Genomic DNA, 252919 nt, shown 5'->3' on the forward strand with positions numbered 1-252919 from the left:
ATTGTTTGGTTGTCTTGTCTTTGGTTCAAAGTCTTAGGACGTTGCTCTTGAAACTTGGGAAACTGTCACTACACCCAACAATCACTGCATCAAAGGTTAAACCAAAGTTAAACCACTAAAGGACAGCAAAGACAGAATTTTCATTATTATTATTATTAATAAGACATTCATATAGAACCCAAAGTGCTTCACAGAGAAAAACAAACCATACCGTACTTCCGTCCTTCACAATAGAAAAAGAAAAAGATAACATGCTTCAACAACTCCAAATGATGCAGTAATGTTAAAGGCTGAAGCAAATGCAGCACGTAAAAAAAGACACACTCGTATTAAAGGCCAAGAGCCTCACGACAGATGTGTCAGTGTCGAGTTAGTCTCGCTTTGCCAGACCTTCCTCCACCGAGAGAGTGTCGAGTGTACAGCCCTGTCGACAATTGCATCAACAAGGAAAATATATGATTTTTAATGCAAAGTAGACTACTGTTTAAAAATGACATACAGTGGGGAGAACAAGTATTTGATACACTGCCAATTTTGCAGGTTTTCCCACTTACAAAGCATGTAATTTTTATCATAGGTACTCTTCAAACAAAAATCCAGAAAATCACATTGTATGAATTTTAAGTAATTAATTTGCATTTTATTGCATGACATAAGTATTTGATACATCAGAAAAGCAGAACTTAATATTTGGTACAGAAACCTTTGTTTGCAATTACAGAGATCATACGTTTCCTGTAGTTCTTGACCAGGTTTGCACACACTGCAGCAGGGATTTTGGCCCACAGACCTCCAGATCCTTCAGGTTTCGGGGCTGTTGCTGGGCAATACGGACTTTCAGCTCCCTCCAAAGATTTTCTATTGGGTTCAGGTCTGGAGACTGGCTAGGCCACTCCAGGACCTTGAGATGCTTCTTACGGAGCCACTCCTTAGTTGCCCTGGCTGTGTGTTTCGGGTTGTTGTCATGCTGGAAGACCCAGCCAGGACCCATCTTCAATGCTCTTACTGATGGAAGGAGGTTGTTGGCCAAGATCTTGCGATACATGGCCCCATCCATCCTCCCCTCAATACAGATGCAGAAAAGCATCCCCAAAGAATGAGGTTTCCACCTCCATGCTCCACGGTTGGGATGGTGTTCTTGGGGTTGTACTCATCCTTCTTCTTCCTCCAAACACAGCGAGTGGAGTTTAGACCAAAAAGCTCTATTTTTGTCTCATCAGACCACATGACCTTCTCCCATTCCTCTTCTGGATCATCCAGATGGTCATTGGCAAACTTCAGACGGGCCTGGACATGCGCTGGCTTGAGTAGGGGGACCTTGCGTGCACTGCAGGATTTTAATCCAGGACGGCGTAGTGTGTTACTAATGGTTTTCTTTTAGACTGTGGTACCAGCTCTCTTCAGGTCATTGACCAGGTCCTGCCGTGTAGTTCTGGGCTGATACCTCACCTTCCTCATGATCATTAATGCCCCACGAGGTGAGATCTTGCATGGAGCCCCAGACTGAGGGAGATTGACTGTCATGTTGAACTTCGTTCTCATTAGGGGCTGAACCCCCCTAAAGGTCTGATCCTAAAAATCGCCCCTGATCACAGCTCAAGCTTGTTGTGCACAATGTGTTTCAACTGTGTGTACCTCTGTACCTGATCTACCCTACTACCAGGTTGGTGCACCAACCATTTCAGTGGAAATTCACTTTTTGCCTGTAAATAATGCGATATTAATCCAACACAGTTACCTAGTCAGCTGGAATAGCAGCTGAGTAGGCTACCTTCTCTGTGGGGGCGCGGCATCCTCTCTGGCTCCCTATGTTTGTTTCTCTATCTGTCAGAGAGAGTGTACCGGGAGGACGGAGGCTTTGGGTCACGGAGCAGTCCCCCATCCACAGCGGCGGAGATGGCGGACCCCGCAGCGCAGACCACCATCAAGGTTGTGTGCCGTTTCAGGCCGCTGAACAAATCGGAGTTGGCTCGGGGGGACAAGTACATCCCGACATTTCAAGGGGACGACTGCGTGCAGATTGCGGTGAGTGTTTTTCTCTATTTCACAGCTCTGGGATCAGAAGATAAACTTAATTCAGCGCTCCACTTCTTCCACTTTTCATTTCAGCTAGTGAAAGTCAGAACATGTTCAATAAAAATATGTTTAAGTTTCCTTAACCACAGGCTAGGCTACTAATTATAATGCAGATATATGTTGTCTTTAGTTCTGGTTTTAAAATGACTCTTTTGGTGTCATAGATAGCCTGGAAAACACGGCTTTAAAATGAAGTTAAACCTCTAAGCAATCGTTGCTAACATGGACCAAACTTAATTCAAAATTCTAGCAATTTAATCTGACTTTGGTAATCAGCAATACTCCAAATACATAAGATTAAACTCGTTCTGAATTATTTAGAATAATTATAGCTTCTTTGCCTTGCTTGTTACAATGTTTGCACGAAATACAGTCATCTACTGCTTTAGTAGTGTGCCTTTAGTGAGTGTAACGTTAGCTCTGTATTAGCCTTTCCAGGGGATTCACTTTCCCCTAAAGTTGGCAGCAGTATGGTGTCGATTTAAAGACGTCTGACTTTTCTCAACTTGAACCAGTCTGGACTTTCGTCAGTGAAGCTAAAATTAGTCTGTTTTATCTAACTTTAATCAGTTTCACCTGTACTTCATCAGCTCCACCTGCGCCTAATCGGCCTCGGCAGGACACTACTTTGAGGTTAATGCTAACCCTAGCATGCTAATGTCTTGGCAGAGTCATGATAATGCTAGCGTGCTATGTTGGCTATAAAAGCTGACTAGACACAGCTTAGGTTGGATGTTGAGCTGAGCATTAAAAAGTAAAGCTTATAGTCTGATGAAAGTGGTCCTTTTGAGGTGATTCTGACAAGATGAATTAAAAAAGTTCCAAAATGGCCACTGTACAGTCCTGTGACTAAAAGACTAAATTAATGAATGTGTGAAAAAGCTTGCTAGTAAGGCCAGACACTGGTAACAAATTAAAGGCAAAACTTGAATAAATGTGTAGAGAACCATAACAAATGCAGTCTTTCATACAGGGCACAATGTGAACGGTTCAATGAGTATGAAAAATGAGAATCATATTATAGGCCTATGGCTTTCACAGTGAACACCTACAGTATGGGAGATCTTTCCACTATATATCACTATTTCACTATACATGTAGGCCTATATCACATCAAATATCACAACATTTTTGACCAATGCAAATTCCTCAATATCGATATTACGACAATATTGTAGGGTTGACAATTAGTGCTTTCACAAATTATTTACAGGGACATTCTAAAACGCTTAACGTGAAAAAGTTTAATGTACCTAAAGAACGATCAGTGATCACCAAATTTCTCATGTCCATATCTTGTCATGAACACTTAAGCCTGTCAAAAACACGAAACCGAAATCCAACGTTTATAGAAGTTATCTCACATTAACGTTTTCTTCTTCATTGGCGCCTATGGCGAGGAAAAAGCTTCACGTGGTTTAATGTACCTAAACAATGATCAATGATTACCACATTTGTCTCTCATATTGCTTCTCATAACCACTGAAAACTGTCCAAAAATGTAACCCAAAGTCCAATTATTATGAGCGGTAACTGACATTAAGCGTTTCTGCTTCATTACAGTATTGTAAGGAAAACGCTTAACGTAGTTCAATGTACCTAAACAACGATCAATCATCACCTTATTTCTCTCTCATATTGCTTTACCAACTTTAACCACGTTAAGCGTTTTAGAATGTCCCTTATTTACACAAAAAGATTTTTGATACATATAATTGATATAATGACTAAGTGGGTAAAGGCAAAGTATATAACTGCGAGAACAGTCTGGAAAGTTCCGAAAATGACATCACTTTAGTGTAATGCAGCCTTTAAAAAACCAGGAAAAGACAACACTTACGTCATAACACGATATCCAAAATCTAAGATGATATTTAGTCTCGTATCACAATAACAATTTATATTAATATATAGCCCAACCCTGTTTTGCACTCTCCAGTACTGTGAGTGAGTGAATATATATTTTTTAGAAGAATGGTGCTAATACCTCCACCACACTTGCACAATCTATGACACTGATACGACACTGTATGTGCTCTGAAGGCTTGTGATGAAACAACACCTTACTAACATACTTTATGTGGGTTTTTCCTTTCATTTGTCACCCTGAAGTTTAATCTCTGTATGAATTTAGACTCGGCTTTTATAGGACATATGGCAGGGGTTGCATTAGCCTTTTGTTTCAGCCTGATGTTCATAACCATTGCAAATAAAAAAAAAAAAAAAAGATGAATGGTTGCTTTGTCGTAGGCCAACAGATAACCAGTTATGTCATGTGGAAAAGTGTTGTTGTACTGTTTTACTGCTATTTTCAGTGCAGATCTTACCTAAGGCAGCATTAGGCCATGCCTCAGATATGTGTTGCTTTTTCTCCCTCCACTATTTAGTTAATGTAACACATGAACATCTGTGCCAAAATATTCAGAATATGATCCAGATTTGTGACAGTTTAACATTCCTAACTGCCAATAAGAAAACTGTATGTTTGTTGCTGATTAGCCAGAAATCTTTTTATTTTGACAAAGAAATGTAACTCAATGTCCACTTACTAGCTTTTTCCAGAGCTCAGCAGAAGGATTTTACTCAGTTGTCATGGAGATAGCGCAGTTGGCATCACACGCCTTTTTCCAAGGTCATTTCACATTCATCGTACTATAATCTTAAAAAACAAAAAACTGGTTTATGTAATATGTGCACCTTGTTCATGTGCCATGCCAAAGTAATCAGGTATTGACTCAGTCAGACAAAATAACAATTATAATACAACAACATTGACCACGATTATCAGTACTGTTAAAAATGTCAGTCAGCCTATAATCTTTATATTTTTTTTATACCAGTTATTAGGATTTATTGTGTATTGCACATGATCAGATACTGACCCTGATGGACAAATTTTGGAGATGAAGGAAAATGTGTGTGCTTGTATATGTAGTGGTTCCCCATAATGTGATATGCTGTTATATTTTTTATTTTATTAAATTGTTTTTATTTCACCTTTATTTTTACAGGCAAGTCATTAAGAACAGGTCCTCATGGCGGCCTGACAAGTGGCAAAGCCACTTAGGGAAAGGGAAGGAGGGCTAGAAAATAAATACATTGGAAATACATACAGTTTAGAAATGACATAAAATACATTTGAAATACTTCACAGACAACAGGAAACACTTATAATGAGTTCCCAGGTACATGGGTGAGTAAGAGAAGGAGAAACCATTAACATATTTAGCTGGAAAAATTATTATGTAGAGAAGCAACTGCATATGTCCGTGAACAAGGATGATATGATTGTTTTTTAAAGATTATTCTTTGGGCATTTTTAGGCTTTTATTGACAGGACAGCTGATGAAATGAAAGGGGAGAGAGAGGGGGAATGACGTGCAGCAAAGGGCCGCAGGTCAGAGTCAAACCCGGGCCAGCTGCGTCGAGGAGTAAACCTCTATACAGTATATGGTCTCTACCAACTGAGCTATCCGGGCGCCCAATATGATGGTTTTGAAGGATGAAATGGAAATGAATTTGTCCAGTTTGAGACTCTTTTGCAGAGCATTCCAGTCGCGAGCGGCGGCAGATTGAAAAGATGCGAGACCAGAGGCAGAGCTGGTTTTGGAAATGCTTAATTGAAGATGAAGTGAGGACCGGGTGTTGTACGTGACAGATTTTGGCTGCAGCAGGTGACCTAAGTAAGGAGGTGATCGGCCAAGAAGGGTCTTGTAAATGAAAGTGAACCAGTGAATCTTACGGCGAGTGTGAAGGGAGAGCCAGTTGACAGATTAATATAGGGCGCAGTGGTGGGTATTGATAAATACATTGCTGGTTTTTCAACTCAGTGCCATGAAAAAGCTTGATGACTTGGCTGTACAGGGACAGACTGAAGAGTTCATCTCAACATTTTGCCTGTGTGGCTGGCAGCAGGGACTGCAGGTTGTAGCAGAGCCTAGAAGCAGATTCTGCAGGAAACTGAAGCCTGATTAAGTCACTTCCTCCATTTGAGAAAAGTGCACGTAAAGTACCTGCTGCTACATCAAGCTGTGTTTGATGTAATCTATGTGAAACTAGTAATTACAGTTTTTAAATTCAACTGCTGAGCTGTACTCGGCAGTCATTAGAGCATTAGGCTACACCCTAATGATGACTCATTTATTAAACAGACTCTATTTCTGTGTCATTAGTCTATATCCACGACGTTCCACTTCTGGGAATGCTACGGTGCCGGCGTACATTCTGCCGGATCATGCTCTTTTCGCCCAGATGTTCGTTACCTTCCTCTGTCTTTGTGTTGGCGTTCTAACCTCCGGTGGATTTGTGAGGACTATGGTTAACTGCTCCTCAGATCTCTGCAGGGTAAATCCAGACAGCTAGCTAGACTATCTGTCCAATCTGAGTTTTCTGTTGCACGACTAAAACTACTTTTGAACGTACACACGTTCCACCAAAACAAGTTCCTTCCAGAGGCTATTTTTCAGAGGCACCGTGGCTCTGTCCGGTTCTTAGTGCCGCCCAAGACAATTATGATTGGGTTAAAGAAATGCCAATAAACCAGAGCACGTTTGTCTCCCGTCCCAGAATGCTGTGTGGACTAGCCAGCCCTTCCCCTGCAGCCCTGTGGAGGAAGGCCTGGCAAAGCGAGACTAATATTACCTTAACACTATCTGCCACCCACCTCTTTTATTCTGAAGCTCAGCAGTCCATATTAGAAGTCTTATTGTTTCCTGTATGAACGCATGCTGACTAGAGCTGTAACAATTCAAAATTTCTCCCAGAAATAACTGTGATTGTGATTTAAAAATATTTATGGATTTATTACTTTTGCAAACAAATCAAACAAAGTTTTGAATGAATTCGAGGTAACATCTTTTCCCTATATCACTGTCATGTGACCCAGATAATGTCATAACACAAATGCACAGCCAAACATAATTTTTTTTCTTCTTAAATTTATATAAACATAAAGTTGACAATAGAACATGTATCTTCATTCATAAAAATCACTGCCTCTGTTCTTTCGTAAATAAAGAAGTGCCAACAACAACAACAACAACAAAAAGCATAGCTTTAGCTCAACAGTCTGACCAATAATCATTTATATAAATTAAAATTTGGCGTATCTAAACAAAATCAACAATTACCATCAAAAGCCATACCCCTTAGCTAATGTTAGCAATTAATTGCAGTTAAACAAAGATACGGCGATTACGTGAAAATATTGCGATTAGACAATTATGTATTAATTGTTACAGGCGTGATGCTTACAACCACTCCTCCGAATATTTTTCCCTTTACAGTTTTTTTTGATAATCACACCTGCCTAGGTAAATTGCTAACATGCAGTGGACTTATGTGGAGCTAGGTCGGCCTATCGCCGCGTAGCAATATGGAAATTCATGTTGGCATGTGTGATACTGGTGCTCATCACTGCACCCCCTCCTCTTCACAGGGTAAACCGTACCACTTTGACCGCGTGTTCCAGTCCAATACAACTCAGGTGCAGTTCTACAACGCTGTGGCTCAGCAGATTGTCAGAGGTAAGATGTACAGCAGAATGCACATGTAGTCTCAGAGGCAGTGACACACTAAAACCCTGGCAGTACAAGCCCAAACCTCAATACTGAAAGTGTTATTTCCTTGTCTGGATGTGTACAGATGTGCTAGGGGGCTACAATGGGACAATATTTGCCTATGGGCAGACATCCTCTGGTAAAACACACACAATGGAGGTAACATTTTAACTGTTGCTTTTACCACTGAGCAAAAATACTAAAAATAGTGACTGAAAAAGCTAAAGATCAATGCTGTGCTGTCTTGTTCACACGTTTTATATGTATATATATTATTGTGTACTAAAGGGAGATCTCCACGACCCAGAGATGATGGGAATCATTCCCAGAATTGTTCAAGACATCTTCAACTACATTTATTCCATGGATGAGAACCTGGAGTTTCACATCAAAGTATGTTCCTCTCCATCAGGTGCTCGGGGGCTTTTAAACATCAAGCAGGGTTTCCGCGGGGTCTTATAAAGTCTTAAATTTCAAACTTTAAATTTTAGGCCTTAAAAAGTCTTACATTCGTTCAAGTATGTGTTCTATGTCTTAAATCATTTTAAACAGGTCTTAATTCCCCTACGTCCATGCAACGCTACCTCTAATGCTCATTTTTTCTTGTAGTTCTTTCTTTGGCTAGTCCAAATATGATTTGGCTGTATTAAGACTACAAATGAGACCAACATGCTACTTATATTGCAGCCAATCAGCTTTTGTGTTATTGGCGCGAGTCTCTTTTAGATTGTACCACAGACATAAAACTGATTTTATTCTTCAGCTATGGGGAAGTGCAAGTTTAGAGATACCTAGAGAAACCTTTTTATCGGGCTTAGTTGATGTTGTAATAAAGGTCTTAAATTTCATTCATAATGGTCTTAAAAAGGTCTTAAAAAGTCTTAAATTTAACTTGGCGAAACTTGCAGAAACTCTGTCAAGTACACGCCATAACGTTGGTTAACTCTCACTGGAAGCGTTGCTTTGCAGGTTTCATATTTTGAAATCTATTTGGACAAAATCAAGGACTGCTTGGATGGTATGTTTCAAGTCTCTCGTGGCTTCTTATCATTATCATTCCGACCCTGATGCAAACAACATGATCGACCTGATGTGTACTTTCCTTCTCCTCCACAGTGTCAAAGATCAACCTGTCTGTACACGAAGATAAAAACAGGGTGCCCTATGTCAAGGTGAGACACATGGCCATTTATTTCTGTGTTGAGAAACGTTATTTGAGGTTGCAACATTGATTGTTTGTCCCAGCCAGTTGTAATGCATTAGCTACGAATGACATAAGAAGATATGATGTAGAAAACAATGGCACATCTGTGATCTGCACGATAAGAAGAGGGTATATGTCAGCCTTTCTCTAGTCTAGATCCTCGACTTTCCACTTCTGGGATTGCTTCGATGCCGCAGAAAATTCTGCCTTTTCGCCGATGTCCGTCCCCTTCCTCTTTCTTTGTGTTGGCGTTCTAACCTCCGGTGGATTCATGAGGACTATGGTTAACTGTTCTCAGATCTCTGCAGGGTAAATCCAGACAGCTAGCTAGACTATCTGTCCAATCTGAGTTTTCTGTTGCACGACTAAAACTACTTTTGAACGTACACACGTTCCACCAAAACAAGTTCCTTCCAGAGGCTATTTAGCAGAGGCACCGTGGCTCCGTGCGGAGCTTAGCGCTGCCCATGACGATTGTGATTGGTTTAAAGAAATGCCAATAAACCAGAGAATGTTGTTCTCCCATCCCGGAATGCTATGTGGACTAGCCAGACCCTCCTCCGCAGCACTGTGGAGGAAGGTCTGGCTATGTGAGACTAGCCTTTTTCAAACTATGGGTGCCGGGCCGCGGAGCAATGCCTACTTGGCCGTGGGACCTTACCAAAAAAATAAAATAGGCTACATAACCGGGCATGGGCTGCTGTGGGACTGCTTTATTAGAGTAAGTAACCTAGAGGATAAGGGCCACACATTACTGGGCCTTGGCACAAAAAAGATTGAGAGAGGCTGGTATATGTTACATAACCTGCGCAATACAGACTTTTACAATAATTGTTTTTAGTGGAATGAGTTTTTTTATCTTTTATATTGCTTTAAAGTGTGAGTTTTATTTAATTAGATGGGGGAATGAAGATAGAGTATAAAATATACTGGGAACACAAGGTAATAAGATCCCTCTCCTTTCATAACTTTCCCTCTGAAAGCATCAGCCTGATACAGTATGTCACCATCTCCTCTGCTAATAATTGTCTGACTGTAAAACCGGCCTGCTGCAGGGCTGTTGAACACAGCTTTTCTTTGTGACTGCATGCGTCTCCAGGGGTGTACCGAGCGTTTTGTGAGCACTCCTGAGGAGGTCATGGATGCCATAGACGAAGGCAAAAACAACCGGCATGTGGCTGTCACAAGTGAGTTGGTGCACTGAGAGCCTTTAGGGGCTGCAGCCTCTCATGGGTTCAACCTCGCCGAGTCTCCTGACTGCAGCGAGACTCTCATCCGCCAAGACGCTGCCTGTGCCACACATAATGAGACAGAAATGTTCAAACAGGCGGGGTTTGTAAAACACACAATTAGAGCTGTAACAATTCCAAATGTTGCTGTACAGTTAATTGTCTCAGAAATAATTGGGATCATAATATAATTGTCTCAATCAAATTTAAAAACATTTATTTATTTATTACTTTTGTTTAAGTTCTGAATTAATCCCAGCATACTTCATTTGGTTATAGATCACTGTCATATGACCCAGATAATGTAATAACACAAATACACAACCTATGAAGTAAACAACGCCCCTTTATTGCTATACCATTTTTTTTCTAACTGTATCCCCTCCCTTGTCATTTTTGTTACTATGAATGTGTTAAGGGTCAAGTTCCAACAACTAATAATTAAAATAATAATAACAATAGATTGTCCGTGGCCGGTTTTTCATTCATTCATTGTGGTTAGACAAAGAAATCGCGATTACGTAGAAATATTGACAATAGACAATTATGTAATAATTGTTACAGGCTTAATGACACAATGTGATATCATGTGTTTTGGCCTAAACTGTAGTTATACTGAGTTTAATTTTACTCTTTGGTGCATCTTCTGATAATCTTTGATTTCACATGACTCTTTTTTGCATCTAATATTTTCTGAAATGAAAAGTTAAGTTATCTAAACATCAGACTGTCACTGCATGGATACAATAGTAAAACGTGTTAGGTACCTTTGGCCAATAAAATAAGTGACCCAAAATGATTTATGTGGTGTTTTTGAAACAGCTACTCATTATAAGCCCTATTTATTATTCATGAACTATGTGTTCCCACACCAGTAAATACTCTGTGGAGACAGTAGACAATGACATGCACATAATATTCTGTTTTTTGCCCTTATTCCTAAAAAGACTATATTCTGACTAAACTGTCTACACGGCTAATGAAAGTGAGTCCTCCACTAATATTCCCATTTACATGTAGCTGTGCAAAACAGGACTTTTTCAAAGTTTTCCAGCGGTGGAGGACTTGTTGGAGCGTGTGAACACAGCGTCACCCTTTTATTCCTTCAACCATCTTCTAGAAAAGGTCAACGTAGCGATGTGTGCTCATATTCAAAAACCTGTTGATATCCAAGTCTTTGATCAAGTTTAAAAGTAGTTGTGTTTCTCCTTCTTATCGGGTCTGCAGCCTTGCAAACTGTTAGAAACCATAGCAACGCACAGAGCTGACCAAAAACCCAGATTGAGACGCACAAATCGTGTGTCGTGTTTTATTTTACTCATAGCATAGTAAATATTATTATTAATAATATTCTTACTAATACTATTATGAATAATTATAAATTATTGTTATTATTCATAGATAATACTAAAAATGCATGGTTAGCACTTGCTACTTAAAGTGTGTGTGTGTGTGTGTGTGTGTGTGTGTGTGTGTGTGTGTGTGTGTGTGTGTGTGTGTGTGTGTGTGTGTGTGTGTGTGTGTGTGTGTGTGTGTGTGTGTGTGTGTGTGTGCGAGACATGAACGAGCACAGTTCCAGGAGTCACAGCATCTTCCTCATCAACATCAAGCAGGAAAACTCTCAGACTGGACAGAAATTCACCGGCAAGCTCTACCTGGTGGATCTGGCTGGTAGTGAAAAAGTAGGTTTCCATCCTGCCCTCGTCCTCCACCTCCCTCCGTCTCCTCTTTGCCTCTGTGGCTTCCCAGTTTCTGCATCTGCATTTTTCTCCGGTTTTAATTTTTATTTTGCTTCTAAACCGTATAGGTCCCATATTGTAAAAAGTGAGGTTTGCATTCAGCAGTGGAATGTAACTGACTACATTTACTCAAGTACTGCACTTAAGTACAAATTTAAGGTACATGTACTTTACTTGAGTCTTTCCTTTAATGCCACTTTCTACTTCTACTCCACTACATTTCAGAGAGATTTCATTTGTTTTAAATTCAACATGCCATTTGTTGTATTGTAGAACAATACTGAAAGCAGCAGAAATGCAGAACTGAGTACACTTTAATATCTGTTTATGTATCGCATGTAATATCGTTTTTGAAGTATTCAACAACGTTATCGCATATTGCATATTTTCCTCGTGTCGTGCAGCCCTAACTCAAAGCGCTTTACACACTACAGGCACCATTCATAGATAGATAGATAGATAGATAGATAGAGATACTTTATTTATCCTGAAGGAAATTAGGGTGTCCAATAGCTTATACACATCATACATACACATAGGCACACAGTCATATGACATATGACATCCACGCGGATGTCGGAGTGCGGATCGGGCCCCATTTTTCTGTCTGAGCCTGGCCCGCGTCCGACAGAGCAGTAACCTTACCCGACCCGAGCCCGACAGGCATTAAGATATTTATGTCCACACCCGACAGTTAAAATCTCATTTTTGAGATGATGACACATGTACGTTGGTTTGTGTGGAAAGCTTTTTTTAAGCAACTGTAGGAAGGCATTCGGAAATGTACAAAGATGAGCGCATCAGCGCACACGTGGCAACAAGTGCACGTTAACACAGGCGCGCACCTACATAATAAGCTTTTTTAAATTTAAAATGTTCAATGCCTTATGCACCTGATGTGACCGAGCCCGAACCCGAACATCATTTCTAAATATCTGTCCGAACCGCCGGTTCTGGTATCCATCCTCTAATCCATGCACACATACATACTACAAAAATACAAAGGAAGATCTCAATAGTGTGCCCTTACAGTAAAGTTAGGTTATAGCATGTTTAAAGGAGTGTTGTGGGAAAAAAATGCAGAAAGTTGCAATGGTATCATGCACACAACCATGCACTGTTGGAGGAGGCTGCCATACAAGGTGCCACTTGCTCATCAGATAAACATTCATACACCGATGGCGCATTATTTGGGGTTCAGTCAAGGGGGTAAGCAAGCCTCCACAAAGCGTAGCTCCTATGGCGCCATTTTGATGCTATCAAGCCATCACCTCCCGTTAGCATCCCATTGACTCCCATTCATTTTGGCGTCAATTTGACAGCGAATAACTTTACATCTGAAGCGTGTAAAGACTCTATTTGTCCACTGTTTATTTCTAAAGAAACACGACAATGTATAAAAGGCTCCATTACCTTGTACCTCACGTTATGGCTCCGTAGCAGATGCTTTTGTAAAAATAGGCTAACGATTGTTTCATAACCACGCGACTTACTGTCTCATAGTAGAGGAATTACCGTATAGTACAGGAGAAGCTCAGAGGCAGTTTGGACTTCCATTAGCTTTTTAAGTTTAATTACTAATGTTAACTAGCATGTTAGTGATCAGTAATTAGCCTGTGTCCATGTTATCTCCTTACATATACCTACGCTCTCCGTCTCTGTAAGATTGGGAATGATTGAGATTTCTCTTGGCACAGCTACCAGAAGACTTCACACTTTCAGACAGGTTGCTCACGTTACATCTACGTCTTCAAGCTCAGTTGGAGGCTGCTCAGTAACGCTCAGCCAGCACCGGGAAAGTGCTTCTAATATCCTTCACTGGTCTCTCCGTTGCAAGTCTACGGCGTGGCTTTGTCCATTCATTTGACTGTCTATGGGTTCAGTATCTTGCCCAAATGACCAAATGACAGTGCTGTGACTCTGAGAAACATTGACCAATCAGAGCAGACTGGGCTTTTTAGGGAGGGCTTAAAGAGACCGGCACTAAAACAGACTGAGGGTGAAAACAGGTATATTGAGATAGACAGTATGTAAAGCATGTAAACATGTTGTAGTAGAAACCCAAAATACAAGTGAGCATAATATGGGACCTTTTTAAACCAATAATATGGTTAAAGTTGTATTGACTGAATTAATGTAACGAAACTTTGACACACTATTGCTGCTGCTCCGGACACGACAGTAATCTGTCCGTCAATATGAGATGTTCATAAGCCAAGGGTAGCACTGTGTTGGTGGTGTCTTTTGGTAAATTGACTGGAGTCTAGTCTCGCTGTTTCACTTCCTGCTCGGCAGGCCGAACGGCACACTACCTGCGTGGCGTGGCGTGGCGTGAGTGTGGCGTTTCTGTTGCGTGTCACCTGCGTGGCGTTTTCTCTGTCTTTGCACACCAGAAACGTGTCTGATGCGGCGCTGCTGCTGCTAGCCTTGTCTGGACACATGGATGTTTCCCATAAACAAAAATATATACTCATTTGACTACAGCAAAGACAACGTCGGCAGTATTGACGGCAAAATAGGCTACAGAATATTTGGTTCTGTATTCACAGGTGCAATATTTGAAAATCGATAATTATAATTTTTTTTAATTACATTTATATCTGCAATTATGTCAAAACCTAGAGACTTTCAAACATCAAAATATCATTTATTAATATGTATTTGTGTCAAAATGACATAAAACGCTCACGCTTGCATGTCGCGTGAAAAATTGTCCTATTTCTAGCATGCACCTGTTTTTGAGCCACGCCTGAGACGTGCGTGTCACGCAGGCGGTGTGCAAGCTCTAACCTGTCAACGTGGGAGCCGAAATAAAAACGGACACGCCACGCAGCTGACTCGCTCACGCCACGCAGCCAGTGTGTAAGCCGGCCTGATTTGAATGGTTGCGATTGCTCGTGGGGTCCGCGGCGGAGAATAGGGGTTATGCTTTTAGTTGTGCAGAGTAATCCTGTCAAATAATGTTGGTGTTTCTAATGCTACAGTAAAGTCTGGTTCCAGCCTGATTAAGAGAAGTCACTGTGTGTTTCCCAGGTGGGTAAAACGGGAGCAGAGGGCACTGTGCTGGATGAAGCCAAGATGATCAACAAGTCCCTGTCTTCACTGGGAAATGTCATTTCAGCTCTGGCAGAGGGCTCGGTGAGGCAGGCAGCACTTCCTGGGGGGTGTTTTCAGAGGGATTTAATGCTAATAAATAAACAATGTGTGTGTTAAAATGTGATTCAAATGTTATGATAATGGAGAATGATAATTTATTTTGAAATGTTCCATTTGATCAGGATCCCTCTAAACAAGAATGATGTAAACATTGTCTACATTTATATTGAAATGTTCCAATGGCCAGCAGCTGAGGTTCTTGTATATACACAGGGTTGTCCTGTATAGAGAACGTTTTGGCGCATTGGTCCATTGTGAGACAGGACAAACCCAGATATATTTTAAACAATGAGTGATAATAATGTGCAATCTAAAAATGATGGCTTTGAAAATGACTCTTACAAACACATTATACCTAGAAATGTAAATGATGTCAGTAGGAACCCCATGTGTGTGCTGTGGATTCTAATGTGTGTCCTCTGTCAGAGCTATGTGCCGTACAGAGACAGTAAGATGACCAGGATCCTGCAGGACTCCCTGGGAGGGAACTGTCGGACCACCATGGTCATCTGCTGCTCCCCCTCCGCTTTTAACGACGCTGAGACCAGGTCCACACTACTGTTCGGACAGAGGTATACACACACACACACACACACACACACACACATACTGGGAGCCGATAAAATCTGTGAACCAAACTGCATGTAAATCATGAGAATCACTTTCACGGAAGCTAACGTGAGGACAATCCTGCAGATCGGGTCGATGCATCGCTACTTTTTTGTTGTTGTTGTTTGTTGTTGCTGTGGCCGGGTTGGCTCAGTGGGTAGAGCTGGCGCACATATACTGAGTGGTTTATGCCTCGATGCAGAGGTCCAGGGTTCAGATCTGACCTGTGACTATTTACTGCATGTCTTCCCCCTCTTTCTCCCCTTTCTTACCTAGCTGTCCTGTCAAAATAAAGGCAGAAAAGCCCAAAAAAGAAAAAAGAAGGTTCTGTTGTACCCAACAGCCTATTTGTGTTATAACCAGCCTCTTATCACGCATTAAAAAAAATAAAAAGCGCTTTCATGTGGCTCTTTGTAGTTTGCCTTATTTGAAGCTCATGTACTTGCACTAATGTAATGTGATGTAATGTAAAAATGACTTCACGCACTGTTAAAGTACAAATGCTACCTATAATGCATATCGGACATTACATTTCCATTGCAATGTTGACAATTAAAAATTGGGTTGAGGACAAAAAGTTAAGGTAAAATTAAACATTTTCACAACTCTACCACTTTCCTGAAATTACCAGGCACATAGATAAATACCTAAAAACCTTGCCCACCGCTGCAGAGGTTTCCACAATTGGCCTGTTCAGTGTGGGATCATGTTCTTCTTGCTGCACAAGTGAGTACCAGGGATTAGTGATCACAGAGGAGGATAACCCGCTCTGCTTTTAAAGACTAGCCAGGCATTCTGTTTCTCCCAGCTTCCTGTCTTGTTGTGCTAAGCTAAGCTAATGCACGGCTGGCTGTAACTTTGTATGTAGCATCCAGTCATAAGAGTGGTATCGATCTTCTAGGCAAGAAAGCAAATATTCCCAAAATGTCAAACTATTCTTTAAACCTTAATGATGAAAATGTATCATTCCCATCTGTGTGCCAGGACCACAGTTGTTCTTATGTCAAACATTCACATTCTTGCAGTGGTGAAAGTATTCAGATCTTTCACTTTGTGTTGATTCTAGCGGCCGCTTTGGACAAAAGTGGTAGTGTTTTTACCACACCTGCTGTCATAAAGCTCTTTTCTCAGTCCTTCCAGAAAAATTTGTTTTTTTGTGATTGTTGCGGGCAAAAATCCTTGATTCTGCGGCACGTTTTCTTAAAAAATGCGATGGACTATGCGGGATATTTATGCAATTTTATGCAATGAAATTGCAGGAACTTGCAAAAATTGCGGTTTGATGAAAAAGAGAACAAAAGTGATTCCCCCAGCACCCTGCTTTTTTCAATGATGTTCATGTCGCGTAATTAAGTCAAGTCAGCTTTATTATGTCACTTCATAACGTTCACATGGCAATGGGAAAATGAAAGATATATGTGACTTTTTTGCAACGAAAATGCGGGGATCATGAAATCATGCAAGCCCCGCATATTTTGCGTGGAAATCGGCAATTTATGCACCGAAAGTGCGGCGTATTTGAAAAAATGCGGCCCCCACATAAATATGCGGACTTTGGCTGATTATGCAATGAATTATGCGATCGCATAATCACGTTTTTCTGGAGGGACTGTTTTCTTTACGGTGCTGTATTACCCACTGTATATTACCGAGTTAGCGTTACCGGGAGGTCATATAGTCCCGATGAATTTTGCTCAGACAGAAAATCATTCATTTACAATAAGAGAATACGTAACAGAAGCATCGTTGCATTTCCAGTGTAGCATACAGTAACTTAGTCTACTTTGGATGGATCGTGAGATAAACCAGGTATCACTGTCACTGGGTCACGGGCCAAAGCATTAAGAGATTGTTGTAGCAACCAACGTAGTAATATCTTAGATTCATATAGCGCATTTCATGAAACCCACGGACGCTTTACACAAGTAATGTTACAGGGGGACAAGGGGAAAGAAAATAGTAGGGGAACACAAACACGGACTAAAAGGAATAAAATGTCTGCTCTAAATAGAACGGGGAGGTCATTAAATGTCGGCTACTGACGTACAACCACATCGCTCAGACTAAAGTTATCTATCTAATAAAGTGAGATGTATCTGTATGTATGTATGTGTGTCCGTGTTTGGGCGGAAGGTAACCAGCACATCACACGCAGACGCCACATGCAGAACGCTTTACAACAGCGTTTGACTCTTTTCCTTCTTCCAACGTTACATGATTCCTGGATATACCAAACTAACTTTTCTTCACTTTCCTGGAGCACGAGCGGATAGCTTAACGGAACATCGCAACTGTTGTGTGGAATAAGGTTGGCGAAAAAAAGGCCCTATGCTTTTCCGTGTCTATTATTTCGCTAAGAGGAAACTCAATAAAAAGCCATTTTGCCGACACTAAATATCAAATAAAATCCAGACACTATATCGTATTAAGTAAAGCTGTAAACTGTAAATTCACCAATTCTAAACAGACAGCAGAACATAACGTAATATCAGAGATTATTCCATCAGAGCGCTGTGCAATGCCAGACTATCTCAGAGCTGGACCGGGCAGACACATCATTTTTCATCAGACTCTTCCTGGGTCGGATTAATTAAGTCTACTGCTAACTTATAACACTAATAACATTACCTTCGCCAAATTCTGTGACACTCAATCTGCAACGTTCACTGTCAGGCAAATCAGTAAGTCAATATAGCAGCCTATACAGTGGAGTTGCATATGAAGTGGTTTGGGGTCCTTATGTAAGTAATTTTGGGGTACAATTTGGTTTTGAATAATTCTACAAGCAGCAATACCACAGGCCAAGCAATCGGCTCGTTCCAAACAGGCACATTTTCAACGGGCTCTGTACTAGTTTTATGAATGAACTAGACATATTACATATCTGAGGGCCAATTCTGGGTGGGTTTTGAATCATTTACAATTCCCTTTTAGCTTTTAGTTGTTCTTCGTTTAATTTCCTTCTTTCCTGTGATGGTCCTGCCCCAGTATCAGCCATAATTACAACAGATAACTTCTAGAATAACATTAGAAAACAATTAGGCCTATATAAAGAACTCTCCTGCTACCTTTTACCTGACTCCGCTAACCTGGCATACACTAACACAGGCTTTTCTGGTGTTCCAAAGAAATCTGTGACCCTTCAGAATGTGTTACTGTAGCTCCGTCTACCTGCCCTAAATCACTCTGTGACTTCGCAGGAAAAATCAGACCAGGGCAGAGACATTATGATAACTATATAAAACTAGCGGTCTTTTCACTGTTAGTCTCATTTCCTGTTACAGGTCATTTATGATTATCAGATGGAATATTACACAGTTTCAGAAACATTTAAAAATACTCATACCACACTGTAAAAATACTCAAGTAAAAAAACAAACAAGTAAAAGTCATGCATTGAAAATGTTACTTAAAGCTCCATTTCTTGAGTTGATTCTTGGCAAGAAAAACCTTTGTTCTTTCACAAATATGTGCTCATTCATGTTTATGCGTAGAATCTGCCATCCAGAATCATTCAGAATACATACGAGCGAGTCGCTCAAATGACGGCCGCCATGTTTCACCTCCATCTTTAAAATACATTAGCCAAAGAGGGACATAACCGCCGCATTTCGCGCTTTTACTCTCAGTGGCACCGTAATGAATGAATGAATGAATGCCAGGCAGGGGGAGAATATTACTCAGCGACTGCCGGCAGATTTGAAAGCCTGTTGAAGATGGAGAATCACGACTATTCTCTAGGACATGTAACGGAGTCGCCAAGGAAGTTAAAAAGAGAATTAAAACGACAACGCGACAGGCAAAGCAACAAGACCAGAGTTAATATTGGAGTGGCTTTTCCAAGATGGAAAGAGCTCACAAGGAGGTTTTTAAAAGGATTTTAAAAGGGACGCCGAAGTTGTCTGCTTTCTTCTCAACAGGTAATTCTGCCTATTGGTGTAAATTCCAAGTTTCATAGTTGCTTGGCTAACTATAACATGGTTGTGCATAACGCTAGAACGATGTCTAGGATACTTTTCCTCACATCAGTGATGAAAAGGATTGTCTACCTTATAATATAAACGTAATCATATGTGTTGTGATTTCCCTGGCAGACGTCATGTGCAGCTACAGCTACAACAGCTGCGTGTAACTGATGGAGATACTAAGAGCTCATTTCGGTTTCATTCACATAATTGTTCTTACTGCCCAGAGAAATATATTAAAAACACAAACCTCCATAGCTTCTCTCCTATGCTGTAAACATTGCCTTACACTATTAATCTCGTACAATATACAGAATAACAATAGCACTGATACTTTACTAACATTAGCTTGCATATGTTTGGGAACCTAGGATAGCTGATGTTAGCAATGAAATGGTACTAAAATAATGTACTAAACTCTTATTACACTGGAAGGAACACTCATGGACGAAGTCGTACCTCTTGGAATAGTACGGCCAGCCTAAGAGTTAGAACGGGGGGGAGGGGCTAGAAAGTAATATTCAGTTGGTTGTCATATACAATTTCACCGCTAGATGAAATTCTTACACAATGGAGCTTTAAGTAAAAGTACGTAAGTATCATCAGGAAAATGTACTTAAAGTATTACAAGTAAAAGTGCTTGATGCAGAACTCTCCTCCCATTGTAGTGTGTGTAAAGGATCCAACCAGCTGTGTGTTTAATGGTCTCATCATCTCAGCTGGACTTGTAGACGTTATATTGTTGGCTAGTTTAGATAAGATAAGATAGACTTTATTAATCCCACACTGGGGAAACTCCTGTGCTACAGCAGCTCAAAAGACAAAAAATGTACACACATCATCAGAATAACACAAATACACATTAAATAGACATAGGAGAAAAATATTCAGAAAGTATTATAAGAAATAGAAAAAAATAGAATTAGTTATAATAATAGTGATAATACAAACATTTACACACCAAAAAAGAATTGACATTTGACAGCTACAGGGGTTAGGGTATGCTATCTGTAACATCACTCAGGGATGTGAATGAGCCTGGTAATGAGGGAAAAGAGACTGCGAAACGGCAGCCTGTTCAGTGTGTTCTGCAGTGAAAGCAGTCTCTACGTGGCTGGGCTGGTGATGTTAGCTTCCTGTCTCACCAGGGCAAAGACCATCAAGAACACGGTGAGTCTGAATGTGGAGCTGACTGCAGAGCAGTGGAAGAAAAAGTGGGAGAAAGAGAAGGAGAAGAACAAGACGCTGAAAAACACCGTCACCTGGCTGGAGGCCGAGCTCAACCGCTGGAGGAGTGGTGAGGACTATCGTCCAATAACATCTCAATGTTTTATATATCTCCATATTAGGGCTGAACGATTTAAATCTAACTGATTTTTCTGCCAGATATTGCGAATTCAATTTGCAAATATTATTTTCTTAAAGTTTAGCTAAAGTTCAATATTCACTGTGTAACAGATCTTAGAACGTTATAACATGAGACATCATCAAAAGTGCTCTATATTCTTATGTAGGATGAGAACTAAAGTTAGAATAATAAAAAACAATTCCAATAAAAAATATCAGTACTTTCTGTGAAGTGAAATGTCTGATCTGCCTCCATTCAACAGCAGCATCTACATATTGCACCTTCTACCATAATGTTAAATAAAGTTATACAAAATAAATGAAAAATCCACAGAAAATAGGATATTTATGTTAACAATCTGTGTAACATTATTGCAGCATTTATCTTGTGAAAAAAACAGTAAATATAATAACAAAAAGAGGTATAATACATGTCAAACCAAATGTTACACCCAATCAATTCACATTCGATTGATCTTCACGATTTGCTAATCGCATTCTTTCGATTAATCGTTCAGCCCTGCTACATATGCTGCATTATGACATTGGACTGTACACTTGACACCATCCCGGAAGTGGAACTTCATTCATATAGACTAGGTTTGCGTTGGTCGAAAAGGGGTGAAAGACCATAGACAGTTAAAGAAGTAGACAAAGTGACGCCGTTGTTTTCCACGGAGACCAGTGAAGGATATTAGAAGCACTTTCCCGGTGCTGGCTGAGCGTTACTGAGCAGCCTCCAACTGAGCTTGAAGACGTAGATGTGACGTGAGCAACCTGTCTGAAAGTGTGAAGTCTTCTGGTAGCTGTGCCAAGAGAAATCTCAATCATTCCTAATCTTACAGAGACGGAGAGCGTAGGTATATGTAAGGAGATAACATAGGCACAGGCTAATTATTGCTAACTAAAATGCTAGTTAACATTAGTAATTAAACTTAAACAGCTAATGTAAGTCCAAACTGCCTGCAAGCTTCTTCTGTACTATACGGTAATTTGTCTACTATGTGACAGTAAGTCTCGTGGTTATGACTCAATCGTTAGCCTATTTTTACAAAAGCGTCTGCTACGGAGCCATAACGTGAGGTACAAGGTAATGGAGCCTTTTATACATTGTCGTGTTTCTTTAGAAATAAACAGTGGACAAATAGAGTCTTTACACGCTTCAGATGTAAAGTTATTCGCTGTCAAATTGACGCCAAAATGAATGGGAGTCAATGGGATGCTAACGGGAGGTGATGGCTTGATAGCAATAAAATGGCTCCATAGGAGCTACGCTTTGTGGAGGCTCGCTTACCCCCTCGTGACAGACACCCAGAGAGACTGGAGCTGATGTCCCTTTTGCTGCTGCCCCCTGCAGGAGAGAGTGTGCCAGTGGAGGATCAGTTTGATAAAGAAAAGGCCAAAGCGGAGGTCCAGGCCCTGGACAGTGCGCTCAGCAACGATAAGACAGCACCCACACCTGCCCTCAGCACCCTCCCTGGAGTCCAACTCACAGATGCAGAGAAAGAGAAGTATGTTGCAGAAATGGCCAAGCTATACAAAGAGATGGATGACAAGGTGAGGAAAGTGTTGTATACAAATATATATGGTCTCTCTTTTGCACATGCTTGTTGTACACGCACACCTAGCATACTTGTATCGGTGTACTGACACACTGAAGTGTTCAAGCCTGTGGTGTCATTGATCAATTCAGAAAACTGTTATTGATCCCAAGTGGTAACAACTAATCACACTGTGACCACCTGGAAATGTGACAGTGAGTCTTTCTCACTGTCACAACGTCTGGTACAATAATGCATTATGAGTTAATAACAGAGCTCCTGAAGTATAAGATGTGACTTCCCTGTAATGAATCCGTCACCACAATGCCACATATAATAACATAAAGTTAAGTATGAACGTCAATATACTGTGGTAGTAATGTGTTATTAGGCTGCCCATGACATACATCTATCCAGTGTATGTCCTGGTTTCTCACTATGACTATAGGCTATATTTTAGGGACCAGTACAGGCAGATAAAAATGAATGAATGAATTCAAATAAACGGTTCTCGGTGGGATGTTAATGGTATTAATGCAATGGCGTAGGTTTTGTTACAGCATTTGTGGGGACACATATTAAGCGGGTTGTCCGGGGGTCCTCCACCAGGAAATATTCTGATAAACCTTTCTGCACCAATTTTAGGGTAGAAATGTAACACTTTATTTATGTAAAGGAAAACACAAAATAATACAGGCTCTCAGGCATTCTGTACTGCTTTCAAATATGTATTCTCCTGATCAACTTTGTCCTTATTTATTTCAAAAGGTTTCTGCTCATGTTCAAAACGTTCTGCACATTCAAATATAACTGTGTGTATATATATATATATATATATATATATATATATAATCTGTTTTCAATTTGGAGAATAGTCCTAATTTATTGAGAGTAAAGTTACAATATTTCAAGAAAAATATAAATAATGCAAATATTTTATTACTATAAACAATATAATGTTAAGGTGTCATATTATGCATACCATTTGCTAATTTGTTATTTAAATGTTGCCATTATTGTTATCATTAACTTCCTTTGGTCCTTCTTACATGAAGTATTTCTATTGGCCAGCAGATGGCGTGATTGGCTGCTGTTCAGTATTGCCTGTGGCTGTCGTGGAAATAAAAGAAATATGTTATATTTCTCTTCCCCCCACCCCACCCCCACCACCACCATCCTCCCCTTCCACTAGGACGATGAGATCAACCAGCAGTCTCAAATGATGGAGTCGCTGAAGCAACAGATGTTGGACCAGGAGGAGGTGACACTACTCCTCCCTCACCCTCTCCCCTCCCTTCCCTTCCCCACTGCGTCTCAGCCCTCCAGCCGTTCCTGTTAGCACAGACCCAGTCTGACAGCTGATAGCAGGCCATTAGTAGCCCAGCAGGAGAGGTCAGACTGGAACTCACCACGGGAAAGCAACAGTGGATACTTCCAGACTGAACACATACGTTGTTTTTAGCTACAGAAATAAGATAAGATAAGATTTTATTGTCCCGAGGGAAATTTGTCTTGGACAAACAAACAATATCTTGCTGTTTAAAGCAGAGATCTTTGACAGGGGGTCCTCCGAGGTACTGTCTTAACATGAACCATGAAATATTAATCAGACTGTTTGTGAAAAAAAAACCATTGATGATAGTCTACCTGGCCCTTAGCATGAATCCAACATAGTATTAGCAAATAAAAATCCGCCTATATGGTGGAAAAACATTGATGATAGTCTTACTGGCCTATAATATTAAGGTAAGGTAGTCACTAAGGTAGCCATCCACAGATACAGTTCATCCTAAGGCTTCACTGTGCCACATGTATGTTTAACAGTAAAAGATGATGTATAAAATCATGACAACAATTATTATTTTAATAGCTTAGTATTCTATGCACTAAAAAGGTATGTATAAAGTCTTTAGGCCGCCCTACTATTTTTTTGTAGGCAACTCAATTTTATACAATATATGTAGTAGGGGGTCCCTGCTCCGTCTCTCTTTCTGTTAAGGGGTCCTTGGCTTAAAATGAAGACCCCTGGTTTAAAGAATTCAACACACCATAGTATACATACATAAAGTACACAGACACAGACTGTTGCATCACTCTGCATGGACATGTTCATCTTGCATGCAGAGACTGCCACTAGCAAACACAATTGCACTCTGCCCGTTATACAACACAACATAGTCGTAAGAATTTGTGCAGTAAGTGTAAGCCACCTTATCAACATAAAATCCTGGTAAAGAAATGTATTTTGTAGATCCTGTTATGAACTTGACTCCCATTTCACCTCCACTCTTCCCTTCCTAGGCTGAGCATCAACTGTCTTCTTCTTCCCTCCCTATCCTCACCCGTAGCTCTTAGCGTCCTCCCGCCGGGACCATGACACCCTGCAGACGGAACTCAACCGGCTGCTGTCGGAGAACGAAGCCTCCAAGGAGGAGGTGAAGGAGGTGCTGCAGGCCCTGGAGGAGCTGGCTCTCAACTATGACCTCAAGAGTCAGGAAGTCGAGGACAAGGCGCAAGAGTTTGAGGCTCTCAGTGAGGAGCTGAACGAGAAATCGGTACTTTTTCATTTTTTACATCTGAATCCAGGGCTCCAGACTGCCACCAAATGGTCGCATTTTGCGACCATTTTTTGAGACAGTGCGAGTACTTTTTACAACTACATTTTTACATGTGCAATCTATTTCTTTTTATTTCATGTTGGAAAAACAAGGAGGGAGCAAGTCTGCCAGAGTTGACCAATGTGTGTGTGAGAGGGAGGGTCCGTGAGTGATAAGTCAAATGCGTGGGTAAAGTGATCTACACGGGGGCTGCACAATATGATGAAAATATGCGATAACGTTGTTGAATATTGCATTAATGACAATACTTGCGATAAATAAACAGCTATTAAAATGTACTCAGTTCTGTCATTCTGCTGCTTTCAGTATTCTGCTAAAACACAACAAATTGCTCGTTGGATTTGAAAACAATTTGTTGAAAACAAACAAAAGGAAATCATTTCCAACATTTAATTTAACAAATTGAACTGAACATGAAAAGGCACCACTAAAAAAAAATGACAGTTACATTTTAAAGGGCAGTTTTCTGCTGAAATTTTCTTTCGACCAACACAAAACATCGCTGAGTGCCTTTTGCGATATTGGCAGCCTTTCGAGATATGTCCATTGCGCAAGTTGATATTGCGATGATGATTAAAGAAAACCGATATATTGTGCAGTCCTAATCTACACCCTCTTCCGCGGCGTCGCCCTCATCGTCCGTAAAAATCAGCCGTGGCGAAACGAACCGCTGAGCATTTTTTTTCCATCCACGGCTGCTCCTGTACCAGAGCCAGGCCCTTCACAGCAGCAGAGTTGGAGTCAGAAGAGGTTGTGGCGAAAAAGGCAAGAACACACTGTTTCCGGCAGTTACAGTTTCTGTATTTATCACCAAAGCATTTATCAGAAATACAGTTACAATGGGGTAAATGTGAAAAAATTCCGGTGCACATCATTTTAAGGTGTGCGCCCCTTAATTCTCTGCCTGTGCCCCTAAAATGTTCAGTTATGGGCTACAGTGCTCCTAGTAGAAAACGTAAGTCTGGAGCCCTGGAATCCATTGGAAATGATAGCACCGTTTCCACAGGATCAGCTTGTCAGGTGGGTATTTATTTATGTTCCCATCCCCCACCAGAGCTCCTTGGCCTCCATTGACTCTGAGCTCCAGAAGCTGAAGGAGATGACCATCCACCAGAAGAAGAGGTTCACTGAGATGATGTCATCACTACTCAAAGACCTGGCCGAGATCGGCATCGCCGTGGGGAGCAATGACATTAAGGTTACCAGCTGCACTTTCAAATGACGTTCAAACGTTTCAAATTCAGAAATATACTAGAAACTAAGAGTCATTTTCACACATTGGCATAGCAACCATGGCCTGTTGAAAGAATGATTTTTGTGACATTACCATAGCAGCTGAAACATCCGCTGTCTGCCTTACATGTGTCCTTTAGGCCACTGTTTACATCATGCTCCTTTAATTTAAAATTGTATGCACTTTGGATGAATCATTTTCAATCCATTCCTCATCGCCAAGTATCCAGGCAATAATAATAATAATAATAATAACAAATTAGGGAAGGATTTCTGTAGGGCTGCAGCAAACATTTATGTCTGTTGTCAGTTAATCTGTCATTTAGGTCATTATTGCCTGGAGGGGATCATGCGGTCGTGTGTGTGTGTGTGTGTGTGTGTGTGTGTGTGTGTCTGTGTGTCTGTGTGTGTGTGTCTGTCTGTCTGTGTGTGTGTCTGTGTGTGTGTGTGTGTGTGTGTGTGTGTGTGTGTGTGTGTGTGTGTGTGTGTGTGTGTGTGTGTGTGTGTGTGTGTGTGTGTGTGTGTGTGATTGTGTCTGTCTTTCTGTCCTCAGTTTTTGAAAACTTATTTTATCAACAGCTCTATTTTACACCGTCATTGACTGGTGAGTTGTCTTAAAGGTCCTATGACATGGTGCTCTTTGGATGCTTTTATATAGAACTTAGTGGTCCCCTAATACTGTATCTGAAGTCTCTTTTATATAGACCTTAGTGGTCCCCTAATACTGTATCTGAAGTCTCTTTTATATAGACCTTAGTGGTCCCCTAATACTGTATCTGAAGTCTCTTTTATATAGACCTTAGTGGTCCCCTAATACTGTATCTATTCAATTCAATTCAATTCAATTTTATTTATAGTATCAAATCATAACATAAGTTATCTCGAGACACTTTACAGATAGAGTAGGTCTAGACCACACTCTATAATTTACAAAGCCCCAACAATTCCAACAATTCCAGTAATTCCCTCAAGAGCAAGCAGTGCGACAGTGGCGAGGAAAAACTCCCTCTTGGGAAGAAACCTCGGACAGACCCAGGCTCTTGGTAGGCGGTGTCTGACGAGCCGGTTGGGGGTGTGAAGTCTCTTTTATCTCTTTTATATAGACCTTAGTGGTCCCTTAATACTGTATCTGAAGTCTCTTTTATATAGACCTTAGTGGTCCCTTAATACTGTATCTGAAGTCTCTTTTATATAGACCTTAGTGGTCCCTTAATACTGTATCTGAAGTCTCTTTTATATAGACCTTAGTGGTCCCTTAATACTGTATCTGAAGTCTCTTTTATATAGACCTTAGTGGTCCCCTAATACTGTATCTGAAGTCTCTTTTATATAGACCTTAGTGGTCCCCTAATACTGTATCTGAAGTCTCTTTTATATAGGCCTTAGTGGTCCCCTAATACTGTATCTGAAGTCTCTTTTATATAGACCTTAGTGGTCCCCTAATACTGTATCTGAAGTCTCTTTTATATAGACCTTAGTGGTCCCTTAATACTGTATCTGAAGTCTCTTTTATATAGACCTTAGTGGTCCCCTAATACTGTATCTGAAGTCTCTTTTATATAGACCTTAGTGGTCCCCTAATACTGTATCTGAAGTCTCTTTTATATAGACCTTAGTGGTCCCCTAATACTGTATCTGAAGTCTCTTTTATATAGACCTTAGTGGTCCCCTAATACTGTATCTGAAGTCTCTTTTATATAGACCTTCATGGTCCCCTAATACTGTATCTGAAGTCTCTTTTATATAGACCTTCGTGGTCCCCTAATACTGTATCTGAAGTCTCTTTCCCGAAATTCAGCCTTGGTGCAGAATTACAGCCACTAGAGCCAGTCCCACAATGAGCTTTCCTTAGGATGTGCCATTTTTATGTCTCTAGCTATTGAGGAGGAGAGAGGGCGGGGCAAGGTGGAGGGTGGGGGTGTGGCCTTGACCAACTGCCACTTTTCTCGTTTGAAAGCCATGATGTCTCTCTCCCATGGGTGGGCCAAATTCTCTGGACGGGCAAAGCAGAGAAAGGGGAGGTAACCTTGCTTGTTATGACCTCATAACAAGCAAGATTCCAGATCGGCCCATCTGAGCTTTCATTTTCTCAAAGGCAGAGCAGGATACCCAGGGCTCGGTTTACACCTATCACCATTTCTAGCCAATTGGGGACCATAGGCAGGCTGGGGGAATAATATTAATGTTAAAAAACCTCATAAAGTGACATTTTCATGCCATGGGACCTTTAACCGGCCGGTAGGCAACGCAAGTGATCAACAACAACTCAGATAGCAAAAGGCGTCGCATTTCCCCCCGACTCATGTCCTGGTTCTCCTTCTCCATATACAACATGAAATCAAGGAGAGGGTTAACTTTTCCTGCTATAGCCTTCCCACCGTGGTCGGCACTAGAGTTGGCACACGCTCTGAAGATAATCACCGTCATCCTCTCACTCACTCTACCACACACACACACACTCCCCACGCACAACACACACACACACACACACACACACACACACACACACATTCCGGCCCTGCTATTCTCTTAAAGAGATCGACGCACACACCAACGCACATGTATAAACTTCAGGCCACTTATGTAGGCTACGGAGAAGGCTGCCTCCGCAGGACTAAATCACACATAAAGGAACACAGAGACTTATTGAGACTTTGTCTTATTCCCCGTATCCCCCAGAGTTAGATAAGTCCATACATACCCTTCTCATCTCCATGCATGTGGTAACTCTGTCTGGCACCCCCACCGCTAGCCTAGCTTAGCACAGATCCTGGAGGTAAGCGGGTCTAACTAGCCTACTGCTCCCAATAAGCACAGAAGGCGAAGCAGTGCTACTCTCTGCTACTAGGGCGGAGTGATTTGCTCGCAGCACCTGAGAAGCCCCGTGGTGAGGAGCTGAGAGTAACAACGGTGCTTTTCAGGTGTTGCGCTAATCACTCCGCTCAAGTAGCAGTGCTTCGCCTTCTGAGAATCTAGTTCCCAGTTTATATACGGTTAGAAGATGGCTGTGTCTCATGTGACCTTGTTATTTGTACACGCTGTGACTCTACAAATCACAACATGTAAATAGGAAAATGTTGGCGTTATTTTGTCACTTATTGGGAGCAGTAGGCTAGATGGAGCCGGTTACCTCCAGGATCTGTGCTAAGCTAGGCTAGCGGTGGGTGCGTCAGACAGAGTTACGATACGCACGGAGATGAGAAGGGTATGTATGGACTTATCTAACTCTGGGGGATACGGGGAATAAGACAAAGTCTCAATAAGTCTCTGTGTTCCTTTAAGGGAACCAGGTGTAACAATTGAGTGAGATTCAACTCTTTGTTTTGGGAGGAGAGAGGGAGACGCACCTGGCAGAGATCTACTCCTTACTGAGTGCACCTTTCTAGTTTAGTAAATTCATTTAGTTTACAAAATGTCAGAAGTTGTGGAAAATGTCCCTTTACAATTTTCTGACGGTGCCTTCGTTATTCTATTTGTCAGACTCCAAAAATATTCAGTTTATTATCAAAATAAACAAGAAAAAGCCGCAAATCCTGGTGACTTGCATTTTTCCAGAAATGACAAAAAGTTGCCAATACATTTTCTGTTGATGAACTAATGAACTAGTTGATTTCAGTCCCATGATTATTTATGATTATTGTAGTTTTTTATAAGATATCAGTAAATTGTGAATTCCAAAGTTGACAAAGATATGAAACAGAGAAAAGCAGCAAATTGTCACAAGAAACAGAAAAGTCACAGGAAAGCTGCATTCAGCATTTCTGCTTGAAAAATGTCAAACAGCTGATTATTGAAATTGTTGTCCACAAACCTAGTAACAGATTGATGTTTTATGGAGAAGTATGATCATGCAACTGTAGAGTGAGTCTCCTCTCAACAGTAAGCCATCTGCTGTATGGTGTTATTATGAACACACTTCAACAGCAAGTGAGTATACTGACATATATATATATAGTTCTGTGTTCAGCAACAGTTTTCTGACAGTTTCATTTTGCAGTTTTTAGTGTATTCCCAGCTGTAGGGTTTTTAAGAGAGTTAGAATCTATTTTAAACTCCGAGCCTCAGCAGAAGGGATAGGCCAAGTATCTCTTGTCGAAACATACAGTACCGCTAGTTTGTAAATGGCAATTGCCAACAGCAGAGATCTTCAACAGGGGGTCCGGGACCCCTAGGGGGTCCTCAGAGTTGCTGCAGGGGGGCCGCCAAATTACTTATTGATGTTTTTTTTTTTTTATAAATCTGAAAATATACATTAACAATCCAACATATTATTAGTAAAGATACATCTTTTTGTAATGTACACAGCATTGATGATAGGCTTACTGGCCTATAGGTAAGGTAGCCATCCACAGATACAGTTCAGCTTAAGGATTCACTGTGCCACATTTTAACATTAAACATGATGTATAAATATATGAACATGGCAACAATTTTATTTTAAAAGCTTAGTATTGTATGCATTGTATAGGCTTTAGGCCGCCCTACACGTTATTGTAGGCCCAGTTTATTTTGCAACTAAATTTTATACAATATATGTAGTAGGGGGTCCCTGCTCCGTCTCTTTTTTTAGGCAAAAGACCCCTGGCCTACAAAACTGAAGTTCCAAGTGGGAATTTAACCTTACCCTATGCTAGAGCTACACTCCACCCATTAGAATGCTAGTCCTGTAATGTCTCTAATATTTTGTATTTCTATTTTGTGCACTGCACATCTGAGAGATCAACTGTCAGCCAAACTGTGTTGCCAGGAGCGCTAAAAGTCAATTAATGAATAAGTCCATCACTTATTAATCACTTATCACTTATTATTAACACTTGACAGTAAACTAATTAACAACAATGTTGATGCTAGATTAAGTGTTTGTCATTCAGAATCAGAAAATGATTTATTGACAAGTAAGTAACACTTACAAGGAATTTGTCTAGGTTGTTGGTGCATTCATTACATAAACATATTGAAAATTCATATGAAATAAACAAACAATAAATACAGAAACTAATATGTGCATACAACTGTTTAAAGTGGCTATATGTAACTTTCACTTTGTGTTGATTCTAGCGGCTGCTTTGGACAAGAGCGGTAGTGTTACCACACCTGCTGTCATAAAGCTCTTTTCTTTACGGTGCTGTATTACCCACTCTATATTACTAAGTTAGCGTTACCGGGAGGTCATATAGTCACGATGAATATTTTGCTCAGACAGAAAATCATTCATTTACAATAAGAGAATATGTAACAGAAGCATCGTTGCATTTCCAGTGTAGCATACAGTAACTTAGTCTACTTTGGATGGATCGTGAGCTAAACCTGGTATCACTGTCACTGGGTCACGGGCCAAAGCATTAAGAGATTGTTGTAGCAACCAACGTAGTAATAACTTATATATATATATATATATATATATATATATATATATATATTCACACACCCCCTGGCATCACATTTTAAACTACTGCCATCGATGCGTCGTTTTTGCTTACCCCTTCTGATCAAGAACAGATACAAATTTTCTTTCGTACCACAAGCCATAAAAGCCATAAATCAGTCAGAATAAGCTAGTCGTCCAGCTGGTCTGACCATACCTAAGGGTGTATAGTGTATTGTAGTGTGTGATGTATATTCTTTATTTTTTGTTTGTCGGTGTCTGATATAATTATTATTTGTCTGTATTATGTCTGATGTATTGTTATAAAGTGCCTTGCGATTGTGCCGCAAACCCAACTGCCCCTCGGGGACAATAAAGTTATCTATCTATATATATATATATTAGGGCTGCACAATTAATCGAATTTTAATCACGATCACGATTTTGGCTTCCCACGATCAAATTTGCGTGATCGAGCGATATTTAAAATGCGTCATTCCCTTCAAAGAACAGTTTTTGCAAAGCCAATCTAGCGCTCCATAAACCACTGTCTGATCACATGTCTCCATGAGCCAATCAGAGCTGTTCCCTGCCTGCACCGCAGCGCCTCCAGATGTCACGCAGGACAGAGGCGTAAGAGAAATATCCCACAACAGGTAGCAGTCGGTCATCATATAAAACGGTCACAATGTTTACCAGTTTACCAGTAAAAAACGTTTTTTGTCCCGTCTTGTTTTTTTTTCAGACAACAGCAGTGACTATAGTGCGTTTATGTTTTTTTTTTTTTGCTCATAGCTTTAGAGACTGTTGGACGTCCCGCTGTTGGAATCCTACAGTGAAATACAGACACACTACACTGTTTAGCAGTCAGCATTTTTGCCGTGTTTAATCCAGTTACTACTGTGGCTAACGGTAGACTAAGGTGTTGCTATGTATACGTGTTATTAGTGTTTACTGTGGCTAACGGTAGGCTAACATTACCTCGCTGTATAATTTGTCATTAGTGTTTTACTAGCGGACATTCAGTGATGTTTATGTTGCCTCTATGGGTTTTGGGCATCAGAGGCTAGCGGCAGCGGATTGTAATGAACCAGAAATCCCTGTGAGCCCATGAGCTCTGGTAGATACCAGGTAGCTACATGCGCGGTAACGTGAACAGAATGAGATTGCGCTGCCTATATCTTTCTTACGGCAAACAAGCGCATGTGTGGAAAGCGGTCGCCACAACAGCTGAAATGGCGCTCCTCACACGGTATCTCCTTCAATAAAGGAGGAACGTAGCACAATATGGATGTAAAAGCAGTTATAATTATATAATTATGTGACAATAAAATTTGTTTCGGCTAAAATCAACAAATAATCGTGATAATTAATCGTGATCTCAATATTGATCAAAATAATCGTGATTATCATTTTGGCCATAATCGTGCAGCCCTAATATATATATATATATATATAGCACTGCTACTTGAGCGGAGTGATTAGTGCAACACCTGAAAAGCACCGTTGTTACTCTCTGCTCCTCACCACGGGGCTTCTCAGGTGCTGCGAGCAAGTACGTATGGATTTATCTAACTCTGGGGGATACGGTGAATAAGCTAAAGTCTCAATAAGTCGCCGTGTTCCTTTAAGTATCGCCGTTTCTTTGTTTAACTGCAATTATTTGCTTAACATTAGCTAAGGTCCTATGGGTTTGACTGATGGTAATTATCAGTTTTATGTAGAAAGAAAAACATACGTTTTATGATAATAAAGAGGCGTGGTTTACTTGTGTTACTACATAATCTGGGTCACATAACAGTGATATAACCAAAAGATCTATCCTGGGATTCATTCAAAAGTTAACTTTTTTTTTTTTATTGGACTTAAAGAGACAATTATATTGTTAATCGCAATTATTTCTGAGACAATTAACTGTACGTTAAAATTTGGAATTGTATAAATAAATGTCTAAAAATGCCCAAAAAATAATCTTAAATAAAACAGATTGTTTAAATTGTTACAGCTCTACAAGAGACACATACAGTACAATTCAAAGAAAATGTTATTTACTGTTACTTTGCCTTCTGCCCTCCCAGCAACAAGAGAGCAGTGGTCTGATTGACGAAGAGTTCACGATGGCGCGTCTCTACATCAGCAAGATGAAGTCGGAGGTGAAGACGATGGTGAAGCGCAGCAAACAGCTGGAGAGCTCCAAGGCCGAGAGCAGCCAGAAGATGGATGAGACGGAGATGGAGCTGATTGCCTGCCAGCTCCGTGTCTCCCAGGTAACCGCTGCTTACCACTGCTGCCTCTGCCACCATGGATACTGTCACCGTAGTGACAAGTAGTGGCCGTTAATTAAAGTGGCATGTGGTTATCAATCAATCAAGCAGCTCAACAAGTTGACAGATTTTTGCATATATTTATATTTTTTTGTTTATGATGTTATTAACAAATGTGTTGTTTTTTTTTAAACAATGTACAATTCGCAATGACACATGAACAGTCTGGTAACACAGAAAATGACATCACTAATGCAGCCTTTAAAACCAGGAAAAGACACCACTCAAGCCATTTACGATATTACGATTTCCAAAATCTAAGACGATATCTATTCTCGTATCACAATATCCATATAATATCGATATATTGCCCAGCCCTACCTAGCTCTTTCCCCATTTTTTTTTTTTTTTTGTAATTTAATTTTTTGGGGCTTTTTCCCTTTTATTTAGAAAGTAGATAGACATGAAAGGGGAAGAGAGACAGGGAATGACACGCAGCAAAGGGCAGCAGGTCGGATTTGAACCCAGCGCCGCTGCAGGACTCAGCCAACACGGGGCAAACGCTGTTACTGGGTGAGCTAGAGGTCGCCCCTTTCCCCATTTTCTAGTATAGACATCCAATACAGCAAACCCTAGCCATCTCACAACAAGCCCACTCCTGGATAGACGGCAGCCCTTCATTCTTCCATCCTCTTAAAAGAATCTGTCTGGCTATCATTAAACTAGTCTGGACCCAGCTTCTTATGTGCTTATCCATCCTTTTTAGGATTGACCCATCCCCAAGAACAAATAATCTTGGGCTGAATGGAACCTGAGTCCCTGCAATCCAACATAGGTTTTCATGTATCCCGGTCCAAAATATTTTTTTTGCATATGTATGCACATCTTTTTCTTCTGCGTTTGTGTGAGTTTTAATCACAGTATATAATCATTTTCCTTTTGGCGTCCAGCATGAAGCTAAAATCAAGTCCCTGACAGACACCCTCCAGAATGTGGAGCAGAAGAAAAGACAGCTGGAGGAAACGGTGGACTCTCTCAATGAGGAAATAGTCAGGATCAAAGCCCAAGGTGAGCATAACTCACTGTGTGCTCTCATATAACAAATCCAGCATTAACCCTTTAATGCTCTTTTCCAGAGCGCATTTTTAAGTTGTGATATCATGTTGAAAATGTGTTGGACTGAACCCACACAATCCCCAGGGTGCTCTCAATTTTCAGTACTAGACCTGTCAGATGTCTGTCACTCTTGGCATGTTTATGGTGTAGATTTATATTTTTGCTATGTAATATTTTAGAATTTTGTAATGTTTTTTATTTTTTTGAAACATGCACATCCAGCAATCCAAAAAAAAAAAAATCCATTATTGGAAAAGGTGTTATTTCTAACTTCAGCAGATGTGTTCTTAACCTGTAAATTGACTCTACTGTATGATAGAGACTCAACATTTTAAATAATATGGGAAAAAAATGGTTGGGACTTTTAATAGTCCCAACCATTTTTTAAATGTTGCAGCAGTTGAAGCTGTATTCGCAGAATGATAGTGATACCTTATCAGTTTGTCTCCTCCCAGAGAAAGTCAACACCATGGAGAAGGAGAATGAGATCCAGTCTGCCTATGAAGTCAAGGTACTGTAAGGCAGTGTTCACGCTTCTTTTGAAGCTGCCAGCATCTGTTTTACATTATAATCCTATGGAGTAAAAAAGTCCAAAAAGTCCTGAGCGCTTTTTTAAACGCCACCGGCAAAAACGTGTTGTGTCGTTTCCTTAACAACACGAAAAAATGGAGAAGGTGCCGATAGATAGACTTGTGCTAGTGTTGGAGAACAGCGAGTTATATGATATTAGCGGGTGCTCCCTGTTCAGGGAACTCGCTTTGTTTTATCTAACGTTCAGTGTTGGGGAAGTTACTTTTAAAAAGTAGTGTTTGCTCGTTACTTCTTAAAAAAGTAATCCTTTACTTAGTTACCCCCTATGGAAAGTAACTTTTTACTTTACTCGTTACTTTTACGTTACTTTTAAAAGCAGGTGTCTCTTGCAGAGACTTAAGTTAATTATACAAAAGCTATCTTTGACCATAAAGCCAATCTATGGTTTATCAGTGAAGTGTCTGAACTAGGCTACATTGCAGATTCTCTACTCACAGAGCGACGGCTGATTCATTATGAACGAGTCCAGAGCGGGTTGAATGCACCATCTGCATTACATGGTGTTAGTGTGTAATGTCCATATCTACTTGTATTAGCCTACTGGTCGTGCAGCCACGATGGTCCGTGCATTGTCATAGACACATGCAGCCTCTTTTCTGGAAGTCCTTGCGTGTCCGTGCGACCGACACAAGTCCACAGCGGTCCGCTGTGTGTAGCCTAGTCTATGTATGAGCCCATCTCCACGGCATCCATCTGTGAGGTTGTCAGCTTTGTGTCTGCTTGGCGTTCTCAAGCAGACACGTGTTTGTAGGACGGCCGATTTAACCGCCAGTCCTCAGCGATGTAGTGGCATGTGTCACATAGCTCTCCGCTCAGAGCGCCGTCCAGTAAAAAGGCACGAAGCTAAAAACGCTCTCAAAAGTTAGCTAGCGTTGGCTGCAGCATTGCTCCGCTACTACCAGCCTCTGTCACGTACCGCGTGGAGCTTGTGAGTGCGCAGCTGAGAAGGCAGTGTTGCTGTCAAATCTGTCCCTGGGAAAAATAATGTTGCGCCGAATTGAAAAAGGAACTACGTTTCGTTACCAAATTTTCAGTAGTAACGCGTTACTTTACTTTTTCCCGAAAAAAGTAGTTACGTTACAAAGTAACGCGTTACACCCAACACTGCTAACGTTAGTAGCACTGCTCCCTCTCTCTGTTCATTCTCTAGATCGTTCCACCCCTTTGTTTTTTCCACATAGCACTGTAGCATATAGTACCTTATTGCCGCACTAGAGCACTGCGCTTCCAGGATGCAGAGTTAATTGTGTTTCCTGTCTCTAAAAGTAGAATGGGAGCCAGAGCTTTTAGCTGTCAGGCTCCTCTCCTGTGGAACCAGTTCCCAGTCTGGGTTTGGGAGGCAGACACCATCACCACATTTAAGAGTAAACTTAAAACTCTCCTCTTTGATAAAGCTTATAGTTAGGGAGTGAGGAGTTGCAGCGTTTGGTTAGACCGGCGGGGGAGGGTGTATAGCTTCAGACACAGCACCCCTTCTCTTGTCTGCTTCTCTTCATAGTCGTCAGATTCCTCTACCAACCCTTATAGAGCTGGCTCAGGTTTGCCTCGGACCAGCTCTTAGTTATGCTGTTATAGTTTTAGACTGCCGGGGGACTTCCTTTGACACACTGAGCTCCTCTCTCCTCTCTCTTTCCATCTGTGTCCCAGAAATGCTTGTTACTAACTCAGCTCTGGGAAGCTTATTCCCTGGAGTCCTTATGTTTTCATGCCTCGCAGTTTTCCTTGGATCAGGGTGGCACCTAAATCACGGTTGCAGCTGCTGCCGTGGTTCTGCTCGACACCCTGCTATGCCCTACTAAGCCCTGCTACGCCTTGCTATGCCCTGCTATTCCCTGCTACACCCTACAACGCCCTGCTATGCCCTGCTACCCCCTACCATGCCCTGCTATGCCCTACTATGCCCTGCTACACCCTGTTATGCCCTGCTACGCCCTACTATGCCCTAGTATGCCCTGCTACACCCTGAACTATTATTTCTAGTCATAGTTCCATTATCTTTATTGTCTATATTTTTTTATCGCGATATTAACGTTCTTTTTGGCCTAGCAAACTTTTTAGTTTTTTTCACATGCTGTTGCAACAACTAGTAACGTAAGAAAAACTACAACACCACACCAGATCTAGCTAGACCAGAAACAAAACAACAGGCACGCCGCACACACTTGTTTGGGCTTGCGAGCCGGCCAAAGAGTAGCAGGCTAACGTTACATTTTGAGTGGATGGCGAGCGTGAGACGCCGAAATGAATGCCAATAACTTGCTCTTGGGGGAGTTATTGGAATTGTTGGGTCTTTGTAAATTATAGAGTGTGGTCTAGACCTGCTCTATCTGTAAGGTGACTTGAGATAACTCTTTTTATGATTTGATACTATAAATAAAATTGAATTGAATTGAATAGCGGTAGCTGTTGTTATTGCAACAGAAGATGCTCTCTGCTGCTTTTTGGAACAAAAACGCTTTCAGCTCCTTTTTTTAACTACAAACAACTAGTCAACTTTTTCTCGTCAAAAGACACCAAGTGTGATCATGGCCTAAGCTGTCCCTAACAAGTGTGGTCTCCAACAAGAAACTGTGACTAAAGCTGTGTGTGTGTGTGTGTGTGTGTGTGTGTGTGTGTGTGTGTGTGTGTGTGTGTGTGTGTGTGTGTGTGTGTGTGTGTGTGTGTCTTCAGGAAGCTGTGGAGATGCAGATCCAGTCTCACAGGGAGGCCCATCAGAAACAGATCAGCAGCCTGAGAGACGAGCTGGACAACAAGGATAAACTCATGACAGAACTACAGGAGTGAGACACGACATCACCAAACACCTCTCTCTCTGAATGTTGAATGTAAAGAGTTATGTACTGATACTGTTACCGTTTCCAACATGTGTGCAGTCTGAACCAAAAGATCATGCTGGAGCAGGAGAGGCTGAGGGTGGAGCACGAGAAGCTCAAGGCTGCCGACCAGGAGAAGAGCCGCCAGCTGCAGGAGCTCACGTAATGTTTCTATGGAGAGCTAGGGGGCATGGTTTCCTACCATGGTTTTGCTACCTACATTAAGTTACATCTATTTTACATTGTGCAGGGTGTTGCAGGACAGGCGGGAGCAGGCCAAACAGGACCTGAAGGGACTGGAAGAGACTGTGGTCAGTATTTGGCATGTCCATTTAAATCTGTATTCAATTAAAGGGTAACTTCGTTTTTTGTCATCCTATGTTTTTGTGTCTAACTGTACGTACACAGGAGCGTCAAATCTTTCGGCGTCGCGTTTTGGGCGTTTTGAGGGTCCAGAGCGTCAATCAGAAAGTTGAACTTTGGTCAACTTTATGGTAATGAGCTATGACGCGGTTCAGGGGCAAGCAGCGGCAAACAGCAGCAACCAATCGGAATATAGACGTCCTTCGCGCTGGCTGATCCCAGAGAAACATACAATGTAAACTTTTGTTTCTACCAAGACATTAGTTCCATGAAAATGGAGGAAAATCTCATAATCGCCGTTGCTGGGTTCCCTATCATTTATGATATGACGTTGTTTGCGTATAGGGACCAGTTAACGTTGCCTCCCGGTCACATGGTCTCTAAACAGTCCGCTCACGGTGAAGTGCTGCACGGATCAACAGCTGGCGGCTGCTCGCTCTGCCTGCATTCTGCTGCGGTTCAGCGGCTAACGAGCGAGCTAACTGCTAACAGACACCGCCGCGACCAACAAACAATACAAATTCTGTCATTATATATGTAATTAATAAAAGGTTTCTAGTGTCAGTGTATTAGCCGTGCAGTGGCTGCTTGTGCTTTTTCTTCAATCGTGTGTTGAACATGATCGAAGAATGCTGCTACGTCAGAGCGGTCAAAGCGTCAAACAGCTTCACCGTACTTTCTGACAGGCGTCCTCGACAGGGCGGCCAGAGCTTCTTCACAGCTCAAGTCGGCGGCGGTGTGTACGTACAGTAAGTGACTGATGGGAACAACAATCTTTGACATTGGTCCAGTATTAAGCGAGATCGCTGCTGATAACCTTTTGGAAAGGATTTCTAAGGAGGTTGACCTTTCTGTTAAAGAGTAAGATCCTTCTTTTAAACATAAAAACATCCCTGAGATCGCTATGGCTAAAGCCACCAGACTCCATGTAAATAAACAGCCATTTTATCTTCGTAAAATACATTTCATTCAAAGACGATGGATACAAAATAAAACTATGAAAAGCTGTTTTGGTTCATCTTTCCACTTTTTCAACAATCACAACTATAGTTTTGGTTGAAATAAACCCATAATTTATCAATTTACCTGTGAAAATATGTTGGCTCTATACACGCTAAAGGTAATGTTTTTTTAAATGGAGTCTGGTGGGTTTAGCAATAGCGATCTTGGAGCTGTTTCTGGTTAAACAAAGAGGATTTTACTCTTTAAAAAAAGGCCTATGTCTGTAGGGATCCTTTCCATAATGTTGCCAGACACTAGAAGACACCAGAATAATAATCTGAGCCTGTCAGTGGCAAAAACAGCACTTTTAGTGGACAAAATTGACATTGCACATTTGTCCTATAGGGTTAAATTGAAACCCGGTTCGCTGCTGCTGATCAGAGTTCTCCCTTAATACTGGACCAATTTCAAAGATTGTTGTTCCCATCAGTCGCTGTCACACAAAAACATAGGAAAATAGGGTATAGGTTGAAAAAGTCACCATTTAAATTAGAAAAAAGAAAGAAGGATTTTATTACATTTTTTCAATTTAAGAATTGACAAAGTGACATATTAAAAAATTCAGCTGCAACAATTCGATCCAAAAACATTTACTCTGGAAAACTGGCATAATAGAGTAAACAGTAAAACAATCAGTCAGTGCCAAAAACAGCACTTTTAGTCGACATAATTGACAGTGCGCATTTGCCCTATAGGATTACATTGCATCCTGGTTCGTGGCAGCAATGCGTCAGGGTAGGATTTCTCAAAACCTGGACAAAATCTGGGTTTAATTGTACTAACCCTTTAATATCTCTAAACATTTTTTGTCTTCTTCTCTGAACTGGGTTTCCCTGCCGTCACACAGGCCCGAGAGCTGCAGACACTCCACAACCTCAGGAGGCTTTTTGTCCAAGACTTGGCCACTCGAGTCAAAAAGGTAAAAGCCCCGACAGTATGCACATATCCCCCTGTTCTCTGGAAGCTGCTCACGGTACACTTTCGCTGTAATTATCCTCCTGTGATCTGGTTTAATGTGTGATTTAATCTCCTATCTAGTGTAATATCACATGAGCTTTTGTTGCCCCGACCACAACATTTGAATGAAATGAAAAAACCATGATGAAATTTTAATGAATCCAGGGAACACAACCGAAAGTGTGTGTAATAAGTAGGCCATCTGATTCTTCAAAGGTAGCAGCTGTAAATTAGGGGCCCCGGCTCTGCCTGGCGCTCATCTCCAGCCCTCAGGCTGAGGCTTGATGAGATAAACAAAGGCAAAGCAGGAGGACAGAGAATATGCCACGATGTTGTACACATCCCAAATCTGCTGATTATCATCTCATTAATCCACAAATAGGATGCTTTGGATTCAGGCGTTTTGGTTACAGCCTTTCTTTTTAGACACTGGGTTGGAAGAACTGAATGTAATAAAGCAGTTGTACACAGGTAAATGGCTGGATGGATGGATGCAGAGGGAAAACATGGATTGAAATCAGAGTACAGATATAGGGCTGCAAGATATGAGGAAAATATGCGATAATGTTAAATATCGTGATACTAACGATAACGTGATATTGCAAGAACGATATTACTTGTGATAAACAGATATTAAAGTGTACTCAGTTCTGCCTTTATTCTGCTAAAAAACTGCAAATTGCTTATTGAATTTATAAGCCGAAAATAAATAATTTCCAACATTCTTTTATTGAACAAATTGAACACTGAATTAAACATATAATGCACCTCTAAAAAAAGGACAGTTACATTTTAAAGTGTTCTACTGTTACTCTCTTTCAACTAACTCACTAAATCTCTAAGTCTTTTGGGATACATCACAACCAGGGCTTGACATTAACTATTTTGCTCACCAGCCACTGTGGCTAGTGGTTTTCCAGAGCTACTAGCCCCTCAGCATCTTCACAATTCAGTTTTATTTGAATAAAATTGATTATATTGTGCTACAATTAACTAGAAGAACCAGATTAACAAACATTTTAAATGGAAATGAGCACTGAAAACACCGAAATCAAGACTACATGAAATATAACAATGCAGTCATCAAATATTCATCTCTGATAATGTGTGTAAAGCTCCTTTTTGTATGAAAACATTGCAACCGAATAAGACATAGACATAAAAAGAGTAGCTTCTTATTGCATAGGCTAGGTGGTGCAGGGGTATAGAAGATTAGTTGAAAGTAGTTGACTTAGTCACTTAGCAGCCGGCACGGGCCCCCTGTGACGGGAAGCAGAACGCACAGACCAAATGTCCTGCTAAACTGTCCTGCTGCGTGCTCTCTCTGTACTTCTTCTACAAACCTGTACCTTATTCAGTCTACGACCTGTACAGACGCAACCGTTGCCTCGGCTTGCCATGTCACATGCGCTCGCTGAACGCAACTCTGGGGAACATTTTAAGGAATGGCCGCGGCTTGCTGGTCTGATGTGTCGTACGGGCCAGCGTCCTCCGGCCGTGGGCTGCCGCTGCACGGGTGGGGGCACAGTACTCCAGCCACCATTGTTACAATATAAAGGCATGCCACCCGCCAAAATGGCTAGCGAGAGTGACTGTTACCCGCCACTGCCGAAATCTACCGGCACCTTTTGCAATTTGTATATTGCGCAAGTTGATATTGCGATCATGAAAAAAACAATGATGTATTATGCAGCCCTGTACAGCAGAGATCTTCAACAGGGGGTCTGGGACGCCTAGGGGGTTCTCAAGAGTTACTGCAGGGGGGCCGCCACATTATTGTTAATTTTTTGAAAATTTGAAGAAATTTTAAATATCTTCATATGAATCCAACATATTATTTGCAATATTATTAGCAAATGTAAATCAGCTTTACAATTTGTAAAAAAAAATAAACTAGGCTGACTGGCCCATAAGAAAGTAAGTCACCACAGACACAGTTCATCCCAAGGATTCACTCTGACACATTTTATAAAATCATGCCAACAATTATTATTTTATTAGCTTAGTATTCTTTGCACCAAAAATGTATGTATGTATTAGGCTGCCCACACGTTATTGTAGGCATAGTTTAAAATGCAACTCAATTTCATACAAAATATGTAGTAGGGGGTCCCAGCTCCATGTCTCTTTCAGTTATGAGGTCCTTGGCTTAAAAAACGTTGAAGACCCGTGCTATGTGTGTTGTTCTTCATTAGAAGGCTCAGACGGACTCAGATGACACAGAAGACAGCGCTGCCCAGAAACAGAAGATCTGCTTCCTGGAGAGCAATCTCGCGCAGCTCACCAAAGTTCACAAGCAGGTGAAAAAAGAAAAGTGCAAAGACACAATTACCACAGTGCTTCCTACTGTACCTGAAATAATCCTATAGGTGGCTTTCACCAGATTCTGTGTCTAAACGTTCTTCTCCCTTTCCTCTCACTCTCAACGGAGGTCCACCAGACTCCATGTAAATAAAAAGGCCATTTTATCATCGTAAAGTCGACAGATACAAAATAAAACTATGAAAAGCTGTTTTGGTTCATCTTTCCACTTTTTCAACAATCACAAATCTAGTTTTGGTTGAAATAAAGACATAGTTTACTGATTTACATGTGAAAATATTTTGGCTCTCTACACGCTAAAGGTATTGTTTTTTTAAATGGAGTCTGGGGGGTTTAGCAATAGCGATCTTGGAGCTGTTTCTGGTTAAACAAAGAGGATTTTACTCTTTAAAAAAAGGCCTATGTCTGTAGGGATCCTTTCCATAATGTTGTCAGACACTTAGAATAATAATCTGAGCCTGTCAGCGGCAAAAACAGCACTTTTAGTTTAAAGAAATGGACAATGGCGCATTTGCCCCATAGGGTTACATGGCAGCCTGGTGTTATCTCTTTGTGTTATCTGTTATCTCTGTAGCTGCTACGGGACAATGCCGACCTCCGCGGCGAGCTGCCTAAACTTGAGAAGCGCCTGCGGGCCACGGCTGAGCGGGTCAAAGCCCTGGAGGCGGCTCTGCGGGAGGCCAAAGAGAACGCAGCCCACGACCGAAAGCGCTACGAGGAGGAGATGGGGCGCATTAAGGACGCTGTCAAGCCCAAAAACATGGGCAGGAGAGCCTCCATAGGTAGGTGAACACACAAACACACACACATATAGAACTATATCTTGGATAAAAAATCCTGACAATGTGTAGAATAATATATGTGGTAGTCTCGCTTTGCCAGACCTTCCTCCACAGCGCTGTGGAGGAAGGTCTGGCTAGTCCACACAGCATTCTGGGATGGGAGAAAAATGTGCTCTGGTTTATTGGCATTTCTTTAAACCAATCGCGTTTGTCTTGGGTGGCGCTAAGCACCGGGCGGAGCTAAGGCGCCTCTGCAAAATAGTCTCAGGAAGGACCTTGTTTTGGTGGAACATGTGTACGTTCAAAAGAGCGAGAGAAAACTCCGATAGGACAGATAGTCTAGCTAGCTGTCTGGATTTAACCTGCAGAGATCTGAGGAGCAGTTAACCATAGTCCTCACAAATCCACCAGAGGTTAAAATTACAACACAAAGGAAGAGGAAGGAGACGGACATCTGGCCTAAAAAGAGGGACATCCAGCGGAAATTCCAGCAGCACCGGAACAGTTCCGGAAGTGGAACGTCGTCGATATAGACTAGGAAACGGCTAGCCTTGCTCTGACTAAATTTCAAATATACTCCTACCTTTAAAGTTCAAACTAACTTGCTCTACGTCTTTTGTTCCCTCTAAATTCAAACGAAGAAATATAACTGTATTTGCACTCTGGATGACATGTGATGCCTCAACCTGCTCTCTGTATGTGACTTGTGTTATCTCTCTGTGTCCGACCCAGCCAAGCCCATCAGGCCAGGCCAGCTGCCAGGAGCATCTCCCTTGAACCCCAGCGTCAACCGGTCCAACCTCATCCAGAACAGCCAGCCAGCCGGCATCAAGGGAGGAGGCAACAACAGGTCAGAGAAGAATACGCACTCTTCTGTGGCCGGGTTGGCTCAGTGGGTAGAGCAGGCGCACATATACTAGAGGTTTATGTCTCGACGCAGAGGTCCAGGGTTGGAATCCGACCTGAGACGATTTCCTGCATGTCTTCCCCCTCTCTCTCCCCTTTCTCACCTAGCTGTCCTGTCAAAAATTAAAGGTGGAAAAGCCCCAAAAAATAACCTTAAAGGGGTGATAGAATGATTATATAGGGTATTTTACACTGTTCCTTAAGGTCTCCTAATGGGGTATGTAACATTGGTTGGGCTGAAAATTGCCCGAATGATATTTTATTAGGCCCTTAACTACCCTGTGAATATGGCTCTATTTGGAACAAGAGCTTTTCTTCCAAATATGGTATGCTGATGAATATTCAGAATGAGCTACGCGCTGATTGGTTTGAGCAAACTACATAGAAACACATGGGAGACTCTCATATTTCAGACACTGCAAAGTTATACATTGTTTATCAGGCTATTTCGTTATTAAATTCACTTCTGATACTTTTTTAAGCGAGAAATCAACTATATAAAGCTCAAATATGGGCGGCCGTTACCGAAAATTGATGGCTAATTGCAAATTTGGTAAGACTGTGTGTCGGAGTTCAGGCCGGTGCTGCCTCTTCGCCGCCTGCCTTCCTTCATACAGCCCCGGCCTGCTATGAGGTACTTGGAGCTCGGGTCACGGCTGCAGCCCACAGCAGGGACTACCAAGACCGCTGCCCTGACAGAGCTCCAGGGCCTTCAACTCCCCTCTTCCTGCTAGCTAAATGGCCCGTGTGTGAGAGTGAGAGCGCCGTCAGCGAGCTTGTTACACCAGCAATCTGTTACCACATGTTACACACATGTCACGCCACTTATACAAAATCTAATTAAAGGTCTTATAAAGCTAACAACGGTGTTCGATTTCAAGTTAATGAATATTTGTGAAGACAAAGTGTTTTGTTAGCTGTGACTGTCCCTTCAATCCTAGCTATGTGTAGCTACAAACCACGGATAGTTAGCTTCCTTTTCGCCTTAATTCGATTATATTTACAGTTTGAATTTCGTCACGCCACTTACACAACATCTAACTAGCTATATGTCTTATAAACCTAACAACGTGTCCGATTTCAATTTAATGAATATTTGTGAAAACTAGGTGTTTCGGATTGCGACTGTCCCTTCAATCTTAGCTATGTGTAGATACAAACACATAGTTGCCTTTTTTTTTTTTTTTTTTTTTTTTTTTTTTTTTTTTTTTTTCCCCCCCACCCCAAACAAAACCTTTTTTTTTTTTTTTTTTTGCTGTCCCTTCAATCTTAGCTATGTGTAGCTACAAACCACGGATAGTTAGCTAGCTTCCTTTTCGCCTTAATTCGATTATATTTACAGTTTGAATTTCGTCACGCCACTTACACAACATCTAACTAGCTATATGTCTTATAAACCTAACAACGGTGTACGATTTCAATTTAATGAATATTTGTGGAAACTAGGTGTTTCGTTAGCTGCGACTGTCCCTTCAATCCTAGCTATGTGTAGCTACAAACCACGGATAGTTAGCTTCCTTTTCGCCATAATTCGATTATATTTACAGTTTGAATTTCGTCACGCCACTTATACAACATCTCCCTAAAGGTTTTATAAAGCTAACAACGGTGTCCGATTTCAAGTTAATGAATATTTGTGAATTCCAGAGGAATTCTAAGAGGAGGCTAGCTAGCTCTCATTGATAGAGCTACATCCAGCCGCAGGCTCTATCAATGAGACTCGCGGACAAGCGGCGTTTATTTCCCCAATAGTTTGTTTAAATAACTCAACACATTATAATTACTCACATTAAAAGATTAACTGGAACCTGTGGTAACAGATTGCTGGTGTAACAAGCTCGCTGACCGTGCTCTCACTCACATACACCGCCATTTAGCTAGCAGGAAGAGGGGAGCTGCAAGCCCTGGAGCTCTGTCAGAGCACCAGCGTTTAGTAGTCCATTATCCAAAAACCGGTGACTTTGCGCGGGTATGGAGTGCTGTGGGCTGCCAGTCGTGACGGAGCTCCAAGTACCTCAGAGCAGGCCGGGGTGTGTGAAGGAAGGCAGGTCGGGCGGCGAGGCAGCAACACAGGCAGCAGAATTCCGACACACAGTTGGACAAAATTTGCAATTAGCCATCCATTTTCGTAAAGCGGCCCATATTTGAGCCTTACATAGTTGATTTCTTGCATAAAAAAGTTTCAGAAGTGAATTTTGTAATGGAATAGCAGAGATATGCGCGACCTAGATTCTGAAGACTACCTGATCTTAGGGATGGCTGAAGTGAAACTGATGTTCCGAAGCTTTGCCGAGATCCCGAAGCGCAGATGTTTTGAAACACTGATCCGAAGCGCGATTCAAAACACTGATGTCACGTGACTACGGCTAAATGAAACACCGGAGTGTTTCACTAGTGTTTCAACAGGTGGCATGGTCCGCCAAATCAGCGTTTGATTGACAGGGTCGGGAACACACATCGCACATCAGTATAAAAGTGAAGTCAACGCACCTTGACCTCGTGGGTTTTTGTGAGATGAGTTTGATTTTGAGATAGCGGATATTTGGTGATATAGTGACATTCATAGTGCGAGTTGTTTAGTTATATTTAGGCTTACATTTAAATTTACACATTGACTGATAGACTGAGACAGACAGAGTATAGACCTACATACAGTGACACATTAATAGATAGATAGATAGATAGATAGATAGATAGATAGATAGATAGATAGATAGATAGATAGATAGATAGATAGATAGATAGGACAGGACAGTTTATGGGAACGTTTTAATGATCGTATCCGTAAAACCCAGATTATACATAATGCTACAGCTGATGCCACAGTGGAAGTGAAAAAATACCACAACTATGCGTTCTTGCCCAGAACTCCTGATCCCCTAACTTACTGGAAAGAGAGAGCAGTAATCTTTCCTCATTTGTATGTCCTTGCTAAAAAATATCTTTGCATGCCAGCAACAAGTGTCCCTTGTGAGAGGATCTTTTCAAAGGCTGGAGAAATTATCTGTAAAACACGAAGTAGGCTAAGTCCTTCCACAGCAGAGAAATAAATATTTTTGAATGAAAATCTATAAAAAAGTGAGACATTGTGGCTTGATTTCTTTTATTAATATTCATTTTTTATGACCAAAATAGCATTATGCACAGTGAGGAGTCTGCAAGCCTTACAAGCTTCACATATTAGAAAAATTATACAATACAATAATACATTTTTTATTTTTTTAATGGCTCATTATCAAGGTTGTTTCAGATCAACACCTGCAAGTGACCACTAGGTGTCATCGTTGAGACGGGTGCCAGATTGTTTCGAAGCCTCGACACAATATGGCACATTTGCTTCAACTGTTTCACGAAGCCTCGATCTGCCCACCACTACCTGATCTCAGGTCAGTTGTGTAGCCTATGTAAATGTTGGGGCGTGACCGTTCTCTTAATACACCCATGGGCTGACAAAGGTTCCGGTTTTTGGGAGGTTGACGTCAACTTCCAGCTTTGTTGGGATTCGCCCGTTTTCAGCGGCAGTTTCAAAATATGAGATTTTCATAGTAAATGGGTGTCAGTGGGACTTTGAGCTTCTATGTATGTCCTATTTACCCACCCAACTGTCGTTATTCAACTATGACAGGGTAAAATCGGTTTTGCATTCTATCACCCCTTTAAAAATACACGCTCTTCAGAGCGTCTGCTCCACAGTAGCTGGATAAGGCTACATTTACATTGCTACGTTTCGGTTTAAAAATGAATATCTTTTGCTCAGTTGGCACATTACGCATTCCCCCTGCTCCGGCATTTCCCCCTCTCATTCCCCCTGCTCCGGCATTTCCCCCTCTCATTCCCCTGCTCCGGCATTTCCCCTCTCATTCCCCCTGCTCCGGCATTTCCCCCTCTCATTCCCCCTGCTCCGGCATTTCCCCTCTCATTCCCCCCGTCGGCATTTCCCCTCTCATTCCCCCTGCTCCGGCATTTCCCCCTCTCATTCCCCCTGCTCCGGCATTTCCCCCTCTCATTCCCCCTGCTCCGGCGTTTCCCCCTCTCATTCCCCCTGCTCTGGTGTCTCCCCCTCTCATTCCCCCTGCTCTGGCGTTTCCCCCTTATGACTGGCTGAAGAAGACCTTCTGAGATTTTAAATTTGTATTCTTACAGTATGTATTCCTTATCCAGGTAAGACATCCAAGAAAGATAATATGTAAATTCCTTTGCATTCCTTTTCTCTTCTGGTTTCCCCTGCAGCCCCTGAGGATGGAGCACAGTCACAACAAACTCCAAAACCCAGAGACCTTTCCATTCCCAAATACTGAACTTTCACCTGGAACCACTGCGCCATTCTTCCAACATCAAAGTGTGTATATGCTGTATACAAGTATGGCATGTACTGTGCAGTCCTTCAAGCCTCTACAAGACAACCGGACCACATTAGTGCCTTGCAAATTTAACACATAATGTCACAAGTTCTGTAGACAGCAACTTACTAAGATATTAGTCTACACTGTGCCAACATGAATAAGAAGATGCTACAGTCATGCTGTACAGTGAAGAGAGAGCACTGGTTTCTCTATGCTTTGTTTTTAATATTTCTCAGGGGTGCACCAGATACTTCTCTGCCTGTACATCATTATGTGCAGATTATTGTAATAATCTGTTTTAAACATCCAAAAGTGTCTTTAACTACACATTGGTGGTTTAGAATTCTTCTCCACTTTCTTCGCTGGGTGATTGAGAACAGAGGCTACATTTACATTGCTACGTTTCAGTTTAAAAATTAATATCTTTTGCATTATGCATTCCCCCTGCTCTGGCGTTTCCCCCTCTCATTCCCCCTGCTCCGGTGTTTCCCCCCCTCATTCCCCCTGCTCTGGCGTTTCCCCCCTCATTCCCCCTGCTCTGGTGTTTCCCCTCTCATTCCCCCTGCTCCTGGCTCCTCTCATTCCCCCTGCTCTGGTGTTTCCCCTCTCATTCCCCCTGCTCGCATCCCTCCCATTCCCCCCTGTTCGGTTTCCCCTCTCATTCCCCCTGCTCTGGCGTTTCCCTCCTCATTCCCCCTGCTCTGCCATGCCCTCCCATTCCCCCTGCTCTGGTGTTTCCCCTCCCATTCCCCCCTGCTCTGGTGTTTCCCCCTCTCATTCCCCCTGCTTCCGGCTTCTCCCCTCCATTCCCCCTGCTCTGGTGTGTTTCCCCTCTCATTCCCCCTGCTCTGGCGTTTCCCCCTCTCATTCCCCCTGCTCTGGCGTCTCCCCCTCTCATTCCCCCTGCTCTGGCGTTTCCGAGCCCCTAAACCGGAGACATTTGAAAACTCTTCTGACCCGTTTTGGTTCTGAATCTGCGGGGTTGTGTTGCAGTCTCGATGGCCGCCAGCGGAGACCTTTGGCAACGCCGACACTGACGCCGACGTTTCTCCTCCTGATTGGGACGTCTCATTCTCTGAGACTAAAGCTACTAACGTTACCATGGCAACTACCAGCAGCAGGCGGAGCATACCTCCTGTTTAAGCCCAGTATATGATAATGTTGATGAGATATGTTAGTTTAAGCTGAGATTAGTTCTTCTACTGGAGCTGAAAAGACGTGTGTGCCCAGAGATCGCTTTTGGCTCAAAACTCTGCTTGAAAACCAAAACGTAGCGATGTAAATGGAGCCTGAGAGACACAATATTTATCTGAACAGTTCAGTTCCGTACACCTGTAGATCAAGTGTATGCATGCAATGCCTTATTTTCTGTCTGACTGGCTCTCCATCACTCTTCTTATTAACGCTCTCTAAAAGCCATTACCTCCTCAGCTCCCAGAGATGATATGACTCTCAGCTCTCAGCTCAGGGCAGGAGGCCCACTGGGAGTGGGAAGACACAAATGTAATTTATGCCTGGTAGCTGCAGGCAAGATTTCACTTCTGTTTACCTTGTTTGGTAAAACATGAATTATGTTTTTTTTTTTTTTTTTTATGTAGCTAATGTATCCAGACTGAATGTGCAGTAGGAAACCCAGTGGATGATAAATAGTTGCAACGCTCTGTCAGCTCTGTAACCTTATGAGACTTAACAAGTGCAATGACATCATGTTAATATAAATATTAAAGTTCAAGCTTCCATAGAAAAACATTTGACTTAACTCAATCAACTCAAGAAAGAATAAAGTACTCCATGCACCAGTAAATGGTATGATGAAATGAACCTTTTTAAATGCTTATATGCTTACGTATTATGGATGACTTAATGTTGAGAAGTTATTGAAATGATTGAGGGAGGGAGGTAGGGATGGGTGGCTGGATGGATGGATGGAGGGAGGGATGGAGGTAAGGATGGGTGGATGGATGGAGGGAGGAAGGGGGGAACAGAGGGATGGATATAGGGATGAATGGATGGAGAGAGGGAGGGATGGATATAGGGAGGAAGAGATGGAGGGAGGGAGGGATGGATAGATGGATATAGGGAGGAAGGGATGGATGGAGGGAGGGAGGGAAGGGGGGGTGGATGGGTGGAGGGAGGGAGGGAAGGAGGGAGAGATGGATGGAGGGAGGGAGGTTGAGAGGGATGGATGGATAGGTGGGTGGATAATAGAGGGAGGGAGTGAGGGAGGGATAATAATGGGAAAATAATGTCTCTTATGTCTTCAAGATTGTCCCAGCAACATATCAGAACATTCAATACAATTCAGTACAATGTCATCAATTTCACTAAAGGCCACACATGGAAAATGAAAATCATAAAGGGCCAGACATGTTTAGTTTATTGACATGCTTTTATTTACTGGAAAAAGTGACGTATTTTTGACTGTATCATTGCATGTCTCATATAGCTTAGTTTGGTCCACATGAAGCCCTAAAAAAGTCAGCAAAAAAGTTCCTTAGCCATCAAAGACTTTCATAAAAACATTTTTAAGAAGGCTACAACACAGCCGACTCACAGCAACCTGTTTTAACAGGCCTGAATATGCAAACCCACTGGTTGGGTGAAAATCTCTGGGTCTCAAAGTCGGCAAATCTGCCAAATTCTGCGTCGCATAATTACAGCTTTAAAACTGTTTATCGTCTTTTTGGTTTGGCGCACATCTAGGCGGGCCAAAATGTATTGTGAACCTAAATTCATATGCGGGCCGGATCAAAATTTGCAAGGGGCCGCGGGCCTTGAGTTTGACACCTGTGCTGTAAGGGTTCACTGCCACCTTTTTAAACCTTTCTTTGCCTCCTTGCATCATCTGAAGTACTCTGAAAGTGAGCCACTTACAGAACAGGGTTCACCTAACCACTAACTGCAATGTCAACTCATGGATGGGAAAATCTGACTTGCAGTCTTTTTAAACATCATAGTTTTTTTTAAATATTAATATTATTTAATAAATATGCGAATCTGGAAAACAGCTATTTCAGTGTTATTAGTTTAAATAGAGTGTATTTGTCTGTTATAGTGACTTTGATGAAGATCAGACCACATTTTATAATGTATACTTTGTTAATCCCACAAGGGGAAATTACAATGTTTTTCACTCTGTTATTATTACACACATTACACACACATGCTCAGCACCTCTACATGCACTAATGGAGAGATGTCAGAGGGAGGGAGCTGCCCATGGAAAGGCGCCCCGAGCAGTAGGGGGTGCGGTGCCTTGCTCAAGAGCACCTTGGCAGTGCCCAGGAGGTGAACTGGCACCTCTCCAGCTACCAGTCCACCACCATACTTTGGTCCGTATGGGGACTTGAACCAGCAACCTACTGCAACCTACTGCCACTATGGATGAATTATGCATACATATTGGTCATTCCAAAGAGTACCTTACAAACCCTGCAGCCTGTTTCCACAAGAGCTTTCTGTAGACTTGGACCTCAAGTTCAGTTTTTTCTATAGAGCTAATAAACCTCAGTTTGTCCACATCAATATGAGATTTTGGGTCTAAAGTAGGCTATTGTCCAAAGAAACACTGCATGCTAAACACAAGCTTGAGTTTCTACAGTAAGCACTGTTTTTTTTTTTTTTTCAAGTTTGCTAACTTGTAGAAATGAAATTATGCTTTTGAAAATACATGGAAAGACCTGAAACTGCCAATTAAAAAGAATTATTTTGAATGAAAATGAAAGAATTCCCTTTGATATCTTGACAAAAAAAAAGTTAATATTGGGTTGAGCTCGGTGTGGTGTTTTATTATGATCATTTACATACCACCAAAACATTCACATTAGCAGTCCTTACATCCCAAAACAATACTGAAATCCAAAATGCTCGTGTCTGTCATTTCCCTCCTTACACCAACAGGGTGTGCTTTTACACAAATATGCTAATACGCAATGAGAAGTGATGTGATTAAATTACAGTGCAGGCATTCATATATATATTATTCTGAAATAATGTCACCTTTGAGTTGTATTGCCTATGACTATTCTTTTCAACTTTATTTCAGACACAAAGGTCCATACCGGTATAAAAATATAGCACATACAGTGCCTTGCGAAAGTATTCGGCCCCCTTGAACTTTTCGACCTTTTGCCACATTTCAGGCCTCAAACATAAAGATATAAAACTGTAATTTTTTGTGAAGAATCAACAACAAGTGGGACACAATCATGAAGTGGAACGAAATTTATTGGATATTTCAAACCTTTTAAACAAATAAAAAACTGAAATATTGGGCGTGCAAAATTATTCAGCCCCCCTTAAGTTAATACTTTGTAGGCCACCTTTGCTGCGATTACAGCTGTAAGTCGCTTGGGGTATGTCTCTATCAGTTTTGCACATCGGAGACTGACATTTTTCCCCATTCCTCCTTGCAAAACAGCTCGAGCTCAATGAGGTTGGATGGAGAGCGTTTGTGAACAGCAGTTTTCAGTTCTTTCCACAGATTCTCGATTGGATTCAGGTCTGGACTTTGACTTGGCCATTCTAACACCTGGATATGTTTATTTGTGAACCATTCCATTGTAGATTTTGCTTTATGTTTTGGATCATTGTCTTGTTGGAAGACAAATCTCCGTCCCAGTCTCAGGTCTTTTGCAGACTCCATCAGGTTTTCTTCCAGAATGGTCCTGTATTTGGCTCCATCCATCTTCCCATCAATTTTAACCATCTTCCCTGTCCCTGCTGAAGAAAAGCAGGCCCAAACCATGATGCTGCCACCACCATGTTTGACAGTGGGGATGGTGTGTTCAGGGTGATGAGCTGTGTGGCTTTTACGCCAAACATAACGTTTTGCATTGTTGCCAAAAAGTTTGATTTTGGTTTCATCTGACCACAGCACCTTCTTCCACATGTTTGGTGTGTCTCCCAGGTGGCTTTTGGCAAACTTTAAACAACACTTTTTATGGATATCTTTAAGAAATGGCTTTCTTCTTGCCACTCTTCCATGAAGGCCAGATTTGTGCAGTATACGACTGATTGTTGTCCTATGGACAGTCTCCCACCTCAGCTGTAGATCTCTGCAGTTCATCCAGAGTGATCATGGGCCTCTTGGCTGCATCTCTGATCAGTCTTCTCATTGTATGAGCTGAAAGTTTAGAGGGACGGCCGGGTCTTCGTAGATTTGTAGTGGTCTGATACTCCTTCCATTTCAATATTATCGCTTGCACAGTGCTCCTTGGGATGTTTAAAGCTTGGGAAATCTTTTTGTATCCAAATCGGCTTTAAACTTCTCCACAACAGTATCTCCGGACCTGCCTGGTGTGTTCCTTGTTCTTCATGATGCTCTCGCCGCTTTACACGGACCTCTGAGACTATCACAGAGCAGGTGCATTTATAACGGAGACTTGATTACACACAGCTGGATTCTATTTATCATCATTAGTCATTTAGGTCAACATTGGATCATTCAGAGATCCTCACTGAACTTCTGGAGAGAGTTTGCTGCACTGAAAGTAAAGGGGCTGAATAATTTTGGACCCCCACTTTTTTCTTTTTTATTTGTTAAAAAAGTTTGAAATAGCCAATGAATTTCGTTCCACTTCATAATTGGGACCCACTTGTTGTTGATTCTTCACAAAAAATTACAGTTTTATATCTTTATGTTTGAGGCCTGAAATGTGGCAAAAGGTCGAAACGTTCAAGGGGGCCGAATACTTTCGCAAGGCACTGTATATAACACAGACAAGACCAAAAAGTTACATAAGTTGAAGTACATAAGATCAAAGTGATTAAAACACATGCAGAAGAAGAGTACCTTGTGTCACTCTGTGTGGGGTCAGTTAAAGCCATTATAATTACATTTTTTTGAATGACATGAATTTGTATATACAATTTCTCAACACAGCATGAAAGGTGGGAACATGACTAGTCACATAAATATGACTGGCACTCGTCCATCTTGGCAGTTTGAGAAAGATCCTACACATTGTAATTATAGTATATGGTTTTAAGAATAGGACAAATGGGCGCCTGGATAGCTCACCTGGTGGAGTGTGCGCCCCATGTGCAAAGGCGTAGTCCTTGTCGCAATGGCCGCAAGTTCAACTCTGACCTGCGGCCCTTTGCTGCATGTCATTCTCTCCCCCTTCACATCTTCAGCTGTCCTATATAATAAAGGTCTAAAATGCCTAAACATTATCTTAAAAAAAGAAAAAAAAAGAATAGGATAATGAAAATCCCATATTTTACCAGTTTTTTTATTGTGTTGTAAAGCACCTGTTTTAAAAAGTGCTATAAAATAAATACATTTATTTAATAAAATTATATTATTATTATTATTATTATTAGTAGTAGTAGTAGTAGTAGTATTATCAAATAATGAAACTAAATGACTTGACTTGACTGACTCCCGTCAAAGCCCCCTGAGTGTCCGCGGAGCCTAAGCACCGGACAGGGAGGTGTTGGACCCGGAGGGGGCCGGCCTGCCGCGGGGATCAGCCGGGTGGGGTGGGAGAGACAGACCAGCGTCTCTGGGGGTAAAGACCCCAACTGGACCCAAACCGCATCAAGATGAACGGAAACACACAGATTAGAACCGGGGTTTAGCGGAATTTGCCTTCAAAATAAAATAAACTTTTGTCAAAATAAGATGTAGCCTGACTGAACCACAATAAAGACCTATGGATGCATGCACAACTTGTATTCAATAGTGATCACATATGGAGACACTAACTTTTAAAAATGTATTAGCACAATTTATAATACTGAATGAAGATTTTATATGCATTATGAAGTTGTAGACACCTTTTAAATTGACATGCATGTGTGTTTTGACAACAGACTGTACAAAATAGGTTTTGACTTGTAAATAAAACTATAATTATTGTAGTGAGTCTGATACATTTTAGAAAGCTTAGTATGATTTCGGGACATTTCAGTGTATAAAATATAAAAGAAAAGTATATACATAATTAGTTGTGATTGTTTGGATGTACATTCTGTGACATTTTAAGACTTATTAATGTTTACATCGAATTGAAAGAGTATCACCATTAGGCTACTAGCAAGAGACCTCACCACACCAACAACAGTTTCCCGTTTCCCATAACCACGCTTTAAAAAGACATAGGGGAAAATGGTTAACTAAAAAAAGGCCTTCCAAAACAATATCATTGAAAATAAATACATTTTAATGTATAACACAGCATTTATTTTTGTATTTCATTCATTATTTTCAGCTGCTCTGCTTTAATTATGCCTCCAATAATGAAACACGTAAGGCAGGTTTGTCAACTAAAGCCTTTACTTTGATGGTTCAGACCGGATGTGCCGTTTGTTGCCGTAGGCCGCTTGACAGCGTGCAGAGAGGCGGGGGATTGCGAACACACTCCCGACTGACTGGAGCTCTGCTGCGGGAATAGGTCGGAGCAGCCGACGCTGAAATAGGTGGGAAAAGTTGCTCCGAACTACCTCTTCGGTCGACGCAGAACGCAGAGAGACGCCGCTGGAGTTTTAAAAGGTTAGTAGGCTATGTTACCTTTTTTTAGTGTGGGGCTTTCCCGTCGCCTGGTCAGCGAGAGGCTATCGGCTTCTGTCGGAGTTACTTTGTTGCTGGGCACGCTGTTGCAGATCTGAGTGAACCTGCAGTGCTTCGGTCCAAGCACGAAGCCTCTGGAAATTGTCACTAAAATGTCTCCCACCGGTAAAATAACCTAAAATACGAACGTTGTTTTTATTCGGATTTGTTTTACATAAGTAAACGACTGGGTAATTATATATATTCCACTTGATAGCATCAGTCTGTGTGGCACGCACCTCCAGATTTGGTGAGCTTATTTTTTCTCGCAGTGTGTTTGGCTATTTGTCCCCGTTTGAGGGGGAGCTTTCTCCGGCAGCCACGTCCCTTCCCTTCCCTTCCCTTCCCACGGTCACGGGAATCATTGGTGATGTCGAGTCCGATTCCTTTGTTACGAATGCACATGGATTAAACTCCTTTGTGTGGTATTTCTGCAGTCCGTGGGGCTGGAAGGGACCCTGCCCCCCACCTATGGTCGCCACACTCCCCAACCACCGCCACCCGCCCAGGCATGCTCTGGCCGCGCAGCCCCCAACGATTTATAGAGCCACAGTGCTTGTTGTCAGGGCTTTTACAGTGGATCGTTACAAAAGCACAGCGTTTTCGTGCAATGCATACATATTCAGCATATGACCCGCATAGATGGAGGGAAATGCAGCAGCACATGTTGGAGTGGATGCTGCTCGGCCACATCTGTTTTGAATGAAGCTGCAGGGACAAAGGCAGTCCCAGTCTCTACACTGCTACATACAGTGGCTGGTCTGCAGATGTATGCAGACAAAAGCACAGGTCGTGATCTCTGTGTTGATATGCATAACCTTCATATTCTGCCAGCTACACCCCTGATCGAGTGCTAGTTTTGAGTGCTGTGTTCCAGTGCTTTGCCACAATGTCATTCATACAAGTGTTGATCTAAATGGCACTGATTTCTAGCTGTTCCTGTCATACAACAACAAACATTTCAGTAGGGGCTCAACATTATTGTATTAATTTTTTTTTCTTCTACCGGAGTAGTAGCCATTACGATTATTCCCAAGTAAACCACTTTTGTCATCAGATTTCTGCTGTTGGTTGTGGTTTTCTATAGAATTGCATATCTGTGTACAGATAAAATAGAATCAGGTCCTGGGACGTCTGGTCAGCAACAACATCTACATAATCAATGTCTGAATCAGAATCAGCTTTATTGGCCAGGTTTGCGTAAACAAACAAGGAATTTGACTCCGGTTAATCTTTGCTGTCAAAGTACAACACTCAGTTAACATATAAAGAATAAAAACAGAAAGGACTGTAAGAAATATAAAAACAAATACAGTTTACAGTAGAAATGTCATGAAACATCAGGTAAAGTTTTTAAGTTTTAAAAAGTTGGTTAATTCATTTAAGGCGATCTAATGGACCTTTTTCACAGCAGACATTTTGACTTGTCATAGTAGGAAAAGCACAGCTGTAATTGATAACCTTAACGATGGCTCAGTTCCATCAAGTGTCCCAGTAAGATATTTCAGTGAGTCAGCATGCACAATACCAGGACCTCTCCTAAGTGGAATGCAGCCATCAGTAATGGTTTAATACCAGGACCTCTCCTAAGTGGAATGCAGCCATCAGTAATGGTTTAATACCAGGACCTCTCCTAAGTGGAATGCAGCCATCAGTAATGGTTTAATACCAGGACCTCTCCTAAGTGGAATGCAGCCATCATTAATGGTTTAATACCAGGACCTCTCCTAAGTGGAATGCAGCCATCAGTAATGGTTTAATACCAGGCCTCTCCTAAGTGGAATGCAGCCATCAGTAATGGTTTAATACCAGGACCTCTCCTAAGTGGAATGCAGCCATCAGTAATGGTTTAATACCAGGACCTCTCCTAAGTGGAATGCAGCCATCAGTAATGGTTTAATACCAGGGCCTCTCCTAAGTGGAATGCAGCCATCAGTAATGGTTTTAAATACACCTGTGCTTTTCCTACTATGACATGTCAACATGTCTGCCGTAAAAAAGCTCTATAGTTAGGCTATGTTGGAGGGTGAAATAATGCAGTACATACAGCAAAAATAGTTATAAGTCATAAGGCTTACTGTTATTGTCGTCTTGGGCCCCACTTTGAAAACTACCGATCGATTCCTAAATAGTACGACAAAATGACAGTGGGGCTTTGATCCATATAGACAGATGGACTATAGTCTTTCAGTCATTGCTGTGCTGAGCCGTGCCAACCTGTTTCTAAACAGTTTTCAATTTCCATTTAGTCTCCACAGAGCAACACGTTGGCTAGTGCACTCCTCTGAGACTTGACTTTACTCCGACACCATGCGGGGGACGGGGATTCTGTTGCGGCAAAATGTACTCTCTCAGGTCCTCTGCCAAAACTCGAGACACCGCAGCAGTTTAGGGAGAGAGGGGGGAGATGGGACTAGGGCTGTGCAATTAATCGAATTTAAACGTGATTATGATTTTGGCTCCAAATGATCACAAAAACAGAATAATCGAGAAAAACAATTATTTAGCTCATTACGTTTTACAAGTATACTCTTATTTTCTCTTGTGTTCTGAATGAAAAAATACAGTTTTAAATAGGAAAAGTATTAAGGCAAATTTCACAGTTGTATGTGTTTTTTGTACTGTTGATTTATTTAACTTTTTACACTGTTTTTTAAGTTCAATAATTGCTTTCCAGAAGTCAACGAGTAATCGTGTTCAATTATCGTGATTTCAATATTGACCGAAATAATCGTGATTATATTTTTTTCCATAATCGAGCAGCCCTAGATGGGAGTTGTACATTTCTGCTGTATCGTGCCCATGAAGCCAGTTTTCATTTATTTTTAACGGGACGTTTTTGTCGTAGTGACTCCGTTGTGGGAAAGGTGAGAGTGACGTCATGCCTGATCTGTAGCCAGCTGCTGTCTGCTTTTTAAGGTTTCTCTGGTTTTTTTATCAGCCTCCAGAAAGACAATTAAAGTTACTCCACAACTTATTTCATACGTTTGCTTCTTCTGGCTCTTCGACCCCGTGTGGGGAAGTGGTTTGGTTCGGTTGGTGTATATTTGGGAGCCTTAATCTTTTTAGATAAGTGTCTCCAACTTCAGATGCTAATGGTATGAAGAGGTTGCTGCTAATCCAACAGATTAAGTTATCTTTGGACAAACCAACAGCACAACGTTCTCACTCTCCGGCGCCGTCTTGTCACTTATTGCAGGTTTTATCTTTTATCTTAGGACACAGTACGCACCAGTAACACAATCCCTGTTTGCTTCGGTGCAGCAGCACAGCGGAGCCCGTGTGTGGAGGTCGGGACGGTGGCTGTCATGCAACATCAGCGATAGCGCTGTTATCTTGTGCGTGACTCGAAGCTCTGACAGACGCCTGCCTACGTCTCTGACACCTCTGGCGATGGTGTCAATTGTAGATTGGGTCTGTGCGGTGTTAGAGGCGGGGTTACATGAGGATTTGGGACTGATTCCCAACACTCTTCCAATACACACACCAATTAAAACAGACATGGACTGTTCCTTGAGAGACAGTCATTCATAAAGGCTTGGACATGTGCGTGTTGACATCAGCTGAGCTGAAGCGTGTATTGGGTCAGACCCAGACTGTGTGTGTGTGTGTGTGTGTGTGTGTGTGTGTGTGTGTGTGTGTGTGTGTGTGTGTGTGTGTGTGTGTGTGTGTGTGCGCTTGTGCGCTTGTGCTTCGTGGTGTTGAAACAGATGAAACCGAAACTATTTAAGCCCATTATGAACCCATCCCTCATGGGCTCCCACTCTGGCCCAGACGGCTCTCTCACCACTGTAAATCTATTCTGGGTGCGTAGCTGTCACTCTGAGCCTCAGAGTGTGTATGTACATATTCCTTTACATAAGGATGGGCTCCTTATAGATTCACTGGCGTGTTCTCACGCCTCGCTAAAAGCCCCTGCCTTTTTACCGCCTTCACTTCCAGGATGTCGGTCCACGGGGGATGCTATTTCAGGGAGGAAGAGGGAGAATTTGATATGAAGGGAGCCGCGGCTCGGTAGCCGCTGCTCTGCTATGGGAGCACCCTGTTATTTATTTAGGTTAACCGACGAAAGGGAGACTCTCTGACAGACGGATCAATGACAGGCCTCATCCCAAAACAAACCCTACAGGAATGGCGAGAGCCCAGCTGTCCTCTGACTCACCCACTGTGTGTCTCGAGATGATCACCCCGAGCTTTTTAAAGGTTTCTGACTGTGTCTTTTAGCTGCATTAATGAGTAATGATGCCAAACCGCAGAGCCGATCTCTCTGAAACGACACACACTTTATTTCTGGATGCGGCCTCTGAGGGAATGTAAGCTCCAGGTACTCAATGTAGTCATTGGATCGCATGAGCGTGTGGGGGTCATGTTGTCAGCACCTTTAGCTCCGCAGAGGGCGATCAGGTTACCGGGCTGGATATCCTGAGCAGCGGTATCGGTTAGCAGAGCAGTCAGCGTGACTGTCTGTTGTGGTTTTCGATGATCAGAGGGAGGAGTTGTCATGTGGTGTTCTTTTCTCGACTCGCTAACTGAGTATGTCTGCCTGACGGTAATAAATCTAATCATAATGGGCGTGTGTTAGAGCAGTAACACTTTGTGGTTGTGGTAATCAGGTGAGTAATAATGCGCGGCTGTGCTGGGGGGTTTAGACGGTTAGGTAGGAGCATGTTTGTGTGTGATTTGGTGGGTGTATGTTCACGTCTCTGAGCTTGCTAAATGTCTTGTGCCTTGTAAATGTAGCTTGTGACATTTAACTGAAAAAAAAGCCTGTCCCCTGTCTTTCTTATCTCCTGCAGCCAATAGTTCCTCACCCCCTCCCCCCCCCCCAGTTGGACATGAGGAGCCCCCCAGGCCTGGGTCGCTGAGCAGCTGAGGTCAGATTTCAAGTGTTCCAGCAGTCATGGCTGACAGGGAGGGGCTGCCCATGGCCCCGGGCCAGATCTTCATCGAGGTGGAGTACGACTACGAGTATAAGGCCAAGGACAAGACGGTGGTCATCCGCCAGGGGGAGTGCTACGTGCTGGTGAAGAAGACTAACGAGGACTGGTGGCAGGTCAGGAAGGAGGAGGGCACAAAGGCCTTTTACGTGCCGGCGCAGTACGTCAGGGAGGTGCGCCGGGCGCTCATGCCCCCCCAGAAGCCCACCTTGAGGGCCAAGCCCACCGTTTTGGATATCTGCCGGGCATCCAATGAAAACCTCAACAGACCCCACCCGGAAATGTCCAGCTTTGGGCGGCCATCGCCGTCCTCCACCCCGTCGCCGTCCTCTGATCGCGTCACGCCGCCGGTTCAGTCCAAGGACGCCAACCAGAACCTGGGCAGTCCCCATCACTGCAAGGTGGTAGCTGAGCTGGTACTTCTTCACAACAACAACAACCACCACCACGCCAACAATTCCACGTTGCCAAGGACACGGGCCGACTCGCCTCCACTCAAAGTGGGGGACAACCACAACAAAAGTCCAGACGGCGACAAGACGTCCCCACCCAGCGACCTGCCGGGAGATCGGCTGAACAAGCTCCACAACGACTCGGAGTCTGGGGATGAGCTGAGCAGCAGCTCAACGGAGCACATGCAGGTATGTTGCTGCTTTACTGGGATCTGATTCATTTAAAGCCTTTGGGAGTTTACCTTTTGTGCATTCTTTGCTAGATGGTCTTCAGTCGTCTCTTGGTAGTGTAGAATAATATACTCAGAAAAATCAGTCACCATGTCAGAGTTTGTAGGGGCCCTGAACACAATGCATGGTAGCTTCCTTAGTTGGGTCTCTGCTGGCTTCCAGACAGGACATTTGGAGTGCTGACTCTCTTGAGCACCATTGCTTTTATTCTTCTTTGTACTCTCAATTGTGCCTTCTGTTCCTTTCCTTTTGCTCCATTCTCCCTGGTTTGTTTCCCACCAACGTGCTCATATTTGTCTCTTGGGCTGGCTGCAGATAACCTCCCTTGTCCCCCACCAGATTGATCAGAGTCATATTGGGCGTGCACGGATAGTCTACTCTTCACTTACCGTCTGTTGCCGATTTGATGAAAGTGGTAACAGTTGCAGGTCCTTATTGAAATTCTACTGTTGCCCTTGAAGCATAATTTGTCTGGCTTGTACAGCTGTTTTTTTTTGGGGTTGTTGCATTTGGATCATTAGACTAAACGGTCTGTTCGCAGCTTCACTGTTCGATGGAGGGTCATGTAATTGAGAGTCTTCAGGTACATTTAATACAAGCAAATGCCAAACAACTGCTTGGATGTGTAGTTTGGATGTGTGGTTTTGTAGCGCTGCTGTCATTTGTGTTTCTTAAACCCGCTGATTGTCCTTTTGTACTACAGGAATGTGTTCAAAGGTATTATCATCACACCCAAAACTAATACTTTGAGGCAGATAATCTCTGCAAGGATTCTGGTAGCGGGGTAGCCCTATGTAGGGATCCATTCCTGATGGAAAGAGCCAAACTTCTTGATGTCCCCCGCCGCAAACATAAAGTATATTCTCTCCCTCCCCCTGTTCCTGCAGTCCCTATGGTTGATAACTCCTGCCTCCTCCCACCTCCATGATATCTGTCACCCTGAGCCGGGAGAATGGGTGGACGGCTACAGGAACTGGGGCCTATCCTCCCTCGTCTGCAGCGGAGGTCGATCAAAGTAGAAAACGGAGGAGATTTCCAGACAGTGGGAGCACAAGCGGCACTGCTCTTCGTGAGCCATGTTTTTGGGCTGGCTGTTTCTAGGCAGGGTCAGCCTGTTTGAAGGCTCCAAGTGCTGCTTGTGTTCTTTGTTCCACAGGCTGCTGCAGCAGCCTCCTCCACCGTGGAGTGAACAAAGAGAGACGGGCTTGAATAGAAACTAGGTCATATCAGCGCAGGATCAGTCTGTACCCCCCCCCCCCGTCGCCCCGCCGTGGGGACTACTGTTTGAGAGTGAATGCCATGTGTGACATGCCATGTGAAGGAAATGAAAGTGAGAATGGAAGCACACTTGCACGTTTTACAACTTCAGAGCCCCACATTTAGGATGGCTGATGGTTTGTAGGTCAGATTTGACACACCTCAAAAGCCCCTGTCAAGGCGACAAAAGGCTTGTTTTCTGTGTTACTGCCTGCCTTCACCCACCCTTTTTGAATTCATTTCACGCTTGTAAAATGACACCGGGCAAAAATAAACACATATTATATCTTAGCCATTTACATTTGAATGGGCAGCTTTTTGGAGTGTTTTTTTTTTGGTCAGGCTACAGTAGTGCTGGAGGGGCGGATAAGAAACAGACAGCAGACAGGGTTCCGCCAAAACTCCCTGTGAAGCTCTGTAGTCGCCGGGGCAGGTGGAACCCGCTCCCTCGCTCTTTGTGCCTTTTGTGATGTTGTTAGTTTGGCCTGTATGGCCTGTTGCCAGGCAAGCGAATGACCCTGCAAAAAAAAAAATATATATTCCATTGCTTCCTGTCATTGCTCGGGCGCAGGCAAGCTGTGCCTTTTGGGAGAGAGAAGAGAGAGGGTCGTTCTGTGACAATGCAGATATTTGAGTTAAGAAAAGAAAAGACTTTTTGGTCATCTTCATAATTGTATAAAAAAATTTAATAATTAAGATCCCTTAAATGAAGTTATTAAGGAATTGTAACATTTTACAGTTGAAAAAATTAACAATGTCAAATACTGCATGAAAACAGTTGCTGTGACTAAAAAAACGAGTTCTAGGGCTGTCCCCGATTAGAACACCAACGGGAAACGCCGTGGTGCAGTTTTGACACGCGCTGTAGGCCATCGGTGTGTTTTGCACTTTAGTCGACTAAACACATACGATTTTGTCGACGACTCAACTAGTTGATCGACACATCTGTAAAACTGATTTTCTCCACAAAGATTCATGCAAAAGCACCACTTTAAATCTTTAAATGAGGACATGGGTTTCTTGGTAATAAGTCATTGAGCATGAAAACGCATAACAAATTATGAATAAACTATAAAAATCTTGGTCGACTGTGGCCGGGTTGGCTCAGTGGGTAGAGCAGGCGCACACATACTGAAAGATTTACGCCTCCAGGGTTGGAATCTGACCTGTGATGATTTCCTGCATGTCTTCCCCCTCTCTCTCCCCTTTCTCACCTAGCTGTCCTGTCAAATTAAAGGCAGAAAAAAAAACTTGACTAAGGACGAAACGAGCGATTAGCCGACTAATTAGTGTAACTAAGCCCTACGTAATTGTTGGGGGGGGAGAGGAAAAAGAAGGCATGGCAAAACTACACCAAGTCGCATGATGCACAGTTTCACCCTCATTTCTACTCACCACTACAATGCTTTCAACTGGGATTTTATTACTGTATTAAGTATAATTATAACGGTCTTTTTATTCATTTCTCTGTGTGCATCATGTTAGATGCCGGCAACGGCACTACAACGGGAGGCTTAAGATTTTTAAGTTTTTTCTTTTCTATTTTTTTTTTTTAAACTGGCTGCACTGTACTGCAAAGCAGTAATTAGACCAATTAGACCAATGAACAGTAGTTATTGTACTGTTCATAATTTGTATTGATGAAAGTACACCGTAGTAATAATGTAGGTGAAAACTATCTGTTGATAAGAAAAAGCAGGATGGGTTTGTGGTCACACAGCCATCCCACTGAATCCTACTTACCAAGTTGTCCCCCTCCCTTCTCCTCTAAAAGCACAGCTCCTATGCTCTTAAGGGATTGGCAAAGTAAACCTCTTTTCTTCAATTCTCAAGAGCCTGGCAATGGGATAGATCGAGTGTTTATTTTCTTTAAAGAATGTGGCAAACCATATGACTTAAAAGCCTGTTTTTCACTTAAACATGTTGGGTTTCTCTACAGCTATTCAGTTTTAGGAGACACTGGCGTTTGAAAGCCTATTTTAAAATTCAACAGAAAAACATGACCACACAAAGCCTCTATCGCCACAAAGGAAGTTATTTTGAGTCGGGTTATTTTGGAATACTTTGCAATATCTTCTATAGAATGGGGAAGGTCGGGAATTGTACTTTTTGATGGGAAACGGCTCCTTTTTCTTTCCAAAACACGGTGACTGTATGAGTGGAGGAAGGCTGCTCTGTGGGATTGTCTGCGAGGCCAGATGGTTGTTTTCTTCCTCTGATATGTGTCACCGAGGGGAAGATGCGGTGGCCCTGGATGTGTTTGTGTCTGTGGCTTTGCACCGTGGTGCCAGCGGGCTGCCCTGTGCTCGCTCCCTGTCTGATTACAAAGACCTTGAGAAGCCCCCACCCCTGCCTTTTATACCCTTTCCCACAATCACAGTCCACACAAGGTATCAGCCACTGAGGGGCCCCTCCCTTTTTTCTTTCACAATTCCGACACATTTATCTGTTAAGTAATGCTGCATATTAATGATAAAAAAACGAGCTGGATGACATGTCTTAAAAGGGATGCCTACAGTCACAATAACACAGGGTTTTCCTGCATATAGGAATTTTTGGCACCCCCACAAAAAGAGGTTTTAGCAAGCACCAAAGGACCACCAGTGCTAAAATGATAAGAATTGAGAGAAAAAAATAGCAATTCAGCTTTGTCTCCAAGTGCGTTTGTCAGCAATTTACCAAACAACTGTTGAACATGCTGAACATAAACCTGAATAGGAGCGCTAATCTCAGTTTTATCTCCAGAGTCAGGCTGTACCAGACTCTGGATGATTTATTAAATATTAATATTATTATTATTATTATTATTATTATTATTATTATTATTATTTTTTGTTAATTGGGGCATCATTTACTCGAGCATAATAGGCATTTTTGTTTATCAAATTGTCACAAAAACCAAACCGCAAACCGATCATGCTTGCTGTTGCATGCTTGCACCCCCCCCCACCCCCCACCCCAAAGTACCATTTTGAGTCAGGAAAATCCCTGTGACATAACTGGCTTGTAAATGTATCTGGATGGATTCTCAAAGGGTTTAAAACCAAAAGGAAACCGCAGAGTCGAGGCCGGTGTCTGTCTGCCTCCAACCTGCTGTGTGGTCTTCTTGCTAGCTGGCGGTGCCTGGAGGAGGAGGAGGAGGAGGAGGAGGAGGAGGCGGAGGAGGCGGAGGAGGCGGAGGAGGCAAGGGGTTGTAGGCGTAGCAAGACGGGGACAAAGTGACATGGCCCTGGGCACCGACGGCGCTGCTGTAACCCCCGTGGGATGGCAAAGACCTGGGGACAGAAAGCCAGACAGATATGTTTTGGTGTTTGGGTGACTCTGAAGATGAGTCGATTAGTTGTAGCCTGTGAGCCGCAAAACCTCGGGACCGCTGCCACGGCGAGAATGAACGAGCAGCGTTACAAGGCCTCCATTAAAGATGGAGAAGAACATTGAAAGCTGGATGTCTGTTGAGAGGTTCTAGAATGCAGATGGATTGTTCATTGTGTCTTTCAACATGCGCACTTGTGCTCTTTTGGCTTCTGCTAAGTTATATGTTTACTGACTTGTGCAACAGAGCAAGGGCTGAGAATGTGTACCAGGGGCCTAGCAGTGCATTGAAATAGACTGCTATGTGGTGGGTGGCTGGGACTCCTAGGGGCCCTTTGAAAATGTATTCAGTCCTAGAAAGGTTTGACCAATTTACTGCTGCTATTTCGGTGCAGTGAATTGGACCGTTACTGTCCAGTGACGTGAGTTTTCTCCCACGTGAAGCAGAATGTGTGTATTGTTCATATGAAGGACAGCATGGTGGCTGTTGAGGGAGCCTTTGTCTCGCACTTGAGGGTCCTGGGAAGCGCTTCAGTTTACTGTACAGAAAGGGCCTGTTCCTAAACATCCCAACGCCACAATAACCTGCTAATTACATGTTGTGCTAAATGGGCTCATTGCATGCGGAGTCTGAAATTTGCTGCAGTGCAGAGAACACACTCCATTTCCAAATAAGCTGAAATATTCTGTTGCAAGTACAAGAAGGCCTGCGCTACGGCTGCAACTAACAATTATTTTCATTGTCGATTAATCTGTCGATTATTTTCTTGATAAATCGATGAGTTGTTCGGTCTTTAAAATGTCAGAAAATGGTGAAAAATGTCGATCAGTGTTTTCCAAAGCCCAAGACGACGTCTTGTTTATATTCACAGCTCAAAGATATTCAGTTTACCGTCAGAGGAGTGAAGAAACTACAACATATTCACATTTAACACGCTGCCATCAGAGAATGTTGACTTTTCTTTAATAAAAAGGGACATGAAACGATTAGTTGATTATCAATTAGTTAGTTAATCGAATAATCTTTGCAGCTGCAATCAGAGCTCCTATTACATAATGACAACAAAATGAGTGCAAGCAGTGCTGTGATGTGTAACCATCTTCTGCCTGTCGTGCCCTGTAATCTGGAGCTGTGCTGAGAGTCTTACTTTCGGACCGGCTGAAAAGGAGGCCCCTGCTTGTTTTCCAGTGCATACTTGACATTCCTGCCTCAGTGCCTACACACATACACACACACACACATGCATACAGTGAGGCAACAGGCTAGCTAAGCCAATGAAGGTCTGCTTTCCCCCTCCAAAGCGAAGCACTGGACCTTTCGGTAATTTAATATTAAACTCTAACAAATTGTGCGTCCGCCGTGTTCATGTGAGAGTCTGCCCCTCTCTGCTTATCTTATCAACAGATCTTATCTTCTCTCTCCTGTCTGGGCCTTTTAGTTTCTCTTCTACTTCTACTGCTCACTCCGTCTCTGTTGCTTCCTCTTCTGCTGTCAGCCCCCCCCCCCGCCCCGCTCACCTGTCTGTCCCTTCAACCTTTCTACTGAATCATGTTGTCAGATGTGATCTCAGTGAAGAGCAGGACAACGGTGAGGAAACTCCCAGCTCCTGGTCCAACCTGTGACTACAGCTGGGACCATTCCAAATGTTGCTGTTTAATAAATTGTCTTAGAAATATAATTGTAATTATTAATGTATTACTTTTTGAAACAAATTAAAATGTTGAATGAATTCCAGGATACATCTTTTGGTTATGTCACTGTTATAACACAGATACATGGCCTATGAAGTAAACAACGCCTGTTTATCATACATTTGTCGTTTTTGTTGCTATGAATGTGTTTAGGGTCAAGTGTCAACAACTAATAATAAAAATATATAGTCTGACCAATAATCACTTACATAATTACAATTTGGCATATCTAAACAAAATCAACAATTACCAGTCATAAGGTTTAAGATCATAGCTGATGTTGGTAATTAATTGCGTTTAGACAAAGAAACCGTGATTATAATTTTTTTTACAATTATGTAATAATTGTTACAGGCCTACCTGTGACCACCAATTGTTGTCTTCCCCACATCCACCCTGATCCACGCCTCTGTGACACAATAATAGGATTAAAGCCCCAGGCCCCCCAGGGGCTGAGCTTTCAAGACGGCCACAAGAGCTGAGGTTGACAAATCAGGCTAGGGGTTACTGAGAGTCATGGCTGTGGTGTAAGGTGCAGGGTTGAACCGTTTTCATTCTTTCCATATAGTGTTGGCTAAAGCTGAGCCAGATAGAATGGTTTACTTACATTTAGGGCATGGCAATATATCGATATTATATTGATATCAATATAGGAGGCTAGATGTAGTCTTAAATTTGGATATCTTAATATCGTGATAAGGCCTGTAACAATTATTGCATAATTGTCTAATTGTCAGTTATTTTACATAATGGCAGTTTCTTTGTTTAACTGCAATTAATTGCCAACATTAGCTAAGGTCGGACTATATTATTATAATTTATTATTTCAATTGTTGGTTGTTGGCACTTAAGCCTATACATGTTCATAGCAACAAAAATGAGAAGTGGGGATACAGTTGGAGAATGTTTTATGATAATAAAGAGGGGTTGTTTACTTCATAGGCTGTGTATTTATGTTACTATATTATCTGGGTCACATGACAGTGATATTTGATGAAAAAGAGAAAAAAAGTGATTCCCCCAACACCCTGCTTTTCGATGATGTTCACGTCGCGTAATTACACCACTTCATAATGTTCCCATGGCAACAGGGGAAAATGGCTGCTCTTGTGTGAAGTAAATGCAACATTTTTCAACTTTCTGCTAAGATATATGACTTTTTTGCAACAAAAATGCGGGGATTATGAAATTTATGCGGCGAAAGTGCGACGTATTTGAAAAAATGCGGCCCCCACATAAAAATGTGGACTTTGGCTGATTAAGCATTGAATTATGCGATCGCATAATCGTGTTTTTCTGGAGGGACTGGACTATAGGGCACTTAACATCTACAACAGGTCTACACTTAGAACGGACCCACCGCGGTAACGTTATTAGTGGAGCTGTTCGTTTAATAGTCGACTCGGAAGAAAGTGAATGTTTTGACAATGAACTCCATCAACACAACAGTATGTGGAGTTAAACTGGACGGGCCCAATAACCTCTCAATAGTTCTACTTGTTGTTAAATTGCAATGTGAGCGGCAGGATCATTTAAAAGGCAACCGCGACTACATTTTTTGTACAGCCCTATTTCTGATACCGTGGTGGCAGAAATGTTGCCATGGTGGGCCGCCACTACAAAATCAACATAGAGGAAACGCTGACTTATCAAAAATCTCATTGTGTAAATATTTTGTGAAAGCACAAATAGTCAATATCGTGGCGATATCGATGTATTTGGTCAAAAATATCGTGATCTTTGATTTTCTCCATATCGCCCAGCTCTACTTACATTCTATTTTTTCTCTTTGTTTAGGTTTCAGGCATAGATATCTAAGACCTATCTAATAGTTTTGGAATGAAGCAGCCAGTGATGCCAGCAAAGCCAAATCAAATATTCAGTGTTTACCCTTTTGTGTTTCATTTTTGGCGGTGGAAAACCTTTTTGAAACCGATGATCATTTGAATTATTTGATACTCCCATGCCAATGAAACTGTTGGAGCTGGAGTATGGAGTACATAATGCTGCATCAGGCAGGTCACTGCACACTGTCATTGCTGATAAAATCTCCTCCTAACTGCAGTGATTACTCTTACCATCGGAAATGAAACTAATGAGAAGCATATTAGCTGTGGCCGATACGATTGTCTCAGCTTTAGATAAAAGGCTAATATCTGCGAGATATATCTCGGTCACACCAGAATTTATGCAGAAGATATTGGGCTGAAATCGGGTAATTTCAACGGAATCGCAGTGATGATAGGATCAACGTGGGCAGATTAAAGGTGCCCTGTGGGGTTTCTTGTAAACAAGCAAAAGGGTGTTACTCACCAAAATACACTGTGCATCCTTGAGCTCCAACAGATGTCTTGAAAGCATTCCCTACCTCCATTAAACATTTGCAAAGCCGATTTTGATGTTTTTAAATCTAGCATTGTTTGCATCCATGTTCGTTTTTCTTCACTGTCTTTGCTGCTGCATTGCAGCATATGTTGGCGTGTTATTGCCACCTGTTGATCAGTGGAATTGTGCTTCCTCGTGCACACGCATGAGATAAACAAAACAGGGACCCACTCATTCAAACCCAGCTCCATAGCACATCACCACCAAGCTCCCAGCACCACCATTTCTGTGAAGAAAAATGAATAGAATTTTTGACTTGGTTATCAAAACTATTGAAATCAAAAGCAGGATCGGTTGATTCCCCCGATATTTTTTTTTTTTCTCTCCACCCCTGCCTACTTGCACACGTCCATAGAAAAACAATGACGGACACAGCGTAGCTTACCGGCCAGTAGCATGCAGCTAAAGACACTGGGTAATGCTAGCTTACCAGTAGCCTGCAGCTGCAGCTGGGACTTCATGGTGCGTTCTTGTGCATCTCGGTAAACTAACGGTGCTTTTAATTGAACTCTGTTAATTTTAATAAAAATAATAAATTGAAAATCCAATTGAATCGTGACCTTAAAAATCAAAAGTCAAATCGTGGATTTGGAGAATCGTGACACCCCCTACTGGGCACTAACTGTTGGACTCAGAGCTTCCCCAAAATACACCGTTGTCTAGATAAAACATTAAGGTGTAAAAGCCTATCACCTGGCTTCTTTGCAGCCCTGTCAAAGTGAGATAATAAATGTTATTATAAGTATAAACTATAGACATGCTTGTTTAGACCAGACTGCGAACATGTTCATGTAATTAAAGAACACAGCTGACAGTGGAGGGACTGTGATTGGAGGCTTTCTCTCTCTCTGTAGTTCTCTCCACTACAGTGTCCATAAAGCCGCTCTGCCTGTCAGCCTGTGATGCAGCGTGACATTTAGAGCGGATGACGGGGATACATCACCTATTTAATTCTCTCTCTCTCTCTCTCTCTCTCTCTCTTTTTTTTTTTTTTTTTTTTTTTTTTTTTTTTTTTTTTTTTTTTTTTTTTTTTTTCTTCTCCTCACTACATTGCTCTCTGTGGTTTATTCAGTCCCCCCCGTGTCGTTCGCTGTCCCTCTCTCTGGGCCTGCTTCACTGCTGTGGCTCGGTGCACTGGGACAGCATGCACCCAGAGAAGGTAAGAACCTCTAGCTGGCCTGCTTTTGATAGCACTGTCTGCTCCTCTCTCTAGCTCTCACCCAGCACCCTCCCAACATATTTCCCTGCCCTTGCTGTTTGGGACACTTTTGGTCCCAATGTGTTTCCTTTCTAACCACCAGAGCCCCTTCCCAGAGTTTTTTTTACTGGCTCAGAATGGGCCTTTGGGGGGTTACCACACGGCAGTAAGCATGATCGGTCCTCGTACAGTAAAGGCAATGCGTCTGTGTTACCTTATTTCACAGAAATATATGCATTTTCCTGTTATTTCTGACAATTTGATAAACAACAACATATTTTATGCTTGAGATTCTAAAACCCCAATTAACAAAACTGGTTAAAAAAAGTTGATATAGATATTATAATAAATAACCAGGAGACTCTAGAGAAAAAAACTGAGATTAGCACTCATAAGTTTATGTTCAACAGTTGTTTGGTAAATTGCTCTTAAACACATTTAGAGAGGACTGCTATTTTTATTGTCAATTCTTATCATTTTGGGGCTGGTGATTTTCCTTTGGTGCTGGCTAAAACCTGTTTGGGGGGGGGGGGCGCCAAAAATGTATCCATGCAGGAAAACCCTGCTTCCTCTTGTAACATTTCGACTTGAAACATTCAGACTGACAGCACCAACTGTTGTGTGCACTATTGTGTGTTTGATATGGCGCAATGGGCACATGTGGGCGTTCTTGTGTGGGATTTATTTAACAAGTAACTTGACTGCCCCCTCCACCGCTGTGATCTCCACAGAGGTCGGTGTTTTGCATACAAGTGATGTTGCTCCGTGCACTGGGCTCTCAGTGCACGGTTACATAACTGATGCTGGCTGAGTCCAGACACTTTTAAACAGCTGCTAGTCATTTCCCCCCTAGCGGTCTCCTGCTTTGGATGAGCAGACAGGTCAAGCTATGCTTACACTCAACCCTCTGAGGACAGCGATAGCGGTCTAAGGAAGTATTTCCCTTTTAGTATCTCTTACGAAGCTGTCTGTGTTAGGTTTATGTGGCTATTAGCATGATGCAGGTGAAGTCATTTAGACATCACTTTCCGGGTATGAAAGGCACTTGGCTGCGTTATACTGTGTTTTTTTTGTGTTTCTGATTTCTCCTATTACCTCCGAATCCACCTTGGGAATCCGAGTCAGCACAGCGCTAAAGTGGAGCGCTGTCACTCCCCACAGTGCTCGTTTTCGTGTTTCTTTCCTTGTCCTTTTTTTTGCCCACACTGGTGTTTCTTCGCCTGCATAGGATCATCACTGAAATATGAAAATGTCATCAAACCATGCTTTCAAAGAATAGAATTCCTGTTGTCTGTGCAAGAACTGTTGTCTTTTTGTTACACATCTTTTCCAAGATACACAGACACAAGTAATGCGATTGAGGATGTTGCGTGTGACATCAGATCGTTCTCTCCTTACGGAAGAAATCAACTGTTACCGAGTCTTTTCTATTCTTTCAGCTCCTTCTCACCCTCTTGCCTTCATTCATGTGTTTTGGCTGCTCTTTGACTCGTTGCACTCTGTCGTTTTGCACAACAGCTTGTATCCCAAAGTGATTTAGTGTAATAGTACAGCTCATTACTGCAGATCAGAGACAATATTTGCGAGCCACCCAGTGTTTCTCTGCTCTCACTGCTTTCCTCGGGAGAGGTGCAGCTGCTGCTGGTTGCCAGCGTGTGCGAGGACTGGTGGAAGCATCGGAGCGTGGGCGTCTTTGAGCATCAAGGGGCACGTACTGTCTCTGTCATATGCCACTGCTAACAGTAATTGCTTGGCGTGGCTGACAAAGGGACAAAGGATGAGATGTGAATCGATCAGTGCTGAAATGGTCCCGCTAGCTGCCGTCTTGTCTAGGGCTGGGTACCGAATTCAATACTTTTTAGGCACCGAATTCAATATCTTTTTAGGCACCGAATTCAATATCTTAATATCTTTTTAGGCACCGAATTCAATATCTTTTTAGGCACCAACCGAACTGCCTACAAAGTATCGAGAAACGAAAAATGCCTTGTCATTCAATACTAGAGATGGCCCGATACCATTTTTTGCTTCCCGATACCGATTCCGATACCTGAACTTGCGTATCGGCCGATACCGAGTACCGATCCAATACCAGTGTGTCATATATTTTATTATGTTTTAACAACTGTATACTAATATCCCTGTATGGATGTGATATGATTTCTATCTTTGTTGTCGGTCTGGCTCAGGTTAAACTCTTTGTAAAACATGAACAAATACAAACAATGAATGCCGTAGAACTTTCCTTTATTCTCCAGTTTGTCAGTTATAACGTAAAAAGAACATGAACTACTTTAACGTAGATTTTCTTTAGGGCTTTATTACGTGGTATCGGATCGGTGCATAAACTCCAGTATTTCCGATACCGATACCAGTGTTTTAGGCAATATCGGAGCCGATACCGATACTGGTATCGGTATCGGACCATCTCTATTCAATACCCAATTTCAATACCTAACTAGTCAAGTCACGCAGCATGCTTCCACCAAGATCTAATAATGTCTGTGATCGGCTGTCTGACGTAACACGTCGTAGAGACACGCAGGAAAACCTCTACGTTACACAGAGACGGGACTCACGTAGTCGGAGCTGAAACATAAATAAAAAGAGTTGTGCCGCAGTGTGTAATTTTATTTTTGTTTCATAAAATTGGTATCTCAAAAAGTAGCGTTTAGCAACAGTTATCGAAGTCACAGTATTGGTATTGGTACCGGTATCGGAAATCTTTGAACGATACGCAGCCCTAGTCTTGCCAGAGGTCATTTTCTGTGACAGGAGATTAGAATCGGTCCGGTACCGTCCTCTAGCAGCTGTTCCGGTTGTGGAAAGGAGTACGGGAGTTACTGAGCAGTGGTGTGATGTGTGTTTAACCTCTGCATTCTGTGGATGACAGTTTATTGATCTTCTATCAGTGGAGTTTGTTTTACTGTTGCGTTTTATCACCAGTTTGGGTTTTGTATAGGGCTGCATGATATGAGGAAAATATGCGATATGCAAGAACGTTGTCAATATTACTTGCGATAAATAAACAGATAAAGTGTGCTCAGTTCTGCATTTCTGCTGCTTGCAGTATTCTGCTAAAATACAGCAAACTGCTGGTTGAATATAAAACAAATGAAAGGAAATGATTTCCATCATTATTTTAATTGAACAAATTGAACATTGTAGTCAAGTAGTTAAAGATGTGCTACTCCTACAGCCCTGTGATTTAATTTTTTTTTTCTTCTTTCAGCTGAATTGATTTTCCAGAAACTCTGTTTTTGTCCTCAGAACTTTCCACTAGCATCTGTTGCTGAACAGAGCTACTACAGTGAAAAACAAAAGGGGATATACAGAGAGAGAGAGAGAGAGAGTGCACTCTATATCAGTGTGGATCAGTCTGGATCCTTCTGCCGGCTTAACAGCTCTGTACCCAGAGCAGCAAATAGCAAAATCCCCCCAAAAATTTAACACAACATCAACACATGTCCTAAACACTCAGATTGGCTTTCAGCTTAGTAGGGAGTGTGCCAACCAAGCTCTACCTTTTGAGGATACAGTACATGTTTCAGTGAATTTCCTCAAAGCTGGACAGAAATAGCTCACAGATAAAATGGAGACACTAGGAGGCTGATCACTGGTAATTCAAATAAACAGGAGAGACTTCCAAGGCCAGCAGACTTTCCGTGCCCTTGTATTTGGTTGGCAGAGAGGCACTCCCAGTGTCTATTAATGAAATGGATATGCCATTTGGTAAAGGATGTCTCCGTGTTCCCGTCATGCTCCGCTGGCTCTGCCACGCCATTGGCTGGTTTGATCACCTCTTTGTATAGTTCCTTGACAGCTTTTTGATTATTCTGTCAGAGAGGGATTACAAAGTTCCAGTCTTAAATGTATAGGACAGCTAGTCTAATGTGGAATGTGTGAGAAAGGAGGAACTTCTAAAACCTTTTCAGAATTGAAATCTGTGCTGTCAATCTTGTTTCCTCTCATTTGGGATGGACTTTGGTCGGGTCAGCATTATCTTGCCTGAGTGGAAGCAAAACAAACATGTGTTTGGGAGTGTCACTGCTGGCTTCCATTCTTGTGCACCTCTTTTTCTTGACATAATTTACTGCTGGCACTAGTTCCCTTTTTCCACTTCTTTTGAAGCGTTAACACACCAGTTCATCATATAGAGTTCCTATGGTGACTAGGGCTGGGCGATGGGGAGAAAATCAGATATCACGATATTCTTGACCAAATACCTCGATATCGATATTGCGGTGCTTTAACAAAATGTCTTCACACTTAGATTTTAGATAAATAATTATCAGTAATGTGGACATCATGTCTAAGTGGGGAAAAGGCAAATAATAGAACAGCTAGAACAGTCTGGTAAGTTCAGAAAAGTACATCACTTTACTGTAATGTAGCCTTTAAAACCAGGAAAAGACAACACTTATGTCATAGCACGATATTACGGTATCCAAAATCTAAGACGATATCTAGTCTCATATCACGATATCGATATAATATTGATATATTGTACAGCCCTAGGTGACACTCCTGTTTCGACATTAATTTAATTGTCACTTATACAGGTGTATTAATGAGGAAAATCCTTGGAATTGTGTCTTGTAAGCATGGGGCTGGTCTCAGATGAACACACCTAAATTTGGATATGCCCACAGTGTTTCCACGGGGTCTTAAGAAGTCTTAAAGGTGAACATTTCAAAATCTAAATTTTAGGCCTTAAAAAGTCTTCAATTTGCTGAAGTATTGTGTTCTAAATCTTAAATAATTTTAAACAAACTTAATTTCCCTACATCCATGCAACGCTACCTCTAATGCTAATTTTTTCTTCTAGTTATTTCTTTGGCTACTCCAAATATGATTTTGCTGTATTAAGACTACAAATTCTGCTTATAGTGCAGCCAATCAGCTTTCGTGTTATTGGTGGAGTCTCTTATAGATTGTACCATAGACATAAAACAATCAGCCATGGGGAAGTGCAAGTTTAGAGATACTTGGCTGAATTTAGAGCTTAGTTGATGTCGTGATAAAGGTCTTAAATTTCATTCATAATGGTCTTAAAAAGTCTTAAATTTGACTTGGTGAAACCTGTAAATACCCTGGCCCATCTTTACACAACATGCTTACAGAAAGCCTAAACATTTCAATGCAATTGATATGAATATGAAAAAAAGTACCAGTTAAACCCATTTAATTAATACCATGAATATAATATAATTGGCAAGCCTGTCTCACTTGTCCTGCCGTTTCTCTTTGTTTTGTCTCCGTTGTCGACCAGACAGGGGTTGTTTACGGGGGGTTACATGGGTCATCACCTTTTTAGATTTGTTGAGTATGTGACTGAGGTGGGAAACATTACCTAGAAGTGTGGCGTATTCACAGATTTAATGTTATTTCTGTTGTTAATTTTTGTCAAATTTCTTTCTGGATTAAACAATTTAACCGATTTTAAGATATGAATGATAAAGAAAGTGATTCGTAGCAACCCTAGCCATGACAAAGGTCAGTTGTCTGAGTACAGTACATTTCACTTCCCTGTTGTACTTTCTGTATGAGAGTCTGTTTTTGGGTGCATCAGCGAATAAGTCTGTGCATATGTATGGTACACTGAAGTGTGTGGCTGTTGTGTTTTTATTTTTATTTTTATTTCCAGTGAAATGACCGCTCCTAAAACATTGTTTTGTATGGATCAGACCACAGGAACAGACCAGGCCAGGGTGCCATAATCATCCAAAAAGTGTTAGAGGCTTCGCTGGCTAAGCTTCATGCACCAGCAACTGTGGGACAGAGGGGCTTACAGGTCAGCCCCAGCCTGGACAGACCTCCCCCACCTCCACACACACACACACACACACACACACACACACACACACACACACACACACACACACACACACACACACACACACACACACACACACACACACACACACACACACACACACACCACCACCACCACAATGCAATCTTCTTACATATCTGGATTAAGAGGTTGTGTACAGTGCATTCCTGGGTTAACCCTCTTCCGTCCCCCCCCAAACCCACGTTCATCCCAAACCAACATGTTCCAGCATTTCTCGTCTTGTTGAACAATGTGCTTATTTGCTCTGTGCTATTTGTCCTGACCCTGATTGTGGTGCTGGAGGTGCCCAGCACCACGTGTGCCATACTGTTGATTACCTAAGACTGCTTGGGGGATCGAGAGGTTCGCTGCTTAGCTCAGTGTCTTCATTGTTGCCTAATTCACAAACTCATTGCCCTAACTTGTCTCTCACTCGAATGCCCTGGTGTTAATTGAAAGGCGAATAATCTGTCTTTCTTCGAGTTTTTGGGTTGTGTGGCTGCTCCGTGGCCCGGGCCAGTACCCCCTCCCGATTGGCAGTAGAAAGGTTTGTTGTTGATCTGCCAGCCAATCCCCAGGCCCTTGAGCCCCTGTTGATCTAAAATGAGTGGGTGTTTGCAACCATGGCGACACATTCAAATGAGACTGCAGCCCCTCCAGTGCCTATTGGGTTTGCGGTGCTTTGGATATGTTTAACATGCTCTGTTTGAGATGATGTCAAAGAGAAAACCGCTATAATAACCGAATAATTAAAAAAGGCGATGAAAGGGGAACCGTTGTTTTTCCTTATCAAACTAGAAACTCTCAGGGAAGATGTATGTTAGAATACATTTGCATACCTGATAACTGTGCACAATATAAGGGGTGCCTGCTTCTTAAAATGATAAGGTAAAAGCTATACATTCCAATTTATTTTATTTTGTGTATTATTAGTGGGGGAAGCCGCTGGTTCCAGAATAATTTTTCCCCACCGTAAATTCTAGAGCTGCACCGATTGACCGGCCGGTCGATTTTCACGTTTAAGTCTGACATATGCCGCTTTTATGCCGGTCTAATGCTGTAAATAAATACAGTGTTTCCTCTGTGTTGATTTAAAATTTCTGCCGCCACAGTATCAGAAATAGGGCAGATGCACAACAGGGTTTCTGCTATGTACACCGCACCTTCAGCTGTTTATGAAAAATCATAAAGTTGTAATTACACGACTCTGCAGAGCCGTCTGCCCTACTGATCTCAAGCCAACTGTCATCTGCTCTCTCTCCCCTTTTAGGGTGCTTTAGGGTGAGCAATAGTGATGGGTCGTTCGCGAATGAGTCGGCTCTAAGAGCCGGCTCTTGTAGGTGAACGACGGGAGCTGGCTCGCATATCCGAAGAGCCGACTCTATTTTTAAAAATATAGCCTATAGAAATTAAATTATTATGTAATAATGAGTGAATTTTATTTTATTTAAAATAATTGACTAATTCAAAGAACAAAAAAATAATTAAATAGGCACATAATTTTTTTGACTGTCTGATCAGCCTCACATTCTGTTCCTGTCAATCATACACAAGGTGTCAACCAATTATACGGCATGAGGGAGGGGCCCGGAGCGCATAAACCCACACACACACACACACACACACACACACACACACACACACACACACACACACACACACACACACACACACACAGTCAAACTCTGAGGAGAGGACAGAGGAGAGGAAAAACAGCTCTGAAAAAAAAACAAAAAGCAGGAAAATGAGTCGGAAGCACAGCAGCATTTGGAATCATCTTAATGATGTAGACAATGTTAAAGCACAGTGTAGAATTTGCCAAAACAAAATCTCATATAAAGCCGGTTCACGCACAACCTACACCGGCATATGCGAACTGTGCACCAAACTGTGAAGATAGCGGATCTTCGGAAACTAGCGCGGTTGCGCTTAGTGACGGTGGTGGAGCGACTGGAGCCAGCACCTCACGTGGAGATGTATCCACGATGCGACCCACAGCAACGCAGTCTTCATTTCATTTCATTTAATAATTTAATTAGAATTGTTTTTCAAACCTATCATAGTCAAAACATACGTTTTTTAAAGAGCCGTTTGTGAGCCAAAAGAGCCGGCTCTTTTCAGTGAGCTGAGTCAAACGAGCCGGCTCACGAAAAAGAGCCGGAATGCCCATCACTAGTGAGCAACTGGAACAGTGACAGGACGTCATCACTCGCCAAGTCATGGCAACCAAATAAACAAACAAACGACGATGAAAACCGCGACACGAAATCCGAAATCACTCAGGTCCCGTGAAATATGACAGCTACAGTTTATTGGAAAATAGCGTTGTGGGCACCGACTTTGATGAATTTACTGTTTATCAAACTCCAGATGAGACAAGAAGCTAACGTTAGCCAACGCTGCTGTGACGGTCCCTCTGCCTCCCCGCTGCAGGAGACGCTGTATTCCTCCGACACGCTGTATTAACGTTAGTTACTGTTTTAAAACCGGTTTCCAGGTTAGTGGGGGTGCATACCGCTTAAAACCAACATGAAAAATGTAGCTAGTAATGTTCACTCAGCGTTTGGTTTTGTTGTTAAACTGTGTGTAAAATGAGCAGTGACGATAAATCTCCCTACGGGCTACGGTACCGTCTATTTGCTGGATGGTTTCAAGCTAACGGTCGGTAGCTAGCATTAGCAGATAAGCCCGTTGACAGAGACGTTATTGTTCATATTTTGGCCCAATGTTTCTGACCGTAGTAGTGGTCATAGTGACTGAAAGTGTGATGTGAGATGCTAAAAAGAACCTACACGCTGTTTCCAGGTAACGTTACTTTTTCTATTAAAGAAAAGAGAAAATAAATATTGGTGTGTGCTGTAAAGTGGTTAGAAAAAATTAAATTGGAAACGGCTAAAATCTGTATCGGCAGGTCAAACTCAATGAAAAATCAAAATAGGCCTAGAAAATTGTAATCGGTACATCTCTCTCAAATTGCGGTTTCCAAGTTTGCTCACTGTTCCTCAACATATTTGCTTTTAACATAAAAATCCTGTTTTAATATAGCATATTGAAATATAGCATAGTAAATCCTTAAGAATAACTGTATCTGTGGAAGGCTACGTTATGGCTGCTTACTAGTAAGCCTATCATCAATGTTGTATACATTAAAAAAATATCTTGGATTCATGCTAATGTATATTTTCAGACATATTTTAAATATATATATATCCACAATAATTTGGCGGCCCCCCTGCAACAACTCAGAGGACCCCCTAGGGGTCCCAGACGGTCCAGGACCCCCTGTTGAAGATCTCTGTTCTAATATGCCCACATAAATGCCATACATAATGCCATACATAAATAACCATTAAACACTCAGCAGATAATTTTGTGGAGACAGACACAGCTCCTCTAAACCATTTGGGCCCTGATCCAGTATCCCTCTGTTACCGTGAAGCAAACCCACTGACCCTGTTTGCCACTCCCATGTAACCCAGCAGCACCATCACTCCAGGACCCTGTCAGCACCACTCAGCAGGAGAGGACCACCTCGGGGCTCTAGGAGGGCCCCGTGCCCTGCGCTGCCCAGTGCACATTCTGTCAATGGACCGCGGACAATTTGGCGGACAGAGTTGCCTTTACGTGCCATTGCTGGCTCGACAAAACAATGGCACCATTCTCGCTAATGTGGCAAGACATGCCCAGTGGAAATTGAATTGCTTTCCACAAACACTCTCTGTGACGATCAATTACCCAACCAAGACCCTTTTACGGGTCACTCAGAGGGCGAACGGGAACAAGGCCGTTCGCTTGGATATATTGGAGCCTGGGAAAGTACGGCTGTATGTGACAGTTGGTTCTGACATGGTACTTTGGTGCAGCATGATTAATTTTTTTGGAAAAACATACATAAGATCCAAGTGAACAAAGCATAGAGTGTTTTATCTTTTATCTTATTTCTTGACCCGAAGGCAGGAAGTGGGATTCCGTCAATATCTGAGATCTAGTGCTTCATGCAGCAGGTATCCCACAGCAGCAGGTGGGTGTCAGATCGCCAAGAACATGTTGACGTGGAAAATTAGCAGGTTGCAGGCAGTCCAGAGTTCAGTATGTGGTCGTGTTTTCAGCGTGACATGCAAAACCAGTGGCCAGCTGATGATGCAGTTCATTTTTCTAAAGACCGCAGTCATGTGACTGGGCAGTATAGATGACAAGGCAGCCCTCTCTCTGACAGGAACAGTACACAACAATGGCTTTACAGTGGCTGGTCCGCTACTGGAACTTTTCTCTGGATGGATATAGAGAGGGATGGGGGCACGAGGAGGGGAGGGCTGGCTGGCTTGGCAGTCTCTGGGTAGTGGGCCGAGCGACCCATGACCCATACCAACGGGACACAATGCACCTTTCTGTCACTGCATGTCCACACACACACACACACACACACACACACACACACACACACACACACACACACACACACACACACACACACACACCCTCTGAGTCATGGTATGTGGGCCAATGGGTAGATGGGCTGGAGATTTAAATGTGCCCTTTTAATTGTGTGTAGCCCACTTTCCCATGTTTTATGGCCCTGTCAACACAAGGCCGTAGTCATTATTATTATTATTATTCATTAATCCACTATGACAAATGCCCATCACAAGTAACCAGAGCCCAAAGCAATGTCTACTTAGAGCCAAATAACACAGTGTGTTTAGTTTTTGACAACAGAAGGAAACGAACATATTCTCACACACTTAATTGACTACCAGTTAATGAACGGACTGTTTCATCACCAATAAGGACCGTTGGAGACTTTTAACAGGTGATCTGTGATTAGAATTTGCAATGCAGAGACATGGACATGGTGTTTTGCCACTGATTTGCAGTTGCTGGGTCAGATTTATATATTGAATCATTGATCCTAAAAAACAGTGCTGACCCTATTGTATGATACTACTTCATTCCAACAGTTTTCAATTAATTATTGCATATCCTGTACCAACACCTGCATCCCATCCACCGAATTTGTTCTGCTAGGCCTCAGTCAGCAATGATTTTCAAATACTCCATATATTTTTGAGTGTTTTAAATTATGATTTACTGCCAGAACAGAAATCTGTGTTGTTGTAAATATGCAGTTTTCTTATTCCTCCAAGTCTCCTCCTGCGCTGTGCCTGAGGCAGAGGAATAGAATGAGTTGTCCAAACCACCCGCTGTGCTTGTGGTTCTCTCTCTGCTCAGGTAATTCCATTTCTTCATTGTAGATGTGCTGTGAATGCAGCCGTCCCCTCTGTAGGAGGCCCCCACTGTCAGTTTTTCTCAGCCCGGATGGGATGTTGCTGCCTGCTGGCCCCTAAAACGACCCCCACCCCCTCCATCAGCCCTCCTTTACCTTTCTTTCTCCTCTCTCTACTCTTCACCCTCGTTCCCTTCTCTCTCTACTCTTCTAGGCTTCCTCTTTCCCTACATCCCTCCTCTTCTAGCGCTGATCTCACTCATAATCTTACCTGTTGTTAAACAGATCCATTGTTTCTGCTCTTTGAGTATGATGATTAGTTAACTCTGGGTATCCTTAAGGTGTAGACACATATAGCCGAGGGCCGACCGTTGACAGAAAACCCCCTCGATATGATCGTTCGCGTCCCCGAGGTCCAAAAAACTGCCACAGAACAGACCAAAAAGACGAGAGGAGACGAGACGTAATACATCTCTATAACAGCAGGCGGCGCTAATCTGTAATGTTGCCCAAGAAATGAAAACCGGCAGCTGATTGGACGAACACGTCACATGGGTTTGTTTTCTCCGGAAATTCAAAGCCAGACTGTCATGGCGGCCGTTCAGAATACGATCTCATATTGTACTAAAATAGTTCACTGGAACATGTTTCTGAAAACATTTTAAGCGAGAAATAGGCCGTGCAGTGTCTGAATCTGTCTTCATTTCAGCTCAACAAAGGTCAGTTTAAAAGATTTTCATCAGATTTTGAGAGACTTTAGTCACCTCATTCCGTCATTTCCGGGTGAGTCCTGACTGCCCTGCCGCCGACTGAACATGTCAGGTCGGCCAAAATGAACGCCGACAGCCCCTCAGACTGACGACGGCACGGGACACACCGTTACAGATTTGAGTCACTGACCTCGCCAGACTGCCCCACGGCCGATAATCGGCCTGATGTGTCAGCGCCTTAAAGGTCCTGTGTTCTCTTTTCATGGAACCTAAGATGCCTTACTTAACAACCACAAAACACATAGCATCTACAAGTTTTCATTCTGCTGATGTTTACTGAAAAATACTGAATTTGCGCAGTTTGCTCAGATCATTATTAAAGGTCCCATGGCATGAAAACTTCACTTTATGAGGTTTTTTAACGTTAATATGAGTTTCCCCCCCCAGCCTGCCTATGGTCCCCCAGTGGCTAGAAATGGTGATAGGTGTAAACCGAGCCCTGGGTATCCTGCTCTGCCTTTGAGAAAATGAAAGCTCAGATGGGCCAATCTGGAATCTTCCCTTTATGACATCATAAGGGGAAAGGTTACCTCAACTTTCTCTGCTTTGCCCATGGCAGTTGGTCAAGGCCACAACCCCACCTTGCCCCGCTTCTTTCCACCTCATTAGCATTTAAAGCTACAGATACAGAAATGGTACATCCTAAGGAAAGCTCATTGTGGGACTGGCTCTAGTGGCTGTAATTCTGCACCAAGGCTGAATTTCGGGAAAAAGACTTCAGATACAGTATTAGGGGACCACTAAGGTCTATATAAAAGAGACTTCAGATACAGTATTAGGGGACCACTAAGGTCTATATAAAAGAGACTTCAGATACAGTATTAGGGGACCACTAAGGTCTATATAAAAGAGACTTCAGATACAGTATTACGGGACCACTAAGGTCTATATAAAAGAGACTTCAGATACAGTATTAGGGGACCACGAAGGTCTATATAAAAGAGACTTCAGATACAGTATTAGGGGACCACGAAGGTCTATATAAATGAGACTTCAGATACAGTATTAGGGGACCACTAAGGTCTATATAAAAGAGACTTCAGATACAGTATTAGGGGACCACTAAGGTCTATATAAATGAGACTTCAGATACAGTATTAGGGGACCACTAAGGTCTATATAAAAGAGACTTCAGATACAGTATTAGGGAACCACTAAGGTCTATATAAATGAGACTTCAGATACAGTATTAGGGGACCACTAAGGTCTATATAAAAGAGACTTCAGATACAGTATTAGGGGACCACGAAGGTCTATATAAAAGAGACTTCAGATACAGTATTAGGGGACCACGAAGGTCTATATAAATGAGACTTCAGATACAGTATTAGGGGACCACTAAGGTCTATATAAAAGAGACTTCAGATACAGTATTAGGGGACCACTAAGGTCTATATAAAAGAGACTTCAGATACAGTATTAGGGGACCACTAAGGTCTATATAAAAAGAGACTTCAGATTACGTATTTAGGGGACCACTAAGGTCTATATAAAAGAGACTTCAGATACAGTATTAGGGGACCACTAAGGCCTATATAAAAGAGACTTCAGATACAGTATTAGGGGACCACTAAGGCCTATATAAAAGAGACTTCAGATACAGTATTAGGGGACCACTAAGGCCTATATAAAAGCATCCAAAAAGCAGCATGTCATAGGACCTTTAAATATTTGACACCTTCCTGCTCCTGTTCCTGGCACCTCAAGCTGTAGCACACCACTTCGTGTGTGTGTCTGTGTGTGTCTGTGTCTGTCTGTCTGTGTCTGTGTGGTTTTCGTCTGTGAGGAAGTTTTCATTTCCCTTGTGGGTGTCTATTGCCTGTTGAAGTGGTACGCGCTGCCCCTCAGCACTATGTTCCACCACAGATACATTCAGCGTTGTAAAGAGTGTGACACTGACAAGTGGCCTGGATGTTTCAGCCTGCGTTTGCATGCTAACGTGCACAGCTGCACACACACTCTGTTGAATCTCTTGAAAACGCACCCTAAAGCACTCCACCGAGGGTTAAAGGGTTATGTTGGAGTGTGGCAGCAGAGGAGGAAAGAGTGAGAGATGTGTGAAACTATGCCACTTGAACCTCCAGGGTGGCAGGATGGCACTTATCTGGGTCACATTCTGGAGAGGAGAATCATTAAATTTGGAGCATTAGAAATCCGCTACATGAGAGCAAACACACACTAATGCATATGCATGGTTCAAACACAAATTACACAGTGACACAGAGTGTAAGCTACACACTGCCTGAGCTCGCCATCCTTTTTCTTTATTTTGCTGCTGTACCTGAAGCTGAAATTGGGATTGTGAGATAAAAGCACTCCTCGCTGTGTGTTTGGTTTTTGATTAACCCGATCCACTGGGGTTAATACCCCGATGCGCCTCAACCGGCGAGCTCGGCGGCTGCAAGGCGCTCCCACTCCGTTCTTACCAGTAATGAGTCATCATCTGTTTGCGCACATACAGACACACTCGTCTTTGTCTCTGCCATGGGCATTGTGTAAAAGAAATAAAGCAGGAACTAATGTGCACACATGAAGATAATAAAACTCAGTTTTGAAATTAAACTCAAAGTTGACTTTATCATCAGGCTCGGTGTTCTGGTAAACTGAATAATAGCCAGGCCATCTCCGTCCACGCAAGATGATGATTACAAATATGTTCCCATGTGGGCACAGCACAATTTAACAGTAGAAGTTATAGCTTTGGGGCTTAGAAGTTCAAAGGGTGACTCATCCACAATTGTCGTACTGTATCACTTCATTATTTGCCAGCTCCTGTAAGCAGCCTGAAGCTATAGTTAAGGATTCATTATTGATTTCAAAGGAGCACTGATGCATCAGCATAATTGGGTAAGCCTGCTTCGGTCGCATTTATGTTCTGCCAGTATTTGGTCCATTAAGCTTTTTCTGTCATTGGGAATAAGTTACCTGCATATGGGCACTATGTCTGGTGATCCCTGGGTAACTCAGCAGTTTATTGCATGTTACAGTGTAGTCGATATCCTGATGCATGTCTTTGCCGTTTTCTTCCGCTTTCTTTGTGTTGGAATTTTAAATTTGGTGGATTTGTGAGGACTATGGTTAAAGTGATGGTTCGGAGTAATTTCACCCAAGGGTCCTTTGCACCATGACCTCGAGCCAAACGCCCCCAGAAGCTTTTTTCACCTGGGTCTAACATTGGACGAGTTAGCGTAGCGTTATCAGCTGAATAGCTTAGCGCAGGGGCTAATGGATCCGAAGTGTCTCTTAACATTACCCCACTAATAATGCCCGAAATGATACCAAAGGTCTACACTAGTATATATAGGTTATGCACTCATAAAACGATGGATTGTAAAGTTTGTAAGTACACCAGAAGTTTATGTAAATAACACTTGTCTGTTGGCTTCTGCTCTCTGCTGCTGCTGCTGCTGTTAGTACCGGGCAGTAAGAGTGCTTAGGGCCGTCTACAAATTACAACACCGAAAAGAGATGCAACAAAAATATTTATTAATTTAATGATTAAATAAGGTAATGTCTCCAAACTTACCTCAATTATAACTTGTCTCCTGCTAGTTATATTACAGCACTTACTTTAAAAAATAAGTTAAATTAATAAATATATTTGTTGCATCTCTTTCGGGGTGTGCAATTTGTAGACGGCCCTAAGCACTCGTCTTTACAGCAGCAACAACAACAGCAGCAGAGAGCAGAAGCCAGCAGGCAAGGTTATTTTACATAACCTTCTGGTGTACTTACAAACTTTCCAATCCATCGTTTTATGAGAGCATAACCTATTTGTACTACTGTAGACGTTTGGTATCATTTCGGGCATTATTAGTTGGGTAATGTTAAGAGACACTTCGGATCCATTAGCCCCTGCGCTAAGCTATTCAGCTGATAACGCTACGCTACGCTAACTCGTCCAATGTTCGACCCAGGTGAAAAAAGCTTCTGTTTTTTTTTTTTTTGGCTCGAGGTCATGGTGCAAAGGACCCTAGGGTGAAACTACTCCAAACCATCACTAACTGCTCCTCAGATCTCTGCAGGGTAAATCCAGACAGCTAGCTAGACTATCTGTCCAATCTGAGTTTTCTCTCGCACGACTATTTTACAGCGGCTCTGTGTGGAGCTTAGCGCCGCCCATGACCATTCTGATTGGTTTAAAGAAATGCCATTAAACCAGAGCATGTTTTCCTCCGATCCCGAAATGCTATGTGGATTAGCCAGACCCTCCTTCATCGCGCTGTGGAGGAGGGTCTGGCAAAGCAAGACTAGTTACAGTGTTACAGTACATGGTGACAAACCTATCAGGGCTCCAGACTGCGACCAAAATTTGAGTGTGCGACTGAATTTTACATCCAGTCGCACATGTGCGACCAGCACATTTGCCCCCGTTTTTTACACGTTAAATGTCGAAATTTCGGTACCTGAGCGCGTAAGCGCAAGCTTATCTGTCCTCTCTGAAAATTGACAGAGAGCGGTGCTCCGACACAAACACACACACTCGCACACACACACGCAGAGTTGCGATCGGCGCAAACTACGTCGGCTGTTTTGTTGAAGTCACAGTGAGTGATGCCGATAAAGTGGTTTCAAGTATGGTTACAGTTTTTAAAAACTTCACACAGACAGCGTTTGCTGCAATATGATATTAAAAACAGTCACGGTGCTGTTGACGTTACACTTCCTCTGAGACAAGCAGCAGGCTCAACAGTGTGCAATTGTGCCCTTGTGACTGACTGACAGGCTGAGGTTGTAAGGCAAGGCAACTTTATTTATACAGTTCCTTCCAGTAACAATGCAATTCAAAGTGCTTTACATGAAACATTAAAGAGCAATTGAAAACAGTCATGATGAAAATACAACAGGCTAAACAAGTTACAGTGAGTAAGAAATGAATAATTATTCAATTTAATAGGTTGTAGGGATGGGTTTGGGAGGAGAGAGGGAGGGTTTTATTTTATTTTTTGTTTAATTTCTTTAGAGTGTAACAATAAAATAACATAATGTTCTAAGTACATAGGATAAACAGGTTTGGAATTATTTTTACAACTGAAATAATTGTTTTGTAATTACAGAGGGAAAGTACCAAAAAAATGTACCATAATTTCAGGTATCTGTACCAATATTGGTTCAGATAGCCTAAACAATACATGTTTAATTTTAAGGTGAATTCATTGTAGTTGCAGACCAGAGCTGGTATAGTTTTAAAATATTTTGTTTACTGTCATGACAGCAATGGTGCCTTCTGTGTTACATCTTCAAACGTGACACTGAATTTGAAACAGCACTTGTAATTTCTGCATCTATTATCAAAGTATTTATTAGTAATACAGTGGAAATTAGTAGAAATGTGAATATTTGGTTAGCATGTTGATTTACGGTGTGTGCCCCTAAATTTTCTGGTTGCGCCCCTAAAATTTTCAGTAGGGGGCCACTGTGCTCCTAGTGAAAAAAGTTAGTCTGGAGCCCTGCCTATATTTGTTCACATAACCGAATTGGCAGAGCTGGCATCGGCACTGCGTGATGACCTCTTCCACTCAGTGACAGAAATCATCCCTTTGTTCTGTCAATATTTTCACCCTTGACCAAGGAAAGCTAGTGCGGTTGTCATCTCAGAACAAGAGCATCTTCTTTAACTTTTCTTTCTTCTTCTAACTTTTAAAATTGTCCGCCTCTTCAGACTGATCTCATAAAGTGGCGTATGTATGACATGCCAATTCGTATGCCATTTTGGCGTGTTATCAAGACGCATAATCGCTTTTTAGCGTGTTTATCAACGCAATTCGCCCGCAATTGACCAATTACGAGTGAATTTTCGCCGTAGCAAGTAGTATATAGGGACGTAAGTCTGTGGATGGGTAAAACATAGGACTTTCACCCAGGAGAGCCGGGGTCGCGTCCCCGCGTGTGGCGATTTTTAGCCTTTATTTATTTTTTAAAACCTTCCCCAATGTTTCTTTCCTAAACCCAACCTTTTTTTCTTTTTAAACTCGCGTGTGACGTTGTTCTTGCAATAGTACGTCACATTCTCGCGATAACCCGCAACGTGGCGACGCCACGTGGTGTGTATGTTTACATCTGCTCCATACAGTGTAGACATACACGTGGATAGCTCAAAATGCGTACAGACAACACGCCATTTGGCTTTAGGAAAGTGGCGTGTATGTTTATACACGCCAAGTCATGATGCCATGTTGGCCTCTTAAAAGCAGGTTTGAACCAGGAAGCGGGTTTCCTGGCATACGCCTTCTGGTGAAATGGCGGCAGTAATCCGAGCGAGACAAAGACGTAGGCCAAGGAGACGAGCTGAAAAGATTTTTGCAACGAGGATCACACTTTTTCAGTTGAGTGAACACGAAATCATGAAGCGTTACAGATTAAGCAGCCATGCAATATTACAGTTACTGGAAGAAATCAAAGATGACATTGAATCTCCGACTCAGCGTTCACATTCCATTCCAGCAGCTGTTCAACTCCTCGCTACATTACAAATATTGGCATCAGGATCATTTCAAACAGTCCTAGCATCAGCAGTGGGAATATGGCAGTCTGCACTCAGTCATATCATAGCACCAGGACTAGTCAATACATACATTCCCCCACCACTAATGCCGAAATAACACGCATCAAGCTGTTGCCTCAAGCAGATCAACTTTGTTATCGCTAAATCTTTGTTTTCGCTGGTTTGACTGACTTGGTGGCTGATCCATGATAGAAAGATGCCCGCAATTTACGGTATAGTGGGCGGAGAAAGGCGCCGATTACCCAATGAACTGCAGGTTTGGTAAATACGACGTGAGCTGAAGTTTCACAGCGTGCGCGTTCTGCGGGTTGGACATGGCGCTGATAACGCTACATTCACAAATGTACGTAGATCTGGCCCTCAGTGGGGAGTGAAACCGAAGCAGAGGGTCACACACAGAGCTGTAGCCGAGCCAGAGTAGACCACTTTTTAATTCATTCACTTTATCAGTTATCAGGCAAATAAAACACTGATACAGATAATCTGCAAACTGCCAAAAAACAGTGGTCTATCCCTAAATTATGTTGGTGAACAAAAAGTATTGATGTTCAGTATACATATATAGTCTATACTAGGTGGGTGTCCCCAGCAAAAAGGGGAACCATTTATTTTCACTATAATTCCATCCATAAGTGATGACCAAATGTATGTGACTATTTTTGGTCATGGGTTTCATACACTTTCTGTAATGAAACATCTAAAAGCAAACTCCTATCAGATTGGGGGGGGCGGCCCTGGGACAAAATCTTGGGTCCCTTGTCTACTATGTGACAGTTTAGTGGTCCTTGTGTGTCTCTGTTGCGGTAGTGTCTGGCTTTACAAACCCTCTCACTCAGTCCTTCTCTCACCTGGCTCATCACAGCAAAGTTGTGACGTTCCCATGATGGACTCCTCCCACCAATCTGCCCCTCCACTAACGAGGTAGATAATGGCTCTAATCTGTCATCATCCTTGTATATTTTGGCTGACCTTTCCGTTGACAGACTGGGCGAAAGCTGAGGTGTCGGGATCAGCTGTGATCACTTTTGTTTTCACGCGCAGCTGGTGGCAGACTTACCACAACTCCAAAAATCTAATCTCGATAATCTCCTTCCAGCACTCGGTGCGGAGAGAAAACACAGTGGATTTTGGCAAATGTGATGATTGCAGCTTGTTGGATGTTGTTTTGCTGTGTAAAATTGGGCTTTCAAATGGCTTTTGTTGAGCTGTTTTTGTGTTGCTCAGACATTGCTGTGATTATGGCCCTCAGAGTTGTTTTTGGCTGGGCGCCCAGGTAGCTCACCTGGTAGAGCAGGCGCCCACATATAGAGGTTTACTCCTCGACGCAATGGCCGTGGGCTCGACGCAGTGGCCGTGGGCTCGACTCCGACCTGCGGCCCTATGCTGCATGTCGTTCCGCCTCTCTCCCCCCTTCCATGTCTTCAGCGGTCCTGTATAAATAAAGGCCTAAAATGCCCCCCAAAAAATCTTTAAAAATAAAAATAAGCGTTGTTTTTGTCTTATAGCTCGGTTACATTCAGAACAGTTTTTCAGTGCAGCGTCTGTGGTGTGTCTGGAGCGTGTGAATCACAGACTTAATGACCCCAGGATCGTGAACTCTGACCATTTCATGGCCTGTTGGGCAAACTATAACCATGACCACCCGTCAAGTAATCCACTCTGTCTTTCTTCTCTCTCTCTCTTCTCTCTCTCTCTCTTTCTCTCTCTCTCTCTCTCTCTCTCTCTCTCTCTCTCTCTCTCTCTCTCTCTCTCTCTCTCTCCCTCCCCCCTGTGTCTCTGAGAGGCTCAGGCCATTCAGCTAATGAGTGCTCCTATTTGAGGCGAGCAACAAGGCCCTAAATAGATCTTAAGATCCTTTAATCGGCGGCTGAGGCCTCTTCTGTTCTTGTGTGACAACAGTGTGAATGTAGTGAGGCTGAGACAGTAGCCACCGCCCGCCACGTCCACATCCAGTACCTGCTGGGGACACCCCAGCCCCGATTGGACTCTTCTCTCTCGCTCTCTTTTTGGACCATGTTTTCATACCTGAGGACCCCCCACTACATTGTGAGTAGCTGTCGTTCAGCACTGTCCAAAAAGCAGGCTTAGTGAATGTGACCGGCCGTGTTGAGGCTTAGGCTACTTGGCTGAGGGAAGAGTAGAGCAGGTGCTAGTGGGTCTTGGTTCTTGTCGTGGTCTCTGGTAATGACTGCAGAGCTTCACTGACGAGCTGTGCTTCTGATTGACCCGTGTGCATTTCAAGAGGTTTTTATTTGGTTATCGTCAGTGGTGGAAATGTGCGAAGTACATTTATTCAAGTTCTGTTCAATGTTGACATTCTTGTGTTAAGTATTAAGTCCATTTAATGCTACTTTATACGTCTACTTCACTACATTTCACAGGACAATGTGTACATATTTCTCCACTAGGGTTGTTTCGGTTATTGTTACTAGCATTTCAGATTAAAATGTCAACAATGTCATGATTGCTTATTTAGGGACATTTTCAGTATGTAAAAAGACTAGGAAAGAAGTGCAATTACATTTTTGATGTACATTTTTATAAGGCACTCATTCCCAAAACAAGTAACCCATTTTCACAACTTTTCTTCACTAAATGGCATAATAGACACCTGTCGGATTAAGCTGACAAAAATGACACATGGAATTCAAGGGAGAAAGCAGATTACACAACGTTCTTGCAGGTAGCGAGAAATAATTCATCATAGAGCCCGACAAACTTTGGCACTATTCATTAACACCAATAAACACACATTAACAGTGTGTAATCTTAAATTGTGCATATTGAAGCTGAAACGTTAAGGTTATTAGTTGATTGACCGAAAATGAATCTGCAATATGGACAAATGGTTAATCATTTCGTTCCCACTCGTCCATTGGGATGATTTGCTGCGTACTGAACAGAATTTTGGACTGTTGGTCAGACAAAACAAGCGACTGGAAGACGTCACCTCGGGCTCTGAGAAATTATGATGGGTATTATTTCACAACTTTTGCACATTCAAAGATGAATTTTATATGCAAATGAATTGAGTTCAAAGAGAAATTGCCCTCTTTGAATATTGAGAATTTTCTTATTTCTCGTAATATTGAACATTACTTTTGTGGTTCATGCACATGGCACAAAACCAACTCCTCGTGTTGATCTTCCAGTAAGCTCTCAGTCACTCAGTTTTTCTTACAACACACAGCTCACAATGACGTCGCTCAGAAACCCGTCTGTAGCAAGTTATTACAATTAGCACCATCATGACCAGCTGACTGGCCTATAGGTAAAGTAGTCACTAAGGTAGCCATCCACAGATACAGTTCATCCTAAGGATTCACTGTGCCACATGTATGTTTAACAGTAAAACATGATTTATAAAATCATGCCAACAATTATTATTTTAATAGATTAGTATTCTATGCACTAAAAATGTATGTATTAAGGCTTTAGGCTGCCCTACTCTTTTTGGAACAACTTTATTTTATACAATATATGTGGTAGGGGGTCCCTGCTCCGTCTCTCTCTCAGTTAAGGAGTCCTTGGCTTAAAAAACGTTGAAGACCCCTGGTCTAAATACATATTCTGACTTTGATGATGCTTTATCAGCTGCAGTTTCAGTCCCTTCTAGGGACACACACATCGTAGGCACTCTTTTGTTAAAGGATGCTAGTTGAATACGGTGTATTTTGGATAGGGATGGTGTATATTGCCCTCAGGAGTACTAGCAAACCTCGGCTGTCTGTTGTAAAGGGTTTTGGGTTACATAAGAGAGAAGAGGCTGCTGGTTGTTTTTAGTGTCCTCTTTCAGCATCAAAAGGAGTCCATAACTGATTCACAGAGAGAGGATAAAGAGGATCTGACCTTCCCTTAACTGCAGGGCAAATGCTGTTCAACTTGAATGGCTCGCTGACGCGGATCGAGTCCGCCAGTGAACACGGCTGATATTGTGGGATGTGACAGCGCCTCGAGGTTGCGCCTGGGCGCTCGTGTCGGAGCACACAGGTGATTGTATTCATGATTGAAGCTTTTCTTCAACATATAATAGGTTAAAGGCTCCTTTCTCCTCAGCCCTGACACACCTGCCCTCCTCAGAGAACAGTAAAGACGGGGGAAAGATTGAAGCCATGTTGGCTTAAAGCCTCTACCCGCCCACTCACCATTGTAACCACGGCTGTCACGTATACCTACTGTGGCTTCATTATTCTCTATAGAGGTCAACAGTGTGGTACCGGAAGTAAAAATCCCATTCATTTTCTCCTTAAGGATTTAGATTATCAGCCATAATGTCTTAACCAGGGGTGTCACCGTGGAAAAAGAGTATCCCATCAAGAGTCAGACATGTATGGTTTATTGAAATGCTGTTATTTAATCGGAAAAGTCAAATATCTTTGACTGCATTGTTGCATGTCTCATTTAGTATTTTCACTTCCAGTCTGGTTGGCATAACCCTCTGAAAAAGTCAATAAAAGTTCCTTGGTCATCACAGAGTTTAGCAAAACAATGATTACATTTTTGTTATTAAAGTTTTTATTTTTGAGAATTAAGTTATAAATGTTGCTCTTAAGTCTGTATACATGCCATTGATCAATACAGAAAAATTCACATCATTACAAAAGCACCCACACTCTCTCACATCACAGTACCTCTATACCGGTTCTGGATTGGTATGAAATTTAAGATTCCAAAAATTAAGAAGTGGTAGTGATAACTACAAGAATAAAAATAGAATAAATAAAATAGGTAAAAATACAGCAGTAAGTAAAATAGACAATAACAGCTGTAAAATTAATTAGTCTGCTCCATATGTACGTTTCCTCATTCATAAACTTTTCCTGCAAATAATATCCTATAGTGGGGTAATGATTGCATTTTTAAAAGTAGGCTACCACACAGCTGGCTCACAACAACCTGTTACACAGCCTGAATATGCAAACTCTCTGGTTTTGTGGGGATTTCTGAGTCTCAACCTCACCAAATCTGGCTTTCCAAAGTCGACTGACCACGAGCTGCGTGGTTGAGAAAAAGAGTCAAGAAGTCCGTATGAAATCAACCTCGTTTTAAGAAAAAGATGTTTTATTCGCGATCTTATGGAGAAATACTACACTACCCATAATCCTAAGCGTAACAGCGACGTCTCTGATTGGTGGAACGAGCCCCCCTTCTTCATCTCCCCACCTCTCCTCTCCTCCTGTCATTGTCAGCTGCTCAGCTGTTCTGACTGAAGGCTGCCTGGCCATTGTTTTCCTCTGTACCAAGAGCCCTTCTGTCCCGCGCTGTCTCTGCACTTCATGTGGCTCTGCATCAATAGACCTCAGGCTTCTGCCACCAGGCCCCCTCCGTCATGACCGGGGGGGTCAGCAACCTTTACTATCAAAACAGACATTTTTGCACATAAGAAATATCTGTATATAAAAATCTGTCAGGGGCCGCAAAACATAGTTGAGCCTTATAATGAAGATAACCGCCTATTACTGTAAGTCTAAATTCACCTATCAACATTACTAATTAATTATGTTTGTTGCTGTTTTTATTGTCCTGTCTTTTGACCATTTGATCCAGTTCCTAAAAGTAAATTTGCTCTGCTCTGGTTATCATGCATGCCAACTATTTTCTGTGGAATAACGGCGTTCTGCTCTTGTAGAAGTAGTACAGTAGTATACATGTTGAAGGCTGTATAAGAGCCATGCAGATGTCGATGTAAAACCACAGCTGTTTTGCCCGAGTTGCCATGTGTTTTCCACTCAATATGGCAAGCATTACATGACGCATACTTGGGATATTCTACAAGGGCTGCAACTAATTATTTTCATTCCCGCTTAATTTGCCAATTATTTTCTCAATTAATTAGTTAATCATTTAGTCCAAAAAATTTCGGAACATGGTGAAAAAGGCCAAGTGTAATTTCCCAGAGGCCAAAGTGTCTTCTTCATTCTATTTTTATCGGAATAATAATCCAAAACCCAACATTATATGTACTCTGTCATACATGACAAAGAAACCATTGATAAGGACTGAATTCCCTTTCGCCGCCTCAGTCTCACAGCAAACATTTTGACGTGTCATAGCAGGAAAAGCACAGGTGGAAATAATAACATTAATAATGGCTCAGTTCTATGAAGTGCCTCGGTAAGCTTTTCCAGTGAGCCAGCATGCACAAAACCCAGAGAAGTAGAATGCAGCCACCATTCATGTTGTTGAATACACCTGCTGTGACATGTCAAAATGTCTGCCAGGGCTGAACGATTTGCGATTTTTCTGCCAGATACTGCAATTAGGATTCAATTTGCCATTTTATTTTTTTTAATTTTTTTTTAAGTTTAGCTAAAGTTCAATAGTCACTGTGCAACCGATAAAACATGTCATCAGTGTTGCCACAGTTACTTTGAAAAAGTAACTTAGTTACTTTACAGATTACTTGATTATAAAAGTAATTTAGTTACTTTACAGATTACTTGATTTTAAAAGTAACGAAGTTAGATTACAAGTTACTTTATTAGTTACATTCAGCAACTGCCGACAACCCCCCCACAGCCTCAACATAAAAATGACAGCTCGGTGTTGCCAGTAGTAGGATCTGGTTTATTATGGCACGAAAGAGAGCGAGTCAACCGTGTTTAAGGGCAGCATTTCCTCTACAACACAGGCCTACTGCCCGACCAACTTCTTCAACTCTCCCCCACTTACTGGTTTTGCACCGATGTCCAGCTTTTGTTGTTTGGGTGGTGGGGGGCCTCCTTCTCTCTGCTTCGCACCACCTGCTGGGACTTGCTCTGTAAGTTTGACTGCAGTGCTGCGACTCCAAATGTTTCTTCAAATTTGACGTAGTGTATTCGTAGCTAGATAGCACTTTGTCGCCACCAGCACAGAGTGTACAACGGACCTTAATATTGCCGTCTTTAGCCGACACAAACTCAAAATAGTGACTGGATTTCCAGCTAGAAAGCGCGCATCTCTCTCCTCCCTCCATTGTTGTTTACGTTTGTGTCGCTGCGTGGTACACGTGACCTGTCCTCATGCTGAAAACGTGACTTGTCGCATACGTGACTTCACTCCCCGAGATGCAAGAAGAAAGCAAAAATATATATTTTTACTAAGGAAAATGACAAAAATAGTAACGCACAGTGATTTGGATAAGTAACTTTAATCTGATTACTGGTTTGGAAATAGTAACGCGTTAGATTACTCGTTACTGAAAAAAGTGGTCAGATTACAGTAACGCGTTACAAGTAACGCGTTACGTGGCATCACTGCATGTCATGGAGCGTTATAAAATGAGACACCGTCAGTACTCTATATTCTTATGCAAGGATGAGAACATAGATATGAATTGCCAGCAATAACTGTTTTTCTTTTAGTAAGCATGAAACATTGAACAGTCAAAATAGAACATTTATCACAAAAGCTAAAGTTATATTAATAGAAAACCATTACCATTTAAAAAAAAAAAAAAATAGCTGTACTTTCTGTAAAGTGAAATGTCTGATAGGTAAGGCTTAAAGTATTCCAGCAACGTGCTGGATCTCCGGCGTGCGGCCATGAGGGGGAAAAAAAATGTGGGAACTTGCATGCGGTTTAATATTTTCGAGTCAATTGATTTCACCTACCAATCATATGAGAGGAACGCAGCTCTAACTAACGTTACAAGCCTATCGGAAGCAGAGCAGGGCGGGTCCTGGCAACACCGTGTGATCGAGATCCATACGTCACGTTAGCGTTGTCGGTGAAAGCATGGAGCGCAAGTTCATGAAGCCTGGGGATGATGTCCTACCCATAGATAAAGGACTCCAAAATCAATGGCGCTGGGCGTGGATAGAAGAAGTGGGTAGAGACTGCCAGAAACTGAGAGAGAGCCTGGTGCTTGTTTCTGCACGTTTTGATCGAGGAAGCTACTAGATGCCAGCAGCGGTAAGAAAGTGCTTGCTCGTCATGAGTTAGAGCCCGGTCATAGAGCCGCTGCCCGTGCACTCAAACTTACCACGACGTTGGGTGACTATGAAGTATGATCGGTCCGCGTACAGTAGGGTTGGGTACCGATACCGGTACTTGGAATTCAGTTCCCGGTACCCAACGGTACTTTTTTCGGTACTTTATTCGGTACTTTCCCTCTGTAATTACAAAAAATTATTTCAGTTGTAAAAATAATTCCAAACCTATTTACTTAGGACATTATGTTATTTATTTCGAATATTTTACACTGACAGAAATTAAACAAAAATAAAACCCCTCCCTCTCTCCTCCCAAACCCGTCCCTACAATCTATTAAATTGAATAATTATTCAACTTGTATTCTTGTATTTGTATATTATTATATTTTAGCCAGTTTTGTTTTCATCATGACCGTTTTTAACTGCTCTTTAATTTTTCATGTAAAGCACTTTGAACTTGCCTTGTTGCTGAAAGGTGCTGTAGAAATGAAGTTGCCTTGCCTTACACCCTCAGTCTGTCAGTCAGTCCCCAGGGCACAGAAACCACAGTTGTGCCTGCTCGTGTCAGGGGAAGTGTAACGTCAACAGCACAGCGACCGCTTTCGCCTCACCATTAATATCATATCGCAGCAAACTTGAAAGCAACTTTATATCACAGGAGAGAGAGAAAGAAAAGAGTGAGACATAGCGAGTGATTTGTTGTCGCAGGAAACATTCAGCTATTACACAAACTCCCAGGCAGTTCCGGGATGGTTTTTAACCATCAAAGTGTTTTCAACTTTCTTGTGGCAGAGATGGAGGCAGTGGTGTTTCCCATTTCCTGTACAGGACTCTCTCACCGCCTCAAACCAGAGCTCAAAACACACCGACAAGTCTGATCTCCAGTTACATGATTGGCCACCGCAGCGTGACGTGGGGTTGCGTTTCTCCAAAAGTTGAGTCGGTCTCAACTTTTTCGCCGCAGGTCTGCTGCGTTTTGTTTTGAGTGTTAGAAAGACCTGCATTTTTGTCGGACATCCCTGGTTTAAGTCTGGCTTGGTGGCGTTGTTGCATCTCTCTCAGTCTGCTCACTTGTCCATGAAATGCCTACAATAATATGTATATTAAAAAGAACTTTGAAACGTATAAACAAATGAAAAATGACATGTAAATGATTCAAAGCCCAGCCAATCCTCACATTTGAGAAGCTGGAAGCATTAAATATTTGGGCTTTCTGCTTTAATCATATTGGTTCTTGGTTATCACAATAGTTACCACCACTGTACAGATCCACTGCTTTTACCTCTGCCCCACCCCTCCGACCAGCCATTCAGCACCCAGGGAAGGGAGCTAGTGTAATTAGCTTGAACCAATCACGCTGCAGGCATGAGGACAGGATTAGTCATTGATGGAGGGCTTAGCTGTCAGCTGTCGGCCACAGGAATGCTGCTAAGTCTCTGCTTCAGCCTTGTGCTCCATGCCACCAAGAAATGGAGAAAATTAATAATTCTGGGAGCAAAGTAAAGTAAAATCCAGTGACATGGTCTGCTGTTCTGTTAATAGCCACAGCCACGGGTGGATGGATCAGACACCAGCTGTAATATCTCTGTCGCATGTGTAGCCTGGGTGTTTCCTCCCCTTTTTTTTTGCTGTAGTTATTGCAGAAAAAACTGACCTGAGAACAGTCTGCATTGGCACTAATTAACCCTGTTTTCATAGCCCCAAATGTCCGAATAGAATGTGTGATGTTTAGCGGTGTCAGAACAGAACGGTTTGTTTGTTTTGGCCCTGCAGTGGTAGAAAACCCAATGGCAGTAGGTGTGAACACAGAAAGTCTTTGTTTGGCAAAGGCCACTCAAGAAATTGAATTTACCTTAGCCGCGTCGTCAATATTCCCCCACCCCCCACCCCCACAAACCTGTTTGCGACTCAACAGAAGAAATTGATGCTGTCAGGGCGCTGGCAGGTCGTTTGACTTCTGCAGCCAGAATTCATAAATCGGGCCTTTTCTCTCAGGAATGTACGCGGAATCCATCACATCCCGTTCCTTCCCTTTGGATGGGTGTATGGTAACAGATTGCAGTGCTGCTCCGTCATCCCGTCCCACAAGTCTGGCTGTCCGTCTCGCACTTTGAACGCAGAGTACAGACGCTGGCTCGCGGCTGTCGTGCAGCTTTTTAGAGAAGTGGTGTATCTGAGGCCAGGGTTGGCACAAAATGAAGAGGAGGAGGAGGGGTGGGAGTGCAGCACCCAAACTGGACAGACTGCTGGGGGTCGTTTCTCTTCCCACCCACCCCCCCCAGAGAAGAGAAACGTAGGAGTCTCTGCAAAGCATGCACATGTCCTCATGCAGTCTCTTTGTCTCTGTTTCGCCCTCTCACCCACACACTCCTTTTCTCTCGGTTTCTCAGAGGAAAGGCCCGGTCAAACCAGTATTTGAAGTCACCAAATGTCATGGCAAATTCAGTCAATTCCACTGGAATTGCAGCGATGGTGGGATTCGCTCACAGGGCCCAAAGTAAATCCACACAAATGTTTTGCATCAAATTCAACTAGGGGTGGTACGGTTCATGAAAAAACACCGGACCGCTCGGTTCGCTAGTCTCGGTTCGGAGCATGTGTGTACCGCACGGTTCGTCAGTACACTGTTAAGCTGCACTAACCTCTTACTGCCGTAGTGTCCACTTTATACACCTATGTTAAAACAGTTACTGGAAATGATGAGCGGGATGGGCGTGACAAACGCAACCCATGTGAGTGTTGGAGCGATCGCCGCCACATGGGTCTGGCTGGTCCCAAATTTCAAAACAGACTGTCATGGCGGCTCGTTCAGAATCTCATCTCATATTGTACTAAAATAGTTCACCGAAGTGTGTTTCTGAAAACATTTTAAGCGAGAAATAGGCCAGCAGTTGCTGAATCTGTCTTCATTTCAGATCGACAAAGGTCAGTTTAAAAGATTTTGGTCCAGATTTTGAGAGACACCGCATCCGCTCCTCAAGTGGAGTGGGGTGCCGCTGCAGGTCACGTCACGTCACCTGCAGAAATGTCCAGTGGGAGAGAGGCTGTCCAGAGCTGGAGGATGCGCCAGCGTCGTTTATAGTCTGGTGTGTGGGAACATTTTGGATTTCATGGTACCTATGATGAAATAAAACAATACATAGAACTGCCACTGTGTGCACGTTTTGTGCAACATGCATTCAATATGCTAATTTTAGCAATATGCTGAAGTATATTTTGGAGTGTTAAAGAAAAAATAAGAACCGTACTGAACCGAAAACCGTGACCCTAAAACTGTGATACGAACCGAACCGTGGGTTTTGTGAACCGTACCACCCCTAAATTCAACTATGGTGAAGTTTGACCCACGAATTTGCACCGTTGACCAAAAGCAATCCAGTTTGACACTGCTGACTTTTGAAGGGACCGAGATCTGGAGAGTCCAAAATAGAGGCATCTATCGTAGCTGATCTGATTGTATCTTAATAGCCGTGTTGCCCTCTTCTGACGGATTATAAGCTGCTCCACAAAAGAGGAATGGTTCGCAGACAGTTGAGAGACAGCAGATGATGGTTTACATTAAATTAGGGCTGCACGATATGAGGGAAAAATGCAATATGCGATAACGTTGTTGAATATCGCGATAACGATATTACTTGCGATAAATAAACTGATTTTAAAGTGTGCTCAGTTATGCATTTCTGCTGCTTTTAGTATTCAGCTAAAATACAACAAATTGCTCGTTGAATTTAAAACAAATGAAAGGAAATCATTTCTACTGTCATTTTCTTTCAACTAACACAAACAATCTCTGACTTTCTTTTGCGATATGGCGCAGCCTTTTGCGATGTGTTTATTGCGCCAGTTGATGAAAAAACTTTATATTGTGCAGCCCTACATTAAATATGTCTTTTTAAATTAAATGTGAAGCGGCCGAGCTAAGCTAGCGAGCTTGCTAGCTGACCATTAGCAAGCTTGTTAGCTTAGGGAGCTTTATTTTCCATCTTCAGCAACTTTTTAATGAACCAAATGGTGTGCAATGGTACATGGCAGAGGGAAGTGAACAGAAGAGGAGAGAGGAAGTAGAAACCGAAGTCCCAAGAGCTATTGTGACCGACTAGTGCTAGCCCAGCTAGCTAGCAGTAGTGAGTATAGTCTCTACGTCACCAAGCTAAGAACCAAATATTTTGGCCATCATGGATTAGTTTCTCCCTCCCACTTGTGGTGTGCCCAGGCCATTAGAAGCTTTGTGTGCCCAGGCTGCTCCGATCCAGGAAGAAGGAAACACACCAGGGGACACTGAGACAAAGCATGGACACAGGTGGGGACACAGGTGGGGACACAGGTGGGGACACAGGTGGGCGTCGCCTCAAGCTGCTTGCTTCACAAATTACCATGCACGCGGACAGTAAGCAGCATATGCAAAAACATGGCCTCTGATTCTGTGTCTTGCGAGTGTGCTACCTTCACACACAAACTTGCACATGCTCCTATGCTGTACAGACACAGACATTTAAAATTCCCCAGGAATGTCTCCATATGCTTTAAAGAGAGGTACTGGACTATAAAAGGAGAAGTCTGGCTGATTCTGGCTCGTCTGCGTTTGCTTTCACGCTCTGACTCAAGTTTAGCCCCATATAGACGCCGAACCCTGTGATCCATCGGATGCCTATAAAATAACCATGGACGTGTTGTCCCAGATTTGAATTGTTTGAATCCTTCGCTCTAGTTAAGCTCACTTACTGGCACACTCCTACGGCAGAATCTGCGGCCCAGTACGACAGACTGGTTTTTGGCCAATGACAGCATCTCCCCATATGCACATGAGACTGCAGGCTTCCCCCGTCCTCGAAATCCTGCCCTCTCCCTTTCTCATTAACATTTTAAGAGGAAAATCTGATTGGAGAGGCAGAGCGCGGCACAGTAAACCCCTGCTGTTACTCGCACAGAAGACATGGAGACAGCGGAGATGTTTGAACAATCCTCTGAGTTTGGAAATGTATCTAAAATTATGCAAAACAGGTCATTTTGACCTACAAACGCTAGATTGTGATTGCAGCTTGTTTTCTACACCATTAAGCCATTGTATGCTTCAGTCTAGTGAAGTGCCTTTTTCTGCAGCCACGAAGCTTCTTTGTCTGTAGTATCCAAGCAGCAGCAGTGTCTGTTAGACCAGTTGTTTTCTACTAGAGCTTTATCAGAAGCAGGGGGCATTTCCACAGACCCCAACTGACATTTTAGCTGAGCACTATCAGCTCAAGACCAAAAGGTTAATTGCTGGCGTCTCTGTCAGGTTGCGAGCCTCGCTGAATCCTCTGATCCGTGAAATGAAAGTAGCTGCCGTCATCCTGATGAGAGAAAAAGACGCTGACTCACTTTCATCGCTCGGTTTCTCCCATTTTTGCTTTCACTCACAAACCCTGACCGTGTTTTGCTGACCAACTCATGCGTGAGTTGCACGGGATGAGTGAAGTCAATATTCCAATTCCATTTAACTGTTTTTTCTTCTACTCAAACTCAATATTCAATCTTTATTTTTTTCCCCAAAAGCTGACTATCAGGTCACAGTACAAAGCTGGAACCGGTTGCTAAGGGAAGTGAGTGAGTGGGAATGAGCAGTGGGTGCCATTGTAAGCATATGTTCTTGTGTTCACGTTGGTACATTTCTGTGTCACTCTCTGCTTGTTAAGAGTGATGGGGGGGGGCATATGTGGTCTGACAACCAGCGAGGTGGAAATGTAGGTTAATCTGGTCATATGGACACAACCATCATGATCAGCATCATACCTCTTGTAGCAGAGGGAGGGGTGAGCAGTGGGGCGTTGGCTGAGTCTGGGAGATGGCAGAGAGAAAGAATGGCCTAAGAGGTTTGGTGCATGATTGTCAGAGGATGTAGCAGAGGAAAAGGGGTGTGTGTGTGTGTGTGTGTGTGTGTGTGTGTGTGTGTGTGTGTGTGTGTGTGTGTGTGTGTGTGTGTGTGTGTGTGTGTGTGTGTGTGTGTGTGTGTGTGTGTGTATAAAACAGGGTTTAAGAGAGGGGAAACAGAAATGAGAGATGAAGGAGGTGGAGGAGGTCAGCGGAGGAGGATGAGAGGACTGAGGACAAAAGAACAGAGGGAGCAGAGTGGATTGATGCATTGGCCTCAGAGGTGGTGCTCTTCCCCACCCCTCCCCTTCCCCTCTAACCCCGCGCCAATCTTCCAGCAATCCTCTGCGTGTCCGCCTGATTGGCTCGAGTGTCGTCATGGCCACGGATGCAGCTCCGTCAGTCACCATTGCCACCCCCCCCCCCTGCCAGCCCACCGCGCTTCCTTAAAACCTGCTTTCATCTAATTCAATCACACAATCACATTATGGAACGTAGTAAGAGGAAATGCACACTCGCTCTGAGGTGTGACATTGATGAAGGAAGATAGAAAGACCTTTTTAAACTTAACACAGAATCATTATTTTAGCATTACCGCTGTGATAATGTCACCATGGGAGAGTTGTGCGTCTATTTATTTATTTATTGAATTGTGTGTGCAGCCTTTAACATGAAATGCGCCTTTTCGATAAGTTCTGTGTTCAGGTCTGACTAATGCGTCGTTTCAACTTAAAAAGGAATCCTAAACAGAAGAATCAAGTTATATTGGAGAGCTTAATTGAAGAAGAGCTATTAAAGACAATGAAAAAGCAATTCTCCATAGACGTATAGACATACACTGTTGCTGTGAGGTTATTAGCTCCAACTAATAATCTACCCTCATTGCTATATTGGAAATGGGGTGGACAAAATACTTGAACACTTCAGTAATAACACAATATAATTCAATAGCTGCCTCCAAAATGACCATACCAGTTGAATCAACACCTCTTTACATAAACCGATACAATCATGAAGGGAGGATGTCTTGCAAAAGAGTAATATTTGTTTTAGCTAGGTTCACCTTAATAGACTGGCAAAGTAAGTGTTTTTAAAGTTAGTCAGAGCTGGGGCACACCTTACAATCTCTTGTAATTTGATCCAAGGGTGGTGCATAGTAACCACAGATTCACCTAAACACACGATTTTTAGGACAATACGGAATATTGATATTTGAGAGGTTTTTATTTTTTTAAAGGATACCTTCTCAAATAGTTTTTTTTTCTCCCCCTTTTTTTTCTTAAGCCAGATCTACAGTATCTGTAATCATGATTTATCTATCTATCTATTTAATAGACCTTCACCAATCTTTTGTTTTTACAGCCTCTGTCCTGTAGGAACGGAAAGCAAGCCTGTTCTTGAAGATCTAAAAGCCACACTATGCTTAAAACAAGGTGTTGGTCAGATTGTCTAACAGTGTCACAATTTTAACTTCATTTCCACTTTTTTGCGGGGTTGTGTCGTGCCAAGTAGGCAGGGTTTGAACTTCTCTTTCAAGCTCTTTTGTCTCTAATTTTCACGCAACAAATTCTGTACATTTTTACGCGCAAAACCAAGTGCAACGGTTTGGACGTTCCTTGCATACAAAAACGGGCAAAAGCCATGACAAGAGTTCTTGAAGGTAGATGTGGGAGGCAGTGAGATGCAGCCAGGACAAGGCTGTGACGGAAGGATTTTCAAACTTTGTATTGTGCCCATTTACTTAAGATATGGTCAGATGACACTGTGTAGTTCATTTCAAGCATACTTACTAAACCCTTAAGTGACTTGGTCAGTTTCCTATTGTACCGGCAGGTCGGGGATATATCTTGGGGCTGAGACATTTAGTGATTTCCATACAGGACAAGCATTAAGGTTTTCGGTTCCGTGACAAACTAGAAGCCCGCGTGACGTCTGGAGAACGGCTGTAATGTCTTCCACTTTCTTTGTCTCTGTCAGGATCCTGACAGCAGCACTGTGAATAAGCGGCATATTCAGAATCAGCTGCAGCAAGATGACTGAATGTGTCCCAAGATAACAACAAGAATGAAGCGTTTGAGCTGCTTCTGTGTGTAGAGTGTACTGAGTATGGCTCTGTGCATGCTGCTGCACCGACTACTACTAATGTCTCAAAGTGCAGCATGGAGATGCTGCAGAGTGGGTTGCCATGTGTGCACTGCCAAACCTCCCCCCCCGCGCTACTCTCCTCATGGCCAGATGCATTTTGATGGAGACTCCCACCCACTCACCAGCGCCCCTTTGCTCCCCGTCCTCCCTTCCCAGCCCGAGAGAGACACCCAGTGGACTCGGGGTGCAACTGCAGCTCCATATCCTAGCTGCCCTCATCCCAACCTGTGCTTCTTTTACACACAGAATAATTTATGGTGCAAGGCACCGGCATTTTCTAGTAATTGTACAAGCGCAGTGGGACAGCAGGCTGGATAGACTGGAGGAGGAGGAGGAGGAGGAGGAGGAGGAGGAGGAGTTGTATTCCCAACACAGTTATAAATCCAAGGGCTACAGTAAGCTGTGTTCCACGCAGCAGAGCATAGTCTTACAGGGCTCCATTAGCAAGCCAGTCCTCATCAGTTCTTTTGCTTCTCCGTCTGTTCCCCTCTCCCTTCATACTCCATTAGACCCCCGAGTTGAATTAGAACACATTTCTATGCTGGGTGTGCCTACACACACACTCCAGGCCGCATAATGCATTCTAACGCGGTTTTGTGGTTCTACACTCTACCACCTTGTTGTCTGAAACTCATTTATCACTGCCGTGCAGACAGGCTGCTGCTCCCGTGAAGACTGTTCTGCATTCAACAGCACATTTCTCCCTCTCTCCTTCCCTCTGTCGCTCACTTCATCCATCCCTCTGATTCCCCCCCCCCCAAGATCCCTGCTGCCCCCTCACGTCCTTTCTATTTTTAATTACCTGTCAGAGACCCCGGGTCTCAGTCCCGCGTCTCCCAGCTCTCTCTGCTACATCTCATTCACTTCAAGCAAGCCAGGAATCTGCCGATGAGAATAAAGTCAGGGGAGAGGACTGCCAGTGCATTGTGGGAAGTATCCATCTCCACTGACCACAGATAATGAATGTGTAAAAAGTTGAGTGAGTTTTTTCATTTCATTTCATTTTCATTTCTTTATTTATTTAAACAGTGACAACGTACAATATACATTAACCTTAGACAGGAGAAATGCATTATACCAGGTTGTAGCACATGTGCTAGTTTCTACCAGTGAGTTTTTTCTTTTCTTCATTGTTGTTATGAGAGGGCATGAGCCGATCATATCTGTTATAACATGGTCTGGGAGAGTCCTCGATTCTGGTAATGCGGAACCAACGCACAACACGTCCGTCAGTCACGTTATGACGAGCGCACATGAAACGCTGGAGCTGGGGGGCGCGCCTGCAGGTTTCCAGTCAGCTACAACCGCAACGGAGAGACGAGGACAGTGTGTCGGCGTTGCTGTTGAGTGTTTGTTCGCGGTGCAATACATACATGTTTGTTGGAGATTTAGATTTAGCCAAGGTGGAGCTAAATGTAACACACTGATTCTATTTATTTTGTATTTTTTTCATAGCGTAGGAGATGCTTTTGGGGTTTTATTGCCTATTATGACCTGTTGCCTTTAGGGAAAAAGCATTCGTAGTGTAGCAAAACCATGTTTTAAATGTTGCTTTTTTTGAAAATAGTCCTTCCTGTTAGTGTTTAAAATGATAAATAATCCAACCATAAATCAGATAGAATACTTGTACAACGTTTCAAAGACAGAAAACAAGCACTGTATCGTTGCAAGATCTGTTACTTACTGCAAAATGTTTAGGCTGATAATAATAACAACACTGGCATGCTCCTTTTCATCGCGTGGTTTACACTAATATCACTTCTTAATCTTTTTTTCTGCAACATTACTTTCGGTCTTCCTTCCTCTTGCTGTCACCTTCTGCAATCCTTTTTTTTTTTTGCCTCAAACTAGGAAACAGCTTTGCGAATACACTGTTGCTCAATCGATCATCTCCTAAGCACTCATTTGTTCAGGTGAAAGATGAGAGCAGGACGAAAGCGATTGCACAGTGAGCGATGAGCAGTATTATCTTTCCTCGACACACTCAGTCTCTCTGCTCTGGTGTGTTGAGTGTAGCGGCCAGGTTATATATAGTTTGTCTGTCAACACGTCTGTCAGTGCCCGGGTTGACTCAAACACACAGAAACACGCGCGCATAGAGGAAGCTCTTGAGTTTTTCAGTGCCATTTCCTGTTGTGTCAGATGAGTTTGTGCGCTGCGTGTTTCTGAGGTAGAGAGTAGAGAGAGATCCGGTTCCCCTTTTGCCTCGGTCACAGTCAGTCTCAAATTCCCCCTGCTACGTTCAACTGCACCGTCCGTTCCACAGACAGAAGGACGGAGAGAAAACGTGGAGCTTGTCTGTGTTGGAGGGAGGTGAAGCCCCAGGGGGTCAGCGCGTGTCCTGGCCCACTTGACGGGCGCCGTGCATCGCCATGCGTCGTGCATTCAGTATATTCCGAGGTTACAGGAGAGCCGGGGAGGATGATGACGAGGTGTTTGTGTGCAGCCCCGGATACAAGGTGACACAACAGATAGGGACCTGAAATGAGAGACCATGGACTTCCAAAATATGTGGACTTTGTTTTTTCCTAAGTAGGGCTGGGTATCGGTCAAAAACTGTTGATGCCAATACCGGGCACTGATGATGACCAAATGGAGTGGTGTTTTAATTAAAATTTAATTTAATATATAGAAGTTGGCGACTTTTGTTTCTAAAGCATGGCAAAAAAGACAAGGTTTATTTGTTTAATTGAAGTTGCTGTTTTGGTATCCGGTCCCTTGCTTTAAGTAATGGTGTATTGTAAACCCTTTTGGGCTGGGCATACTTTTTGTGTGCAAAATAATTAATTCACCGTGACTTTGATACCGGTTCCTGAACGATAATCCTCTCGATGCCAATTTTACAAAATCCACTAACAAAAAGAAAATGCAACATTGCTCAAACCTTTTTATTTATTTTTCAGTTCCTTCTACGTGAGTCTCTGTGCGCAACATAGAGTTTTTCCTGCCTGTCCTAACAAGGTGTCAAATTAGACTTGGTAGAAGCATGCTGCGTGCTTATTGGCTCATTGACACTGATGGGATTTACTCCCTAGGTACCGAAATTTGGTATTGAATGACGAGGCCTTTTTCGATACTCTATACTAAGGAGGCAATTCGTTCGGTGACTGAAAAGTATTGAATTCCGTACCCAGCCCTACTCGTGAAAATGTGATGTTATTTTTTTTTTTACCATGTCAGGTATCTTTGCACTGTGTCCACTCACAGATTAATATAGACCAGGGGGTGTCTGCTTTGCCAACAGATGGGTTTCATGTCCCGTAACAATTAATTTCCCGGTGTCCTTTTTCCTCAAAGTGTCCAATTTATTAGAACTTTCCATCAGACGCTGGCAGGCATTGCCAGCTTTGTTCTGCTCAAACTATTAAATTGAATTCCAGGTAGCATTAATAAGGTCCTTACAAAAGTTTCCCTGTCTGAAATCAGCAGATATTGACTGCAGTCTGCCAGTAAAACACTTGATGTTGAGTTCAATTCAACATTTACTGTAGAAAAGTGCCTTTGCTGTCTTCTGCTATTCCAGGCATGGACTTCTCTCTGAGCATATGGCGCACATTGCATAAGGTGTTTCAATCTGATACAGAACAGTCCATTTTTGCAAAAGAGGGCACCCGTTGTCTCTTGACATCACTTCTATTTTGAATTTGTTGCTTAGTTTCATTGGAGCAGTTGGTCTTCTATCTATATATATATATATATCTTCTCTCTCTATATATATATATATATATATATATCTCTATCTATATATCTCTCTATATATATATATAATATATATATATATATATATCTCAATCTATATATCTCTATCTATATATATCTCTATCTATATATACAGTGCCCTTGCGAAGTATTCGCCCCCTTTGAACGTTTCGACCTTTTGCCACATTTCAGGCCTCAAACATAAAGATATAAAACTGTAATTTTTTGTGAAGAATCAACAACAAGTGGGTCCCAATTATGAAGTGGAACGAAATTCATTGGCTATTTCAAACTTTTTTAACAAATAAAAACTGAAAAAGTGGGCGTGCAAAATTATTCAGCCCCTTTTACTTTCAGTGCAGCAAACTCTCTCCAGAAGTTCAGTGAGGATCTCTGAATGATCCAATGTGGACCTAAATGACTAATGATGATAAATAGAATCCAGCTGTGTGTAATCAAGTCTCCGTATAAATGCACCTGCTCTGTGATAGTCTCAGAGGTCCGTGTAAAGCGCAGAGAGCATCATGAAGAACAAGGAACACACCAGGCAGGTCCGAGATACTGTTGTGGGAGTAAGTTTAAAGCCGGATTTGGATACAAAAAGATTTCCCAAGCTTTAAACATCCCAAGGAGCACTGTGCAAGCGATAATATTGAAATGGAAGGAGTATCAGACCACTGCAAATCTCGAAGACCCGGCCGTCCCTCTAAACTTTCAGCTCATACAATGAGAAGACTGATCAGAGATGCAGCCAAGAGGCCCATGATCACTCTGGATGAACTGCAGAGATCTACAGCTGAGGTGGGAGACTCTGTCCATAGGACAACAATCAGTCATACGTACAACACAAATCTGGCCTTTATGGAAGAGTGGCAAGAAGAAAGCCATTTCTTAAAGATATCCATAAAAGTGTCGTTTAAAGTTTGCCAAAAGCCACCTGGGAGACACACCAAACATGTGGAAGAAGGTGCTGTGGTCAGATGAAACAAAAATCGAACTTTTGGCAACAATGCAAAACGTTATGTTTGGCGTAAAGCAACACAGCTCATCACCCTGAACACACCATCCCCACTGTCAAACATGGTGGTGGCAGCATCATGGTTTGGGCCTGCTTTTCTTCAGCAGGGACAGGGAAGATGGTTAAAATTGATGGGAAGATGGATGGAGCCAAATACAGGACCATTCTGGAAGAAAACCTGATGGAGTCTGCAAAAGACCTGAGACTGGGACGGAGATTTGTCTTCCAACAAGACAATGATCCAAAACATAAAGCAAAATCTACAATGGAATGGTTCACAAATAAACATATCCAGGTGTTAGAATGGCCAAGTCAAAGTCCAGACCTGAATCCAATCGAGAATCTGTGGAAAGAACTGAAAACTGCTGTTCACAAACGCTCTCCATCCAACCTCACTGAGCTCAAGCTGTTTTGCAAGGAGGAATGGGCAAAAATGTCAGTCTCTCGATGTGCAAAACTGATAGAGACATACCCCAAGCGACTTACAGCTGTAATCGCAGCAAAAGGTGGCGCTACAAAGTATTAACTTAAGGGGGCTGAATAATTTTGCACGCCCAATATTTCAGTTTTTTATTTGTTTAAAAGGTTTGAAATATCCAATAAATTTCGTTCCACTTCATGATTGTGTCCCACTTGTTGTTGATTCTTCACAAAAAATTACAGTTTTATATCTTTATGTTTGAGGCCTGAAATGTGGAAAAAGGTCGAAAAGTTCAAGGGGCCGAATACTTCGCAAGGCACTGTATATATATATATATATATATATATATATATATATATATATATATATATATATAGTATACAGTCGTCTTCTTTTGTACTATTGTTGGCGCGTTACTGCCACCCATAGTGGAATCGTGTGACACCATCGGCAGGACTGTGTATTGTGTTACCTGAGTGTGCATGCATGTGCATCCTAATGTGCGTGCAGAAGACAACAAAAACAGGGTCCCACTCATGAAAAAGTCGTCTTTGTCACAAATACAAATGCAGACCAAAATTGCCACAATTGCAGCCTATGCAGGACTGCTCATCAACAAATCAAAGACCAAGGATGAAACAGAAAATAGAGGTGGGAAACCCCAGGGCCCCCACGATATATTATCACGATACTTATGTTACAATACAACATTACTGTTATTTTAGACATATTGCGATATTCTGCGATATATTGCAATTTATAACCTTTTTTTCCAACTTCAAATGATGTCCCCAAAGGAAAACTTTGTCAACATCTGTTTTATCTAAATAGATGGATTTCTGTTTGTTCATCTCACCATTTAGTAGACTTTACGACTTTACGAAGAACCAATTCGCACATCCAGCAATTCTATAGAAAAAAAGGAAGATCCTGCACTCTTCTCTTGCTAAAGCGTCACCATTTATTGAAGAAACTAACGTTTCAGTTCCTCTGGACCTTCGTCTTTGCTGTAGCAAGAGCAGAGTGTGAGATCTTCCTTTTTTCAAGTCTAAATTGATTCTAGTACAAAAAAGTTAAATTCTCATGTGCAATTTATATTATTAAAAGATCGATACTTCATCAATACGTCATCAATACGGTATTGCCGCAAAAAATATCGCGATACTATGCTGTATCAATGTTTTTCTCCCCACCCCTAACAGACAATGCTATGAACCTGGATGGAGAGGCACTGGAAGAGGTGGACATACTTACATACCTGGGAAGGACGCAGGCTGTCGCTAGCAATAATGACGATTCTCTCTGACCAGTGTAGTCTGCAGGTTTTTCACCTCACCTTTTGGTATTGCTCGCTTGGAACCTCGACGGAGGCGAAATAAAATAAAAGTACCTGTTAGCTAGTACCAGGTACTGGAAAACCAAAAAAGGTGAGGTGAGTCGAGCACGTACCATGTAATGGAAAAATGCCAAATTCTGAGTTCAAAACACATCTCCACAAAAAAATCAAATCTGCATCTTCAACTCAAATGTTAAATCATTTTTATTTCACGGGGAAGAAACATGGAGAACCACAAAAGCAACAGGCAATAACCTCTAGACATCCGAAAACAGATGCTTACGAAACATCCTGGGAATCTACTGGCCAAACACAAGAACTAATGAAGAGTTCTGGAAAATCACTAAACAAGAACCAATCGAAACACAACTCAAATGCAGGAAGTGGGGCTGGATAGGGCATACCCTGAGGAAACCGCCATTGAGCACAACCAGACAGGCCTTAACCTGGAACCCACAAGGGGGGAAAAAAAGATCTGTGGAGGCAGAACTCAAAGAAACAACATCATCCTGGAAGGAAGCAGAGAAGACCGATCAACCACCTGGAGAAAGTTGATGAATGACCTATGCATCCCAAAGAGCAAAATAGGTTGAAGAGAGACTCACGAAGAATCTGCTTTCTGCCAGATATTGCGGTTACGATTTGATTTGCGATTATTATTTTATTAAAGTTTAGCTAAAGTGGGGCGACCTCTAGCTCACCCAGTAGCATGCGCTCCATGTAGGCGGAGTCCTTTGCAGCAGCCCTGGTTTGAGTCCGACCTGCAGACCTTTGCTGCGTGTCATCCCCATCTCTCTCCCACCTTTCCTGTCTATCTACTGGAAAACCATACTGAGTTGTAGGGGTAAAAAAAAAAAAAAAAAGTGTGTATCGTGATTATTTTTTTGACAATTATTTTCCCTAGAATCGATATTTTTAGTGCCCGAGCGCCGACTACGGCAGTGGCCCTATTGAAACTGAAGGAATTATTAATGTATTTATTTTTTAATGATTGACCAAAATATTTTCTGTTTATACGGTACTGCTGACGGTACTTCATCATATCTGTTTCCAGCAAAACAGACCGAAAGCAGAATATCCATGTTCTGTTCTTCTTTACAAATGGAACAAATGTCAGACTGACTGACTGACATGTGATGTGTATTCTTCTTTGAAAACAATTAGTTTAAAAAAAAAAAAACTAGTGCAGAGCCCGTTGAAAATGTGCTTGGAACGGACCGATTGCTTGGCCTTTGGTATTGCTGCTTGTAGAATTCTTCAAAACCAAATTGTACCCCAAAATTACTTAAAGAAGGACCCCAAACCACTTCATATGCAACTCCACTGTATAGGCTGCTATATTGACTTACAGTGTAGGCTACGTCTACATCAGAGGAAGACATTGTACTACTGCATTTACCTGACAGAACGGGGCAGATTCAGAATGTAATCACAAAATATCACAATGACAATGTGGAGTAATCAGACATTAGCGTCCTGGACTCATGGCAGTGTGCTACCCACCTGTCCCGCAGAGGTACTCATTTCCATACCGGTTTAGTGGCTTGACCGTTAACGGTGAAGTATGGATTTGATTCACGGGGGTAGTTAGCAGTAGACTTAATTAACCCGACCCAGGGTGAGTCTGATGGAAACTGATGTGTCTGCCCGGTTCAGCTCTGAGATAGTCTCGCATTGCACAGCGCTGTGGAGGAATAATCTCCGAGATTACATTGTGTTCTGCCAGCTCACAGCAACTTAATACGATGGCAGGAAAAGAGTCCCCCCTGTTGTAAAGCGTTCTGCTTGTGGCGTCTGCGTGTGATGTGCAGGTTACCTTCCCCCCCAAACACGGACACGCATATACAGATACGTCCCGCTGCCACTTGTTGTCTGTAGCTGGTTGTGCTTTGCGTGTGTGGGATTCTGAAACGTCCTTAAATTCGGGACAGTCCAAAGTAGTACTACTTTGGACATTTTTGTGGGTCTGAGGTGTATGTCACATTTTAGCTGCCAAAGCTCTGCTGCTCTCTCTGGTCCTCAGGGTGAGAGGGGGAGTGGCCAGCGGCTAGAGCGGCAAAAGCCAATGTGTGCTTCTTTTACTGATATATATTTAACGATATCTTTTGCATTTCTAATCCAAACAACGTCAAACTTGGCACTGCACTTACTCGTGCCCGTAGCAAGACACCTGTCAAGTTTGAAATCCATCGGACTAATGGTTCGAGAGATATGTGCATAACACACAGACAGACAGACATTCCTGCAATTTATAGATGGATGTCTAATGATCCGGGAACCATCACCTTATCGTGGTGGAGAGGTTTGTGTGTCTCTATGACCCTGAGGGCTGTGTTGTCTGGAGCTTTGTGCTCCTGGTAGGGTCTCCCAAGGCAAAGTGGTCTCAGATGAGGGGCCAGACAAAGACTGGTTCAAAAACCCTATGACACAACGAGGTAGCGATGGAGCGACCCTGCCCGGAGGAAGCCCGGGGCCCCCGTCTGGAGCCAGGCCCAGACGGAGGGCTCGTCAGCGAGCGTCTGGTGGCCGGATTTGCCACGGAGCCCGGTCGGGCACAGCCCGAAAAAGCTACGTGGCTCCCATCTCTCCAGCCCATGGGCCCACCACCTGTGGGAGGAACCGCTGGGTTCGGGTGCGCTGCCAAATGGGTGGCAGTGAAGGTCAGGGGCCTCGACGGACCAGACCCGGGCGGCAGACGCTGGCTCTGAGGACGTGGAACGTCACCTCTCTGTGGGGGAAGGAGCCGGAACTGGTGCGGGAGGTGGAGCGCTACCGGTTAGATCTGGTGGCGCTTACCTCTACGCACAGTCTCGGTTCTGGAACCATACTCCTGGATAGGGGTTGGACTCTTTTCTTCTCCGGAGTTGCCCAGGGTGTGAGGCGCCGGGCGGGTGTGGGGATACTCACAAGCCCCCGGCTGGGCGCCGCTATGTTGGAGTTTACCCCGGTGGACGAGAGGGTCGCCTCCCTACGCCTGCAGGTTGTGGGGGGGAAAACTCTGACTGTTGTTTGTGCATATGCACCAAACAAGAGTTCGGAGTATTCGGCCTTCTTGGAGACCTTGACTGGAGTCCTGCATGGGGCTCCAGTGGGGGACTCCATTGTTCTGCTGGGGGACTTCAACGCGCACGTGGGCAATGATGGAGACACATGGAGAGGCGTGATTGGGAGGAACGGCCTCCCTGATCTAAACCAGAGTGGTTGTTTGTTGTTGGACTTCTGTGCTAGTCATGGATTGTCTATAACAAACACCATGTTCGAACATAGGGATGCTCATAAGTGTACTTGGTACCAGAGCACCCTAGGCCAAAGGTCAATGATCGATTTTATAATTGTTTCATCTGATCTGAGGCCATATGTTTTGGACACTCGGGTGAAGAGAGGGGCGGAGCTGTCAACTGATCACCATCTGGTGGTGATTTGGGTCAGGGGGTGGGGGAAGACTCTGGACAGACCTGGTAAGCCCAAACGGGTAGTGCAGGTAAATTGGGAACGTCTGGAGGAGGCCCCTGTCCGACAGACTTTCAACTCACACCTCCGGCGGAGCTTTTCGTGCATCCCTGTGGAGGCTGGGGGCATTGAACCCGAGTGGACAATGTTCAAAGTTTCCATTGCTGAAGCTGCGGCGAGGAGCTGTGGTCTTAGGGTCTTAGGTGCCTCAAGGGGCGGTAACCCACGAACACCGTGGTGGACACCGGTGGTCAGGGAAGCCGTCCGACTGAAGGAGGAGTCTTTCCGGGATATGTTATCCCAGAGGACTCCGGAGGCAGTTGCAGGGTACCGAAGGGCTGCAGCCTCTGCCGTGAAAGAGGCAAAGCAGTGGGTGTGGGAGAAGTTTGGAGAAGACATGGAGAAGGACTTTCGGTCGGCACCAAAGTGCTTCTGGAAAACTGTTCGCCACCTCAGGAGGGGGAAGCGGGGAACCATCCAAGCTGTGTACAGTAAGGATGGGACACTGTTGACCTCAACTGAGGAGGTAATAGGGTGGTGGAAGGAGCACTTTGAGGAACTCCTGAATCCGACTAATACGCCCTCTATGTTAGAGGCAGAGCTGGAGGATGATGGGGGATCATTGTCAATTTCCCAGGCGGAAGTCACTGATGTAGTCAAACAACTCCACAGTGGCAAAGCCCCTGGGATTGATGAGATCCATCCAGAAATGCTCAAGGCTCTGGGTGTGGAGGGGCTGTCCTGGTTGACACGCCTCTTCAACATTGCGTGGAAGTCTGGGACAGTGCCAAAGGAGTGGCAGACCGGGGTGGTGGTTCCCCTTTTAAAAGGGGACCAGAGGGGTGTGCCAATTACAGGGGTATCACACTTCTCAGCCTCCCTGGTAAAGTCTACTCCAAGGTGCTGGAAAGGAGGGTTCGGTCGATAGTCGAACCTCAGGTTGAAGAGGAACAATGCGGATTCCGTCCTGGTCGTGGAACAACGGACCAGCTCTTCACTCTCGCAAGGATCCTGGAGGGAGCCTGGGAGTATGCCCAACCGGTCTACATGTGTTTTGTAGATCTGGAAAAGGCTTATGACCGGGTCCCCCGGGAGATACTGTGGGAGGTGCTGCGGGAATATGGGGTGAGGGGGTCTCTTCTTAGGGACATCCAATCTCTGTACGACCAAAGTGAGAGCAAGTACCTTGGGGTTTTGTTCGCGAGTGAGGGGACAATGGAGCGGGAGATTGGTCGGAGAATCGGCGCAGCGGGTGCGGTATTACATTCAATTTATCGCACCGTTGTGACGAAAAGAGAGCTGAGCCAGAAGGCAAAGCTCTCGATCTACCGGTCAGTTTTCGTTCCTACCCTCACCTATGTTCATGAAGGCTGGATCATGACCGAAAGAACGAGATCCAGGGTACAAGCGGCCGAAATGGGTTTCCTCAGGAGGGTGGCTGGCGTCTCCCTTAGAGATAGGGTGAGAAGCTCAGTCATCCGTGAGGAGCTCGGAGTAGAGCCGCTGCTCCTTTGCGTCGAAAGGAGCCAGTTGAGGTGATTCGGGCATCTGGTAAGGATGCCCCCTGGGCGCCTCCCTAGGGAGATGTTCCAGGCAGGTCCAGCTGGGAGGAGGCCTTGGGGAAGACCAAGGACTAGGTGGAGGGATTATATCTCCAACCTGGCCTGGGAACGCCTCGGGATCCCCCAGTCGGAGCTGGTTAATGTTGCTCGGGAAAGGGAAGTTTGGGGTCCCCTGCTGGAGCTGCTCCCCCCGCGACCCGACACCGGATAAGCGGACGAAGATGGATGGATGTCTAATGATATGTCTCTAGAAGTGTATTATTCCACCTTTTTGTTTTTGTTAAAGAAGGAAAGGAAAATTGTAATACTCAACACTATCGAATCGTGATACAAATCCAATCAGCACCCATGTATTGTGAAAGAATCGAATGGGGACAAAAGCATATCGTCCCAGTCCTACCGAGTTGAATTATGAGAAGTGTTTGCTCAAGGGTTTTTGGATTTGATCCGTAAAATTCAACATAACTCGGCGTCTGCTGTTTCGCTTTTGACCATTCTTCTATACATCTGTCTCATGCCATCTTCTAATTTTCTGTGGGTGCGATACCAAATCGACCTCTTTAAGTACAGTTCTAGGCCTACTCCCTGTAAAGGCACCATGAATAATATGAGGTTAAATGTTTGGGACATGTGCAGTATGCATGTCAACAGTGGGCCTCTGCTCCTCTGCACAGTAACCGGCTGTGTGCACACTCTGCACTGTCAAAAATGATTGTTAAATTACTGTGTGAATGAAAGTGGAGACCTCAGGAAAGGGTTTTGGTTTAACTTCTGTCAAAGTGGACGTTAAAGCTTGTTAATTACTTCTCCACTGGATGCAGTTTGGTTAGTCTGGCCCGAGTGAATCTAAATGGATTTGGCCCCAGCCTCACACTCAGGCCACACTCAATCATCTGCATTTAGACTTGATCTTTACCGCATTATTCCCTAATAAAAAAACAAAACAATTAAAGCCGCAGCACACTGGCTCCATTCTAGTTGGAACTGATGAGTCTGAACCCGAGTTCAGCCAAACCGTCATCTCTCAGCAGTTTGCCGCCGTGCTCAAGCACTTGCTGTGTGTTGGACTGAAACCGAGAAACAGCGGGTACATCTAACTGAAAACAGCAGGACACCGCTGAATCCTTTTTTTCTGCTCCCGCATGTGTGCAGGAAATTAAATAATCATTTCTCTGAAAAATATTCCTGTTATTCCAACACCGGCAGGAAGTCCCATCTGTGTCCTGAGAACAGTTCAAACCCTCTGACTGAAGTGTATCCCCCCCACACATTCCTCACCTGTAACAAACCGAGGGGAGAGGTGGGGTGCTGGCACAGCCTCTGAAATCGGAGTTCTTTTTCTGGTTGGCCATTTATTTGTCTTCTACAGAATGTTTGGGTGCTGGATCTCCTCCAGAGAGACACAAAGCTGGCATCAGTCTCAGAGACTCAGCTCTGCTCCAAAATATTTTTCTGAAGCACTCAGAACAACGTCAAATGCTCTGAGCTGTAGCCATGGTAACCTAGCTTTCTGGCTTCTGTGGATTGACATTTCGGATGCTGCCAAGTTTTCAAAGACCACTTTTGAAATTGTCTTTGTGTGTCTGCACTGACACTGCGGGGCCACATTTGTGATTAAGTTTATGGCGTTGCCTGTTGTCACTTAGAAAGAAAACCGCAGCAAGTCTAGTAGGGATGGGCGAAAATCGAATGTGTTGTATTGTTTTTGTGAAACATTTTTTAAAGGTCCCATGACATGCTGCTCTTTGGATGCTTTTATATAGACCTTAGTGGTCCTTGACCAACTGCCACTTTGCTTGTTTTCAAGCCATGGTGTCTCTCTCTCATGATCCAGATCGACCCATCTGAGCTTTCATTTTCTCAAAGGCAGAGCAGGATACCCAGGGCTCGGTTTACACCTATCACCATTTCAAGCCACTGGGGGACCATAGGCAGGCTGGGGGAACGCATATTAATGTTAAAAATCCTCATAAAGTGACATTTTCATGCCATGGGACCTTTTTAAATAGATTTTTTTCCCTAGAATCTTTATTTTTTATTTATTTGTTTAGCAATGATTCACCTAAATATTTTCTCTTTATATGGTAGCGCTGACAGCGACTACGTCAAAAATGTAAATTCTTTACAAATGAAATAAATGTCAGACTGACTGACGTGATGTGCATTCTTCTTAGAAAACTATTAGTTTTTAGAAATGTCTCATGTAGGGGTGGTACGGTTCACAAAACCCACGGTTCAGTTTGTATCACGGTTTTAGGGTCACGGTTTTCGGTTCTGTACGGTTCTTGTTATTTTTTCTTTTAATCTTTAACACTCCAGAATATACTTCAGCATATGATATATAGCTAAAATTAGCATATTGAATGCATGTTGCACAAAACATGCACACAGTGGCAGTTCTATGTATTGTTTTATTTCATCATAGGTACCATGAAATCCAAAATGTTCCCACACACCAGACTATAAACGATGCTGGCGCATCCTCCAGCTCTGGGCAGCCTCTCTCCCACTGGACATTTCTGCAGGTGACGTGACCTGCAGCGGCACCCCACTCCACTTGAGGAGCGGTCGGCTCGGTGTCTCTCAAAATCTGATGAAAATCTTTTAAACTGACCTTTGTCGATCTGAAATGAAGACAGATTCAGCAACTGCACGGCCTATTTCTCGCTTAAAATGTTTTCAGAAACACGTTTCGGTGAACTATTTTAGTACAATATCAGATCGTATTCTGAACGAGCCGCCATGACAGTCTATTTTGAAATTTGGGACCAGCCAGACCCATGTGACGCGATCGTCCAATCAGCTGCCATGGGTTGCGTTTGTCACGCCCATCCCGCTCATCATTTCCAGTAACTGTTTTAACATAGGTGTATAAAGTGGACACTACGGCAGTAAGAGGTTAGTGACCATTAACAGTGTACTGACGAACCGTGCGGTACACACATGCTCCGAACCGAGACTAGCGAACTGAGCGGTTCGGGTGTTTTTTCATGAACCGTACCATCCCTAGTCTCATGATATATTGTCTCTTGAAGGGTATTATTTAACTTGTGTTTTTACGTTAAAGAAGGAAAAAGAAATTGCAATACTATCATATACTTTATAATACTATCAAATCGTGATACTTTTAGAATCGCAATACAATTTGAATCGGCACCCATGTATCATGAAAGAATCGAATTGGGACAAAAGCACATCATCCCAGCTCTAGATTCCAGTCAAGTATATTCAGAAATTGCCACCATGCAGTTATAATGTGGACTTACATTTTGATCCATGTCACAAAGCGTGCTGTTCATAATTAGTAACCCCCCCCCCCCCTTTTTTTTTTTAAGCAGTCTAATGCAACTCATTTAGTTTTCCTTAAACACCTCATCAACACTTGACACCAGCCCTTTACTCAAAAGGTAGGCTATCTCCCTTTCCACTTCTTAGCTTGTCTTTGCTGTGCATTATGCATATTTTCTGTTTCCCCACTCTTATCTTCTTTATTTTCACTAGTCTCGCTTTGCCAGACCTTCCTCCACTGTGCAAGGAAGAGAAGGGTCTGGCTAGTCCACACGGCATTACGGGATGGGAAAAAAAACTTGGTTTATTGGCATTTCTTTAAACCAATGACAATCTTCATGCGCGAGAAAACTCAGATTGGACAGATAGTCTAGCTAGCTGTCTGGATTTACCCTGCAGAGATCTTTTTTCATTTATTTATTTGATTGGGACAGAGCATTTTAATGAACAAACATGGAATACATGCATGTAAACATGCCGGATTGTAGCCAAGGGCTAATTTCTATCCGTAGTCCCAGTCTGAGGAGCAGTTAACCATAGTCCTCAGAAATCTACCAGAGTTTAAAATTGCAACACAAAAGAAAGCGTAAGGAAACAGAAATCGTCGAAAAGACATGTCTGCCGGAATTTCCTGCGGCACCGGAGCAATCCCAGAAGTGTCAAGGATATGGGCTAATTTTAACTAAGCTTTTTATGCAATTGTAAGCATTATTTATGGTGGCATGGTTTCTAAGATGGCTTGTTCTGTCACAGGAAAGTGTCAGGTTCAATCCCTGCAACATGTGTCCTGTCAGAATATCGAATCTACGATCTGCTCACTGGTAGCAGGTCTTTGTCAGGGAGATGGACACATTCCTTATCTTTTAGTTTAGAAAGGATTAAAGACACAGTGCAACGTCAGCCTACAAGGCCAGTCAAATACATGCGAGCACACATTTCTGGTAGATTACCATGTTCACCTTGTGGTCGTCGTAACAAAAGGTAAATCATTGCCACAGTGATGACTTGAGTTGTAAAATCCTGTCTGAGTATTATAAATTGTTGTTTAGTGTTTGGGCGTCGATAAGATTTTACACATTATCTGTTACTCTGACTTCCTGCATCGTATTAAATTTTTTCACTGCTCAACGCAGCCCTCTGACATTTTTATAGAATCAACAACTTATCAATTAATTGAGAGAACTTCTCGCCAGATTAATCGACAATGAAAATAATCATTAGTTGCAGCCCTAATGCTAATACCAGTAGCCCGTTATGTTCATTGTGTTTCTCTCTGGTCTCCAAGTAGACCGATACATGATTATGTAACTGTGCTGAATCCATCCGTTTAGCGGACCTGATTAGAATCGGAACGGTATGGTTTTAAAGTATCTGCGAGCCACATGTGGCATGTGATTTGATTAGCAGCTGCATCCTGCCGTGCAGCCTGTCAGAGGGATCCCTAACTCACTGCCTCACCTTCATGCTCTTAGAAAGAGAAGTTGGCTTTATGTACAGCAGGGCTGTTGTTTTACAGCTACAAGTGCATGGTTGTGATTTTTAACTGCAACAAACAGCACAGCTTGTTGCATTCAACAGTCCAGTCCAGTCCAGGATGTGAGAGCTGTTGGTCTCTGTGCTGGACAGGACCAACATTACAGATAGTTAGATCTCAGCAGGCTCTGGAGTCATTTCAGGGCTTCTTCTGCTTATGGAATTCCTGGAATATCATTGCCTGTTGAGAGGAAAATCAGGACACTCGTAAAGTCTCTAGCTGTGTTGGAAACCGTTCCCTGTCACGGAAACTGTGCACTATATAGTGTGTTCGCTATTTTGTAGTGTAGTGTTTGAACTCTCTGAGGTTAATTTCATTCACTATATAGTCCACTATAAAATACCCACAATGCACAGTGTACATGCAATGTACCCTACTACTAGTCCTGTATACCACATTGCAAAGCGGTCGTGTTCTCCTGGAGGATTATTAATAAGGGAAAAACTTCCACTAATAAGGGAAAAACTTCCACTAATTAACCCTGACAAGGCACACCTGTGAAGGTAAAACCATTTCAGGTGACTACCTCATGAAGCTCATTGAGAGAACACCAAGGGTTTGTCAAAACCCTTGAGTTTTCAAAAAAAGCAAAGGGTGGCTACTTTGAGGAATCTAAAATATAAGACATGTTTTCAGTTATTTCACACTTTTTTGTTAAGTACATAATTCCATATCTGTTCATTCATAGTTTTGATGCCTTCAGTGAAAATCTACAATGTAAATAGTCATGAAAATAAAGAAACCCATTGAATGAGAAGGTGTGTCTAAACTTTTGGCCTGTACTGTACATCTATTACATACACACACAAACCTAAAGGTTGGGAAAATCCCAAAAAAGCATAATAAGGGCTTTTAAAATAAAATCCTGAAGAGTTGAAGAGTGTAGAATTGTTAATGGTCTGACCTCCTCTTCTTCTCTCCTTTCCTCCACCAGACAACATCACCTACAGGTCCGGGCCGGTCCGACTCGCCGGTCTACACCAACCTGCAGGAGTTGAAGATCTCTCAGTCCAGCTTGCCGCCCGTCCCCTCCAGCTCCCCTCTCCACATCTTGGGCGACTGGGAGACCCACAAAGACCTGAGCGGCAGGCATTTCTACTACAACCGCGCCAGCGGAGAGCGCACCTGGAAGCCCCCGCGCACCAGGGACGCCAGCGGCAGCACCAGCAGTATCCGAGGAGACAGCCAGGGCACAGCGGAGAGTGAGGTGAGGGATGCTTAAACCAGCTCACGCCATTTCTTTATCTTGCATGGTATATAAATCGTAAAAAAGTCTTAAGTTAAATTGTGAGACTGTGTGACTTCTGTTTAAAGGGAACCTATTATGTTTTTCTGTATTTTCTGTCATATCTATAATGTTACAATGTCAGATTTTCATGTTAAACGTGGCCAGAGCTTCAAATAGTGAGGTAGAGAAATCCCCATGAGCAAAAGATTTCCCAATGTTCTGAACGCTCCGCCTTCAATAGTTTTTTCCTACGGGTTTCTATGATTTTAGGCTGCTGCTGTATTTACATTGAACTACCTACATGCTAAGTCAGGGAAAGCTGTAATCTTGGCTGCCATTGTTAATTTCTCCCAATTTCTGGTCACATTACTGCTAAAACATATCCAGTAGGGCTAAACGATTTGGGGGGAAAATCTAATTGTGGTTTTTCTGCCAGATATTGTGATTCCGATTCGATTTGTGATTTTTTTTTTTTTTTTCTTTCTTCTTAAAAGTTTAGCTAAAGTTCAATGTTCACTGTGTAACAGATAAAACATGTCATGGAGCATTATAACATACCATCAAGACTGCTCTATATTCTAATACAAGGATGAAAACATAGATATGAATTGCCAGCAATAACTGTTTTTCTTTTAATAAGCATGGAACATTGAACAGTCAACACAGAACATTTATCACAAAAGCTAAAGTTATAATAATAAAAAAACAATTCCAATGAAAAAAATATCAGTTCTTTCTGTAAACTGAAATTTCTCATCTGCCTCATAAATTATGATAATTTGATAATCGCGGTTTTTACGATTAGCTAATCGCATTCTTTCAAATCTCAATTTTGATTTGAAAACGATTAATCGTTCAGCTTTTGATGCTAAAAAGTGAAGCTTCATTCCATTACAATCTAATACTAACTACAAGTGGCTGCATGCTAACTCCAGGGAAACTTGTAATCATTGCTGCTAACGTTGTTTAAATGTATCTCCAATTTCGGGTCACATTACTGCTGGAACACGTCCGGTTGTGTAGTATTTGTTTTAGAAGACTTTATTTGTGATTTTTCACGGGAAAAATGTCCAAAAGTTGGACAGCAGCAGAGATTCCAGAGACACGCTGGCCAATCAGAGCAGACTGGGCTTTTTCGGTAAAGAGACGGGCGCTCCTACAGAGCGTCTCAGAATGAGGGTGAATACAGGTGCAGCAGCCATGGGTAGTATGAGAAAAATTTAGTGCTTTTTTGAATATTAAATCATGTAAAATCAGAATCACGTAGAATCACAAAATACAAGTATGAATCTGAAAAAAGTATATAATAGGTCTCCTTTAAAAGTTGTTGGGCAAAATTGGGCAGCATGAGCAAAGCATATGCAAAACTGCAACAAAATTCCTTCTTTTAGACCACGTGTCAAACTCAACCCCCGCCCTCGCAGGTTTTGATCCGGCCCGCATATCAATTTAGGTTCACAATAAACTTTGGCCCACCTAAAAAAAAAAAAAAAAGCCGGAAAACTGTTTTTCAAACTGCAACTACACAACACTTGGAGCAGACTTTGGTAGATTTGCCGACTTTCACACTCCCAGAACCAGAGAGTTTTCGTTTTCAAGCTGGGAAACCGGTTTGTGAGTCTGCTTTTAAAATGTAATTTCAGTTTTGCTTGATTTGCTAAACTCTAAGCTGGCTGAGGAACTTTTTTGCTGACTTTTTTAGGGCTTTATGTCGATCAAACTGCAAGTGAGAAAGCTATATGAGACATGGAATCATACAGTCAAAGATACAGTATTTGACTTTTTCAGAAATGAAAGCATGATGTGATTCTCATTTTCCAGTGTGGCCCTACATGACGTTGAGTTTGACACCCCTGCTTTAGACCCACAGGAAACCCAACAGTAGGTGTGATTCAGGTATTTAATTAGTATGTGAGGGAAATTCTAAGCTGTGTCCCCAGTTGTGGAGGACATTAACAGTCTGTACATGGGCTCCCTGGCAGTCGGTCTTAAATCAACAGGCTGTGGTGAAGGTGTGGTGAACCTCAAAGGACTTTTTAAATGGAGCTGTGGTTACTGAAGGTAGAGAAACAAGAGTGCCTTTGATATGGGGAAGTCATGGTTTCCTGTCAGGTTGTAGTTTTCTGCCTAACTATCCAGCACTGCCCCCATGTGGAGGTTTGGTTTATTGCAGTATTTTGTTAAGGAGAGTAAGGTGGCTAATGGAATATCATTGCTGAATTGATTGAGTCAATCAACAGAAAAGGAATCAACATGCATTTTGAAATTTGATTAATTGTGCATGCTGGTTCCAGCCTCTCAAATATGAGTTTTCTATCATTTGTAAACTGATCAGTTATAAATTGTAATAATCATTTGTAGCTGTCCTTAATACTACAAATTCATCATTGTGTAAGCAACATTTGAATGCTGGAGCTGGTCGAGGTGGAACTATTTTTAAGGGAATAGTCTGTTTTGGGAAATACTCGTATTTGCTTTATTTGACGAGAATTATACCTCTTTCACACCAATGACCCGGGTCAGACCAGGGTTATCTGACTAGAGCTGGGCAATATATCGATGTTATATCGATATCGCGATATGAGACTAGATATCGTCTTAGATTTTGAATATCGTAATATGTCAAGTGGTGTCTTTTCCTGGTTTTAAAGGCTGCATTACAGTAAAGTGATGTCATTTTCTGAACTTACCAGACTGTTCTAGCTGTTCTATTATTTACCTTTACCCACTAAGTCATTAAGTCATTTCTGGATATTATTTATCAAAAATCTCATTGTGTAAATAACATTTTGTTAAAGTACCAATAGTCAACCATACAATATTGTCGCAATATTGACGTCTAGGTATTTGGTCAAGAATATCGTGATATTAGATTTTCTCTATATCGCCCAGCCCTATATCTGACCCATGTTCAACCCTTCTTTTGTCAGTTCAAACCAAGCCAGTCAACACAGGTCGGTCCCTGGTCATGCTTATCAATTACCTCACATGATGGAAATGGGCGGGGTTCACGCGTCATAATAGCCTCGTTGGAGATGAGCCAGGCCTGAGCAGAATCGACCACCGGCGATCGCCGCCCAAATTCATGCCGGTTAGATCTGTGTCCGACTTGATCCCGACTTGCTCTGATGTCATTCACACGTGGGCAACGCTAACCTCACGAGATCAAGGCGGCCGCAGGTTTGAGACGCAGGCAGCGCAGTTCTCAGCTGATCTAACAGCTGATTGGTTCAGAATCGACTAGTTTTTTTTTATATTTGTCTGATTTGAAGGTTTATTCTGTTACAGTTTTTTCCAACTGCTTACACACGTTTTCAAAACTACGTCTCCTTTTTTCAAAACTCTACACACAATTCCCAAAACTGCTCACACAAAATGCAAAATGCCTCACATCTCCTTCAAAATGAAACACTGCATTCAAAATGCCATAAACACATCTCAAAATGAAGCATTTGCATCAAATGGCAAACACTTTTTTCATAATAGTACATTTTTGGATATACCACGTACACACTGTTGTTCTAAATCTAAACCTCTTTTGTCTTTCATAGGCTTATATCTACATTTACAATGTTCTAGAGAGAAAGTAGTCTGCTGAAAGTGGTTGAAAAGTGCACTGTAAAAAACAATGTAATGTTACAATAAAACAGAAAATATGTATTGGGCAAAACATTACGTTTGTAAGAATAGCACAGTGTTGTATACAGTAGCATGAAATAAGAAAACAAAAGTATAAACATATGTAAACCAAAGGTATCATTTTTAGAATAAATAATGTGTGTGTGTGTGTGTGTGTGTGTGTGTGTGTGTGTGTGGGTGTGTGTGTGTGTGAGTGTGTTGTGTGTGTGTGTGTGGGGCGTGTGTGTGTGTGGGGGGACAGAATTGTATGCACTTTGTGCAAAACAAAGTCTGATTGATTTGTAATGCTGAAATAGTCATTAGATAGTTGCATGCAGTATGGACGCCACTGTAAAGCTACTCAGGATGGGCTTCTCCCCTGATCTCATCAGAGATGGCTCTCCTTCTTACTCTTCTTCCTCCTCCTCCTCCTCCTCCTCGTTGTTATCCCCTGTCTCTCTTCCTCCTCCCCTTGCTCTCTGTCTATTGTTGGCATCCATTGTTCCAAACAGGTAATCTGACCTTTGACCTCTGTATAGGCCTATACTAAAGCAGTGATTGGTTAGTGTTCAGTTTTGACATAATGTGTTTGCAAATGTGAGGAGTGTGTGTGTGCCCTGGTAAATAAGTGTAGCATTTTGATTGGTTGTGTTTAGAAATGGATAGCAAGTCACTTCTTGTTAGATTTTTGTGTCTTAGGTAGAGAATTGTAGGGGACACGGTGGTGCGGTGGTTAGCACTGTCGCCTCACAGCAAGAAGGTTGTGGGTTCGTACCCCGGTTGGCCCGGCCTTTCTGTGTGGAGTTTGCATGTTCTCCCCGTGTCTGTGTGGGTTCTCTCCGGGTACTCCGGCTTCCAAAGACATGCGGGCTAGGTTTATTGGTGTCCCTAAATTGTCCGCAGGTGTGCATGTGTGAGTGAGTGGTTGTTCGTCTATGTGTGGCCCTGCGATGGACTGGCGACCTGTCCAGGGTGTACCCCGCCTTTCGCCCGACGTATGCTGGGATTGGCTCCAGCCCCCCCACGACCCTGTGCGCGGGATAAGTGGTTGACGATGGATGAGGTAGAGAATTGTGTTTAAAGTTTTGAAAAAAGTGTTTTATGCGATTGAAAGCTGAGTGAAAGGCTGAGAAATAGTTTATGGTTTTGGAGATTTGCTGTGTAGTTTTGCACTTTGAGTGAGAGGTTTCAAAAATCGTGTGACATGAAAAGATTTTGTGTGTAAGCAGTTGGAAAAAACTGTAACAGAACACATGTAGTGTGGCTGATGGTGACGTTCAGAAGTCAGAGAGACTAAATCTGTTCAGATTACAGATCATCTACAGTCTGTTTTTGATTAACATCAGCAACAGATCTCATGTAAAGCATTTTAACAGCTACTCTGTAATAATAAAAACAACTGGAGACTGTGTACGAGCTGATATATGGGTCTGATAACATTTTATTAAATCGGAATTGGACTTGGACTTGGACTTCCTGTTCAGCCTGAAGGCTGCTGGAGCAGGCTGTCTTGACCGCGGGTTTACACGTCATATTCAGTGCACAGCTAAGTTGTCACGTACTCCAGTCCAGCTGAGAGAGAGATACATTTTTATTTTCTGATCTTTTCACAGCGATTGCATTTTAAAGCACTTGTAATCCCTGCATTGCACTATTTTATGTCTTCTAACATTCTCGTTTATTTTTTTTACTTGTGATTTTCTACAAACGTAAGTGGCATTGTTGGAGGGAGCCTGACGCCCAATATTTTTATTTGCAATGACTGCTTCTGTAATTGTACATTTGACAATAAATAACATGAAACTTGAAACAGTGTTTGTAACATTCCTGCTAAGGTATTTGGCAAACCTGCTCCATAGCACTCAAGTAGAGTAGACTGGTTGTAATGTCTTCATGGGTAGATTTGTTGTGTCTGCTAATGAACCACCTTAAACCTGTATCAATAAGCCCTCCGCCTCTCTTTTTTTTTTTTTTTGGTCCTCCACAGCCGCTGTCCTCCGAGGAAAACTGTCCCAGCACCAACTCGAGTCAGTCTGACAGCCAGTACGGGTCCTCCCCGAGAGGCTGGTCTGAGGAGCTGGATGAACATGGACACACTCTCTACGTCTCGGAATACACACAGGAGAAGGTGCGCTCTATCGATTAACCAGCCAACTCCATCACAGTCGTCCAGGGGCGGGTCTTTGATACTCTAATTTCAACTTCTGCATGTTATGTTAAATTCATCCCTGCAAAAAAACGAAGAGACAGTTCATTGATCCCCCAAGGGGAATTTACGTTGTAACGCTGTGTTGTTAGTTTTCTCTTTTTTTTGGATCCTGACTAGTGTTTTTGTTCACAGTGGATAAAACATGTGGATGAACAAGGTCGGCCCTACTACTACAGCGCCGATGGATCCAGGTCAGAATGGGAACTGCCCAAGGTAAGATTATCCTATGAAGATATAAAGGGCTTTACATAAGTATAAACATACTAAAGAAATAACACCGAAAATTTGAGAGGTTTTAAAAAGAGAGAGAGAAAAATAAAAAGCATCAAAGTTTAGGAATGACCAAGACAAAACAGAACTCCGGCACTCGCCGTGCCCACATTAAATAAGAAGACTTATCTGTAAATTATCCTACAAGCATTAGCTGTCCATGTGCCTTGTCTTCTCTATCCATTATACTTCATTTAAAAGTATAATATGCAGTATTTTACTACAAAAGAAACAATGTATAGACCAGGGGTCGGAACCCTTTTTAATATGCAGTGCCATTTTAAAATGTTCTTTGTTCATCAGTGTGCCAGATCAGCATTAAGCCTGCCAACATCTCCCGAGCTCGCTCAGGCAGTGTTATTTTTTTTTTTAGGCAATGAGTACTAACCAATCAGAGGCAGAGTAGGGCGGCTCTTTGCAGCATTAGGATGGGGAGAAAGATAATCACACTACCATAAATAACAGGCTGTGCTCCTGCCAATGGCTGTTAAATAGTTCATTTGGCATGGGGATCGGAACATTTTCTAAAAATACTTTTGCACACCTTTTGCTAGCGTGCCATTGGTTGATCTACCAGGTGCCAATGTTGGCGTGGCCCTCAATCATCCCTTACGACCCACTAGCAAGCGTGTGGTGGTGTCTGTATCTGCAGGGGCTCTGCCCTCTGCCTGGATTTACTCTTCTTATATTTTGTGTGGGACGTCAGAAAAGAGCCTTTGGGCCCCAAGTGGGTGTGTCACCCCCAGCCAATAGCAGCACGCAGCAGGGTGTGCAGCCCAGTCTCATTCCCTGGTAGCGCCGCTTTGTCACGCCCCTCTGTGTTTACCCGACTGCCACAGACAGGATGAAGCTCTGCATTCACACATACTCCTGTTATTGTAAGGGGATAAGTGTCTGGCGAGCTCACACACGAGTTTGAGTTGTACTCCTGGTGACAGACTATTCCAGGCTCTTTACCTGCTAATCTGGAGAGCTGATCAGAATGTAGCAGTCCATTCTCACAGTGTGTGGACAGTAGTGCGGACATGGCTACATTCAGTGGAGCAGTGGATCGTTGAAGAAGATGCCTGGGCTGTAAGAGAAGTCCCTTTGTCCAATGGTGCTGTGGACGGTGAAAGGAGAGGTAGGGTAGGGGAGAGAGAAGATACTGCAGGGTGTGCTAGAAGAACTCTGTGGAGTTTAAACCTGTAGCTCTCATCTCTTGTCTCTGCAGTACAATATGTCCCCTCAGTCCGGCGAGGTTCCCAAAAGTCGCAGTCTGGAGAGGAAGCAGCAGGATCCCATCGTCCTCACCAAGTGGAGACACAGCACCTACGTCTTAGACCTCAACGACAAGGTAAGCCGACGAAGACGGCAGGATAGAAAAGGCGAGGACTAATGAGGTTACTCGGACTGTTGGGTCCGGTTGGTGTGGAAACGGGCACTGTTGTTGCTGCAGGTTTTCTGGCAGGCTTCCTGTCTGCTCTTTCCATTACCTGTCTTATTGGCAGTGATTGTAATCCCCGAGCACTAATGACCCTTTCAGCTTCAGTTTCAGAGAAACAGGCTTACGATGGATAAACCTGTCTCTCTAATTTTGGAACCTTGACAAAGTAAGAAAAACAGGTCTTACTTACATGTGTATTAAACAAACATGTTGTGAATGTTATCAGACAGTGAAACGCCACTTTAGGTTACTGTTTTGCATAAAACCCAGCTAGTTTCTGTACAGATTGAGGTTGCACAGAGCAAGGTAATTCTTTACAGCAGACATGATGTCTTAAAGGCATACTATGCAGTTTCCATTTTTGTCAAACAGCGACCCCTAGAGCCGCTGTGGAGTTACGCCAACGAGTGAAAGCCTGAGCGAGTGGGACTCTTGTCCGGTTCCTCATACGGCCAGTTTCTCATTTTCTTTTCCTTGACTCTTCCGGCCGCGCTTTCTTCGTTTTCCTCGTCAACTCTGCCGTGATTCACGTGAGATTTGGCGGGGCGCCACCTCTCAAAGTTGCGTTGCTGGTTTTGCCAGCAGCATTAAATCTAAGCATCTTATTTAGATTTGACTGTCTTTGTTTACCTGCACTGCTTGAGTCCACACAGTGATATATGTGTGTCTACCTATGCAGAGTGAGCCACTTTGATTGAATGCAGTTTGATTTTGGATACATGGAAACACTTTAGACGTTACCTAATGTTAAACAACATTGTGTTATCTTTGACGACCCTTAAACGCAGAGAAAACATGTCAACCGTGTGTTTAATGCTGTGCTCTGTTTTATTCATGCACAAATTATTATTATTAGAGATGCACCGATCAATCGGCCGGTGACTGGAACCCGACGATTTTTCAGCCGATCAGTCTCAGATATAGCCAATTCTGTGGCGGTCAGATTTCCACACATGCGCCACACGCGGGTTCACGTTGCGCTCACAGTGGCACAGACCGTAAACACACCATTGACTGACACACACACACACACACACACACACACACACACACACACACACACACACACACACACACACACACACACCCTTGTCAGACCCGCTTAGTGACTTTGTTTTTGAAAAGCAACTAGCGACAAATTTAGCCACTTATTCAGACCATTAGGGAAGAAGCAAGACATATATTCAAATATATTGTATAGTTATTAATTCCCATGGATGCTAGTAATCACATTGACCGTGTCTCTCCCTCTCCTCTTGCTCTGTGTGCAGGCAGGAGTGGGAGTTAATATAAAATAATACACACACATTTACGTTTTTGCAAATATACACTGATTCATAAATAGTTCTATATTATACATATAGGTATAGATAAATAAAATACATAGTTTTAGATAGATAATACATAGTTGACCCAATAATAGGTCTAAAAACACAGTAAAGGATCATATTTTCTTTTACATTCTCTTGTAATTTGTAAATGGCTCATTTGAGCATCTCTCTCTTTCTCTCTGGATCTTTGGATGTGGGTGTTGCTATAGCTTTTAAACATAATAATATAAGTTCTGTCCATTAATATGGAGCCCTTTTTATTTTAAGGTTTCTTTGAGGGAGAGAAGGTCCTGTAACCCTTTTTTTGAAAATGTAAAAGTTATTTAATAGTCAGTGTTTTCTTATGAACATACAATTAAAAGTTATAATAATGTTTGTGTGTGCTGCCAATTGTAGTTCTTAGAAAGAGCTCAGACCTTTAAACAATCAGGAATTAGAATTGACCAAGAAAATTACAATCGGTCATTTCTATGAATTTAGAAGGCATAATGTATTAATGTGTACCCAACAGATTATTTTATCATTTTTTATATAGTGCCTCACAAATGCCCAAGTCTTTGTAAACTCCATACCCTCAGTTTGTACTGCAGGTTTCTCTATTAAAACATTTTAGTCACCAAGCCCAAGTTGACCCAACCCTGAAACATTATGCAACTTGTAAACTCTATGGAGTGTCTCTTTAATTTATAGTTTCAGATTTGGTTTTTACTATTCAATTTTCCCACATGTATTGTGTTTACACCAGTGTGTGTACTGTACATCATGCACTGTTAACTACCTGACATGACACCATGAAGAAATAACCCTTGAAAAACACCTTACGGTCATATTTTATTTGGTTGGAGTAAATGTTAAACTCTGTGGCATACATTTCAAGATAACAGTGAGGAGGCGTTTAAAGTACACACCAAGTTTTAAAGGACATATTGGAGGCTAACTGTGTGTGTGTGTGTTTGGGGGGTGGGGGGTTTCATTGCAGTTCTCTTTCAAACTCCGGCGGTTCACTTCCGACTCACACAGGAGGAGATTCCATCTCTCTCTGTGCCGTGATAAAGTTGGTACCACGCAGAGCCTCTTCTCTCCGGCCTCTTCTCTAATCAACAGATGATCTGTATCGCTTCACTGCCACCGTGTCCTGTAGAATGACTTGTTAAAATAGCTGTGGTAATATAACAATCAAAGCCATGCGTACACTCAATCAAAGATGTCTGATTTTGTTCTCACGGTGGATTGGATCAACAGGAAGGAAGCAGCGTCTTCGAATGACTCTCTAAACTCTAAATTAACTTTCATCAGAAGCTCAAACGCATGTTGTTTGCAAACTAAATCCTAACCCGATCCTTTGATGACTTACACTAACCTCCAGCACAACCTTCCTGATCCATTTCCTTCCCCCCTCACTGACCTCATACGGACTGTCTCCATGTGTCTCCTAGTTAGCCGGTAGCTGTTAGCGACTCACTATGTTGTGCCTCTTGTTGGTAGGAGTGTGCTCCGGTGCCCAAGCAGAGCTCTCCAGACTCTGACTCCTGCCCCTCATCTCCTAAGCACCCCTCGACCGTTAGTATTTCAGCTTGCACCGCACCACACCGCACTTATCACCACCTTCCTACTTTCACCTGCATCCACATACAAACACGCCCTTCTCCTCATCTCCTCAACTCTCTGCCTGCATTGCATTTGGTTCCTCTCATCCACTGGTGGAATGCAACTAAGTACATTTACTCAAGTACTGTACTTCAGTACAAATATGTGGTACATGTACTTAACTAGTCTTTTCTCTTCATGCCACTTTCTACTTCTACTCCGCTACATTTCAGAGAGAAATATTGTACTTTTGACTCCACTACATTCATCTGTTACAGCTTTAGTTACTAGTTACTTTACACATTAAAATTTTTATACACAAAACACATGTAATTAATAGAATAATAATGTTTTATTATAAACTAAACTACCCAACAATATACAGGCCTACAAGTAAAGCTGAAAGGATTCGACCATTAATGGTTTCCAGTTTCTAAAATGTGAGTGTTTGTCTGCATCCAGTAATTTTACTTTTAATACTTTAAGTACATTTTCCTGATTATACTTACATACTTTTACTTAAGTAACATTTTCAATGCAGGACTTTTTACAGTGTGGTATCAGTACTTTTACTTTAGTAAAGGATCTGAATACTTCTTCCACCACTGCGCTCATCTGCTGCATGCCACATCTAACACCATGCCTGAACATTTCAGCAAGCACGCAGCAATGAGGACACTCTGCATCAGTGTGAGGGAGCCCTCTGCTGGGGATATTTGGGCAAAACATCAAGCAGCACAGCCACTTCCAGCCTCCAGCATTGTCCCATTTGCTTCTCAAGCTTCAGCGTGTGTGTTTGGACAAATGTGTGTTTCCGTGCATGTGTTCTAGCAGCTTCTTACTCGCGTCTGTGTCTCCTCAGCCCTCGGAGAAGTGTGGAGTCCTCAATGTCACCAAAATCACAGAGAATGGAAAGAAAGTCAGGTAGGAATCTTTAACGGCTCCATATGAAAATTACTTTATTTTTTTTTTAAATCCTGACGAGCTTTTAAAAGAGTTTGTCTTTGTGTTATTGTGACGTACAGGAAGAACTGGACCTCCTCGTGGACAGTGCTGCAAGGTTCCTCCCTGCTCTTCGCAAAGGGTCAGGGGGCCAGCACCAGCTGGGTACGTATCCCATCAGCCCCAAGAGGCCCAAGTTTCGCAGCCTTTTTTTTTTTTTTAGCATTCCATTCATCTGTGTTATTTCTTTCTTCCGCATTTCTGCATAGTCACCAGTCACCTGTGCTGTGGGATTTGTCATCCTCTGTTCATTGCTTTTGTTCCTCTCCTCTCTCCTTCCTGAAGTCGTACTACCGCAGTGGCTCCATCCCTGAGCTGCTCCTCACTCTCCTTAGCAACTGGAAGCGCTCAGTCAAGCCCCGTCCTGCTGTCTCCTATGTGAACTGTAGTCCTGTGCAGACTGCCGCTGTATGTTCCTTCTCTCTGCATGCATCGCTGCTCCTGCCTGTCTTTCATTCTTTCATTCACTCCTGCTTTAACTGACTGGGACTGTGTGTGTGGGTGTGTTTCTATGTTGGTTTGTGTGTGTGTGTGTGTGTGTGTGTGTGTGTGTGTGTGTGTGTGTGTGTGTGTGTGTGTGTGTGTATCTGGGTGGGTGGGTGGGTGTGTATCTGGGTGGGTGTTAGGGCTGCACAATATATTGTTTCCCCATTGTCATCGCAACATCAACTGGTGCAATAAACATCGCGAAAAGCTGCGACATATCGTGAAAGACTCTCAGAAAACATCAGTAGAAATCAGCACTTTAAAATGTAACTGTCTTTCTTTTTTTAATGTTGCGTTTTACTTTAAATTCAATGTTTAATTTGTTCAATAAAAGAAAGCTGGAAAATATTTCCTTTCATTTGATTTAAATTCAACAAGCAAAATACTGGAAGCAGCAGAACTGAGTACACTTAAATCTGTTTATTTATCGCAAGGAATACGGTTATCGTGATATTCAAAACATTATGCATATTTTCCTCAAATTGTGCAGCCCTAGTATGTGTGTTTGTGCGTGCATGTGCGGGGAGCTTGATTTAGCAGATCTACCTAATGTTAAAAAGTTGCACTAACCAATATTGGAACCAATATATTCCAAATGTTGCTGTACAATTTATTGTCTCAGAAATAATTGCGATTAACAATATAATTGTCTCTTTCAGTCAATTTTAAAAATGTTTATTTTTTTTTAAACAAATTGAAGTTTTGAATGAATCCCTGGTTACATCTTTTGGTCATATCACTGTCATGTGACCCAGGTAATGTAACACGGGTACACAGCCTATAAAGTAAACAACGCCTCTTTTTTTTACCATAAAATATTTTTTCTAAATGTACCCCTCCCCCCCTGTCATTTTTGTTGCTATGAACGTGTCAACTGCTAACAACTAGCATAGCTTTAGCTCAACAGTCCAACCGATAATCACTTAAATAATTACAATTTAGCATATCCCCAAAAAAATCTCATTACCATCAACCTTAGATAATGTTAGCACAAGAAAATTGACAATTATGTAATAGTTGTTACAGGCCTACTTGGTAAAGCCCAAATCGGAGCTACAAGGAGAGTGAATATTGGACTTACATTACATCACATTACATGTCATTTAGCTGACACTTTTATCCAAAGCGACTTACAATTGCTGATAGATATATATATATATATCTATCAGAGGTCGCACACCTCTGGAGCAACTAGAGGGGTTAAGTGTCTTGCTCAGGGACACATTGGTTGATGTATTGCAGTGAGAACTAGAACTAGAAAAGTTCCTACTCTACTTTTTGAACATGGGAATTTCTTATTTGAATTATTTATAATAATTTTGGTAGATTTTGCTGAGAAGTACATGTCCTTATTTATCTGTCATTTACATTTTTTATATATATATATATATATAATTTTTGTTAAATGTTCAAATAAACTACTACTTCTATTAAAAAAAAAAAATAATTGAACCCAGATCTCCCATCAGGTGGAAAAAACACGACTCCAAATGCATGCTACTGTCGCTCTGTGTCTGCTGGATTTGTAAATAGGCAACAGTTGGCTCACCATATGTTCACCATAACAACTTTATAAGATGATAATAAGCCAGTGTTGTGATTAAAGCTTGATTTGATTCCCTCAGGTGGCAAACAAATGAGTGAATGCAGCTTTGAGTTGGATGGGCAGATGAAAGGTTGTGAAGTAGAAAGTCTCTGTGTTGTATGACATTTTTTAATGCCCAATAGCAGAGAGATGACAGGAGAGACAGATGGGGAAAGACATGAAACCTCCCCATTACCAGTGCCTCACTCCAAATCATGTCCGTTAAGATTCCTTCAAAGGTCTGTGTCATAACCTGGAAGAATAGCAGCGCACTGGTCTGAAGTCAGATTTCACAACTTGCACTTTTAATGACATTAAACAATAACGGTGGGGCTGAAACACAAGCAGACTAGAAAGAATTATCATTTTTCACAAGAAAGTCATGGAAATGGCTTGAGTTTTATTTATTAAGAATCTAACCAAATGTCTGTTACTTAATATGCTAATAATATAAATAACATCTAACAGTGTTTTTGCTTTTCTTGTAACACGATACTAAAGATGTGTGTGTATTCATGAAGAGTTCCAAAACAAGTTTCAAATTGTGACACCTGCTTTCAAAAACATTGAGCATGTCGGGCACAAGTTCCCTTCCCAAAACGTTTCTCGGTTGTTAACATGAACACAAAACTCCTCCTTCAACGACGACGCGTCCCTGTTGTGTCATCTTTGTGTCAGACGAGGACTCTCACACTGTTTTCGTTGATTCCAGAAGTTTGGGAGCAACCAGTCGAAGCCCGAGTTCACTGTTGATCTGCGAGGGGGGGCGGTGGATTGGGCATCCAAGGACAAGTCCAGCAAGAAACACGTCATCGAGGTACAGAACGCCACTGATCTGCTGTCAGGTTTCACTGTAGATCAGCCGGCGCTTTGGGCGTTTTAATGTGGTCAATAGTTGGGGTGGGGGAAAAATAAAATAACCCTGTGTATCGTGTTTTTTTTTTGTTTTGTTTTTATCGATTCTTTTCCCTATATTTGTATATTATATTTTCTGTTTATGTGGTACCGCCAACGACGACTACATCATATCTGTTTCCACAAAAACAGAGCGAAAGCAGAAAATGCAGAAAATACATGTTATGTTCTTCTTTACTAATGAAATAAATCTGGGGGTCTTCAATGTTTTTTAAGCCAAGGACCCCATAGCTAAAAGAGAGACCGTAGGGACCCCTTACTACATATACAGTGTAAAATTAAGTTGCATTAAACTGGGCTGCATGGATGAAAGTGAATGGCAGTGAATCCTTAAGCTTAACTATATAGCCACCATAGTAGGCATAACAGCTTATCTTCAATGTGTAAATTACTTCTTTTTTTTCACAAATAGGCCTATTTATATAATTTATTAAAATGTTAGATTCATGTTGATGTATATTTTAAGACATATATTCATTTTTGAAAAAAGAAACTTTTGAAAAATTTTGTAAACATAATTTGGCGGCCCCCCTGCACTAACTCTGAAGACCCATAGGGGTCACAGACCCCCCTGTTGAATATCTCTGAAATAAATGTGTTGCTGCTTCTTAGAAAACAATCCGTGTTTAGAAATGTCTCATGATATATTGTCTCCAGAAGTGTATTATTCAACTTTAGTTTTTTGTCAAATAAGTAGGGATGCACCGAATCCACCACGAGACCAATCGGCATTGCCGATTGAACATGTAGCTGGACTTGAATGGCCTTCTTTTGACTGAAAGTACTGCCAGACTACACTTTTTCTGCTCACGAGTTTCATTTTCACTTTCTCACAGCCTACTGCATTGAACGCTCCACCTACGTAAACACCTTCCCGTAATCAACGGCGTCATTAAGCGTAGGGATCGGTGGAAAAAACCTAACCCCGTCAAAAAGCCCAATATTCAGACGAATCCGGGATTCGGTGCATCCCTGCAAATAAGGAAAAGTAAATCACAATACTGAAGACTATCAAATCGCAATACTTCTAGAATCACAATCAATGAAAATCGCAATACAAATGGAATCAGCACCCATGTATCATGAAAGAATGGAATGGGGACAGAGGCATGTGGCCCCAGCCCTAGTCCATAGTAATGTTGACTTTTCCCCCCCCAGCTGAAGACTCGTCAAGGGACAGAGCTGCTGATCCAGTCAGAGATCGACAGCGTCATCAACGACTGGTACCGGGCCCTCACAGAGACCATCAGCACACATGTGAGGAGACATCTTTCATTAGCAACATCTTGTCACAAGTTTTACTTTGAAAGGGTAACTTCTGTTTGTTTATTTTCAACCTGGACCCTATTTTCCTACGTTTTTTGTCTGACTGATGGGTACAACAATCTCTGAAATTGGTCCATTATTAAGCGAGATCGCTGCAGTCAACAGCGGCGATACAAGCTACAATGTAATGTTGATGGGCAATTGCGCACCTTCACTTTACGTCCACAAAAACTGCTTTTTTACCACTGACAGGCTCAGCTTATTGTTCTAAGCGTCTGCTAACGTTATAGAAAGGATCCCTACAGAGATAGACCTTTTTGTTCAAGTAAGATCTTTTTTGTTCAACATGAAACCGCCCCAAACTCGATACCTCCAAAGTCACCAGACTCCATTAAAATCATCACTACTTTTATCATCGTAAAACACACTTCATTCCAAGTCTGCAGAAACAAAATAAAACTACCAAAAGCCGTCTTGGTTCGTCTGTCCACTGTTCCGACAATCACCACTCTGGTTTGCTTGAAATAAACCCTTAATTCACCCATTTACATGTCTTTACATAATGTTGTCAGACACTTAGAATAATAATCCAAGCCTGAATGTATCTGAATGATACATCTGTCTTCAATCTGAATCCAACGCTACATATCTGTGTCTCCTATCCAGGCCTGGGAGTCAGACGAGGCCATTGAGGAGGACATGCCCGAGTCTCCAGGAGCTGAGAAACAGGACAAGGAGAAAGACCACCGGGACTCCAAGAAGAACAGAGGTGAGACCGGCGGAGAATGTTTCAACAACATACTGTACATTTGTTTATTCTTAGTGTCTTTAAGAAATGCATTCATAAAAGACACACCAAATTGTTGGAAATGTGAGACAGAGGACGGCCAATCACTTCATGTCCTATGGTCCTGTGATAAGGTCGTTTGGACCGGGATACATGATAACTTGTGTCTGATTGCAGGGACTCAGGTTCCATTCAGCCCAAGATTATTTGTTCTGGGAGATGGGTCAATCCTAAACAGGATGGATAAGCACATGAGAAGCTGGGTCCAGACTAGTTGAATGATAGCCAGACAGATTCTTTTAAGAGGATGGAAGAATGAAGGGCTGCCGTCTATCTAGGAGTGGGCTTGTTGTGAGATGGCTAGGGTTTGCCAGATTGGATGTCTATAATAGAAAATGGGGAAAGAGCCAGAACTTTCTGGAGGGCTCCTAAGAAGCTATTTGCTGTGGAGAGGCGTATACTATGTGCTTATTGTTTTAATCACATGTACATAATATGATTATTTGGTAGTTGTCTGTTTAGTTTTTTTTGTTATTGTATTGTCTTGAATATTAAAGATGCTCTAAGTGATGTCACGTGTTTTTTAGGCTACACATTTCTTTTGTCACATACAGCAAACATCTCCTCACTATCCGCTAGCTGCCTGTCCCCTAAAAAAAAAAACTGTGTTCATGTTGTGAGCTGTATGTAAAACCAAAATCCATTCATATTGTGCCGGTCTTCCTCAGTGATGAAGACGTCTGTGAGTATGGACTCATCAGACCAGAAGAAAACCAGGTTGAAGCTCAAGAAGTTCCTGACCCGTCGACCCACCTATCAGGCTGTCCGAGACAAGGGATACATCAAAGGTATTCGGACGGAAGACGGCGCTTTGCCGATCATTTCCCAAATGTGGCTTGGTGCCACTGTTTGAACAATGTAACAGCAGACAGCGTGTCCTCGGTCACCTTCCACTGGACAGATGAAAGAACTAAAAACGGATGTGTGTTTGTTGATTCACAGATCAGGTGTTTGGCTGCAGCCTGAGCAGTCTGTGCCAGCGGGAGAACACATCAGTACCCAACTTTGTCACCATGTGTATCGACCATGTGGAGAACACAGGTATGAGCAGTGCTGTAATCTAACAAAGCACAAAAAAATTGTTATTGTACTTAACTAGAATTTGCACGTAGCTGTACTTTACTTCGTTATTTATATTTCTGGGAACCTTCACTTTTACTCCACTACATTTCCCCTAAGCATCTTGCAATAAATGTTTGTGTACGCTGGAGTGAAAAAAGAAATTTCTGAAGTCATAATGGAAAGAATCCCTACAAAGACAGACCTTTCTGTTACAATCCTTTATGTTTAACCAGAAACAGCCACACTCGCCAGACTCCATTTAAATAAACAATACTTCTAGCATGTATAGAGCCTGCATATTTTCACATGTAGATGGGCGAATTAAGGGTTTATTTCAACCACGACGTTCCACTTCCGGGCCGGATGTCCGTTACCTTCCTCTTTCTTTGTGTTGGCGTTCTAAACTCTGGTGGATTTATGAGGGTTATGGTTAAATCCAGACTGCTACTACTGCTACTACTACTACTACTACTACTACTACTACTACTACTAGCTTCTACACGGATGTATTATACATCCAGGATCTACAATATTGCCGCTCCTTCTATTATGACCAAAAAGATTGATTTACACATATTTGATAGCCGCATTCCTCTCAAGGAAATCCGTTTATTGTACAGTTATATTAATTTTATTATACCACCAGAAAATAGGCTACACACTATTGATATAAATGGATTACGTGAAAACAGATTTTTTTAGTCTTTTAAGTCTTTACTGGTGCTAAATTCAGTCAAAAACCGTCTCTGATCCAGTTTATCACAGATCCCGTAGATCATCTGTAATATATCTGCCTGTTTTACACTCTTTAACCAGCAGGTGGCGCTGTGAGCAAATGAAGCCTCGAGAAGTGAACCCTTTTGAGAACCACTTTGCTGGAAAGCTTCAATGCTTCGTGAGGCTGAATCTCTACTTTAAACCACATCACCCCATTTTATTCTCAGCAGACGGCCACTGTGCAGCGTCTAGGACATATCTCTGCCCATTGTCTGTGCAGTGTGTCTGGCATCAGCAAACATAGACAGCCCTATATGTCGAATCGCAGTGGAGCCTGTTCAGCCTGGGGACTCAGTGATCTCACACGAAGCAGTTTCCCTTTTCCCTTTTTTAAATTTCCATACATATTTGATGCATACATGCATGTTGATGGTCAGCTAGATGTCAGCTGTAGTGCTTGCAGTGTGCTCAACGGCATCTTTACTCAACAGAGGACACAAGTGGATGCGAGGAGATTCAGTCAGCCTTTATTTAAACTTGAAAGATTATCGAGGGGCGGCCATCTACAATGACATTGAGTAATTACAAACACAACACAGAAAAGAATACGCCATCATAAGGAAGGTAAAAGACAATACAACTTAAAAAAAAAAACTGTTGATGAATAAAATTTGATAAATAAGTTAGGATAATACGGCTACAAAATAAAGTACGGTGATGTAAAGCAAGTACATGTAGACGTTTGCAGGTTTAAAGCCAGATTTCTAAATTGTCCAAAAGGCACAAGTGCATTGATTTTAAGAAAGTGCTGTAATTTGTTCCAGGACTCAGGGGCACTCAAGTGAAGCTCGTGGGACATGAAACAAAAGCCAGTCAGAAGAGCCGGTGTTTTCCCTAGCTATGCCCAAGACTTGTGACTTTGTGGGTTTCTGTGTCTCTTTGTAGTCGGGTTGCGTCTCTTTTTGGTAGTTTTGTGTCTCTTTTTAACATCATTTTGGACCGTTATTATCACCATATCTGTGTCTGAAACGTTGAAAAAGCTAGAGCAGTTAAATAAATAGCTCTCAAAAAGGCAAAAACTTAAAGCTAAAGAAGTCCTACTACAATCATTAGATCTGAGAAAAGTCTTTAAGTTACATTCATGTGGCTTAGGTGCTGCCCAAAACGGCTCGGGTGCTGCACCTAAACCTAAACCGTTTGATCGGTCAATCTTTGTCAGTGCTGTCTGTTTGAGGTCAGCTTGGCATGTCCGGACCCACGATGTTCTCATTTCCACTCACTGCTTTCGTCCCTTTGCCCCTCTTCTCATCCTTGTCCTGCAGGTCTCAGTATTGACGGCTTATACAGAGTGAGCGGGAACCTGGCAGTGATCCAGAAGCTCCGCTTTGCTGTAAATCATGGTAGGACTGCTGTCTGCCGGCTGACCAATAAAAAGACTGTCATAAATAATATGTAAAGACTGGGGATCTTGCAGGGTCACACATTGCAAGACTACAACTGGATTTGTTTTGAAAGATTGAACAAAGCTAGCAAGCTACCGCTAGCGTTAGCTGGTAACTTTAAAGGAAATTATGGAGATTTTCTGTTCTGCCGTACATGCAGATGAATGTCTGGTGTTTATCAGCCGGTAAATCCCAGCTGGATGACTCGCTTCAGAAGGGTTGAAAATCTGCAACTTCCCCTCTTTAGCGTTTAGCTTAGCATGGCGCCACAGCAACCATAAACACCACTGGCTCTAGCCAGTTTGCTGCTTCCTGTTTGGTGCTGGAGGGAGCGCACCCATTGGTTGTTGACAATGTTCACGTGATTTAACTTTACTACCAAGACTTAAAACTTAGGATAATATCAAACACGTTTGATTTTGTCTGAATGTCAAGACGTGAAAAAGACTGACTGGGACTGAGTGTTATGACCACATTACACCAAACGATGGAGACGATGGGAGCACGCCCACTCTAGCAAGACTCTCAGGATTTTATTCTGATATTGGAAATGAGTCTGAGACAGTTAGGGCTGGGTACCAAATCCAAGACTTTTTAGGCACCGACCGAATTGCCTCTAAAGTATCAAGTATCAAAATATGCCTCGTCATTGAATACCCAATTTCAATACCTAAGGATCTCATCAGTGTCAGTGAGCCAATAAGCACGCAGCATGCTTCTACTAAGATCTAACAATGTCTGTGATTGGCTGTCTAACGTTACACGTCGTAGAAGTATGCAGGAAGAACTCTAAGTTACACAGAGACAGGGCTCATGAGTAAATAAATAAATAAATAAATAAGATTTGTGCCGTAATGTGTAATTTATTTTTGTTAAAATGGATTTTATAAATTTGGTATCGAAAAACGTATCGTTCAGAAACCGGTATCAGTCACAGTATTGGTATCAGTACTGGCATCGACATTTTTTTAACCATACCTAGCCCTAGCAACAGGGTTAGGGTTAGGTTGTTTGGTGTAAGGTCGGCATAACATGTCTAAAACACAGCTCTTTTTATAGAATGAATGAATGATTTATGAATGAATGGTTTTATTTCAAACAACATACAAAAAAAATAAACAAAATACTTAAAATACAAGACAGTATTTCAGTTTAAAGGGATACGCCACCGTTTGTTGAAATGGGGCTTATCACGGTCTCCCCTAGCTGTAGATAGGTGGGCCAACGCCTTTTTTGTGCATGCATAGTTTTAGTCCGGTGCAGCGCCGCGTAGTGAATGGAATCCTATGTTGCCGGTTAGCATGTTGTGAGTAAAAGTGAGTCAACAAAAGACAAAAAAACAACCTAAAAATGTGTTGGCCCACCTATCTACAGCCAGGGTAGACCGTGATAAGCCCTATTTCAACAAACGGTGGCGTATTCCTTTAAGAAAAAGCAAGAATAAGCTAAATAAATAAATAAATTCTCATGTCTAAAAAGGAGTAGGAAGAAGCAAAATGCAGCACTGTGGAGGAAGGTCTGGCAAAGCGAGACTAGTGGGACATATACTGACCTGTTACACACCAGTAACATCCTTCTTTTCTCCATCCCCCTGTCTTGTTTGTCTTCCCTCCCTCCATCAGATGAGAAGGTGGATCTGAATGACAGTAAGTGGGAGGACATCCACGTCACCACGGGAGCTCTCAAGATGTTCTTCAGGGAGCTTCCCGAGCCTCTCTTCACATACGGGTCCTTCGACGACTTTGTTGAAGCCATCAGTGAGTGACTTGATTCAACTGTGTCAAAGGGCCACTATTCAGATACACTATGACGAGGCATTTAGAGTGCCTTGTCATAGGGCCCCTAGTTCAGCCACAAGATGGTGCTCTGCACATGTGCATTCAACGACTGCTTGTTTCTCTGCTTCAGAATGCTCCGACTACAAGCAGCGAGTGAATTCAATCAAAGACTTAATAAAGAAGTTGCCAAAACCCAACCACGACACAATGCAAGGCCTCTTTAAACACCTGCGGAGGTAAGAAAACCGCACACTCACACTATTAATAATCTCTTTCATTAACACAGTGAGAAACCCTTTTATATATTATCTCCAGAAATAAGAACTGCTTATCAACAATATTATATCTTTATGTCAATTCTGCAATATGTGCCAGACGTACAGAGCAATTGAAAATACGCTTCTCTCCGACCCACGGTGCAATAAGGACACGTAGGACAGGTATCCTATAAAAGATATGAAACCTATATAAATAAAAATAAAAAAGACAAGTAATATGTACAAATAAGATAAAGAAAGATAAGTAGTGTTTACAATAAAAAAGATATGTACAATACAGCAAAAATTCTATGAGAACCCTTTTACTGAGACTGAAATTTATAAAACTGTAGTCCTCCTATGTCATTTGCATTGAACTTCAATACTTTTTAAATACAGTCCACAATGTGCATGTAGCATTGTATTTTTACTATATTTTACTTTGGCAAATTTCTTTCTACAAACACAGTGATGTAGTTCGCAACTACATTTTAACATTTTAAAAGACCCTGAAAAGGCACCAAATTAATTTGTCTCATTGGAGTTTCTAGGAACCTATATTCATATGTACAGTACGTACTGTATGTACAGTGTACAAAAACTGTGCAAAGGCCATCACATCATATAATATTAGATTGATCAGTCACTAAATAAGAATGGGTAACTACCACCATCCAATTAATTGAAATAGCAAAGGGAATATTTAGCGGTGAACGTCCTCTGCAACAGCCCCGCTTTCAAACTTCCTGTGCACTTGTTTCACGTCCAGTGGCGTTTTTGTACAAAGGACGCACGCTACATCACTGTATGAAACCTCTCAATTAGGCCTGGTCAACATATCGATATTATATCGATATCGTGATATGAGACTAGATATCATCTTAGATTTTGGATATCGTAATATCGTAATAGTGAGAAAAAAAGTGCTGTCTTCTCCTGGTCCTAAAGGCTACATTACAATAAAGTGATTTCATTTTCTGAACTTACCAGACTGTTCTAGCTGTTCTGTTATTTGCCTTTACCCACTTAGTCATTATATCCACATTACTGAAGATTATTTATCACAAATCTCAATGTGTAAATTTGGACAAACATCTCATAATATTTGATTTTCTCCATATCGCTATTACTCTGGTCAGGACCTAAAAGAGACTGTTGGACAACGCCAAGAGAGTTACTGTAAATATAGGAATGGACACAGTTTAACTGACTTATCCTGTGACATGATGCCGATTCCTTTACTGATCTTCATTGGACAATCTGACTATTCTTATGATATGGTCCGCTGATATGGCTTTGATTTGGCTATGGGTGCCCGAGCTCCTAAACACCTTCCCACGCACCCATCTGCTTTACTTTGACAACATCCAGCACAACTCTGACTCTGTTCAGAATACCCTCGAACTCTACACTTTCATACACTGGAATCATAAATGGCACCGATGATATCTTACCAACTCCGGTCTAAATCTGTGTGTTTACCTTTCCTCCGACTGATCAGCCTGTGGGCAATCACAAACTACAGCCAGGTTTAACGTGTATTCTTAGCCCACTGGAGCCACCGGCAATATCATATGTTCACAATGACATTTGCCTAGGTTTCCAATTTGCATTTATATGGCGCCGTGTTTGCTGTAATTCAGTACCTATGAAGTGGTGTTTCTTGAGGGAATTTATAGCGTGACATTCAGTGTATGGAGGTCTACGTATATCAGCGGGCGGATTTAATCTTCCTTTTTTTTTCCTCTCCCTTCCATGAATATGTTATTGTTTTGTGCATCTGTATGCAAGGATGTAGATTCTATTTAAAAAGGCTATTATGCTCTAGCCGGGAGCGTTGAGCGCGGTTGCAGGGTGTGCCTCAGTGCTCGAGCTCAGGCCCTAAAGATGTGTGGAAGACCGTGATGTTGTTTTTCTCGATGAAACCCTGAGGCTGCACTCAATTGTCTACAACAACAACGCTCACCTAAAGCCATTTATGACCCATTCCATCTGAAAATCTCTCCCCCCCCCCCCCACTACTTCCCTCTCCCCCACTCCCCAGGGTGATTGACCACGGGGAGGCCAACCGCATGACCACCCAGAGCGTGGCCATCGTGTTCGGACCCACGCTGCTCCGGCCCGAGACGGAGACGGGCAACATCGCGGTCCACATGGTCTACCAGAACCAGATAGTGGAGCTCATACTGCTCGAGTATGAAAGCGTCTTCGGCAGGTAGAAGGCACCCACTCAAAGTAGGGATGCTGGGCTTTTTCAAAACACAGACTTCTCTCTCTCTCTCTCTCTCTCTCTCTCTCTCTCTCTCTCTCTCTCTCTCTCTCTATCCTCTTTTCTTTGACTGAACTGAACATTGCTGTGGACCAAGCAGTTGTGGGAGAAAAATCTAATTTAACCTTTATTGACAGGACAGTTTATGGAAGTGTTGCACTTATAGGTTTGGAGATAAAAAAAAAGAAAGAAAAAAAAGAAAAGGTGTACAGATTTCACCCGCTTTTTCAGTTCCTGCTGCGAGTAGCAGGCCGGACAACGGACAGTGTTTGAGAGTGATGACGTGTGGACGTCCGTGTGATTTGGTGGATTCGAGCATTCAGGTGTGTTCACATACACTGGATCCCTGTGGCCAGTAAATTTCCAACGGTGGAACTCTTCGCCTTCGGGTGGAAGCCGAACAGACTGCATTGGCGTTAACCAGCCCAAACCGGCAACCTCATCACCTCGCCGAAGGATACGAGCTGAATCTGAACCGAAGAGGTTCTTCTGTGTCGTGGAGCTTTGTCTGTGGTGTACAAGCCCTGTGTGGTTATGGATCAGGTGGGAAAAATATAATAATCAGTGTTATGTTAACAGACTGTCTTTTGGCACTTGGATGAACTGGATCGTGTTCCCAACTTACCTTAGCGACACCATCACCCCCCCCCCCCCCCCTCCTTTTAGCCAGTGTTAACCATTAACCCTGTGACATGAGCGTCCTTTGACTTGAATGATGGAGGACAAGCCCTCTGTGTGTGTGTGTGTGTGTGTGTGTGTGTGTGTGTGTGTGTGTGTGTGTGTGTGTGTGTGTGTGTGTGTGTGTGTGTGTGTGTGTGTGTGTGTGTGTGTGAGAGAGTGTGAATTAACCTAAATGGAATAAAACCTGAGCAGAAGCATCCTCGTCTTGCCACTTTGTACAAACTGTGTTGTGTAGTCTTGCGTGCTTTGGTCAAGTTTCCGTTAAGCTGCCGGCGGTCATCGTCTTCTCAACGTCAGCGTTGGTTTCTTCAGTGGCAGGAAACGTCACCGAGCTCCTGGCGTTACTGGGAAAAAACAAAACAAAAATAAAGTGGATTTGTGGGGACTGCAATGTTACCAATTTTTACATGATTTGTCTCTGTCGGTTTGATGACCCTTCTCTTCACCTAAGCTAATATTAAAGAGTATTCAGAGAAGGGAAAACGGTACTGAAAATATTTCAAAGGTTGATGAATGGGAGCGTATGGTTGTTAAAATGCAAAGGAGAGCCTTTAAAAAACCTTTCAGAGCATATTTACAGTGACAGAAACTAGTTGTTAAAATGTGTTATAGTGACTGAGGTATGTATGCTTTGATGGTGAACTAGTGAAAGATGATTTTGATTTTTTTCTTTTTTGTACATTTGAATTAAAACGTGACAATACACGGATTGTGGAGAAAAAACACACGATCGACTGTTACTTTTGTTTGAAGGTGTATCTGGAGTGTTTGCGCATGGTCAGCTGCACATTTTGAATGTAATTTTCAGGCTAACTGCTGTTTGTGAAACTGCTACGTCTAATAAAAAAAGGCAAACTAAATGTTGAAAGTGTGTATTCTCTGTCAGCGTGTGGAGTTCAATGTTCACGGTGGATGGAGACGATAAAGAGGCCAGTCTGCTGTTTAACCTTCAATCAACTAAAGCTTCACCTTTCCCTCGACTTTAATTACTGAATTGAATTAATCTACTCAACACTGATATCCTGGTTATTGAATTGAGTGATTAAGCTTTCACGTCTCAATCAATTATATTCATACCTGTTAATTATGAAATGAGCTGCGGTATATTTCTGGAGATTTCTCGAATGCAGCGCAACCTCTGCCGCGCGGCTTCCATTAATCTGATTTCTCCGTTCTTTGAAGGCTTTTTTTGTCATTACTCCGCAGGTCAAACGTGGCTGCAGACCTGAAGGGTGTGGATTAATTGATGTCTAATTAGGTAATTGCCACGGTGCCAGTTTTGATTAAGAAGCGCAAGGCGGAGCATGTGCTGAGCAAAGCTGCTTGCTGCAGGCGGCGCTGAGCAAAAACCCGGTTTAGCTTTCCTTTTTATTTTTACTGCAAGTTGTTTGTGGTTGTTTTTTCTTTTTAACCTGATATGCCCTCTGCTTTAGCATCTGCAGAATGGCAGCCATGTATGGAAGCCCTTTTCTGCCAAAAACGGAGAGAAAAAATAGATTCAAAGTTAGGAATGATGGAAACAAAAAGGCTCACATTAGGTTACTGACTTAGTCACATTTATGAGACCCTATTTAAGTCAAAATGTCCTTGCGTCAAATCATAATAAGCAACATTCGGACTTCTAATCCTAAATTGTTGCAAGTGGAAAGTTTGACCGTCTAGGTCAAACCAATAACATTAATGGTCAAAATTGAGACTAGTCGAAATTATGATGGTGACCTTTGACTTACTGTCTCATAATTTTGACTAACCTCATAATTTAACGGACACTATTTTGATTTAACATGCCATAATTATGACTTTTTATCTTATAAGTTAAACATTTGTATCCTATGATTTCAAATGAAGAAGTAGTATTGATACCAGATGAGGGTCTGGATTTAAAGGACTGACCCAAATGTCAGTGTGGGATTGTTGATAGTTTGTCTACAGTTAAGAGTTTTTGATCCTACAAACCTACCAATAACACTTTCATAACTGAACTCCCAAAATCAGGCATTCAACTTGGTGTAGAATCATTTTACTTTACCATGAGTATTTTGCTTTTGTGACTGCTAGCTTCATATTTGTCCAGGTTTTCAGATATCCATGCCTGAGCACTTGCAAGATCTCATGGAAATTGTCTCATATTTTGATTTATCTGCGTTCTCATCATTTTGACTTAGTAAGTAAAGGTTTTGACTTGTTCTCTCATAATTGTAACTTTGTATCTCATAACTAAGTGAATCTTAACTGATGAATATCTAGAGGTGTGAACAAGGTATCCATAGTGTGCACGATCCTTTGTTCAACAATGAAGAGTTTTTCATCGGACACATACAAGACTTTATGGTTTGCTTTTGTCATAAATACACTTTAAAGGCAAGATTTTGACTTAGTAACTTTTAATGTTGACTGAGTATCTCACAATATTCACTTCCCAAGGGTATTTTGCTTTTGTCATAACTAACAATTCAACTATTTTCTTTTCCTTTTCTTGGCAGTAATACTGTAGGTTTCCATAGATTATCTGAGGACTCAGAAATGTTCTTCCAGTCCCCAGGTTTGTTTCATGTGTATTTACCACCGCATGTGCCCTCCTCCCTCCCTCCCTCCTCTGATCACAACCATCCCCCCCCCCCCCCCCTTGCCTATGTGTTAATTTACAGCAACAGGTTGGACTCGTACCTCAGCGCTGGCTCTGTTTTGACGGGACGGACCACCTTGGATTCAACAAACGCATCGGGCGTAGGTAGCACTGAATCATGTGCCCCGTTGGAAACCACAGGCCGTTAAAACTGAGACGCAGAGACGAGGGCCCCCAGTATTTCCAAATGAGAAAACAATTAGATCATTTCTATAATTCATGGGTGCGACCACAGCTCAGGCCCAGGGAGGCTTTGAGTGTTTGAAGTGCTCCATATGCTCCCGGTGGTTTCCAGGGCCTGATCTGCTCAGTGCTGGCCCGGTCTGCTCTGTGGAGGTTGAGGTGTGGGCAGGTAATGTGAACACGCCATTATGGAGCATTAAAGATTTATGGGTCTTCACCCCCCCCCCCCTGCTTCATTTGCAGGTGGGCTGTCTGCAAAGTGGCTGGATGAGGACCAAAATGGTTGGGAGGTTTTGCAACTCTGTGGTAAAAAAAAACCTGTACTTTACCCACTGCTTTTTACTCATAGCCCTGTGAGCAAATGGCTGCTTATTCAAGTGAGGTGCTTTAGTTATAGTGCAGAAACAGCATTTTAGAAGACACTTAGCAGAATTAGCAATGTAGGAATCAAATCCCATGCTGGCGAACTTGTTAGCAAGCAGTTGTCCATCCATTAGTTACGGAGCAACCTTGGCATTCATTTAGAATAGTGTTTCTGACCACCTGATGAATGAAAACTCCCAATATTCACTCTCCTTTTAGCTCTGTTTTTGGTCTCCGATTCCTGTGAAAATGTCTCTTTAGCTGCTACATGCTCCACGATGTTCACCAGCTAGTAGCTACTGTCGGTCTGCTGTTTGAAACTGAGCAGGTAGCACACAGTCAGTTTATCTGAGCTTTTTTGGATGAAAACATCTGCTGTTAATGAAGTTCATAAGCGTGGTGGAACGGAACCAAAACAGTACAGTTGCACGCAGGGGTGTGAAACACAAGAGCGTAGATTCCAGGAAACACTCTGGCCAATCCGAGCAGACTGGGCTTTGTTGGGAGGCGGGGCTTAAAGAGAGGCGCTCCAACATGGCATCTCATACAGAGGGTGAATACAGGTGCATCAGCCATGGGCAGTATGAGAATAATAATGAATAAAACGGTTTAACATTAAAGCATGTTAACATGTTCTAGTACAAACACAAAACACAAATATTATCCTGAAATTCTATATAATAGTTGCCCTTTAAGTGTTGGGACGTTATTTCACAAAACTGTCGGGGAGCTTGAGAATTAGGCTGTCATCCTCTCAGTAAGGGAACCGGAAACCCCTATACAACTGTTTTAACAGGTTGAGTAGTACTCTTTGTGACAAGTTAACTGATCTCAGTTAGTACAATTAGTGGAGTGGCCCTTTAAATGCTTAAAAACTGTGATTAATTCCATTTACCTCCATTGTTTTGGGGTGAAAGTAGGAATCTCTGAAACCAGCCTCTCAAAAACCCCGACACTTAAACCAAAACTATTTTCATGGCTGCATGCCGTTAGAGCTAAGTGAGAAAATGTTATTTTATCATTTGTGTGAACTGCTCCTTTAAAGCTAACCGTAACAATATCATATCTGGTACATTGTGCTAGTCATGTTACTGGAATTCAGGGTAATGAAGCTGTTTCTGCAAACACGTACAAAGTAGAAGCCGGGCAGACTCCCTGCACTCCTCTCTGCATGATCAAAGATAGCGTGAGCACTTACAAGCAGAACATCATGCACGAGAAGAAGAACCGGTTCCAGTTGCAGAAATAACTCATTTGCCGGCGCACTTTAATTCAAAGCCATCCTTTTTCCAAATGTGCTGTCATAGCTGCCGCGCAATGGCAGACTGGGCTGTGTTCTCGCATGCATGGCAATGCTAAGTAAGCGTGTAAGTATTCCAAATGTCAGCCCGGCTCATCGTTGTTATTAATGAGCTTCAGGTGGCAGGACTGGATCATTTTCCATGGAAATTCAATGCATTTTAAATAGCAGTGGATCAACATTCCAGGCCGGGATTTACATAAGGTAATTGCAGGATGCTGAAAGTACCTTGTTGCTGGCAATGGATTTTTTTCCCCCCATCCTTACCTTCAGTAATACAGTCAAATCCATTAAGTAGGCAATAAATACAAGGCAAGACTGTATGGTCCATGACAGATAATGGCCCCTCTCCAGAATATCTATGTATTTACCCTTGGACAGTTACAGCTACTGTTCTAGCAGACACACTCCTCTATAGTCTGAGTTTAGCGTCCTTTTCTTCTTCACCTGCTAAAGGACATCTGACAACCTCGGTCTTATGTGCTATTGTTTCCTGCTGCAGTTGGTTAGCTGTTTGCAAAGGAGGAAGTGTAGGAGAATTGAGATGAGGCCCCATGTTACACCTCTCTGAGGTCTACCTGAGGCAGCTGCTATGGGGGTCTGGGGAAATTAACTGTAGATAGAGAGTGAGAACACAGAGACAATAGTGCCATGCTGTAGGTATGAAGAGGTGGAGAGGGACTTCAATCAACTGAACTCCTAAAAAGAAAAAAGACACATTTTCTTCTGTGGCTTAGTCAACTGGTGGTTATAACATCTTGCTCCAGGCTGGATTATTAACATGTCTAGCTTTTTCCTAGTCTCGCATTGCCAGACCTTCCTCCACAGCGCTGCAGCTCTGGTTTATTGGCCTTTTTTTCTTTTTTTTTAACCAATCGCAGTCGTCTTGGGGTAAGGGTTAGGGTGCTGGACGGAGCAACGGTGCCTCTGCAAAATAGCCTCGGGAAGGAAGGATGTGTACGTTCAAAAGTTTTTTTTTTTTTTTTAGCCGTGCAAGAGAAAACTCAGATTGGACGGATAGCTCTAGCTCGACTGGAGTTTAAAATGCCAACACAAAGGAAGCGGAAGATGACGGACATCCGGCCAAAAATGAGGGACATCCGGCAGAGTAATCCTTTGCCTGCCAAGAGCTGTCTGAGGTTTCTGCCTAAAAGGAAGTTTTTCCTCGCCACTGTTGCGCCAAATGCGTGCTCGTGGGAAATCGTTGGGTCTTCTGTAAAGTGTCTTGAGATAACTCTTGATGATTTGATACTATAAGTGCATTTAAATTGAATTGAATTGAATTGAAAAATCCCCAAAATGAAACGTCGTCGATGTAGACGAGCCTTTTCCACGAAGTGGAGTACCATGGTCCTTAGGTGGTAGTTGGCCTCTGTGGGTCTCTGACACAGCCCGCTCAGCAGCTCATAACAGACATGGGCTGATGCCCCTCCTTCCTCTGCACAGACACACTCTTCCCCCAGAAACCCGGGGATTATGCGTTGGAGCCGTTAAGTGATGAATACACTCCGAGAGTGCTCTGTGTATTTCTTTCAAATAAGACTGATGGAGGGACGGGGTGCAGCCGACAGCAAAAGCTTTTCTTGTTCGGAAATAAAATGGGCGTTGAAGTGATCCTCCAACCTGGATGGAGATGTTGGTTGAAGTTGGCCATGATCAGAACTGACAGGGAGACAGGAAGAACTAGGTGCTCTGATTAATATGAAAGAGAGGTGGGGGGGGGGGGACGGTGGTGCTGTCTGTTTTTCTCTCAGTCTCATTAACACTGTTGGCTCCAGAATGTGTTAGCTAACAGCGCATGTATTCCCCTGGTGGAGCCTTTCTCCACTGAGGCTGTAATTAGGACATTTCCTCCACAGCCTTTTCAACACAGCTGTCTGATTGGAGGAAAAGGTCCCGCGTAATTACAGAGGCCCCGTGCAATCCCCCCCCCACCCCATCCCGACGCTGCTGGGCGGCCTAAACAAATCACAAACAAGCATTTTAAGTAAAGGATCAAAGGACGTGGACGTCTATATCTGATCAGACAATTCTCCATCGCAAACATTTCTGATCCCAAGTCGAGTCGAAGTTTTCTTTTCTCTCACCGCAGGTAGACCTTTCAGAGGGGGGGGGGCGACTACTTTGCCAGCTCTCTCATAAGCTCATTGGATTTGCTCTCATGCCAACGTCTTACTTAATTAGCCTGCACATTTTTTACGGGCATAAATCGCTTTTACATCACTGCCAGCGGAGCGCACCGCAAAGTGGGTCGATCATATATTATGTTGATCCTGCTTGGCGCAGTTAAAGCCATACATTACATTTGAATTTGTCGAAGAGCTGAGAGCCGCTGGCGTAATTCTTCTTTGTTGTGCTGTCAGCACTAATCTCTCCCCAGGGGTCTCCGCATCAGCTTTCTCTTTCTCTCTCGATGCTGCCCCCAGATCGGATGAGTAAAGGGACGCAGGGATTGAGGCGAGCCAGGAGGGCACCCACACATCTCTCCGTCACCCCCACCGCCCCTCCCAACACGTAAACCTGCCTCCCCCTCGCTCCCTCATCAGCGAGCTCAAGATCTCAAGTTTAGTGATTTCTAAACTCACGGACTAAATATTTCACAAACTTTAAAGCTGCACTAATCTTCACATGACGCTATGTTTTCCATAAACAATGGATTAACTGACGACGTGGAATGTGGAAAGGGTCGTCCAATCCGAGACTTTTTAGGCACCGACCGAATTGCCTCTAAAGTATCGAGTATTACTAGTACTATTACAAAATGCCTCGTCATTCAATACCTAATTTCAATCCCTAAGGAGTAAATCTCATCAGTGTCAGTGAGCCAATAAGCACGCAGCATGCTTCTACCAAGATCTAATGATGCTGGTGATCAGGGATGGAATGTAACAAAGTACATTTACTTAAGTACTTGAGTCCAAATGTTGAGGTACTTGTACTTTACTTGAGTTTTTTCTCTTCATGCCACTTTCTACTACTACTCTGCTACATCTCAGAGAGAAATATTGGACTTTTGACTCCACTACATTCATCTGTTACAGCTTTAGTTACTAGTTACTTTAGTTACTCCACTACATTCATCTGTTACAGCTTTAGTTACTAGTTACTTTAGTTACTCCACTACATTCATCTGTTACAGCTTTAGTTACTAGTTACTTTAGTTACTCCACTACATTCATCTGTTACAGCTTTAGTTACTAGTTACTTTAGTTACTCCACTACATTCATCTGTTCCAGCTTTAGTTACTAGTTACTTTAGTTACTCCACTACATTCATCTGTTCCAGCTTTAGTTACTAGTTACTTTAGTTACTCCACTACATTCATCTGTTACAGCTTTAGTTACTAGTTACTTTAGTTACTCCACTACATTCATCTGTTCCAGCTTTAGTTACTAGTTACTTTAGTTACTCCACTACATTAATCTGTTCCAGCTTTAGTTACTAGTTACTTTAGTTACTCCCCTACATTCATCTGTTCCAGCTTTAGTTACTAGTTACTTTAGTTACTCCGCTACATTCATCTGTTCCAGCTTTAGTTACTAGTTACTTTAGTTACTCCACTACATTCATCTGTTCCAGCCTTAGTTACTAGTTACTTTAGTTATTCCGCAACATTCATCTGTTCCAGCTTTAGTTACTAGTTACTTTAGTTACTCCGCTACATTCATCTGTTCCAGCTTTAGTTACTAGTTACTTTAGTTACTCCACTACATTCATCTGTTCCAGCTTTAGTTACTAGTTACTTTAGTTACTCCACTACATTCATCTGTTACAGCTTTAGTTACTAGTTACTTTAGTTACTCCACTACATTCATCTGTTCCAGCTTTAGTTACTAGTTACTTTAGTTACTCCACTACATTCATCTGTTCCAGCTTTAGTTACTAGTTACTTTAGTTACTCCACTACATTCATCTGTTCCAGCTTTAGTTACTAGTTACTTTACACATTAAGATTCCTGCACACAGAACACACATAGTTTATAAAATACAATGCTTTATTATAAATTAAACTACCCAACAATATATACGGTAGCCGGTTTGGATTGTTTCCAGTTTCTATAATGGGAGGGTACTTTTACTTTTAAAACTTTAAGTACATTTTCCTGATTATACTTACATACTTTTACTTAAGTAACATTTCCAATGCAGGATTTTTACTTGTAACAGAGTACTTTTTTTACAGTGTGCTATTAGTTCTTTTACTTAAAAAAGATCTGAATACTTCTTCCACCGCTGCTGGTGATTGGCTGTCTGACGTTCCACGTCGTAGAGACACGCAGGAAAAACGACGTTACACCGAGACGGGGCTCGCGTAGTCGCAGCTGAAACGTAAATTTGATTTGATTTGTGCCGTAATGTGTAATGTTGTAATTTCTTTTTGTTTAATAAAATCGGTATTGAAAAAAGTATGGTTTAGGAACCCGAGGAGGTGCAGAAGTCTAGTTTTCTCTCCGACCACGTGAGTTATTGGACAATAAGCACCAGTAGGACACTACAAATAGATGCTAATGTCGCTCCGCATCTGCTGAATTTGTAAACAGGCAACAGTCTGCTAACAAGATTACCTATTGACTTCATAAGGGGATTATAAAGTTGTATTTATGACTTGTTGCGCTGCCCCGGAGTAATCTAAAGCTGCTGCTGATTAACAATTTAAAATAAACCGTAAACCAAGAAGCAAGATTTCTAACTTAAAGTGCTCATATTATCCTCATTTTCATGTTCGTGTATTTATTGTACTGCACATTGCTGCAGCTCTACTTGTGTTCAGGTCTCTGTTTTAGCTACAGAGTGAGACATCTCACTTCTGTTCCATCTTTGTTGCGAGTCGCACATGCTCAGTAGCTAGGTAAGGACTACTAGCCAGTCAGAAGCAGAGTATGAGGTCGTGCCCTGCTAGCAGCTAGGCGAGCATTATAACATGTGTTATAAAGTGACCACGTCTGTCTCTAGTAAAGGCTGGACTACAACAGAGCTGTTTGGAGCAGTTGGTGAACAGGGTTTTCTGTTGGAGATGGTAAGTCCCTTTGGGGGGGGGACTTTGGGCTTTTACACTTTGTAAACCTATTACATGCACTATATATATATATATATATATATATATAAACACAATAAAGGAAAGGGAAAAAGCCAAAAAGCATAATATGAATTGGGGTGTACCCGAGGAGGTCTGCCTGGGGGTTTACAGAACTCTACATCTGTTGACTCTTTTAAACGCAGAAACTCATTCTTAACATGAAATTGTTTTATCTAAAAAATGATTTTATATTATCTTTTTAGTTTAACCTGATCCTATTCTATGCTTTAAAATGTCCCAAATTCTTATTTATCCTTTCATTATAAATCTTTATCATTGTTTGTGTTGCATGTTATGCATGAATCATGATTTGGCAATAAAGTTTACTATTATTATTATTATTATTATTATTATTATTATTAGTCACTTTTCTAGTACTCAACCCATTGAGGATTTGTGACAAAAATCTCAAACTCAAGGTCCACTGAGGAACTTTTTCAGGACTTTTTAACTGCATCTCATGGTCTTCATCAGCCCACAGATGTACAGGTACAGTATATGGGGCTGGGCTGTCCCTCTTTGACTGCTCTACAGTGGTCTAAGTATTCAGATCCTTAACTTAAGTAAAAGTACTGTAACACTGTAAAAAATGCTGTACCGTTACAAGTAAAAGTCCTGTAGAAAGAGTAAAGGATCCAACCAGCTGTGTGTTTAATGGTCTCATCATCTCAGCTGGACTTGTAGCCGTTATATTGTCGGTTAGTTTAGTTTAGAATCAAACATCAGATTTTATAAACTACATGTGTTTTGTGTGCAGGAATCTTAATGTGTAAAGTAACTAGTAACTAAAGCTGGAACAGATGAATGTAGTGGAGTAACTAAAGTAACTAGTAACTAAAGCTGTAACAGATGAATGTAGTGGACTAACTAAAGTAACTAGTAACTAAAGCTGTAACATGAATGTAGTGGAGTAACTAAAGTAACTAGTAACTAAAGCTGGAACAGATGAATGTAGTGGAGTAACTAAAGTCTAATAACTAAAGCTGTAACATGATTAGTAAATGAATGTGTAGGAGTAACTAAAGTAACTAGTAACTAAAGCTGTAACAGATGAATGTAGTGGAGTAACTAAAGTAACTAGTAACTAAAGCTGGAACAGATGAATGTAGCGGAGTAACTAAAGCTGTAACAGATGAATGTAGTGGAGTAACTAAAGTAACTAGTAACTAAAGCTGTAACATGAATGTAGTGGAGTAACTAAAGTAACTAGTAACTAAAGCTGGAACAGATGAATGTAGTGGAGTAACTAAAGTAACTAGTAACTAAAGCTGTAACATGAATGTAGTGGAGTAACTAAAGTAACTAGTAACTAAAGCTGTAACATGAATGTAGTGGAGTAACTAAAGTAACTAGTAACTAAAGCTGGAACAGATGAATGTAGCGGAGTAACTAAAGTAACTAGTAACTAAAGCTGGAACAGATGAATGTAGTGGAGTAACTAAAGTAACTAGTAACTAAAGCTGTAACATGAATGTAGTGGAGTAACTAAAGTAACTAGTAACTAAAGCTGGAACAGATGAATGTAGCGGAGTAACTAAAGTAACTAGTAACTAAAGCTGGAACAGATGAATGTAGTGGAGTAAAAAGTCCAATATTTTAGCGGAGTAGAAGTAGAAAGTGACATGAAGAGAACAGACTGCAATATACATTATTTGACATTTTTTGTTTCAGAGCATGCATTTGTAACTCCGGTCCAATCTCCCACTGACAGTCATCAGGAATTTCCCTTAAAGAGCAGACCCTTTAGTACTGGGAGTAGTAGTTCTAACTGTGTCCATCTTCCTCCCTGCTGTGTCCCCCCTCTCCCACTAGGGGGTAGCTAAGAACACAGATTCTCCCCTCTCCTCCGCGACCCAGATGCATACCTGCTCCAGGCTGCGCTGTTTATTCTCCTCGGATTAACTTCCCCAAACGTCCATCCTCCTCCTCCTCCTCCTCATCTTCCTCATCTTCCTCCTCCTCTCCCACCTCCACACAGTGGAGGAAAAACAACTAGAGACACTTGGCTCTTCAGCACATGGCAAATCTGCTCTGACTGAGCTTGTAAACACACACACACACACACACACTAGAAATCAAGCTTTTGCCACTGTTCCTCTCCGGTCCCCCCCCCTCTGCATTAGCATGGAAGTCATCCATATTGATGCTAGGTGATTCATGTGCTGCCAGCCTCTTTGTTTCATTTTTTTTTCTTCTTCTTGCCTCCTCACCCTCTTTACCCAGGCACAGCTTTCTGGGGATCGGGGGGTGATTAAGGCGAGGAGAGATGGAGGAGCGGTCGAGCGAGGACCCCAGGGTGGTGGGGGTGGAGGCGGACAGGTTTGTAGCCCCGGTCCCCCCGGTGATGAGGTGGAGCCTAATTGATTTGTCAATGTGGAGCCATCTGGCACAGAAAGATGGGGCTCCAACCTGTTCTCCCTCCCAAAGTGGGAGGGGGGGAGCATCAGGAGAGATGGGTTGGATTACACACATGACACACACACACACTCACACTCCTTGGGATTTAATGATATCTTTTCCCCCACACCTTCGTTGAGGAAAAAGTGTGTCTTCCTGTGCTTCTTCTTCTAAATCAGAGATCTTCAACAGTTACTGCAGGGGGGGCACCAAATTATTGTTAATTTATTGTAAAGTTTTTTCAAAAATCTTAACATGAATCCAACATATTATTAGCAAATAAATCAGCCTATTTGTGAAAATACCCATTAATGACAGGCTAACTGGCCTACAGGTAAGGTAGTCACTATGGTAGCCATCCAGCGATCCAGTTCATCCACCCGGTCCAAAGACCAGTTCCTGGACTGCAGCGGCTCCAGGAAAACACCAAGTCACGACCACGCCGCTGATCAAAAGCTATCAAAACATATTTCAGTATCATAAAAGTCTTATTGCTGTGATCAGTGTGGCACAGAGGATAATGTACAGCAGGTATTTTTAACAGGGGGATCTGGGACCCATAGGGGGGTCCTCACAGTCACTGTAGGGGGGGCCACCAAATTATTAATTTTTCGAAAGTTTTTTTCAAAATTTACAATGTGTTCTCATCTCATCCAACATATTAATAGCAAATAATATATGAGCCTATTTGTGAAAAAAAAAAAAAAACTGATAGTCTTACTGGCCTATAGGTAAGGTAGTCACTAATCCTAAGGATAACACTGTGCCACATGTATGTTTAATATTAGAAGATGATTAATAAAATCATGCCAACAATTGTAATTTTAATAGCTTAGTATTCCAAGCATTAAAAATATATGTATTTAGGCTTTAGGCCGCCCACACATTATTGTAGGCCCAGTTTGATATGCTACTTAATTTTATACAATATATGTTGTAGGGGGTCCCTGCTCCGTCTCTCTCTTAGTTAAGGGGTCCTTGGCTTAAAAAATGTTGAAGACCCCTGCTGGGGATCCTTTACACCTATCCAGGGTCAATGTACTGGTTCCGGCCCCCGCGGCCCACAATGCCTCTGGGCACACACAGTGAATGAGAACAGGGACAGAAGGCATGAGCGAGGCCTCCAGCCAAAAAGGAAACGCACACACGTCTTTACCCTCACACAGACAACCTCCCCCGCCCCCCGCCCCTCTGGGATCAAAAGGTCAGGGGTGCTGATGGACGCCGGCACAGAAACGAAGCCTATGGTGTCTTAATGAAAAGAGCTTGAGGAAATGGGGACAGACAGAGACAGAAGGAGAGAATGGATGCTGCCCGCACTGATTAGGATCCCTCCTCATCCTCTCGCATTATTCCCTCCCCCCTTCCTTATTTCATTTCTCTCTCTCTCTCTCTCTCTCTCTCTCTCCTCTCTATCGCCCTTCCTCTGACTGGGAGCCTCATTTCTCAGGTCATTTTTAAAGCTTATGATAAGAAAAGCAAATGAAGTGTGTCTGTATGATCGATACTTTGAGTAATGATAGGAACTTGCTTTCATTTCTGTCATTTTAGTGCATTTTAAGCACAAAAATCACTGTCTGAATCTCTGCTCTCATTGATACAGAGAAAGCATATCTCTACTGATGTGTGGAAACCACATAATTCATATTTTGGCACTTGCACTTCCTTTAAAGGAACAGTGGAAGATGAGCCACTTTGGCATCCCTGGGGCGAGGTGATGATGTCTCCGAGTAAGACTTACGTAGATATATTTCAGGATGTCGTGCATCACTCGAAATCTTCAGATTATTTCTAAAATATTCACTTTGAAAAATACGTCTGGCTCGAGTTGCCCAAGGTGGGGGGGGGTAGTGTAGCCAAAGCAGAAATTGCTTTGAAAACATCGACTGACATGCAACTGCAGAACAGGAACTGAAATGTTAGTGACACCTTAGCTTGATGTACGTTGGAAACACACCGGTTGAGTAATGGGTTTTCTAAATGCCTCCTAATACACCTCCCACTAAATGAGCTAGTTCTCTCTATTCTGAAACTGGTGGTTCTTTAAAGCTGCACTAATCAATATTAGTATGCACAATGGGTCAAAAGACTGTGTGTACTATGAAAGATGTCATAGTGATGAATGAGTTGTTGAATGCAACCAAGTACATTAACTCAAGTACTGTACCTAAGTCTATATTTGAGGGACTTGAGTCTTTTTCTTTTCATGCCACTTTCTACTTCTACTCCGCTACATTTCAGAGAGAAATATTATTCAACAGTTATTTAGTTACTAGTTATTTATCAATAAATATTCACCTTCTTCCATAAAAGCTGCTTGACCCGTGTTTTAAAAATCCCTCGTGATGATAGGAGTTTTGTAAGAGTAAGCTAACTACTCCATGCCACGATACCAGTGTAAAAGAAAGAATTTTTAATCGCATTATTAGCTCTAGGAACTATGCAGGAGCCGATGCTGGGATAAAACTAGCACTGTGAAGGTGTCACTTTAGGCAGCAATACTAAAATTCTGCTTTTACATTAATGCATGAGTAACACTAATCTAATGATTATTATAACAGTCGCAGTACTTTTAATACTTTAAGTGCATTTCCGTATTATATTTTTACGTCAGTAAAATTTTCAGTGCAGGACTTTTTTTTTCTTGGAAAGGAGTATTTTTACAGTATTAGTACTTACAATACTTCCACCACCACCGGCGATGAACCCAAAGAGAATGAGAACCTGTCCCCTCTGCAGTTCCCCCCAGCTCTACGGAGCGTTCACACTGTTCTCTTCAACCCCGTATTCCAGCAGCAGACAGATGTTTTCAGCCAAAAAGCTCCGATAAACCTGCAGCGCACTACCTGCCCAGCACCAAACAGCACACAGACACAGTAAGCAACTAGCATTTAGCAGCTAGTGAGCCTCTAAAGAGCTATTTTTCTTAAAAAGCGAGAATATTGGACAGTGGCGCAACGAGCCAACACCGGGCCCTTAAGCAGAATTATCAAGGCGGGCCCCCCCTACTACAGCACGTGATGACGGCGCAATGTCCACGAGTAGGCTACCATGAATAGGACAGATAGGATCATACAGACACAGCATATAAGGAAAATCTAAATCAGGAGTAGCCTACGTGCACCACAACAACAACAAACCCACTGGTGAATGTGCATCATGACTGCAAAAATTGTTGTGATTTTTTTTTTATAGTTCTTTAAAAATAAAAAGGAAACTTGTTTTGGAGAGAATAATAATTATTACTATTCATTAATTACTCTGGGCTGAGTTTTCTTAGTAACCTTACCAAAAAGGCTCAGGATGCTGCAAATGTTGGTATAATATGAAAATGGCTGGTGGATTTAAGACAAAAAATAATTTATTGAATGAATCAAATATGAACATATCTGTCACTGTGAGTGGCTTGTTGATGTTTACATTGTTAGTTAATTTCCTATCCTGGCCTGGGACACACATTCATATGGTTTGATAAAGGACTTATTGGACTTTAACTTATCATTGCACTTATAATAACGAGCGTGGCTGTCCTCAATTTAGGTCATCCTGTACGTCTCATCTCCGTTTTTTCCCGCATCCATCGTGTGTGCGTGTGTGTGCGTGTGTGCGTGTGTGTGTGCGTGTGTGTGTGCGTGTGTGCGTGTGTGTGTGCGTGTGTGTGTGTGTGTGTGTGCGTGTGTGCGTGTGTGTGTCGTGTGTCGCGTGCATTGTGCGTGTGTGTGTGCGTGTGTGTGTGTGTGTGTGTGTGTGTGTGTGTGTGTGTGTGTGTGTGTGTGTCCGCGCGCATGCGCGTCAGTCGCGGGGGGGACGGAGCAGCCCCGCCCGCTGCAGACAGCCGACAGGATTGTAACAGCAGCTTTCAGCGACTTTAGAGTGAAAAATCCGTTCTCACTCCCGCTTGGTCACTGGCTGTCACAGTGGACGTGGGACTGCTGGGATTGTCACGAGTAATGAAAATGCGATAGGGGGCCCTGGCTGTCAATCAATATCTTCCAGTCACGCAGGCCCCTGATTGGTCTGGGCCCGTAAGCACCGCTTACCCTGCTTACCAATAGTTACGTGTCTGATATTGGATCCATCAGGTGGTATAAATGCTAATACGCAGGTCCGGCCCGTGGCATAGGCAGTACAGGCAAATACTAGGGGCGCTAGCTGTCCTAGTGAGTAAAGAACATTTACAGATGATAAGAAGAAAACGCCATAAAGTTTGAAAAAGCAGCGAAAACGTAAAAAAAATAAAAAATAATAACGATGGGCTAAAGTGCCAATAACGTCAACAAAACTCAAAAAACAATGAAAAAAAGACAAACGTCGAAAAAGCTACAAAACAACGAAGAAAGAGTCAGCAAAAGTGGCAAAAACTTCACAAAAAACGAAAATGTCGGAATAAAAACACTAAAACTCCCCCCCCCCCCCAAACAATAATGACAGAAAAGCGACAGAAACAAACGCCAAAAGCGTTAAAAAAAAGCAACCGAAATGTTGGAAAAAGCAACATAAACAGCTGAAATCTTGCCTAGGGCACCACAGTGGCAAAGGTCGGCTCTGCTAATACACGTTCCAAATATCAACTTATCAACTTTCTTGATTATAAATGTCATTGTCATTATCAAACACATTTCCATATTTTATGTCAACCAGGTTTCAGTTGGGTTGCTGATTTTTGCTTTTGGTGCCCTACTTCTGCTTTAAAGGGGTGATAGAATGCAAAACCGATTTTACCCTGTCATAGTTGAATAACGACAGTTTGGTGGGTAAATAGGACATACATAGAAGCTCAAAATCCCACTGACATCCCTTTACTATGAAAATCTCATATTTTGAAACTGCCTCTGAAAACGGGCGAATCCCAACAAAGCTGAGTTTGTCGGAGTTTAGTGCCGGTGTTGGTGCTGCCTGGGTTGCTACATCGCCGCCCTGACCGCAGTGTCAGCGAGCTTGTTACGCCCGCAATCTTTTACCGCAGCCCGCAGGTTCCAGTAAATCTTATAATGGGTATGTGTGTTGAGTTATTTAAACAAACAATCGGGGAAATAAACGCTTCTTGTCCGCGAGTCTCATTGATAGATCCGCGGTGAGATGGAGTCCATCAATGAGAGCTAGCTAGCCTCCTCCTAACTCTGACATTCACAAAAATACATTCAATTGAAATCCGAAATCGGACAAGTGTTAGCTAAGCTTTGTAAGACCTTGAGGAACCTGTAATATTCATGCCGTGACGAAATTCAAACTGTAAATATACTTTAGTTATGCGAAAGTGAGCAAGCTGCGATATTTCCCCATTGTAATGAATGGGACATATAGCAAGCAGCTGCTCGTCCTACAAAGACGCCTCGCGTTCATAAAAATGCCTTAAAATCAAATCGGACACAACGGTTAGCTTTATAAGACATTGGGGAATGATGTTGTATAAGTGGCGTGACGAAATTCAAACTGTAAATATAATTTAGTTATGGCGACAATGTAGCTAGCTAGCTGCGGTATTTCCCCATTGTAATGAATGGGACATATAGCAAGCAGCTGCTGGTCCTACAAAGACGCCTCGCGTTCATAAAAATGCCTTAAAATCAAATCGGACACAACGGTTAGCTTTATAAGACATTGGGGAATGTGTTGTATAAGTGGCGTGACGAAATTCAAACATAAATATAATTTAGTTATGGCGAAAGTGTAGCTAGCTAGCTGCGGTATTTCTCCATTGTAATGAATGGGACATATTGCAAGCAGCTGCTTGTCCTACAAAGACGCCTCGCGTTCATAAAAATGCCTTAAAATCAAATCGGACACAACGGTTAGCTTTATAAGACATTGGGACATTCAAAACCGTAAATGTATTATTTATAGATATAGTTATGCCGGCAGCTGGCCGCGGAGCCCCGTATGCAGTATCCACAAAGGGTGACTTTGCCCTGGGTATGGAGCCCAGCAGGCTGTCGCTTTCTCGTCAGACTGTGTGGAGCTCCTAAAGTCCGACACGTCTTACCAAATTTGCAATTAGCCATCAAATTTTGTATAACGGCCCATATTTGAGCTTTATATAGTTGATTTCTCGCTTAAAAGTCTCAGAAGTGAATTTGGTAATGAAACATTGCAGTGTCTGGAATATGAGATTCTGTCGCTTCTCTAATGTATGTGTATTGGGGATTCGCTCAACCAATCAGCGCGCGTCTCTAATGTCTGCGTATGGCAAGTCGCTCAACCAATCACCGCGCAACTCATCTAAATATTCATGACCATACCATATTTGGAAGAAAAGCTCTTGTTACAAATAGGGCCAAAACACAGGGATGCATAAGGGCCCATAAAATATCAACCAGGCCATTTTCAGCCCAACCAATGTTACATACCCCATTAGGAGACCATAAGGAACAGTGTGAAATACCCTATATAATCATTCTATCACCCCTTTAAAGAAATATTTGTAGAACCTAATCTATTGTCTTTAGTGCATGTTTGACTGTTTTAAATCAGGCCTGTGTCCCAGTGGCATTAAAGTGCTTAAACTAGTCATATACTGCACTGGTCATATTTTTCAAATAACCTCTTCATTGCACTTTGCTTCTTAAAGTAAATATTGGAAGTTTGGAGACAGTGCAGGAATTTGGCTTCCAGAAAATTTTATGTAATGTCTTTCTGTTCATCTGTTGTGTCTCACAACACAGACAGAGACAATCTGATTGATTATGGTTATTTATTAAATTTTTTTATTTTATCAGGAAGTCCCATTGAGACTACTCTCGCAATGCCAGACCTTTCCCCACAGCGCTGTGGAGGCTCCAGAATGGCATGGGTGCTCTGGTTTATTGGCATTTCTTTAAACCAATCACAATATTCTTGGGCGGTGCTAAGCTCCGGACGGAGCCACGGTGCTTCTGCTAAATCGCCTCTGGAAGGAACTTGAGAACTGAACAAGACGAACTGGCACAAGACGAAGGGAGACAAGGACTATTTATTACATGAGGTAGGGGAAAACAGGTGAAACTAATCAGGGGCGGGGTAGACAATCACAATGGTGGGAAATTCACACAAAGGGAGGACGTCAGGTCTGAAACGAGAGGGAAAAGGTGAATACAAAATAAAACAGGAAGTGCACAACGAGGGGGGCTGGATGCTGCTGGTCTGGATGCGCTGTAAAAAATTAATCTTTGATTGGCGAAAAAAAACATGTTTCGTATTTTATCTACCTGGGCGGGTCTTAATCTAGCTGGGCGGGGTGCCCAAGTAGAAGCTATATATGGGAAACACTGAACAGAAAACTCAGTTTGGAATGGAGTTTAAAATGTCAACACAAAAAAGCAGACGGTAACGGACATCCAGCTGAAAAGAGTGAAATCCGGCGGAATTTCTGGTGGCAATGGAGCAATCCCGGAAGTGGAACGTCGTGGATATAGACTACTGGCAGATAAACCTCCGAGTACTGCCGCCATTCATCTGCATGTACAGCAAAACAGAAAATCTGCTCTTTGGATGCTTTTATATAGACCTTAGTGGTCCCCTAATACTAGGGTTGGGTATCGTTTGGTTTTTTTTCGATTCCGGTGCTAAATCGATACTTTTAAAACGGTGCCGGTGCCTGAACCGGTACTTTTCAATAAAGTTAAAAAAAAGAAGAAGAAAAAAAATAAGGGTAGTAAACAACAGTCAGTGACTTGTTTATTGCTAAGGCCATGGTCAAAATTAAAGATTTAATAATAATGTAATAACTATAACAATAACTTGAACGCACCGTCTGTGTTGTTTAATTCCGACGACGGCAGCTGCAAGTGAAAGCACCGTCTGTGTTGTTTAATTCCGACAACGGCAGCTGCGAGTGAACGCACCGTCTGTGTTGTTTAATTCCGACGACGGCAGCTGCAAGTGAAAGCACCGTCTGTGTTGTTTAATTCCGACCATATAAACATACTGTATATCTATGAATTGCGACAGCGGCTGCTGCTGCTGCGCTGCAGTGCAGACTGTTACATCCCGCTGTTGAAGTCCTCCACAGTGAAATACAGTCACACTTTACACTGTTTAACGTTAGCTGTCAGCATTTGACCGGTGTTTAATCCAGCTGCTAGCTAAAGGTAGGCTAACGTTACATGCTGTCAGGTGTAGTGTAAAGTCAAGCACCGAAATGAGGCACCGAAACTTTCGTTCTTATTCGGTCTCGTTACCAGGGTTCTAAATTAGCACCGTTTACCAGCCAAATGCTGGTGAAATATGCAAGTGGCTGGTAGATTTGCTTCACTCACCAGCCAAAAAACCCAATGGTAATCTATTGAATGGCTGGTAATATTTGAACATTCATTAGCCATTTGGCTGGTAGACGAAAATGTTAATTTTGAAGCCTGCTCGTTACTACCGTTTACGTCGGCACCGGTTCCCTATTGGCACCGAGTTTCGGTACCCAACCCTACCTAATACTGTATCTGAAGTCTCTTTCATATAGGCCTTAGTGGTCCCCTAATACTGTATCTGAAGTCTCTTTCATATAGGCCTTAGTGGTCCCCTAATACTGTATCTGAAGTCTCTTTCATATAGACCTTAGTGGTCCCCTAATACTGTATCTGAAGTCTCTTTTATATAGGCCTTAGTGGTCCCCTAATACTGTATCTGAAGTCTCTTTTATATAGACCTTAGTGGTCCCCTAATACTGTATCTGAAGTCTCTTTTATATAGACCTTAGTGGTCCCCTAATACTGTATCTGAAGTCTCTTTTATATAGACCTTAGTGGTCCCCTAATACTGTATCTGAAGTCTCTTTTATATAGGCCTTAGTGGTCCCCTAATACTGTATCTGAAGTCTCTTTTATATAGGCCTTAGTTGTCCCCTAGTACTGTATGAAAATGGTCTCTCAACGACAATATGATCGTTTATCACAATAATTTCTGGGACAATTTATCGTCCAGCAAAATTTGATATCGTGACAGGCCTACTCATACCCGTGCTCTCTCACTGTGAATATAGTGAAGTCTGGCTTAACGTCCCACTGGCTAGAATCCCCACTTTCTCCTATGTGGTTCTTCTGGTGTGAGAAAATTCTGTCCTGTTTTAGCAAGACTGATAAAAACACTTTCAAAAGCCACTTAAAAATAATTTATCAAACCAAAAACCCACTGTGACTCTTCGATTCCTACATTCTTTTGAAAGGTATTCACCCAGAAGTGATGATAGATTATTATGATCAACTCCCATCTCTACTCTACATCATCGACTCCCTCTCTTAGTTTTTTTGTCTCTAATTAGCAAACCGAGACTCCTTTCATTATTTGCACTTTATACACTGTTATGTAAAACTCTGTGGAGCTGCTGTCAGACACAACAGCCGGAGCTGAGAGGCTCTGCTGTTAGCAGAGGGGAGGAAGACCAACACTGTTGATAATTGCTGGATACGAAACAACAGGTGCTGTCCAAGCCCCTCGGCCCGATTAGCTAGATGAGAAACAGGAAAACCACATATTTGCGGGTGAAATGTGTGTGAGGAGGAGGAGGAGGAGTGAATAGGCAGAGAGTGTGAGGGAGGGAGCTGGCGATGGGTGATGAGGAGGGCGGCAAAAAAGTGCAACAAAAAAAAGTGGCGCAGAAAGAAAAGCTCTCAGTGGTGAGGGCAGGCTGAGTGTGAGAGGGCCGAGATCTGGTGGATCTGAGCTCAGCTGTCGGGTGCTGAGTGACTCAGGGCCGCCACATCTGGATGTTTGCTCCATGACTTTTCTCATCTCCGGCTCGCTAAAACAGCACTCCTTTCCTCAGAGGCTGGGCTGTACCAACGATTTTAGAAACTTGGCTTAAAATTACTCACCCCCTCTATCTCCCCTTTCATATCCAGGCAGAAATGCCCCAAAAATAATCCTTAAAAAAAAAAAAATAATGACTCACCGTTAAATTGCATGTTTCCATTACGAGCAAGTCAAACTTGTGGCTGGGCCATGGCCCGCTTGCCTGATCCTCCGGTAACGTTAGCAGTTATGGCATGTTAGCATGGCGGCGTTAGCCAGCACCAGTCGGGAACACTTCACTGGCTGTTTCTCAAATGTTTTTACGAGTAACTAACTTGTGTACTCTATATAATTCAATGCGACTACACAAATGTTGAAATGACTGAAAATGCCCGTCCCTAGTAGCCATGATAAATTAGCCTGAAGCTAATGCTTACTAGCCTGGCTCCGCCCTCCTAAATACTTCCGCTCAATTTTCATTCTGGTCTTTCCTACAGAAATTGTGAAGAAAGTCAAGGTGTCAGTGAGTACAGTATTCTTCACCATCAAAAGGCACTTAGAAACTGGGGGAAACTCTGACAGGAAGAGCTCTGGCAGACCCAAAGCCACAACAGAATCAGAAGACAAGTTTCTGAGAGTCAACAGCTTGCGTGATAGGCGGCTCACAGGACAACAGCTTCAAGCTCAGCTTAATAGTGGTTGTAATAAGCAAGTCTCAGTTTCAACTGGAAAGAGAAGACTTGGAGCTGCAAGTTTGATAGGTCGAGTTGCAGCAAGAAAGCCATTGCTAAGACTTCAGAATAAGAAAAAGATTCTTGCCTGGGCCAAGAAACATCGTCAATGGACTACTGAAGACTGGAAGAAGGTGTTATGGACTGATGAATCAAAATTTGAAATCTTCGGTTCATCACGCAGGATTTTTTTATGCCGTCGAGTAGGCGAAAGGATGGTTCCTCAGTGTGTGACATCAACTGTCAAACATGGAGGAGGAAGCGTGATGGTCTGGGGCTGTTTTGCTGGATCCACGGTCGGTGATTTGTACAGAGTGAAAGGCACCCTGAACCAAAACGGCTACCACAGCATTTTGCAGCGCCATGCAGTACCCTCTGGTATGCGCCTAGTTGGTCAGGGGTTCATCCTACAGCAAGATAATGACCCAAAACATAAGTCCAAGCTATGCCAGAACTACTTTAGCAAAAAAGAACAAGATGGTAAGCTTAAAAACATGGAGTGGCCACAGTCACCAGACTTAAACCCCATTGAGCTGGTTTGGGATGAACTGGACAGAAAAGTGAAAGCAAAGCAACCTACAAGTGCCACACATTTATGGGAACTTCTGCAACAGAGTTGGGAAGACCTTTCTGAAGAATATTTCATTTCCGTTGTAGAAAGAATGCCACGAGTGTGTTCATCTGCCAAAGGGGGCTACTTTGATGAGTCAAAAATGTAGAATACATTTTGGTTTATAAATTGATTCCATGATTTCTTTTTTAACTTAAATTGTTCATTTGTTCTATTCTTTCATTTCACAGTACAATAAGACATTGAACTGCATGAATTTCAATAAAAACCTGGAAAAATTGGGGTGTTCTAAAACTTTTGACCAGTAGTGTACATAACTACTTGTATAGGTATATTTATTTCAACATAAACATGTCTTTTAAAAGATCTACATACCTACACATTACAAAGTTATTTCATAAAATAATGTCCTTTATCCTAAAACTTCATTTAAAGACCGCAGACCTCTCTTCCTCTGCACTGTGGTTGGTGCTAAACTGAGAACTGAGCCCCCTAGAAAGCTAGCTGGCTAACTAGCCAGCCGCTAGTAAATGAGGAAAATTTAAAAGTTATTTATCTATTATCTATTCACACATGGGCTCAATCGGACATTACACACACTTTGTACTGGGGAGCTGGAAGGCTAAACTCTATTTAATGTCCGTTCCAACTAATTTGGACATTGCGTTTGTTACTCCGGTAGGCTAATGTCTAGATAAGTTCAGGGTTGCAGTGCATGTGTAAAAGGGGCTTATGTCTGTTCAGTCATGGTGGGTATCGCTCCTGTTACTCAGTTCTTCACTTCCAAACCAACCTGCAAAAAAACTAATCATTTTTCCTAAGAAAGACCTACCCTTAGTGTTTGATTATTGGTTGAACCCTCTGGGTCTTTGTTCATCTGACATTTTCTGAATTTGGTTTGGTGCTCACACGCTTTTGGAATAATGTGCATTTTTTCAGCTAAGAAAGAGAAGGAGTAAGATGTCAGATGGCTGGAATAATGAAAATAAAAAAAGAAGTAAAGCTGTTTTAGTCAGATTTTCATCAGAAACTCATAAGGAAGTCACAGATGAGGACTCAGATTACTTCAGTCTAAAACCAGAAAGATCATCATCCACTCTGTAGAGTCCTGGAGGAGGAGAATATTTAGTTTGGTCACAGCAGAGAGGGCATTTGTTTCAACAGACATCACTCACACTAAGGCCACCAAGGCAGTGAGATATAGTTCTTGTAGCACACAGGCCCTGTAAGGACAAACAGGTGAACATTTAAAGGAGTGTAAAGAGATGTCACGGCGTTTTATGGGCTTATGCAGTGACCTCCAGCAGCCAATCAGGTGGCAGCTTTGGAGACGACACTTGAAGGTCCAGGCTTCTCTGAGGAGGATGGGACAATGGGATTACACAGCACACGCGCGCGCACACAAACACACACACACACACACATTCAGGAGAGTAGAAATGTGTGTGTGTGTGTGTGTGTGTGTGTGTGTGTGTGTGTGGGAGGACCAAAGCATATAAGAGTGGGTAGTTTGGTGGAGGTATGTTACTTACAACATAGTGCAATGCGTGTGTGTGTTTGTGCAGGCAGGTGGGTGGTAGCTTTTCAAAGAGCAGACCATTTAATTGAATTCTGTGCAGCTCCTTGTTATTCTAGTCATAACTGAGAGCCGCTCCATGTTGTCCCAGCAGTGTGGGAGGGCCGGCCGTACCTGCATACACTGGCAGGTTTGCACTGTGTGTGTGTGCGTGTGTGTGTGTGAGAGGGGTGAGGGGTTGTGAGGTGACTGTGGTTGCGCTGGTGTTTTTCTAGCGCAACTCGAGTCCCGATGTGGTAACGAGGAGGGGAAGTGGTGAAAGTCAGCCCTGAACCTAACCCTAAAAAGAAAGCATGAAACAACCAGAACATTAATATTATATATATATATATATATATGTATGTATGTATGTATGTATGTATGTATGTATGTATGTATGTATGTATGTATGTGTGTGTGTGTGTGTGTGTGTGTGTGTGTGTGTGTTTGCTTGTGAGAGAGTGAAAGTGAGAGAATGTGATTTGAGAATGAGTTCAACTCTGTCCTTATTACAAAACCACCTAAAGTGCACAAAAAATGACAAAACAACACAGTTACTAAAACACGTTCACTTCAGCAACAGAGAAGAGATGCTGTCTAATGAAATGAATAGAGTCTCTAAGCAATTACAAGGTTAAACGATGCATACATTTCATTTATAGATAGATTTCACCACGGCTTATCTCTGAGAACACTGTAATAGGATTGAGGTGGAAGGCAAGAGAAGAAATGTGTGTGTGTGTGTGCATGTGTGTGTGTGCATGTGTGCATGTGTGCTAGAAGAGAGAAGTGAGGCTTTATTTGTGATTGAGATGATTGGTAAAAGGTGACCAGGATTCGAATAATGACTCCCTGCAAAACAAGGACACCTAAAACCTTAGTGGATCTGAACATGGTTAACGATTGGTTTCATATTACTGTAGCTGAAGGGTAATTCTCCAGGGAGATGTTTATGGTACGAGCTAAATACAGCGCAATGACAATCCAATCAACCCTTTGGCACACACACACACACACACACACACACACACACACACACACACACACACACACACACACACACACACTCTTAAGGATGTTCTCACTGACCTCCTCAATTGTTGGCCCTGGAGTCCTTTGACCGCTGGACACGTGCTTGTGTTTGGTGTATGTGTTGCAGATGACACAATGTGACGAGCCACTGTTCCAAAATGGCAGAAGCTTAAACATCTGTAAAGGTATTATTGGTGACATTTTGATGGTATGTCCTGAAGCAAACCAGATGACAGTGATATCTACATTTCATTTTGCTTTTTATAATGAGCAATCAATGTGATTTCAATATTGGACTAGTCTGGATCAACGGAAGTACATTTCTAGGATAAAGCCTGACATCCAATGCATGGCTCACATAAACTCCTGGATAGGAGAAAAAACGGTGAGGGGTTGTTTGCATTTTCTTTAAACCAATCACAATCGTCTTGGGCGGCGCTAAGCTCCGGATGCAGGTCATGAAATAGTCACGTTATTTAGATTTATTAATTTGTGTACAGGTCACCATTTTCGAACCTGCTCTGGGGGACGCAACAACGGGGAAATGAGGCGCCACAACAACGGGGCGGCTGTGGTTAGGAAAAGAAGAACGGGGAAAGGAACCGTCAGACGTGGGACACGCCGACAACAGCGGGACGGCTGTGGTTAGGAAGAAAATAACGAGGAAAGGAACTGCAACACGCGGGACGCCATCCCCGGTCTCCGTGGTGAAAGTCCTGTGTTGTTTGACCCATCCACCGCCAACCTCCCTGCGCGAACCTTTGCCTTATCGGTACTACTCGCTACCGTCATCGTTCTGTGATTATTATTTTTTTATTATTAGCTCTGATTAGCGGTTAGCTCCAGTCAGCTCCGGTTAGCTACAGTGTTGCCAACTAGCCGGGACGCGACCAGAGAAAGACGCCGCTGAGCTGGCCTGGCCCTGGGCGGGCCCTGGCCTGGCCCTGGGCAAGCCAGCCTTCTTTGAGAATTCTTTATCGAGCTTTCGCCCTCCCTTAGTAGAATTTCTTTTTTTTTTACTTCAAATATAGGCTACCTAAGTAATAATTAATTTAATATAAATTCTCGTATTGAGTTTGTGATTATTTGGCTAAAGATTTCTATTTCTTTCTATCTACCTTGCTGACACAGCCACTAAGCTTTATACAAATTATTGCGTTATGATGTCATACATATGCAAATTAGTGTATGACGTCATCTACTTTTAGCTTTAACTTTTGGAGCTGGTGCTAGCTACTTTCATTGGAAAAGAGTTGGCAACACTGATTTCCATGTACCCACTTGAAAATGCGCAATGACATGTAACAACATACTTTCCATTATATGTTTAATATATTTTGAATTGCCAACTGTGTTTTCCTTCGCATAGGCTAAATAAAGGTATTTCCACCATTGATTATTGATTATCACTTATTTTGTCGAGACCGTTGTTGTCGCTGTACAGGTTTAAATGTTTTATGATTTCAGAAAGGAGGTTAACCAATATATTATATCAATCCTAATTTTTGTTGTCACATTTCATATCCATGAATGCAGCTTTCGAAATTATAGAAGATTAAAAAGATTTAGCCTATAATAAAATATTGGTTAACCTCCCCTTATCTAAATTTTAGATATCAGATCCTCTTCTAATGGGAGGCACGAAAACCTTTTTATTGTAGCCTACTCTTCTGTGGTCTCATATGTTATAATTGTAAAAGTGTATTCATTTTAGTATTATGTATGTAGGTGGCTTCATTGTTGAGCTATATTTTTTGCACTTGGCATACGTTTTTATGTTACGCTTGTCCTTTATTTTGACTGTTATGAATTTGCAAATAGAGCATTAATAATTTCTTTTTTAAAGTCATCGCAGGTTTCATCAAATTAACAACAAACGTTGACATCAGGGAGACGACATTGACATCCCCAAATCTGCCAGCTATAGGCTATGTTAATTTAAGACTTTAAACAGCGTTCAATTAATTGCATCATGCTCACTAACTTAAACGTGACTTCATTTAGAAAATAACTCGCGATTTCGTATTCTGAACATCTGAATTTACCGTTGGACACGCCCAGGCATGAGACGGGAGGTCTCCAGGCTGCAGCCATACACTCTTGGGGCGGTGCGCCCAAGTAGAACCTATGTATGGGAAACACTGTGTTATGTTAAGCACGTCATGTTTTGATTGTGACTTGAATAACATGTAATTGTTCGTTCAACAAGTCTATCATAAAGACCGGCAATATAATTCAGATGTATGTGTAGGTGTGAGCTCATGCTGAGCAGCGGGTTCAAAAGTGAGCTCTGAAACAACAATTTGTCAGATGAAATGACATATTAACCTGCCCCTTTAAACACACACACACACACGCACGCACGCACGCACGCACGCACGCACGCACACACACACACACACACATAATGTCTCTGTGTACATTCTGCTATTTAGTGGTTGAGTAAATGAACATGATATTTAAGTGACTGCTATTTCCTGAGAGCAGGCTTTTCTTTCCTCCTCCTCCTCTCGGCTTTTCTCTAAATTTCCCCGGGGAGTTTCAGCCCCCTGGGTTTGGCTCGGTGTCAGAGTCCCGGCAGCCATGATACTTCATCAGGCTTTTGCACCATTATTGGCAAGAGCACTCCATATCCTCTTAGCAGTTATAGCTTTTCAATTTTCCTTTGAAATGCTGAGCCCAGCAGAACATATGGCAATATCTTGGCTTTAAGTTCCGGATTGGACTGAAAGCCTGTAAAACGGCCCCGCATCCTGAACATGCAGCCACAGGCTACACACTCTTTGACCTTTTTGGAGTTTCAGAGTGGTGCCTCTGCGCTGCTGTGACCACTGTTAAAGACATTTATAATAGGCACAATTACAAGATGCTGTTGGAACAGTTTGACACAGCAGTGTTATGGTGTGAGCTGTCCTATAAAGCATTATTCCACCACCAACCCCCTCTTCCAAGTGTCTCTGGGGACCCATTCAACATTATGACAGAGTCAAACCCTCTCTGTCACACTGTATTCCCCCCAAGGCACACTTACAAACACTCTCCTGCAAGCTCAGGTAGTTACACACTGACTCCAACCCGTGGACAGAGAGAGAGGCTGTGGCAGGTTGAATCCTGGCCCACTCACACCTGCTTTCCCTTCTTAAGACTTAAGTACTTTCCTGAAAATCCCCCCAAAAAAACCTCCTTTGGAGGCAGAGTGAGCCAGTGCTTCTGGGTAGATAAAAACCATCAGAGAGAATCAGAGAACTATCAAATATGTTCACCAGCTATTGTATCATTTTCAACTCCTCAACAGACTATGGATTTTTAGTCCATTCCATTACTAATTAATGCTGGTGGAGGGGCTGGGGGGCGAAGGGAGGGCAGAAGGAGGGTCCACCCTCCTGGAAACCTAATCTGGATCAATAGGGTTGACCTTGGGCTGGGCTGCTAACAGGCAGACTGGACTGAAATGTGTTTTCACTGATTTGCTGATGCTTTATTTATATATATAGTACATATAATGGAGTTCAGTTTAAAAGAGTAGCTTTGATATTTTTTGGATATAAGCTTTTTTGCTTTCTTTAGGTTTAGATGAGAAGTATGTATGCTAAATAAGATGCTACAGCCAGCAGTTGGTTAAAAAGCTGATTAGCTTCACAACTAGCTTAGCTGCTGGAAACAGCTAGCCTGGCTCTGCCCAAAATGAAATCACATTAATTAACCACTCTATCTCACATTCTCTTTAATTTTTTGGGCGGGGTGCAGTTACCTCCTGGTCTCTTACCCTGCTTCTAGTCTTTATGCTAAGCTAAGCTAACCGGCTGCTGGCTGTTGCTTCATATTTAGCACACTATTGATCTTAAAGGAAAGAATCCTTTTTTTTTAAACAAAATGTGAAACTTGTTCTTTAACCCTTTTGGTCTGATGGCACTGGCTTTACTTCTTCATCATTCATCATCATCTCATGTTTTATATGTTGTATGGGCTATTCCTTTAGTTCATCAAAAAGTCACAAAAACAATGTTAAATGTTTTTTTTGAGCCGGTAAAGATGCCCAGGGTCTAGAATTTTCAATTATGGTACGTCCCCCGCTTTCTTTTTACATTTTCTTCAGTGGTCCTTTATGGGATAATTAATGGTAATATTATCTTGAATATTGCAGTACAAGCAACATCTTAATATTGTGTGATTTTAAAACGCTTATAAAAATATCATCACAAACCCAGCAGCTTGTAATTGATGTATTTTATTGTGAGATGGGGAGTCATAAAAAAAAAACGAAAAAAAAAAAGAAAAACAAACAAAAAAACAATCACTATAAAAAAAGATGAGGGTGTTAAAGGGGGAGGGGCATATACAAGTGGGCGTGGCACTGACAAAAAATAGTAACAAATTGGCACAAATAAAAACAAAGAACAAACGTCAATATTATTTTGGCTTGGCAAAAAAGGACAGTTTGTGTGGTTAAGGGTAATCCTTCAATAAAACAGCCCACACTCATGCTATTAGACATACGATTAGTTCTCAAAAGTTCAGTAGCTTCATATTAGAGAGGGGAAAGAAAACTAACATGAGAATGGATGCACAGAGGTCACAGGTTCCAATTTTCAGGCTTGCAGGGTGCGAGTTTTTTTTACCCCAAGGAAAAACATAATTTTATTTGTTCGAAAAACATACTTCAGTATGCTGGAGTCTCATTTTTCCAGACTTGTAGTTGTTTGCCTTTGAATCTTTTTTTTCCATACTAAAATATATTATCGTATTAATACAAACTACAGTATTGTACACTACATAGTGTAATAAATAACCATAAAGAAATATAAAAAATAAGACACATAAATATAAAAGTTCTCTATGACTAAACAGACATACCCATCTCCTTGGGGGTAGGGATAATACTGCCATTGCTGAAAACATACAGTACACACACTGAAACAGAACATAAAACAACATAAGAGACAAACAATAATACTGACAGGTAAACACATGGTTGAATTAAACTCCTGGGATTCATATTTGCCTACGTTTTGTTACCTGAAGACACATCTGAGCATTTCATGGTGTGTTAAACAAGTGCACTAAATAAGCTTTGCAAAGGCAGGACACAACAATTAGAAATCATACGTCATCCATTGGAACACATGTGCATCGTAATTCTTTTAGCTGCTCAGATTAGAAATAAAAGCAACTTCTCTAAAATCTAGGAAACATGAATACGTGGTAGGCTAAACTCGACTCTCTCAGGTGTGGCGGCAAGCCAAAAGTCAACAGTATTCCGGCTTATTGGTTGATCTGGGACCCGGCAATACCTGATCGTAGCTGCTTAGCTTCAACAGCAATATTCAATGGCACTTTTGATATGCATGTTTCTCTTGTTTTAATTTGATTTTTTGCATATGGCTCGGAGTGGTTTGTAGGCATAGGGAGGGGACAGTTTTCCAAATCCCCTTTCTGCTCGCTCTGAACATTTAAAGCAATAGTTTGACATTTTTTTTAATTTATTTTGAATACGCTTATTTGCTTGCTAGATGAAAATTGGATGAAAAGATTAATACCACTCCCCTATCTGTCTGGTAAAAATGCAGCTATGCAGATGCCTGCCTCCGTCTGGAAGTCACAAACAGTGTTGCCAACTCTTTTCCAATGAACGTGGCTAGCACAAGCTCTAAAAGTTGCTAGATGCCAGATGACGTCATTTGAATATTGTTGACATCGTCACATATCATTTGCATACACACAATGTTGCATGTCGACTGACTGCCTGCGCGGCGTGCAATAGGAGAGGCAGAGAGACCAAATGCTGTGGACTGTGATTAGTCTGAGCACCATGCATGGGAATGAATTACAATATAATATATCTTGCTTTTTCCCTGGTGGTCTAACAGGTACGTGTCCATATAGGCGTTGTTTTCACGGCAGGTGTCGCCCCGCTTCCCAGCATTGCATGGTAGTGGGCTTGCCACCAGCAGTTATTAGTTTCTCTTCACTGACCACTGACAGGCAAAGAAAATAGGCTACACCCGATGGCTGCACCTGATTGGACAAATGCGTCACTGTCTGCTCCCAGATTTCAAAATCGTTTGGAATACGATCTCTTATTTAACGAAAATAGTTCACCAAAACCTGTTTCTGAAAACATTTTAAGCAAGGAATAGGCCGTGCAGTTGCTGAATCTGTCTCCATTTCAGATCGACAACGCTCAGTTTAAAAGACTTTCGTCAGCTTTCGAGAGGCGTCGAGTCGAGCTGGTCGCTCCTCATCTGCATAAAGTTGTCTGGATTGAACTTTATGCAAATGAAGAAGAGGCGACTCAACCCCCTCCACAGTCCCCGCCACGCTACCAGAATGCATTGCACGCTGCTCCCATAGAAATGAATGGTAAGCGTGGAAATGACGCTGACAATGGACACGTACCGTTAGTCTCTAAATTTGTCACTAGCTGCTTTTTTAGAAATAAAGTGGCTAAGAGGGCTCGCTAAATCTAACGAGAAAGTCACCAAGTTGGCAACCCTGGTCACAAGTATTCCCACATGCATTATCGCCACCTTCTGGACTGAAGTTTGGAGCATTAGATCAGCAGGAAATAACCGCTAGCATTAGCAGCTTTAGATTTAGCTTTAGCTTGCTGTTTCCCCGTTCCGGTGCTCATGCTAAGCTAAGCTAAGTGGCTGCTGGCTGTAGCCGTATATTTATCGGACAGACATGTGGGTTCGATCTTCTCATCTAACTCTCCTTAAAAACAGAACAAAGTACATTTCCCAAAATGTCAAACTATTCCTATGAAACACTGATTTGTATAAGAAACTTTGACAACAATGAGCCTAAAAGTCTAAAAGGAAGTAAATGACTGAAAAGACCAGTCCGCTCTCCATTGTTTTTCTTCTTAAGGCTCCCAATCCAATCAAAAGAACATCAAAAAGAAACGTAATGCTAACATATGCTAGCGTGATGGCGTGGTATATCTAGTGCGGTAATACTGAAGGGTAGACAACACGACTCAACTGCTCTATCCATAGGTAAACCAAGCCATTTGTAGTGCACAGGATTTTTCTTATTTTCCTTCCAACTTAATAAAATACTGACTTTTTTTGTTCATTGGCAATAAAAAGGTATAGAAATATCTCCCAACTGTACAGCTTTTAAAGGTTAAAATATGAGTGATAAAATTAGTAACACTGATAAAAAGAAATGACCCAAGGTGTTTTAGTAATAAAACATTATCTAAAACGTGTCGGCTCTAGCTTCCAAAGTCTGTATAATGCATTTCCTTCGTTTGTTAAAATTTGTCTTCATCTTCATCTTTTTTTCTTTACAAATTGATTTTTTTCTAGCAGTGAGAAAACCCTTCTCCTGCGGAAAAGTCACTAGTATTTTTTCAGGCACACCTGGATTTGTATTTCTACACAGTAGTGAACTGAAACGAATTGTCAGAGTGACCAGACATCACCTCCTGCGTTCTTCCTCTGCCCGGGGAGAGGAGGAATCTGATTGGGTCTCACGGAGGAGTCGGATTCCTCTCTCAGTCAGTATCTCCTTTCTCCTGCGGCGTCGCGTTCTGCTCTTCAGAAACCGTGTTCCCGTGCGTCTCGCCTCCGCTCTCCTCCGTCACCTGCCCCTCTTCCATTCGCTCTTCTTCTGTATCCATCTGGGCTTCCTCCTCTTCCCGAATGCTCCAGAGCACCTCCTCCTGCCTTGTGTCAGCCTCCTCTTCTTTCTCTTCCACCTCGACTTCTGTCTTCTCCTCCTCTCCTCCCTCCACCAACACTCTCTCTATCTCCTTCCCATTCCTCTCTTCTTCCTCCTCGTCCTCGTCCTCATCCCCTCCTTCGTCCCCTATCTGCACCACCTGAATGTCGTCCATGTCCACCGCACCGTCCTCCTCCTCCTCTTCCTCTTCCTCGCTCTCCTCGTCCTCTCTGGTGCTGCTCCCTCGCTCGTCCAGGTCCAGCTGGGCGGCGGCCAGGTGCCGCGGCGCCCTGCCCAGGGCCTCCATCTCGGCCGGGGCCTCGCTGTCCACCTCGGGGCTCTCTCGGCCCTGCGTCTCCTTCTTGCAGTAGGAGTAGCGGTGGTTCATGTGTTGGGAGTAGGAGCCCGAGTGGGAGAAGCGCTTGCCGCACTTGTCGCACTGGTAAGGCTTCTCGCCCGAGTGGAGCCGCATGTGTTCGATCAGGTGGTGTTTGTGTTTGAAGGCCTTGCTGCAGATGCCACACTCGTGGGGCCGTTTCCCTGGAGAGGAGGAGAAAACAAACGTGCATCAACACCTCTGTTTAAAGGGAAATGGAAACGCCGTTGAGTAAAAAGGCACGGCCATAGATGGAAAACAAACCAAAAAAACACTCAGTGAATCCTCCCACATTGCTGGGTGTAAGGAGAGGCCCATAACAGTATCTATCATCAATGTATCCAAGGAGAACATTTCAAAACAATACAACATCATCACAACATTTGTGCTTGCAAACCTTCAAGGAAACTTTATCCAGCCCTGCCTGAAACAGCTAGTTTCACCTAGGATGAGGTCATTTGGAGTTAAAAACTATGTTTGCAAGCCAGGTATCGGAGTAATAAAGAAAAAAAAAAAAACGCCTCTGAGAGGGTTGACCTGCACTTGGCCACGGAGTCATCATCTCAGAGCAATCCAAATCACTACCAGAGCTCGCCTCTTGCAACATTTGGGGCGTCACATGAGAAGCTGGCAGTGCAGAGGTGGGGAGTTGGCGGAAAGAAATTCTCAGACCTCTTCTGTGCATGTTGAGTAATACCTGCTGGAATGGAGGTGTCCACCCTGCTTTACGCTGTAGCACAAAATCCCCCCTTCACTCACGCTATGACTCATCTTTCCCAAGACCCAACAGCGTGGGATGTTGAGACAAGTTCCGGTTCTGGGTTGTTTTTTTTTAGTCCATCTGTGACTTCTGGCCGTGTTTGGGTATAGGCCTAGGGAAAACATGAGAGTTTGTATTTACCTGTGTGTTCGTATTTGTGTCTCAGCAGCGAGCTGCTCTTCTGGAAGATCTTGTCACACAGGTCGCAGGCGTACATGCCGTTGTCCGTCTTCTTCATCTTCTTCCGCGGAGGGCCCGAGTCGGAGTCGTTCTGCTCCTCTACGGTGGACACGCCCTCTGAGCCCGTGTCGTGTTTCTCTTCCTGGAGAATATGAGAAATCACAGATGTATTGGTTGGAATTAGGAATGTTTGACAATGGAATTACTCAGAAAAGTACCACTACTCGTAAACAACTTGTGTGTGTGTGTGTGTGCATTGCAGGAAATGATGGCGTGTCATTTCCTACTCATATCTCTCAGACAGTTGTGAAAGTAAAATTGCGCAGAATTTTCACGTTATGGGTGAGCAATCTTTTCCCTCGGCCCGAAACATAACCATACTTACGCTTACTCTGTATGAGCACACCTACAGTTTTCTCCTGTCCCTGGGCTGGTTAAACTCATCTACTGATGCAGTGAAAGTGGATGTGGGTCAATATTAAGGAGAAGATATATACACAGAGCTATTTTTTTACAAGGCAGGTCTATGCCAATCCACTTAACACGAAGGTATAATACAACAACAATAAATCAATGCGGCAGGCAGAGGTGTGCCGTTTAAACAGATTCCAGCAGATCAATAGGGGCTCTGCAGTAAAGTGCAGCCTCATGTCCTCTGGGTGACAGCCCAGGAAGATCACTCATACACCCAGAGAAATCTACATCCATCATTATGGGCCCATTAGGTGTCTGCACAATAAAGAACTATTAGGGGCTATCATTTTTACAAAGAGCTGAATTCTGACATTTCTATATATGACTTATTGATTACATTTTGGATGGCCCCAATGCTATCTATCATGTTCTGGTGGTTTTGAACAATAAGAAGTAATGATCTGGATTGAAGGGTATGACTGATCGCTCCAAAAAGAGAAAAGCCAACTTGATTTCAACCCACTTGCTTCTCAAAATGGCTACCGGATAGTCACTGAAACCAAATGATTCACAAACAGTGCAGGAAAGAATTCAGAGTTTCAGAGTCAGACCTGTCTGCTGCGGCTGTCCTGAAGAGGTCCGAACTCCAGCAACATTATAGTCTAAAGAACAACTTTATCATGTCAGACCTGATCCAGTGAAACTAGAGAATGAAGCTTAGAAAAGCTGAGAACACAGGCAAGTTGTGTTGACTTTGGACAGAGCCTGTGCTAAGCTAAGCTAACTGGCTGCTGGCTGTAGCTTAATATCTAGCATACAGATATGAGACGCTTTCCACCTCTTGGCAAGAAATCATATAAGCATATTTCAGAAAATGTTAAATTATACTTTAAACAAAGACACAGAAGCTAAATACGGGGACGTAAATGACCGCACACCTTTACTCCGTTGAGGTGGATGGTTTCCTGCGTCTCCGTCCCCGCGGGGCTGTTGGCTGTAGTGGTATAGGTGTAAGCCAGCTGGGGGATCAGGATAGTCTGTTTGTTGTTAGTGGCTAGTGCCCTTAGGCATTGCATTGTGGTCACAATGTCGAGGGGTTTGGCACTTGGCTGGCTGGCGTACAGTGCGATGGGGCTGGTGCCCATGGCTGAGAGGGGCGATGCCTCTTTCTTTGTGCAAGTTAAGTTTAGAGGTTCATCCACATTGGTAGAGCCAGGGGAAGGGGAGGGGTGAACGCGGGCTTTAGCCACCACTCTCTCCGCTTCCTCTCTGGCGGGCTTTGGCAGCGATAGGTCTAGGGGTCCCTCAGTGCTCAGGGGAGACTGGCCTGGGACGGGACTGCCAGCTGTCAGGTTTAGTGGCGACGGAGGGTCCGGCGAGCTGTGTGTGCCATTGACCTCCGCTGGAGTGGCTTCTGTAGGGCTGTCCTGGGTCACGGAAGGGCTCATATTGACCATGTTCTTCCCTGGGACCAGAGACACCACACTGTTAGCTTCACAGGTGTCCTCTTCCTCTGAGGGAGGTGTCGGGGCACCCAGTGATATCTGACCCTCTTGCATTTTGTCAAACCACTTCTTTACCACATGGGTTGGCAGGCTGACTGAGTCAGAGATCTTAGCCAGCTCATCCTTGGTGGGCTCTGCATTTAAGGCAAAGTAGGCCTTGAGCAGGGACAATAGGTTCTTTGGCTGGTTACAAAGTCCTCCCTCTGACAGCAAGGCAGCGACAGCAGACTCAGACTTATCCAGGCCTGCTCCGTTCAGTCGGAGACCATCCTTCTTGCAGTGCTTAAGGGCATGGAGTGCTTCCAGCCCGCCGGGACACTTATCACACAGGAGACAAGTTTTAGTGGTCTTTTCCTCTTTTTCTTTAGTCTCATTGGGCCTGGCGCCTCTGATGGTTAGATCCTCTGGGAGTTTCTGGGACTTGAAGTTGTCAGTGGTGGTTTGACCTGGTGATGTTGGCTCAGGCTCTTTCTTTAGGTTATGGGCCGTGAGCTGGCCCTGGTTGGGGTCCAAACTGTAGTTTATAATAATTTTTGCATTTCCATCCTGACCCACGATAGGCAGACTGATGGCTGAGATGAGTTGCTGCTGTCCAGGATGGAGCATTCCAGTGGTTAACCCCGAGTTTACTTGACCCTGGACCTGGCCTTTGGCATTGTTTTCCAGCACCTGGCGAATTATGTTACCGTCCACCGCCACTTTGAGAGCATTCTGCAGGTCTGCCAGGTTGATGCTGATGGGTGACACCAGCCCCACAGTGGGCAGGACCACGGCCTGCACTGTGCCCTGCAGAGGAGCTGCAGCACCTCCACTGAAAACCCCACCGTTCATGGCGGCCATAGATGGGGATGTCATCACCGTTGGCTTGTACTCGTAGTCCACAGGCTCGCTCTTGATCTGATTGAGTGGCAGCTGCTCCTGCAGGGGCTTGCTGTGCTCCAGCTTCTCCCTAATCTGGGTGCGGAGGACTGACGGGGGTGTGGGGGGCACTGGTGATGGACCCTGGGCCTGGGTTTTGGCGTTCCCCAGGCGCGGTCGGCCGTTAACTGAGATGACGCTGATGCACTTCTTACTGCTGATGTGGGAGCTGTAGGAGCCTGAGTGGGAGAAGCGCTTCTTGCAGTTGGAGCACTCGTAGGGTTTCTCTCCTGAATAAAACCACAATGTGTATAACAGAGAGGGAAATAGACAGAGGGCGGGGGGAAGAAAGAGAAACAGATTTCCATTAGTGAATGAAGCTAAATGAGCAAACTAGGCTATGAGCAGTGCGGTAGGAAAAAGCTCTAATGCATTTCAATGATGCTTAAATGCTGATGTAATGGCACCATTGGGAATTGCCCTTCTCTAATTGCTGTCCCATAATGCCAAAAGAAACACAATTATGCCAGGTTAAGGAAGAGCACACAGTGGACCGAAACACAGTGAAGGATATCTAAATACAGGGAATCGGCTAAACATAAATAAAACAAATATTGGTTCAATGGACACTGAAACATCTGAGGCCAACAGAGAATCACGGCAAAAACATATAGAGTAGACCTTCTCACACGCACACGCACACACTACACACACAAAATGCTGCCATGGTGACAGGGGTTGTCCACTCACCGCTGTGGATGCGTAGGTGCTCCTTCAGATGGTGCTTGTATTTAAATGCTTTGCCACATTCAGTGCACTTGAATTTACGATTGCCTCCCGACTGTGTGATGTGTCTCTGTCAGACGAGGGGAGAGGGGACATTCAGCGAGACGCACCATGAAAACACAACCTTTGAACTGCTACTAATTCATGTCACAATGTCATTAATCAATCGAGGGCAAAAGTTCTTGTTTATTTACCATGGTTGGAAGCGAGCCGCTAAAGAAACGGGACTAAGCCTCAATGTAGGTTTGCATCATTTAGAATCACTTTGTCATGGTGTATAATTACTACAGCACTACAGAAGTAGTATGCTACTGAAACCCATCACAAGTTATCCAGCCACGCTAACTATTTGTGTAGACTAAAAAATATTAGAATATTAAACTGAAGCAGAGAATATCTTTCAAACTAAATATATTAAATGTTGACTAGTTTCTCTCTTCCTGGTTTCAGTCAGTACCAGACTGTGTAGTATGCTCTTAAAAGAGGATTCAGTGATTTACAAATCACCTGGCTGCATTAAGTATTTAAGTTAGCTAAAAACTGCATTTCAACTTACAACTCAGAAGAGCAGATACAAATATTCAAATTCTTAGAGAGATAGTTAGATAATTACAAGATACCAGAGGAGGAGATTGTTCAGTTTAACCGGTGAAAGTGTTTGATCAGTATCCAGTCCTGACCAGTTTGTCAGTCAGTTTTTACCTGATCCCTTCCGCCCTTGTGGACCGTCATATGCCTCTCCAGTTGAGCGCGGTACGCGAAGCTGTAGCTGCACTCGGGGCAGTTGAAGCTCTCTTCGGTCTTCTCGTGCCGGTACTTGATGTGCTCTTTCAGGGAGCTGTAACGCTTGTAGCCACGTGCGCAGTACGGGCAGGTGAGTAGCTGAGAGAAGGAATCGGGAGTTCCTGGGTGAAAAAAAAACAACCACAAGAGGAGAGTGTTGTAATGACTATATATGAGAGTGAAGGGGGGGAGGAGAAGAGAGGGGAGGGGTTCAATAGGGAGGGTTCTTTGATGCCACAGTAACACTCCTCTGTTAGTTCACCAATCACTGAGAGATCCTCCCCCACAGGTAAACAGCACCCAGGTGACCAAATGGATAATAGCTGATTAGTGATCCACAGTAACACCTTCCTGTCCTTGTAAAAAAAATAGCATGCTGGGTTGCCAATGCAGGACTGGAATTCATGTTTTGCTTTTGTACTTCATGCCCAGCAATTATAGCTTTCACATGCCTCAAATTCCATCATTTGATTGCCTATTGTGCATTTGGAGCGTTTCAAAAACACCCACGCATGTTAAGGAACAACAGCCGCCTGCCGAGCTCCAAGCTGGTTAACAGATTGTCTCAGATGCCTGGCTCCCACACAGGTAAAGCATTACTTTGTTAACAGGTGATGTATTAAGTTCCCCTGCGGGACAGGTGAGGGCCTCGGGATGGGAATGCACACACATTATCGCCCAGGTAGCCGTGAGTCAGGGCTCACACAGACGTGACAAATTTACTCAGGTGTTGCTGTTTCTCATCCTCCCCTCTCCCTCATGTTTTTTCCCCTCTGTGGTAGCAGGCAAAAGCCAAAAGCCTGGGAGCAATAAAGGCCCCAGTGTGCTGCACTTAACAAATAGCGGTGTGTGTAATGATGTCGGAGAGTGGCGTTAATGGGGTGGAGTTAACACCTAAGGTGAGACAGGGAGCAGGTAGAGCCATCCCCAGGGGGCAAGTAATTACTGGGTAGGTGCAGTAATAGTGTGAGAGCTCAGTGACTGTGAGCTCTCGGGTGGAAATAGTGGTGTGTGTGTGTGTGTGTGTGTGCGTGCGTGTGTATGTGTGTGTGTGTGTGTGTGATTAGGGAATCTACACCTCGCTTGTGTGCACTACTAATAGAGATATGCATGACATTTAAAGCAGTCAATGCATAAAGCACATAATGGTAATTCTGAAAAGGGATGTGTACACAACAATGATGAGTGTTTTGATAGTGTTTTGTATAACATGAATGGACTGTGAATGCTCTGTGGTGATGTCTTGTACCATTCTCGTCATGGACGCTGGCGTCAGGCGTACCCTGACGTTGGGGCTCATCCTCTGGGGCTTCTGGGTAGATGACGGCCGTGTCTCCTTGCTGGAGCATCTCCTCCACTAGGGCGTCTGTGCTCACATCATCCTCAGCGTCTGACACACAATCCTCCTTGACTGTGAAGGGACAAACACACACTGATTAGAGTCCTGCCTGCAAAAGCAGGCATTATCGATCACCCCATCATTTCAAGACGTACATGTTTTTCTATCGACGTAGGCTGTACATATGAAACCTTAACCTTTGTATATGAAATGTGATAGTCCATTAATGTCACAGCGAGTGTCATTATAGCTGAACCGGATCTTACAGTCCAAGCTCTTGATCGTGGCATGTTCCCCAGCCTGGAATGAGGCATGTGACGCCAGAAAAACAAAACAAAAAAAACATCCTGAATGCTGTTCACAATAGAATGAGAAAACTAATTAGCATCAAAGGCCACAGGCTACTGTATGAGCATCAAGCTCTTTGTAAGAACTGAATGGCAAGCATCTATTCACAGTGTTAGGTAAGGTACTTGTTGAGACTGGGACTGATAATTAGGTGATGTAGCTTGTCCTGATGTATTGCGGCGGATAGATATCACGCAGTATGCACACACACATGCTAACACACACACCACGCTCTGCTCTCTGGAGAGGCTTAGCCTTCTTACTGTGTTTAATATCCCAGCAAATGAGAGCCTGCATGTGGGAGCCGAGCGCGCTCTTACTCCACATCACATGAGCCTGGCTAGCTAGTCTTAACGAGCGCTAATTACCAAGCTGCGGATCATAGGAAGTGTAACCTGACGATGGGAGTTTAGGATGCACAGAAGCTTCCTTCCCTCTTTCGGTCTCTGCTCTTCCAGAGCTTCCTGAAGTGGATACAGGAACCAAGTATAGTGTGTCGGCGACTGAACCGAGCATTATTCCTCTACGGATATGTCAGTGTGCCTATGTGTATCATTACAGAGAAGAATTTCAAGGGTGAGCTATCAGCTAAAAGCAAAGTTAGACCACTGTGGATACTGTGGTAGTGTTTACTGGGCAGATGTTTTACGGATTGATTTAAGCACTCCTCCAGCTTAAGAATTGTGTTTTGTGAATTGTGTGTGTGTGTGTTGAAAGACGGGACCAGCTGTGTTCTCCTAGGAGATGGGAACAGGTGTAGCTCTTCATGACTCACCGACGCACTGTGAATACCAGTGCTCTTACATAAAGCCCTGCTCTGGCTTCCTCTGGTGCACCTTAACAAAAGCCATGAAACAGTCATTTGTTGGTAGGGTTATTAAAGACCATTCGAAGAAAACCCAGAGATAATAGATGATACAGAGAAAAAGCTGTGTGTTGGTGAACGTGTGTCTGTAAAGCAGAAGGCCAACAGCAGGTGCTGAGAAAGTGGAATTGTGGGATTCCCATCGTACAGTGGAGGGTCTGGAACACATTGGGGGATGCTAACCCCCACATATCACACAGCTTTTCTCCCACGACCAACAACAACCCCCCAGACAAGTTTAAAGACCAACTTAAAGAAATAGTTTGACATTTTGGGAAATACGCTTACCATTACCATTAAAAGATATAATACGTAGTATTTTACTAAAAAACAATGTGTAGACTAATGCAAAAGCAATCCCTCTCAATCATCACTTATGTCCCACGAGAAGTGTGTCTGTATCTGCAGAGACCTAGTCTATATCCACGACGTTCCACTTCTGTGATTGTTCAGGTGCCGCCGAAAAATCCGCTGGATGTCCTTTTCAGCATGATGACTGTCCCCTTCCTCTGTCTTTGTGTTGGTGTTCTAACCTCTGGTGGATTTGTGAGGACTACGGTTAACTGCTCCTCAGATCTCTGCAGGGTAAATCCAGACAGCTAGCTAGACTATCTGTCCAATCGGAGTTTTCTGTTACACGACTAAAACTACTTTTGAACGTACACATGTTCCACCAAAACAAGTTCCTTCCAGAGGCTATTTAGCAGAGGCACCTTGGCTCCGTCTGGCGCTTAGCGCTGCCCATGACGATTGTGATTGGTTTTTCTCTCATCCCAGAATGCTGTGTGGACTAACCAGACCCTCCTTTTCAGCACTGTGGAGAAAGGCCTGGCAATGCAAAACTAGCAGAGACCCCTGCCCTCTGCCTACATTTTCTCTTTTCTTCTTATTTTGCGGTGTGTGGGACGTTTATGGGTGTCAGTAAAGAGCCTTTGGGCCCCACGTGGGTGTATAACCCCCAGCAATAACAGCGCAGTGCTCACTCTCTTAATTCACTCTCTAGCTCGCTCGACCTCTGCTCCTGCCCTCTCTCTCACACTCATTCTCTGTTTGCACACAGTAAGCGATACTCACTACATATTACACCTTTAATAAGTTGTCTTATATTTTTCACAGTTCTGTTGGCCGTTGACAAGACATTGTCAAACACTGTTGCATGTGGGGAAGTGCTGATCTGTGTTTAGCTCCTATCCACTGCACAAAGACAGCATCCAAACACTCAAACACACCTCTAGGCTACTAAATGTTGAGCATGTGTGTGAAGTAGAGTCCCAGCTGGGGGTCTGTGGTGCAAAGGTATGACAAGCGGTTGTTTTCACTCCGTGTGTGTGTGTGTGTGTCTCGCCTCTTTGTTAAATACAGAGCGAGGTCAGAAGGGTTCACAGCCTCGCTGAGGCGGCTCCATGTTATCAGGCTGCTCCCCTGACATGAAACATCACACAGGCCGTTTATGTGCTGACGCAGGGATGTGAATGCACCACTGCACAAGTGGAAAATCAGTTCCAAAACCCCAGAACGAAGGTCCCGTGAGGTTGGAGCAGGACATTCTGTTGCAGCTCTGATGTTAAAAAAAAAAAAAAAGTATTTTTTTCTTTCGTTATTTTACAGTGTAACCTAACTGTAGTACGTCTAAGAACAACATTACCGGACCACCCACTTTCTCCTCCTCTCTTTCCCTCGCTCCTTTCTCATCCTTCTCTTCCCACATCTCTGCAACATGATACAACGGTATCCCATGATGCATTTCCTGCCCTGGCTGACCTTTGCCCCCCACCGTTTCCTGTGGTTGTGCATCCAGACCCGTTTGTAGGTTATATCTTGGATGGGAGAGACATCAGCGATAAGGATTTGCACAAACAGCTCAAATATTCCACAGTCATTAGTGAAGATGTGCGTTATCTCCCATCAACAGGAGGGAAGTCGGAGAATACATGTGAGGTATTTCCAAATCTAGGATGATTTGCTTATCCTTGGCTTAGAGCTATCAAGTGTTTGTGCTGTGTGTCTCCACTGGACAATCTTCCTCTGGAGATTCTTCCTTTCCTGTCCAGAAGGGTGGCTCAGTTTTAACCTCACATGGTGACATAAGGCACACAGGAATGTAGGTGTTCCTGTGTGTCCCTGCTGCACAAATGATCCAAATGGATTTGAGACTGATTCTAAGGAACATCAAATATCATCACTGCATGTCAGGCCAACAGTGAGGAAATAGTAGTTAGTGTCATTGTGCGTGAGAGCATAGCAACTTCACTGCTGGTTGGAATAATGCGGAACAGCACTCCACTAACAACCTTAGGCTATATTTCCATGCAGTTAAACCCAGTCTTTTGCTGTCATTTAGTGCCATTGCAGCCTCATGATATCAAAGCTCTCAGGGTCCACCCTGCATGTAATCATGCTCTTCAACTCATCAAATGTGAAGGAGAAGCCCTCCCAGGCCAACGCTCTCTCTACCTTTCTATCTTCCGGAATTAGTCAGCCTGTTCTTAGAGGAAAACGGGCTGTAGTTTACACAGACACTGGGCTGCTCCGCCACTACATAATCATTTAGGAGTGAATGAGTAATGACAGCGAGCAGGGTGCCTGTGATACCATATAATCAAGAGGAATGATGCAGAACAAGAGAAACAGTGAGAGAGAACGGGAGTGTTAAAAAAAGAAAAGGAGGGGAGGAAAGGAAAGGAAAGATGGCAAAGCACTGAAAAACCACCTTTTTGGTTTTGAAGCGCGGCCGTCTCGGGAGCTAGGGTGTCAAGGTTTTAATTTGAAGCAAACTTGGCTACGCCGAGGAGAAGATTAGTGGGTGGTGGTCACTTTTCAAGGCTGCACCAGAGACTTCTCTGTTCTCAGGAGTGAGACCAACAGACGGAGGGATGAAGGGATGAGAGAGATGAGACGAGAGAAGTGTTTGTTTAAAGGACTGTGGCTTTCCCCATGTTTCATCGGTCCGACTTAAAGTGACAGCAAAGATGTTGCTTGATGTATGATATGAGGGTTAGAGACAGTGAGAGAGCAAGAAAGAGAGGTGTGTGTGTGTGTGTGTGTGTGTGTGTGTGTGTGTGTGTGTGTGTGTGTGTGTGTGTGTGAGCGCTCATGAGTGAAGTCAAAAGAAAATATGCCTGATCAGGCATAACTGTGGAGCGCAGCCAGCTCACTGAGCTGTTTCAGTGTAACTCATGCTTTTGAAGTGTTTAATGTTCACGAGCCCTGGCCAAAACCAATGACATTATTCTTCCTCCAACTTTCCCTTTATGCAAGGAGGTACAGCTGGAGAGCAGTGATGAAAATGACAGCATCGTCAGGGGAATAGGTGGTTAGGCCTGTGGTTTCAGTGTGTACACGTATGTGCAACCAAAACCGTGCAACTGAAACTGACTGAGCTGAAACTCATTGGAGAGGAATTTCAACAAAAAAAAAATCCCTCCCTTAACTGAAAGTGATAGGTCGCTGGACATTTTCGCATGTGCTAACTTGACCTCTTGCTAAATTAAAGCCCTCCCCCCCTTCGGTCTCACACATCCCTCACCCATGAAAAATCCAGCCAAAATCTGCAAAGAGTAACACCCTAAAATAAATATTCTTGCGGCTGAATATCTAATTACATTTCGTATGGGCCTGTCACAGTGTTGCACATACTGTACTTGGCACAGGCCCGAAACTAACAATGTCACACATACATGCACACGCGCACACACGCACACACACACACACACACACACACACACACACACACACACACACACACACACACAGATTTATATGCACGTGCAGCATGAGGTCAGGAGAGCAGCGCAGAGGCCTTGGGCCCAGGTTGAAACACTGACATCCTTCAGCACCTGCAATTGTTGTTTTGGAGGGGGGAGGGGTGCGACGTCAGCCCTTCCTGTGGCGATGAGCCGCCTCTGATGTCACTTCCACATGGTTTGAGGTAAAAAGAAGTTCACGGCTGCCCCTCAAATGCCCACCAGTGACATAAAACTCTCCACTGGCGCTTTGGTTGCGAGGCTATTTTCTGTGCTTGAAGGTCTCTCCCTCTGTTGGCATTGTCTTTGTTTAATATCGTGCTTCCTGCCTTAGTTGGAAACCCACCACGTGTAGTACCTGTTTCCTTACACTCTGTGTTTCACAATGAGACAAAAGCCTGGTACTTAACTGTGCACAGACGTCAGCGAGGCATTTCTTAACTTAGCCTGCTTCACGTCAGCTGAGGCCAAAATGAGACAGCACCATTCGAACAATTAATGTCATAACAATACATAAAGAGGCTGCATGATGTCTGCATTCATGTGCTGAGGCATTTTAAAAGTAACGCTCTTATCCTGAGCAGATAGGAATAAGAATCACATTTAAAGACACTTGCCAGCCTAACAATGGCAAGACTGACAGTGAAAGGAGACGCTATGAAAATATACATCTTAAGACGTAATTTGTTCTGATACGGAAAAATGTGTCAGTGTGTAATATAGATGATACTAGTGGCATGAAACCTTACTGTGCCTTGTCTCAATAAACTGGCACTTGTCTAAAGACCTGTCTGGCAAATAGTTAATTAAGTGCTGTTATCCCCCACTGGCATCATTTTAAAGCAGAAAATAAGATGAAATGAGCACTGGCTGAACTTTTTCACAATGCAGAAAAGTGGAACACAAGTCACAGAAAATTGCATAATTGGTGGGTAGGAAGAAGAGGTGTGTATTTGCACGTTTCACTGCAGCTGTGTTTAGGGCTGGGTATCGTTCAAAAAATGCTGATACCGGTACCGTGACTTCGATACCGGTTCCTAAACGGTACTTTTTTCAATACCAATTTTATAAAACAAAGAAATTACAACATAACACATTATGCCACAAATCTTTGTATGTATTTTACAGCTCCTACTACCTGAGCCCCATCTCTGTGTATCGTAGAGTTTTTCCTGTTTCTTTACGACATGTAATGGTAGACAGCCAATCACAGACATTATTAGATCTTGGTAGAAGCATGCTGCGTGCTTATTGGCTCACCGACTCTGATGAGATTAACTCCTTAGGTATTGAATTACGAGGCATTTTTTGAAAGTCGATACTTTAGAGGCAATTCAGTCAGTGCCTAAAAAGTATTGAAGTACTAGCTGTGTGATGATAATAATAATAATACGTCCTTTGAGTGTGCGTCTGGTCTCACCTCCGTCCCAGCAGCGCTCCCTGGGGTGCTCGTCGTCTGGCAGGGTGCTGTCGCAGTCGGCCAGGCTGCCTTCCTCCTCCACGATGTGCAGCTTGTCCTCATCATCCGAGTCTGAGCCGGCCTCCACCACATTATTGTAGTTGGTCACTGTGCAAGGTGACATGGAGGACAGAGGTTAAAATGACTTGATTGACTTGATTTTTTTAAAGTAGTCTTTAAAGGAGAGTGAACAGCTTACACACATTTAGTCATGTTTTATCCTTGATGGGAGGTGGACTGTACGTTCTTCTTTAAAACGAGCACTGAATGCGAAAGGCCATGAGTCGGAGAGGTTAAATATTGGTACTATGTCACTTAAATGTCAAAACTATTAAAGGGAATGGATGAAGGAGGAGGGGGTACGGAGCTGGAACCACCACTTAAACAGACCACGGCCTAACTTGAATAGATGAGATTTAAATGATCCCCATGGGCAAATTGGGTTGTTAAAGCAGGAGAGGATAAAACAGCTTGGGCACTAACACCAGAGTGAATGGCTATTAAAAAAAAATACTGCAAGTGCTGATTTTTGATCCATGTATGCAATTGAAAATTTAAGAAAGATATAAATCCACAGTGAAAACAAACTGTAACAACAGGCTCTGTGTTGCCAAGAAACAGAAAAATCACACTTAGTAAGTTGCAGACACACATACAGTACCAGTGTGTGAGATCATTAGATTACAGGCTGAAGTGGTGTGTGTGTGTGTGTGTGTGTGTGTGTGTGTGTGTGTGTGTGTGTGTGTGTGTGTGTGTATGTGTGTGTGTGCTGTGTGGGAGTCAGTGTGACCTGGACGGTTGTGTTATGGGCTGAAGGAGCCAGGAGACACAGAGACAGCCAGCCTACAGAGAGGGTTATTATGGGGAGTAAATTTTCCTGACCGACTGTCTGCCTCAGATGTGTGTGTGTGTGTGTGTTCCTGTGTCTTCTTTTCATTTCCACCTGGGTCTTCCATCTCTCAATTCCACCTGTGTTACTTCCACCCACTCTCCTTCCATCCCTTATGTTCCACTGAGAGAGCTACAGATCCTCTTGGAGGCCAAATCAATTCTCCAGTGAGAGCAGCCCAGTCAGCAGAGGGCCCGGGCTGCAGCACTGAAACTACCTCTCCAGCTACTTTATCTCACATCATACACACTGCACATACTAGCGCTTGCACATACACACACACACACAAACACACACACACCACCTGCATTCACTCGCTGAATATGCACTGCCAGTACAAAGCACCTGAACTTTTTTTTTTCTTTCTATCTTTGCTCACCCCCAGCCCCGCTCGCCCACCTCTTTCTGAAGTGGCTGCTAATGTCGGGAGGAGGCGTTCCTGGGAGAACCATGATCCTCCGTTTCAATCAATGAGAATTGTTTTGGCGAGGTATCTCCCTTTCTCTCCGCATTGCGCAGGTCATTGCAAACAGGAGTGGTATTCACGCACACTCGGTAGACGTGCAGGGTTCAGGCTGAGGGGGAGGCGGGAGGAAGGAGGTGAGGGGGCGGAGCGATGAAAGGTGGTGGAGGAGGGAGAAGTGCTGTTATTTGGCAAGTCGTTCGCGGGGTCAACACCGCTGTGCCGCAGCTGCGAAATCCTACCGGGGTTCATCAGAAGAGCAGTTTAATTCTCAACCTCTCTTCACTCTGTTCCTCACTCCACAATATCATCTTTTTTTCCCCCTTTAATATGATGTGACCGCCACCATATTGTAGTTTTCAAAAGATACATTCAGGGGTGACGCACATCCTTTGTACCTGGATTGCTAGCCAGGCAAGCCAATATGACAATTGAACCCCTTGGAGCACTCACATTCAAATAAACTAATACTTAATTGGATTTATATAGCATTGAGAGACTGTACTTGTCTGTGCTTGTTCCTTTCTCCCCTCTCCCTTGTCTGCTTTACACCACCTCTCTCTTCCTATCCCTACCTCTCTTTTCTGTCAGAGAGACACTGCCAGGTGATGTATTGTCCGTTCAGCAGCCCAAACAGGGTGCAGCACTTCGTTCTGAAACAGGAGGTGATTTGGGACGAGTCTGAGAGGCTGTTTAGGGCCACAGCCACTCAGGTGTGGAGCTGAGGTCAGCGATTACAAAGGCAACACTGCGCCGGCAGTGTCAAGAGAAAATGATCAAATATAAAGCTGTAGAGAGAAAATCAATGTGCTGGTGTGTGCAGACAGGACAATAAAAGTGGGAGCTGCAAAGTACAGCAAAGAGAAGGAGTAAAGGATGACGAGTGGTGTTGGTGGTGAGGGTGAACGGAGACGGTCTTCCTGTGCCAAATGGTTGGCGGTGTTGAAACAAAAATGTGTGTTCCAATAGGAGATGTAACACCTAGCATCAACAAAGGCTGCAGTCCCTTCTGGCTTGACCGGCTGAGCGTTTGGACAGCTGGCCTCATTAGCGCTAACATGCTAGCACACAACAGGAGGACAACTCCTACGCAGCCGAGAGAGAAAGCACTGGTAGGTGGAGGAGGTGAAGCGCTTACTTCTTAAAGTTTGCTTTCCTCCATAGGATGCAGTGTGTTGAACACCTGAGAAAATAATAGTCTGTAACCACGCTTTGGGCTTTAAGTGAGTCCATAACCCCTGGCCATAGGCCACACCTTTACAAAAACCTCCCACACACAGTCTATGTATCTGGGTAATATGGCAAAAGCAGTGCAAGCCCAATAGCCTCAACATAACATGAATAACATTGTCCACATCACATGATAAGCCAGGCCTTTACCTCGGAAGACCTGATGCATCCTGGTCCCAATTCCAACTGTTATTGATGGTAGCAGACAAACTGATATGAAACGAAAGCCTTCAGTATGTTATTTACTCTTCACCTACACGTCTTTGCAACATGCTAAAGATACGTGCTGTAGCTGACCATGGCTGGAGTAAATGACTGAAGCCAATGCTGCTTGAATTTCACCACCTACCCATCACTCGTCACCCTCTTTCCCTCTTGCAAAGTTCCCAGAGTCTATTGAAAGGCAGTGCCAGACAGTCCATGTCAGCCACACTTAAATATGCCTGCTGGAGAGAGGGCTGTGTTGTTATGACACCTGCCAGGCTGTATCAATTACTGGCAAAGGAATGGGTGATTGGGCGGGTTACTCCCAAAGCAGGCCCAATGTTACCCCATTGGAGGGGATCACCTTGGCAGACATATTATCACTGATCTGTCAGCACAGAACATCAAGCTCCATGTGTCCCTTGACACAGGTTCATTTTGTGGATTCTGTCCTGTAATTATGTAAACTCGCTGGCACTTATTTTAGGCCCATGCTATTTGATCCTGACCTGATTGATGAATAAGGAACTTAAAATCACGGTGGAGTCATGTTTGTACAACAGCAGATGGCTTGGTTTGTGCTTTCACACTAAGGCGTGCCAGATAGGAATGGCAGTATCTCAACCTCTGTGGGAGTGAGCTATCTCTGTGCTCTGAGGCCCTTAAGGTGTGAGTGACTGGCTTAATAACTGAGCTTTAGATGAGGACACGGAGAAACATATATAGCCTGTGAACAAACACATTACCGTCTGAAGTAAGCTTTGTCTTGATCCATTGCCTATAAGGACATCTGTAAAGCTATACGTCTTACAGGCCAAGAGCCCCGTACCGTAATGTGTAGGAGGTATGCCTGGAATGTCCAACCAAAACACTTTTCCGTGTCTTAAAGAGACAGATCAAAGGGTGTGCGCTCCCCGCTACTAATTTCAGCCAGCTGACTGACATATTCTGAGGTCTGCTCTAGTTGTTCTAGTTGTGATTGGACATATTGACTCATCATAGGCAGCCGCTATTTGTCTGCCCTTCTACCTATCTTCTCTCTCTATATTTAGCCTTGGGACAGGCTCCCTCATTGAGGTACGCCACTTATCTCATTCGGAGCTCAGGGCCAGGCAGGCAGCGGTGAAACTACCACAGGCATCCTTAAAGAGTACAGACCCTGTCGTCACAGAGTCTGCCCTTGCGGCTCTGCAATGCCATTTTCTCAGGGAAGCCAACCACTACAAAAAAAAAAACCAAGCTCGAACCAAAGTAAAACAAAGCCGTGCCATTCAAAACCTCAAGTATGCTGTCTCAAGGTGAGGTGCCTCATTCAGCACTGGGGTAAACACTGCTGGTTTAGTTAAAACAGGCTTCCTCCCACAGAGTCAGGAAGGTCAACTCAAGTGCCTATAACAAAACAAAAGAATTGGGGATTTTTTTCATGGTTGGTTTGTTCGCAGGCTGCCTCAAACTTGCTCGGCCATTTAGGTCAGGCAAAAGGCTGTTTGGTTCCAGTAGTTCAGAGATAGAGCTGTGGACACATAGCTCCATCCCTTCACACAGTCAGTTAGCTGGAGAGGGCACTAGGGGTCCCAAGAGACTGTTTCCTGACAGCTAATGCCAAGTCCAAGTGTCAGCCAACCCTACCAGAAGATAGTCATCTAGGACCAGACATGTCTTAGACAGTTGCTCCCTAGATACACAGCAACAACATTCAGCTTCAAAAACTCCCTAAACGACATCCAGTGACTCTTACTCATTTTTCTAAGTTAGGCTGGGAGGGCACAAAAGCAGAACCACTAGCATGGACTTGAGGTAAAAATAGTAGTCCTGAGAATCAGTCATTTTTTATGCAGTTCTGTATTTCTGTGTGCCACAGCTACTAGAGATGTAAAATGCTCCATTGATAGAGTCAGATGTTCTACTAGGCAAATAACAATACACTGCTAACAGACAATTGGTTAAGATTATCCCATCAAAGCACTTTGACAACCTGTGGAGCAGAGCCCTTAGTAGGAATCATTTCAGAGGTGAGCTAGAAGACAATGGGCTCTTGTCTCCCTGATGTTGCTGATCAAGGTTTTAGCACGTGAGCTAATGGGCCTCCGCAGGTCACTCATGTCCCATCTGATGAGCACTTTCCATGATAACACTATTGCTAATGGGTGCTATTGTTCTCTTAATAAGCATGATGACACTTTCAAGTGTAAAGGAAGTCAGTGGTTGTTAATGAGCGTTAGGAAAAGCAAGAAAAGGACTTAACTGCACCTCAGAGATGGTGGAATGCTTTTCAAAAAAAGAAAATGACTAAAACCTTTATTACTCAGGGTTAGTCCTGATAGTGCTGCTGTGCCTCAATGACACCCAGATAATAGGCTGTATTTCTGCTGAGGGGAAGTCACAGGCTGTTCTGTGTACCAATCATAGTGTCGCTAATGAGCATGGTGATGAGCCACACACATTCTGTTACACTGGGCGCCCTCGGAGAGTTGCTGCATCTGGCGCCTCTCAGCTCTTCTAAATAAGGCCAGTGGGCTGGTAGGGACCGGAGGGTGTGATCATACCACACACGCAATCCACAGCAATGCCCCGGCCACCAAGTATACACTTGTCTCCCAACCCATGTTTATGTTGGAGGTGAGACAGCCCCATCAAAGGTAATAACAGTGGTACACCTAAGTGAGAGTGAAGAGAGTGTGTGTGTGTGTGTGTGTGTGTGTGTGTGTGTGTGTGTGTGTGTGTGTGTGTGTGTGTGTGTGTGTGTGTGTGTGTGTTCTGGCATGTAGAGGGCTTTCAATCCTTATGGGTGGTCACTAGGATTGGGCATCGAGAACCGGTTCCAACTAAAAAATTAGGATTCCAATGGAATAGTTTTTTTATTGGAATGGTTTTGAATCCGGTTCATCAGTTCCAAACGTAACACAAGTAACCAACTTTTGGTTTCCGTAGCGACCACCATACTTCCAGGCGCTTGTTGTGTTGCAGCCATGGAGCACAGTAAGCGGTGCTCTAAAGTGGGGCTTTATGTTACCTTGTAAAAGCCCGGTAGAACTATAAATCACCTCTAAATCAAAATAAAATGTTCCTCTTATCTGTGAAATAAGCATGTGAACCGTTTCAACTCCGCCCCTCAAGGAATCGAGAATCGATAAGAACCGGAATCAAAAGGAAGAATCGGAATTGGAATCAGAATTGTTACAATCAAAACGATGACCAACACTAGTGGTCACATCACCTTGGCTGCATATCTATCCCATAGGGCCATTACGACCTATTAGACCTTTTTGGTCTGAGGTACCCCCATAGCCCTGTCTGATAAACTTGTGTACCCCTTCATCGATTCACAACGTATGTTCTAAATGTACAACACTATTCCTTATGTAAAAGTGGATAGCTTAACATTCAAACTGTTTAGTCATTACTTTCAACTAGTTATTTCTACCATTTATTCATTATTTTGAGCTAAACTTTTGTGCTCGTTGGCTTAGTAGTTACAAAACTGCAACATGTAGTGTTCAGGTGTTACAGTTGACTTCATGTTAATATGTGGATATGTTCTTCCAATCAAATTATATTTTCTATTTTTTGAGCTACGCAATCTTTCTACGTACCTAAGTAACCCCTGAGGTACCCATAACCCTGGTTGGGAATCACTGTATTAGATGATTAACCTTAAAAGTATCTGTGCACGCTCCCTTCCTCCCTTCGTCCAGCATGAAGAGGCCTGCTCCAGTTCTCCAACACTCAGCAGGTCTGTGGTGAGAGAATGTCCACCCAGTGAACTAGTCCAGCTATACACAGTATAGGCAGGTGACTGAGAGAGCAGTGATGTAGAAGGTGGGTTAGAGGCGAGGGAGCAGGGGGGGATACAAAAAATAAAAAATAAAAGAGAGGAAACACCTGCTGTAGATTCTGGTAAGCCCAGAGAACCTGCAGCCATGCTTCCTTCTGCTCTCTCTTTAATCTCTGTTCTGTTTTTGGGCTTTTTTTTTATTTTTTTTACGGTTGATCTGTCACTGTTTTCTCCCCTTCAGACCCATACACCAAGTAAAAACAAACTATTTACCTGAGCTCTACCATGTTTTCGGTTTGATATTATCCACACGATTGCACTGGAAATCACCTCTAACACAGAAACAACACCAAAACAGTAACACCGATATTTAGCCCGCACAGGAAAGCATCAGCACACACCTGGGTAAACAGTTGTTTCCCTTTCTGTTAGTGGCTGTTTCAAGTTAAGTGCAAAACCTCTGTAATACCAGGCTGGCAACCAAACACAGACCTGCCTAATGTTACATTAGCCTCCGTCAAACCTCACTGGGGTGTCGCAAGCCAAACGAAATGTCCCTGTCACCTCTGCTGTCAGACTCCATTCAGGCTGCAGTTATAGACTGATAGCTTTTGAAAGCTGCGCAGTGGTATAATGGTCTTCTTCCCCTTTGATTTTGCCAGTTTGTGTCTAGGGTTGACATTTTGAGTGGAGGCTCTGTGAGGATATTATTAGAGCAACTGCCTAAAAGGTATTCAGCCTGTTTAAATGTAGTCAGTTACATCAGTAGCATCAAACTTCATTTACATAGCTCGTGTCCTTTTCCTCCAACCACTTCAGCACTAATGACAGCAACACTGGGCCAGCAGATAGTGTGTGAGCCCACATGTGTGAAAATCCTCCACTCGTGCATCGCGGCTGGACAATAGGCAGATGTATTCAGATGTGTGATGATCATTTGTCAAGTGGCAGGCCAAACTGTTCTTTGTGTTATCAGACAACAGAATCCCATTTCACAGCTTGATCCAACTCTGTCATAGATCACACGGGTCAGACGGCTGAGCGCTTCCAGGCTATGGCTAACATGCTGCGAATGCAACCAGGCTTTCTTCATGCCAGGGGTGGAGCCAGACGTTGTAAACATTCAGGTTTTGGGGGGGGGGGTCAGCCATGTGATAATAGAAAACTCTGTACATCATTTGGGAAAAACCTGATAGCTGCCAAGGAAAAGAATCCTCCTGTAGATCCCACATCCTGTTTTGTCTTCATCTTTCTGAAACTTAAAAAGAGTCTGATGTTTCTATTTTTAAGTTACATAACGTATGTAGGGTATGGTAGCTGGCGTAAACAGCATTACTAATCTGGAAACGAAGGCGATATTTCCCCAGTAGTAAAACTTTATTCATTTGCCGGCTCAGCCGGAGAGACTTGAGGGGAAATGACACAAAGCTGAAGTCACTTTAAACCTAAAAGATCTGGGGCTTTTTTGAGGAAACATTTTGGTGTTGGTGCTGGTGCTCTAGAAGCCACCCCCTCGCTCCGCCACTGCCTTCTGCCTGTTAGCACTGCACAGTACACTGATCAGTGTATCATTAATACTACTAATCTGTACATTCTTTAGGAAGAAACAGGTACAACAACAAAAAAAATCTAATCCCATCAACTTTTGTTATTCTGACATGTCATATTTACTTTGATGCATGATTTTAGTTTCCACACTGTGGCATCGTGGCCTAACAGCTGAGCTGGGGCACGTTGAGGTGTGTGTATAAATATATGCAATGAGCAATAACGGTGTTATCCAACCTGCTTGTGTAGTGCAGGTCTATATTAGGTTAGTGTAGCACAGGGCTGTTGCATTTTAGGAGCAGGTGACTGGACATTCCTGCCTGTATTAGGCTTGACAGTTGACTGTGGGGGAGTACAGAGCAGGGAGAATTACACTGACCTATGAAGAGAGAGGGGGAGGCCCACTGACAAACAATTCTCCAAATAAATCTCATTAAATCTCGCTTACCTGCAAGTATACCTCGGTAAATTCAACCCAACACCTCAGTTCATTAAGGAGACATGGCCGTCATCAGCACTGTCACATATTTACACACGTCTACTCTTCACTCGAGTCGAGACTGTGTTTGTTATGTAGATTAATACAAACACGTGGGCAAAGAGGGCAGAAAAGGTAAATGGAGAGGAAAACGGTGGCAAGGTGGGAGGAGAGGAACTGCTAATGGCTTAAAAAGACAAAGCTGGCCTGTCACATGCGATGCTCATCTGAACTGATGGCTGCCCCAGGGAGGGAGTGTCACAAACTGTCAGAGAAAGAAAGACGGGGAGAACACAGAGGAGAGACGGAGGCTGGGAAAAGGAGACAAAAAAAGGTTGGAAACCAGGGTGGCTGTTGCAAGAGGAAAATCGAGTGATAATAAAATGAAAAAAAAATAAGAGATGACAAGAAAGCGACAGGAGGAAAGAGAGATAGAAACTCAAAGAGTGAGGGCGATGGACAATATTTACATTGGTGTGTGTGCATTCTCTGGTTGCCTGCCCCTCAGTAAAGGTCGCCTGGTTGACGCTGTGGCTCTATGTGACAGATGTCTCGCTGAGGGGACAGGCTGTAGGGCAACAGGCAGCGCACATGCACACACACACACACACACACACACACACACACACACACACACACACACACACACACACACACACACACAGTTGTACACACATTTACGGACAGGTGGAAGTGCAGAAATAACCCTTTTTGTTTATTGGTTACATCTAATTTTACAACCGTTGCAAGTTCCCCATGTATAGCAATCAGCAGGTCAGCACACCTCAGTGAAGCCGTGGCCCAGATCCATGTTGACAGCCTACTGTGCCTTCACTAATTCTGACACTAACACGCAAAAGTGCAGTGAGAGCGCTTCTTTTTTTGTAGAAAATCCTTCTCTTTGTGGCATTTTGACAACAGCTGACCACTCTCTCATTTCTCCAGAATGTCAGCTCGGTCACAAGACACCCGAGGCCAACCCCTGACACACACACACACACACACACACACACACACACACACACACACACTGCATTATCAAACGCACTGCCCGGGGCTATTGCTCAGTTGTCACAGTGGTTTCTTGTTATTCATGTGAAGCAGCGAGAGAAAGGGGTTAACGCCGTAAACTTACATCCACAAAAGCTCTTTTGTTACCTCAGTCCTCCACATATACCCCCCAACCCCCTTACGTCCTTTCCTTTCTCCCCAGGCAAAGTGGCTTTTCCTCATGTGATCAGGAAGGGTTAGCCCCTTCTCCCCACAACACCAGCCTCCAGGGCGACTACAAACTGAAGAGCAGTCAACCAGTAGCGTTCACACCATTACCCTGCTGTTAAATGACCATGAAGGCGGATTACAGGCGACAGCTACACATTTTTTCAGAAAGGGGTACATGTGTGTGTGTATACATGTTACAAGACCTCACCTAAAGTCAGTGTAAGGAGGTCAAATTAGTCCACTGTGCCCCCTCGCCCAGCTCAACACCTCCTCTCTTCAATATGACTGTACTTGCAGTGACTAAGAAGTGAACTATGATTTGTAGAACAGGGGCGGACAGATGAAAAATCACAGGTTGAGTGAGCAGTGCTGTTGTTAATGCGCCTTCTCAGTGCAGTGCGGACTGGTGAAATGGCTGAGGCAGCAGGTAAACGCAGGCCGTCATGTATTGATGTATTGACGGGCCCCCTTTTTGTCCATTACACCCAGAGGTGCTGGGATGGTGCGTAGGCGTGCGTCTGGTTGCCACCGGCCCGGGAGACCATTAGTCCGCTGTGTCAGAATTGGAAGGGGAGTATCGACAGTCCAGCTGGGGCAATCGATGGGTGCAGATCTCTCACTCCCCTCTGCCATCTATGGTAATGGCCTTAAACACTGCTGCTGTGGGACTCTTGTGTAGTCCGTTATATCACCTCCCTTTAGTGTATCCCAGCACTGCAAACAGGAGACAATGAACTGTTGCTTTTGAGCTTCGAAGGGCAACACAAGTGAGTCAGCCAGACTCAGACTCAATGCTTAACTGATTAATTGTGTGAGAATAGTTTGAACTAATACAACTGCCAACAAAAGAACGATGTTACTTTCTGACTGGATGCAAGTTACAAACAGCTGTCTCGTCCTTCATTTAGCTTAGTCATGTTCTTTTCTGCTCTGGTCGGATGCCGGCTGCTGCTCCCTGAGGCGGAAAGATGGAGGCCAGACCAGGGTTTCTCGACAGCCAACAGGGTGGGACCTCCATTACCCAAGTGCACTGCAATCATTGGACAGGACTCTCGGGACTATCCCATGTGATGTCACCCTTACTGTGAAGTCATTCACCAGGGAACAGCCAGATGTTTTCTGGGATAGAGCCTCCCCTCTTTTTCATGTCAAGTATCCCCAAGTAGAAACACTTAAGATGCGTATCTGATGACTGTTTTGTCCTAAGGAAAAACCTACATCTTTTAAGATTATGGCTGTCTATTTTCTGGTGAGCAATGTGTGCGTGGGATCTCGATATTTTCTATAATTTTTTTAAAACTACTCAATGTAGGAAAATATCCCTTTTGGTTTTACTTCTTCCAAGGACAGATTCATAGGGATGCAGTGACTTGCTCAAGGGCACATACTTTAGGCAGAGTTTCGCCAAGGACCCTGTAGCCCAAACTCCTGCTTTAGGGCAGCAAACAGCGCTGATACAACCAGTCACATTACTAGGGCATCCGCATAATGACTCATCTCAGCTGTACAGTTGTAAGGGTAGGACTCTACCAGAGCTACAACAGTTTTGGGGTACAACCAGCATGGATAGAAGAGGAGCTCTTTGTCTCTTTGACTCTACGGTGGCTGAACTGGGTCAAACAGAGCTGTGTTAGACCCCTGTGTGCTCCCTGTGGTTCAGGGGGAATTCCACTGGGACGTGCATAACCCTGAACACTGGCCTTCCTGTTCAACTGTGGTGATGTGCTCTAGCCGAGAGGAAGATTAAAGAAAGACAGATCTGTCCAACGACTAACTCTTCTTGTCACACCACAAGTGTGACTTACTTCTGTTGATGGTTGTGTTAGAGCTGACTGTATATATGTGTGTGTGTGTGTGTTGTGTGTGTGTGTGCGCGCGCGCAACTGTTGTCATACACTGATCACTGATCTAGTGATAACACTCTTACACTTTTAATAAACTCAGAAGGAGTGTGTATGTGTGTTTGTGTCTTAGAGAGTGTGGGTGTCGGTGTGTGTAGCTTGCTGAAAGGCGTCCTGGGCGTGTGATTGATGGGAGCTTTAACGAAGTAAACAAAACACATGCACACAAACACATGCACACACACACACACACACACACACACACACACACACACACACACACACACACACACACACACACACACACACACACACACACACACACACACACACAGGAGGTGGGTGGTCATATGCAGCAGTGCTCAGCTAACATTATTCATCCTGTGTTCATCTATGTGAGCTGAGCCCAACGATCCCCATATTAATGAGCCAGGGAGTGTGTATTAGTCACTTTATTTACATGGCTATACACACACACACACACACACACACATTAAGGGCTGAGAATGGAGGCGATTTAGAGCATTTGGGCTTTTTTCTGTTGCCTCTCAAATTTTTTTCCCTCTTATATCGTGGACTTCTTATATTTGTTATTTGGATGATGGGGTGATTCAGAGAAAGGAAAGCTGGGAGAGGGCGGCTGAAAAGGAGAGAATGGAGGGAGAGAGCAAGTAGGGAGGAGAGGTTATTTTGGAGTCTCTGAACTGTAATCACCACCTACAGCTGCTTCCTCCCAGGTGCTCCAACTGGACAGCAACAGAGAGAGAGGGAGGGAGAAAGTAGAGATGGGAGAACAGAGAGAGAAGCTGTCTCTCCAGAGGAACAAGAAAATACTCATGTAGTAGAGGTACTGGCATTTGTCTTGTTTATAATTAGCCTGAATTTCCACGTATCACTACATAACTAACCTTAACTGCATTCTAATATCTCCATTTTCCAACGCACACCGATTGCAGTGTGTTTCCACAGATCTTCTCCTGCTGAGCCCCTGCAGGCAAGGGGAAGTTTTATCTTAGGAGCAGGAGGAAGTTGAAGGGGCTATCACAGAGCTGACACAACACTTCCAGTACCTGCCAGAAGAAGACAGGATGGTGACTACTTTTAGAGGAAGCGAGTGAATGGCTGTGAATAATGCCAGACAGAATTGTGACTCGCACAAAAACAGCCAACGAGCTACAGGTGAGACCAAAGAACCAGTTGCTTTTTGTCCATGTGTGACCTGGTCTACACATTTGTTCTTGTTACGTTGCATTTGCCTAAAATGAATGAATGAATTACCACAGTCGATGTATAAATGTGTGTAGAGTGCATCACATAAAGCTACAGTGTAAATCTATACTTTATTCCACAGGGTAATACAGTGCAGGTGCACGTCTAAGTTAATCTGATAACCTAACACAATTAACTCATTAGCTCGCTCACTTCATCCAAGGTCCACATAATGAACTGATGAGCCCTGACTTCTTCCATGGCAGCCTCATTGGCCAACTGAAATGGGTTCAACATGCAGGACGCAGCACTAACATGAAGGGTCCTATCTTGCACCCGGCACAGCGCGGCACAAAGCCCGACGCAAGTGTCTTAAGTTTAAGACCGACGCAGTTGTCAGTTTCCCGTCCAACGGCCACATGGTTTAAATAGCAAATGCACCTGCGCCCATCTGTGCGCCCATGGGCGTGCTGGTCTTACAGGGAGGTGTGTTCAGATGAATTCTTGGCGTATTGTTATCTTGAGGCAGCGGGAAGTGATCGCGCCATTGACCAACAAAAAATGAATAACGCAGCATTTCATTGTTATTTTAACAGCGAATTAGTAAAATGCGCCTAGGCTTATGCACAGCGCGCGTACACTATGCTTGTTACACACACACACAGGGAAGCGCAGCAGCACACAAACATGCAAAAGATTACAAATAAAAATATTACGGTGCAAATCCGCCATCAGAATAGCAATGCGCCAAGGTCCAAACGCGCCTGGCTTTTAAAGGGAATGGGAGATGATCTCTGATTGGTTTATTGCATGTAACGCCCAAAACACACCTCTGATTAATGAAGACACTAAGTACAACCCTTTTGAACCATGCGCCCGGCGCATGGACCCATTTTTCCGCCGTTGAATTAGCAAAAGTGGATTTGGACACGCCCTAAACGCACCTGCGCCAGGCGCTTCGCGCTGTGCGCTTAGATCGTTAAAATAGGGCCCGAAGTCTTAGTGGACTTAACATTTTAGCAGCTTGTCATAACATGAGATCTGCATGTCGAATTTATACAACAACTGGGACTTTGAAAGCACCATGAAGTCTTACAGGGTGTCACTCGCAAGCACACAAGCTTAAAGACTCACAAACACAAGTGTAGGTACATGGAAAACATACCTAAAAATGAAACCAACAAATGCATTACCACTAATGTTCCACAGTGCTTCACCTATGAGACCCATGCAAAATGCTCCACTATGAGGCACAATCACACACCCAACACCCACTCACAGTTCTAGGTGTTGCTGTGTGAAGAGGCCAGAAAGAATACATCATCCGTTATTAGCGTTATAGCAAAACCTTCCACAGTTGCTCACCAAGCGCCTTGTGTTCAAATAAAACCCCTCCATAAGGAAGGTTGCGGGTGTGTCCCTGTAAGTCATCCATGGCAGCCTCCCATTATTGTCCAATAAAAGCAGTCGGCGCCATGTGAGCCGTACATGTCACCACCAACAGCTCCACTGTCTGCTGCATTTCCAGCCTGCACATATTAACATGGCGGATCCAGCAGCAAATCTGGATTAATAACACCACTATAGTGAATACACAAACCTCCAGCACAGACTAGATTACAGCGAGAGATAAAGAGAGATGGGGAGAATACCTGATAGGCACGTGAAATCAACAATGCATTCTTGTGTATAATGTTTAGGAGGCAGCCTGCCTCCAGCCAGCACAGATTGGGGTAGCTTGGTATCCTGTAGGGATCGACTGATACTGGTTTTTCAAAGCTGATTCCAATACCGATCATTAGTAGTTAATGAAGCCGATAACCGATATTTGGAACCAAAATGCATTTAAAGTGAAAATGAAAATCTCTGAGTCAAAATTAGGATTTTTGAAATGTTACAAACTCCACCACAAAACTTAGGTTAAATGCTTTAAGCAATTCTTTAATAAATGAGAAACTTTCACTATAATCCCCAGTAACAGAGAGTCAGATAGTGTTGTGGGGGGGGGGGGACATGAAGTCAGACTCAGTGGGGAGTCAAACCGAAGAAGAGGGACAGACACAGAGCTGTAGCAGAGCCAGAGTAGACCACTTTTTAATTGATTCACTTTATCAGTTATCAGGCAAATAAAACGCTGATACAGATAATCTGCAAACCGCCAAAATACGGCCCGATATCCTGTGCTAAAGAGAAAACAAACAGCACAGCAAAAGATTCAAAATCTTAGGAAATCATTTCAAGCCTCAGGTCGGACCTAAATGAGTCATTGCATATTTCTGTAATGTGACATTGCAGCCACCAACTGACAAAAAACACAAAAACTCCCCACAGTGAAATGCCCGTGTGCACACATACCCCATACAACCATCAACCCATTCATGTTTGGATAAAAACAGCGGCAATGGAGCTGCTTTTCAAAAAACACCAAAGGTTAATCGCGCAACATTGTCATCCTGTTAAAACTAGCGCTCTGAGCCTGGCCAAACAAACGTGGCTGATAAGCACGCCGGTGGCATCAAAGCCATTCAGATTATAGATTACCATCAAATCAGCCGGTGCTCTGCTGCAATGGACAGGCACCTGCTACTTTACTGTAATGCCCCTTATCCATGGGGCTTTATCCATGGGGTGATTAGTGTGTGTGTGTGTGTGTGTGTGGGGGGCTGATCTGGACCTCTATACACAATAGTTTTTTCATTAATGAGAGAGGTCTCTGTGAAACAATAGGATGGTGCGTGATATCTGAAAAAGCTGGACTGTTGTTTTCAGCTCTGATGTTTGCCTGGCTGTGTGTGAGTGTGTGCCAACATGTTGCTGCAGATGCCAGCTTCTTTTTTCTTTTTTTTTTTACACACACATCTGAGGGTTCATATACATCTGGACTAGAGCTGGGCAATATATTGATATTATATCGATATCGTGATATGAGACTAGATATCGTCTTAGATTTTGGATATCGTAATATCGTAATATGACATAAGTGGTGTCTTTTCCTGGTTTTAAAGGCTGCATTACAGTAAAGTGATGTCATTTTCTGAACTTACCAGACTGATGTAACTGTTCTGTTATTTGCCTTTACCCACTTAGTCATTACATCCACATTACTGAATATCATTGTGTACATATTTTGTTAAAGCACCAATAGTCAACCCTACAATATTGTTGTGGTATCGATATAGAGGTATTTGGTCAAAAATACCATGATATTTTTTTGTGGGCATTTTAGGCCTTAATTTGTGACAGGACAGCTTAGATATGAAAGGGGAGAGAGAGGGGAATGACATGCAGCAAAGTGCCACAGGTCGCAATCAAACCTGCGGCCACTGTGTCGAGGACTGAGCCTCTGTATATGGGTGCACGCTCTACTAGGTGAGCTACCCAGGCACCCAAATATCGTGATATTTGATTTTGTCCATATCGCCCGGCCCTAATCTGGACTGTGGCTATGTGTTTGTATTTGTGCAGCTATGTTACCCCAGTGTCATTCTAACTGACTATAATTAGTGCCCGGTGTTTATTTAATATACGGTGTTACAGTGGCACAGTGCCAGCCCCAGGCCTTCCAAAACACACAGTGACAGTAGTGCAGTTTGCTGCCTCTCTGCCCCCGTCACTCTCCTCTGGCAGCAGCACTGTGAGGATTAAAGGAAAGTCCTGACCTCCTCAGCCACCTCTCTTTAATGCCTCCGCTCATTTTAAATGGCTCCTCCAAAACTAAGTGGCTGGATTACTGCTCAGGTGCTCACCCAATCCCCCGCCTACCTCTGCCGAACATAACACACATTTGGCGTACACAAACGCCGATGCGCCACATGACACACATTCCCTACAGTCAAAGATGAGTAAAAATGCATGCAAATGCAAAGATGCATTAATACACAATAGAATCTCTCAATTGCAAGAATCATCGATGATCTTTGTTTGGTCTGCAACGCATTGGACCATTTATGTAAATGGCTTGAGATGCTGCAAGTACAGTCCAGTGAGAGAGAGAAACAGTAAGGATGACAGTCCACACGATGTGCTGATATTCAATATACCTGTCCCACACACACACACACCCCTCCCTACACTCTCAAAATTCCACCAGCGGGGCAGAAATGCTCACTCCTGTCTGTCTCCCTGCCGGAGTCGCTGGCGTAGCACTTTTCTCCATTTTCATCACCATTCTTAACCTTTATCTCACTCCTCTCCTCCCATCGTCTGCTGTCCTCCTCTCTTTATCTTTTCCTTATTCTTTTTTTTTCTTTTTTTCAAACAAACAGGCTCCTCACAGGGAAACAAGGTTGTAAAGGTGGGAGATGCTGATATTGTTTGGCCTGTGTGTGTGTGTGTGTGTGTGTGTACTCTACATGAGGTACTATATAAGAGAGCCTCGGGGCTTATATCGTAAGGACGATTTTGGCAGACTGCCAGCTAAATGGCACTGCTGGAGGCATTTGTTTGCACATGTGTACTCTGGGAGTGTGTGTGGTATTGTTTTTGTGTCTTTGTGCCTCTGTTTTACAGTATCAATATTTCAAGATGATTGCAAGCTTCCTCAAATGAGGATGTCAAGGTTTTTACCACATTTTATGCCACTTTGAAAGTAGCTTGAGACCAAATTTAATAAACTAGAAAATAATTATGACTGTAGACATATGTGAACATGGATCTAAGCTGAATACAGAGTGGGTTGAATTGTCACTGGTGTACCAAACAAAATATATATATTTACATTTTTTAAGACATCAGAAAAATACTGCTCAAGACATAAGAACAGACTTTTTTCTCTAACACCTATTATACCCCTGTATTGTACAGCATCACCATATGGTCTGTCTTGTCACAAACTGGGCTCACAGGTATCAGAAGAGCCCCACCATGCATATTTCATTCACGCCCCACCCATTAGTTATGTACGGAAGACTAGGTAGATACACTGGCACTGCGGCCGTTTGTCTTTCTAATGGAGGGGGGAACAGCAGCAGCTACAGGCAGAGAACAACTCTCATGCTCCTTTAATGGGAATGAATAAAGGATGAGTCGAGACTCAGACACCAGGTTAAGACGCCGTTTAGCACCTCTGGCCCAGCGCCCGGTGTTGGAGGGAGGGATGGAGGGAGGGAGAGAGAGATGCTAACGGGAGGACAAAGAGAGGGATGAGAAGAGGACATCAGATAGAATATCAGGATAGATTGATGAGCTGGTGGCCGAAAGAATGGATATATTGGTGGCTTACATTTAAGTGCAACATGGTGTAAGATGAGGACATTGTGGCAAAGAGATGCACTGGATATCAGCGACCACTGTAACTAAATATATAGCGTTCAGTAGCTGTACAGGGATTTCTTTCCACAGTAAACTCCAGCTAAGTAAGAAGTGGAGAATGCAGAAAAAAAAGCTTCTTGTTGACACAGAGTCTGGTTCCATACGCCTCCACAGACCTCATTTCTTTGATCCACCTTGGGAGAAAATGAAAGGCATCGAGAGGGAGAGAAAAAAGCAAAACAGGGAAGAACGGGGACCTGAGAGGAGGGTGCCTTTAAGAAGTGCTGTTGGTAGGAAGGGACGAGTGGCAGTGGGGCACTGTGCCATGGCAGCGCAGCTTACTCAGCCATGTCGACAGGCGTCCATCGGTAGCCATTGTGGGCTGGGAGAGCAGAACAGGCTGTGGGACGCAGGGGCGATTCCAGGATTTTTTTAGAACTCTGGTCCAATGGAAATCACAGTTGTCAGAGTGACAGCACTCTAGCCCAAAGGAATGGGGAGGTGCAACAGGGGGAGCCAATCATATTTCAGGGGGACAGTGCCACCCTGTGCCCCCCTTCTAACCCCCCGCCCCTGGTGGGACGGTGACAGCTAAATCTGCCGTCTGCTACCTCAGACAGAGCGGTAATGGCTGCCACCTGCCCTGGGTTATGGCAACAAGAAAGACTTCATGGCAGCAGCCGGGCAGCACCTGTGCTCAACAGTCAGATCACCACATCAAAACAAGCCTGAAGGGTTAGACCAGTACTGGGAGGGGAAACGCAGAGTGCCTGAAGACGCCACAGACAGAGAGACGCTTTGCAGGGTGCTTTTCTCCCTGCACCGGGACCAGCATAAAGACAACTGACGGTGCTGTGAAGGCCAAGCAATTTCAAATAACGTAATAATGTAAAAATAAATTATCTTTGGCATTGTGCCATCACTATAAACAGCTTTTCACCCCATACAACACTTGATAGTCTACTAGGGCTGGGACGATGTGTTTTTGTCCCAATTCGATTCTTTCACGATACATGGGTGCGATTTTCATTCGTAAAATGACGACCGGTGTGAGGCAGCCTCCTGCACGTTGAAGCTTCCAAAGTCTGTGGAGTATTTGAGGAGCTGTGGGTGATGTCTGTTGCCATGTGACATGGTGTGAGTGCATCTTATTTTAGAGTGAGAGGTTGAGATAAGGTGTTAAAAGGAGGGGAGGGAGAGGAATGCTGAGCTGTCCTTGTAAGCCGACGCACGGTGGATGTCACCTCCCCTCCCAGGTTAAATTCTTTGATTACAACTGCTGCTTGCTAATGGTCAAACAACAATCCCTCTTTGTTGCAGTTGTCCTGATTCAGACTCATTTACTCTGACATAGACAGTCTTGTATAAAGTACTTGAAAGAAATACTTGAGTAAAAGTACAAGTATCTTACCAGAAAACTTTGGTAGAAGTTAAAGTCACCTTTGAGAGCATTCTTTGAGCAAAAGTCTTCAAAAATATGGGTTTCTTTCCAGCCAAATTGCCCAAAAATAACATGGATGGTTCCATACACTAAACAGGCTGTGATTATGCTTCAACATACGTTCCTCTGATCAAAATTATTAGCTAAAGTCATTCTTAAATTCTGGGTTTTTTAACTCAAAATTAGGCATATTTTAATATAAATTAGGTTTATTGACCATGAATTCCAAACATAAGGGTAAATAGCGGTGATAAGTTGGAATGAAGTTGGCCTAGAAGATGTAACACAAATTGGAAAATGTATACTTTATGCTTTATAAAACAGACAACACAAGGGTTAAAGTATCTGGTATTTACTGTAGTAAGTATCAAAAGTAATTGTGTTGTCACTACCCAAAGTGAGTAGAGTGCAGATTTGAGTTGCGCATGCGTCACTTTGCGACGAGTGCTCCACTCCAACGTACGAAAACATTTCCTGCAAGGAACGAGTAACGAAGATGCTTAGCGGAAATGTAGCGGAGTAAAAGTATACATGTTATTTAAGATGTGTGGTGGAGTAAAAGTACAAGTTTCCAGAACTATAAATAACAAAGTCAAGTACAGGTAGGTGGCAATTCTACTTAAGGACATAACGAAGTCGAAATAGAGAGATAGATCCCACTTCAAACTGCAAAGATGTAGCCTGTCATAGTCGGTCCTTTTTCTTTGAGTGATCCCGAACTGTACAAGTGCCCTCTCTTTCTCTCCCCTCTCTCTGTCTTCTCCTCTGTCTCTCTCTGTCTCTCTGTCCCACACAGCAGTTTATTTAGCTGCCATGTTTACATTCCTGTTCAGGCCGCCTCTCCCAGGGGAGGATGACTGGCTCTGAGCACTGTGGCTCAGCCTCTCTCTCTTCTTCTTCTGATTCTCCTTCTCTTTTCTCTCTCTCTCTCTCTCTCTCTCTCTCTCTCTCTCGTTGCACTCTCGAGTCAGTTACATGACGGTTCCTACAGATACTTGTGGCTGAAACACACAAAAATACAGTACACTCGAGACTTTCGGAGCAAAATGCATGCAGGAATATGAAACCAGGTTTTAAGGAAATGCAAGATGAGGAACTTCTAAAATCAACATCGATTCAGAGACGTGCTGCTCTTACATGGCAAAGAGAAGCAGTGGTGGAATGTAACTAAGTACATGTACTCAAGTACTGTACTTAAGTACAAATGTTGAGGTACTTGTACTTTACTTGAGTCTTGAGTCACTTTCTCCTTCTACTCCGCTACGTCTCAGAGAGAAATATTGTACTTTTTACTCCACTACATTCCTCTGTTTACCACCTTTATTTACTAGTTACTTTAAAACCTAAGATTTCTGCACAGAAAACACATGTAGGCCTAGTTTATAAAATCTGATGTTTTATTATTAACTACCCAACAGTATAACGGCCTACAAGCACAGATGGAATGATTCCCTGATTAAACACTTTTCACACGTTTCCAGATTCTAAAATGTGAGGATTATTTGAGTACTTTTTTAATACTTTAAGTACATTTTCCTGATGCTACTTACATACTTTTACTTAAGGTACATTTTCAATGCAGGACTTTTACTCGTAGCAGAGTATTTTTACAGTGTGGTGTTAGTACTTTGACTTCAGTAAAGGATGAATACTTCTTCCACCGCTGAAAAGAAGCACTCAGTAGATCTTTTTCATCCACGAGGAGACCTTAATGTGCGTATCTCAACTGTCCTGCGTGGTCAAAGTAACGGTGACTATGGGCGGGGCCGGGGGAAGGCTAATTGGATGGAGCTATTGGACGTCCTGAGCGCTCTTCCCTGGCCTCATCATTAGACTGACTGGCTCCTGTGGCCTCCGGCAGAGTGCTGTCTGCACGCCCTAATGACCGCTGACTCACTCAGCACGCAGCACCGCGCCACATTAGTCCAGCCCAGAATAGCCCCAAATAAAGAGAGATGAGAGGGCAGTTGGGATGTTAGGCGCCCCTAAAGTCTTGTGAGACATTACTCTAGGCTACGTCCGATTTTTGTTGTGTTCAGTTCTGTTCTATTCTCACCTGATCATGTGTTCGTTCCAAGTCTGACTGCTGCGTCTAATTAAACACTATTAACCTTAGCAGTGGTGGAAGAAGTATTCAGGTCCTTTACTTAAGTAAAAGTACTAATACCACACTGTAAAAAATGCTCTGTCACAAGTAAAAGTCCTGCACTGAAAATGTTACTTAGTGAAAAGTATGTGAGTATCATCAGGAAAATGTACTTAAAATTCAAATTCAAATTTAAAGTAAACTCAATGCTCAATGCAGACAACCTTCCCATTATAGAAAGCTGTAACAGATGAATGTAGTGGAGTCAAAAGTCCAATATTTCTCTCTGAAATGTAAGTGGAGTAGTAGTAGAAAGTGGTACGAAAAAAAAAGACTCAAGTAAAGTACAAGTACCTCAAGATTTGGACTGAAGTACAGTACTAGAGTAAATGTACTTAGTTACATTCCACCAGTGAACTTTAGTATAAACTCAGTCACTGTTGTAATATTGGCGTTGGTTACGGCGCCAAGTCCTGCCGGTTGTGGTTAATTGTTATGACTTATGAGTCACTAAGTGATGCATGCTTCATACAGGAAACAATATCAAAGTGTCCCTGTCAATCAATAAATAAAGAAATAGCCAATAGAGTGGATTTCTATCATATATTTGTTTTGCCACACTAAATCATCAACCGTGTGAATTAACTCTGAACACTGAGCTTGGGGGGGGGGGTGCTGGTCAGACTAAAGCGTGATTTATGGTCCTGCGGAGGTCCGGCATAGCCTACGTAAGTTGCCTGAAGTTTATACTTGTGCATTGGTGTGTGCGTCGATCTCTTTAAGAGAATAGCAGGGGCGGCATGTGTGTGTGTGTGTGTGTGTGTGTTAGCTTAGCATAAAGGCTAGTAGCAGTGGGAAACAGAAAGCTTGGAGCTTGGCTCTGTCTGAAGGTGGCAAAATCCACCTACCAGCACATCTAAAGCTTACCAATGAACATTTATTGTTATTGGCTCTGACGCAGTGACAGGAAATCACTACGCCTGACCGAGAAATAGTCCGGCGTAAAGCCCGTACAACTCCCCGTAAAACCGCAAATTATTGTTTTTACTCTTGGGTTTTTGAGAAGAGGGTTTTTTTTCTTAGAAGAAAGAAAAATATCCCATGTTAATAAGGGAGTTTTAGAGATGCTACTAGACAGATTGTGCTACCTTTGGACAGAGCCAGGCCAGCTGTTTCCCCATATTTACAGTCTTTATTCTAAGCTAAAACTGGCTTCTAGCTGCAGCTTAATGTTACCAAACAGACATTAGAGTGGTGGCGATCTTCTCATCTGTCCCTCGGCAAGAAAGCAAATATGAATAATTACCAAAATGTAACTAAGTATATATAACTGAATATAACTATTTCTGTAAGTGCCTGAGCCAAAAATGAGATACTGAAGTGTGGTGTGAAACAATGAAGAGCCTGGCTCAGCAGATAGCTACGGGTTAAGCAGGCTGTAAAAGCCACATGATGGCAGGACAGAGGAGTGCTCTGTGTTCAACTGACCGCGGGAGGTAGGAGGAAGCGATTGAGAGGGAGGGATGGACACAGGGAGAGTTTTGTACTGTTGTCCTTTCAATAAGAAGATAGCAGTAGATCTCCTCCAGCTACACACCCTACAGAGCAAAGTGGCGTTTGGATGTTGGAACGGACAGTCCCGACAGAAATAAATAAATCAAGTAAAAAATGCAAATAATAACAAATGAGGAAAGACATTATTATTATTTTTTTCTGAATGATCACCTGTGTCTCAATGTGTGTGTATAGCTATGTTTCCATCCACACGTTTTTATGCGAATTAAGTGATATTGAATGAAAAATAACTTATGGAAACAGTAAAATTCGATTGAATTTCATGAATATGAATACTCAAAGTTTCTACGTTCGCTCTCATCGGAGTTTCTCTTGGTCGATGTACGGCTTATGTGATAAACGCTGATGGAAACGTTATGAATTGTGATTACGTTTTAGGTCATGTTATGGTTAAACAGACGCACCTGTACAGGTCAGAAGTGGTGAAGACCGCGCGCCCAATGCACACTACCGGGAGTGCCGACGCAAATGTGCCTTAAGATGCAACAACCGTCTACTACAGCCTGTAGTACGATTGATGGCCAGCCTTTTCTATTGACAAAATCCCTGCAGCCTTGAGCAGGGGGGTCTAATCGCGGCACGTGAGTCCCGCCTATTGTGCCATACACCTGTGGCACAAGGTGCGCTCTATAGTTACGCAGCGAGATCTCATGCGCCTCATCCACTCCACGTAGGTAGCATATATGTACATTTGCATCATCAACGTTTGTCTGGCATTGCACACGGCTTAAACACACGGTGGTCTTGCTGACCCCAAACGTTTCGCCTACCACTCTGTACTCTGCCCATGTAGCCAATTTGTAGAGCGCAATTGTAATACGCTTCTCGTTTGGAACCGGAGGGCCATGGCTTATCTGGGTCAAGGGACGGGCCAATAAAATTAAACGGCAGGACAAATCCGAAAATGCTTCAACCAAAGGGTTTCCGTGAAGTGTTTTTAAACCACGATCTTCCAGGACAGTTTGGAGCGCTCTCGTTCCCACACCACAGGCCGCCGCCGTTGTCGTCGGGCATTTCCGAGCATCTGCATCATTATATCAAAGCTTGATAGGTCGCTATCAGCTGGCACATAAGCACTGTTACAACAATCATTTGTAGGTTGACGGCGCGACCCATTTTGTCTTTGTTCGCAAATGTTAGCTTGAATGTTGTGTCTCAAATCTATTCGATATACCAATTTGACCGCAAAACAGCACGTGATGTCATCACGTTTTATTTGCTTTAAAGCCGCTGGATGGAAACACACTTTCACCGGCTTTAATCGCTTGAATGTTTTTGCCGAACTTCAGATAATTCGATTGACAAGTGGATGGAAACATAGCTTATGACAGATAGAGAGGGAGAGAGAGGGGAGAGAGAGAGGGAGAGAGAAAGGGAGGACACATCTGCTAGAGATTTGGGAGAGACCCGATTTCACCTTCTGCCAGGAGAGAGAAAGAAAGAAAGAAACAGGGAGGGAGGGGGAGTGAGTGTGAAAGAGACATGGCCTGTCTAAGATACACCAATTGAGTGCAGTATCAGCCAAAAATACTCCTCCTAACAAGTCAATAGTGCGTATCGATTACCTCTGTGCAGGGCTTATGCAACACCACCACCTCGGTGTACTGATTATCATGGTGAAATCACTGTGTGCACGCAGGGGTTTGCACCACAGAGACAGGAAAGTAAACTCTCCATGTGTGCCACAGGCTCCCTAAATCAAACTGCACAATGTGAACTAATGGCCTGGAAACACTGGGAGAACTGTGCTCTCATTGAGCCGTATACAGAGACGGACAGCACGGAGGGTGGGACACACGGGTGCGTTAAATGTCTGCAGGGTTCCGAGAAGGCCTCGACCATGGAAATGACTTAGCGTTCATAGATCTGGAAGAGATTCAGAGCAACATGGTGCTCGGGTCCAGTTAAGGAGGCCCGAGCCAAAGTGTTGGGGGAGACACATGATGCATTCACCTATACTCATCCTTCCTCTCTCTTTACCTGCTACTCGTTTCCCCTCTTCTCCTCTCCTGAAACCCAACGCATCACCATTTCCACCGGGACTCTGATGGGAGCTCGGAGACGGCCGCGCTTAATCGATAGTGCCAGGTTGCCAAGACAACCTTGATTTCCTGTCGCTGCTTTTGCCGAGCAGCGGTGATTGTGCCGGGTGTCCGTTGCACCTGCCGCCCTCTCCTCCTCCTCTTCCACTGTCTCATCAGGCGCTCCTTATCCCTCGCCTCCCTCCCTTCCTCCCTCACGCCATATAGCCACCATAGACAAAAGAGGAAGACAGATATACAAAGGCAAAACGGATTAAACCCAAGAGGTTGGGTTTGAACAATCAAAACACAGTATTGTGTGTGGGGCCACATGTACACGCACACGCACACACACACACACACACACGTGCATGCAAACACACTTAAACAAACACAAACGCCCTGTCAGCCTGAACAAAAGCAAGCTGTGACAGTTATCACATCTACCTTGGAGGGTGATGTCATTGCACCTGGGGAGCGTTTACTATCAGCCCCCCTGACACAGACACACACACACACACACACACACACACACACAACACACACACCCCTTGCCTCTCTCTCTTCTACAGGAGGGGTTGGCACCTCCTGTTCTTTTTCTGTTTTTTTCATTAATGGAGAGCTCATTAATCGTGGCTGATAACGAGGACGTGGGACAGGGACATGATTAAGGGTCTCTCTCTCCTTTAGCTGGTCGCCCTTGGGGATAAACAGCCCAGGGTGTGTGTGTGTGTGTGTGCGTGTGTGTGTGTGTGTGTGTGTTGTTTCTGTGTGGGCCGCATGTTAAAACAGGTAAAGGACACACACCAAGTGCTATCTCTAGGACATCTGTGGGACAGGATACTACACATGTTTTCACTTTTTAGTGATTATAGCCACAGTCAGTTTAGTCACTTGTAGCCCACTGGGAATTTCACCTCTGTGTCTGTGCATTAATCCATCTTCCCTTAAAGATCTGCCTCTGTCTTTATGAGGATTCCCCTATGGCGATTTTTTCACTACTTCTGCAGAATGTGAGCACGGTGACTCCTGAGCTTCCAAGCACATACTGTAGTTCCTCACATCACTGGGAATAGAGAGAGGAACGTCTTGAAGGAAATGCATATTTCTGCAGGACACATAATTCTCATAGGAGTAAAAAAAATATATTAAATATTCTATGATTAGGAGCCTTATATTTGTGCATTATCTAGTAATTTGTCAATTCAATAGTGCGTCAGGCTGAAATGAAGTCACATTAGTTGCTAGACTGAACAATATGTATGCCAGACTGGGACTAATTTCTCAGTGTTGCGCATGCTGTAGACTATGAAATTGTTGATTGTAAGTTAAGAGAGTCATATGATTTTCTATTTGCTACCCTGTGCTTTGTGTGTGTGTGTGTGTGTGTGTTTCCTGTTCTGTTGTTTTGGGTCCAAATTGATCTGTTTCAGACTTCAATGTCACTGAGCTGTCCATAGACAACGTAAGCCTGCGAGGTTAGGGTATCTTCAGTAGCAAAGGTATGTACAGGTACATGCCAATTGTGAGAGAACGGCCTTTATATAAAGGCTATGGATATTTTTGGCGCTAGGTACTGTTCTGTCAAACTGGACGGGTTCACAACTATCTGCAAGGCTTTGGAAACACACACATACATGGACATTTATGACGGCCATACACGCTATAAGTCGGTCGCCACCCATCCAACAAAGTGGACATTTTAGTATATACAGTATTATAGTGTTATACTTTTATAGTGTTATACTTAATAGTTGCTATCCTTAATTAGGCATCTACAGGCTTGCTTCAAACGACATTTCAGTGTACTAGTAAAAAAAGTTATCTTTTAGGATTACAATTACTTCCATTGCTGATCAATCTGTCGATTATTTTCTCAGAGGTAGCTCAGAAACTAGAAAATAATTACAGTTAAAAAGCTGTAAGTAGAGATTTTTTTCATAAAAAATGACTCAAACAGTTGACAACTAATCGATGAATCCCTTAATCTTTGCAGCTCTATAATCTTTAACTGTGACAGGTGGCTGTGCTTATGGGTGTCTTGCAGTTGACAAATGTACATTTTGATACTATTTATGATTATCGAGAAAGTTTGAGTATTGAAAATTATATATATATATATATATATATACAAGTATACGACATACGTCCCTCAAATTCGCGTGTTTGGTCGAGCAAACAAGTGTTGTATAACACTGCAAATACGGTTAGTACAGGCTGTGAAGCACAAACGTGGAATTGCAGATGACTGAGTAAGCGGCATGGTACACCAAAATAGAGGATCCAACGATAATACTTTAATGGTTTCTTTCTGAACACATCTGACACACAAATGTAACGGATGTAACTGATCCACAAACACAACAGGATGTTGTGACGTCTCAGCCATAGAGCAGAGATCGGTCCGCACATACATAAGGGCTTTGTAGTACAGCAATCGTTTAGTCTTACACACATTAAATCCAATCTGTCTGGACCAGGACCCTAATCCCCTCTCCACGGCCATGGAGACAAGCAGACAGTAATCCTCCATATTTGTATATTAATAGCCGGCGTCTCAGAGGGGGCCTCTCTATATATCGTGATGTATGTTTTATTAGTCGGTTAATCTGCTTGTCGATCAGAGGACCTGGCCCATTTAAACCTGGGTTTTAATAAAAACACAACCGGCCCTGCCTGAGGGATAAGCTCCCCAAGGACAAGAGAAAGCGCATGGCTGGGTTCAATAGACTCATCATCAACAATAAACAGCTTTACATCAGTGTTATCTGTCGCCAGGCAATACAATTATTAGGTGGAATTCAGCCCCTGGGCCTCTTGCCTTTTCCTAAGAAGAGGGCTAGATAAAGCCTGACCCAAATACAAGCCTGCTACCTTGTTACCATAACGCTTCAATCAACTCTAATGGTATTTTCTCAGAGTGCACTTCAGAATCATTGTTTGTGAGTCCACAATGAGCCACATTGGCCTGAGAGATTCTCCCTGTCCTGCTGAGGACTTGACCCCCTTCAGACACTCAGGTTGAACAGATTCGGTTAAAATGCCGCTCCGCGTCAGCAGACACGACCAGCTGAGTAGAGGGATGAGATTCCTTTGGATCTGAATCCCGTCGGGAGGCGTCTGCTCACCTCTCAGCTCCGTCTAGACGCTGTGTCACTGCCACACCCCGCCAGGACATCTGTCCTGATTCGTAGATTTATCAGACAGCCATTCGATTAGAAGGGCACTGCTTTAAATTAGCTGGCCAGTCCCGGGGAATGATGGAGGTGGGCTGGACAGGAGGGCCATTACAGTCTAAGCTCTTGCTTACCAATGGTCTACAGCCGCCAGCGAACACAACGGCTGTTGGACAACTTCTGATGCAATTTAACTTTTGTTTGATTTATATGATTCTCCCTCTAAAGTATTTCACCCTAATACAGAGGTATGTGGCATCAGAGTGCAAGCACAGTTTGATAGGAGGCATCAATCAAAGTGACTTCCATTGGATGAACAAACAAACAGCTTTCAAACATCTGGTTAGGAGAGATAGAGAGGGAGCGAGAGAGGCACCCTGGAGAGATGTGTGGTTTTCCTCCAAGATCTGTAGATTGGGAGGAAGGATGGAAAATGAAACCAAAAAAAAAAAGGTTCACACTCGGGTCAGAATTCAGGTGGAGGGTCAGGAATGCACTCACAAACGACGCTTAACACACCGAGACACACACACACACACACACACACACACACATACAGAAAGACACACACACAGAAAGACACAAAAAACATGGCCTTTAAATGCATTGCAGCCAGACCATGTGACTCTCACGGGGTAGTCTCATGGGAGCATCCCCCACCCCTCATCTCCCTGATGGACTGTAACAACAGGAAGTCAGCTTGGCCTGCAACATCACAGCACACCACACCTACAGATAAGGGCTCCCTCTTTCACACACAGTGCACGCTAACACAGAAACCTTTTGCACACGTGCAGAAAGGCACATGGGCGCCCCTTCCCTGCACCACTCCAGGCTTCCTCATCATTCATACGTCGCGTTAGCGGCCGCCGTTCATCACATCATTTATCGTGTCATCACAGTCAAGTCTAAGTTTAATCTCTCTGAAAGTGTGCTGTGTGGCGCAGAAGACTCGATGGCGCGGTGCCACGCTGCTGCTGGCGTTGGTGGCGAGCGAGACGCGCTGCAGCCTGGCACTGAAACAAGGAGAGACCAAGGCTGGCAGGGGGGCGGGCCTTTCAGGGACTGAATAGCCCTTGTTTATCTAGGCCCCTCTGGGAAGTCAGGACACTGCAGTGAATAGGAGCCAGTTAGCAGCGATGGCATAATAAGACCGGGGGGGGAGACGGGGGTCATTGAAATTCAACGCAGGATACTGTCAAGACAAACCAGGCTTGCCAGCTGTGGCAGCAACTCAAAAGGAGCAAGTGAGTGTTTTTCTGTGGCTAGGGTTTTTGGGTTAACCACACAACATTAGGTGCAATGGTACATTGATGTACCATTGCTTACTCATCAAAATCACCAGGTGAGAAATTGTACAGTGAAAGGGAGAGGAGGGAGATTTCGGAGGTTTGGCAACCGTTTCACTAAATCTGAACAAAAGAGGCACACAAGTCATGGGTGGTGATGGCGCAGTGGATATGACACATGCCTCTGGTGTGGGAGATCTGGGTTCAATTCCCACTGCGATACATCAACCAATGTGTCCCTGAGCAAGACCCTTAACCCCTAGTTGCTCCAGAGGCGTGTGGCCTCTGATATATGTAGCAGTTTGGATAAAAGGGTCAGCTAAATGACATGTAACAATGTTAAGACAAGTCACAAAGTTCCTTGTAAGAATGACACTGATATGACGGGGCTATTTTCTCTGTAAGCCACTGTGTCCACGCACTTTTTTACTCTTTACGGGCAAGTGAGAAGTGACTGGAAGCACTGGGAGCAACTGGGTTGACACAGTCGTAGTGTTCTTTAGCCAGTCTCAACAGGATAGCGAGGTACTCTGCAGAAAGAAAAGCGAGCTTTCCTTACCCAGCTGACACCCTTAAACGTACACAGCCAAATCTTTTTTTTATGTGTCTGAAGAGAGATGCTGTTTTTCTTTGCCCTCTGTGTGGTGTGAAACAGACGGGTCTACACTAGAGCTGAGCAATAGGGTGGATTCTTTTTCCCAGGCTTTCATGTTTTCTGCCCCGGTTTGTGGTCTCCGCTGCCCCTGATGAGGAGCCTTAAATAGGCTGCCACAGGTGCTGGGGGCCGGGTAGGTGAAGGAGGGGGAGGTGGCCTGGGATGGGAGCAGGACCGCAGGAAGCCTCTTGTTTTCACAGAGATAAAGGGGCTTTCAGGTTGCATCCTGGGCCGTAATCTCTCACACACTTCCTGGTTTTGTTCACGGCGAGGCAAGAGAAAACGACAAACTGACCTTCGCCCTGAGAAGCTGATCGATAGCTTCTGATGAGACAGGATGTGTTTCTGGGCTCGGTGGATTTGGAGAGCATAAAATGACAAAGAGACAGCCCCGATTTGATTCTGAGCTGTGTTCATTAATAGTCCTTGATCGGGGCTGATTTATGGGTTCATTTATTCCGAGTGCTGGTTCATTACTGACGATGATTATAAAAGTGTGCATATAATTCCTTTCCTGACCTCTTTTAGAGCACAATTAACATTGTTCCAAGCTCTTACATCCTAATTACAGTAAAGATAACGCTCCCTTCCTTCAAATTCAAGTTCCTCTTTAACAAGTCACTTAGAGCTGGCCTTGGGTCTAAAAAGAGCCATTTACGAAAAATTTGCATGAGGGGTTTATTGAAAAGTTGGCATCGAGGGGAAGCACAAACTTCAAAAGAACAAGCGACACATTCACACATTTACAGGGAAAAAAAGCTCACGTTCTTTCTCTTTTCTCTGCCGCTCTCTCACGTTTTCTTTCTCTACTCTGAACATGTCCTTCTTGAGAAGGCCAGCATTTGACCGTGGGCCACACCCTGTTCTCCTGCCAGAGGAAACTTTCAATCTCCGCCTCTCTCTCTCTCTCTCTCTCTCTCTCTCTCCCTCTCTCTCTCCCTCCCTCTCACCCTGGCTGTAGCTCCGGCTCTCTCATACTTTTGTCAGGTGTTATTTATGAGTGCTGTACAGCTGAATTGCTGCATGCCTACAGCACCTGCTGGTGTTGGGAGAATCAGAGCCAAGGCAGCTGCCAGAGAGAGAGGAATGGGAGAAAGAGAGATAGCAAAAAGGGAAGAATACATAGGGAGCCAAAGAGTGAGACGCTTAATGAGAAAAGAATTAGAGGGTCAGAGAAGGAAAGCGGAGGCAAACAGCTGATGGGGGGGGGGGGAGGGAGGGGACAGTAACGTGTGGCTTTGCTGATGTTCTAAGCACACTGGCATGCAGCTAACAGATCATACAACCAATGATGGGCGTTATGATGTGAACAGCAGGACAAACAAACAAACATGTGATGAGCAAGCACTAATTGATAGTGTCGCACAACTCAACAGGATCAATTAAAGGCCACGCTTCATTGACTTGCAGGCAAAAGGCGCCGGCGCCAGTGTAACGAGAGAGGGGAGGGCCCTGTCAGCATGATTAAGAAGACAGATGTACGATCGCCTGGCTATGAAGATCTGAGGGCATCTATCTACTCCCTTCCCTTTGGTACGTACAACACACACATGCGCGCGTTGTGTGTTTGTGGAACGTGCTCGGGGAGGCCCCAGTATGTTTTGACTGTAAACACCTGGACGCTGGCAGCGGTGAGCTGAGCCAGGACAGACAGGTGGGCTGAGTAAGGGTCAAAGGTCACTGGCTTAATTTCAGTTCCCAGAGTCATTAACCCACTGAGGTCCCATGGCATTTTTTACACTTCTTCTTGAATTCACCTTTTAAGGCTATTTGCATAAAACCTGATACCATGTTTCATATCCAAATAATCCCAAAACAGACCCAGCTTTCAGTCTAGTGATGCCCACATTTGTTCCCCAAAATGTGTAGCCCTAAAGCTGAAAAGCTGTTTGGAAATTTCTCAAATTGCTCGTGAAAACATACCTACACTCAATTGTTTTGGTGCTTGAAATGAGTTGACAGAAGTTGTGGCTTTGCCAAACTAGTAATTTATGAATAAAATAGTATTTAAATGACAAAAATGAATGGTCAACGAGAGCAAGAACTAGAGTTGGGAAGGTATGGGATTACACTGTCTCTGAAAATATCACGGTTTCATGGTATACGGTATTACACAATTATTATTATTATTATCAACAGTTACAATGAAAAATGAAAAAATAAAGTTTTTTTTGGTTGAACAAGTGCTTTATGATAATTGAAACTTCACACCATTCCTTTAATGGAAGTATGTGTAAAAAGTCTCCCTTTTTTCTAAATATCCATAGATAAGCAAATGTTTATGTTAACGTTGTTCTGCTTTGTTGTCCTTGCCCTAAAAACAAGGATTTCTGTGTATGTCTGGAGTCAAATTCCTTGTACTGATTATTATTCTAAACCCAAATGTACACGGCATTACTAACAATTTTCATATCAAGGTACACGGCTGCAACCCTAGCAAGAACACAATCCCAGCCCTAACCGCACAGTGCAGAACATCACATCCAAAAGGTTTAAATGTGACACTAACTCTGTGTTTAAGCAATACTTAAGATTAGTAGAAGGACTAGTGACACATATTTTTCTCACTGGTAAAAGTGAGAAACATAAGGAGTGATGTAACAAGGGGAATACACTTTATAAAGCAGTGATGTAGATGTATGCATCATTCAATGACAGGTTTCTCAACAGGGCCAGCCCTGTTGAGAAACATATGCAGTATATACAGCTGTATATAACATTATTCCTTCCTTTGCCTTTTGTTCACGCACTGCTTTTGTCTTTGTCATTCATAAAGACATACTGTATCTCGTCTCTTTTAACAGTCGATGAGCGTGTCTAGGCTTGGCTGCCTCCTTTGGTCAGGTCACACTGGCGGGGTCATGGGGAGCCCAACAAAACACTCATGAGTTAAATGGGGCGATGCGGATGCTCCATGCCTCCCCCCATTCTGCCCTCCCCTCTGTTTTCAGGCTGACCATTCTCCTCTCATTAATCCTGTGTGGATGTTTATCCATGTTGACATTCAACATAGCAGCCGGCCTTCTCTCTGACTAACAAACAGGGTGACTAAGGGTTTTCTTTCTCTTTTTTTTATGCCCGGAGCTGTCACAGGGCTAGCCTAGCCTAGCTGGCTCAATGCACGGACGCGGGGGGACAGAGAGGGGCACTTGATTTGTCAGTCACATCGCAGTCAGGCTGTGCAACTGGAATCGGTATGTGAATATGAATGCGTACACCCTCAGGAAGGCCATTATCAGTTCTGTGTGCTACCGAGAGGAAAATCAATATGGTCATCATAACGGACTGGCAAAAAGCCAGCCACTAGGCTGTGTTCAAGGCACAATACATGGCAGCGGATTACTCCTCATCTGATGTCATCTAATTTAATCCCTGTAGACAGTGACACTGTGAGACTATAGTGAGGTCAAGCACATTTAAAAATGGACTAGACGTCCAACATTTATGTCAAAAAAAGACAACAAAAAGACACAAACGGACAGTCAGGTGGTCTGAAGTGAGGCTCCAGCAGAGGTTTGCCCTGATGAGTTTTTGCCATAAACACAAGCTGGCGTAAGAGCCCCTTACCGGGCCCACCTTCTGCCTATTGTGTCAGTCCAGTCTTTTTCATTAACCGCTCCACTGAGGACCACAAGGGAGGGGAGGGGATAGACGGGCGGGAAGGGAAAGAAGGAGGTGGCGGTGGTGATGATGGGGGGGGGGGACCTCACTGTGGACCTGAAGAGAAGCCACCAAATACATGATTAAAAACACACATCAGCAAGCAGCGCTGGGCATACCATACACAATATTTACCTCCGCCAGGATGGCAATTTAGAGGTAATCTCTCCCTCAAGTATACACACACTACCAGAGAATATTATCTCTCACCCCCACACTTGTGGGGAGGGGCTGAGAAGGAGGGAGAGACCAAGAGGGATCAAGGGACAGTTAATGTGAAAGAAAAGAAAAGAAACAAAAAGAAAAGAAAAGAAAAGAAGAACATAGTTGGAGAGATTGTGAGCTCTAAGTCGTCTTGCAAACACACCTGTCTGCCCATGACTCACTGCTTTGGAGCCGGGAGAGGAGAGGAGGGCAGAGGAGGCTTTCTGCTCAGTTAGCTCACATGATACACTTAACTGAGCTCTCCTCCCTACATTGCACTGCAACAAACACTCGCCTACCCCACTCCCTGTGTCAGTATCAGTGTCGAGAGTCAAGGCTGACAGAGCTTTTACAGAGCAACACAACTCATTCAACAACAACAACAACAGGCACGTCAGTACAGATGCTGCTCCACGTGGTGTGTCGCATCAAGGCAGCAGTTCTGGTTACTCCAGGACCTACATGATTTTGAAACGCTGACGAGAAACAACCCAGGCTGCTAATCTGGGGGGGGGGGATTTTGCCCCAGAGCATCGGTTGTGTTTTTGTTCAGTTCACTGAGCTGATGCGTCGCTACAAGCTCCCACTGCCGCCTCATCCCTGTATTACGCCCTGTGCTCAATATTTTTGTCCTTTCGGGGAGAGCGTTGGCCGATCCGCGGATGGCTGCGTCAGCGTCAGTTAGGGAGCCTCCGAGGCGTGCGGCCCCCATCACATTGTCCTATCATGCAGATGGACCCCTCATGGCCCATGTTGGGGATTTGGGGAAACTCCTGCCTGCTGTGCCAAATTAAGCCTTCGCCCTGACATTAAAAATAGCACACTGGGTAGCACATTGCCACTTTTAAAATACACGGGACATAAATGCCACGGGGATGCGTCGGCGTTAACGTTAAAGCGAGCGAGCGTGACGCAGACGCAAGCTACATTTCCAAGACAAAAATGTCAAACGAGAGTGCTGCGAAGCAGGCTCTCGAGGGCCGGAGGGCTGCGTGAGAGAGGGATTTTGATGAATTCTGCGAACGTTCCGCGGATTCCTCCCTCACGGGGACCTTTGGCAAAAGAATGGGTCATATGCAAATGGCATGCACAGTATGGAGGAGAAGTTTCCCACAAGCCGAGTGTGAAAAGGGCTTTCCCTCCCCATGCCGGGCCCGCTGAATGGGCCTTTTCTTCTGCCACTGAAAGTGTATGAGGTAGAGCAGGCAAACTGCAAAGGTAACTAGGCTCTTTCTCCTCAGGCTTTCTCACTAAAGCCTGAACACACAATGGTTCATTTAAGCATTCAGCCACACAAACCCCAATAAAGCACATCCAAGCGCAGTTAAGGGGGTTACTGAAACTGACTCTGGGTTTAAAACTCCTTCTTTACGAAGGGAGAGCACCTTTTTATAGGCTAATGCTCTCAGCCTCCATGGGAGCAGCTAATCATTAAGCTGCCTTAACAGAGGTGGGAGTGTGGTCGTACATCACATAATTTTAATTCCGCCCAATGGTCAGATGAGGACAGGCCTTTTCCCACCCTGATGGACATGTTGAGGGATGAAGCTTAGCCAGAAACACAACTTTTCTTTCCCAGATGGGATGATAAAAAAACACAAAAGTAAAAAGTTGTGATCTTTACCTGAATGGGGTATCTAAAAGTATTTTTTTATTGCTGATGTATGTGCAAAACATACATCATATCGTTTTTGACCCTAAAATCTGTAAAGGTCTGGGAGATAGCTGCCATGTGTGTCATGCTTTTCATCTGCCAGCACCAATCCCCCAGTTGTCACCTGTTGTAAAATTCTTTAGTCACCTCGGCCAATTCTCACCGACTCGCTCTCTCTCCATCCCCCCTCCCGGCTCCACAGGGAACGTGAAGCCCACAGTTTAAGGGGTCAGAGAGGAATGGACGGAGAGGAGGAGGGAGCGGAGAAAAAAGCTGCAGCTCCAACACCCGTTGCCCCCCCTCTTCCTCCTCCTCCTCTCTTCCCTTTTCATTGAACATACTTTAACACAAACACAATTGGACATGCTGGAAGCCTCACAATGGCACAGGGGGGGGAAAGTGAAGTCATACTCTAGGCACGCATGGGTGCCCAGGTCAGGGGGCAATCAACAGCACCCCTGGCTACTGTGTCTTAACCCCCCAAAATAAAGGACAAGTTCTGGAAGGAGGAGTGAGAGAGAAGAGACACAGAGAGAGAGAGAGAGAGAGAGAGAGAGAGAGAGAGAGAGAGAGAGAGAGAGAGAGCGGAGGCGGGGGGATTTTCTTCTTACTTGGCACTTTTAAATGAAGCTGCTGAGGAAGTCGGTGAAAAGCAGTGAGATAAATGAAAAATTTCCTCCTCTGCTAAACTCTTCACACAACAGGGGTGGACCTTTTAAATGTAAACAGATGTCTTTTAAAAACATCGAAGTGGCATGTGGAGTGTCCGAGCCAATCCCCCACCTCCTCCGGAGCCTTCGCTGCAGCCCATAACACTGTTTGTTTCACCTAACAAACTGTAGCTATAGCTAAACCATTGCTTTTTGTTGTTGTTTTTTATTGTTCAACCACAAACTTACAGCGTGTGGTTGTATTCAATCGTTTTTAGACAGGGTGAGTGAGTCCAGGGCACTCAGCATAGTTTAAGTATAGTTTTACCAGGCCAATAAACGTGCTCTTCAACATTACATGAGTTGTTGCCAAGCGCCGAGCCCAAAGCCTAATTTTCCCTATTTGATGGATGATTCACCAAGGTGCTAGTGTGTGCAAGTATGCCTCAGAAGCAGGGGGGGGGAGACAGATTAGAAGATGAGACAAATGTGAGGTATTGTCAAACAAATAGAAATTCTATAGCTACCTGTATGTACAATCATTTCAAGGTGTCTCTGTAACACTGTCAGCCCCCAGCCACTAAGCGTGGGTGCAAAGCTGTCCCGGCACAAGCCCCCTCAGCCCCCAGAATGTTACCACCGCGGTGCATTCCTCTTTTCCCAAATTGCTGTGTTAAATTACCGTTGCAGTACGGCCGCTATTCCTTAGGGGAGCCGAGTGAGGAGAAGCGACAAAAGCAAGCCGTAGTAACCCGCCGATTGCAAACACCTGTCGTCCTGCGGGCTGTTAACACCTCTCTGTTTACAGCAGGGAAATGGAGCTCACCTTGATCTCAGCTCGCCCTGCTCGCCAGGCACCATAACAAGCCGGGCACAACTTAAGGGCTTGCTTAATTAGAAGAGTCCAAGCAATGCCCTAATGACACTTTTTTTACACTTTTAAGCTATTAGGCTGGAGTTGGTTTCTCCAAAGACAGCCGCCCATATTAAACTGCCAACTTGTTTGTAAAATTGCAACAAAACCAAAGGGTATGACAACAAGCAGCCGACACCAGCCTTTAATCTGCCTTTACTGAGGAATTCCCTTCAAAATGCAGAGATGTTGATTTACATGATAGATCCCCAGCCTTGTCAGGAAGGTGGTAGGAAGTGAAGACTTAAAAGCAGACCTTGACGGCTCTTTGAAACAAATGCAAATGAGGCAAAGTAACATGGGGAAACACATCTGTTTGGTTAAGGATGTGACTTTAAATATCAATAGGCTAGGGCTGTGTCATTATTTAATAACACCCTGTTAAATTAAAGACAGAAAGAAAGCAACAAATGACAGGTAGACATTCTGAAGTCTTTTCAGAGGGATTAAACTGACTCCCTTTTCTATCACAAGGCAGAGACATGTCCACACCTTGGCAGCAGGACCGTTATTTAAGGTGTGTCCATACCTTGCACATATTAAACTGCACAAACGCTCCAGGGAGGGGATGCATAGCTTAACACAGGAACGAGATGACAGTGGAAAGCATCGATCGCACCCATAGAAATAAAAAAAAAACATGCCACTCTTCACTCATCAGGTAGGCTGTCCACAGAAAATTCACAAGACACAAGAAAACACCGTTTGGTCGCCTTTCCTCCCACGAATTACTGCTTTTAGTAGCACAGAAAGTAGCGGCTATTACTAACCGACTCCGTCCATCCCATAGCCTGTCTGTGTGATGGCAGGTTTGGTTTTGACAAAATAACGCAGAATTTCCTGTGTTGCCCCAGTTCCCTTTAGATACACTGGGTGGCTCAACACATGAGCATGAGTTGATAGACAACACATGTTGTCAAAACCCGCGACAAAAAAATAAAAAAGGCTTAATTATAAATAGTAGCCTAGCTTAAAGGCAGTGGAAATTGTCGCTCTACGGATTCACAACAGCCCACAACGTAAATACATGGAACACGTAGCAGGAAAACAGACGTTAACAACTCGCAAAAGTCCTTTAGATGTAGCCTACCTTGAAACTAAGCTAAATTAACATGTACGTGTGTAATACAAACAGTAGAGAATTTAAAAAAGTAAGCTTGAAGAGAGCCCTATAGACTAGGCTACTAAACACACCACAATAAGCACAATAAGGTGGGTGAAATGCCCGTTGAGCTTCGCATACAGAAACGCAGATTATGTCTGCTAGGCTATCGACTTGTAGTAGAATTAGTAGGCTATAAGGGATGTATTAAAAAATTATCAATAACGGCATAGACGAGAAAACCGGAGTGTGTTTAAAGGTTCGCTCGCGTCCAAGAATCAGGATTCCCAGCGCGCGACTGGAGAGGATCCGCTGCCCTTATATGGGCTGCGCTCTCCCTGCTCTCACAAACAGCGCGTGAGATATTCCTCGTTCTCCGGAACCTCTGTTAGCCCAACCGTGTTTCTACTGGGCTTTCTGCCGTTACTTTACTACCAAACAGCCGGGTCCAAACATTTCACATGAACAGTATGAGCGGCACAGAACTAAAAACTAAAATAAGTTGGAGGATGAAGAAGAAAAAGAGGGACCTGCCCAAAACGTGCTTCAACACAACACGCAATATTCTTCTCTTTTCTGCCTTTAAAACATTGCAATGGTGTCGTCGATATTATACACCTAATTCGAATCATGTAGCAGGCAGGATTAAATCAGGCAAAATGCATTTTGTCAGCCCCTGTAGCGCAGCAACAGTGTCCCGTCGCTACCTGCTATGACTGAGCAAAAGAGAAGAACAAACCAAACAGTTGTGTTCCCTCCGTTTCACAAACATAAACGACGTCCATGACGTTTTTTTTGACAAAAGCACAGCTAGGCTACATCTCGTGTTAAAAGTGTTAAAAACAAGCCGTCTATCGAGGTCCGCAATAACAATCAGGTAGCCCGTTCCCCCCACAGAAACAGGTCCCGAGTTTCGTGGTGGGCTCAAAAACTCGACATAATAAAACGAAATCAATGAATACAGAGTCTGTAAAGCGGGTCAAAGTGTATTTCAATTACTAAAGAAGTGTAAAGTGCAGACAAAAGCTTGTCCACTCATAACAGGGTGAGGTGCGTATAACGGTCCCCGGTGCAGCGGACCGCTAGGCGGAGGGAGAGACGCGACCCAGGTATAACGGTACACCACATAGGGCTGTAATACAGCGCTCACTTGCTACTTCCCCAGCACTTTCAGTTACTAAAAACCGGACTTATGGGCTGCCAAACTTTTCGATGAAATTACCGGGAGACAGAACAGCCTCTAGACCGTTTCCCCGAAAGAAAAGCTCCGCGTCGGAAGTAGTTTAACTCACCGTTGTTCCTCCTCGGGTTCGCCTGCTTTCTGCGCTTACACCTGGGGCCATCCGCCATGATCCTTTCGTTGTGTCTAAATGCTGCCGGAGAGTCACCTCCTCTCTCACCCCCTCTCCCCCCTCCTCCTTCTCCTCCCTCCCCTTCACCTCCCCTTCTCCGCACCTGGTTTACGACACTCAGCTTTACGACATCACCTTCCCGCACCTCCCCAACCCACGCTGCCAGTAGGCCGACCATTCATAGTATGCAGTGGGAAGGAGAGGGATGACTGCATGCGCTCTGTACCTGGCCAGCCTTTTACTAATGTGGCATGCATTTAAAAAAATGTTATAGTAGTAAGTAAAAGGTATAGACCTAGGTGGTAGAGGTTAGGGGATGTGCATTGTTTACATACAAAAAAAACTACCTATCTCATTTATTTATTTTTTGTTTGTTTGTTTGTTTGTTTGTTTTGTCCACACACACACACACATATTTTTTTTGAGAATTACTTATTCAACCAATAAGTAATTGGTTGAAGATAAATCTCGTGCTATTATAAGCACCATCCAGTATGCCATTTTGCTACCTACCGACCTGTTGTTTACATCATGTGTCCGTGTGTGTGTGTGTGTGTGTGTGTGTGTGTGTGTGTGTGTGTGTGTGTGTGTGTGTGTGTGTGTGTGTGTGTGTGTGTGTGTTTGTGTGTGTGTGTGAGTAGCACAGTAGGACAGAAATTCAGCAGACAAAGCATGTGTGTGTGTGTGTGTGTGTGTGTGTGTGTGTGTGTGTGTGTCATAGAAAGGAAGATGTCATGAGACTGTCATCACTGATTCGATCCTCCACCTAAAGAAAAACCCTGCTGTTCTCCTGAGCCTAGTGAATGCAGACAAACGTACACACACACACACACACACACACACACACACACACACACACACACACACACACACACACACACACACACACACTTCTTTTCTATTTACACAGTTGGCTCTGTGTAAATAGAAATGAAATAAAACCCAGGATCACGTGTTTGAGGTGAATTCTTCTGGAAACTCATAGTGACAGACAAAAAATGAAGTTTATAAACTCAGCAATGAATGAAATGATGCTTGAGATCCCATGACATGCAATTACAGGTCAGAGGAGCAGACTGTGGCTATTCTTGAGGCAGATAGACTATAAGGTTTCTGGTGCCGGGACCTCTATGTGAGATGTGATTCAGTCTGTTGTGGCACTGGCAGCTAGACTGTGTAGCCCGGTGTCCTGTATTGACTGTTAAATGAGGCCATGACATTTCATTATTACTGGGATTGTTTAAAGGAGCAAGCAGAAGTTACCACTTTGACTTCTATCTTTCTACAGGATATATTTGGATTACAGTTCCAAGATTTAATGATGTAACCATATATATACAATATAGCCTTGATATAAATTTACCTATCGAGTATTTAGGCTTGAGGTAACAAAATCCTCATTGCTCTTTGGGGAATTGTCGGGTCTCTGTAAATTATAGAGTGTGGTCTAGACCTACTGTAACTGTAAAGTGTCCTGAGATAATGTCTGTTATGATTTGACACTATAAATAAAATTGAATTGGACAATCGGCCTATCATTCAGCTACATGTGACAGCTTGTATACATAGGATGGCTGAATAATTCAGTAGCAGTAGAGCAGTCCAGCTATCAGGGCAGGCTGCCCAGACAGAGAGTAATAGCTTTAGCATAAACAACACCTCTAAACTTGCTCCAGGTGGCCTCTTCCACCAATAGACAGCCTGCCTGAGTGGGACATGGTGAGGGGAGGGTGCCCAGACTCTCTCTCTCTCTCTGCCTTCCCTGATGAAAAAAGCCCCAGAAACAGTCTACATCAGCAAAAGATCAATGATGAGACGCTCGGCTAACCGTGCAGTCGTAGTGGCGTTCCCTGCACACCGAGCCTGGAAAAATAGGATGCTTGTTATCCAATGGAAAGTCCGATCTTTCCCATTTTCCTTGGATCGCGCCGCTATTAGCATGAAGTCATTTTTCAGCGTCTGTGGAAAACAAAGAATAACAATTATACGACCACTACTCGTTCGAAATAGCCTGAAGACATCTCCGCTGTGCTTTAGAGTAACTGGTGTAAAACAGGGTGATTTATTTTCTCTGGCAAATCACGGTGTATGTTGTACTGGAGCAAATTCATACACCAGCAAATGAGAAATGCATGGATGTTATGGTTATGTTGTCGGATCCGGATGACCCCTCTATGATTTGGATGAATGCAGGGTCAGAGAAGTCAATTACAAGACATTGATCTAAAAAAAAAAAAACCCCCCCACAAAAAAAAAAAAAAGTTGGGGGGAGAGGGTGCCTATCCACACCCCCCCCCCCCCCCCAAAAAAAAAAAAAAAAAAGATATACCAACCCCAAAACAGAAACCCCCCCCCCCCCAAAAAATGGTAAAAGGTGGGTAAAAAAAAAGGGGTGTTTTGTACCCCCCCCCCCCCCCCCCCCCCCACAACCCCCCCCCCCCCTTAATTTATTTTTTTTTTTTTTTTTTTTTTTTTTTTTTCTCTCTCCCCCACCCCCACACCAAAAAATAATAAATTTTTTTTTTTTTTTTTTTTTTTTTTTTTTTTTTTTAAAAAAAAAAAAAAAAAAAAACAAAAAAAAAAAAAAAAAAAAAAAAAAAAAAAAAAAAACAAACCCAAAAAGGGAGAGAGAAGGACTTTTATATAAAAATTAAAAAAAAAAAAAAAAAATAGAGGGATGGTTTTACTCTTTAATTGGGTTTTTTTTTTTTTTTTTTGGTTTTTTTTCTTTTTGCCTTTGCCCCTCCCCCCCCCCCCACCCCCCCCCCCCCCCCCCCCCCCCCCCCCCCCCCCCCGCCCCCCCCCCCCCCCCCCCCCTTTTGGTGGGTGTGGGGGGTTTTTGGCCCTCCCGTTCTTTGGTGTGGGTGTGGTCATCGGGTGTTGGTTTTGGTGGTGGGTTTGGGGTGGTGGTTGGGTTTGGTGGCGGGGGGCCCCCCCCCCCCTTGCGCGCCCCCCCGGCCCCCCCCCGCCCCCCGCCCTTGCCCCACCCCCCCCCCCCCCCCCCCCCCCCCCCCCCCCCCCCCCCCCCCCCCCCCCGGCCCCCCCCCGCACCACGCGCCCCCCACCCCCCCCCCCCCCCCCCCCCCCCCCCCCCCCCCCCCCCCCCCCCCCCCCCCCCCCCCCCACCGCCCCCCCCGCGCCGGTGTTAACCAGACGGTGCCTCTCCCGGGCTGTCAGCTGTTCTCTCTGCAAATGTGTCTCCCTACAGTGGGAGCAGAGCGACCGAACGGCCGGCTGCTGCACGTTAGCTAACGTTAGCTTTCTAATTTCACCCACCCAACATGCCTTCATCATACACTGGTTAGCGAAAATTTGCCAAACAAAATTGTCACTCATGTGCCGATAGCGATGTGCTTTCCTACGATGTGAAAAGAGCGTGTGAATTCAACATTAAGTTTTTACATTTAACTATTTTAGAGGCCTTGGACGTTGTTTACTACATTAATGTGTTCACTGTGTTAATGGACTGAGGATGGGAGGAGGATTCGGCAGAATCTTAACCAGTGAATTCGGTATTTGGCCGAACCCCCAAAAAATCTGGATTTGGTGCATCCCTAGTTTTAATGTTATACAGAATCATACTATATAGGCAATGCATTCTGGGAGAAAATAATAATATTACAGCACTATCTGCGAATGTTACAGATTACAGGTATTTACTGTTAATAGCAATGCATCTTGGGAAAATAGAGGAAAAGGCGTGAATTACACTACAGCCAGTACATTACTGTTAATTTAAAAAAATACGGTAATAAACTATGTCTATTTACAGTAAAATACCTTAAAATTTTAAAACCAGTATGCTTACTGTAAATAAACAGTAGTTTACTGGTGAAACTGCTTTACGGTGAGAAGTTTTAGTATACAGTTCTAAAAACATAATAAAATATATGACAAACTGGTATGGAATCGGTACTTGGTATTGGCCGATACGCAAGTTCGGGAAGCAAAAAATGGTATCGGACCATCTCTACAAATAGACGTTCAGGTGCTATTCTCCTGAATAAGGACATCAGCTGTAAAAGTGAGCTATTGTCCTAACTAAAGTGGGCCAGGAGATAGAATGTAACGCTGACTCCTGCTCCTCCTGTGGGGAGGTTGAAACCGAGGCGAGGAGGGTGGGAGGGAGGGAGAGAGTGAGGGATAAGCAGCCATCCTCCACTACATTAAGGGATCATGCTGCTCCCTGAAAATGAGTATTGATCCTCTTAGGTCCAGGATCGTTTAGGAGATTAATGTGAGTAGTGGTTGAGGTCCATGGTGCTCCACGCAGGACCAGGGGGATCAGCTCAGTGGGACAGCCGAGCCAAAGCAGCCTCCGGGGGGTGGACAGAGGGGCTGGTTTACAGCTCGGGGAGCACATTCAAGCACAACCCCACTAGCTCTGTGCCATCTGGGCTGTCAGCTAAGAGAATCAGCTGGATGTGCGGGAAGCGCAAGAGCTCCGTGTGTCAGAAGCAGGCATGGAAGGTAGGAAAGCGAGCGAGCGAAGGAAGAGGGGAAACGAGAGTAGCAGAGAGGAACAGAAAGTGCAAAAGAAGGACGACGGAAAAACGGTACACCCTGCCCTGCTCCAAATAGAGAGGAGAAGCAGCAGGCAGTGATAGAGAGAGACACAGCAAAGACTAAACTGCTTAATCTCTCCCGAGGGACGGCAGCTAAATGTGAGGTCCTCCTCCTCCTACCCTTTTCACAGACCAGCAACCCCCACTATCACCGCCATGGCACTCTGCTCAGCTGCAAGCTCCAGTTATCTAGCTAAAGGATATACACACTCACACACCTACACACACACACACACACACTTTAAAAGTGCTCAGGTGGAGCCTATCCTATACATTGCAACTGATACTGGGGAGAAGAGAAGAGATCAATTTCAGCCAAGACATGAAGCGCCACACTGCACAAAAATAGAGCCGCGAGAGCGAGCAGAGTTCGAAGGGGAAACCCTGTTTCTGATTTGTAAATTCTGCTGCTTACAACAATCCGGCGTGCAGCAAATAAACAGATCTTATTGCGAGCCTGAGAATTTTCTCACGTCTCTATCTTGAGGTCGAGTTGGCCCCTTGGGGGAAACTCCTGAAACAAATAGCAGCCAAAGTATTCAACAGTAGTTGAATGCGTGCCGTTGCAGTCTGAAACCCAACAATACAATGTTTTGAGGACTAGATGTCAATCTCTTGTTTTTTTTTTCTTTCTCCACCAAGCAACTCACTTCCGTCTTCTTCTATGGATTTTTCTCAATACAGGAAGTAGCTGACCCACTCGCTGGAGTGAGTCACACCCCAAACATCTTAGTCAGGGGAAAAGGTGAATAGGACAGAACCAAAACACTAGTCAGACATCCCAAAGTATTCCAGTACTCCTCCTCTATCAAAGGCACTCCACAGATGTTAAACAGTTCCGTTGACTTGTCGTGAGGAGTACGAATCAGCCGATTAAGGCAGTTCAATAATGTCTTATCGTGGCTGTGGAGGGAGCGCTCCGATGTCTGAAAAGAATTACCCTGTTGATGTTATCAGGCTTGGACGTAGGGGCCATCCACACGGAAACGCTTTTTGGTGCAAACGCAACATGTTTTGCATCGTTTTGGCCGATCATCCAAACGAATCCTGCCTAAAGATGCACTTTTTTGAAACCTGGTCCCAGGGTCAAAAAATTTGGAAACGCCGCCCTTACGTCTTCGTCGCCACACCCCTCGACCTCTAGCCTTTGACCTCTTATCCCGCGACAATAGCTTGACAAGCCAGACCCACATCCAGATGTTGGGTCTGGGAACTCACCATTGGCAGGGCTCAATCCGAGGGGCGGGATGAACGGTTGTCTTTCAAATTCCCTCTGCACGCAATAGGATAATAGCGCTACAACCAATCAGAGCAACAAAGAAGGTAGCGAAGCTAGTTGATAGATTAAACTTTTGCCGTATCCGGTCGGCAAAACTCCGAACACATCTTCCTTTTTTAAGAATGATTTCAGTGCCGTTCTTTGTTCTTTTCTCAAAGAAAAGCTGAACTCCAAGTCTTCCAGAAGACTGCTGTTCCCAGCAGCAGCAGCCATAAGCCCCGCCCACCGACTCTATACACGATGTGATTGGCTCACAAGCCAACGGGGAGTGCCTAGACCCCCCCCTGGCTACAAATTAAATTAGCTGCCACCAGGGTGCGTCTAGATTTCCTGCTGGAGAAGATATTGAGCCATTTTCGTCGTCTTCTTCTTGTGTTTGGTTTCTTCTTCTACGGTCTGTTTGTATACAGCGCGCAAGCTTTATGCGCATTCTCCGCCTCTTCTTCTCTGTTTTTGGTGAATTTCTGTAGCAGAAAGAGCACCACCTATAGGCCTGGAATATGAAGTAGCGTATAGAGTTATTTACAAATTGATCTTTTTGGACGCAAATATTCTTGACACGATGCCAGGGAAGACGCGGGGGGGGGGATTGTTTTGGAGAGTTTTTAACAGAAAGCCTGCATTACAAACTGTAGGCATGGAAGAATGTGGTGGTGGAAAGGAATCAAGTACATTTACTCAATTACTGTATTTACAATTTGAGATACAGTACTGTAGTTACTATTCACTTTTTTACACACAAAACACAATGATTTTGGAAAATATGATGCATTACAATTGATTAAACTACCCAAGAGTACATCAAATGGTTACAATTGTAGCTGTAGTGAAATGTGCTATATAAATAAAATTGCTGCCTTATCCAACCACAACAGTAAAATACTGTTTACAGAGTAACACATCAATAAGAATATTCCGATGATATACTGTAATATATAGCGTCATATAGTCACAGGAGACATTTTCAAAAGTACATTTTGTTGGTAATACTTGTCTACTTTTACTAAGTAACATTTTCGATTAAAGAGTTTTACTTATAATGGAGTCTTTTTAAAGTGTGATGTTGCTACTTTTACTTGAGTAAAGGATCCGAATGCTACATTTACTAGACAGGGAGGATTAAAGATGCTATCAAATTGCATTATGGGAAGTGTAGGAGTTTTGGTTCTTGATCCATAGGGGGTAAAAGTCAGGATATTTTGGCCTCTGCTGCCTTGATTTTGGCCAAAATTTGTCTCTATAGGGAATTCATTATGGAAATACAAACAATGTGATTGGCTTGGGGGTACAACAGAAGACCAACAAGCCAATCATCAACAAGGAGTTCACCTGATCCTGCAAGCCCTCATGTCTTTCAAACTTTGTAATGCTTTTTTAAAATTACAATTGTATGACCATTATTGTGTGATTGTTATTTTGAAAAGCCACAACCCGAGATAATGACATAGAAGACATTGCAGAACTGTTTCCACATGCTGAGTAGAACTCCCCATGACAAATAAACACATTTTCATTTGTAAAATCCGTGTAGTGCACCTTTAATCTAAGGCAAAAGTGGAAGGAACACATTTTAGTTTTTTCATTTCTCCCTTTCTTCCTTCACTTTATAAGGCAACAATTTAGATAATAACTATCAGGGAGGATTGGCTTACAACAGGGGTGATGAAGCCCCCTCTAATGCTCAGAGCTCAGACACAAACAAACAAAAACTCCCCTGGTCCCACGATTCCACAGGGGTGGGTGGCCGTGGGGCTGAGAGCTCCTGACCTGCGGGTCAACGTAACGCTGCCTGTCTCCATGGCTGGCCAAGATATATACTTGTTTTGGCTAGCCAGACGTGTGTGTGAAGTTAACCCTAACACATGCATATACACATGAACACACACACACACACACACACACACACACACACACACAACCTCAGTGCTCTGGACAGGCTTGCCCCAGTCTTCTCCCTCCTCTTGTGACTGTCAAAAGGAGACAGCTATCCTCTGGAAAAGCCCAGTGTAAATTTAAACTGTATTCATTGGAGCGCCTGTTGCGTTTTACTGTTCATTTGTCCTTGCGGCTGGAACAGCATTTGTGCGCTCTGAGAAGATGCCAGACTCCGTCGATCAAGGTGTTATTTTTGGAGGCATCTTCTCTCACAGTTGTGTGGTGAAATAATACGCGTGAACTGAGGTTTACTGCAGTGACAAGATGATGTTGTTAATCAGGTGATGCAGCATGATAGTGATGATTTTTTACACGCTTCGATCTTTACAGTTTTTTTTCGATTGCTTAAAGGAGAACCTGGGCCAATTTTTACGTTAATTTTGATTGCTATAAATATGCGAGTACTTTCAATTGAAAACCCCCCGACCCGAATCGGTCCTAGCAAACTGGAGTTGCTGCAGCTTCCTCCCACTGAGCTAAAACGGCAGTTGTCGGGGCAGGTTTTAGAGTGCCTTTGTGCCTCTTAACAGACACAAAATGCAATTAAAATGTCAACGTGAACAGGGCCCTTACGTGACAACAAGCTGCGTCTTCAACTCAGACATTGTTTAAAATCACCTACCCTGTCTCTATCCTGCCGGTAGCTAGCTCGCCCTGCTAGCTGCTAGCTGTTAGCTGCTAACTTCCGTCTGTGATAAGTGTGTTCAGCCAGGCTTATTCTGTGATAATCATCACGCAACAGTTCCGTGTGTATTTGTAGCTTATCCATTTTGTGTGTGATCGATCTGGTGTTGGTGAGTAGGAGGCTTGGCATTGTCAACCTGTGTAGCAGGCCCGACCAGGATCCTTGCTTCTGATTTCTCCCCGCCTTCGTCGCTTCCCGCTCCCAAAAACAATCAAGTGAGCGCCCGGTGGTCTGGCTATGTCCTCAAGAGGACAGGTCATGCCTTCGCGACGAAAACTTGAAGTTTATTCCCCCTCAAAAATAGGTAATTGAGCACTGTAGTAGCAGCTAACAGTTAGCAGCTAGCAGGGCGGGCTAGCTACCGGCAGGATAGAGACAGGGTAGGTGAATTTAAACAATGTCTGAGTTGAAAACGCATCTTGTTGTCACGTAAGGGCCCTGTTCACGTTGCACAGACATTTTAATTGCATTTTGTGTCTGTTAAGAGGCAGAAAGGCACTCTAAAACCTGCGCAAACAACTGCCATTTTAGCTAAGTGGAAGCGCATAGACGTAGCTGCAGCTACTCCGTGTTGACCGCACCGATTCGGCTCTTTTTTTTCTGTCGACTGTACTCGCATATTTATAGCGATCAAGATTAACGTAAAAAATGGCCGGAATTCTCCTTTAAGCACTATTTTGAAAACACGGACCAGTTTTTCAAAACACTACACACAATTAGCACAACCACACACCCAATTAGCAGAACACCTCAGACCCTTTGCAAAATGAAACACTCGTTCCCATACCAAACACACACGTGTCATTTGACCTAATTCTGTTTGAACCAGTTACACACTGCTGTTGCTAACCTAAAACCATTTTAGCAATTCTACTTCTCAGTGATTAGAGTACTGTAAATATAGTACACACAGAAAGTACAAATATAAATTCACCAAACACTACACAAGACCAATGCTGCAGACTGGAAAATATAATGTAATTCTCTCCATATACCCAAATCAGTCAACATGTCAACATGGAGAATTCCAACAACATGTCCCAGTTTTCATACAGCTACCACAGTAGTGTGCATAACACTGTTAGCTCAGCAAACAACAGACAAACATAAAATACTGTATCTGTATCGGCTGACATTGTGCTTATAGTGGTGCACATCTGGGCCAATGTTTTGCTCCTTGAGTGTAAGGTTTTGATAATTGTGTAATTCGTTTGATTTCAGTGTGTAGGCAATCGGCAAAACCTCTACCTGTATGTAATTTAAATCGGATGTTACTTTTTGCATAGTCTGCATTGTTAATTGAATGTTTGGCCACTTGAGGGCAGCACAACAAGAGGAAAACACTGACATATATTTAGAGTAGTTACGCTTAGTGCTTTTGCGCAAGCAAACAATTGCATATTTACACATCTGTCAGACACGGAGCAACGTTAGCACATTTGGAGCCATGCTCCTCGCTACATGGTGAATGTAATACAAATATACACTTATTTTAGCTCGGTTTTTGGTCTCCACCAACTTCGGAAGGAAATATTTGTCTCTTCATTTGCTAAATGCTCCATCAAGTTCATCAGTTAATTGCTAACACTGTAGCATTGGAATGTCGTGTACAGTACAGTGGCTTTATCATGCCTCATCGCTGACTGAACCAAACAGAGCAAGGTTGTGGGCCATAAGACCAAAACCAAAAGTTAAAAGAAGCAAGAATGTGCAATAGAACTGAGGAATACTACGGAGTTGGGTAACAATTCTCTGTGGGTTTGTCACCCCTTTCACATTACATCTGTTTATTTGAACCATTGTTTAAAAAAAAAAAACTGATTAGTGCAGCTTCAGCCCTCTGAGGTCTAAAGGCATTTTTAGATATCTTCTTGAATTCTCCTTTTAAGGCTTTTGCATATGAACTGATCGCCATGTGTTTCATATCAAAATGTTCAGAACAAACTCAGCTTTCTGTACAGTGACGCCCAACATTGTTCCAGAACAATGTATAAAGAGATAATTTGGCCCTAAAGCGGAAATATTTCTCAAATCTCTTGTAAAAAAACATACCTACACTCAATTATTTTGGTGCTTGAAATGAGTTAACAAAAGTCTTGGGTTCACAAAAGTAGCGTAATATATGAATAAAATAGTATTTAAATGTCTAAAATGAAATTCTGGAGTATCGCTTTTTGAGTAGGAGTGTTGTCAAACATCACTTGGACTTGCTGGTGCGTCTTTTCTCCTCAGAGGGTTAATCATATTTGTTCAATGTTGTGTGCACAACAAACACAATTCCATTCACCTCCATTGTATTGGAATAGAGGCAGAAATCTCAGAGAATAAGTCAGCTACACTCACAAAAATGACGTGGCAACTCACAAAATGTGATGGGGCGCACTTTCATTGACGCATAATGTGACCTTTTAATACACATTAATAGGTTGCGATCCCCGATATGAGTGTATTTGTCTATACATCACATTTCCATTAGAAGGAAACACATCTGAGACGATGTGGTTATATAGGTACAATGGTGAGGCTCTGAGTGAATAGTGTGTGGGTGGTTTATGTTTGTGTATGTGCTTAGGTTTCAATCTGTGATAGGCCACTGCTGTTTTCACTGGATGAATATGAATACCGCACACCTACTCTTTTCCCACACACACACTCACGGAACATCAGAACATTTTTCTCTGTACACGAATAGCAGCAGAGCACTATAAATGAACATCCAAAATGCCAACCAATTACTATGGTGTCCCTTTACTCAACCTCTCCATATTAAGCCCTGGTTGTCAAACAGATTGTCTCCGGTGCTCCGAGCAGCCTGCGCTGTGAAACAGTTTTCATTAAGGGAGGATTGCCATGGGCCTTAGGCTGGCGGCTTAATGTAATTTCACAGCTCAGCGTCCGTGCAGCCACTTCAGGGTCCAACCATGGCCACCCACACCTTTACAAGAGCCAGCGAGAGGTGCTGAAAGGGTGACAGGCCGCTAGTAAGTTTTAGGAGCAAGAAGGGAGCACCAAAATGAAATTCCAGAACAGGAAATGACTGCAATAATAACATAACAGCCAGTAAGGCTTTGGAAATAAACATGTACAGAGATAGTCCTCGTTTAATGTTTGTAATGAAGTGTTCGGGAAGGGTAAACTCACTTAGCGGTGATCAGTAATCTGATGTGGAAAGGTTTAAAGAAATCAAGTGGGATTCTTTTAGTTATATTATGGAAATTATCAGTGATGCATTCCAAGATTTGGTTTAAACACTGAATTCCTCTAAAGCTTTTCCTGGCTATATTTAAAAGGACAGTATTATGTGTAGAATATGGCATTATGCTCATACTGTAGGCCTAAAAAACTCAATGTGTGTTCGTTGAAGAAATTATATACAGATGCTTAGAAAGATGTTCATAAAGGACAGAACTTGCTTACATTACCAAAATCACGAGTATGATCTAACTTCTCATAATAGATGCTTATGTGTGGGCATTTTCCTGTCTCTAGTGTGCATACATGTGCAGATTTGTACACGTGTATTTTTTACCATGATCACCTCTTGAGTATTCACCCCAAAGGTGTAAGCCAAGTGTGCCCCAAGAGTCCCTATTAGAAACATGTGGAGGGCATCACATGGTCCGTGTGACATCTGGACAAAACTGAAAGTGAGATAGACTAGTGTTTCATTTTCATGTTTTACAACGTTGGAAAGAACGAGAGGGCCTTGACTTCATGGCTTGGAAAAGAGAAGAGGTCCAAAGAGCAACAAAGCCAGGCTGTTGGAAACCCCACAAACACATACACATGCACAAACATTAGGCCACACACGCACGCACGCACAGCCACACACACACTGAACACAGGCAGATCATCCAAAAAGGAAAAAGAAAATAAATATCATTTGTACCCTACTTCATTTTGCAGATATTTCAGCTGTCTCTCTCTCTCTCTCTCTCTCTTTTTTTCTGTTTCTCAGCCCCCTATGCCCTGGGATTAGTTGTTAAAGGGAATCTAATTTTCTTCCTGAGATTGCGATGAGAAGATTTATATTGATCTAATGTTTAGTTCGACATGTAAGGGAGTACACATATTTGCTTTCTCGCCGAGAGTTAGATAGTTAGAAGATTGATAGCGTTCTCATGTCTGTGCTGTAAATATGAAGCTACAGCCAGGAGATGGTTAACGTGGGAGGTTAATGCGCTGGATTATTTCTTGACCGAGAGTGTGACTGCTGTATATAGCCTACCTGATGTATTGCTGTCACTGTGAGGTTGCCAGAAAACCAGCAGAGACTCCAGTAAACCCAGTGTGTAATCCCCAGTAAAATCACGACTTTATTATTTTTACACTTCCGAATTAATATGGATTGAAGGAACAAGATATTGTGTGTTAATTAGTGAGCTTTAGAGGTGTTGGTAGACACATTTGATTTTACCTTTGGACAGAGCCATGCTAGATGTTTCCCCCTTTTTCTTAGCCTTTATGCTAAGCTAAGATAACTGGCTGCTGGCTGTACCTTCATTTTCAACAGATATCTACTCTCTGCAAGTAAGCAAAGTGTATTGTAACGGACTGTGTTAATGCTTTATCTTAATGTGTTCATGTTACAGTTTTTTTCCAACTGCTTACACAAGTTTTCAAAACTATGTCTCCTTTTTTCAAAACTCTACACACAATTCCCAAAACTGCACACACAAAATGCAAAATGCCTCACATCTCTTTCAAAATGGAACACTGCATTAAAAATACCATAAACACATCTCAAAATGAAGCATTTGCATCAAATGGCAAACCCTTTTTTCATAACAGTAAATTTTTGGATATACCATGTACTGTTCTAAATCTAAAGCTCTTTTGTCTTTCATAGGTTTATATCTACATTTGGCCCTGATCTCATCAGAGATGGCTCTCCTTCTTTCTCCTCCTCCTCCTCCTCCTCCTCCTCCTCCTCCCTCCTCCTCCTCCTCCCCTGTCTCTCCCTCCTCCTCCCCTTGCTCTCTGTCTATTGTTGGGATCCATTGTTTAAAACAGGTAATCTGACCTTTGACCTCTGTATAGGCCTATACTAAAGCAGTGATTGGTTAGTGTTCAGTTAAGCATAATGTGTTTGCACATGTGAGGAGTGTGTGTGTGCCCTGGTAAATAAGTGTAGCATTTTGATTGGTGTTTGGAAAAGGAAAGCAAGTCACTTCCTGTGTAACCTGTAGGTTACTACAGCTTTAACAACTGTCGATGCACAGGGCGGCCATGTTGGACTTTGAGCTCGGGGTACTCGGAGGTTGTCCAAGTTCCGAGCTCAGAAATCCGAGGTCGGGGGGGCGTGTTTCCGACTTTGACCGGGGAAATCCGTGAACTATTGGAACGCAATAATATTTCTGCAAGGAAGAAAAGGTTTCAGTTTAGAGTACGGGGAGCTAGCAAGCAGCTGGTAATGACATAAATGACATAAGTTTGTGTCTTTGTTTTGGCGTTGGCTACAGCTCACAGGAGCCTATGATCAAGTCAGTAATAAAACTACAGTACTGGCTAACGCCTCAACAACTGCTTATTGAGGGACGTCACAGTATTTCCTAAGAGTATGGAGCTGGAGCTTAGCATATAGTTTAGCATGAACAGCCTACTGGAAATAGGGGGAAAACAGCTAACCTGAAACTGCCAGCTAGTTAGTTCAAAAACGATTGATCACTAATTAACACATTTGAGCTTGTGTGTTTAATCGCTACACAAACAAAACGTTTAAGCTATATTTTGACAAACAACAGTTTAATTATAGGCAAAGTCCCTCCCCTTCTGGTGGACCACCATGGGAGCTTATTTTGGAAAAAGTATACACAAATATTTTTTTGATCCCGTTTTAATTGTGCCACGAATTACACAAATGATGTTCATCAATTTAAAAGGTAATTTTGCAAGTCAAGAAAGTCCCAGTTTGACGTAAAACTGTTGAAGTAGGAGAATGTTAAAATATGTAATCAGAAAGGCTACACACCCAAAAGTTGTGTAAGTGATGTCTCGCTGACACCACAATGCGTGTTTGTTTTGTAACGGGGTGTAACGTTACTTACGAGCAACAGTTCTTGCTCGTTCTTTTGCTTTCCGGCTTGTAAAAAGACACTGGATGACACATCAGGTAAAATAACATTACATGTGTGCGTGGAACATAGCAAAGTCACGTGACTTAACTACATAAAAAAGGATTTCTCTCGCCGTTGACTACAGTACATGTTTTTCTTTCGGAAATAACGTCCCATTGAGGAACCTGAAGGGGAGGGACTTCACTGCTCTATTTGCCCAGCACTTCTGTGCAGTGTCTATGGCTAGCATGGTTTTCCAGATATGGTTGGCGAGGTTGCAAGAACGTAATCTGTCAATTTCACGGTGACAACAAGGCTCCGGGATGCTCATTGTCACTGTGCTCCTGCACGTAACTCCCTCCAAAACTACTTCCTGTTTTTACATGTCTCTCTGTGAATGGATTATACTTACAAGATACAATGTGTTATGCCGCGTTCTATTTACCTCGGAACTCGTTTTTTACGAGGTCAAAGTCAGAAACACGCCACCTGACCTCATATTTACGAGCTCGGAACTCGGACAACCTCGCAGTAGCCCAAGTTCAAAATCCAACATGGCTGCCCCCTGTATCAACAGTTGTGAAAGCTGCAGTAACATAAAGTTATAAGCACTTCTGTCTTATTTGTGTCACTAAATCAGTCGTTCACACAGGCATGTTCAACTTCTATCTGTGGACATGTTGTTACGCTTGTTTGCATGCACAAAAAAACGGCGTAATGCGTTGTTATCAACTGGTTGCTAACAATAGCTAACCCGGGCTAGAGCTAATGAAAACAATGAAAATCAGACTTTAAAATAGAACGCATTCAACTCGGGTATGACGTCATTCCCAGTTGCGGCTTCCGAGTTCCGAGGTAAATAGACGGGTTGCTGCGTTCCAGGCAACCCGTAACTCGTGTTTTCACAACCTTCTACCCGTGAAAGTGCCCTGGAACGGCAGTCAAACCCGTAACTTACTACCCGTGAACTCGTACCAGATCGTTGTACTCCCAGTTACAGTTTTTGACGTCACACACACATAAACAACAATGGCGACCCCCATTGATGCTGTACAGACGCCGTTTATTAACAGTAGAAATAAATAGACATAAATAGGCAACGTAAAGTAACCTAGATAGCTAACGTCAACGTTAGGTAGCCGCTAGCTAATGCTAGCTAGAAGGGTTTGTGGTGACTTTGCCTGGAACGCTACAATGTCGTGAGTCGTGACTTGAAGTCGTAACTTACGGGCTAAAAACTGTTTCTGGAACGCAGCATTAGTTAGTAAACATGGTGATAGACACTTTTTAAAACTTCAGACAGAGCAAGGCTAGCTGTTTCCTCTGCTTCCTATTTTAATGCTAATTAAGGCTAAAAAAAAATCCTAACTCCAACTCCATGAATCCAGCAATAGTATAGTATTTTTGGAAATATGCTTATTAGTTGTTGTTTTTTTGCCCAGAGTTAGATGAAACGAAGCAATCAATAGGCCTATCCTTCTCATATCTGTCCAATCTGAAGCTAGAGCTAGCAAGTGGTTAGCTTAGCTTTACAAACGGGTAAACAGTTATCCTGGCTCATTTCTAAACAAAGTTTCCTACAAGCACCTCTAAAGCTCGCTAATTAACATGTTATATCTTTGTCTTTGCTTCCATCCCATGTTTCATTCTTAATGCTAAGCTAAGCTAACTGGCTGCTAGCTGTAGCTTTTATATTTACTGTACAAACATACATGAGTGTGGTATTGATCTTCTCCTGTCACTCTCATTTTGAGTATATTCCAAAATGTTGAACTATTCCTTTGACATGGTCCCTTTGAAAAAATCCGCCGAGGTTGACATGCTGATTCCTCACATGACCACACACACACACACACACACATACACACACACACACACACACACACACACACAGGAATGTGACTTTCATGATGTTGAACAAATTACACCTAAGGCACCTCTACCATCTGCTCATAATCCAGAGCACTAACTCATTATATCACGGTTGGAATAAGGTTCTTTTAAATAAAAGAACAAAGAGTACAGGTATATTCTTTGTCGATATGACAAGAACAAAGTCTTGGCTAAAACAAGTGATGTAAATGAGTAAAAAAAAAATAACTATCAGCCCAACCTTCACATTATGAGTCACGAACAATGCTCATGCTTATTCAGTGTGTCCACTGAGGTGTGCAGCATCTTCATTTAATATTTCCATAAGGTTGCATTTGAGTGTACGCCAGGCAATTCCTGTAATAAGGAGGTAATGTATTCTGTGCCAATGGCAAAAAGGTACGCTTGAAACATCCCTCACAGGAGCAGCAGTTTCCAACTTGACAGTGGACACATACATAATTAAGCCAACTAAAAAAATGAATATTTCATCTCAAAGCATTTTCATCTCCAAACATCAAAACACCTCAACGTCTCACATAATGAGCAAGGTAAATTACTTCTATTCACAGAGGGAATACGCAACAAGGAATGCTCACTCAAAGTACCTTGCTTAAAAAATACATCAGCTTGAAAAGAAGAGGGAGAACTTAGTTCTTTTTGGACTTTGCGAGAATTGCGTTTGTTTTAACATGCAAAAAAGAGCTAATTCTTTCCTATGATTGTTTGCCTAACCATTATTTCTAAGCTGTAATTGTGTTATTATGTTATATTATAGTGTCAGCCTTAATGCTTTGTAGCATGATCTGACCATAACTCATACTGACCTGTAATGACAATTCATCCATGAGTCGCCTGAGGACTTTTGGGTTCACAGATATGTAGGCACATGCCAATGGAGAGGATAGATTATTCCATAACCTTGCAGTAGTTGAATTTTACTAGTGTGGTCTATGTGAGTGTAGCTTTTGCCAAATTTTCCATTCCTGTGATGACATTGAGGATCTCAAATGTCTGAGTTTCCAAAGAACACGTTGTACATTATATTGCAGTATAGCTTAAAATGGCTGTGTGGTACAGATGGAAAGTAGGTGCTGTGCATAGTGCTACAGCAGCACCACGATGGAGAGAATTTACTTTGACCGTCAAACCTGACTCAGACTGGCTCCCTGAACACCTTCATAGATGGGAATTAACCTGCCACAGCTTGAAACGCTTTACTGAGCGCTGGTCGATACTGTCATTATCCTAAAGCAATTCTTAATTTTATTTGGCCCTGAGCTAAAGATCCTTGTATTGATCCCAAAGTAGGGATGCCACAACTACTTTTTTCTATAGTTAAGATCTTTATGTGTCGTTAAAAAAGAAGAAGCTCTTAGCTCA

The 252919-nt window shown here is 43.1% G+C and overlaps 3 protein-coding genes across 12 annotated transcripts; 2 read left to right on the forward strand and 1 right to left on the reverse strand.

Annotated features, from left to right (window-relative positions):
* Window positions 1-1502: 1502 nt before the first annotated feature.
* LOC120552716 (kinesin-1 heavy chain-like) lies at window positions 1503-49555 on the forward strand. Of its 2 annotated transcripts, none has more exons than XM_039790939.1 (26): window positions 1503-2025; window positions 7514-7601; window positions 7720-7793; window positions 7923-8027; window positions 8604-8652; window positions 8751-8806; window positions 9938-10025; window positions 11625-11749; window positions 14840-14944; window positions 15389-15534; window positions 20685-20833; window positions 22241-22440; window positions 23617-23685; window positions 24773-24979; window positions 26097-26240; window positions 33719-33907; window positions 34855-34972; window positions 35461-35531; window positions 38282-38391; window positions 38485-38586; window positions 38675-38735; window positions 40637-40708; window positions 42942-43046; window positions 43643-43850; window positions 44583-44700; window positions 48987-49555. In XM_039790939.1, the coding sequence occupies exons 1-26, from the start codon at window positions 1897-1899 to the stop codon at window positions 48991-48993; spliced, it is 2895 nt and encodes a 964-aa protein (XP_039646873.1). In that variant the 5' UTR covers window positions 1503-1896; the 3' UTR covers window positions 48994-49555. The 2 variants fall into 2 exon arrangements, with proteins under 2 accessions (XP_039646873.1, XP_039646874.1); XM_039790940.1 differs by having other exon boundaries at window positions 1897-2025; window positions 35476-35531.
* Window positions 49556-56452: 6897 nt separating this feature from the next.
* arhgap12b (Rho GTPase activating protein 12b) lies at window positions 56453-149503 on the forward strand. Of its 7 annotated transcripts, XM_039790616.1 has the most exons (19): window positions 56453-56597; window positions 61451-62232; window positions 123598-123870; window positions 129497-129637; window positions 129851-129931; window positions 131202-131324; window positions 134231-134305; window positions 135195-135256; window positions 135358-135439; window positions 135620-135742; window positions 138118-138222; window positions 139479-139577; window positions 140253-140355; window positions 141102-141221; window positions 141376-141474; window positions 143535-143612; window positions 145277-145411; window positions 145563-145668; window positions 147734-149503. In XM_039790616.1, the coding sequence occupies exons 2-19, from the start codon at window positions 61555-61557 to the stop codon at window positions 147906-147908; spliced, it is 2658 nt and encodes an 885-aa protein (XP_039646550.1). In that variant the 5' UTR covers window positions 56453-56597; window positions 61451-61554; the 3' UTR covers window positions 147909-149503. The 7 variants fall into 7 exon arrangements, with proteins under 7 accessions (XP_039646550.1, XP_039646551.1, XP_039646553.1 ...); XM_039790617.1 differs by lacking the exon at window positions 134231-134305; XM_039790619.1 differs by lacking the exon at window positions 131202-131324.
* Window positions 149504-178382: 28879 nt separating this feature from the next.
* zeb1b (zinc finger E-box binding homeobox 1b) lies at window positions 178383-237100 on the reverse strand. Of its 3 annotated transcripts, none has more exons than XM_039790626.1 (8): window positions 236973-237100; window positions 195220-195366; window positions 188754-188915; window positions 187424-187626; window positions 186686-186791; window positions 184511-186225; window positions 183120-183300; window positions 178383-182382 (listed from the first exon to the last, which is right to left on the reverse strand). In XM_039790626.1, exons 3-8 carry the CDS (start codon window positions 188851-188853, stop codon window positions 181676-181678), a joined length of 3012 nt encoding a protein of 1003 aa, XP_039646560.1. In that variant the 5' UTR covers window positions 188854-188915; window positions 195220-195366; window positions 236973-237100; the 3' UTR covers window positions 178383-181675. The 3 variants fall into 3 exon arrangements, with proteins under 3 accessions (XP_039646560.1, XP_039646558.1, XP_039646559.1); XM_039790624.1 differs by lacking the exon at window positions 236973-237100 and adding an exon at window positions 235085-235204; XM_039790625.1 differs by lacking the exon at window positions 236973-237100 and adding an exon at window positions 195462-195755.
* Window positions 237101-252919: the final 15819 nt, after the last annotated feature.

The sequence above is a fragment of the Perca fluviatilis genome, chromosome 22 (genome assembly GCF_010015445.1).
Source record: "Perca fluviatilis chromosome 22, GENO_Pfluv_1.0, whole genome shotgun sequence".
NCBI classification, from domain to species: Eukaryota; Metazoa; Chordata; class Actinopteri; order Perciformes; family Percidae; genus Perca; species Perca fluviatilis.

Coding starts and splice junctions, on each gene's coding strand:
- LOC120552716 (XM_039790939.1), top strand. CDS start 1,897: ATGGCGGACCCCGCAGCGCAGACCACCATCAAGGTTGTGTGCCGTTTC. Junction 38,392..38,484: donor CTCATGACAGAACTACAGGA/GTGAGACACGAC, acceptor ACATGTGTGCAG/TCTGAACCAAAAGATCATGC. Junction 38,587..38,674: donor CGCCAGCTGCAGGAGCTCAC/GTAATGTTTCTA, acceptor TACATTGTGCAG/GGTGTTGCAGGACAGGCGGG.
- arhgap12b (XM_039790616.1), top strand. CDS start 61,555: ATGGCTGACAGGGAGGGGCTGCCCATGGCCCCGGGCCAGATCTTCATC. Junction 141,222..141,375: donor AGACAAGGGATACATCAAAG/GTATTCGGACGG, acceptor GTTGATTCACAG/ATCAGGTGTTTGGCTGCAGC. Junction 145,669..147,733: donor CTCTTTAAACACCTGCGGAG/GTAAGAAAACCG, acceptor CCCACTCCCCAG/GGTGATTGACCACGGGGAGG.
- zeb1b (XM_039790624.1), bottom strand. CDS start 235,142: ATGGCGGATGGCCCCAGGTGTAAGCGCAGAAAGCAGGCGAACCCGAGG. Junction 183,301..184,510: donor TCCACCTCAACGGAGTAAAG/GTGTGCGGTCAT, acceptor CATATTCTCCAG/GAAGAGAAACACGACACGGG. Junction 182,383..183,119: donor ACACAAATACGAACACACAG/GTAAATACAAAC, acceptor CCTCCTCTCCAG/GGAAACGGCCCCACGAGTGT.